The following is a 288358-nucleotide window of genomic DNA, read 5'->3' as shown; positions in this document are numbered from 1 at the left end:
TGCCCCCAGTTGAAGGGTTTCAACCGAGATTAAGCACTTTAAGTCTTTCTAACACTAGCGATAGTGTATGCCACACACTTCCAAGCTCGAGAAAACCACCTTCGTGCATACTGGAGAGTCCAACACTTCATGTGATGATCTTCCAATTCATCCTCGTGGATCGCAAATCGGTCTTGAAAACGCGACCGATAATGTCGTAATCGAGATCGTACAAGACTACGATTCACAAAATGTCATGGGTAACGAAAGTCAGATTTCATGGATTCTGCCGAAAGCTGGAAGCTCTAACGTTGATACAAAATATCTGCTGCTAGAAAAGAAGTACAAACAATTATCTGAGCAACACAAAAAATTGAAACAGAAGTACTCAAAACTTGAGCAGGACAAATTGTCATCGGATGACTATGCATTACGCATGGGAAAGGAGCTACAGCAACTTAAGGACAAGCAAAAGATGCCACAGGTATTTATTTTAAATTATTTGCAATTTTTAATTTAAAGCGTATTTTCAAAGTGTCATCTTTAAGTAATAAATGTTTTCTATTCTTCTTAGGCGAAATTTACTGAGGAGGAAGGTATTCTAATTACGGTTGCTAAATTGGCAGAACTAAACGAACGTGCTGAATCTGACAGCATGTTTGTTGGCCTGCTGAGCACACGTCTTATTGGAACAGAGAGGCTTGAGACGGTGAGTGTAATGGGCCAAGCAAGCCACCGGTTTGCCAAGTTGAAGAAGCCTGATGGTACTCCACAATACCCAGCGACAGAAAAGATCGGTTCTGGAATTCTAGAATTCATTTGCAGTTAGTATTTTATTTTTATTTTGATCCATTTCCAAATAAACTACCCTTTTTTTTGTAGATAAAGCTATAAAAGTTTGCCCTGAAAATGCAGCCACCATCCGAAAACGATCTGATATGCCAATTGTCAAGAAGTATATCGCCCAAAAAATTGGAAATTTATAGAAAGCTGCCGCATTTCGTAAGGCTCGCAACGGCATCGAACCGGAAGACGCAGGAAATATTCATGTGTAAGCAGCGATCTGCCTGTTGCTTGTACCAATTGCTACGCCAGTGCTTTGTTAATACTAAACTATGTTCAATTTATAACAGAGCATAGTCTATCTACGGTCTTCGATTTTCAATTGTTGTATTGTTTTAAAGTTCATACCAATAATTTGCTGGCAAAAGTTAATTTTTTAAAGTTTTATAAATATGATTAATCATAAAGAAATGTTCGATCTTTCAAAAGATGCATTTTCATGCACTAGTGCAATCTACAATGTCTCAACGATTGATGAAATTGATTTATTTTAACTCTCAGACCAAATCAAATATAAGTTCAATATAAAAAAACTGGATGTTTGAACGTTGTCGTTGCTTAAACGATTATTTTCTCTGAACTGAAATAAGAATAAATGTATGACTTATTGATTAGAAATGTTGTTTCATTATTTATATGAAAATATTCTTTTTGTAAGCTAGAAAGGCACAGCTGAGTATATGTGGTAAAAATTAACTTTAAACAAAAGCAGCATCAGTAATTGTATTCGAAAAAAAAAATAGCAGTTAGAGAATACATGATTTGAAAAATTTACTTCATGAACATATGCTGCTGTTGCAATTGAGTGAGTATTTACCACACGTACTCAGAGAAGATGTGTAAATGGCGTAGCATTTTGGTGACCAGCCATGTAGAAAAATACATTACAAGGGGGAGGAGGACCACAGTTGGTGCTTCATAGAACGTAAACAAATGTTAAACATTTGTTTACGTTTGATGAATCATCAACTTTGGATCCATTCACCCTAGTAGCGTATATTACTACATGACAGGTCACCCTTAAATGCTACGTCATTTAAGGCATCTTCCCTCACTAGCTCCACTGTATTATATTGATTTTCTCTAATATAATAGAACAATACCGGGTATAATAATGTAAATATAAGATAACAATACGGTATACTGTTTTTTAACATTATTAAACCATAAACTAACAATTACATGTATTATATTTATTTAGCATTAAATTTTATTGTAAAACTATTATATAATTATTCCGCATATCGTGAGTTGAGTATAAAAACGTATTATAACCTAACTGTTTGTGGTATAGTTAGAGGAAATTTTCGTTCTGAAAAATCGTCAATATGTTATGGTAACTTAACTTAACCACCATTCACCCAAATGGTTATTTGGTCCATCACCATCTACCAAATAGTTGAAACCATCAACGGTATAGTGAGCTTAAAGTTGTGGTGGACGATAAATGCAATTGTGCAGTCAAGGTGGCAAACGGTTGAGGATGATACCCGAGAACGTAATTGTAAAGTTTAGAATTATGCGGGTTGCATCCTCCATTTGTAAAAATGGGTATTTTTTCACCAATTTTACGGTAAACACAATTCAAGAAAATGGGTGAAAAAACACTCATTTATTGACAGACCACCCATTTACCCATTTATGAGTAAACCATAGTCCCTGGTGAATCCCTAATATTATCAGGGATTCACTCAACACGATTTGACCAAGTCTTATTCATTCTTGAAAGTCGTGAAAGTGCCATCCCGAGTGAGGAAGGTCTAAAATGAAACATTCCAAAGTTTTCGATTATAGTTTTCATAGTATTATTGTATTCCTATGAAACATGCTCCATTGTGTAGACTTGGCATTATAGATTTGAACAACAAAATGAACAGGAAATCAAATCGCAGCTTTTGTAAAGACAGCAATGATATTCAATTTTGAAATAATATTAATCTTCTTACAGGAGCGTCAGAATTGACGACATCCAGCTCTGTGTCCTGAGCACCATCTGTAGCTGCATATTTTGTTGTGAAAACAGAAGAAACACTGATGCTAGATTATTGTAATGTATCATTCCGCTGCCCTACTTCGACCCCCGACAAAAGTTTCGAAATCGAACAAATGGATTTAACGAACTCTGGTCCGTTGGATCTCTCAACATCCACGGCAAGCATACAATCGGAACATACATTACCGGAACCGTCCCACATGATTGAGCTGATCATTGAGCAACCTGTCGATTTAACAGTGTCTCGACGAGTGGAGAAAAACGTGCCGATTGATTTGGCAATGGTTCATGGAACTGCACGCACACACTTAGTTTATTTCACCGAGGCCGGTAAAATAAATTGCCGAGAATCCAACAGCCGAAATTTCGTTAAAAATTTCGGTAAAAGTATAGAATACCAAACGCTTGGTAATAATCATTTGTATTCAATTGTCAAATTTTACCGAAAACATCGGTACTTGTATGCCGAGCGTTCAGCTTTTATTTTACCGAAATACCTCAAAACAAGAATAAATCTTTTACCAATCCTTCGGCAAACCGTTCATGGACATATTTAACTTTTGCCGACTATCGTCGAAATTGCAACTCAAATTAATTGAATTATTCAGAATAGCAATAATAATAATACAAAATTAGTGAAAATTCTGTAAACAAGTCTATATTCAAGTTATTCGCACAATGACACATTCTTTCTCACTCTTCCACTCACCCATCAGTGTGCCCCGGGACTAGTTGTTTGCAGAAAAAGTAGCATAAGCCATCTCCTATCTCTATAAATTTGTAAATCCGAAAACAAATAAAGATTTATTACTTACAGAATAGTTGACGCAGTTGTTGGCTTACAGCTTCTCCTTCACCATCGATTTGCCTCCATTTTTATTTTCTCCATTTTACACTTCATTGAATCACACGCAACACTTAAAGCAACGCAACAGACGACTTACTCTCTGCCAAAATGGCTTACAATAAATGGGCACAACTGACAGATACTTCTTCTTATTTTCAATTGCCGAGATTCGTCACTTTTAATAAACCATTACCAAATTTCAGTAAATACTTTCATATAAAAAAAATCGTTAATTGTATATACTGATATTCAGTAAAAACATGTTTTCTAACGAGAAATAAGCAGAAATCGCGTTTTACCGATTAAGTTCAGCAATCTATTTTACCGACATAAAAATATAAGATTAAGTGTGCAGGTAGATCAGAAACTTGGTTTCATTGATGTTGGTGTTGCAATTTTCCATAGGGCATATAGCTATAGCAGACAGTAGTTCTTGACAGTAAAAACGATCAGCAACAGCAGCTCGCAGCACAGCTAGTGCGTTAGGTATATAAAGAGTAAATAAGCAGAATAGGTTTGAAGTACGAATCGCAAATGTACTTTGTTCCATGTAGGTAATAGAGTAGCTACAAACCCAACTGAGGTTACCTAAACTTATGTATTCTAGAAATACATTTTTGTATATCAGTAACAGGTATTTAATAAAGAGAAGGAGTTTATTCCTATCTGTTTACTTGTTTTGATATTTGAACAACCCAAAAGCCTGCATTTGAATTTTGATGGGGTTTTTCAGGAATCAAATGGTTTTGGCCCTCAGGAGGCAGAATTTCCCTCTGAGTATAAAGAAAAAGCCAGTTAATAAAATTAGTTTTCCTCAGGTGGTGATAATCTCACTGAGGTTCGCTTATCAATCCCTCAGGTGGAGAACATTTCCCACTGAGTTTAAAATCCACTAACTCAACAGGTTATGGGCCCAGATGTGCCTGAAATCTACAAATTGTCCAGATAGAGTTTTTTTTTTTCCATAGGACATTTGTAAGTTTCTTTTTGGTGGAACTTGATCCAGACGGAGCTTTCTGTTGGACAAATTCCAATTAGATAAAAATAATTTTGCTTGCCATTTACTGTAACAGGTGAAATGGAAAATAGGGTACGGCGAGTCGTTGTCCCTCTTTTCAAAGGAGACGAGAAATCGTTTCCGTTTTGGAAAAAGAGGATGGAACAACACCTCAAGCAAGAAGGTCTCTAGCATACCCTCGAGAGAACTCCGATCGAAGAAGATTATTCTCAACCAGGAGAAAATGAAACTGCTGAACAAGAAGCCACCCGCGAAGAGAAAATGGCCACTATGTTGAAAGAAGACGACACTGCAGTAAACGAATTTTGGCTAGCGCTGAATGACGATGCCAATTTGTAGGTGACGAGGCACTTGGTGACATTACAGCGAGCTTGACGATTGTTGCAGCATTTTTTTTAGCAAACTACCAGTTAAGGTGTTTACAAGATCATGTTTCTAGCACTAATGCTTTGCACTGTAACATGCAAGTACCCATTAATGGGTATAAAAGTACCCATTATTAGTAAGTATATGAAGCTGTCAAATAATGGGTAATTGATTATTTTTGAAAATGGGTTCTTTTGTACCCATCTTTTTGACCTCTTTGGGGAAGAAAAATGAGTATTATTTTACCCATTATTGGGTGAAAATTATCTTAATCAATAGTGAATATTTACTAACACAAAGCATATTACGAGGCCTTAAAAATTGATTTTTTATGCCATCTATGCCTAATAAAATGAGTAAATGTAAGTATTTATTTGAAATAAATCTAGGTGGTGTACATTATGAAATTCAGATAAAATTGAATGATTTTCATTTGCTTAATTTCAGATCCACAAGGAAGTGGCCGTGAAAAAAGTGTTCCAGGAAGGGATGACAAGAAGAAACGTCCGACAAAAGCAACACATTGCACAGCAGGGACAGTGGATGCCAAGTTATTATTATCGAAATAAATAAAAAACAAGCTATTAATGCTAATATTTCCGCCATTTCAATGAAATATGCGAAAAATCAAATTAAAATTAATTTCTAAATAGCTCAATTATCGAAAATGTATACTTTTTACCCATTTTCTAAATCTTTTCATTTTTGAAAATGGGTAAAAAGTACCCGATGATTTGACTTACAAGCTCTTTACCCATTATTGAGTAAAGACGTTTTACCCATTTTATGAGTTTACCTAGTTTACTTCGAAATGTGTACTTTTTCACCCATTAATGGGTACTTGCCAGTCACAGTGTGGGTATTTTTTCACCCATTTTATGATTTCAAAATTCCCCCTTTTTTTGACAGCTGCATACATGGTTTGAAAATGGGTATTTTTTTACTCATTAATGGGTTTTCACGAAACTTGTTGGTGGTACACTAAACATCATTTTCAAGAGCAAGAATGGAGCAAATTTGTAGCGAATATTTTAGATGGTAATCAACCATACGACGAGTGAAATAATTTTTTTTAGAACTGGCATTTCATTTGACAGATGGAATACAATTTACTGAGTATCCAGTAAACATTTCAGAATGCTGGATGGTCGGTGAAATGTGATTTTTCTGGAACGAGTTCAGCAATTCAGTTTGCTGGAACTTGAATCTTTTTTTTTTTTTTTTTTTTTAACTCTTTATTTGTTCCAAATTCAAAATAAATTACATTTCATTTTAACCTAGGTGCTCCAGTTACTGCAGTAACGTACCAGCCTTAATTGTTATGATATATATCTAAGTGTTTTTACATTGTTCATGTCTTGGCAATTCAGTATTTTAAACAGGTTTTTTAACCTGCATGTCAGTATAACAATTGATATCTTAAAACTAAAAACTAAAACTAAATCTTATCTAAGTATAAAGGGAATTAATCGTTGCAATTGAGGATTGCAACGATTTTTGCCTGAAATTATTAATTATTTTGTTGGACATTTGTGCTAAAGTCTCAACATTCGAAATTCTATGTACTTCGGTTGTACTGTACCAGGGAGGCAACTTCAAAATCATTTTCAGAATTTTGTTCTGAATCCTTTGAAGTGCTTTTTTCCTGGTAGTGCAGCAACTAGCCCATATTGGCACAGCGTAAAGCATGGCCGGTCTAAAAACTTGTTTAAATATTAGAAGTTTATTCGTCAGGCAAAGTTTGGATTTCCTGTTTATAAGAGGATACAAACATTTAATATATTTGTTACATTTGGCTTGAATGCCCTCAATGTGATCTTTAAAAGTTAATTTTTGGTCAAGTATTAATCCAAGATATTTCACTTGGTTTGACCAGGAAATTGGAACTCCGTTCATAGTGACTATGTGACTACTACTAGGTTTCAAAAAGGAAGCTCTAGGCTTATGTGGAAATATTATAAGTTGAGTTTTGGAAGCGTTGGGAGAAATCTTCCATTTTTGTAAATAAGAAGAGAAAATATCTAAACTTTTCTGCAGTCTGCTGCAAATAACACGGAGACTTCTTCCTTTAGCGGAAATGCCTGTGTCATCAGCGAACAAAGATTTGTGGCAACCCTGAGGCAAATCAGGGAGGTCCGAAGTGAAAATGTTATACAATATAGGCCCAAGAATGCTACCCTGAGGAACTCCTGCTCTAACAGGTAGTCGATTAGATTTGGAATTTTGATAATTTACCTGCAGAGTTCTGTCAGTTAAATAATTTTGAACTAATTTCATAATATAAAGTGGAAAATTAAACTTTTTCAATTTAGCAATCAAACCTTCATGCCAAACACTGTCGAATGCTTTTTCTATGTCTAGAAGAGCAACTCCAGTTGAGTGGCCTTCAGATTTGTTTGAACGAATTAAATTGTTAACTCTTAAGAGTTGATGAGTAGTTGAATGCCCATGGCGAAATCCAAACTGCTCATCTGCAAAAATTGAGTTCGTATTGATGTGAAGCATCATTCTATTCAAAATTATCTTTTCAAAAAGTTTACTTATTGAAGAAAGCAAACTTATTGGGCGGTAGCTAGAAGCTTCAGCTGGATTTTTATCTGGCTTCAAAATTGGAACAACTTTTGCATTTTTCCATTTATCAGGAAAGTATGCCAAATGGAAACATCTGTTAAATAATTTAACAAAGAAAGACAAGGTACTCTCTGGGAGTTTTTTGATGAGGATATAGAAAATTCCATCATCACCTGGAGCTTTCATATTTTGAAACTTTTTCGTTATAGACCTTACTTCGTCCAAATCAGTCCCCCAGGAATCATCAAAAATATTTTCCCGAGAGAAAATATTCAGAAAATCCCGAGCAACCTGATTCTCCATAGGACTAGTAAGACCCAAACTGAAATTATGGGAACTCTCGAATTGCTTAGCAAGTTTCTGAGCTTTTTCCAAATTTGTGATCAAAATTTTACCACCTTCTTTAAGCGCTGGAATAGGCTTTTGAGTTTTTTTTCAAAATTTTTGTGAGTTTCCAAAAGGGTTTGGAACTCGGGTCTAATTTAGAAATATTATTTTCAAAAGTTTTGTTCCTCAGGGCAGAGAATCGCTTTTTAATTTGTTTTTGCAAATCCCGCCAGATAACTTTCATGGCAGGATCGCGTGTTCTTTGATATTGTCTCCTACGGACATTTTTAAGACGGATCAAGAGCTGAAGATCATCGTCTATTATAATTGAATCGAATTTAACCTCGCATTTTGGTACTGAGGCAGCTCTTGCTTCAACTATAGAAGTAGTCAGAGATTCAAGAGCATAATTAATTTCATCTTTGGTTTGCAAAGGAATGTTTGGATCGAAGTTATATTCCATAAATGTTCGATACTGCTCCCAATCAGCTCTATGGTAATTGAAAGTAGAGCTGTTGGGATTACAAATTATTTCTTGGGATATTTCAAAAGTTACTGGAAGGTGATCAGAACCGAAGTCAGCATGGGTAACCAATTGGCTACAAAGTTGACATGAATCAGTTAAGACCAAATCAATAGTGGAGGGATTTCTTGCAGAAGAAAAGCATGTTGGGCTGTTTGGATATTGAATAGTGTAATAACCTGCAGAACAATCGTCAAACAGAATATTACCATTGGAATTGCTTTGAGCATTATTCCATGAGCGGTGTTTTGCATTAAAATCACCAATAATGAAGAATTTAGACCTATGACGGGTAAGTTTCTGGAGGTCACCCTTGAGAAAATTCTTTTGCTGGCCTACGCATTGGAATGGCAAATAGGCAGCTATAAACGTAAGTTGTCCAAATTTTGTTTCAACAGAAACTCCCAAAGTTTCAAAAACTTTGGTTTCAAATGAAGAAAGAATTTTATGTTTGATTCGTCTATGAATAATGATGGCAACGCCACCACAGGGTCCATCAAGACGATCATTTCTATAAATCAAGTAATTTGCGTCCTTCTTAACCTTATGGGCAGGTTTAAGGAACGTTTCAGTTATAACGGCAATATGCACGTTATGAACTCTCAAAAAGTTAAATAGCTCGTCTTCATTATCTTTAAGAGATCGAGCATTCCAATTTACAATATTTAATGCTTTAAAATCCATTACTGAATTTTAAAGTCATGACAATATTATTAGCAAATTTTACTCCAGTTTGAATAGCATCAAACATGGAGTTAGATTTAAGCATATCAGAAATCATGTCAATTAATGAATTCTGTAAAAATTCCATTTTGGGGGCAGTAATGCTTCCTAAGTCAAAATTGTTAAAATTTCCGTTAGAACGTTGGTTAGTATTTTGATTTCTACCCGCTGCAATAGCAGCATAGGTAGCTCCATTAACTCGCTGAACATTGTTAGCAGCGAGGGGAGTAGGTACAGATGAAACATTTGAAGCAGGGGAGATATTTGTACCTACGGGTACGAATGTAGAATTTGTTCCTCGCTGACCGTTGTTAACAGCAGAGAAATTTGTACCTGGTCGGAAACGTGGAGCGTTTCCTACCTGACGGTTAGAACGAGATTGTAGGATCGCTTTGCGAGTCTTACATTCCCAAAAATTGGATTTGTGGTTTTCACCACAATTTGAACATTTAAATTTCTTAGGATCTTCCTTCACAGGACAGTCGTCCTTTGCGTGAGAGGAATCACCACAATTCATGCATTTAGCTGGCATGTAGCAATTTTTAGTTCCGTGACCCCATCCCTGGCACTTACGGCACTGAGTGAGGTTTTGGAAATTTCCTCCAGTCTTCCTGAAGTGTTCCCACTTCACTCGGACATGGAGCATAAGGCTAGCTTTTTCTAAGGCCTTAAGGTTGTTTAGTTCACTAGACTTGAAGTGAACTAAATAAAAATCATTAGAAATCCCGTTGCGCGAATCGCCAGGACGGGATTTCATTTTCATTTTGATTACTTGGAGTGGCACAACTCCAAGTAATTTTGCCAGTTCATCTTTGATCTGATCCAGGGATTCACCACTGGGCAGTCCTTTCATGACAACCTTGAACACACGTTCAGTTTTGGTGTCGTAAGTAAAAAATTTGTGCTTCTTCTCAGTAAGATACTTGAGAAGACATTTAAATCCGTCCAAGGTTTCAGCCAATACACGGCATTCACCCCGACGTCCAATTTGTAGTGAAAACTTAACTTTCACGAAATTCAAAAGTTCCATGCGAAGAGCATGGAAATCGGTAGTGGTTATCACAATAGGGGGAATCTTTTCCTTCTTGGCATTAAGCCGGGAAAGTTTACTAGAATTTTTCTTGGATGATGGATCATTCTCATCATCCGTGAGCAAATCAAATTGATTACTCAAATTAATTTCTTCAGAAGGGGGGTCAACAGTTTGCCCCTTTCTTTTGCGTTTAGGCGCCATGGCGGCAGTAAATTTTTTATCCAAATCGACTTCCAAGCAGATTACTATAAGAATCTGAAGGATCGAAGAGGAATTTTCCAAATCGATATCCAAGAAGGATTACCTCGGGTAGGGTCCAAACAAGGATCGAAGAGGAATAAGAGTTGAACAAGGTAGAAAATTTTTACAGGTTGAGCACTGAAAAGTGCTGTTTAAATTTGTTGTAGCTTTAGGTAGTAGTAACACTTCCTTCAGCAAAAAGAAAATAGATCCGCACGGCAAGAGAGCACGATGCGGACTGGGAACTTGAATCTTAATTTTGGTGTGTAGAGAGTGTAACATTGGTCTCATGTAAAACAACTATGAATGAATTAATCATTCTCACATATCCTTGAATTAGCTAGAGTTATGGCTGGGAGAGCTAATAGGTATTCAGATTCAAGCTTTTATTGCTTATTTAGCTGCCCATATGATGTATTCTAGGATAGTTCAGAAGGCAAGGCAAGCGGCTGGTGATTAGAAGGCCATGGTTCGAATCCCATATTACGACATGTGTGTTATGTATATATGTAATAAATTTTCTAGTATCTGTGTGGAGGAGGGGCGCGTGCTTCGACAGAAATAATGACATAACCACCCCTATTCTGTATTTCGTTTCGAACGAAATTCTCATACAAAAAATATTTTTTTGTATAAGAATTTCGTTCGAAACGAAATACAGAATAGGAATGAACAATCACAACGAGAACAACCCCTGCTCTGTGTCGTTCTTATTTTCAGATGAATTATTCCGTAGTCGAATAATCGTTTAATAAATGTATAATAATGTCTAATTAAACATAAGTTCACATGAGAATCAAGCGTCTATAATACATCTTTGTACCATCGCTGTTTAAGAAAGTAATGATGTCTAATTAACGCTGAATAATCAAAAATTTGATCGAATAAGCTCTCTTACAACTCTTGTAAGTCGAATAAAAGCTTCTCGACATACCTTATTCAACACCAAATATTTCGATGTTGTGGTTGAATAAATTCTCCAGATTTGTGTGAACAAAGCCTGAACAGAAGTTTTTATTCAAAATAGTACAAGTACTTAAGCATGCAGTTGAATAAAATCATCAAGAAGTCGTTTTTTCAATTGAAAAATCCAAGTTTCAATCGGCCACCGTGGCGCTGCAATCGCAGCGGTGATAAGTCCGAAATAATGTGTCAAAATGAATACATTTTTGAAATTTCAACCAAAAAACTATTATTTTGTATTTATTCTAGCGAGTTTCTGTGGGAATCAAAACATGATCCGAGCAAAAAAGTAGTACTCGTAATAATGGTATATAATTCTGAATTTTATCGTGCTTTATTTCGAAAATATCTTCCAAATAAACAAACATAATCCAGATCACCCGATTCGTCCACCGACTAAATCTATTGCCACTTAAAAATTAATTTCAGTCGGTGTATTAATCAGCAGATTAAATCGTTTTTCGTCTGGTGCTACACCGAGCAATCGGCCTATTTAATAGTTTTTCGTCGATGGATTTAGTCGGCCAACTTTGTCTGCTGTTTTGTTTTCTATTTGTTACCAACAGAATTACAATGAAATTAAAAAAAAACTTTCTGAGGCATAAAATCTCTCCGGTTCATGAGTTGATGGGTCGATAGGTAGGGTCCAGGTGTGGGAGCGGCCTTCCTGGCGTTGGGAGCATTGGTACTCAGTATTGAAAATAAGATCGACGGAAAAAATCAAGGAAAAAAAGAAAAACTGTTTATATTTTGCAACAGCAGCATACTTACTTACCTCTAGAGCTGAATCAAACGAGAATTTTTTTTTGTTATTGTTTACACGGTAAACAATAGTAAAAAAATACACATTTTTTATATTTATATGCAGCTGTCAAAAAATGTGTAAATTTGGAGATCCTAAAATGTGTATACAAATACACATTTTAAGAATGTAGTACCAGTCAAAAAATGTGTATTTTTATACTCATTAATGGGTATAAAAAAACTTCAAACTTTGCTGCATCCTACTTTGTTGACGCACGCCATTTGCTAAATTTCAGTGAAGAACAGCAGGAAAATTGAGGAATTACGGTCCAAACTGGACAGTGCGCAACGATGGACATGCTAGAGGGTAGGTGATTTATACTTTTTTCATAGCTTTTAGTTTTAGTTTAGTTTATATACTTCATATACTGATTTTTGTTTTTCTTCCCTTGATTTGTTTCCCGTGCTGAGCATCAATGCTACCGACGCCAGGGAGGAATCTCCCATACCTGGACCCTACCTATCGACCCATCAACTCATGAACCGGAGACCAATTGGCGTCTTGCAGTGAAACTTTTCCAAGCTTTCGCCTCCTACATTTCGAAGTGAGAACTACTAGAAGGAGGATAGTTTCCAAATTTTCCAAGTAAAACAGACGATTTTTGGGGCAAATCGGTCCATAAAGAAAAACTAATAATTTCCCGTGGAAACTTTTGCTTGAATCGTGTAAGAAAACGTGTTTGAAAACTAATTGTTATTATTTCGGTATGGATCGGAGATGTTTTCATGGAAAATAATGCATAACAAGTTTGCACCCACAGCGAGAGGTTACCTCCTGCGCAGCTGCATTTTTCGGAAAATTGTGAATATGTGCGATTTCCACTAAGATGAGAGTGGAAATTAAGTGAATTTACTTAGGAAAGGTTGTATCATGCTGGTGGTAATGGAGAATTGGTTGTATAGGACGCCAATATTCAATAAATGTTCATTTTGGCCTTTTCTAAGCAAACATATTGATACTCACAATTTTCGACGGAAAACGCAACGGAACTTGCTTTACTCAACACGCACCATACTATAAAATGGTGCTAGATGGTTTTCAAAGTGATAACAAGATGACAAATCATCTTTATTTTGAGTAATTGAGCAATTTATTTCTGTTTATACATCATATTTACGATGCAGCATTGATGGAGCCGCGAAATGAAATGAATATATATTATGAAAGTTCAACTGGAAAAGTCAAAAATGCACATCAGTCTGATCGTAATAACGTTTTCTTCTTCAATTCGAATGTTATATTGGAAGGATTTTACACAGGCTTGATGAAAATTATGATTTAACGCTAATTTTCCCGAATTTTATATGCAGTCTGTCAACATTATCATCATCATGCAGTGGCGACATCTGCGTTGAGCTTTTACGGCAATCTTCCAATCCCGTAGCACGTAAAAACGTCATTACTTTTCAGCTGCGTACCAGGCTTAAAGCAAAAATAAACAACAAAACGAAAACAAACCCTACGCTTGCACGGTAACAGACAAATACCCTTTTATGAGTAAAAGTTAACCCATTTTTATAAAAGTGGCTTTACTCGTTTATGACTAAATTATTTTAACAACAATGAGTTTCTGCTAACAGTAGCTAACAGTTACTACTTAATAGGCATAATAAATTACTCATTAATTAGTAGTGCCACTTTTATTGACAATGGGTTGACTTTTACTCATAAATGGTTGTTTGATTATTACCGTGTACATGGCAGTATACGCTAGTGTGTGTAAAATTATATTATTAGATTAGTGTTCGTGAGATCCTGCTTGGAGAACTCAATAAATTCACCCAAAGTTCTGCACTAATACTTGTGCAATTTACAAACGTCAGAGAAGTCTATGCGTGCGAAAAAAATCGAAAAAATCTGACAAAAATTATCTTCTCTGTAACGTACTTTACTTGCTCCTGTCATTTCTAAATTAATAAATAACATCATTAAATATTTGTATTTATAACAATTCATGTGTCTTGTAATCTAGTCATCGAGATTACTATGAAACAACTGGAAGAATCAACGGGTTTGTGTCGCTCAGAAGGAAGTTTTTTTTTGTGGATTTTGTCCACAATTATGTTACCGTTTACCCTACCACATATGATCTTCAAAATTATTGGAATTGTTAAGGAACGGCGATACAGAGAATGCTTGCCTGGGAAGGTAAACTTGTTATTTACACCATATGAAACAAAAAACTATAATTATAGTGCGCTAAATTTTCGCAGGTGGTTCTAATTACTGGTGCCAGTTCAGGACTCGGGGAAGCTCTGGCACATACATTCTTCCTAGCAGGATGTAAAGTTGTACTAGCTGCTAGGCGTAAGCAAGAATTAGAGCGAGTTCGGAAAGATCTACTTGCCCTTCATACGGTAATTAATTCACTTTTGTAAAGTTTTAATTTGGATTTTATTGTTATTTTCCTAAAGTTTCATCCTTGACTTGATGTATAGTTTATACGAACAGGCTATCGAAACCAATAAAACAACAAATTACAATAGTCCATTTTACAAAATGAAAGGAGCTGATTTGCCTGACAAAATTTGATGATATTGATGTTGCTTCTTACAGCCGTTAGGTAACGGCCTCCTGTCAATGTTCATTCATGAGTTGAATCAGAACGTCTCGTAAAATGCTTATTACTTTTATGAAAGATCCGTTTATGATTAATGGTGATAAGCTCCAACTCGGATTAACTTTTGATACTGTCCCTGTTTGCAGCCTTCAATCGTGGTGGATAATCGACTTTAGAATGTATGGCGAAATTCACTTTTAGCTACAAATATCAATTATATACACGCAGAAAAAAATATTTTAAACGTAATAATATTTGACGTAAATGCAATAAGAATTTCATTTTGTTTTGGCTGCAAAAAGAAATCATTATTGTTTCAACAATCCAGCATTATTGTCCCTTAAAACCCATGGATTGTTAAATCAAAGAGAAAATCTTTTCGAATTTACAAGAGCTTTCATGGTTTTGACGTAAGCTGTCAAATTTGGCAGCTGGGTCAACAAGAAAAATATGTTTGTTTTTAAAAGAGATTTCTTGTTGATTCAATCAAATTTATTTTATGAAGGCTGACAATTCACGCAGTAGAAATAACAATATGTTTATTGATTCAAAAATAATGTCGATTTTTTTTTTTGTGACAACAAACAGAATTGCAATTGAATTTTTGAGGCATAAAATCACTGATCACGCCTTCCTTCGGAAGGGAAGTAAAGCCGTTGGTCACCGGTTCATGAGTTGATGGGTCGATATGTAGGGTCCAGGTGTGGGAGGTGCATTCCTGGCGTCGGGAGCATTGGTACTCAGTACGGAAAACAAGATCGACGGAAAAAATCAAGGAAAAAAAAACTTAAAAATTGATTATATTTAACAACTGCAGCTTGAACTGCAGCTTACTTGCTTACCTCAAGTCTTAAGATTTTCGGAAATCTCGTACTTATTTCCCGAAATTCACAATTAAAAACAATACTTAATCAAATGAGAAAATTTTTGTTATTGTTTACATTTTTGTCCGGGTGAAAACGAGGGAATGGTTGGTAGTTATTTTTGTATTCATGGCCCAGGGAATGGACACAGCAAATAAATGCTAAATTAAAATTAACTATTGTTGGCTTAATAATAGAATATTGTTATTTTTACAATAGTTGCAATTGAAAAGTGGCTTATTAAAACAAAAAGAATCTTATGTTGAGTTTATTTGAATACAACAATAAAATGCAATATAATTTCAACCGGAATTGTTTGTTTAAATACAACTAAAGTTTTGTTTGGTTCAATGCAAACAATTTTCTGTCCGTGAAGGGTGTACCGTTTAAAATCCGTACACACAAAATTCATTCTCAAAATTCTAGTTTTTATCCGATTATCATCAAATTTTCAGGGAGTAAAAAGAAACAATTAAAGTTAATTTTGGCATCATTCGTTTAATTTATTTTGCCTTTATATCCGAATGCGCAAACCTTGGCCTTAACCCCAGCCATAAGGTTCTGCACGACCTCAGACTCGACAGTTTTTTATGCATATTAACACATGCTTTCTTCATTTCTTCTACATTCTTCATCACTTTAGGTCGTTTTAGAAGGTACTCCTTCATAATGGCCTAGTATTTTTCTATTGGGCGCAGTTCCGGAGTGTTTGGAGGGTTCAGATATTTCAGCACGAAATCGATATAATTCGCCTTAGATTATTTTACCGAAATCTCAACAGCTGAACGTTCGGTGATTTTTCACAGATATTCGGTGAAAAATTACAGGAAATCTGTGAAAAATCACCGAACTGTTTACCGAACGTTCAGCTGTTGAGAATTCGGTAAAAATTCACAGATTTCGGTGAAATAATCTTAGTGTGCACTCTAGCACGTCCTTCGTGTAGTGGCAAATCCATTCATGGTGCTTGCGGTAACGAAAGGTGTACTCCGCATTCCGCAAGTACAAATCGCTTGCCAAATTAAGAACTTCTTGGCAAACTTCGATATCTTCTGTGTCCGGAGGTCAACATCACACTTATCCTTAACAGTCACATACAGGTTTCCTGGAATCTGGTTGAAGTCCTCCTTCACACATGTCTCGTTATCCATTACGCAACAGAGTGAATTCGTTAACTTCTGGTCGTACAAATTCCGGGCACGGCACGATGGATTTGAATTTTAAACCATGAAATTTAAACAAGTATACGCTGGACCCGTGTCTTTTAGATCCGGTGGAAAATGGAAATATCTCGTTCATTCTATCGGGAGGCCCAGCATCATAAAGCTGTGAAGCAAATCTCGATGAATATTTCAAATGATCCTATCTGCAGATCTCTGATCATGCTTTGATCGATTCTCTTCATCGACTTTCTCTTTTCATAACCACCGCTATGCAAACAGATTTCGCGCTTATTCTACCACATAGATTGATAAAGAAGGTTCTTATCTAGCGTCCAAAACGTCAAATACTACAGGGAAAGGTTTTGCAGCTGAGTTATTAACGAAAGAGAAAATCGATGAAGAGAATCTATCAATGCAGATAGGACGTTTTTGAAATGTTTATCTAGAAATGATAATCATACACACCCGACAAGCCGACCAGCTTGAATGTTCTTTATAATAATATTTCCAAATAAATAAACAAATCAAATTAATACACTGACTAAACGATTGACCTCCGTCGTGTTTTACACAAGGAGGGGGGGGGGGGGGGAGGTGGCTTTCAAATACGAAGAATCGTCGCCTACCTCGCATAACTGGTTCCAAACGTAAACAAGCCATAAGAAACCTACAGCGTTTGTTTACGTTTGGAACCAGTTTCATACAAGAATGATCAGTAGGCTGATTTGACAGCACGTCCCCCCCAGGTTTTACATGACATGTGCTTGAATCTTTCAAATTAGTATATTTACATTGGTATACACTGAATGAATTCCACGCCGTTCACGGATAGAAAATATTTTGGATTGAACCAAAAAAAACTTTAGTTGTATTTAAACAAACAATTCCGGTTGATATTTTATTGCATTTTGTTGTTTCAATAATACTTATTCATATAAATTCAAAATAGGATTCTTTTTGTTTTAATAAGCCACTTTTCAAATGCAACTATTGTAAAAATAACAATATTCTATTATTAAGCCAACAATAGTTAATTTTAATTAAGCATTTATTTTCTGTGTCCATTCCCCGGGCCATGATTGTAAAAATAACTACCAACTATTCCCTCGTTTTCACCCGGACAAAAATATAAACAATAACAAAACTTTTCTCGTTTGATTTAGCTCTTTTCCGCGTTCCACGTAAGAATTGTTTTTAATTGTGAATTTCGGGAAATAAGTGCAAGATTTCCGAAAATCTTGAGACTTGAGGTAAGTAAGTATGCTGTAGTTCGAGCTGCAGTTGCTAAATATAATCAATTTTTCTGTTTTTTTCCTTGATTTTTTTTCCGTCGATCTTGTTTTCTGTACTGAATCAACAAGAAATCTCTTTTAAAAACAAACATGTTTTTGTTGTTGACCCAGCTGCCAAATTTGACAGCTTACGTCAAAACCATGAAAGCTCTTGTAAATTCGAAAAGATTTTCTTTCTGATTTAACAATCCATGGGTTTTAACGAGGGAGGCGACTCTATCTAAGATGTAGGAATTTTTTTGCTTTGCTGTTGGGAGATGCACTCCCGCTTAATAGATAAAAACACGATTGATTATGATTTTGAAGATTTCCTGTTCCTGCAAAAAGGTGGAGAGCGATGCGAGTAGATGGGTTTAGATGCAAGAGATGAAAAAAGATTTTTCGTAAATTGATTCGCTATACCTAGTGTGAGATTCTTCGACCATTTAAAATCGAGATTTAGATGTGTCGCACCCCTCGGGTTTTAAGGAACAACAATACTGGATTGTTGAAATAATAATGATTTCTTTTTCTTCCATCACTAGTTTTGGCGTAAGCTGTCAAATTTGGCAACTGGGTCAACAACAAAATATGTTTGTCTTTAAAAGAGATTTCTTGTTGATTCAATTCAAAATTCACGCAGTAGAAATAAAAATATGTTTATTGAATAATATTTAATAATATGGGCAATTAATTTTATGTTTTGTTTTCTTTTTCACTGATCATCCTTCGGAAGGGAAGTAAAGCCGTTGGTCCCCGGTTCATTAGTTGATGGGTCGATATGTAGGGTCCAGGTGTGGGAGCTGCCTTCCTGGCGTCGGGAGCATTGGTACTCAGTACGGGAAACAAGATCGACGGAAAAAAAATCAAGGAAAAAAACAGAAAATTGATTATATTTAGCAACTGCAGCATACTTACTTACCTCAAGTATCAAGATTTTCGGAAATTTTGCACTTATTTCCCGAAATTCACAAGTTTTGTTATTGTTTACATTTTTGTCCGGGTGAAAACGAGGGAATGGTTGGTAGTTATTTTTGCATTCATGGCCCGGGGAATGGACACATCAAATAAATGCTAAAATTAAATGAACTATTGTTGGCTTAATAATAGAATATTGTTATTTTTACAATAGTTGCAGTTGAAAAGTGGCTTATTAAAACAAAAAGAATCCTATTTTGAATTTATATCAATAAGTATTATTGGAACAACAAAATGCAATATAATTTCAACCGGAATTGTTTGCTTAAATACAACTAAAGTTTTTTTTTTGGTTCAATGCAAACAATTTTCTGTCAGTGTATAATTAAAATACATATCAAAATATATTGCTGGTTGCATCTGAAACTGGACTGCCCCAAAAATGCAAAAAGTGTGATAAAAGTGCACCTTTGCGTCAAATCGTTTTGGTGTCTTCGGAGCACTTATTGCTTGCATCATAAGAAATAAGTGCACCGAAGACACTAAGATGATTAGACGGAAGCTCGCACTTTAATTACACTTTTTTTAATAAGTGAAAACGCGCTTATTAGTCCAGTTTGGTGTGAAATGCGCAATAATATATCACAGTACTTACAACTTATGGTGTTTTCTCGCATTGGGAACAGCCAACAGAGTGATTAGCTCTTCCCATGCTTTCACTGATCTATTGTGACTGTGATCATTGACAGCACGGGCGTGTCCGAGAAAACCCCGAAGAACGACAAACAAACACACAACAATATCACACATTTCTTCAACGGGTTCGTCGTGCGGTTGCAAACGCGCCACAAACTCTTTTTTGGGAGATTTTTAAAATCCTGTTTGTTTTTTTTTAACTAGTTTGTTTATTTGGAAAACTCAATCGCGTTAGCTTTACGGAGCCGATAGTTCATTGTTCTTTGTTTGTAACAAAATTCACTTAATTCTATGTCTAGTAGGAGTTGGGCCGAATACTCGCGGCTTACTCGAGGTTAGAGAGGTACATTGTAGAAGGATAGGATCAGGGGAGGAGCTTGGGGGTAAGGTTTCGTTGTCTCATCAGAGCGTTGTCGCCAGTATGAATGGTAGTGCGGTTCTAGTTTCGTCTGGAGTTCGACCGGCTATGGTGGGTGACCAGTGGGCGACGATGATACTCATCGAGACAGGGGGACAAGACAAACAAAAACTAATAAAGAGAGACAAAAGACAAAGGAATCAAATTCTTATACTAGACATTTGAAGAAACACATAAACAAATTGCATATAGCAGATATCTCGCGAGTTCCCAACACGTCTCTGATAGGAACATAGGGTTTTCTTCCTTGGGCCTCAAGGGTATTCAAAAGTCGCTCTCTGGCGGCGTCATTATCCGTACATTGCCAAACTGCGTGATCGATGTCATCGTAACCGTTTCCACACCGACAGATGTTGCTGTCCACGAGGTTTGTTCTATTGAGATGAGCATCTAGCGAGTAGTAGTTCGAAAGTCTACTCATCACGCGAATGAAATCACGACTTAAAGGGTGATACGGTCAAAATTTGGTCAAGGGAAAACGCGTGTAAATCGGTGAAATCGTTTATTTAAAAAATCAAATTAAATTTCTTTTTCAAGTTCAATTAGTATAAAATTCAGGAAAAATATTCAGTTAGGCTTCCGCTTTTCCAAATCCGAATTGCCGGGCCTTACGCTTGACCCCTGCCATCAGATTTTGTACAGCCACCTTGTCCACCTTCTTCGCCGCAGAAAGCCAGTTTGCCTTGAAGTGCTGCTCGCCCTTAGCAGTTTTTTTGGTCTTCTTTAGGTTCCGCTTGACAATAGCCCAGTATTTCTCAATTGGGCGGAGCTCTGGCGTGTTGGGAGGGTTCTTGTCCTTGGGAACCACCTGCACGTTGTTGGCGGCGTACCACTCCATGGCCTTTTTACCGTAATGGCAAGATGCCAAATCCGGCCAAAACAGTACGGAACAACCGTGTTTCTTCAGGAAAGGCAGCAGACGTTTATTCAAACACTCTTTCACGTAAATTTCTTGGTTGACAGTCCCGGAAGCTATGAAAATGCTGCTTTTCAAGCCACAGGTACAGATGGCTTGCCAAACCAGATATTTCTTTGCGAACTTTGACAGTTTCATGTGCTTGAAAACATCTGCTACCTTTCCCCTTCCTTTTGCCGTATAAAACTCCTGTCCCGGAAGCTGCTTGTAGTCGGCTTTGACGTAGGTTTCGTCGTCCATTACCACGCAGTCAAACTTCGTCAGCATCGTCGTGTACAGCCTCCGGGATCGCGCTTTGGCCGTCGTATTTTGTTTATCATCGCGATTTGGAGTCACTACCTTCTTGTAAGTCGATAGTCCGGCTCGTTTTTTGGCTCGATGCACGGTTGTAGACGATACACCCAGCTTATTTGCGGCATCTCGGAGAGAGAGTTTAGGGTTTCGCTTGAAACTACCGGCAACACTCTTTGTCGTCTCAGCGGCTTCCGGTTTTCGATTTCCCCCCGATCCAGACTTCCTGGCTGTCGACAAACGTTCCCCAAACACTTTAATTACATTTGTAACGGTTGATTTGGCAACTTTTAGCGATTTTGCCAACTTTGCGTGCGAGTAGCTCGGATTTTCGCGATGCGCGAGCAAAATTTTGATACGCTGCTCTTCTTGCTTGGACGGCATTTTGACAACTGAAGAGTGAATTCCAAAATCAAAATAGGAGCAACATTCTACACACACACACCTTCAAAATGAGGGGTGTTCAGATTTTTTAAATGCAAAATTGAAAGAAATACGTCAAGTTGATATTGACCAAATTTTGACCGTATCACCCTTTAAGTCCAAGCCTTTAACCCACGCTCTCGAAGAAACATTAGGAATAATTGAATGTAACCACCGTCCAAGATTTCCATTGTCCCAATCGGTTTGCCAACTCGAAAGGGTTCTCTCACGCACTAAATGGTAAAATTCATCATGTGAAATTTGCCTGTAATAAAATTCGCCTTCCTGCACGCCCACCTTTGCGAGAGAGTCCGCCTTCTCATTGCTTGGGATTGATCAATGTGAGGGGACCCATACAAAGGTAATCATATATGATCTTTCGACCAGCACACTCATCTGCTCCCTTACCTTTGAAAGGAAATAAGATGAGTGCCTACCTTGTTTCATCGACCGAATAGCCTCAATCGAACTGAGACTATCCGAAAAGATGAAGTAATGATCTGCGGGCATGTTGGAAATCATCCCCAATGCGAAGTTGATTGCTGCCAGCTCAGCAACAAAAACGGAACAAGGTTCCTGGAGTTTGCGGAAGGCGCTAAAGTTTTCATTGAAGACACCGAAGCCAGTGAATCCACTGAGACGAGACCCGTCTGTAAAATATCTGTTCACGCAATTGACGTGTTGGTACTTTTCAGTAAAAATACGCGGGATAATAATAGGTCGAAGTTAATCGGGAATCCCATGAGTTGCTTGTTTCATGGTCAGATCAAATTCAATTGAGGAACTGCGATTGGTGAAGTGAGCATGGTCTGGAGTGTAACAAGGAAGACACATATCTGACGATATGTAGTGGTGGTAGATTCTCATAAATCGAGATTGTGTGTTCAGCCCAAGAATTTCTTCAAAATTTTCAATTATAAGTGTGTTCGTCACTCCGCATTTGATTAGTATTCTGAGAGAGAGCTCCCAGAAACGGTTCTGGAGGGGTGTTACTCCTGCCAGAACCTCGAGACTCATGTTATGCGTTGAGTGCATACAGCCTAGAGCAATACGCAGACAACGATATTGAATTCGTTCCAATTTTATTAGGTGACTTTTTCTTGCCGAGAGAAAGCAGAAAGAGCCGTACTCTAGAACAGAGAGAATAGTTGTTTTATAAAGCGTTATGAGGTCTCCCGGATGAGCACCCCACCATGTGCCGCAAATTGAACGGAGAAAGTAGATCCTCTGCTGACATTTTTGCTTCAAATACGTAATATGGGTATTCCAAGTGCACTTTGAATCAAACCAGACCCCAAGGTACTTGAAAGACAATAATTGAGTAATGTTTCTGCCCAAAAGATTAAGATGCATTTGGGCTGGGTAACGCATTCGAGTAAACACTACCAGTTCAGGTATCTGCGGCGAGAATTCGATCCCTAGATTCCTAGCCCAAGAAGACAAGTTATCTAAGGAACATTGCAATGGTCCTTGCAAGTCCACGGCATGTGGACCTCTTACGGAAACCACACCGTCATCTGCAAGTTGTCTTAGCGTGCATTGTTCTGCCAAACAGCTGTCGATATCTTTGACATAAAAGTTATAAAGAAGAGGGCTGAGACATGAGCCTTGGGGCAGGCCCATGTAGCTAATTCTGGAAGTTGTCAGTTGTCCAAGGGAAAAGTTCATTTCCAAATTGTACAAGAAATTATTTAAAATTCCAGATTGTCTGACAGAATTTCAATGGAAACTGAATCAAAAGCCCCCTTAATGTCCAAGAATACTGAAGCCAATTGCTCCTTGTGTGCAAAGGCCAGTTGAATATCTGTGGAAAGCAGCGCTAGACAATCGTTTGTTCCTTTGCTCTTGCGGAACCCAAACTGTGTATTTGATAGCAAGTTATTTGTTTCGACCCACTGATCGAGTCTCCGAAGGATCATTTTCTTCAACAATTTCCTAATGCACGAAAGCATAGCAATCGGACGGTATGAGTTATAGTCAGACGCTGATTTGCCAGGTTTTCAAATGGCTATTGATGAATCTACGCGAAACTGCACCAGTGCATGTGACACCTAGGTTTGAAATCCAAAACCACAAAAGTGATGATGTACTAAAAAATATTCCATACGATTTGACAGCTAGCAAAACGTCATTATCATTTTCACATCATTTCCATCTGCTGGCCGACCGTAACGTAGATTCATCAACTACCACAAACGAAGTGACAGACGGAGCGGCTCGAAAACTTTGGTGACTAACCTGCTATTGCAATTTTTCAGTGCACCACATGGCAACACCACTACTACTGGATTGTACCACATAGCAACACTACTATTGGATGAACTAGCATTTTTACCAAATGTACTAGAATGTTTTGGTTCTATCTCTTTCACTCTACTCAAAACTGAAATGCATAAAAAAAATGACAAAATGATACACTCTTTGCACACTGTCAAAGAATCATTGTACACAAAATCAACTTTGTGCAAAACCAAAAAAAAAATACTATCCCATCTGGTGGATGATGGCACAAGCTTCTAAGAAAATTCTATTACAGCGAACCACATTATTTTAATTGATTTCTTCGCCAGTTAGTCGTCAGTCACTTCGTTTTTGCTATTACTTTGACCTGTCTCCATTCAGGCGGTATAATCAAAGATAAATACTAAGATGAAACTGTCGGAAGAAAAACTTTCTATTTCAGCACAAACGAAGTGACAGACGGAGCGGCTCGAAAACTTTGGTGACTAACCTGCTATTGCAATTTTTCAGTGTACCACATGGCAACACCACTACTACTGGATTGTACCACATGGCAACACTACTACTGGATTGAACTAGCATTTTCACCAAATGTACTAGAATGTTTTGGTTCTAAAGGGTGATACGGTCAAAATTTGGTCAATATCAACTTGACGTATTTCTTTCAATTTTGCATTTAAAAAACCTGAACACCCCTCATTTTGAAGGTGTGTGTGTGTAGAATGTTGCTCCTATTTTGATTTTGGAATTCACTCTTCAGTTGTCAAAATGCCGTCCAAGCAAGAAGAGCAGCGTATCAAAATTTTGCTCGCGCATCGCGAAAATCCGAGCTACTCGCACGCAAAGTTGGCAAAATCGCTAAAAGTTGCCAAATCAACCGTTACAAATGTAATTAAAGTGTTTGGGGAACGTTTGTCGACAGCCAGGAAGTCTGCATCGGGGGGAAATCGAAAACCGGAAGCCGCTGAGACGACAAAGAGAGTTGCCGGTAGTTTCAAGCGAAACCCTAACCTCTCTCTCCGAGATGCCGCAAATAAGCTGGGTGTATCGTCTACAACCGTGCATCGAGCCAAAAAACGAGCCGGACTATCGACTTACAAGAAGGTAGTGACTCCAAATCGCGATGATAAACAAAATACGACGGCCAAAGCGCGATCCCGGAGGCTGTACACGACGATGCTGACGAAGTTTGACTGCGTGGTAATGGACGACGAAACCTACGTCAAAGCCGACTACAAGCAGCTTCCGGGACAGGAGTTTTATACGGCAAAAGGAAGGGGAAAGGTAGCAGATGTTTTCAAGCACATGAAACTGTCAAAGTTCGCAAAGAAATATCTGGTTTGGCAAGCCATCTGTACCTGTGGCTTGAAAAGCAGCATTTTCATAGCTTCCGGGACTGTCAACCAAGAAATTTACGTGAAAGAGTGTTTGAATAAACGTCTGCTGCCTTTCCTGAAGAAACACGGTTGTTCCGTACTGTTTTGGCCGGATTTGGCATCTTGCCATTACGGTAAAAAGGCCATGGAGTGGTACGCCGCCAACAACGTTCAGGTGGTTCCCAAGGACAAGAACCCTCCCAACAAGCCAGAGCTCCGCCCAATTGAGAAATACTGGGCTATTGTCAAGCGGAACCTAAAGAAGACCAAAAAAACTGCTAAGAGCGAGCAGCACTTCAAGGCAAACTGGCTTTCTGCGGCGAAGAAGGTGGACAAGGTGGCTGTACAAAATCTGATGGCAGGGGTCAAGCGTAAGGCCCGGCAATTCGGATTTGGAAAAGCGGAAGCCTAACTGAATATTTTTCCTGAATTTTATACTAATTGAACTTGAAAAAGAAATTTAATTTGATTTTTTAAATAAACGATTTCACCGATTTACACGCGTTTTCCCTTGACCAAATTTTGACCGTATCACCCTTTATCTCTTTCACTCTACTCAAAACTGAAATGCATAAAAAAATGACAAAATGATACGCACTCTTTGCACACTGTCAAAGAATCATTCTACACAAAATCAACTTTGTTCAAATCAAAACAAAAAAACTAACCCATCTGGTGGATGATGGCACAAGCTTCCAAGAAAATTCTATTACAGTGAACCACATTATTTCAATGGATTTCTTCGCCAGTTAGTCGTCTGTCACTTCGTTTGTGGTTATAACATGTTATAGCGCTATCTTGATGGTGGTTTCTGTGTTGCAATTATTTGACAACCGTTTTAACATGTTGAGGTAACTCTAATAGCAACAACCAATACGAAACTAACGATTTTAAATTGGCTCACCACTTTAGTAGCCTATTGGTCCCAAGCAAACGATTAACGTACCCTATTCTAAATGAAATTCTATTACTACACTATGTTTGTTTTGATTCGCTATGAAAGTTTGACAGATAACATCAGGGGTGTGTGGATTCATGCAGAACATGCAGGGGTGAGTGAAATAGCTTGGGACTGCTTGGGACCGTTGTTCTGGTACTGAGTGAGCCAAAAATAATAATGATTTTCTTCGGGACCCAGTAGTCTTAGAGTTACCTCTATGATTATACTCTAAATTCAAATCTTCTCCATATATTTCATGTTGATCGGAACACCCAATAAATTAAAACATACACCGAATTGGAAACTTTATCGTTCTTCATGATTTGAGCTCTGGATGCTTTCGTGCCAATCGTTTTATTATGTGTCGAGTTCCAGTTGATACACACAAAAAATAATCGTTAATAAAATTAAAAAAACCATTAGTAGAATTAAAAGTTTGCATTGGTTCTTTTTGGTAGAAAGCGGCTAGCTTTCAAAACGAAAGTAATCAAACTGTCAATTCAAAAGTTGCCCACTCCCTACTTTTAAAAGTTGAAACTTTCAAATCGAGTTGTAGAACTGTCAAATTGAAAGCATGGCAGTATTTAAATTAACAGCGTGTCAAACAAACTTTTGACATGAAAGTTTAATATAGTGTAAATAAAATGTGCCACTTTGAATAGGAAAAATAAATGTTGTCAATTTAAAAACAATCATTTTCAAGATAATATTTTTTTTAATTATTTATATTATTTTTAATTTCTTGATAATATTTAATAGTATATACTATATTCTATAAATATGTTATTCATGTTATGTCTACCCGGTTTCCGAAGACGTCGCTTCTGTGGGCTCGAAGTTCTCCGATGATTTTTCCACTGCAGCTGATGGAATGCTTCATCCTGCAACTGGTACCTGTTCCGGGTATTTAGACTGCAAATGAGAAAGATACAAATCAATATTGGAAACCTTTAGTTATCTCTTGTAAATACTTACATAAATCTATAAGCTGCATACAGGTATAGCTCCAATCACCCATAATTGCTAATTGTACCATTCTCAAGACGAACAGGGCTAGTAGATGGTTGTTCAAAACCGTCGTTGTATGACTAATGCAGTTGAAATTCAAGTACGGGTTCAACATATATGTATATATATATATGTCAAGTACGGAACCCTTTACACGTCGTCGGGCAAAATGTGCAACTCATTCGTCCCTTCGGAATTAAAAATTGTTCCCACTTCCATGTGGATGAATTGTGTACAGGAGAAAGATGAAACATCCGCTGACCATTATTTCAGTGGTTTAGATATTTGGAATTGCAACCATGATTCTCCGTTCTACTTCCACCATGTCAGTTGATCCCGTAGGAATCGTCAGATTATTCCCACGGAAGATGAGAAAATTCAAGATCAGAATGGAGCTCTTCACTAAGCGCCTTGAATACCGAGTTAAATACGTTGATCTGTGGAGATGAAATTATTGGTTACGTTTCATAAATAGATTCATCATCATCAATTATGGTTTCGTAGTTTATTAAACTTACCGTTGAATCAATTACCACACTCAAAAAACTCCTATGGAAGCCAGCCAAAACCATTCCTCCATCAATCGACGTCAACCCTAATAAAAAATTACCATAAACGAACGATAACCCAAATGATGGAACTATTCCACAAATGGTTCGGATGATACCCAGAACACGTCGTTAAGCAAATTAACCATAACATTTTTATTAGGGAACTCAAATTTAGCGCCAAATGGAGGTCAAGTGTTGCCAAAAACATCGCTATGAAAAGGTATTTTTGAAAGTTGATCAACTTTTATTTTAAAAGAATGCGCTTTTAAAATAACGAGTCGAGAGTAAAAGAAACACTTTCAAAACAAAACAATAACTTTTCATTTGAATATTTTCGTAGTTGAAACTACGAAATTTGCGAAACTTTTAATTTGAAAATGCATTATTTTTATTGCAGCAATTTTTGTTCTTTGTGTGTAGCTTGTTCAGCATTTTCAGCCTCTGCACTTTTTTTACTGATCGCACAGTGCTTATGGTGTTCCCGAAAAAAAAATTACAGTGAAATTTTCAGTGGAAACAATGCTCTAACATTAATATTTATTGTCGACAATAAAAATGATTGTTATAATGTTGTACCCTTCCGAAAACGGCAAAAGTGCTACCTAGGTGTACAATGAAGGTACATAATCAAATGTTGTTACAACGATTTTTATCGTATTTTTCATTTATTTTATTGTTAACATGATTCAATCATGAACAATTATGAACAACTGTATTACAATAAAAATTGTTGTTACATTAAATATTGATGTGTTTTCATTGTGGGTTACGTCACGAACAATAAAAATAAATCTAATTAAAGCATGCAGACTATAAGAGGGTCAGCAACACTCCCAATGTAATCAAGATAGGCGCTGCCCGTATGGCTCTGGCTTTGACAGTTCGTTTGGCTGACCGATATCGGACTTGCTCTATTCGTTGCCAAGTCAACGACCAGATCGGTTTGAGTTGAATTCAACTCACCTGCCTCATCTAAATCCCGCTTAATGCAGACCTTTTCCGTGCAGTCAATAATCATACAATAATAATAAAAAAATCCACCACTTTAAGATATCAGGAAGGAATTCTCAGGTGGAAGCATACTTCATGGGCGATTCTCTCCAGTCGAATCTATTAACTTATCAATGACGCTCAACCACCAAGGAGGCCTAGGGAGATCGAGTGCAGGGGAGTTGGCCTGAATTTCTCACAAGTTCCGGATCGAATCTCAATCCAAAACCAGTAAAAAAAGGACTCATCCGTAATAGACATACTACCCCCTTCCCGGGGCGATGTTTTATTTTTTCACATACACATAAAGGGTGATACGGTCAAAATTTGGTCAATATCAACTTGACGTATTTCTTTCAATTTTGCATTTAAAAAACCTGAACACCCCTCATTTTGAAGGTGTGTGTGTGTAGAATGTTGCTCCTATTTTGATTTTGGAATTCACTCTTCAGTTGTCAAAATGCCGTCCAAGCAAGAAGAGCAGCGTATCAAAATTTTGCTCGCGCATCGCGAAAATCCGAGCTACTCGCACGCAAAGTTGGCAAAATCGCTAAAAGTTGCCAAATCAACCGTTACAAATGTAATTAAAGTGTTTGGGGAACGTTTGTCGACAGCCAGGAAGTCTGGATCGGGGGGAAATCGAAAACCGGAAGCCGCTGAGACGACAAAGAGAGTTGCCGGTAGTTTCAAGCGAAACCCTAACCTCTCTCTCCGAGATGCCGCAAATAAGCTGGGTGTATCGTCTACAACCGTGCATCGAGCCAAAAAACGAGCCGGACTATCGACTTACAAGAAGGTAGTGACTCCAAATCGCGATGATAAACAAAATACGACGGCCAAAGCGCGATCCCGGAGGCTGTACACGACGATGCTGACAAAGTTTGACTGCGTGGTAATGGACGACGAAACCTACTACAAGCAGCTTCCGGGACAGGAGTTTTATACGGCAAAAGGAAGGGGAAAGGTAGCAGATGTTTTCAAGCACATGAAACTGTCAAAGTTCGCAAAGAAATATCTGGTTTGGCAAGCCATCTGTACCTGTGGCTTAAAAAGCAGCATTTTCATAGCTTCCGGGACTGTCAACCAAGAAATTTACGTGAAAGAGTGTTTGAATAAACGTCTGCTGCCTTTCCTGAAGAAACACGGTTGTTCCGTACTGTTTTGGCCGGATTTGGCATCTTGCCATTACGGTAAAAAGGCCATGGAGTGGTACGCCGCCAACAACGTGCAGGTGGTTCCCAAGGACAAGAACCCTCCCAACACGCCAGAGCTCCGCCCAATTGAGAAATACTGGGCTATTGTCAAGCGGAACCTAAAGAAGACCAAAAAAACTGCTAAGGGCGAGCAGCAGTTCAAGGCAAACTGGCTTTCTGCGGCGAAGAAGGTGGACAAGGTGGCTGTACAAAATCTGATGGCAGGGGTCAAGCGTAAGGCCCGGCAATTCGGATTTGGAAAAGCGGAAGCCTAACTGAATATTTTTCCTGAATTTTATACTAATTGAACTTGAAAAAGAAATTTAATTTGATTTTTTAAATAAACGATTTCACCGATTTACACGCGTTTTCCCTTGACCAAATTTTGACCGTATCACCCTTTACACTCTAAAGTACACTGTTAGTTTTTTAATCAATAAATTTGCCAACCAACAATAAATTAACAATAATATTATATAATGTTATTGAAAAAAATATATATGGGGAAATCTCGAAAATTTCATTGTTAAGATACTTAACAACCCCCCTTTTTTATTGTAAATTTTCCATTTACCATGGAATTTACTGTTTAGTACAACATGAATCAAGGTAAATTTATTGTAGACGTAACAATATAAATCATTGTTAAGACAATAATTTTCGTCTTATTGTTACATTGTTTTTTAATGTATTTTTGTTGTTATTTTTTTTTCGGGTTGCGACCGAGGTTGCGACAAATCAAATATTCGGATTGTCGATTCCCATTCCAAGTGCACCACTCGTCACCGATCCAATTCTGGTGGGTTTTTCTGCAGTGCGTCGGATCCATGTTTTAACCGGGCAGCTCTTCCATCTCTCGCTGCAGCAGCCAGTTTAGATCGAGGAGCAGATTTCATCTGGTTCTTAAAATATTACAGTTAAATATACGTTTCAACATTTTTCCTCATATTTACCTTATAATTATGCAATTGTTTTTCTGGAATCTCAAAATACTAAACATTCACAAACTAGTTTTTGGTCTTCATTTTGAAATTCCACTCTTTATCGAGTGTATATTAGTTTTATGTGTGCTCACACATAATTTTTTGCTATGTACCATTAAACATGTTGTTCATTTGGGGCACACATAGTTGGCATAAGTGAGACACATGACGTTCATGTGTCGGTTTTAAAATTTATGTGTGGGTCGTTTTAGGCAATTTATGTGTGAAATCATATAAATAAAATCTTTGCTGTTTTATCAGTGTACTAATCTTATGGCGGTAAGCTTCAACTCGGATTAACTTTTAATACCGTCCCTGTTTGGATGATCTGCGAATTGTTTGCATAGCATCGTGTTGAATAACTCTGATGTCGACATCAAAGCAGCCGGACATTCTTGATCGGGATTTAATCCGAGGATAATACCGATTGGAGCTTACAGCCATTAGAGTTACCTCTACACGCTAAGAAAAAAGTATGCATTAATGTTTAAATTTTAAACAGTTTCGAGAAAACCCGCACATATTCATAAAATGAATAAACGCTGTTTACTCATCGGATGAATAAACGCGTTTTTCTCGAAAGTGATTAAATTTTAATCATTAATGAGTAAAGACGTTTTCTCAAAAGTGGTTAAATTGTATACACTGGAAGGAATTTAAATTGCTGATTTCGTTTATTTTAAACATACATTATTATAAATTACAATCGAATAAAATCCAATAAAAAGTAACGTTTATTTCTTGATTCTGGTTCGTGTTGCTGTTTGGTCCACCGCCTTAGTGACCTTGTACACGGAGTATTGTACTTCTGCTGCCGGCTGGTTTCAACGCAGAATCCATCATGTGACTTGCGAGGCTGTTCATGTCGGCAATGGTCAGGAGGATACTCTGGTGTGGTGGTGTTGTTTCTGCCCTTGGTGGTGATTCAATGTTGGGAACATGCTGCTCCTGGCGAATCTATCCTAATTGCGTACAAAGCAGTGTAGTCCGATCACGGAACACCTTCGCACAATCCGGAATCGGATGTTTCCTAGTTTTCGCGATCCTTTCGTCGACCTTCCCGTTCCGTTGCCCGGTGAACTCGATCCGGATCGTTGTGCTGCCGTTTGAAGCCCTGTGTAGTGGGGATCAAAAGTTTTGAAATAACAAAACAATGTACCTTGTTAGATATACTTACTATTATCACAAACGAAGTGACAGACGACTAACTGGCGAAGAAATCCATTAAAATAATGTGGTTCACTGTAATAGAATTTTCTTGGAAGCTTGTGCCATCATCCACCAGATGGGTTAGTTTTTTTGTTTTGATTTGAACGAAGTTGATTTTGTGTACAATGATTCTTTGACAGTGTGCAAAGAGTGTATCATTTTGTCATTTTTTTATGCATTTTAGTTTTGAGTAGAGTGAAAGAGATAGAACCAAAACATTCTAATACATTTGGTGAAAATGCTAGTACAATCCAGTAGTAGTGATGCCATGTGGTACAATCTAGTAGTAGTGGTGTTGCCATGTGGTACACTGAAAAATTGAAATAGCAGATTAGTCACCAAAGTTTTCGAGCCGCTCCGTCTGTCACTTCGTTTGTGCTATTATCATCGACCATCTCTTTGGCCTGATCCCGCACATTCTGTCCTGTTTCCAAAGTCGGAAACAGAATCGAAACTTTATTTTCGTTCCGACACTTGATTGCGAAGGAAGCCGCAATTCCTGATTCTCACTCGACGATGATGACTTCTTCTTGGAGTTCTCACCGCACTCTGGAAATGAAAAAAAAAATATAAGTAAATTTTAAATTGTATGTATATTATAATAATAATATAAACAATCTATATACCTGCGAAAAGTTGATGAATGATGGCCGCTGCGGTTTCGGAAAATAATTTCTGCCAAGTTTTTTTTCAGCCACTAGTGAATAAAATTTAGACACTTATATTGCAAAATGGTTTTCTCTGGAAATGTCTAAATTGTATACACTTTTTTGCTATAAATTTCAACCACTCTATGACAGCTCGAACAAGCTCCCAAAAGTGGTTAAAAAATAGCATAAATTCGTTTTTCCGTGTATGGTTTTACTGGCATCCGTGAAAAAAGTTCATGCCATCATAAAGCTCTTCGTTGTGCAGTTTTGTTTTGTTTCGTGCGTAAAAGTTCAAAATGAAGTGCAAAGCAAATCTTTGCAACAATTTTTCGAGGAATGGTTTGCTTTATCTTTCCTTCTTCCGTTGTCCTCGAAATCGGAATGTACTTCTCCCTCAAACAACACCATGATGACATCATGCTCGTTTGCCTACATTAACTGACAGTTCGTTTGGCTACATTATACTTTTCCTCCGCTTATCTATGGAATCTAGCTCGGAATCTATAGTATATATAGTTTGTATGATGTTCGGATTTTGACCACTCCCTTTCCCAGGAACAGAAGAAAATGGAACAACATACGCCCTCACTGAACCAAAACATCCGCAATACTCTGAATGATTATTACATTGCTAGAGCCCTTTAACAATATGCATTCGAATTTCGGATGATATTCTTATGGTTGAATTCGTCGTCAGATGATAAACATCCATATGACTGTCATCCAAATACAGGATGATTTTCGTTTGAAAATTAGCTATGCAACATATGGCACTCAGAGGACAAACATTTAAGAATAGTGTGACATGCAAGTGCTTTTAATTAGATTTATAATTTGATTATTTACATTTCCATACTGAAAAGCCATAATAAGCCATTCCATTATGGATACAAAATTTTTTCGTGATGGAGAAAACCTCCTCAACCACGAACTAGCCAAACATTGGTTTTCATCCTTTATCTATGTTCATAACAGCTCTGATAGCGATGCATATGCTTCCACCTCGTTTGTCAGCTCAGATCAACAAATGACGTTCGATAGAATTATTTACATCATCGTTTTGAATGATTTGCGTTATGGGGCTGAACCAATACCATATGCATTTCCATTTAGTATGACAGTCATTCTACAGAGAGCATTACGCATTTCAACTGAAGGTCCTATCCCTTCTCATAACAATTTTCATCCTGTATTCGAGAGGAAAATCATCTGATTCCAAAACAACCGTCATCCGGTTGCAGCCATCATTCGAAAAAGCGATTTCGGTGTTTTGTTTTGAATGGTCTGAGGCTTCATTCGATCAGAGGATGATGTTTGTGTACAGTGCTCCAGTTAATGTCATAAAGCACAGTGAAGGATACATTTATTCATACAAACAGGCCGCCATTACACGGTAACCGCAAAATACCCAATAAAGACTACAAAGTAAACATTTTAAAGGGAAACTGGGACTACCCATTAAATGAGTAAAATTTTGCCCATTTATGAGTAATTATAACTACAAAAATAAGTAGTAAGTACACGGTAACCAGCGTATTCACATTAATGTGTAAAAATTCACACATTTCGTGAAAAAAGAGGTCTACTCATAAAATGTGTAAACTGCGTTTACACATTTATGTGTTAACCCATCAAACGTCAATAGAAGTGTATTTTTTACACATTTTTCAATTACGGTTTTTACTGCAAAATGTGTAAAAAGTAATCATTTACAGAATTTTAATATGATGGCGATGAATGGAGTTTTCTTATTTGTGCCAATGATTAAATAAAGATTGCTCGGATTCAATACTATTTATTTTAAAAAAATCACAGCCAGACAGCGGGCAATGAAAAACTTAAAAATGATTTTTTTTAGGGCTATGCTACACGGTAACCAGCGTATTCACATTAATGTGTAAAAATTCACACATTTCGTGAAAAAAGGGGTCTACTCATAAAATGTGTAAACTGCGTTTACACATTTATGTGTAAACCCATCAAACGTCAATAGAAGTGTATTTTTTACACATTTTTCAATTACGGTTTTTACTGCAAAATGTGTAAAAAGTAATCATTTACAGAATTTTAATATGATGGCGATGAATGGAGTTTTCTTATTTGTGCCAATGATTAAATAAAGATTGCTCGGATTCAATACTATTTATTTAAAAAAAAATCACAGCCAGACAGCGGGCAATGAAAAACTTAAAAATGATTTTTTTTTAGGGCTATGCTATGAAAATAATATAAACCACTTACCCTCTAACTTGTCCATCGTTGCTCTTTAAAGTTTAGACCGTAGTTCCTCATCCTTTGCCTAAAATTGCTGAAATTTTTTCGCTTAGGCAAATGGCGTGCATCAACGAAGTTTTGAAGTTTTTTTTTACCCATTAATGAGTATTAAAATACACATTTTTTGACTAGTGCTACATTCTTGAAATGTGTATTTTTGCACACATTTTAAGATCTCCTAATTTACACATTTTTTGACAGCTGCATATAAACATAAAAAATGTGTATTTTTTACACATTAATGTGTTTACGCTGGTTACCGTGTATTAATTTTTGAGTAACAAATACTCATAAATGGATAATATTTTTACTCATTTAATGGGTAGTCCCAGTTTCCCTCGAAAATGCGTACTTCGTAGTCAATATCGAGTCTTTTATATTCATTGTTCACGGACAGAATATTGTTTGCATGGAACCAAAAAACTTTAGTTGTATTTAAACCGAGGGGGGCGACACATCTAAATCTCAAGGCCCAAGCGCAATGACAGCGGAAGCGGAACGGCAGCGCAGCGGAAAAGCCCGATCTGAGTAAGCGTATTTGTCGGATTGAAAGCTAGTTAGTATCAAATCGACTTCGGTTAGACATCTTGATGTCATTTGTGACAGCTGTCAAACTTTCCGTTTCCGTTCCGCTTCCGCTCACATTGCATTTGGGCCTTCAAGTTTAGATGCTCAACAAATCTCACACTAGCGAATCAATCTTCGAAAAATCTTCTTTCATTTGTCGCATCTACTTGCATCGCGCATCATCTTTTTGCAGGAAATCTTCAGAATCGTCATCAATCTTCTTTTTATCTACTCACCGTGCGCGCAGCTAACCACAGCAAAACACAATCTTTTCTGCATCGTAGATAGAGTCGTCCCCCTCGATTTAAAAAAAACAATAATTCCGGTTGAAATTATATTGTATTTTGTTGTTTCAATAATACTTATTCATCTAAATTCAAAATAGGATTCTTTTTTTTAATAAGCCATATTTCAACTGCAACTAGTGTAAAAATAACAATATTATATTATTAAGCCAACAATAGTACATTTTAATTTAGCATTTACTTGCTGTGTCCATTCCCCGGGCCATCAATGCAAAAATAACTACCAACCATTCCCTCGTTTTCACCCGGACAAAAATGTAATCAATCACAAAACTTGTGAATTTCGGGAAATAATTGCAAAATTTCCGAAAATCTTGAGACTTGAGGTAAGTAAGTATTTTGCAGTTCGAGCTGCAGTAGACGGATTTCACGCCAACTCGTCTTCGGAGTTGGCAGCACCCTCTCAGAACCTTATGAAACTTTGTGGGTGTGGAGACTTAGCAATTTTAAGCAACTTTGAGTACTTATTTTTTTCAAAATTTATCTCGCCTAACATTTGATAAGGGTCAAAGTTTTTTGTCGATTTTTTTTTCAAATCGATATAGCTTAAAAATGACAAGCCCTACAAAATAGTGATGTATGGCGAACTTTTAGCAAATAATCTGAAATTTTATAAAAAAATTTAAATAAATTTGTAAAAAAATTGGTTTCTACACTCTAAAAAAATATATTAAAAAATTAAAAGTCATTTTCCCAAAAATGGTACCCCTCAGATTTGCTTGATATTTTTTCTCAATAATAATTATAATTACCTAACTTTTCTTCATACATCGCAAAGTGGGCGCTTTTAAGGAAAAAAAGTTGTTCGAACAACAACTTTTTCATGTTAATTTTTTTTAGCGTGTTTCACTCAAAGTCGAATAGTAATACGCGCACAACCTTATTAAAATCCGTTGAAACTTAATGAGCATAAAGATTTTGACCTTTTGATAATCTGGGCGTGCTTAAAACAAAAATCTAGCCTAACATTTGAAAGGGCCTAATACAGAGGATTTTCCTGCATTTCGAATGGTGTTTTAATAAATGAAAACTCTAGTGTTTTTGTTTAGTGCATAATTTATTTTCCTATAATTCTCCATACATAATTTGAGTTTTTCATTGATTATTAGTCTATCGGAAACAGAGTGAAATTTTTCGGAGTTTCCTTTGAATGTGAAAATCGCTTAGTAGAAATTATGTTTTGAGAAATAGGTACAAAACAATGAAATTTTTGTGTACCAGGTATAGTTTTTACATGACTGAACAGCTCCTTGAGTTCATCGGACATCTTTGTGTATTGATCATTTGATATGAAGCAGAAGTTCAATTTTGTCATGCTTGTATCTGTTTGTTTAACTGCCCAGTCATACAGTTCTTGTGGAGTTGTGATTGTGTTTCCATAATCTCGAGCAAGACTTGCTCTCTTTGCCATTCGTTTGAGAGTTCCTCCAATTGCGTCACATGGGCCTTTCCCATGAGACGTTGCGAAGAAGTGCCATTCTGCTTCATTTGATTTGTTGACATCGTCTGAATCCATCCCAAATATATTTTTACGCACTGCCTTTGTGATCTCTGCAGATTTTTGAACACGATAATTCATACTTCTCATACTTCTCGATGAAATTGGTGATAACTGTAAGGTTGAAGCTATACAATTGAATTGTTCCACATTATATGGACCTTGGATCTGATCCGCTGATGGGATTGATTCTAGCGATGGATCTGTATCTGTAAAATTAAAGAAAAGAAAAAAAAATATTACCACACATTAATATATAACGCTGTTAAGGTGATAGTACCATGAACGGGGGTGGTTTTGATAATAGGGGTAACTTTGGTAATGCAGCTAAGCCAAAAATTTATGACTTAAGGCACATCGTACGCAATATTTTGGATAGGAAACCGATGTTCCCTTCCAAAATAATGAATACGAAGAGCATTAAGTCATAACTTTTTGGATTAGCTGCATTATCAAAGTTACCTCCATTATCAAAGACATCCCCGTTTACGGTACATCGAAGCCGCATCTGAATTTTCCCCATGTTTGTGGAGCACGAGCTGCATAAACCGCATATCGTACAGTCGTGAAAATTTGATAGATTGTTCACCGAGGTTGGCCTACCAATCGATCCAATTTGTACGATAAGCGGTTCATCCAGCTTGTGCTCTAAAAAAATGTTGAAAATGAAGTTGTATCTTCGATGTACAATCCTTAAACCACACAGTTGAAACAGTTAAAGTTATTATTATTTACCTAGTGTATCATCAAATTCCTGATGTTCTGATTGCTGATGACTTGTTGATGGTTGCGGCTCTTCAAACTTCCGAGCATGGATTGATTCTTTTCCATCCGATCGCCTCTTTTTCGGGAGAGGTGTCCTATTGTGCACTAAAATTCCACGACACGATTCACAAATACGCATTGTTACATCCAATTGATGATCAAAGCCCCATGAATGTATTTTCTCTATGAGACTTGATGATAAATTACGTAAATTATTGCGGCTGCAATTGGGATTGTTTATGTTGGCACTACATTGCACCCTTTTAATAATCAATTCAGCAGATTTTTCCATTGTTGTATATATAAACACTTTTTCGTTTCAACAACTATGCAGCACTACACTTTCAACAACTATGTACTACAGCAACTATGAGCATTGTTGTGATATCACCAAACTTAAATATTAGATTATGTCGGTAGAAACAGACTGCGGTGCTTTAAGTTTATACCTTATATCTCTCATGTGACTACCTGCGTTGTTATATAACTGCTATATAGCAGGTAACTTAACGATTATTTTAGGCATGCCTTAAATAATCGTTAAGTTACCTGCGCTATTATATGTATTCACTTGAGAGATGAGGTATAAACATATATGCATATTGCTTACTAATGGACACACCTAATACATAAAAATAAATGAATGATTATTTTTCTAATTAAATTAATCACAAATACATGAATTGAAATCTTTTCATGAATAAAACATACTAAGTGATTTTTACTTAGTTTACCTGTTGATTTGGAACAATTTGAGGGTGGTTTTATAGAAGTTGGATAGAGTGTATGCATATATTATAATACAATCCATCACAGGAAAGTGCAAACCATGCTGAGATGGCTGTTCCTCATTAGAACGTTTTGTTCTGAACTCTTATTGGACGATTTGCAGGTAACTTCTCTGTACCCTATTCAAATGTTAGGCTAGATTTCGCCCAGATTATCGAAAAGTATACCCATACAGTTTAATCGAATTTTAATAAGGTTGTGCGCGTATTACTATTCGACTTTGAGTGAAACACGCTAAAAAAAAATTAACATGAAAAAGTTGTTGTTCGAACAACTTTTTTTCCTTAAAAGCGCCCACTTTGCGATGTATGAAGAAAAGTTAGGTAATTATATTGCCTTTCATGAGAAAAAATATCAAGCAAATCTGAGGGGTACCATTTTTGGGAAAATGACTTTTAATTTTTAAATATATTTTTTTAGAGTGTAGAAACCGATTTTTTATTTTATTTAATTTTTTTTATAAAATTTCAGATTATTTGCTAAAAGTTCGCCATACATCACTTTTTTGTAGGGCTTGTCATTTTTAAGCTATATCGATTTGAAAAAAAAATCGACAAAAAACTTTGACCCTTATCAAATGTTAGGCGAGATAAATTTTGAAAAAAATAAGTACGCAAAGTTGCTTAAAATTGCTAAGTCTCCACACCCACAAAGTTCCATAAGGTTCTGAGAGGGTGCTGCCAACCACTGGATGAGTTGGCGTGAAATCCGTCAGTAGCCAAATTTAATCAATTTTCTGTTTTTTCCTTGATTTTTTTTCCGTCGATCTTGTTTTCCGTACTGAGTACCAATGCTCCCGACACCAGGAAGGCAGCTCCCACACGCTCGTCTGATTTTACTCTAAAGTGAGTAACTTTGACTCAGTTTCGTATTTGTATGCTAAATGTCAAAAACTGAGTAACATTAATTTAACAAAGTGAGTAACATTTACTATAATTAAATAAATATGGATCTTTACTGTTTTGAGTAAGATCAAATGTAATAAACGTCCGAAAATTTTGAAGTGCTGGGCTGAAAGCAATTTCCCCGAGAAATTCCCACAAAGCGTTCAAAGAGTGAAAGTTTTAGCACAGACAAACAGACGTAACTCTTTGAAAAACTTGTTCTTGAAAACATAGTATCTCAAAACATATAACCTCAGTAACGACATCTATCTGGCTTCTCGCAGAAAACAAGCTTGCTCGCTAACTCGTAAACAATATTGCATAAAATTTCTTTAGAATATATAGAAACGTCAAAGTGATCCGATGCCAGCGCTGCGGCGAGTAGTTCGCGGAACTGATAATATTCGAATCAACCGTTAAATGCATGAACGAAGATACACAATGAAGAATTAGTCTGTTTGTCTGTGGTTTTAGCGTTCTGTGAAACTTTTTTGGACTAGTAACTAGCGTGAGTAGCAGTTGGTGTTTTATTTCAGCCCAAATTTACAAGGGTTACGTGAACTTCTGCAACAACTTTTGGCTGTGAACTTCAGAATCCCAAGCTCGATCCAAAGGAAAGTTCACTATGAGAGAATTACAAGTAAGCTTCATGAGAAAATCGGGAAATAGCAATATATTCAAAAAGAAATTAATTTTCAGAAAAAAAAAATGCTGAGAAACTGATCCGTAAGTTGTGCCAGGAAGCCGCTCAGTCCATTTCGAGATGTTCAATATGTTACATCCCTGGTTACTTCTCGGAATGAAAATAGCACCTGGAGATGATAGTTGCAGTGGCCTCCGGAATCGCTTAATAAGCAGAATTATTATCAATTTGTTAATTCGAGTTTATAATTCTGTTGTAATAAAATAAATCGTTTTTATTATGCTTCAAAAAAAAATTCGATCAAATAATTTCCTGTCAAAATAACGGTGCTGGTGGTGTAGTGGTAAGCGTGATTACCTCTCACCCCAGCAGGCCTGGGTTCAATTCCAGTCGGCGCCGCCGGGATGTTCTGAGGCATAACATCTCCGATCACGCCTTCCTTCGGATGGGAAGTAAAGCCGTTGGTCCCTGGTTCATGAGTTGATGGGTCGATAGGTAGCATTGGTGCTCAGCGCGGAAAACAAGATCGACGGAAAAAAACAAACCAAAGGAAAAAAAAAAAAAATTTCCTGTCAAAATATAATATTTACAAAACTGAGTAACCTTTACTCAGTTGTGCTAATATTGCGAAAACCGAAACTGAGTAAGTGCTACTCAGATTTTGACAAATTCATACATTACTCAAAAGTGAGTAAACATGGGGTTACTCACTTTAGAGTAGTTCCACTGTTAACGAAAGTGAGTGGAATTTTACTCACTTTAGAGGAAATTTGAACGAGCGTGCACACCTGGACCCTACAATGAGGAAATTGTTCATATTTCGTTTATGTGCCACACACGTAGATTTTTGCAATTTGATTACACAAATGAAATTTATGTGTGGGACACATAAAAAGCTTCCATTCTGCCTGCAATAAATTTTATCTGTGGTCACACATGGCCATTGATGAATCTACGTTACGGTCGACCGGCAGATGGAAATGATGTGAAAATGATAATGACGTCAAATCGTATGGAATATTTTTTAGTACATCTTCACTTTTATGGTTTTGGAATCCAAACCTAGGGGTCGCATGCATTGGTGCAGTTTCGCGTAGATTCATCAATTGGCATCTTGCAGTGAAACTTTTCCAAGCTTTCGCCACCTACATTTCGAAGTGAGAACTACTAGAAGGAGGATAGTTTCCAAATTCTCCAAGTAAAACAGACGATTTTGGGGACAAATCGGTACATAAATAAAAAACTAATAATTTCCGGTGGAAACTTTTGCTTGAATCGTGTAAGAAAACGTGTTTGCAAACTAACTGTTATTATTTCGGTATGGATCGGAGATGTTTTCATGGAAAATTAGGCACAACAAGTTTACACCCACAGGTAGAGGCTACCTCCTGTGCAGCTGCATTTTTCGGAAAATGGGGAATTTGTGCGATTTCCACTAGGATGAAAGTGGAAATTAAGTGAATTTACTTAGGAAAGATTGTATCATGCTGGTGATAATGTAGAAATGGTTGTATAGGACGCCAATTTTCAATAAATGTTCATTTTGGCCTTTTTTAGGTAAACATATTGATACTCACAATTTTTGACGGAAAACGCAATGGAACTTGATTTACTCAACACGCATCATACTATAAAATGGTGCTCGATGGTTTATAAAGTGTTAACAAGATGACAAATCATCTTTATTTTGAGTAATTTAGCAATTTACTTCTGTTTACATCATACGTACGATGCAGCATTGATGGAGCCGTGAAATGAAATGAATATATCTTATGAAAGTTCATCTGGAAAAGTCAAAGATGCACATCAGTCTGATCGTAAAAACATTTTCTTCTTCAATTCGAATGTTATATTGGAAGGATTTCACGCAGGCTTGATGAAAATTATGATTTAATGCAAATTTTCACGAATTTTATATGCAGTCTGTCAACATTATCATCATCATGCAGTGGCGACATCTGCGTCGAGCTTTTACGGCAATCTTCCAATTGGCATCTTGCAGTGAAACTTTTCCAAGCTTTCGCCACCTACATTTCGAAGTGAGAACTACTAGAAGGAGGATAGTTTCCAAATTCTCCAAGTAAAACAGACGATTTTGGGGACAAATCGGTACATAAATAAAAAACTAATAATTTCCGGTGGAAACTTTTGCTTGAATCGTGTAAGAAAACGTGTTTGCAAACTAACTGTTATTATTTCGGTATGGATCGGAGATGTTTTCATGGAAAATTAGGCACAACAAGTTTACACCCACAGGTAGAGGCTACCTCCTGTGCAGCTGCATTTTTCGGAAAATGGGGAATTTGTGCGATTTCCACTAGGATGAAAGTGGAAATTAAGTGAATTTACTTAGGAAAGATTGTATCATGCTGGTGATAATGTAGAAATGGTTGTATAGGACGCCAATTTTCAATAAATGTTCATTTTGGCCTTTTTTAGGTAAACATATTGATACTCACAATTTTTGACGGAAAACGCAATGGAACTTGATTTACTCAACACGCATCATACTATAAAATGGTGCTCGATGGTTTATAAAGTGTTAACAAGATGACAAATCATCTTTATTTTGAGTAATTTAGCAATTTACTTCTGTTTACATCATACGTACGATGCAGCATTGATGGAGCCGTGAAATGAAATGAATATATCTTATGAAAGTTCATCTGGAAAAGTCAAAGATGCACATCAGTCTGATCGTAAAAACATTTTCTTCTTCAATTCGAATGTTATATTGGAAGGATTTCACGCAGGCTTGATGAAAATTATGATTTAATGCAAATTTTCACGAATTTTATATGCAGTCTGTCAACATTATCATCATCATGCAGTGGCGACATCTGCGTCGAGCTTTTACGGCAATCTTCCAATTATGGATTGATGAATCTACGCGAAACTGCACCAGTGCATGTGACACCTAGGTTTGAAATCCAAAACCACAAAAGTGATGATGTACTAAAAAACATTCCATACGATTTGACAGGTAGCAAAACGTCATTACCATTTTCTCATCATTCCCATTTGCTGCCACTGTAACATGCAAGTACCCATTAATGGGTATAAAAGTACCCATTATTAGTAAGTATATGAAGCTGTCAAATAATGGGTAATTGAATATTTTTGAAAATGGGTTCTTTTGTACCCATCTTTTTGACCTCTTTGGGGAAGAAAAATGAGTATTATTTTACCCATTATTGGGTGAAAATTATCTTAATCAATAGTGAATATTTACTAACACAAAGCATATTACGAGGCCTTAAAAATTGATTTTTTATGCCATCTATGCCTAATAAAATGAGTATTGAAATGTAAGTATTTATTTGAAATAAATCTAGGTGGTGTACATTATGAAATTCAGATAAAATTGAATGATTTTCATTTGCTTAATTTCAGATCCACAAGGAAGTGGCCGTGAAAAAAGTGTTCCAGGAAGGGATGACAAGAAGAAACGTCCGACAAAAGCAACACATTGCACAGCAGGGACAGTGGATGCCAAGTTATTATTATCGAAATAAATAAAAAACAAGCTATTAATGCTAATATTTCCGCCATTTCAATGAAATATGCGAAAAATCAAATTAAAATTAATTTCTAAATAGCTCAATTATCGAAAATGTATACTTTTTACCCATTTTCTAAATCTTTTCATTTTTGAAAATGGGTTAAAAGTACCCGATGATTTGACTTACAAGCTCTTTACCCATTATTGAGTAAAGACGTTTTACCCATTTTATGAGTTTACCTAGTTTACTTCGAAATGTGTACTTTTTCACCCATTAATGGGTACTTGCCAGTCACAGTGTGGTCGACCGTAACGTAAATTCATCAATTCAGTGTCAACATTTCAAAGGGGCGTAATTGCTTTTGTAAACAATGGCTTTAACCGTCGATTTCTCGCGAATTAAAGCTCACCCCTCCAAATTAACAATGCTAGCTGGTAGAGGAAACATTCCTCTACTTGTTGGTTTTATTAATTTTCATGTGTGAGCTTTTATTCGCGAGAAATCGACGGCTAAAGCCATTGTTTACAAAAGCAATTACGCCCCTTTGAAATGTTGACACTGAATTGGCAAATCAAAGTTAGCACTCGTGGAGAATAGAAGAACTATGAAAGTGATGATGGTTTCAAAATTTTCCACTGGGAGGTATACGAGTGCAATGTTAAAATGCTTTTATTTTGCAAATGGAGCATTTTATTTAAATCTGGTTGTTGCTACAGTTGTAGAAAAGCTGAAATCTATGTATACACCTAAAAATCTGAAAATAAATTATTATTAATATATATTATATGTCTATTGAGTAGTCCTCCAGTTTTCTACTAACGTAGCACTAACCAGATTTAAATAAAATGCTCCATTTTCAAAATAAAAGCATTTTAAGATTGCAATCGTATACCTCTCCGTGGAAAATTTTGAAACCATCATCACTTTCATAGTTTGTCTATTCTCCACGAGTGCCAACTTTGATTTGCCATATTTTCATTTGTAGGTTTATATGCATTATTGTTTATATTATTTTGAAATATTCAGACTGGTGTTCTATTTTATACAAATAAAACTACAAATCCAATGTACCATGATATATTTATTCTCGGTTACTACATACGTAACATAAACGTTTCAAAAGGGTTGTAAACACTAGTGAAATGGGCGTAAAAAGAGCGTTCGACGGCAACTGAAACTAGAATTGAATTGAAGATTAACAACTCTAATCATAAAAATCATCCCAAAACTTACAAGTTGTTCAAGCCACCGTGCTCAATTAACGAAACCGCTGGGATGCAGAACATATCCACATACCGGTAAACCAGGATATCCATTCACTTCCAGCCCCATCTAGCCTTTTGTTGGCTTGGTCTTGCTCGTATAGTGCGGTGAAAAAGAAATCGCATATTCAGCATGTAATCCCACAAGCTGTTGCTACCAACTGAACTGAAACAAAATATATAATTACTCTATATTTTTCCAAAGAATTTCGTCACATTTACCTACAAATTATGATAACAGCTTCAGATAAAACAATATTTTCTAGTAAAATATTCCCAAAAAGAGCGATCACCATTTTGAAGATTGCTTTCCGTGTCCCAGCAGCCGGTGTCCACACATATTTTTTGCTATCTGCCAGCACACATGATATTCATTTGAAATCCACATACTTGGTATATGTATTGCATATGAAGGTAACGGCGCCGGTGGTGTAGTGGTAAGCGTGATTACCTCTCACCCCAGCATGCCTGGCTTCAATCCCAGACGGCGCCGCCGGGATGTTCTGAGGCATAACATCTCTGATCACGCCTTCCTTCGGAAGGGAAGTAAAGCCGTTGGTCCCTGGTTCATGAGTTGATAGGTAGGGTCCAGGTGTGGGAGCTGCCTTCCTGGCGCGTCGGTAGCATTGGTGCTCAGCACGGAAAACAAGATCGACGGAAAACAAACCAAAGGAAAAAAAAAAATGGCATATGAAGTTTTATGTGTTGTTTATAAAAAGTATGTGTGAAAACACATCAATAAAATCTTTGCCATTTTATCAGTGTACATATCGACCCATCAACTAATGAACTGGGGCCCAACGGCTTTACTTCCCTTCCGAAGGATGATCTGTGAAATTGAAAACAAAACATTAAAAAAAATTGGCCATATTATTCCCGGAGTGATTTGAGATTTGGGCGTTATTGCATTTGTAAACAAACACGTCAATCACCGATTTATCGCGAATAAAAGCTCAATCTCGAAAAGTAATAACACTATGAGGTAGAGGAATGATTCCTCTATCATTTGGTATAGTTTGTTTGTGAGATTGAGCTTTTATTCAACAGAAATCAGTAATTGACGTGTTTGTTTACAAAAGCAATTACACCCAAATCTAAAATCACTCCGGATTTTTGAATCAATAAAAATATTTTTATTTCTACTGCGTGAATTGTCAGACTTCATAAAATAAATTTGATTGAATCAACAAGAAATCTCTTTTAAAAACAAACATATTTTTGTTGTTGACCCAGCTGCCAAATTTGACAACTTACGTCAAAACCATGAAAGCTCTTGTAAATTCAAAAAGATTTTCTTTTTGTTTTAACAATCCATGGGTTTTGAGGAACAAAAATACTGGATTGTTGAAACAATAATGATTTCTTTTTGCAGCCAAAACAAAATGAAATTCTTATTGATTTTTACGTCCAATATTATTACGTTTAAAATATTTTTTCTGTGTGTAAAATGGATGGCAGTGAGATTTGGCAAACGAAAGTTATCAAAGTACAAGCGTTACGAGTTGAATAATAATAGTAACTCATCGACTAGCATCAGTTTCGCTACGAAATCGAGCGTGAAGTACTCTAACTACGGTTCGGATGTTGAAGAGGTCCTCGAAGCAACATTGGATTATAGTCCAGAAGAAGAATCAGATTCTCAGGAGGATGTTACCAACAATACTCTGAGTTTAGCATCTTGCACTCAAAATTGGAGTCTGGGATACAAAATCCCTCACGCTGCTTTAAAACCATTGCTAAATCGGCTGCGTATCGTAGATCGAACGCTTCCCAAAGATCCACGTAGGTTGCTTGGAACCCCTCGTACAGAACCAGATCTAGTCAAAATCGAAGGTGGCCAGTATTGGCATCAGGGATTAGGTAAAATATGTCCTTTTTTGCTTTAAACTTCAATAATACTTTTCAAACACCTAGGGTATAGAACTACTTCGGCCTAATCGCCCATTTTTGCCTATCGAGCAGAAAACTTCAAATAAATCTATGATTTCATAGTTAACAGTCAATTATGCGTTTGGTACGCTACTTTAGGTAATAAGCTACCGAACGAAGTCAATGAGAACGCGTGGTATGAAGGTTTGCACCCATTATTCCCAAAAACAAAAGAAGCGCTCCGACCGAATCAATTTTTATCTTCATCCGATAGGCCGAAGTGAATTCATTGGCATTTCAATTGCGTTTCAATGCGTTAGGCCGAGTTTAAAATCCGTAGGCCGAGTTTGGCATCAAGAAGCAGTGTTGGACTTTTGACAATATCTCAACGATTGGTTTCTCGTTTTCAAATCTTACGGTACGTACGGAAAGGTAGATAAATTTGGAAGCCATCAGTGATAATAACATTCCGTTTGGTGCTAAACTGAACTAGATTAAGAAAGACTAAGTGCGGGTTATGCTTAATAGGCCGGAAATGGGGTAGTTCACCCTACATATATTACAGATGCATCTTTACGTCGAGTATTTTGGGATCTCAATCAGTCACTATGTATTTCTATTAACATAAACATAGACGGGCTACCGCTATCCAAAAACGGCACCGATCAAGTATGGCCAATTTTGATGAATATTTTCAAATTACCAGAATTGAAACCAATACGACAGGGAAGTGATTTTAGTGAAGAAAGTACCCGGAGATGGTCACTGCCTGTTCTCCGCGCTGGTGCTACAATTTTACAAGACGCAGCTAGGAACGCATGATAATTTTGTGAAGATCATGGACTTACGCCGAAATGTCGTGGATCATATAATATCTCAAACGTATCACAACTAACTACCGGGTCGGGCGTGGATTCGCAGCAGTCAGTGAGACCAATACAACAGGTGGATAAATTTGCCTTCGCTAGCTGGAATGCTAGGGGATGCTCGGATGAAGTCAAGCGAAATGCAATGGATGATCATTTCATACGGAGCAATTTGCTTTACAAGAAACTCGTCTAGCGCAACGCACAATCGAAACAAAAAATTATCTCTAGCGCCCATTACACATGTCAATATATTGACAAACATCGTATTGACAATTTTCCTTACAATATTATCAATATATAAATATTGACAACATTAATGACAATACGCTAAAACGCTCGTTACACAGTTCAATATATTGACAGTAAATTGACATACTGACAATATTATTGGAGAGGTAATATTGATGACGATGGATTGATGACGAGTATTGTTGAACAACTGATTTTCATTTCACTTTGTCAATATTCTTCCCCTACCCGAGAGGAGGGAGAACGTACGTCATTTAGATCGACTAACTCACAAAGCACCTTCGCGCATGCAGTGTTGCCATTTGTTTAAATTTTCGTGTGTGATATGCAATCGATTTCAAACTGAATAAAAAATGTATCTTTTTACAGTCACCAATCACCCAGGCTTCGTTTATATGGATGTACATTTTCTACAAAATCACAAGCATAATCATGTTATTTTTTTACTTTAAAATAAAATAAATAGTATCAGCGTTTCACATACCTACATGTAACGTAAATTAATTATTATATGCATGATTTTCATTTATTAATGTTTACCAAAACATCAGCATGGTAGTTTCTATTTGGGAAACTGCGTACGGTTAACGTGGGGTATTCCACACGTGTAGTAATTCCGCGCACTCGACAATCGATTTGATTGAATTCGATGAATTTGGAAGTACATGTCCTGTGTATTTTCTGTGTCCTGTCAAAATGTTACAACATTTGGTATACCAATTTGGTATTTGAAAAAAAAAATGAAATTAATTTGAAATGAGCAAGTATAAGTAAATGTTGGGTGAAAGTTGGTTTCTATGTATGTATATCCACTAAACCAGGACTCCACTGTTTGGTAATTTTTGAACTACGGAACTGTTCGGTAAAAGTTTAAAAATCAGTGAAAAATTAAAAAAAAAAATGTAAATTTATACCGAAAATGGTCGGACCTAGTTAACCCCTTTTGAACGATACAAAACCAATTTGTCGATTTTATTGATTTCCTTCGAGTGACGGTCATTTGAAATTTTTCCAATTTTTTCAGCTGTTCAAAAACCCGCAAAATTTACCGAATTCAGTGTGTAGCTCGAGTGTAGCTAGTATTTTCAATACATACAGGTTCAGCAAACGTTTCTGTTTGGACCCGCATGCAAACATGAACTATAAAACACACTTTCTTTCGCTGATTCATGTTTCTTGTGTGGGGAAATTGAGACAAGTAATATTGACTTCAATACATAAAGGTAAAAAAGACTTCATTAATGTTGTCAATATTTGTATATCGATGATATTGATGGCGAAATTGACGGATTTTTGTCAATACATTCTGAGTATTGACAAAGTGAAATTGAGATCAGCTTTTCGACAATACTTGTCATCAATCATATCACCTTTTCAATAATATTGTCAGTATGTCAATTTATTGTCAATATATTGATATGTGTAATGGGCGCTTCTGGTTTAACGTCAATACGGAAGAATGACCCCGCGACAGAATAGGTGGAGGCACGGCCATTCTGGTGGCGACATGCATAAGCAAAGAGCATAGCTTTTGAAAGATAATTAACAACTCTTGCTTGTACAGCTGCGAAATATTTGGAGAAAAAGTAATACTCAGGAATTCAGGCTGAAAACGAGTTTGGCAAGTTAAGGGCTTATTTGCTCAGTCTCCGTGATATGACTCGGGAGAGAATAATTGTAGTTGGAGACATGAACGCGAGAATTGGGAAAAGTGACCTGGCTGACAACGACAAATTGCTTATCAGGAATACCCTTCTACATGATTACAGCAACCAAAATAGCTCAGCGTTGAAAAATCTGATGCATGGGTTTGGACTGAAAAATTATCTCACTTTTAGTCATTCACCGTCAGTTACGATCACTTGGACGAATGAAATGATGGATCCAGATGGATCACATTCTGGTGACAAAAATGCCGTTCATGAAGATTCCTGATTCCGAGCATATTTTCACCCGGCGCTCATACCTTAAAGCGGGACAAAATACTCCCATCTCAGCCTGGGAGATCTTGTAGCCAGTCGGCGAACCCACCGAAAAAAATAAGGTTCGATATGAAAGGTTTAAGGAAATATGAGGAGATACAGGAGAAGTTCCAGGATAAAATCAACCGATGATTGGCTGGCAGAGAGCTCAGATGATGGATGTAGAGTAGACTGGCCCACAAAAATAAAAGTTCTAATTTTCCAGGGGCCAACCCCTAGATTTGTGCCATTAGGTGAGAAAACCACTCTGAAAATTTCAGCTCATTCGGATGTAACACGAGCTGGCGCTTTTAGTTTGAATTTTGTGTGACACTCCTACACTCTATCGATCATAAAAAAGTTTTCTTATTATCGATTTGATTCAGATTTTCGAAACTTATAGTACAATTAATGAGTAACATCTTTGCTGAAGATTGCATCACAGACAAACAGACGTAACTCTTTGAACATTTTTTTTTAACATAGTATGTCAAAACATAGGACCTCAGTAACGACATCTCTCGGGCTTCTCGCGGAAAACTAGCTTGCTCGTAACTCGAAAACAATATTGCATAAAACTTCTATGGAATGTATAGAAACGTCAAAGTGATCAGATTCCAGCGCTGCGGCGAGTAGTTCACGGAACTGATAATATTCAAATCAACCGTTAAATGCGTGAACGAAGATACACAATGAAGAGTTACGTCTGTTTGTCTGTGATTGCATCATGAATCCAGTTAGAATTGAGATATTCGCTTTTGAATGCATATGAGAATTTTGTATTTCAAAATTTCAACCAAATCTCCTATATGAACATTAAACCACAGACAAAATTAAACCAAAAGCGCCAGTCCGTGTCCGTAAAAAAGAGCTGAAACATTCAGAGAGTGGTTAACGCATGAAAAGACACGAGCCTAGATGTTGGGCTGTGGAAAATATGAACTTTTATTTTTAGTGGTAATCTAGTTGATACCATAACCATAAAAGAGAGCTTAACGACGTGTTCGGGGTATCATCCAAACCATTTATGGGATAGTTAACCCATCTGGGATACAGTTCGTTTACATGTTTATTAGGGTTGCATAAGCTGCCTGTATTTTGTTGCAATATACGAGCAAAGAATGCACAAGGTGTGAAGGTGAAAGTGGATCGGCTTAGAATTACTCATTTCATCGATTTTTTACAAAATAACACAGCGCTCAATCGAAAAAAAAACACTTCCGTGCAAAATTAAAGAACTAAAATTGCTATCTCTAGCAATATTTACAAGATTGATTTATTTTTTCAATTTTGAGTAAACCATTTTCTAAGTTCAATTTTAGGACCACAATCATAGTGGTCGCTAACTTTGCTCATCGATTACACAAGTATTTTGTATGAACGGTCATATTTCACTCCCGTAGATGTTGTTAGGAACTTAGCACAAGTGCTTTTTTATAATGCTTTTCAGTATTGAATGCGCCAGTTTCACCACAACTACATAAAATCAAAGATTTGATCAATATTGTAGCAAAAGTATGAAACATAGCACAAGACATTCGGTTAACCGATTGAGTGCTATGTTTCTGGAATCCTTTAAAGCTGACAATGCAGACTGAATTTTGTTTGTTGGTTACATTTTTATCATTCACTCAATAAACAATGTTTTATCTTATCCATGAAGAAATCGATTTGTATGATAATTTGAATTTGAGTTTTGTTTGAAGATTTTAAATTGAATCTCCAGAGACGAACCAGTGAATGGCCGAGCCAGTCTCTTTAATAAAGTAATCTAATCCATTTTAAATTGAATTTTAACGTATTTATGATTGATGGTAATTGGAAAATTGCCGTAAAAGCTCAACGCAGATGTCGCCACTGCATGATGATGATAATGTTGACAGACTGCATGTAAAATTCGTGAAAATTAGCGTTAAATCATAACCCAAGTAACCAAAAGTTCTGATAAAAGGCAATTTGTGGCTTAAGCAGCTTAGTTAGTGATGGTCTTTAGAATTCTAAGCAGCCTCATTTTTAAGTAGTTATAAGAACTTGAAAGTTCCGGTATCATAATTGAAGAGAATTCTAAGCAGCTTCTGGCGGAACTTGAACGGAACTTTTAGAAAATAAATTAAAAAAGGTTTTTGCCCTCTACACCAATTCTATGTTTAGTTCGCACTTTTATGAAAGTTATTTCTAAAGGCAAGTATTTATGTGTATTGATTTATCAGCATTAGTAGTTTTGGAGCTGTTTGAAGAATTAAACCCAGTCCTTCTGCGTGAGAGCCCCAGCACGAACCGCTGCGTCATCTGAAATATATTAAAGCGAGCTGTTGTCCCGCCTACTGTTGGAGTTTTCAGTGCCAGCTGACTGACTTGCATACGAAACACAATACCTTGATGAATTTGAAATTGGTATTTGCCCGCATGGTATTCCAACACATTTGTGGCGCAGTGGTTAGCGTTAGTAGATCGCATGCCGAATACACGGGTTCGAATCCAGGAAATTACTTTTTAATTTTTTTTATGTTTTAACAGAATGTTGATGCACTGCATAAATATAAGCATTATGATTTATTCGGGCCACTGATCATTTAATATTTACGTACATTAAATTTTGTTACTAATAAAGACTTGTGCGGATTGCTTCATGTGGCTTGAAAGTTCTGTCGGAACTTTATTTGAACTTCATGGAACTTGAAAGTTCTGTCGGAACTTTGTTTGAACTTTATGGAACTTGAAGGTTCGGTCGGAACTTTATTTGAACTTTATGGAACTTGAAAGTTCTGTCGGAACTTTATTTGAACTTTATGGAACTTGAAAGTTCTGTCGGAACTTTATTTGAACTTTATGTAACTGGAAGGTTTGGTTGGAACTTTATTTGAACTTTATGAAACTTGAAAGTTCTGTCGGAACTTTATTTGAACTTTATGGAACTTCTGTCGGAACTTTATTTGAACTTTATGGAACTTGAAAGTTCTGTTGGAACTATATGTGAACTTTATGGAACTTGAAAGTTCGATCGGAACTTTATTTGAACTTTATGGAACTTGATGGTTCGGTTGGAACTTTATTTGAACTTTATGGAACTTGAAAGTTCTGTCGGAACTTTATTTGAACTTTATGGAACTTGAAGGTTCGGTCGGAACTTTATTTGAACTTTACGGAACTTGAAAGTGATTTTAATCGTTGAATGCGGAACTTTTGGTTACTTGGGAATTTTCATCAAGCCTGTGTATTTTTTTCCAATATAACATTCGAATTGAATAAGAAAACGTTTTTACAATCAGACTGATGTGCATCTTTGACTTTTCCAGTTGAACTTTCATAAGATATATTCATTTCATTTCGCGGCTCCATCAATGCTGCATCGTAAATATGATGTAAACAGAAGTAAATTGCTCAATTACTCAAAATAAAGATGATTTGTCATCTTGTTATCACTTTGAAGACCATCTAGCACCATTTTATAGTATGGTGCGTGTTGAGTAAAGCAAGTTCCGTTGCGTTTTCCGTCGAAAATTGTGAGTATCAATATGTTTGCTTAGAAAAGGCAAAAATGAACATTTATTGAATATTGGCGTCCTATACAACCAATTCTCCATCACCACCAGCATGATACAACCTTTCCTAAGTAAATTCACTTAATTTCCACTTTCATCTTAGTGGAAATCGCACATATTCACAATTTTCCGAAAAATGCAGCTGCGCAGGAGGTAACCTCTCGCTGTGGGTGCAAACTTGTTATGCATTATTTTCCATGAAAATATCTCCGATCCATACCGAAACAATAACAATTAGTTTTCAAACACATTTTCTTACACGATTCAAGCAAAAGTTTCCACGGGAAATTATTAGTTTTTCTTTATGGACCGATTTGCCCCAAAACTCATCTGTTTTACTTGGAAAATTTGGAAACTATCCTCCTTCTAGTAGTTCTCACTTCTAAATGTAGGAGGCGAAAGCTTGGAAAAGTTTCACTGCAAGACGCCAATAAGCCCTATATTTTTTTCCAAAAAATGGGTCCTTCATACACATTACGGAGAAAGTACGATGTTTCAAAATTACCCATTTGATTTCAAATACTCATTAATGAGTAAAGTTGGTTTTACTCATTTCATGAGTTAAGCCACTTTTCTTCGAAATGGGTACTTGTTTACTCATTAATGGGTACTTGAGGGTTAGCGTGTATACGGTAAGAAAAAAATAACTCACCGTTTGGTTCTATCATTTGAGGTCTAACGTTGAGTGAATCAGGAAAGCGGTGATGGGTAAAATTTACTCATCTATTGAGTAATAATAGATGAACTCAAATTTTCTGTTAATCATCGTTTAGCATATGTACATGTACGTACATGTTAGTAAATTGTATTGCGTAAAGCAATTTACGAAGAATATCCTGAAATATTTATCGATACATTCCGTTTAACTAAAACACGCTGCGATTCAAAGTAAAAAAGAACTCAATTTTCAGTTAACAGTACTCAACCGTTATGTTTTCACCGTTGGGTACTTTAAACTTAATTTTGGATGAAAATCATAGCAACCTGCACTGCCATCGACGCTGTCATTTGTTTTTGATCCATCGTTTCCATTCCTGCTTAATTAGTTCTCGCATTAGTCTTCGTTAGAGTTTGGTACATATCTCGCATAAACATAAGAAACACCTAATCACCAATTCAGGATATCACCCCAACTCTATGCGGTATGGTAGTACCATCTATGATATCGTTTGTGTATGGTATCCGTAGGGGGTAGTGACAAAAAAAGTTGCAACGAAAACCGGTTGGATGCTGGTACACACAAAGAACAAACATTGTATCTATAAAAATAGTCCATTTTTAATTTAAAAGTTCCCTTAAATTCTATGAACTAACTACTTAAACATTCAACATAAAAGTTAAATTGTTGGCAGAAAAGTATTTTTTTCACGATCAACTTGTAATTTTAAAAGTTTATTTTTTCACAATTAAACGTGTTTAACTGTCAAAAATACCTCTTCGACTATGTGTTTACTGCGTTTTACTGGCAACCCGGGTAACCTACAATTACCACCTTTTCCGCTTGTGGAATTTTGACGTCAGCTGCGAAATCGAAATAAATTTTACCCTATATTGCTAATGTGATCAGGAGAAATGGAAAACAGCGGCCGTAGTGTAATTCTGTAATTTGCTTCGATTGTCTATTAAATATGTACTTGTTTAATATCATAATTGAACTGTCTTCAAAGTGGTAATTGGCTGATGAGGATAGTTTCGTGGTTGGTGTGAGTAGTAAACTGAATATTATTTTAGATTTCAGAATATGGTTGCTCGTTGGAATCATCGAGATTTCATTCAATCTGATCTTTGCCTTCGACAAAACCTTTGCCTTCGGATTAATAGAGATGTATATCACGACTTCACGGAGACAGGCTCGACCAGGTTGTGCGACAAACGAAGGAAGGGATCGATAATGTGTTCCGGGTATTCTTCGTGATGACCATCACCTGTCGCGATTCCTACCAAGTAATCTATCAGCCCGAGTACTTTCTAGACGACGTGTTATTAAAGCCCTACAGTAAAAGCACAAACGAAGTGACAGACGGAGCGGCTCGAAAACTTTGGTGACTAACCTGCTATTTCAATTTTTCAGTGTACCACATGGCAACACCACTACTACTGGATTGTACCACATGGCAACACTACTACTGGATTGTACCAGTATTTTCACCAAATGTATTAGAATGTTTTGGTTCTATCTCTTTCACTCTACTCAAAACTGAAATGCATAAAAAAAATGACAAAATGATACACTCTTTGCACACTGTCAAAGAATCATTGTACCAGTCTTGTAAGCGGTCACGGTAGTCGACACATTTTCTGTGATAATTGACTGCCTTTGCCTCCGACACTTGCAAAACAAGCTATCATAGTACAGTACCAAACTAAAATGTCGTATGACAGGCTCTGTCATACGACACTGTCGCCGAAGACCGTCACGAATGTATGTATGTATTTTAGTTTTTCTCATAATAAGAGCTGCTGATGGTGTGGTTGTGTGAATTCTGAAAATAGCAAGCAATGATGTCCTAGTAATAATATTTCTGATCAGAAATGGTTTGATTTACACCAAATTGAGGAATTACAAAGAAATCACACATGTCATATGATAGCTATTATGATAATTTTCTTTTAGCTCGAATGTTATTCTAACGCTCGTGTTGTGTGAGAGAGACGACGGTAGAGCATGAGTGTTCGAATACAAACAGACTGTCGCGCACGACAACGAAGCGAGTGTAGTAAAAAAAAGTCAACTGTTTCAACCCCTGCATTGTACACAAAATTGGCAAATCAAAGTTGGCACTCGTGGAGAATAGAAGAACTATGAAAGTGATGATGGTTTCAAAATTTTCCACGGGAAGGTATACGAATGCAATCTTAAAATGCTTTTATTTTTCAAATGGAGCATTTTATTTAAATCTGGTTTCTGCTATAGTGGTAGAAAAGCTGAAATCTATGTATACACTTAAAAATCAGAAAAGAAATTATATTTTTATATTATATGTTTATTGAGTAGTCCTTATGTTTTCTACTAACGTAGCATTAACCAGATTTAAATAAAATGCTCCATTTCCAAAATAGAAGCATTTTAAGATTGTACTCGTATACCTCACCGTGTAAAATTTTGAAACCATCATCACTTTCATAGTTCTTCTATTCTCCACGAGTGCCAACTTTGATTTGCCAATCAACTTTGTTCAAATCAAAACAAAAAAACTAACCCATCTGGTGGCTGATGGCACAAGCTTCCAAGAAAATTCTATTACAGTGAACCACATTATTTTAATGGATTTCTTCGCCAGTTAGTCGTCTGTCACTTCGTTTGTGGTAAAAGTATGGACGTCTGTCAAAAGTTGTTCCAATCGAACCGTCAAAATGCACCGCTTTGCTCGATTGGAACAGCTTTTTTCAGTTTTGTGGTGACAGTCGTCCATACTTTTACTGTAGGGCTTTACGTGTTATAACATAATTGCAAATAAATATTTTTTCCTGTATAATAATGCTTTTTTAAACGTTTTTTTTAAATTTAAATTAAGAAACGCTTGCTCTTAAAATTGAATATATTTATTTCCGACTAAAAATAGCCCATATTATTTTAACTACACCCCACTTTCCTGGTAAAAGTTTGTTTTGAAATTAGAATAATCCACTTTTAATTTTAACACTGCAATGTTTTTCATTTGACAGTACTACAATTCGTTTTGAAAGTTAAAACTTTTAAAACTAGAGATCGAGCAACTTTTGAATTGAGAGTTGACAGACTTTTTTTTTTTTGAACGCCAATGACTTTCTACCAAAAAGAACCCGAAAAAAAATTACAGTGAAATTTTCAGTGGAAACAATGCTCTAACATTAATATTTATTGTCGACAATAAAAATGATTGTTATAATGTTGTACTCTTCCGAAAACGGCAAAATTGCAACCTAGCTGTACAATGAATGTACATAATAAAATATTGTTACAATGATTTTTATCGTATTTTTCATTTATTTTATTGTTAACATGATTCGATCATGAACAATAATGAACAACTCTATTACAATAAAAATTGTTGTTACATTAAATATTGGTGTGTTTTCATTGTGGGCTACTTCACGAACAATAAAAATAAATCTGATTGAAGCATGCATATGAGAGGGTCAGCAAAACAGCCAATGTAATCAAGATAGGCGCTGCTCGTATGGCTCTGGCTTTGACAGTTCGTTTGGCTCAAAACCAGCCAGTCCGTTCCTCTCTTATACTAGACCCTCTCTAAAGCTGGGTTGAGATGGTTCAATTCAGCGTTCAACTCACTTGAACCATAGAGGTAACTCTAAGACCACTGGGTCCCGAAGAAAATCATTATTATTTTTGGCTCACTCAGTACCAGAACAACGGTCCCAAGCAGTCCCAAGCTATTTCACTCACCCCTGCATGTTCTGCATGAATCCACACACCCCTGATGTTATCTGTCAAACTTTCATAGCGAATCAAAACAAACATAGTGTAGTAATAGAATTTCAACTAGAATAGGGTACGTTAATCGTTTGCTTGGGACCAATAGGCTACTAAAGTGGTGAGCCAATTTAAAATCGTTAGTTTCGTATTGATTGTTGGTATTACATCATTATTTCATACATCAGCTTGCATTACATTGATCGATATTATATTTTTTTTGCTGTGTAGAGAAAGGCATTTGTACACCGAGGAGAATTTCCGTATACCATTTATGTGTGAAACCACATTTTTTTTTTTTGCAATTAGATTTCACAAATAAAACATATGTTTGGGAACATAAAAATTATTTGGTTTCCCACAAATAAAATCATTGTTCTACAATAAATGAATTTCATTTGCTTTGGCTAATAAAATTTATGTGTGAGGTTTATAACAATTATTTTCTCGGTTGAAAATAAATATTATGTGTCTTTTTCAAATGAAAGTCATGGTACACACAATAATGTTTACGTATCAAGTACATTAACTTTATATGTACAAAACATATTTACAAATATATAATAAAATAATAAAGATACATGCATTTAAAGTGATTTTTTGTTACTTCATATGTGATACATGGGTAATTTCATAGGGATTTTTCGCGTGGAGGCGTTTTCCGGTTAAGTCCTCCCGTGTCTGTCAAACGTGCCTCAGAGGGTCTAGCGTATAGAGATTTTCACGTCTGGTTGTATTGGTGCGATATGTGAGAGCGTGTTAGTGAATATCCGAGGAAAATACATAATAAATCGATGTCAAACTCATTTTTACAGATCTACTTTCATACATTTTTTAGGTTAGCCAGAGGAAAATAATAAACAACTTTACACGGCGTTGCCCCCGCTAGTGTGCGTGCGTTAAACGTCACTAATCTCTATCCAGCTTTCCATGCTCGGTAATGGCGGCCTGTTTGTATGAATAAATGTATCCTTCACTGTGCTTTTTTGACACTATCTGGATGTTCGAATTTTGACCCTCCCTTTCCCTCTCCCAGGAACAGAAGAAAATAGAATAACATACGCCCTCCAGTTAGTGTCGAAAAGCACAGTGAAGGATACATTCATTCATACAAACAGGCCGCCATTACCGAGCATGGAAAGCTGGATACTTCGCCGCTGTGAGCCTCTACGTCTTCTTCCTGCACGTTTTTCTCCTGCGTTTGCTTCTCCTGGACGTACACACTTAATCACGGCTTCCGTGTTCGGTAATTTTTTTTTACAGTTTTCGAACTGTAAATCACAAAAATTACCGAACATACAGCTATTCTCAATAAAACAACTGACAATCAGTAGCTCTTGCGACAAACTACTGAATACGGTAAGAGTTAGTACTGAACTTATCGTAAAATAACAGCTTTGCGGATAATGACTAAAACTCAGTAAAATAGAGTACCGAGTTTTTTGTATTCGTTATGTTTTACTGGAGCAGTCATCAAACGAAATTCCAACTTTGCTGATACTGACAGTAAAGCAAATTTCTTATGTCATCCTCCTCGATTCAACCTCACACTTGACGTCGGAAATCTTCTCGTGAAAACAAGAAACCATTGTGAAAATCAGTGAAACATCTGGAAGTCAACACAGGATTGCATAAACTACCCCGAAATTTATCAGTTTCTGCACTCCTGCATTGACTTTCAGATGTTCAAGTTAGTTTGAAGAAAGAAATTTCACTAAAATTTCCTATTATAGAGCTTCAGACTTAGGTACCCAATCCGGCACATCGAAAGAGCCACCACCCGGCTAAACCACCGGGAAACTCTGACCGCTCGACCTGGACTAGTTAAAACAGCATTACTGCTAATCCGCCACTAAACTCCGTCCCCAAATACAAATCGCTAATCGAATGAACCCAAACAAATAATGAAATAAAAACATTGTTGATGAATTTACTGACTTATTCATTAAAAAAATAAAATAAAAATACTGAAAAACTCAGCAAAAAAACTATGTAAACAAATAAATTACTGAATAAAGGCCTGTATAGAGATCGAAGCGAAGCGAAAATTTCATACAAAATACTACATTTTTCACCTGCGCGAAAAACGCAATTGGCAAATATTTCGCTTCGCTTTGAACTGTAAACAGATACGATCCAGCGAAATCTAATTTTGTGGATCGCATCTTTTTCGCTTACGTTTATTTTTTTTCGCGCATGCAGCGCTCGCGAAAAGAGCAGTAGCTAAGCGAAAAGTTGACGTTTCGGGAGAGCGTATCTGTCAGATTTTCACTTCACCGGAGGTGTAAACTGACCGATTTCGTTTCACACTGCGAAAAAAGGAAACTGGAAAATGTTCCACAAACATTTTTTCACAACCTTTTTCGCTAGCGAAATTTCATGATTTTTCGCGTGCTTCAATTTTCGTTTCGCTTCGATCTGTATACTAGGCTTAAGACGGCAATACTAGTACCATAGAGGTAACTCTAAGACCACTGGGTTCCGAAGAAAATCATTATTATTTTTGGCTCACTCAGTACCAGAACAACGGTCCCAAGCAGTCCCAAGCTATTTCACTCACCCCTGCATGTTCTGCATGAATCCACACACCCCTGATGTTATCTGTCAAACTTTCATAGCGAATCAAAACAAACATAGTGTAGTAATAGAATTTCAACTAGAATAGGGTACGTTAATCGTTTGCTTGGGACCAATAGGCTACTAAAGTGGTGAGCCAATTTAAAATCGTTAGTTTCGTATTGATTGTTGCTAGTACTGACTAACACGGTAATTTTTGACAGCTCAGAGATTCTGCAATTTACGGAGTTTTCAGCAAAAGCAAAAACTACTGGGTTGATTACTGAAAACTCAGCTGTTTAAAAACCCAGTAAAATTTTACCGACTTCGGTAATCTAAGCTCTGTGTGTATACCTCGCCGTATCCCTACGGAAAAATTCACAAAATAATGATATTTCAAACAAATAATTTCTATGGACCATCTCACGTTTGCATTGCACCAATTAGTTAGCAGTTAGCACCACTCAGCGCTCAAATATCAAAATTATGTGTGAAAACACATAAATAACATTCAACTATAAGATGCGAAACATAATTGTTATGGTAGCACACATATAAATAAAATATGTCATTCATATAACAGTTATGGGCTATCTTATAACTGATAAGGGGTTGATTATGAAATTTATGTTTACACATATAAAAATAATGTTTTGAATATTTTATAAAAAGTATGTATACTAACCAAATAAACTGTAAGTTTAGAATTTTATTAGTGTACGTATAAAAGGTCAGTAAATGTAGCTGTATTTGCTGTAGTCGCAGCAAACCAACCTAAAAAAGATTGTAGCATTCTTTCTCTACGTACCAAACTGCGTGCAACTGAATGCTCGGTTGAAATTGAAAGGAAACTGATCCACTATTATGTGTTATCTTATTATTTCAGACCGTTGTTACCCATTCACCACTGGTAATTCCATTGGATCTGTCGCATATTAACTCACTTCCTAATAAGGTCAAAGAAGTTCTGGAGATTCATGGACAGATAGACATCCTAATCAACAACGGTGGTGTAAGCGTTAGGTCGGACTGCATCTCAACTGCAATCGAGGTCGACATCAAGGTGATGTTGGTTAATTACTTCGGTACGGTGGCATTGTCCAAAGCTTGCCTCCCGTCAATGATAAAACGCAAGCAAGGTAGAATCGTATGTATTTCTAGTGTGCAAGGTAAATTCAGTATTCCTCAACGTTCCGCTTATGGTGCATCAAAACATGCCCTACAAGCGTTTTGTGATAGTCTACGCGCAGAGATGGCTGAACATAATGTAAAAGTAACCTTAGTTTCACCTGGTTACATCAACACCGCGTTATCTTTCAATGCACTCACAGGAACTGGAAATCAGTATGGAAGTAAGACAACTTTTGTTCTTGCAATTGTATGATCGGTATTTTAAGAATAAAACTAATTACAGAAATGGATTCTACAACTACATCAGGTGCATCACCGGAGACTGTGGCTAAGCGAATATTGAAGGCATTATTGCGTGATGAAGATGATATTACTATAGCGCCGATCGCTCCAAGAGTAGCGTACTGGATTCGTCATCTTTGCCCGCCACTATACTTTTGGATAATGGCAAGACGGGCAAGGAAGCTAGATTTATCGAATAAGGACGAATAATGAAAAGCATTAAAAAAAAGATGGGTGGGCAGTGTTGCAATGAATCAATAATTTCAATACAGGTATACCTCGATGTAGCAGAACTGTCACATTTTACTTATATCGCTGATTTCTCGAAAATGACTATTTAACTCAACAGTTAACCGCGCAAAGCGGCGCCGGTGGTGTAGTGGTAAGCGTAATTACCTCTCACCCTAGCAGGCCTGGGTTCAATTCCAGTCGGCGCCGCCAGGATGTTCTGAGGCATAACATGGTCCCCGGTTCATGAGTCGTTGGGTCGCTAGGTAGGGTCCAGGTGTGGGAGCTGCCTCCCTGGCGTCGGTAGCATTGGTGCTTAGCACGGAACCAAGAAAAAAAAACTAAAAAAAATATTAACCACGCAAAGTAAGAACATCATCGGACAGATAAGCTAACCCTCCATCGTGTTTTTTTTCAGTTACCGTGAGGACATCGTTTGTAATTAGTTCCGGTCCCTTTTAAATTGTCTCATTATTTAAGAACGGCCCCTATATTTGACATTGACGTTGGATGATCGGATTAAATCCCGATCAAGAATGTCCGGCTACTTAGAAGTCGACATCAGATCTAATCAACACGGCTCTTAGCAAACATTTTGCAGATCCACACAGAGACTGTTCATCTTATTCTCAATTCAACTACCTATTTGACTAAATTTTGACCGGAAAAATAATTACGTCTGCTATAATTTGTTCGCCGTGTAAGCTGAGTCTAATATTAGCATAGAGGTAACTCTAAGACCAGAAGGTCCCGAAGAAACGAGCTCAACTTTTTGGCTCAGCTCTTCAGTCCCAAGCTTATCGATGCACCCCTCGAAACATAGAAAAATCCACGAACCCCTCATTTTATGTGTCAAACTTCCATAGCGAATCAAAACAAACATAGTGTAGTACTAGAATTTCGACTAGAATGGGGTACGTTAATCGATTTGCTTGGGACAAATAGGCTAGTCAAGTAGTAAGCCAATTTAAAATCGTTAGTTTCGTATTGATTGTTGATATTAGGCAGCCATTTTTTCTCGTGTGTGCTTGTCAATATTCAACAAGAATATTTTTAAAATAAACGTCGTATTATTTTTATTTTAAACATTGATATCACATGACTTATAACATGAAATACGTTTGAAATGAACCTAATTTATTTTTGTGGCCAGAACAAACTGAGTTTACGTTTAAATTTACCTCAAATATGTTTGTTTCAACGATAAATTTGTCTGCGTGATGGTGATATAATATTTCATGTAATTAAATTTGAATTTGATTAGATTTGATGATTTATTTTCAATTAATTAGGAAGTTTTTTATATCAACAAGGATAAATAACCAAGCGCCTGCATCCTACATTTAAAAAAATATATGTTTTACCCATTTTACGGTAAACACAATTTAAGAAAATGCACGGGACCAAATTTTGTTCATTTAAATCAAAAATGTATATATGTTCATTATATAAAAATATAAATAGTTCAAGGTATATTGAAAACACGTTTTCAACAAAAATATGTATGTTTGAATTAAATTCAAAAGCATGTTTATTTCAACAATACATATTCTGGGTAAACAATTTTCAGTGTGTCATTTTTCCTTGTTGTTTACATTCGACCAACTCAACCGAAAACGGGCTGCAAGCGGTGAAACCGAAGTAGATGTTCCAGAAATTCACGCAAGTAAGTGTTCCAAGCTCGAACCCCACAATATCAACGTCACTTCGTCGTTTCTGATGCCGTTCCCTATATCATCCTCACCCCAACCCGACGTCGAAAGAAAAATAGATAATCCTCCAACACCAAACGTAGAAAGAGGCCGGTGAAAACAGCATCAGAAACGACAAAACGACGCTAATATCACATAGTTTCACCGGTTTTACTGAAATGGAACCCCCGGACACCCACTTCGACGGCCCCCGGAACTTGGACCTGGATCCCAACACCCATAGAGATTTTCACGTCCGGTTGTATTGGTGCGATATGTGAGAGCGTGTTAGTGAATATCCGAGGAAAATACATAACAAATCGATGTCAAACACATTTTGACAGATCTACTTTCAAACATTTTTTAGGTTAGCCAGAGGAAAATAATAAACAACTTTACACGGCGTTGCTCCCGCTAGTATGCGAGCGTTAAGCGTCACTAATCTCTATAGACCACCCTTAATCGCACCGAAAAAAAGCAGGAATATAAACACTCATAAATTATTACCGTACTCGGTAATTTTTTACCGAACTTTCAACAGCTGAACCATAGAGGTAACTCTAAAGGCCCACACACATTAGATCCGGATCGGACGCGTTGCGGCAAAGTGACAGCTAAATCTATTGTCTAACTGTCAAATTTACGTCAACGCAACGCAAACGGATCTAATGTGGGTGGCCCTTAAGACTAGAAGGTCCCGAAATAACTATAGTCGCTATATTCATAGTCTGGCGGATAGAATCTCGGGAACCAATTCAAGAGCAAATTTTCATTACGTCGAAAGTAACAAAGGTAAACAAAGACGAGCTATCAGTGTCAATCGATGCTCCTGTTATTACACTATATACTGTCCGAATATAGGATCTCATCCCATTTTTAAATTTATTTACCAGTCAAATTGCTTTTTGACGTAATCACCTTCCGATCAAAATAGTTTTCGATGTTACTTAAGTCACCCGATTTCTATGGAGATGCCGTTTGACTTAAGTAACAGCGCTGAGAAACCCTTGAAAAGTGTACGTTCGTCGTTTCGCTTTCTCACTATTAAAGTGAATAAATCGAACTGTTTGTTGCTAAGATGATTTCGGTGGTCCTAAAATGATGAATGGGCTGCACGTAAGGAGACGTAATTAATAATTCTCCCGAATATCCTGGTAAATACACTTTGACTTAAGTAACAATAGGGGCCACCAAACGACGTATAATAACTTTTGACTCAAAAACCAGTATTTTTTAACATGAAAGCTAGCGATTTGCATTTGTATGATTAGAACCCTGCTATATATGTTAAACATTGCTATCACTATGAGATTATACGAGTTTAATTGAAAATAGGAATAACTTTTCGGTCATCACCCGAATAGAAATTTACATTAGCCCAACGTTTGATTTTGATGTCTACATCAGCATCGAAATCAAATGTATGCCTGATGTCAAACATTAGGAAACATTATGATTTAGTTGTATTTAAGCAACGTAACATGGTGTATACATCAGAAATTTTGGAACAAAATTTTGCCATTCTAATGTCGGTCTGACGTCAAAAATTTCAATCTATTGACATTAGAATCAAACGTTTTAAGGATGTTTTCAGATGTAAAAAACGTTAGAACTAAACGTTGTTCGGATGTTTTTAAATGTAAACGTTTTCTGATGTTTTCTAATGTAGATGTTTCCTGATGTTAGAACCAAACGTTTTTGGATGTTTTCGGATGTACATAACGTTAGAACTAAACGTTGTTCGGATGTTTTTATATGTAAATGTATTCTGATGTTTTCTAATGTAGATGTTTCCTGATGTTAGAATCAAACGTTTTTCGGTTGTTTTCGGATGTACATAACGTTAGAACTAAACGTTGTTCGGATGTTTTTATATGTAAATGTATTCTGATGTTTTCTAACGTAGATGCCTCCCGATGCTGGAACCAAACTTTTTTGGATGTTTTCGGATGTACACAACGTTAGAACTAAACGTTGTTCGGATGTTTTCAATTGTACTTCGTGTTTGATGTTCTCTGATGTTTTCAGATGTACAAAACGTTTAAAGTAAACGTTGTTTGAATGTTTTCAAATGTAGATGTTTACTATTGTTTTTAGATATACAAAACACTAGAATCTTACTTTTCAAATGCTTTCAATTATATTTACAACACATTAGAACTAGAAACATGATCGTGTAAACACTACACACGATTGTTGTTAGATTACATCATAAAAATGCGTGCATAACAGTCAATGCTGAAGCTCCCGTTTCCCACCAGTCAGTTAACTGACCTTAGCTAACCTAATATCATTGCGGCAACTCTCTATGCGGCAGGGGAACTATGCCATTAGCGCGCTAAGAGTTGTTAGACCACTGACATAGGCGCCAATTTGTAGGTGACGAGGCACTTGGTGACATTACAGCGAGCTTGACGATTTTTGCAGCATTTTTTTTAGCAAACTACCAGTTAAGGTGTGTAGTGTTTACAAGATCTTGTTTCTAGCTCTAATGCTTTGTACAATTGAAAGTATTGAAAAAGTTAATTCTCATGTTTTGCACAACCGAAACCATCAGAAAACATAAAATTGTACAAAAAAAAGTCATCCATTCTGGTAGACTATCTCTTAAATGCATAAAGAATAGCCATTGCTTAAGCTCCCGTTTCCCACCAGTCAGTTAACTGACCTTAGCTAACCTAATATCATTGTGGCAACTCTCTATGCGGCAGGGGAACTATGCCATTAGCGCGCTAAGAGTTGTTAGACCACTGACATAGACGCCTATTCGTGGGTGACGAGGCACTTGGTGACATTACAGCGAGCTTGGCGATTGTTATAGCATTTTTGAGTGAACTACCAGACAATCATGACAATGTGATCGCTGCGCCTCCAGATCTCCCTTTAAATCGACCCACTGTGCCAATTTGTCAATAATGCATGACACTTTGGACGGGGTTGCTGGCTTGTTTGGTCCACTGTTCGGATATACAAGTGGCAAGCCTTCCCCTTCACGGATCGCTCCAAAAATTGCTGCAAACGAACTGCAAATATATAATAAACAAAATTATTGTGCATGAAAAATATGACAATGGACAATGCTCGAGGAGCACTGGGAGTTTTCGAACGACGCGTGCTTAGGACCATCTTTGGCAGAGGGTATATGAAAATGGTGAATGGAGTAGAAGAATCTAGATAGAGCTGGAATTAGGGCGTAACAGCCTTTGTAAACAATGACTGCTCTTGTTGATTTCTCGGAATTCAAGACACGCCTACACAAACCAACATATCCATCGGGTAGTAGAAGTCTTTCTCTAATCGATGGTGATGTCGATTCGCCTTGGAGAGCCATGACTTCCGCGAAATCATCGAGAGAAGTCATTGATTACAAAAGCTGTTACGCCCTAGTTCCAGCTCTATTTAGGAATGAACCACGAACTGGCGTAACTTTATGGCGAACCCAATATCCAGAAAGTCGCTAAAAGTGGAAGATTGTACCCTTCCACGGGCGGGACACGTTGTAAGAATGCCGGACAACAATCCCGCAAAAATGGTGTTTTCCTCAAATCCGGCCGGTACAAGACGCAGAAAAGCACAGCGTGCTATGTGGTTAGACCAAGTGGAGTAAGATGTAGGAAGTGTGGGACGCTCGAGAAATTGGAGACAAGCAACCAGGGACCGAGTTAGTTGGCGCAACTTGTTATACAGGTTAGGTTCCGAGGGACGTCGGATCAGCAAAAGTAAAGTAAGTATACAGACAAACAGACATAAAACTCGCAAGATGTTCATCGAACAAGCATTTATCGGTCAATTTAAAAGTATCTTAGTTGGTAGTACTGCCACCTGTGGCGCGCATAGTCAATTCCCTTGCGTTTGACGTTTCCACACTACCGCCATCTGTTCAGCGTACTACCCACCACAGTGTACTCAACAGAGGGCGGTAATGTTTTAATGACGATGTTTTACAGTGAGAAATATTCAATGTGTTATGTCTATTTGTCTGTGGTAAGTATCTTATACGTTGGCTAAATTGTTATCCAAACTGCCTAAAAGTTCGAAGAATAGTTATTAGATAGTACAGAATTCTAAATTGGCATTATTTATGAAAAATTTACATTAGAATTCTTAAATCTCAGTCTTTCCCTGATTGCGAACCACACTTTAAATTTTATATAAACTTGCGACCCATCTTGTGTACCATCATAAGGCTTGATGAACTTATTCTGCCCGGAAACATGTTTTTTCGGAATTATGAAGTCATTATAGGGTTAACTACCCCATTTTCGGCCTATTAAGCACAACCCGCACTTAGTCCTTCTTTATCTAGCGTAGTTTAGCACCAAACGGAATGTTATTATTACTGATGGCTTCCAAATTTATTTACCTTTCCGTATGTACCGTAAGATTTGATAAAGAGATACCAATCGTTGAGATATTGTCAAAAGTCTAACACTGCTTCTTGACACCAAACTCGGCCTACGGATTCTAAACTCGTCCTAGCGCATTGAAACGCCATTGAAACGCCAATGAATTCACTTCGGCCTATCGGATGAAGATTAAACATTGTATTAATCATTGTATGTAGTCTACACTGGCTTGACGAAATGGAAATAAAGAATAAAGAATGAAGATAAAAATTGATTCGGTCGGAGCGCTTCTTTTGTTTTTGGGAATAATGGGTGCAAACCTTCGTATCACGTGTTCTCATTGACTTCGTTCCGTAGCTTATTAACTAAAGTATCGTACCAAATGCATAATTGAATTGACGAACTCTGAAATAATGGATTTCTATTGAAGTTTTCTGCTCGATAGGCCCAAAACGGGCGATTAGGCCGAAGTAGTTCTCTACCCTACGTTATTATGACATTTTGTATTTTTAAGTTACAAGAGGACGTTGCAAAGGATGAGTTTGACGTATGAAACCTGTGCATTTAGTTTTCAGAGAGTCGCAATCAGCGAATTATTCATTAAATCACTTATGGCTGTAAGCTACAATCGGTATTATCCTCGGATTATATCCCGATCAAGAATGTCCGGCTGCTTTGATGTCGACATCAGAGTTATTCAACACGATGCTATGCAAACAATAAGCAGATCATCCAAACAGGGACGGTATTAAAAGTTAATCCGAGTTGGAGTTTACCGCCATTATTGCGGCTCTCTGAATCCAATATTAATAGGTTGAAAAAATGGTTTAAAAATGGAACCTAAATCCAAAATTTCATAAATTTTGGTTCACATGAACTATGATAAATCAGTGTTATTACATTTGCAAACATCACCATTTTAGCGGCCCTCGCCATAGAGCGAACTGTCATTCAAAAGGATATTAATGTCATCTAAAGCAATTTATCGACAATTTAAATCTTGGTTTACAAATCGACATGAATGTCTATGGGAACGATAAAAATATATTTGTGCTCAGAAAACGAAGCTCGTTCAGATGATGTATAAAAATTTGTTTGTTTTTCGAAATTATACAACCCAATTCCAGGTTTTTCACACGAAACGATAACTAATGGATACGTATTCGGTTTCCCCATAGGTATACGTATTCGGTTTTCCCATCAGGATACGTATTCGGTTTCCCCATCAGGATCCGTATTCGGTTTCCCTATCGAGATTCGTATTCGGTTTCCCCATCAGGATCCGTATTCGGTTTCCCCATCAGGATTCGTATTCGGTTTCCCCATCGGGATCCGTATTCGGTTTCCGCATCGGGATCCGTCTACGGAATCCCCATCGGGATCCGTATTCGGTTTCCCCATTGGGACCCGTTTTCGGTTTTTCCATCGGGATTCGTATTTGGTTTCCCCATCGGGATCCGTATTCGGTTTCCTCGTCGGGATCCGTCTACGGAATCCCCATCGGGATCCGTATTCGGTTTCCCCATTGGGACCCGTATTCAGTTTTCCCATCGGGATCCGTATTCGGTTTTCCCATCGGGATCCGTATTCGGTTTCCCCATCGGGATCCGTATTCGGTTTCCCCATCGGGATCCGTATTCGGTTTCCCCATCGGGATCCGTATTCGGTTTCCCCATTGGGACCCGTATTTGGTTTTCCCATTGGGTTCCGTATTCGGTTTTCCCATCGGGATCCGTATTCGGTTTCCCCATCGGGATCCGTCTACGGAATCCCCATCGGGATCCGTATTCGGTTTCCCCATTGGGACCCGTATTTGGTTTTCCCATTGGGATCCGTATTCGGTTTTCCCATCGGGATCCGTATTCGGTTTCGCCATCGGGATCCGTATTCGGTTTCCCCGTCGGGATCCGTATTCGGTTTCCCCATCGGGATCCGTATTCGGTTTCCCCATTGGGACCCGTATTTGGTTTTCCCATCGGGATTCGTATTTGGTTTCCCCATCGGGATCCGTATTCGGTTTCCCCGTCGGGATCCGTATTCGGTTTTCCCATCCGGATCCGTATTCTGTTTCCCCATCGGGATCCGTATTCGGTTTCCCCATTGGGACCCGTATTCGGTTATCCCATCGGGATCCGTATTCGGTTTCCCCATTGGGACCCGTATTCAGTTTTCCCATCGGGATCCGTATTCGGTTTTCCCATCGGGATCCGTATTCGGTTTTCCCATCGGGATCCGTATTCGGTTTCCCCGTCGGGATCCGTATTCGGTTTCCCCATCGGGATCCGTCTACGGAATCCCCATCGGGATCCGTATTCGGTTTCCCCATTGGGACCCGTATTTGGTTTTCCCATTGGGTTCCGTATTCGGTTTTCCCATCGGGATCCGTATTCGGTTTTCCCATCGGGATCCGTATTCGGTTTTCCCATCGGGATCCGTATTCGGTTTCCCCATCGGGATCTGTCTACGGAATCCCCATCGGGATCCGTATTCGGTTTCCCCATTGGGACCCGTATTCGGTTTTCCCATCGGGATTCGTATTTGGTTTCCCCATCGGGATCCGTATTCGGTTTCCCCGTCGGGATCCGTCTACGGAATCCCCATCGGGATCCGTATTCGGTTTCCCCATCGGGATCCGTATTCGGTTTCCCCATTGGGACCCGTATTCGGTTTTCCCATCGGGATCCGTATTCGGTTTCCCCATCGGGATCCGTATTCGGTTTCCCCGTCGGGATCCGTCTACGGAATCCCCATCGGGATCCGTATTCGGTTTCCCCGTCGGGATCCGTATTCGGTTTTCCCATCGGGATCCGTATTCGGTTTCCCCATTGGGACCCGTATTCGGTTTTCCCATCGGGATCCGTATTCGGTTTTCCCATCGGGATCCGTATTCGGTTTCCCCATCGGGATCCGTATTCGGTTTCCCCATTGGGATCCGTATTCGGTTTCCCCATCGGAATCCGTATTCGGTTTCCCCATTGGGACCCGTATTTGGTTTTCCCATTGGGTTCCGTATTCGGTTTTCCCATCGGGATCCGTATTCGGTTTCCCCATCGGGATCCGTATTCGGTTTCCCCGTCGGGATCCGTCTACGGAATCCCTATCGGGATCCGTATTCGGTTTCCCCATTGGGACCCGTATTTGGTTTTCCCATTGGGATCCGTATTCGGTTTTCCCATCGGGATCCGTATTCGGTTTCCCCATTGGGATCCGTATTCGGTTTCCCCGTCGGGATCCGTCTACGGAATCCCCATCGGGATCCGTATTCGGTTTCCCCATTGGGACCCGTATTCGGTTTTCCCATCGGGATCCGTATTCGGTTTCCCCATCGGGCTCCGTTTACGGAACCCGTCACCGGGCTTGTAGCTTTTAGTAAAAAAATACACTGACTAACCTGCAGAGATCTGGCTGCAAACTCCCCGCCCGGGATCCAGCTTCGGATTCCCTACCGGGATTCGGCTGGGACTGGTACCGGTACACTTTCCTAAAAAAAAAAAATAATTACATTACATTAAATTAATAAATTCACATTTACTTACCAGAAAAACATTGCATCGCCACCAAAACTCGCGACGGACACATTATTGGCACTTTCCCGGGCTAATTCGTAAACAAATCAAACTTTTCCCACTGCGAAAAAAACTGTACACGGCCAATGAGATCAACGCAAATTTGAGTACAGTGTACTCAATATCGAACAAAGTGCAGGATGAGTAAATTTGCCGCATGTTTTCCTGTGGAAAACCTCAAAAATCTGCCCTAAAATAAGGAAAATTTACGAGAATCCAGAGAATCCAATCTTTGCTTTTCTCATATTCGGAACATGAGGGAAATTAATTCAAAACTGAGTTCCTGCACTTTTTGCGATTTATGAGTGAACTAACCTCAAATTAGGGTCGTTCTCATTCGCCGTGTAGTGCTGACTCAGGACAAAACAAACTTTGCATGCGGCGAGAGACCGAGGGACAACAATTTACATCGTGATGAATTTTGATTCTAATGTAACGTTTGGTTCTGTTGTCATTGGATGTATTCTGATGTTTTATGCGTGCAACAAATTACATCGTGATGATGTTTGATTCTAATGTAACGTTAGGTTCTGTTGTCATTGGATGTATTCTGATGTTTTATGCGTGCAACAAATTACATCGTGATGAAGTTTGATTCTAATGTAACGTTAGGTTCTGTTGTCATTGGATGTATTCTGATGTTTTATGCGTGCAACAAATTACATCGTGATGAAGTTTGATTCTAATGTAACGTTAGGTTCTGTTGTCATTGGATGTATTCTGATGTTTTATGCGTGCAACAAATTACATCGTGATGATGTTTGATTCTAATGTAACGTTAGGTTCTGTTGTCATTGGATGTATTCTGATGTTTTATGCGTGCAACAAATTACATCGTGATGAAGTTTGATTCTAATGTAACGTTAGGTTCTGTTGTCATTGGATGTATTCTGATGTTTTATGCGTGCAACAAATTACATCGTGATGATGTTTGATTCTAATGTAACGTTAGGTTCTGTTGTCATTGGATGTATTCTGATGTCAAATTTTACATCGTCAAGACGTTTGATTCTGATGTAACGTTTGAGGCTAATGTATTTTTATGTACTTGGACGTCACACTGAAGTCTGAATACATTAAGGTTACAGCAATACACGTTAAAATTTAATGTATTGAAGATGTCTGCTGATGTTTCCTACATTACAATTTCTATTCGGGCAAAACAAAACTTTATTTTTCTTGGAGTGGTGCGAATGTTACTTACGACATAATGAAAATTTGCTCTTGAATTGAGCTGTCAAATAGCTTAACCAATCAGGCCAGTGACAAGGCCTATACCAACAGCAGCGTTTGACAGTAGGCAGCATGTCCCGGGTTCAAATCATTTATTTTACTGTGCTGGGCCCGCTGTCACCGTATAACATGTTGCCTACGCGCCTGCCACTGGGCTGGAATCAATCGAGCAAATCACGACCAATAACAGAAAAGAGAACATCAGCTATTGCGAACAAAACTTCGGAAACCCTTTTCTCGTGACTCAAGGCTCGCCTACGCAAACTAACACCATCTTTGGGTTGAGGAAAGTTTCCCCTATCCGACGACGCTGGTAATTTGCGTTCGATTAGCGAGGAAAGAATAATCAACGTTCCGCTTTTTGATAAATCGAAATTCTATCCGCCAGACTATGAATATAGCGACTATAGAAATAACGTGCTCAACTTTTTGGTTCAGCTCTGGTACTCTCTTCGGTCCCAAGCTAATCGATTCACCCCTCGAAACATAGGAAAATCCACGAACCCCTCATTTTATCTGTCAAACTTTCATAGCGACTAGAATGGGGTACGTTAATCGTTTGCTTGGGACTAATAGCAACAATCAATACGAAACTAACGATTTTAAATTGGCTCACCACTTTAGTAGCCTATTGGTCCCAAGCAAACGATTAACGTACCCTATTCTAGTTGAAATTCTATTACTACACTATGTTTGTTTTGATTCGCTATGAAAGTTTGACAGATAACATCAGGGGTGTGTGGATTCATGCGGAACATGCAGGGGTGAGTGAAATAGCTTGGGACAGCTTGGGACCGTTGTTCTGGTACTGAGTGAGCCAAAAATAATAATGATTTTCTTCGGGACCCAGTGGTCTTAGAGTTATCTCTATGCTAATAGGCTAGTCAAGTAGTGAGCCAATTTTAAATCGTTAGTTTCGTATTGATTGCAGGGGTTTGACATATATCTGAATACACGTACTCAACATCAAAACAACATTGTACATCATGGTACCAACAATCAATACGAAACTAACGATTTTAAATTGGCCCACTACTTGACTAGCCTATTGGTCCCAAGCAAATCGACTAACGTACCCCAAAAATTCCAGTACTACACTATTTTTGTTTTGATTCGGTATGAAAGTTTGACAGATAAAATGAGGGGTTAGTAGATTTTCGTATGTTTCGAGGGGTGAATCGATTAGCTTGGGACCGAAAAGAGTACCAGAGCTGAGCCAAAAAGTTGAGCTCGTTTCTTCGGGACCTTCTGGTCTTAGAGTTACCTCTATGATGGTACCACTGACAACGTTGCAGATGTTCGGTATGCAGCAAATTTAAGCGATATGACAGCCGTATCCATCCCCTGATTGATTGTTGGCTGAACGTTCGGTAATCGAAATGTCTACCGAACGTTAGGTAGACCAATTTTTTGATGAGCTGTCAAAATTACCGAACGATTCGGTACTTTTTTCGCGGAGCGATTCGGTATTTTTTTTTTACTAAACTGTTCTGCAAAACCGATTTTCCATGATTTTTTAAAGATTTTACTACCTTTTTCAGTTAATTTGAATTAAAAAGTCTTGAAATAATATTTATCAGCCTTTATTTAATTTTAAAATTGTCCCTGTACGGTTAACTACCCCATTTCCGGCCTATTCAGCACAATCGCACTTAGTATTTCTTAATCAAGCGCAGTTTAGCGCCAAACGGAATGTTATTATTACTGATGCCTTCCAATTTTATCTACCTTTCCGTACGTATCGTAAGATTTAATAAAGAGGAACTAATCGTTGAGATATTGTAAAAAGGCTCACACTACTTCTTGACGCCAAACTCGGCCTACGGATTCTAAACTCGGCCTAACGCATTGAAACGCCATTTTTAAACGGCAATAGAGATTAGTGACGTTTAACGCACGCACACTAGCCGGAGCAACGCCGTGTAAAGTTGTTTATTATTTTCCTCTGGCTAACCTAAACAATGTATGAAAGTAGATCTGTCAAAATGAGTTTGACATCAATTTGTTATGTATTTTCCTCGGATATTCACTAACACGCTCTCACATATCGCACCAATACAACCGGACGTGAAAATCTCTATGAATTCACTTCGGCCTATCGGATGAAGATAAACATTAATTCTGTCGGAGCGCTTCTTTTGTATTTGGAAATAATGGGTGCAAACCTTCATATCACGCGTTCTCATTGACTTCGGTTGGTAGCTTATTAACTAAAATATCGTACCAAACGCATAATTGGCATGTTAACCTGAAATCATGGATTTATTTGATGTTTTCTGCTCGATAGGTCCAAAATGGGCGATTAGGCCGAAGTAGTTCTCTACCCTACTTGTGATACGTGCAATAAAAAAATGTATTTGTCTCCGAAAAGTGTTAGAGCTCGAAGTTATGCGATGCAGTCCAGATAAATAACCTGCAATCAAATCACGGTAAAATACACGCTATCACTGACAATGCCTTGAAAATAATTGGATTTGCTAAGAAAACAATTACTCACAATATATGTCGGTGATTCATTGATCGTGGTCAAGAATTTTAATCCTTACCTGCACGATTGGCAAATCAAAGTTGGCACTCGTGGAGAATAGATGAACTATGAAAGTGATGATGGTTTCAAAATTTTACACGGTGAGGTATACGAGTTCAATCTTAAAATGCCTTTATTTTGCAAATGGAGCATTTTATTTAATTCTGGTTAATGCTACGCTAGTAGAAAACTTAAGGACTACTTAATAGACACATAATATAGAAAAATAATTTCTTTTTCAGATTTTTAGGTGTAGACATAGATTTCAGCTTTTCTACAACTGTAGCAGCAACCAGAATTAAATAAAATGCTCAATTTGCAAAATAAAAGCATTTTAAGATTGCATTTGTATACCTCCCCGTGGAAAATTTTGAAACCATCATCACTTTCATAGTTCTTCTATTGTCCACGAGTGCCAACTTTGATTTGCCAATCGTAATTTTTTTAAATTTAATTTGCACTTTATTGGCAAATCAAAGTTGGCACTCGTGGAGAATAGAAGAACTATGAAAGTGATGATGGTTTCAAAATTTTCCACGGGGAAGTATACGAGTGCAATCTTAAAATGCTTTTATTTTGAAAATGGAGCATTTTATTTAAATCTGGTTACTGCTACAGTGGTAGAAAAGCGGAAGTCTATGTTTACACCTAAAAATCTGAAAAGAAATTATGTTTTCTGCATTATATGTCTATTGAGTAGTCCTGAAGTTTTCTACTAACGTAGCACTAACCAGATTAAAAAAAAAATGCTCCATTCTCAAAATAAAAGCATTTTAAGATTGCACTCGTATACTTCCCCGTGGAAAATTTTGAAACCATCATCACTTTCATAGTTCTTCTATTCTCCACGAGAGCCAACTTTGATTTGCCAATTCCGGATGCACTATTTACCATTCACTACACTCAAAAAACTCCACACGTCTGATCGATGTGTTTGAAAACTTGATATTTCATATGCACAATCACATTTATTTCAAGTGTATTTCACCATGGTTCAATGTGTTCTACACGTTGATTTCATGTGTTTCAAACTATGAAATGTTGATAATCTTGCACATTGAATCGCACTACTGTTCAAAACAGATGGATTTGAAGTGTTTTGCATTTCAATGCGATGTGAAATGATTGTTCTGCAAGATAAACATTGAAAACATGAGTTGTGACTTCATACCCGCATAAACAATAACCATAAGAAGCGCCTAACCACCAATTCGGGATATCATCCCAACTTAATGTGGGATAGTCGTACCATCTATGATATCGTTAGAGTATGGTACCCGTTTATTAGGGTACTTATCAACCAGCCTCATATATGAGAACAACGATGGGCCAGTGAGATCGAACTGCAGCAGCACCACCCCAACAGTCCAGGATCAATTCCCAAATCAGACCCATTAATTAAAAGGCATGTGTATGCTCTGCCCTCAGGCAGCTTTGTTTATATATTTGTCGATTTAATTTTTGAGTCGGTAAAATAGAAATCGATAAAGTAGAATATTGTAAAAAATTGAACTATGATGTGCAAAGCTATTGATATCAGCATGTGAGGCACATAGAATCCAAGTGCGTTACAATTCGAACCAATAGTTTTGAGGCATGGTTCAAAGCATAAGATTCACACATGAAATGGATGTGTTTCACAATAAGTGCAAAATTAAGTGTGATTCACATGATGATGATGTGTGAAATTTTTTGATTGTAGTAAATAAAGCCTCTCCAGATTTAACAGTTTGATAGTACAAGCACAAACGAAGTTACAGACGACTTTCTCCGAAGAAATTAATTAAAATAATGTGGTTCTCTGTAATAGAATTCTAGTCCACCTTCCGCCCCTCACCGCCAGGTTCGCTAGTATTTTTGTTTTGAATTAATTCAAGTTGGTTTTGTGTGCAATGATCTGGCAACTCGCGTTCTCGCTCGCATTGACGGGGTGCTGTTTTCTCACTCATCGAAGGAAATTTTGATTAGAGTGAGTAAGTAAGAAACAGTCAGTGCGGGAGCCGTGTGCGTTACTATAGGTGCGGCAGAAGGAATGTAGTCGACTTTTTTGTTCTCACGGTGTTCTTACACATGATCCAACGTTACGTCACACTATATTATGCATAAGAACATCGTGATAATGAAAGACCTGACTTGTTTCCTTCTGCCTCACCAATCACTTTGATCACAGCAATTGCGATTCTCCGTCGGTTCGTTTTGCTGCGCGAGTGAAAGTTTTGAACGTCGGAGGTTCTTTTCTACTAACTACCGCTGCTACCTAAAGACAACTTTATTCAATCAATAATTCCAGAGAACCTAGCACTCGCGAAAAGTGTCCACTATGCAAGTCCGGAGTCCAATCGATCGCCCGATTGCGGAATGCTGATGAAGCTCGCTGCTGTTGCCGTTATGTGCATCCGTCCTAGATGCTGGCGAAAGCACCGACGATGGAATTTGCCAAGTGCGGTTGGCACCGGCGTTAACTCGCCCCTCCTTAGTGATGAACCTCCAGGGGCATCGTATATCCAAATGAAGATGTACTTAGGTTTCCAACGTTTTTTCCAGGTTCCGATTTTCCACGATGATCGTTGGTGTTTGGCATCGTCTCTAGTTTGATATTTGTTGTTCTGCGGGAGAAAATGCTGAGGAAAATAATGATACCGTTCATGGGGAGGATGGTTATCCCTCCAAAAAGGGACCAGTGTGGGAAATGCAGACTGGAATTTTTTAACGGAGTAAGTCAAGGAGTAAGTCCAAATCTTTCCGTGTTTCTGTTTGCAGTTTGTGGAGATGTTCTATACTAAGGTTCAATATATGACTGTCCTTGGAAATAGCTATTCCGTCCAGATGAAAGTGGACCGGATTTCCAGCAGTGGTTCGAGTTCTGCCGGCATACGAAATGTTGAGTCGTATGGTGCAATTCTCGTATCGAATCAGATATGATCCAGTGAGAATTCTTTCATTGGTGCTGCAATCTGATGATAGGGTGAAATTGCTCATTGAATTCACCAGTAAATAATACTTATCGATGGGAACAATCTCCTGCTGTATGGAATTTGATGAATAGTTGCAAATGGCTGGTTTCGTATCTATTAGGTTTGGTATACATGTTGACTCGGTTACTTCAATGTCCTTAATTCGATAAATGATGGGTTCTAGGTTCTTGACGATAAATTTCTGTGTCGGATGGATCAGGAAAGATCTCTCTGTGGTGTGGATTTGTTGTTGGTTGTGGAATGTTGGGAAAACATAGATTCTACGAAAAATTCTGGGGTCTAACTTCGGCATCTTGATGAATAATACGATCTCCTTGCGGTTGGTGGCGATTGCTGTCTTGGCATAGGTTACGACTTCGGAATTTGAGTGAACTGTAATATTTTCTTTCTCTAAATCTCTCCTAAACATTTCAATTTCATTTTTTGATAGAATTTTTTCATTTAATAATTCTACTTTTGCTAAGGCTATAGTATCAATAATGTTTATTTTATCATTTTATTCCTTAAGGTTGAAAAGAATATTTCCGAAGTTTTTGAATTGAACAGTTGAATAGCATCTTTTGTTTTAAATACTGTCTCTTTTAACTGTAATGCCATTTCTCGGTTAATCTTTACTTGTATATTGTTATTTGCTACGAGATTGTTAATGGTTCAATAGATTAACTTTAAATCATCTGCGTCGGGGGATCCGGCTATAAATTTCCAAACTTTTCCTACTGCGTCCCAACGTTTCTGTCTCTTGGTTTGTAAAATAGTTCCTAGTGAGAGGTTTATGTCGTCAAATTTTTGGACTATCATATCTGTAAACTGCGTTTTTCCTACTTTATCAAATTTATCTCTCAAATCGGTTACATGGTGGTTCAAGATTTCTGTGTTAAAATTATGTAGGTAATAATAGGAATGAATCTGAATTCTGCTAACACCTTTCTTTTGTATTTGTAGCGTCCATGTTTGTCTCAATAGTATTGGAAGTATAAAGATTGTCAACATCTTCCGTTGAACTTTTGAGGAAGATTTTGGGATGGTCTTCGCTGGAAACTTCTGCCTGTGGAGAGAAACCAGGCAGTCACTTCGGGGTTGTCCTGTTTGCTGCGATGCTACTAGGGGCCCTGATGACGATCGAGCCGGATGGCTACGGTGTCCTGATTTCTGCTTTGGTTGCTACGGTGGGGCTGGTGGTACCCGTTTGTGATATGTGCTTGGCTCCTTGGACCAATCGCTGGAATCTGTGATATTCCACTTTTGAGGATGTTTCGCACTAGCACTGAATTTACGATTTTTAACGCGGAACTTATACGATTTCCACTTCGACAGGTCCCTATTCGGGCGCCAGTTAAAGTTTTGAACGTCGGAGGTTCTTTTTAAAAAAGATCTACTCACTACTGATGCTACCTAAAGACTACTTTATTCAATCAATAATTCCTACAGAGAACCTAGCACTCGCGAAAAGTGTCCACTATGCAAGTCCGGAGTCCAATCGATCGCCCGATTGCGGAATGCTGATGAAGCTCGCTGCTGTTGCCGTTCTGTGCATCCATCCTAGATGCTGACGAAAGCACCGACGATGGAATTTGCCAAGTGCGGTTGGCACCGGCGTTAACTCGCGCACGTTTTCTGCGTTCCTTCAGATGTCGTGCACCATTGTACCTTACAATGTTACATCCGTTCATGTAATGTTGTTCGCAAAATCGGTGTATATCACAAAGCGTAATATTACACAGCCTGCGGAATGTCCCAGTCCCAATCGGTGCAGCCGGATTATCTGAGCCATAAAATCCTCATCACGCCTTCTTTCGGAAGGGAAGTGAAGCCGTTTCCGGTTCATGAGTTGATGAGTCGATAGGTAGGGTCCAGGTATGAGAGCTAGCTCGCTGGCGTCGGTAGCATTGGTACTCAGCATGGAAAACCAGATCGACGGAAAACAAATCAAAGGAAGAAAGAAAAAAAGAAATGAGATTAACAGAACTATATCTGTACAAGTTCGGAATAAGTTTAATATTTTTGAATTTTCTGCAGAGTTTTAAACTTTTATCGAACAGTCCGCAATTAAAAAACCCAGTAAAAATATTACTGACTGGATTAGTGTGTATATGTTATATGCAACTTATCTGTTGTAATATTCAACGAATTGGTTCGGTATTGGTGCTTAGTTGAAAGTTCACAACCGCATAAATTGTTTCGTCCACGTCTTTGGAGTCGTCAGCACACCAGTGACAAGGCCTATACCAACAGCAGCGTTTGACAGTAGGCAGCATGTCCCGGGCTCAAATAGTTTATTTTGCTTTGCTGGGCCCGCTGTCACAGTATAACATGTTGCCTACGCGCCTGCCACTGGGCTGGTCGTCAGCAACATCTCGAAGCGCTGCCAATAGTTTTACGAATTTAATATCAATTGCAGCCGAGCAGACTCCGGCATCCTTAAGGCAGAAGAAGAAGTGGGATATTCCCGCCGTACAACGTACCATTGTTACATGGTTTAGATCGCCACGGGCTCTAACCCATCCGGAAGCAACTTCTAAACTAATGATAACTTTCGTAAGGATGCAAATAAATAAGAGTTTATAAGGGAATTTCTGCAATCGGTTGTGTTGGTGCTTATTTATTGGTTGAAATGTTATGAAAGAACATATATTTAGATGTATAGTTTTTATGCAAATATTTATTGTGAAGTATGCGGTTTATGTATTCGATGCCATAACGTATTAACAATAAAAAAAACTTTAAGAAATCATTTAGCACACCCTAAAATGCCGGACCAATCGCATGATGCAGATACCACAGACAAACAGACATAATACATTGAATATTTCTCACTGTAAAACATGGTCGCTAAAACATTACCGCCATCTGTTGAGTACACTGTGGTGGGCACTACGCTGAACAGATGGTGGTAGTGTGTAAACGTCAAACGCAAGGGAATTGACTATGCGCGCCACAGGTGGTGGTACTACCAACTACGATACTTTTAAATTTTCCGTTAAATCCTTGTTCGATGAACAACTTTCGAGTGTTATGTCTGTTTGTCTGTGCAGATACCATCTAAAAAATGTCTCGATTTAGTTTTAATAGTAAAATGTCCTCCCGCATAAACGCGAACCATAAATTGACCTTACCGATAATGGTTATAAATTGTTTATAATCCCTCCTTAACTTTAACTGAAATGGTTTTGGAACCTTACATGAACGTTTGTGTGATAAAGATTTAACCTTATGTATTATGGTTTTTAGGAAGCGGACCTTACAAATAATGGGTTGTTAAGACCCATTACCATTTCAAATTCTTGTTTTCTCCATACATTTTCGGAAAGAGAACTATATTAGAACGTTTTTACTTATGGTTTGAGAACATTAATGGTTATGGTTATGGTAGTCAGTAAGGCCCATGAATGGTTTTGTAACATCGATCAACTTTATGTGGAATATATCGCGAATTGGTTGCCTGTAAATTAATAATTATCAGTTCGCGATATATTCCACGTAAAGTTGAGCGATAATACAAAACGATTAATGGACCTTACTGATTACCATAACCATAATCATTAATGTTCTCAAACCATAAGTAAAATAGTTCTTATATAGTTCTCTTTCCGAAAATGTATGGAGAAAACAAGAATTTGGAATGGTAATGGTTCTTAACGACCCATTATTTGTAAGGTCCGCTTCCTAAAAACCATAATACCACAGACAAACAGACGTAACTCTTTGAAAAACTTGTTCTTGAAAACATAGTATCTCAAAACATATAACCTCAGTAACGACATCTCTCTGGCTTCTCGCGGAAAACAAGCTTGCTCGTTAACTCGTAAACAATATTGCATAAAAGTTCTATGGAATATATAGAAACGTCAAAGTGATCCGATGCCAGCGCTGCGGCGAGTAGTTCGCGGAACTGATAATATTCAAATCAACCGTTAAATGCATGAACGAAGATACACAATGAAGAGTTACGTCTGTTTGTCTGTGATAATACATAAGTTTAAAACTTTATCACACAAACGTTCATGTAAGGTTCCAAAACCATTTCAGTTAAAGTTTAGGAGGGATTATAAACAATTTATAACCATTATCGGTAAGGCCAAGTGATGGTTTGCGTTTATGCGGGCTCCAATGCACTTCCAATTATTCAAAATTGAGTTTTTATGTTTACTCAATTTTACCTAGCCCCTATTCTGTATTTCGTTCGAAACGAAATTCCTGAAAAAAAATTTTTGTACGGGAATTTCGTTTTGAACGAAATACACAATAGAGGTGATAGTTTCGGAAATAGTGCGCATCATTGCGCGAATACATCGCACTACTTTCGAAACTATGTATAACGTATAGTACGAGAGTAAATTCAACTGTACCTATGGTAAAATCTATTGTAAATGATTGTTATTTCAATAAACAAAATAATCATTTGTTTTCATATGACAATTATTTAAAAATAGCATCTCTACACAGAGATAATTTGGATTGGGCAGAGATATAAAATGTATAAGCAATACATTTCATGTTACAAGTCTGAATCGATGTATATAGATTATATACATTTTCTATAATTTTTAAAGCATAACCACAAAACTATTTTGGGCCGATCAAGCAGAAAACATCAAATAAATCCATGATTTCAGAGTTAACAAGTCAATTATGGGTTTGGTACGATACTTTAGTCAATTAGCTATCGAACAACGTCAATGAGAATGCGTGATTTGAAGCTTTGCACCCATAATTCACAAAAACAAAAGAAGCGCTCCGACCGAATCAATTTTTATCTTCATCCGATAGGCCGGTGAATTCAATGGCGTTTCATGGCGAGTTTCGCATCAAGAAGCAGTGATAGACTTTTGACAATATCTCAACGATTTCTCTTTATTAAATCTTACGGTACGTACAGAAAGGTAAATAAATTTGGAAGCCATCAGTAAGAATAACATTTCGTCGATGTCTTCTCGGTCGCGGTTGACTCTAACTTTGGTTAGAAGCACGGACTGAAGAAATCTGTAGCAACAATGGCAACAAACGCGAGTCATTGGCAGCTCAACATCGTTTACTTCTAAGCAAATGTTAACCCGATGTGTTCACCCCTAATCATTTTGGCATATAATCTTTTGTTATACAAAAGAAAAACAGATAACAACTAAACGTCATAATGACATGCTGTTTGACAACAGGCTCTCCCTTTAAATTTTCGTTAGAGAAAAAGAGATAACATACGGTACTTCCTACTTTAAGCTAGTACATATGAGTAGATAGTGTTGCCGTGAGGTACACTCGAAAACTTCAAATGTAAGTGCGTCAAATCAAATTTCGAGCCGCTCCGTCTGTCACTTCGTTTGTGGTACAAGATTTCGGTTAAATTACTTGTGATTTAAAGTTTGTTTGGTAATTTTTCCGAATTCGGCGTTTTGGCTTATTTTTCAGATCGTTTATCCCGCAAAATATGTTTTTTTTTATTTTAAACACGAAAAGCATGTTTAAAATAAACATATTTATTTTTGATCACATATAGTTGTCAAATCAACCAAAATTCCCGTTTATCTTCATTTTTTTTTATTTTTAAAATAAACGTAACATTATTTTTGTTTAAACATTATTAACAATGGCTTCAAACATGGAATACGTTTAAATTAACCTAGTTTATGTTTATGGCCAGAACAAACTGAGTTTATGTTTAAATTTACCTCAAATATGTTTGTTTCGACGGTAAATTTTTCTGCGTGTGGGTAAAAAACACCCATTTATTGACAGACCTCCCATTTATCCATTGATGAGTAAACAATAGTTTACCCATTAAATGAGGAGGGGCGCTTTTAGCGGAAATGGGTATTTTTTACCCATTAATGGGTTTTCGCGAAACACCGTGTATTGCTACACTGAAAACAGTCCCATCCCGACCAACCATTTCGTTAATTTTCTTTAATTTTCTATACATCGTTGAAGATCGTAAGAAAAATCGATAGCGATCGTCACCATTTCATGAATAATTGTAAAGATGCTAAAAGTTTAATCGTGAATCGTTTATAAAGATCTTTCTCAAAATATTGCTACCAATCGTTATCAATGTTAAAATATCGATTGTTTTGCCAGATCAAAATATCGATTTCTGTTGTAAAATCAAAATATCGATACACAACTGCTGATTTTATTTGTGATTTTTTATCTGCATAATTTCTAGTTTCGATCCCATGCCATCTGGGGTGTACTGATTTCATTGTTGGTTGCTAATCCTCGGTTCCACAGCTGCTGTTGATGAGCTTATCAACGACAGGCAAACACACTTTAGTATGTGGTGTATTGAAATTTCTGTAAATCTTTTCATACATGAATTCAATATTTATTTGTCATAACCATCAACCAGTCAGCCATGTAGGTGTAATAGAGGTCAAAAAGGTATCAGTTTTCCTCATTGGGTTCCAAATGCCGAGAATCCCACCACGCATGCTATCACAGGTTATTAAATATATAGACGTAAATTTGAAGAACTACTAGCACAAACGAAGTTACAGACGACTAACTGGCGAAGAAATCCATTAAAATAATGTGGTTCACTGTAATAGAATTTTCTTGGAAGCTTGTGCCATCATCCACCAGGTGGGTTAGTTTTTTTGTTTTGATTTGAACAAAGTTGATTTTGTGTACAATGATTCTTTGACAGTGTGCAAAGAGTGCGTATCATTTTGTCATTTTTTTATGCATTTCAGTTTTGAGTAGAGTGAATGAGATAGAACCAAAACATTCTAGTACATTTGGTAAAAATGCTAGTTCAATCTAATAGTAGTGTTGCCATGTGGTACAATCCAGTAGTAGTGGTGTTGCCATGTGGTACACTGAAAAATTGCAATTGGCAAATCAAAGTTGGTACTCGTGGAGAATAGAAGAACTATAAAAGTGATGATGGTTTCAAAATTTTCCACGGGGAAGTATACGAGTGCAATCTTAAAATGCTTTTATTTTGCAAATGGAACATTTTATTTAAATCTGGTTGGTGCTATGTTAGTAGAAAACTTAAGGACTACTCAATAGACAAATAATATAGAAAAATTCATTTCTTTTCAGATTTTTAGGTGTACACATAGATTTGAGCTTTTCTACCACTGTAGCAGCAACCAGATTTAAATAAAATGTTCCATTTGCAAAATAAAAGCATTTTAAGATTGCACTCGTATACTTCCCCGTGGAAAATTTTGAAACCATCATCACTTTTATAGTTCTTCTATTCTCCACGAGCGCCAACTTTGATTTGCCAATAGTAGGTTAGTCACCAAAGTTTTCGAGCCGCTCCGCCTGTCACTTCGTTTGTGCTACTAGGCCTTTGTACTGGGAACTAAACGATCGATTCAACCTCTGGTGGTGAATAGGAGAACGTCAAAAAGAGTGTTGAGAGCAGAAATGTTTGCCTTGAGGCATAAACGCAGAAAAAAATATTTTAAACGTAATAATATTTGACGTAAAATCAATAAGAATTTCATTTTGTTTTGGCTGCAAAAAGAAATCATTATTGTTTCAACAATCCAGTATTTTTGTTTCTAAAAACCCATGGATTGTTAAATCAAAAAGGAAATCTGTTAGAATTTACAAGAGCTTTCATGGTTTTGACGTAAGCTGTCAAATTTGGCAGCTGGGTCAACAACAAAAATATGTTTGTTTTTAAAAGAGATTTCTGGTTGATTCAATCATATTTATTTTATAAAGTCTGACAATTCACGCAGTAGAAATAAAAATATGTTTATTGATGCAAAAATAATCTGGCAATTTTTTTTATGTTTCGTTTTCTTTTTGAAACAAAATTGCAGAAATTGCAATTGAATTTTTGAGGCATAAAATAAAAGCCCCCGGTTCATGAGTTCATGGGTCGATATGTAGGGTCCAGATGTGGGAGCTGCCTTCCTGGCGTCGGGAGCATTGGTACTCGTCAGTACGGAAAACATGATCGACGGAAAAACATCAAGGGAAAAAAAACAGAAACATTGATTATATTTATCAACTGCAGCTCGAATTGCAGCATACTTACTTACCTCAAGTCTCAAGATTTTCGAAAATCTTGCACTTATTTCCCGAAATTCACAATTAAAAACAATACTTACGAGGAACGCGGAAGTATTGTTTTTGTTTACATTTTTGTCCGGGTGAAAACGAGGGAATCGTTGGTAGCTATTTTTGCTTTCATGACCCAGAAAATGAACACAGCAAATAAATGCTAAATTAAAATTAACTATTGTTGGCTTAATAATAGAATATTGTTATTTTTACAATAGTTGCAATTGAAAAGTGGCTGATTAAAACAAAAAGAATCCTATTTTAAATTTATATGAATAAGTATTATTGAAACAACAAAATGCAATATAATTTCAACCGGAATTGTTTGCTTAAATACAATTAAAGTTTTTTTTTGGTTCAATGCAAACAATTTTCTGTCCGTGTAGGAAGCGGAACACTTTTTTTACTTTTCATGATAAATTGATACATCTGAGATGCTCCAAAACTTAATCTACAGTTGAAAAATTTAATTCTGTAACGTTTTTGCAAAGATCCTGCTGGTGTACAGGAATATTTTTGTTGCGAAAAATGGAAAATTAGAAAAGTGCCTTAGTGGTTATGATCTACCGGATTTCTTGTGTGTGGATAGTTAAGAAACAAATCAGTTCAGATCTGTGGAAAATCGCACAATAAAACAATTACCGATAGAAATTGGCAAGATGTTGAATTAAAAATGCTTTAATTTTCGTTGTGAAAAAAATAGTTATTCTGATGTAAACAAACGGTTTGGTTGACGTTTCTTCTCGAACACGCGTGGCGCACTCTACGTTGATGGTGCATTAAAAAGGCGTATAGTAAAATCCAACCAATTACCGGCCACCCGTGGCGCTGTTGTCGTAGCGGTGATAAAAATGTAAACATCTGTCAAACGTGACTCACATCAGGAATTTTCACTTTTTAAATTGAAAATTTGTCTTGTTTTGGTGGTCAAAAAGCTTGTAGGATTGTAGGAAAAGTGTCCTTCTTCAAAGTGACAAATGACTACAATGATATCACTGCCTGCAATCAGGAAAATAGTTGAATTTTTAAACTACGTAAACACAAGCTCTACCGCTTAACATTCTCATTGTTGTTGCAGGATCGTTGCATTATCCCGGGATGCAACGAGATCAAATTTCAACTTTTTCGAGTTCTGAATTCGGGGAACAACAAATTCGTGCAGTGGAGAAAGGTGGCCACTGTTTACGGATCAGAAGAATATAAGTTCCACAGTTTGTTGTCGGGGGGATAATTTGAGATTAATTTCATGTGGCCGCTCCCCGGGATGGGAACTTTGCAGCACAAATTCATTCCCCTCAATTCTTGCTTTGCTGCTGATCAACTGGTGTAACCCAGGCACACAATATGCTAGGTCACTAAATCCGCTAGCACGGAGTCCCCAACATCATCCAGTATCTAGGCGAGTAAGAGAGGTGCCACAGTCGGAAGAAGTGTTAGTTTGTTTACTAAAATGAACCGCCCATTTTGTTATGGCAAGTTTTGCTAAAAGAAATGCTCCTCGTGTTTATTAGCGAAATTCACATCAAAGATTGATTAATTGCGTAGAAAATCAGTTTGGCACGGCATTTGTGAACAGCATACACCTTCCGGTCGTATGAAACAGGTCAAAAACTGTCCAAATCAGCAGATAAAAATTTTTGTTTTGAAATTCTGTATAGCAAAATAGTGAACTTTTCGTGAACATTAACGGCAAAGAACTCACCAACACTGGGAGACCGTGAGTTCCTGCCCACCTGTCTTAAAAACATCTCGATCCAGTATATCCAGCAGACTGACTTGAACGTCGATTTCAATCATACAAAACATAACCTAAATAATATAGGTGCATCAAAAAACGCATTTTCATTATCTTTCAATGACATTGCAATGAAAATTAATATAACATTACATTATTCGACAAATTTTCTACATGTATCATTCATAGTAATGCTCGTATCTCACTATTTTGAACTCTTTTTTCAATAATTTATCACTCAAACTCTGGAATTTAAACCGGCTGCCATAAATTTATCACCATCGACTAGTACTATTTCCCGCCACTAGTGACGCATAAATTTCACTTGGATTCTACTATAGCCTATAGGCACAAACGAAGTGACAGACGACTTACTGGCGAAGAAATCCATTAAAATAATGTGGTTCACTGTAATAGAATTTTCTTGGAAGCTTGTGCCATCATCCACCAGATGGATTAGTTTTTTTGTTTTGATTTGAACAAAGTTGATTTTGTGTACAATGATTCTTTGACAGTGTGCAAAGAGTGCGTATCATTTTGTCATTTTTTTATGCATTTCAGTTTTGAGTAGAGTGAAAGAGATAGAACCAAAATATTCTAGTACATTTGGTGAAAATGCTAGTTCAATCCAATAGTAGTGTTGCCATGTGGTACAATCCAGTAGTAGTGGTGTTGCCATGTGGTACACTGAAAAATTGCAATAGAAGGTTAGTCACCAAAGTTTTCGAGCCGCTCCGTCTGTCACTTCGTTTGTGCTATAGGTGAATCCAGTAAAAACTAAGCGATCGTTTCACCCTCTGGCGGTGAATAGGAGAACCATCAAAAGAGTGATGAGGGCTGAAATTTTCGCTGTTCGCTATTGGCAAATCAAAGTTGGCACTCGTGGAGAATAGAAGAACTATGAAAGTGATGATGGTTTCAAAATTTTGCACGGGGAAGTATACGAGTGCAATCTTAAAATGCTTTTATTTTGAAAATGGAGCATTTTATTTAAATCTGGTTACTGCTACAGTGGTAGAAAAGCGGAAGTCTATGTTAACACCTCAAAATCTGAAAAGAAATTAAGTTTTCTGTATTATATGTCTATTGAGTAGTCCTGAAGTTTTCTACTAACGTAGCACTTACCAGATTTAAATAAAATGCTCCATTCACAAAATAAAAGCATTTTACACGCAGAAAAAAATATTTTAAACGTAATAATATTTGACGTAAATGCAATAAGAATTTCATTTTGTTTTGGCTGCAAAAAGAAATCATTATTGTTTCAACAATCCAGCATTATTGTCCCTTAAAACCCATGGATTGTTAAATCAAAGAGAAAATCTTTTCGAATTTACAAGAGCTTTCATGGTTTTGACGTAAGCTGTCAAATTTGGCAGCTGGGTCAACAAGAAAAATATGTTTGTTTTTAAAAGAGATTTCTTGTTGATTCAATCAAATTTATTTTATGAAGGCTGACAATTCACGCAGTAGAAATAACAATATGTTTATTGATTCAAAAATAATGTCGATTTTTTTTTGTGACAACAAACAGAATTGCAATTGAATTTTTGAGGCATAAAATCACTGATCACGCCTTCCTTCGGAAGGGAAGTAAAGCCGTTGGTCCCCGGTTCATGAGTTGATGGGTCGATAGGTAGGGTCCAGGTGTGGGAGCTGCCTTCCTGGCACGTCGGTAGCATTGGTGCTCAGCACGGAAAACAAGATCGACGGAAAAAACAAACCAAAGGAAAAAAAACATGACAACGCCACTACTACCACAAACAAAGTGACAGACGACTAACTGGCGAAGAAATCAATTAAAATAATGTGGTTCGCTGTAATAGAATTTTCTTAGAAGCTTGTGTCATCATCCACCACATGGGATAGTATTTTTGTTTTGGTTTTGCACAAAGTTGATTTTGTGTACAATGATTCTTTGACAGTGTGCAAAGAGTGCGTATCATTTTGTCATTTTTTTATGCATTTCAGTTTTGAGTAGAGTGAAACAGATAGAACTAAAACATTCTAGTACATTTGGTGAAAATGCTAGTTCAATCCAGTAGTAGCACAAACGAAGTGACAGACGACTTTCTCCGAAGAAAATAATTAAAATAATGTGGTTCTTTGTAATAGAATTTTAGTCCACCTTCCGCCCCTCACCACCAGGTTCGCTAGTATTATTGTTTTGAATTAATTCAAGTTGGTTATGTGTGCAATGATCTGGCAACCCGCGTTCTCGCTCGCGTTGACGAGGTGCTGTTTTCTCACTCATCGAAGGACATTTTTGATTAGAGTGAGAAAGTAAGGAACAGTCAGCGCGGGAGCCGTGTGCGTTACTATAGGTGCGGCTGAAGGAATGTAGTCGACTCTTTCGTTCTCACGGTGTTCTAACGCATGATCCAACGTTTCGTCACACTAGATTATGCATAAGAACGTCGTGATAATGCAAGTGCTGGCTTGTTTCCTTCTGCCTCACCAAGCACTTTGATCACAGCACCTGCGATTCTCCGTCGGTTCCTGGTGCAAACACTAGAAGATTTGGAAGGTTCTCCCTCAGTACCTGTAAGCAGCGTGATACTAGCTGACATTCGCTCAATATGGGTAGAGAAATCCGGAACATTTTCTCACCTTTGAGTATCAACGTCAACCCGGTCTCGAATCGCATTTCCGCTTGAGGTAGCACCGTTGGCAGCAATCTACTGCACCGTGAGAAAGACCTGCTTAGTGCACTAGTGCTTCAGTCATTAAAATGAAATCAACTTTTCTTCGCTGTAACGTACTCCGGATCAGACTCGCTGGTGGAACGTTTTCGTGGGACGGTTTTCGACCCGAAAAGCTTCTGTTTGAACTGCTTTGCAAAAGATTTCTGGGCAGGCGTCTTGAGACGCACGATCTCCTGCCCCACCGAGGCATCCGTTAGCGTGTTCGTGTCAGAACGGACGACTGCAATTCTACCATGCTTTTTGTTTAATTTCACACGATAGTTGAAATCGAACACGGTCGACGATCCGACGGAGGATGCTTCGTCTTCATTCTCCGAAAAAGTCAACGATTTGATCTTTCCGAGCTGAGCTTCTCGAGCCTTACGACCGGTTTGGCTCGAAGCAATTTTTCGACGAAAGTTCCTCGTGGCAGTGGAAACTTCTTGACCAGTTCCTTCAGACTGATTTCTTCGCTTCGAAGAAACGAACGAGGAAGAACTAGACGAAGACGTGGACAGCCGTCACTTCGACGTTGGTTTCTTTCCTTGTAGAAACCAGATCGGAATCGCTGTCGTCACTGTCTATTGCGGTTCGTCTTTTCTGAGATTTGCGTTTGGTCGACTGTTCAGAATCTGAATCATCCGATTCAATCTGACGTCTGCCACGAGATCGGCCCCTGGAACTCCCCTCTCTGCTATCGTTACGGGCTTCCGCCCGTCTTGCTGCTTCCGCTCTTCGGGAAGCCTCGGCTAGCTTCAAAATCGCTTCCGGCGTCTTTCGGACAATCGGACGACAAAAGGTGCAAACATAGGTCTTCGATGGAACCTCCATGCACTGCTCGTGGCGACAAGTCGAGCCGCTCGTTGCACACAGTATCAGATCCCAACGCTTGCAAATCGTCGTAATCTCGCCCATACCGATAGCAACACTCTTCAGCGTCACACTCCGAAGAACGTTCCAACTGATCGTTGAATGCATTCGGTTCCAGCTCCCACGAGACATCCTTGAAACAAATAAAATAAAATATGCAGTATTCAAATACCGATTCACCCACCTCCGCCGCTTCACTTAATTTTCCGGAATATAAATGCCACGCTGATGCATCTGCTGACTAAAATCGTCCTTGCTGTTGCACAAAGGGCACTTGAGAAAGCACCTCGCCGATTGAGCAAACTGTGCCACGTAGCTCCGATGGAACCAGCTATTCTGACAGCACGGGACATGACTCGATTCCAGCTTCCTGTACGGTCCCATATCATCGTAGAAAATCCCACAGGCTACGGTCTCGGAGTGTTTCACCATATCCACCAGTGCTACGTGCTTATCGCACCACGACTGGAACGTATCCACGTAATGCGACAGGCACTCATTCTGCATCCCACAAAGCGTATGGAATGAACGGAAGCACTTCTTCGCGCAACACGAAACGTTTGCATACCGTTCCTTGCAGATGTAACACTTTTGTCCTCGGATACGAGCTTCTTCATTTCTGATGTCCTCCTCCATGAATCCGAAGATTCCCTACCCGTCTTCAGGTAACAAGGTAACCGTAGCAGGTATAATTACTAGTTTTGCCACGTCTAGTAGACCGGTCCAGAATAGAGCATCGTACCGCAATCATGCTCAAACGCGTGACATACAGCATCTTTAGCCGAAATAAATAATAAATTGAACACAATCGGTTTCATCCGATCCTCCTTCATTCTCACCTTCAGCACGTCGATCGCCTCTTTGATTCGATGGATCTCGGCATGATTTTGGAGTAAATTTTCCTCCTTCAGATCGCCCTCGTCGAGAGCTTTCGGTTCCGCTACGGAGGAGCGAATGCATACCGAGTATGGCCGCCCGAAAAAAAAATAATTATAATGAAATAACTAAATTACAATGATGTTTTCGGGCACATTATAAATTTATTGTTAAATTATTGGACGGGAGAAAAAATAAATTTCGTTTTTAACGATACAATTTTCAACGAAAATTAATTTGATGAGGTAAAATTTGTTCGAGAAAAATCAGTTAGTTTATTGTTAAGATGCTTAACAACCCCCCTTTTTTACTGTACATTTCTCATATACCATGATTTTCGTTGTGATTTTATGGTAATCAACAAAAATCTCCATTCAAAATCATTGTATTTTTATAGGATTTTTTTACGGGTGGGTCCTGTTTGGCGTCCAACGTCCAACAACGATATCTTCTCGGTCGCGAATGACCGTGGCTTTGGTTAGGAGCACCGAATGATGAAATCTTTAGCAACAATTGCCACCAACAAGCGCGAGTCATTGACAGCTCAACATCGTTTACTTGTAAGCAAATGTTAACCCGATGTGTTTACCCCTAATCATTTTGGCCTATGGTCTTTCATTATACAAAAGAAGTGCAGATAACAACAAACACAACATAGTGATATGCACTTTGACAACAGGCTGTCCCTTTCAATTTTCGTTAGATAAAAAGAGATAACAGACGGTGCCCCAATAGCATCAACTTCTTTAAGCTACACGGTAACTCACAACAACTCAAAATTGAGTCGAATATACTCATTTCAGCGGAAAGTATGGCTACTCAAAAGTGAGTAGATGCACTTTTACTCACTTTTGAGTAAACAACGTTCTCGCGCAGAGTGAGTCAAAACCACTCTGTGATATTTACAACCGGGAAGTTTCTTTTTTATTTGTTTTGATAAAAAATGGAAATTACCTGCTCCAGGTTCATTTAACTGGAGCTGAAGACGACTGAAAACCGTCTCCGCATGCAATTCCTACTTACCTTAATTAATTTCGGTCGGTGTTATAAAATAATTTCGCCGTTTCTTAGATCGTTTGCTTCGACACAGCTGGCATTTTTTCCTAAGTCCCGGATTCGGCTTACTGAGTGACTTTTACTCAGTTTGACATTTCTCGTTTACTCAGATTTTGACAACCTAATGCATCAGACGAAATTGAGTACGATCGACTCACCCAGTGAGTAAGCTGAAGTAAGCGTGTAGTACATATGAGTAGATAGTGTTGCCATGTGGTACACTGAAAAATTGAAATAGCAGGTTAGTCACCAAAGTTTTCGAGCCGCTCCGTCTGTCACTTCGTTTGTGGTAGTAGCATAGAGGTAACTCTAAGACCACTGGGTCCCGAAGAAAATCATTATTATTTTTGGCTCACTCAGTACCAGAACAACGGTCCCAAGCAGTCCCAAGCTATTTCACTCACCCCTGCATGTTCTGCATGAATCCACACACCCCTGATGTTATCTGTCAAACTTTCATAGCGAATCAAAACAAACATAGTGTAGTAATAGAATTTCAACTAGAATAGGGTACGTTAATCGTTTGCTTGGGACCAATAGGCTACTAAAGTGGTGAGCCAATTTAAAATCGTTAGTTTCGTATTGATTGTTGGTAGTAGTGTTGCCATGTGGTTCAATCCAGTAGTAGTTGTGTTGCCATGTGGTACACTGAAAAATTGCAATAGCAGGTTAGTCACCAAAGTTTTCGAGCCGCTCCGTCTGTCACTTCGTTTGTGCTACTACTGGATTGAACCACATGGCAACACTACTACCGCAAACGAAGTGACAGACGACTTACTGGCGAAGAAATCCATTTAAATAATGTGGTTCACTGTAATAGAATTTTCTTGGAAGCTTGTGCCATCATCCACCAGATGGGTTAGTTTTTTTGTTTTGATTTGAACAAAGTTGATTTTGTGTACAATGATTCTTTGACAAAGAGTGCGTATCATTTTGTCATTTTTTTATGCATTTCAGTTTTGAGTAGAGTGAAAGAGATAGAACCAAAATATTCTAGTACATTTGGTGAAAATGCTAGTTCAATCCAATAGTAGTGTTGCCATGTGGTACAATCCAGTAGTAATGGTGTTGCCATGTGGTACACTGAAAAATTGCAATAAAAGGTTAGTCACCAAAGTTTTCGAGCCGCTCCGTCTGTCACTTCGTTTGTGCTACTACCATAGAGGTAACTCTAAGACCACTGGGTCCCGAAGAAAATCATTATTATTTTTTGCTCACTCAGTAACAGAACAACGGTCCCAAGCAGTCCCAAGCTATTTCACTCACCCCTGCATGTTCTGCATGAATCCACACACAGTTGAAATTCTATTACAACACTATGTTTGTTTTGATTCGCTATGAAAGTTTGACAGATAACATCAGGGGTGTGTGGATTCATGCAGAACATGCAGGGGTGAGTGAAATAGCTTGGGACTGCTTGGGACCGTTGTTCTGGTACTGAGTGAGCCAAAAATAATAATGATTTTCTTCGGGACCCAGTGGTCTTAGAGTTACCTCTATGGGGGTACCCCATAGAAGTACTTGGGACCAATAGGCTACTCAAGCAGTGAATCAATTTAAAATCGTTAGTTTCCACACCGCTACTACTGGATTGAACTAGCATTTTCACCAAATGTACTAGAATGTTTTAGTTCTATCTGTTTCACTTTACTCAAAACTGAAATGCATAAAAAAATGACAAAATGATACGCACTCTTTGCACACTGTCAAAGAATCATTGTACACAAAATCAACTTTGTGCAAAACCAAAACAAAAATACTATCCCATCTGGTGGATGATGGCACAAGCTTCTAAGAAAATTCTATTACAGCGAACCACATTATTTTAATTGATTTCTTCGCCAGTTAGTCGTCTGTCACTTCGTTTTTGGTTTTATGCATATCTTGCATATTTCCATCGGAAGGGGTCTTATTTTATTATTTTTTACATATTTGAACAGATGTAAACCTCAAATAAAACCACATTAAAAATCCGGAAGATCATAACCATTGGGGCAGTTTTATAAATCTTCACTTTTCTTAACAAAAATATGTGGAAGCACCAGTCGGATCAGTGCAAAATTAATACAGAAAACAAAATATTCCATGTGGATGATGGTATCAAGCACCTGCGATGGATAAATTAATCAGAAAAGGTAAAAATATAATCCTCTTTCTATGCTTCATGGCGAAAATTTCAGCCCTCATCACTCTTTTGATGGTTCTCCTATTCACCACCAGAGGCTGAAACGATCGCTTAGTTTCTACTGGATTCGCCTATCAACAACAATCTCTTTTTTTTTTCCTTTGGTTGTTTTTTTCCGTCGATCTTGTTTTCCGTGCTGAGCACCAATGCTACCGACGTGCCAGGAAGGCAGCTCCCACACCTGGACCCTACCTATCGACCCATCAACTCATGAACCGGGGACCAACGGCTTTACTTCCCATCCGAAGGAAGGCGTGATCAGAGATGTTATGCCTCAGAACATCCCGGCGGCGCCGACTGGGATTGAACCCAGGCCTGCTGGGGTGAGAGGTAATCTATCAACAAAAATGTGTTATCAGTGAAAATTAGAGCTTTTATCTGTGATTCCCCCTCAAGGGCATTTATCAAAGATAATTATTTAAATTTATTATCTACATGTGGGGGTCATCATTTCATAATTTCAGGGTCAGTGAACTTTAATTCGTTTCATGGATGCTTGAAATGCAGCACTGTTGTAGAACGTTCAATTGATCTGCGTGAAAATGTTTTTCCTGTCACAAAGGCCCCAAAACGAAACACCTCTTCTCCGTTTGCCCATCCCCATAAAGCGACGGAGTTTGGTAAGCGCCGTGGGACGTTCGTGTTCTACAATGGGCGCTATCTTCTCAGGGTTATAGCCCAAAAATGGGATTTCATCGCGGCAAAAATGGAATTTCTCCAGCTTAATCGATAGATTCGCCGTTCGGAGGCGTCTCGCAACCTCTTTCAGAAGCCGTACGTGATCCTCGAATGTCTCCGATACTATGACGATGTCGTCTAAGTATATACGAAGACAAACGGTTCCAGTGCACCATGTCCTAACACTCGGTTCATCAATCGGGACAGAGTCGCCGGACTGTTGACTAAACCGAATAGAAGGCGGGTGAACTGGAACATCCCCTTCCCATGGACAATGAACGAGCAATATTTTCGGGATCTGCAGGAAGGCCTCTGTAAGGTCTATGGTCGACAAAAAGTATGCTCGAGGTAAGTGACCTAAAATGCGTCCAGGGTGGGGAAGGGGATACAGGACAGCGAACAAAAAATAATCGATTAGTTGTTAATCGAGTAATTAAAAAATGGGACATCTCTGATTTTGGTGTGATTGTTTTGATAAAAATGAGCGCAAAATTTCATCTCTTCCGAGGGGGCAGCAAAACCACAAAATTACCTTGAATACGGGAGGTTCTCATTGGATGAAAGGGACCGTGAAAAAAGACACTAAAATAGAAAGTTTTTCTTCCGACAGTTTCATCTTAGTATTCATCTTTGGATATAGTCTAATAGGTTTGCTTGACTTAAACTCCTTTTTAAGTACGATATTATGCTCATAAAGCGAAGTGGTCTCAAGCGTGTCAGAGCTGGCTACCTTAAAACCACAAACGAAGTGACAGACGGAGCGGCTCGAAAACTTTGATGACTAACCTGCTATTGCAATTTTTCAGTGTATCACATGGCAACACCACTTCTACTGGATTGTACCACATGGCAACACTACTACCACAAACGAAGTGACAGACGACTTACTGGCGAAGAAATCCATTAAAATAATGTGGTTCACTGTAATAGAATTTTCTTGGAAGCTTGTGCCATCATCCACCAGATGGGTTAGTTTTTTTGTTTTGATTTGAACAAAGTTGATTTTGTGTACAATGATTCTTTGACAGTGTGCAAAGCACAAACGAAGTGACAGACGACTTACTGGCGAAGAAATCCATTAAAATAATGTGGTTCACTGTAATAGAATTTTCTTGGAAGCTTGTGCCATCATCCACCAGATGGGTTAGTTTTTTTGTTTTGATTTGAACAAAGTTGATTTTGTGTACAATGATTCTTTGACAGTGTGCAAAGAGTGCGTATCATTTTGTCATTTTTTTATACATTTCAGTTTTGAGTAGAGTGAAAGAGATAGAACCAAAATATTCTAGTACATTTGGTGAAAATGCTAGTTCAATCCAATAGTAGTGTTGCCATGTGGTACAATCCAGTAGTAGTGGTGTTGCCATGTGGTACACTGAAAAATTGCAATAGCAGGTTAGTCACCAAAGTTTTCGAGCCGCTCCGTCTGTCACTTCGTTTGTGGTGCAAAGAGTGCGTATCATTTTTTCATTTTTTTATGCATTTCAGTTTTGAGTAGAGTGAAAGAGATAGAACCAAAACATTCTAGTACATTCGGTTACAATGCTTAGTAGTGTTGCCATGTGGTACAATCCAGTAGTAGTGGTGTTGCCATGTGGTACACTGAAAAATTGCAATAGCAGGTTAGTCACCAAAGTTTTCGAGCCGCTCCGTCTGTCACTTCGTTTGTGCTACTACTGGATTGAACTAGCATTTTCACCAAATGTACTAGAATGTTTTGGTTCTATCTCTTTCACTCTACTCAAAACTTAAATGCATAAAAAAATGACAAAATGATACACTCTTTGCACACTGTCAAAGAATCATTGTACACAAAATTAACTTTGTGCAAAACCAAAACAAAAATACTATCCCATCTGGTGGATGATGTCACAAGCTTCTAAGAAAACTCTATTACAGCGAACCACATTATTTTAATTGATTTCTTCGCCAATTAGTTGTCTGTCACTTCGTTTGTGCTTAAAACTCCGTTTAACCATAGAGGTAACTCTAAGACTAGTAGGTCTCGAAGAAACGTGCTCAACTTTTTGGCTCAGCTCTGGTACTATCAACAATCAATACGAAACTATCGATTTTAAATTGGCTCACTACTTGACTAGCCTATTGGTCCCAAGCAAACGATTAACGTGCCCCATTCTAGTCGAAATTCTAGTACTACACTATGTTTGTTTTGATTCGCTATGAAAGTTTGACAGATAAAATGAGGGGTTCGTGGATTTTCTTATGTTTCGAGGGGTGCATCGATTAGCTTGGGACCTAAGAGAGTATCAGAGCTGAGTCAAAAAGTTGAGCACTATGAACTTTAAATCTCCCTCCTGGATATCTTTCACGTCCTCAAACCATTTCGACCACCGTGAAATCACCAGAAGGTATTTATTTAACCATCGCTTCTAGAACTAATCAAAAGTGGTGTGACGTTAACAATTCCCAATCTGCTGACTCCAAGGGAACGTACGCTATTGGTCTAGTAGTGCTAATCATTGCTTCAGCCTCAGCGATCACCGTTTCCAGCGTCTCATCATTTGGTTTCGTGGTGCTTCTATTATCGTCCCGATCGTCACTTTAACCGAGCGCACCATTCACTCCCATACCCCTCGCATATGGGGGCCCCGGGTTGATTGAACGCTCGGTAAAGCATTTCTCGAATTTTCTCATGAAAATACGAGAGCTTCTAGGTGCTTTATCTTCAAGATCTTTTGTCATCACCTTTGCATGGACGAAATTCAAATTTGCGCTGAAATACTCGACTGATATCGAGTATTAGTACAAGACACTGAAGAAGTCGGCACATTGTAGTCGAAATACGCGTATCTGTCAAGGATCAGCAAATAAGGTAGTGGAAATAAATGGAAATTATCAATCCTTCTTTCTCTCTTTATACAGTATATGGGAATTACCAAAATATTTGCTTTGCATTAAACTTTTACTACCATTGGCAGAATTTATTCTGATACATAGATCCCCAGTGAAACGCAAGCACCAATCCAAAGTAATCCAAATCCAATAACGAGGACAATTGCTCTGCGGTGGTGATGCCATCAGTCGTATACATATCGCTTCACTTTCATTACCATTTATATGGCTAAGCTTGCGGCAATCAGCCCATCAGCAGGGAAAGGAGACGCGGATTTGGGTGTGCGAAGGAGATGCTCCCGGCCCGCCTCCGATCCGATGGAGAGCCCATCCAAGATCAATCTCCGTCTGCACGAGAATGTTCTGCTAGTGCGCGAGACTATAAATTGATCTCTTTTGTGCCACTCAGCGGTTTTATTCTTTTACCTTCGTTTCTCCTCGAGACTGCCGTTGTCGGTTCGTAGGAGGAAGCTTTGGGTCAACATTGATTCCCCATTAGAAGCTGCTATAACTGGAAGTGCGGCGGCGACGACGACGGCCATTTCGCCTTCATTTCTGGCAAGACTACAATAAACCAATGGATTTATTGCACTTTTTACAGGGAACATTCCAGCCAGGGTTAGAACGGATCTTAAGGGAGACAGGAAAATGCTTGATCCAATCGGGAGCATGAACGAAAAAAAAACGGAGCCCGAGAAGAGTACATCACTATTCTCCAGACGATGACTTTGCGCGATACGCAGGCTGAAATGTGGATGGCATGGTTCATATGTTTTATGACAATCGTGTCTTGGCCGCCTAAATGGCGAAGGAGTGTCACGTAATGAAATAAAAGATTATCAATTGACTTTGTATGTGAAAAAAAATCAATTTTTAATAGTGCTTGCTTGTTCGTGAACACCCTTGAATCATAACATTAATTTGAGAAACTTTAATTTTTCAGCACGGCTACCATGGTCCACCCTATTTATCGTCTTGTAAGGAAAGCTTCCCGAGCAAAGTCTGAGATCAAACTGAAATCTAAATTTGATGTTGTGATTTCGCTGATAACACTAGTTTACAAAACAACATAAAAAGTGTGAACTTTAGTGGTTGACCAACGTTTCTAATGCAAAATCCTACGCTGAATTCAATGCCGTGGTCAGAAAAAATTAAAGTAGAGCCATTTTTGAGATATACAAAAATTTTGATTTTTTGAATTTTGGACAAAAGTACGATTACTAAAATGTCAATATCTTTGGAACTAGTGCACCAATTTTAAATCTTTTTTTATGAAAGTGAAGCTGAATAAATTTGCTATCGTTCACTACAATATTATGCCTTTAATTTTGAAGTCATTTAAAAATTTACAGCTTTTTTTTTTTATTTTTCCTGCGAATTTTTCATAAAAATCTTGTTTTAATCAACATTTTTAATGGGATAAAAAGATTCAAAAAATCATTCCATAATTTATTCTTAAAGTCCATTAAAAACTGGAGAAAATGAGCCTTTAATGGATGAAATCGGTTGGAAATTGTCGAAGTTGCTGTCATTTTGATGCTGGACTTTGCTCGGGTTCCCATTCCATCTGACTCACCATCGGGAGCAAGCATCCCACTGCAAGTGAGAGGGCAAAATATGTTGCAAATTTTATACGAGCTTTAATCGATTCCCAAAACGAGTAGGACAAAAAAAAACGAATCATTAACAACGCCAGTCAGTCAGCCCTCTTGGAAGGGGCAAGCCGGAGACCTTCGAGAATTGGCTATCAATATTGAAGCAGAATCATCATCATTTTCTATCTTCGTCCTTTCTTGGATGGCTTGGCAAGTTGATAGGCCTTATTCTTTGTGTTCATTTTTTTTCACGTTCTTCCAACCAGCTGACAGATATCTATCTGAGGGGCAGACATTCTTTTATTAACATTGTTAATTTTATGGAAGGCAATCTTCATGATCGTACTTGTGCAAAGGCCTCAAAATCCAATATCAATCTGAGTAAGAAATTAACCAGTAATAGACCCCCATACGGTAGTAGAAAATACACAACTTAACAGCAGCAGTGACAATGTTGCACATTTCCAGGGTCAGTTGTTTATAAACAGTTGCTACCGCGTCGTCAGCGATGCGCGCTGGCTTAACTAGGTGCTTCGAGAAAGGTCAAAGTAAACATTGGTGAGTAAGCATCATACATAGCCGTTCCTACCGCGAGGAGCATTAATTCTTGTTAAAAAAAAAACAGACACCGACTTTCCAAGAGAAAAAATATCTGTCTCGCTTTATATGTACATACTGGAGAAAAACTATTGTGTAGAGTTTAAGTAACAAATTCATGTATAAAAGGTTTCGAATAATAAAGAATCGGGGCAGTTGTTCTGATGAGTTTATTATCCGAGGTTTGCTAGGTGCGGGCGAGCACAGTTCCAACCTCAGGATGACTGATTCATCAAAGAGCTTTTTCCATACAGTAGAAATGGAATTGCACTGTCTTTCATTTCACGGAGAAAGAAAGACCACGCGAGTTGTTGCTCTACGTTGGGCGCTTCACCACGGGAGTGAAACATGGATGCGCAACGGAGTATGGGCGCTTCATCTGGTGACAGCGGAAACTAAACCGCTATTTTCAAGTGTTGGAACGTCAAAATTTCGACTGGCTAAAATCAGTAAGTGTTGAAAAACCAAAAAGTGACTTTGATTAAATTACAAAAAAAAGGAAAAAGTGAACTAGTGATTAATAAAGAGTACAGCACATTGGTGCACATCTGGTCAACTATAAAGATATGGGGACTTCATCTGGGAACTTAATCGCAGACTCAACAAGGAATAACCCTGATCCTGCTCCTGATAGGGTGAGTACACAGTTAAAAAAAAAAATAAAAAATTGTGTAAAGTTCTGATACATTACCTCATTATAAATATTTTACGCGTACAATATTATAAATAGTATACATTTCATCTTTGTAAGCAACATTTATTGCTAGATGCTTAATGCTTAATCAACCACTTTAAGGGAACGTTAAATTAACTTAAACAAATTTAAAAGGCCAACAGGCAAATTTGATTCACAAAACACAAAACATGAAAAAAAAAATTGTCTTGAATTTACGCTGAAAGCGTTTTTGATCCAATTAAATTCGCGAAAAGGCAAGATAATAGCAATATCGATAATTTAATAAGGGACTGAGAAACAGTCGCATTTTTTCTCGTTTGCTTCGAAAAACAAACAAAAAAATGGCAGAGTTCCCAACTGAAAGAGCTATTCAATGCATTCCAGAGTTCAGAGGCGCGGCCTCAGAATTACGATCGTTTTTATACCAGTGCGATTTCTTCGCTAAGAAATTGCCAGTAGAAGAATCGCATGAACCTTTAATTCAGGTAATTTTGATGAAATTGAAAGATCCGGCATCAGGGTATTTCAAACGCATTTATGCGGAAACATGGTCCGAAGTGAGAATTAATCTCGAAAGAGAATTTGGGACAAATGTTAAACTGGAAGAAATTTTCCAGAAAATCGAAACTTTGGAGCAAGGACCAAACGAATCCTTTCAAGATTACAAAGATAGGGCATTAACATTAAAAGAACACGTGGATGAATATGAAGAAAATAATGCCAAAGGCAGAGAGTCATATGCACTACGGAATTTGAGGATACATTTTTTGGGAGGTTTGAAAAATAGGAACTTGAAAAATATGGCAAAATCACAGAAAAATAACACCTTCAATGAACTAGTCAAATATTTACAGGAAGAGTGTATCTACGAAAAAAAAATTGAGGATATAGAAAAAAGACTTCAGTGTATTCACATCGCTGAAAAATCAAAATCACAAAGGAACCGAAATAATTGGGATAATCATGTCAATCAACCCAAATATTTTAACCAGTATCAACGAAACCATCAACAAAACAATTCGTTTGATAGAAAATTCGGATCTCATAGAGATTTTCCGAATAATTTCGTTAGGTCTAATCAAAGGCCGTTCAATGAAAATCAAAATGTTTACAGGGGCACGAGTTGCGAATACCAAAAAAATAACAATTTTAGCAGAAATATGAACAACAATAGTTCACCGAATAGGTCAGACAATTACAACAGGAATGATAACGGAAACTACAACAGAAATTACCAAGGTGAATACAGCAATAGATACAATGACGAAAACCGCAGAGAGAATTTCAGTATCAGAGATAATTTCAACACAAGACATAAAAAACTAAAATTCGGGAATCCTGGAAAGACACATAATACAGATTCCCAATGTTTTCACGCTGGGATAAAATTTGACCCAGTCATTACAACAAAGCATAAATATCCAATGTTCGGCGGAAATAACGGGGATTTCTACTGGTATATGTCAACAGCAGAAAACCCGGAGTTCTTTTGCAGATACTATTTTAACACAAGTAAAACCAAAAATTTTATGCATAAAAGTATAGCATTGAAAGTGGGAGCAAAACTGATAAACCCACTTAGTGTGGCATATACAGAAATAGACGGAGAAGAAGAAGAATCATTTGGAGACATTTGGGTCAATTTAAAAATAGGCAGAAGTAACATACCAATAACATTTAACTTAGTTAATAATTTAGCTGTACCAGCCACAATAGGCACAGCATTCGGAAGAGATCATATCGAAAGTATAGGTGGGAGCTTCACATTTGCAATCTTCAAAAGCTTCTCTCATCCTATAAATAAAGAATATATTGATTATATACATAGAGAAAGTAGTGTAAAAGATATTAAACGATGTGTGGAAATTGAACCATACGTTTTTAAAAAGGACATAATAGGAATTACAGCGGATGAGAATATAATCTAGAGAAATAAGGAGCTTTCAAGTAAAAACAGTCATGAAATAGAATTTAATTTTCATGCAATAATGGGGAAACAAAATAAAAATAAGCAATATAATAACAGCAAATCAACCCTTTATAATATAATATCAAATAAAATAGCACTTAAAAAAATCTATTCTAGAGATAACTTATTTTTTGTCGAGATACCTACATCTAATAACCCCGCATATAGGCTGAGATGTTTACTCGATACAGGTTCATCAGTAAATCTGCTCAGATATGAAGCAGTCAAATTGCTAAGAATAGACCAAGTAAATACAAATGATACGATAACAATAGCAGGAATTGGTGGAAATATAAAAACAATAGGATCAGTTAATATAGGTTTAATCATAGGAAACATAGTTTTTCCAGCAAAATTTCATTTAATGATACATTTATTAGTACCATGTATACTCGGAGGAGAGTTCCTTCAAAAACATGTAGCACAAATTGGAAGAAATTTTGAATATGCTATTTTTGAGCTTGACACTTGCAAGAAAAACTATAAAGAAGACGAGTGTAAAGATTTTACACAAGTCCATACATTCAATGGAATGGAAATAGATGACCCGTTGGAAAATGATTTTTATCATGAAGAATATAATGAAGAAGGAAGTGAATATGACGACAGAGAAATGTTGGACTTAAATGCTGACATAGACTACGATATTGTCAAATACAAAAATATTGAAATGCTTCAAGGACACGAACGATATAATAAAATCTTCGAACAGAACAAACTTGATCATTTATCACGAAGCGCTTTAGAACCAATTGAATCAATTTTAAGTAATTTTAGTGGTGTGTTTTTTCTTGAGGGTGATAAACTGACCCACACAGATGCGGCAGTGCACGAAATAGAAACTTCAACGAACGTACCCATTAACAAACGGCAATACAGATTCCCAGAAGCAACAAAAAAGCAAATTAATGAAGAAATCGAAGAAATGTATAGGCAAGGTATCATCAGACCAAGTAAAAGCCAGTCTTGTGTATACCAAAAAGGGACTTGGATGCAGCTGGAAATAAGAAATATCGAATTGTAGTGGACTTTAGGGCTTTAAATTTGATAACTAAGTCTTTTGTATATCCAATTCCACTCATCAATGAAATCATGGATAATCTTGGAGATAGTGTATATTTTTCAACATTGGATTTAAAATCAGGATTTTATCAAATCCCAATCGATCCAAAAGATGCCGCTAAAACAGCCTTCTCAACCCCAAAAGGACACTTTGAATTTACAAGAATGCCTATGGGATTAAGGAATAGCCCATCAACTTTTCAAAAATTAATGAATACGGTACTATACGAAATCGGAGATGTTCGAGCCGTTGTTTATCTGGATGATGTCATCATTTCAGGAAGAACAATCGAAGAACATAATGAAAACTTATATAAAGTGTTGCAAGGACTACGCAGACATAATTTAAAATTGGAACCTGTAAAATGCAAAGTTTTGAAAACAGAAATCAAATATCTTGGTCATATAATAAATCAATATGGTATTAAACCAACCAAAGAAAATGTAGAAAGTATACAATTGATGAAAAGTCCATCTACAGTGAAAGATGTTCGGTCATTTTTAGGTACAATTAATTTTTATGGAAAATTCATTCCAAACATTGCAAAGTACAGGAAACCTTTGAACGATTTATTGAAGAAGAATGTAAAATTTGTATGGACACGTGAATGTGAGGAAGCTTTCGAAATGCTTAAAACATGCCTCATATCTGAACCTTTGTTAGTAAGGCCTAATTATGAGGATACATTTGTCATCACCACAGATGCTAGCAATTACGCGATAGGAGCGGTGTTATCTAATGAGAAAACTGTCGATAGACCGATCGCCTTTGCGAGCAGGGCATTAATAGGTGCAGAAAGTAGATACCACACAATCGAGAAAGAATTATTAGCGATCGTTTGGGCGGTTGACTATTTTAGACATTTTATATTTGATCAAAAATTCATTGTTTACACAGATCACAGGCCTCTAATTTCAATTTGGCGGTTAAAAGAAACGTCGCCCACATTAACAAGACTGCGACAAGGTCTTAAATGTGATATATGCTACAAACAAGGGAAAGAGAACATTGTTGCAGACTTTTTGTCAAGGCTACCATGCACGAAGGAAAACAAAAATGTCAACCAGATTCAACCAACAAGTTATTGTCAGGGGCAATCAAGGTTACAACGTTGTAAGGTTAAAAAAGGTAGCGTAGACATTAAGAATCAAAAACACACGTCGGTAGAACAAGAGCAGGTAGTTGCAGTCATTACGCGACAGCAGCAAATAATGCAGAGGCAGACAACCCAAACAAAAATAAACAACAAGCCATCTAGCGATTCCACTGACCAGAATTTGAGAACTTACCAGTCTCAAAGGGACTCAGTTTTTAATGAATTAGTAAACATGGATATAAGGGACAATGAAAACACCACAAAGAAAGATGATAACCACAACTTATACAATGATTTTAAAGCAAGCGTAGAGCAATCATTAGTAAACACAGATGAACTTATGATTTCAGGGCAATTAACTAATGACTCAGCAGATGCTACATTAGTTATAATAAATAGTAGATCAGCCTACAAGGAAATTTCAACTCTGTGTAATTTACCACATGGGTCGAAGGATTATGATAAAAATGGAATTATAAATGTACCAAACGAAAAGATTGCAGGATTGATTATCGAGGGGAAAAATAACTCTTTGCTCAATGGTAAAAGTTTCCTAAAGAAACTCAATAGGAGCTTTATGGAAGGTCCTGACTATCTAAAGCAAGCAAAACATGTCCATATATTATCATTTCGCAAAATAAAACAGTTTGAAGTATTACAAATGATACAATTCATATCATGGAAATTTGATAAGAAAATTTCTTTGTACGATGCAGACTCTGAACGTATCCAAATAGAGGGTGAAGAAATCGAAACAATTTTACGAGAATTTCATGACGCACCTCTAGGTGGACATGTAGGAGCAAAACGTATGCGAAAGAAAGTTGGATCTCTTTTTACATGGAAAAATATGAGACGAGACATTGAAGATTATATAAGAAAATGCGATTCGTGTCAGAAAAACAAAATTTGCAAGTCCAACAAAATTCCAATGAAAATTACTACAACAGCTACAGAGCCGTTTGAAAAATTATTTAAGGATATCGTTGTTTTACCCGAATCGGAATGGGGTAATAAATACGGATTAGTCGTTCAAGATGACTTAACCAGATATTTAATTGTTGCATGTATGGAAAATCAGGAAGCACAAACAGTAGCAAGAACTTTTGTCGAAAATGTGATCTGTAAATTCGGGTGTCCAAAAGAAATAGTGTCAAATCAAGGTGCGAACTTCATAAGTAACCTCATGAAAAACATATGTAAAATTTTGAAAATTAAAAAAATCAACACAAGTGCATACCATCCACAGGCGAATTTAGTGGAACGTTCAAACAGAGAGTTAAAAACCTATTTAAGACAATTTGTTGGAGGGAATCAAAGAACATGGGACCAATTAATACCATACTTCAACTTTGAATACAATGCAACAATTAACTCTTCAACAAACTACACCCCATTTGAATTATTGTATGGACGAAAGGCGAAATTTCCTACATCCATATACAAAAAATGTAATTCCACAATGGACTATCATGATTACGTTGGTGAAATGAAGAGTATTTTGAGCAACATTCATTATAACGCAAGAGAAAACTTGAAAATATCAAAAGAAAAGCGGAAGGTTCAATATGACAAAAATTCAAATCAATGGCAACCAATGTGGGGAGATTTAGTTTTAGTGCAATCAAACCCTATGGGGGTAGGACAGAAATTACAGGGTATGTGGCGTGGCCCATACACAGTAATGGAAATTCCTAGTGAACAAACCGTGGTAATACAGAATGGGAAGAAATTAAAAAAAAAACCACGTCAATCGTATAAAGCGATACAATGATTAATCATCAAGTACGCAGTCCGCATCGTGCTCTCTTGCCGTGCGGATCTATTTGCTTTTTGCTGAAGGAAGTGTTACTACTACCTAGAGCTGCAACAAATTTAAACAGTACTTTTCAGTGCTCAACCTGTAAAATTTCTACCTTGTTCAACTCTTATTCCTCTTCGATCCTTGTTTGGACCCTACCCGAGGTAATCCTCCTTGGATATCGATTTGGAAAATTCCTCTTCGATCCTTCAGATTCTTATAGTAATCTGCTTGGAAGTCGATTTGGATAAAAATTTACTGCCGCCATGGCACCTAAACGCAAAAGAAAGGGGCAAACTCTTGACCCCCCTTCTGAAGAAATTAATTTAAGTAATCAATTTGATTTGCTCACGGATGATGAGAATGATCCATCATCCAAGAAAAATTCTAGTAAACTTTCCCGGCTTAATGCCAAGAAGGAAATGATTCCCCCTATTGTGATAACCACTTCCGATTTCCATGCTCTTCGCATGGAACTTTTGAACTTCGTGAAAGTAAAGTTTTCTCTACAAATTGGACGTCGGGGTGAATGCCGTGTATTGGCTGAAACCTTGGACGGATTTAAATGTCTTCTCAAGTATCTTACTGAGAAGAAGCACAAATTTTTTACTTACGACACCAAAACTGAACGTGTGTTCAAGGTTGTCATGAAAGGACTGCCCAGTGGTGAATCCCTGGATCAGATCAAAGATGAACTGGCAAAATTACTTGGAGTTGTGCCACTCCAAGTAATCAAAATGAAAATGAAATCCCGTCCAGGCGATTCGCGCAACGGGATTTCTAATGATTTTTATTTAATTCACTTCAAGTCTAGTGAACTAAACAACCTTAAGGCCTTAGAAAAAGCTAGCCTTATGCTCCATGTCCGAGTGAAGTGGGAACACCTCAGGAAGACTGGAGGAAATTTCCAAAACCTCACTCAGTGCCGTAAGTGCCAGGGATGGGGTCACGGAACTAAAAATTGCTACATGCCAGCTAAATGCATGAATTGTGGTGATTCCTCTCACGCAAAGGACGACTGTCCAGTGAAGGAAGATCCTAAGAAATTTAAATGTTCAAATTGTGGTGAAAACCACAAATCCAATTTTTGGGAATGTAAGACTCGCAAAGCGATCCTACAATCTCGTTCTAACCGACAGGTAAGAAACGCTCCACGTTTCCGACCAGGTACAAATTCCTCTGCTGTTAACAACGGTCAGCGAGGAACAAATTCTACATTCGTACCCGTAGGTACAAATATCACCCCTGCTTCAAATTTTTCATCCGTACCTACTCCCCTCGCTGCTAACAATGTTCAGCGAGTTAATGGAGCTACCTATGCTGCTATTGCAGCGGGTAGAAATCAAAATACTAACCAAAGTAATTCTAACGGAAATTTTGACAATTTTGACTTAGGAACGAGGGGGGCGAAAGTCCCAGATTTATTCGAATTTAGCAAGAAAATCTCTTCAGTTAAATGATTTCATTAATATTCAGCCAAATCCATTTTATCCGATATTATCGAGCTTAAATCTCTAAAAAATAAAAATATCGTTTTTATCGACCACATCTCTGACATATCGGGTCACATCTCTAATTTTCATGTGACAGATTACGGTGACAGCTGTTTTGACAGAAGAGATTTCTCGCGTCACTTTTCATTAAGTTCTATCTACATTGATCGAATCTCTTCATTGACTTTCTCTTCCGTTAATAGCTCAGTAGCAACAACATTATCTGTTATGTTTGACATTCTGGGTACTAGCTAGTACCTTATTTTATCCAACTATGTGACAAAAATAGCGCAAAATTTGTTTGCGCAGCCATGGTGATTCAAAGAGAGAGTCGATGATAAAATCGATCAATGTAGATAGGACCTAATGAAAGGTGACGTGACATTTTTGCCTCAAATTAGCAAAACATTGTATTGCAACATTCGTTTGTTGTCAGAATTGTTCCGCAGATTTATCGGTAAAACCGAACCAGTGGTCATAATCCGTGTGGACTAGTTCAAGGGATACATCGATCTGTTCAAGGGACGAGTTTCGCCGGAAGATGTGGAAACATGTACGGAGCGATTTGCCAAGGAAAAAGGCAGTGAATTCGATCCTCCGGCATTTGGTTGATATGAAGTTCTTTAACGAGCAGTTGGAGGAACTGTATGAAAAGACCGCCTGGCGCTTCGAGGAGAAGCTCAAGAGCAAGGCCGTTGCGTATGATGTGTTCAAACAGTGTGTCATGTAAGTAGATTTTGCTTGTGGATTATGGATTTAGATTGTAATTATCTAATAGATATTGCAGTGAGCCATCTCGGACGAATGCAGCTGGAACGGGAAGTGAAAGAAATTCTGTTGAGTAACATCAAGCGGAAGCTTACCTAGCAAGTGGTTAAGATCCGAGCAAATATTGGATTTGCTTGCTACGGTTACGAGGGTATCGATGCAGTCAAGACTGCGCTGCGGGCTGGCCTAGATCTCTCGACGGAGGAACCTTTGGATCAAGATTGATTTGATTGCTCCACCTTTGTATGGTAAATTTATCACTCAACAGTATTAAATAATGCAGTAGTTATCAGAAATATCGTTTTAGCCATGACAACCTCAACGCCGGAGAAAGCCAACGAGCTGAAAGGCCTGACACTGGTAATTGAAAAGGTCATGGAAACGATCGAGAATCTCGGCAATGTGTTTAAGGTACTGATGGCACCGAAAGTGATCACCGCTAAGGACGACCATTATTGCCGTCACACTGATTACACCCCCACTGCCGGAGCAACTGTACACGCTCGATGCACAGGTGTCGAAAAACCTCAACTTTTACTCGATGATCAACTTCAACGTGGAATTGGCTGGCCAGCGGCGGGAGATGGAAAACCTGTTCCTGTGTAAGTTCGACGGGGTGTACTTCAACATGAATGTCGATCTCCTGCGATACGACAGGTCCGTGTTGGCGACGAAGTTGGAACCGCTGCAGCCCTATCGGATCTATGCCAAGTTTACCGATCGAGTCCTGATGGGGGATACTGCCGGTATGGGCCATGGTCATGTGAAGGAGGAATCTTCGTAGAAGGAGGCGGACGATTACGGGATGTACAGATGTACGATAATGGGAACAAAAGATAAAATAAAGAATCGGTGTAGATATCTGGCCTTTATAACTTTGAATTTGTAAGAAACCATAATTTATTTAAAAAAGAGCATTTTAATGCAAAACACTGTAAGGGAAGGTCCATTAGTTACGTAACGCAAATTTGGCCCATTTTCAACCCCCCTCCCCCTTTGTCACGTTTTTTTGTATGGGCCTTAAATTTTATCTGCATACTCGTCACGGTTTCCAAACCCACTCCCTCCCCACTCAAAAGCCTTATGATGCATAAATTTTGTGTGAATAGTGTTTGATTTTATTACTGAAAAATAACGTTTGTAATTATGTAATTCTGTGCGCTGGTCCTTGAAATCTGTAAATTCTGTCCGAGGAACACCTTTCCGTTTCCGACATCAGCATCCAAAAAAAATTTAGATTTTTTCACACGCACAATGGTTCCGTTGCGATTTCGAATTTGAAACGTATTTCGTGAGTTGAAAGCTGATGAATCTTTTATGTTAAGTTCAGCGCCAACGTTTCCAAATAAGTCGATTGCATTATGGATCTCTTCGTCACTTTCAAAAGATTCCTCCGGTACAGAAATATACGCAAATTCTCCGCAAGCGGGGTCAAGTTTTGCTTTAGGTTTTCTGATGAATACGCATTCTTCGAACGACATGTCTTTCGGTTCCAATCCTAACTTTTCCAGCTGGTAGCGTACTTCGAGCTTAGCTTTTGAAATTGTGGATACAATATCCGAATCTGACGGCAGCTGTGATTGTGGCGTATAGGTATCGGATAACTTTTGGCGAGGAAAGCAAAACTCATGTTTTCTGCTATGTATAAAGTGAGATTTCGCTTCGATCCTATTCAATCGCGCTTCAAAGGATTGAATGGTAAAATTTACAACCGTAGATTCTGTTGTAGTGAAGGATCGTGCTAATCTAAAGAAGCTTTCACATGTCTGGCTTTGCAAAAGAGTTATATTAAATTCGTACCCCTTTTCGCGACAAAGTCTGAGAAAGTTGACCAAAGCGTGAGCGTTTATTTCCAGGCTCCAGTAGCAGTTAGTTGTAATGCAGTTTTTGATTGTTTTATATTTTAAAACGCACCAACTACGCCAAGCTCTTACGAAGAAAAGGGCATACCTGTAAAAAAATATTAAACAGTGCATCATAATCAAGCCTTTATGCGTTTATTTCAATGTTTATGAAGCTATAATGAATCATACTAACCAAATTCTATAAACTCTTTCTGAAGCGTTCAGGTTCGGATCCATAAATGAAGTCATGATTTTGGACATCAATTGGAGATATATTGCAGTGCCTTCAGCTTCCGGAAAATTACTGTTTAACGCATCAATAACTCGACGTTCCGTCATTTTTTCAACCGGGCGGAAACACATTTTATCCTGCATGCTAAGATCAGACGGAAAAAGTCCATGTTGATCTCTAGGCAAAAGTATCAGCTGCTGAAGGTGAACACTCGATATAGTATGGTCATGTATGGTTTCCTGTAAAGTGTTTAGCGTAAAATTGATGTGATATTATCAGTAAGTTTTATTTTTTTTAAATACCTATTATTATATGACGGTCTTGTTTCATCAGCCGTACCCGAAACTTATTAACAAGATGGGTTGTGTCCTGGATACAAATGTTGTCCGTAGAACAGTCAGCAAAAAACCATTCACCGATTCGATTTTCGTCTTTGATTGGAATTCTCATGCGATTCATCATGGCCTGAACCAATCGTGGATCACCATCAGATGCTCTGCATATCATTAGTATTCCAAGCTTTTTACACTCCTCTTCAGTGTGTTTCCATCTTCTGAGAACATCTTTTGTGGTGAATCTATTGTCCGAACAAGTGAACAAGTGAACAAGTGGTAACATAAAGGTTCCGACCAACTGGATACCGCTGAAGGAATTCTTTAACCTGTGCTGGGGAGGAAGCAACAAAAAAATTCCTTATGGGCATTCCGTTGGTATCGACAGGTGGAACTAGACCATATATTTCATCTTTGATAGAGTTATCACGGAGAACAAATTATAGCAGAACCAATTATTTTTCCGGTCAAAATAACTATATTGTTCAATTGTTTTAGAGATAACCCGAAACTATAGTTGATTTGACTATATATAGAGGGCAACAACTATAGTCCATAGTTGGCTCCTCGGTTGGCTCAACTATATTTTTCAGTAGATGAACAAACGTCAAACTTCAAAATACAACTATGCTTTAGTTGATTCAAGAAAACTATTGTTAGGAAAGCAAAATTTTACAATGTTTATTAAACGAACTGCTCTTCATTATCGACATACTAAGGAAGTTTGTTTTGCTTCTTTATCGATCGCACACAACTGCAAAATCATAAAAAAGTTAACAAGAACATTCAGCTTTGATTTGAACCGTGTTCATCTGCGTGAGAGCCAGCTATCTTATCGCCTGCTCTACGCATCACAAGTTAAAAGTATGTGGATTTATGATGATCACTTGAAACCAAATTATATAAATAATTTACATTTAACGGTTGTTATAATTGATCAAAGTTATAGTTGAATTGAGTATAAGACGAACAGTTGAATCTATTAGGTAGATATGATTGAGTTGACGGTCAAATTAATGTTGGAATAACTATAGGTTTCTTTCAAACAACAATATTTTTCCATGTGAAAGTAACTATTAGGATTGCTATCTTAACTTAACGAATTTGTTCTCCGTGATAGCTAACCCCACCAGAGATACGGGTTGCATCTTCACTCAATACGAATACCCTTGGCAAATCGTTGAGCTCAAGATATCGAGAGAATTCCGGCAGTCTCAGACAATCTGGTTTTACATTTCTGCTCATTTTTTTCAAATGTTGCTGACATGTTCTAATATCCGGCGACACGGAATTTGCGTGTTCAAATTCGTAAGCCGATTTACCACACTGTACATATTTGTATGTGAAATAATCAAGCTCCTTATCAGTATAACGTCTAACTCTTGGATGTATACCAGCCAATCGCGCTCCGCAAGCGGTTAGCAGGTTCAGTATGCTTCCCGTATGAGCCTGTTTATCCTCGATACTGCGACTGGCCAAATCGCAGTATCTATCTAGTTTAAAGGGTCATCTTCATCGGATTTTCGATCCTGTTGGTCCTCTTCAAACGATAGTTCTCCACCGGAACTGCGTTCCGCATCTTCATCGGACTCTACTTCCTCACCAGCATCATCGTTGGCTTTCTGATTCTGCTCTACCATTTGGTCCTCAGCGCTTTTTACTTCATTGTCGGCCTCTAGATTCTCATTGCTCACTAGCTCCTCATCGGATTCCAGTTCTTCACCAGCACTGCTTACCGGATCGGATTCTATCTGCTTATCAGCGTCTAGCTCTGCATTGGCATCTACTTCCTCATTGGATACATCTATCTCATCGTTTTCCAGCTCCTCACCGTCGTTTAGCTTCACATCGGTATTTAGATCATCCGGCTCTGGTTTCTCACCGCATTTGCTGACCTCCAGTCCGGCTACAGCTTGGTGTGACTACATCCTGGTCAAATTGGTGAGGCGTAACATTTGCGCTGGTGTCTAGACGAAGTCGTTTATTTGGTTTGCGCTCCGAGTTGTTCCCAGGTTTTGTACTCGTAATGTGATCTGCAGTTGAATGTTTGGCCTTAACGTGAGCTGAAAAGTTGGATATTTTCCAAGTTCCTGATTTTTCAGGCCGTATCGTGACGATGTTACCACAAAATGGACATTGGATACATGCTTTGGTACCACAGTTATCCTGCTGAATGTTTAGCGATAACTTAGCCAGTTTTGTAAATAAATCAATACTTGTGTCGTCTCTGTAATAGAATGGGGTCGTAAAATAACAGGAAAGCTAAGATTTCAATAATGATAAAACCTTTTTTTGTAGTAGTCCAAAATCTTATTGTGGACAGATCGTGAGGCATCTTGTGCTGCAGTCACGTTCAAAGTTTGTTGTCCGGACAACCTTTTACAAAACCGCTTTATTCCATGTTGTTTGATACAATCTGCCACAAGTTTCATTGCACTTCTTTCACCGGTCACGAAACGAAATTCACGAATATCTCCGGGTATATTACCGAACATTTCCTTCACCTCCTGAACAGATTTTCCCAGTATCTCCGGCATCCGGCGAACATCAGCTTCAATGGCATCTATGGTTCGGTCATCAATGGATGCCAACCCTCCATGGAGATATTTTGTTCCTTCCAGCGCCGCCCTAACACTTATTGGAATTGGCCCCGTAATTTTGGAAACCCCTTTCCAAAAATTGCTAATATTGATTTCCATTTTTGAATTTGAACCACAAGCGAGATGACAAGCAGTTTCCGGTTTTCCCCGTTGACAGGTAACACTGCGATACACACTAAACATAACATTAGCAGTAACGAGCAGAATTATCCGATATATCCAATATTATCGATTAATAGTGGATGAAATCGGATGACATCTGAAGACACGTGTTATTAATCATTATGGATCGAATTTATCCGGTGTTTATCGTAATTATTCAGCAAATTTATTTTTTTGAAATCTGTTAAATTAAATGCAGAATGGATTACTTTCGTCCCCCTCGCTTAGGAAGCATTACTGCCCCTAAAATGGAATTTTTACAGAAATCATTAATTGACATGATTTCTGATATGCTTAAATCTAACTCCATGTTTGATGCTATTCAAACTGGAGTAAAATTTGCAAATAATATTGTCATGACTTTAAAATTCAGTAATGGATTTTAAAGCATTAAATATTGTAAACTGGAATGCTCGATCTCTTAAAAATAATGAAGACGAGCTATTTAACTTTTTGAGAGTTTATAACGTGCATATTGCCGTTATAACTGAAACGTTCCTTAAACCTGACCATAAGGTTAAGAAGGACGCAAATTACTTGATTTATAGAAATGATCGTCTTACCCGTCATAGGTCTAAATTCTTCATTATTGGTGATTTTAATGCAAAACACCGCTCATGGAATAATGCTCAAAGCAATTCCAATGGTAATATTCTGTTTGATGATTGTTCTGCAGGTTATTACACTATTCAATATCCAAACAGCCCAACATGCTTTTCTTCTGCAAGAAATCCCTCCACTATTGACTTGGTCTTAACTGATTCATGTCAACTTTGTAGCCAATTGGTTACCCATGCTGACTTCGGTTCTAATCACCTTCCAGTAACTTTTGAAATATACCAAGAAATAATTTGTAATCCCAACAGCTCTACTTTCAATTACCATAGAGCTGATTGGGAGCAGTATCGAACATTTATGGAATATAACTTCGATCCAAACATTCCTTTGCAAACCAAAGATGAAATTAATTATGCTCTTGAATCTCTGACTACTTCTATAGTTGCAGCAAGAGCTGCCTCAGTACCAAAATGCGAGGTTAAATTCGATTCAATTATAATAGACGACGATCTTCAGCTCTTGATCCGTCTTAAAAATGTCCGTAGGAGACAATATCAAAGAACACGCGATCCTGCCATGAAGGTTATCTGGCGGGATTTGCAAAAACAAATTAAAAAGCGATTCTCTGCCCTGAGGAACAAAACTTTTGAAAATAATATTTCTAAATTAGACCCGAGTTCCAAACCCTTTTGGAAACTCACAAAAATTTTGAAAAAAAACTCAAAAGCCTATTCCAGCGCTTAAAGAAGGTGGTAAAATTTTGATCACAAATTTGGAAAAAGCTCAGAAACTTGCTAAGCAATTCGAGAGTTCCCATAATTTCAGTTTGGGTCTTACTAGTCCTATGGAGAATCAGGTTGCTCGGGATTTTCTGAATATTTTCTCTCGGGAAAATATTTTTGATGATTCCTGGGGGACTGATTTGGACGAAGTAAGGTCTATAACGAAAAAGTTTCAAAATATGAAAGCTCCAGGTGATGATGGAATTTTCTATATCCTCATCAAAAAACTCCCAGAGAGTACCTTGTCTTTCTTTGTTAAATTATTTAACAGATGTTTCCATTTGGCATACTTTCCTGATAAATGGAAAAATGCAAAAGTTGTTCCAATTTTGAAGCCGGATAAAAATCCAGCTGAAGCTTCTAGCTACCGCCCAATAAGTTTGCTTTCTTCATTAAGTAAACTTTTTAAAAAGATTATTTTGAATAGAATGATGCTTCACATCAATACGAACTCAATTTTTGCAGATGAGCAGTTTGGATTTCGCCATGGGCATTCAACTGCTCATCAAGTATTAAGAGTTACCAATTTAATTCGTTCAAACAAATCGGAAGGCCACTCAACTGGAGTTGCTCTTCTAGACATAGAACAAGCATTCGACAGTGTTTGGCATGAAGGTTTGATTGCTAAATTGAAAAAGTTTAATTTTCCACTTTATATTATAAAATTAGTTCAAAATTATTGAACTGACAGAACTCTGCAGGTAAATTATCAAAATTCCAAATCTAATCGACTACCTGTTAGAGCAGGAGTTCTTCAGGGTAGCATTCTTGGGCCTATATTGTATAACATTTTCACTTCGGACCTCCCTGATTTGCCTCAGGGTTGCCACAAATCTTTGTTCGCTGATGACACAGGCATTTCCGCGAAAGGAAGAAGTCTTCGTGTTATTTGCAGCAGACTGCAGAAAAGTTTAGATATTTTCTCTTCTTATTTACAAAAATGGAAGATTTCTCCCAACGCTTCCAAAACTCAACTTATAATATTTCCACACAAGCCTAGAGCTTCGTTTTTGAAACCTAGTAGTAGTCACATAGTCACTATGAACGGAGTTCCAATTTCCTGGTCAAATCAAGTGAAATATCTTGGATTAATACTTGACCAAAAATTAACTTTTAAAGATCACATTGAGGGCATTCAAGCTAAATGTAACAAATATATTAAATGTTTGTATCCTCTTATAAACAGGAAATCCAAACTTTGCCTGACGAATAAACTTCTAATATTTAAACAAGTTTTTAGACCGGCCATGCTTTACGCTGTTGCACTACCAGGAAAAAAGCACTTCAAAGGATTCAGAACAAAGTTCTGAAAATGATTTTGAAGTTGCCTCCCTGGTACAGTACTACCGAGGTACATAGAATTTCGAATGTTGAGACTTTAGAACAAATGTCCAACAAAATAATGAATAATTTCAGGCAAAAATCGTTGCAATCCTCAATTGCAAATAAGAGCAGCAAGCAACTAACGCAGAATATTATTAATCATATCATGTCAATGATATCAAAGTATGTAAGCCAAGTTAAAAAAAAAATAATAATTATAGTTGATTCAAAAGATGAGTAGAAAATAATTTGAATATACCAAAGTTATAGTTAAATGAATGTTTTAGAGTGAAATTGATAAAAAAAAATTATCGAAAAGAAAATTATTGGTGATACAGTGAAAAAGGGAAAATCGATTTTGGATATCCTTGGATGTACCAGGTGGCGAATCTAAGAGACCGTCAACAGCGAAGGAAGAGTCACATTCACAATGGCTAGATGACAATCGAAAGACAAATCATGCGGAAGATTGAAGATTGACGGTGTTGGGTAGGATCATCGGAAAAGTATACGGAACAGGAAGATGGAATCGAGTGGTTTATCGAGGATAACAGAATTGATCAACACATTATACTGTATAGATGAGCAATCTTCGGCATAAGCTCATCACACAGCATCTAAAAAGACAAGCTACTTCAGCAACGGTTTCGCAAACATCATCATAAAACTACAGAACATACAACGTAACGTTTGATATGACATCATTAAACATCAAACTCAAAAATGGCAATGAAGCACAAGCAAGTACACAACTAACGCATGGTATGGCACAAACAATAAATTGACTAGCTGCATATATAAACACAGATAGAAAACAGTCGTGGATAAAATCCAAAACAAGTTTACATCTTATAACGAAAATCATCGAAGATGTGGAATCATACTACACCATAGAGAAAGTTGAAGTTCTAATAAGCACTAAAAAAGTTTCCAACAGAAACATACATAATGACGAGATGCGATCAGTACAAGACATAGATATGAAAGACGATGAAGAGTAACCTGAATGCGGCAAACAACGAATCATAGATGGCGGGGAATGGCAGATACACCCACACCTGATATTTGATATCAACCAAATGACGAGTCAGGAACAGCTTTCAATCGCATGGATGAACGAGCAGAAACGAAGGAGCTTTTACGAAAGGTACAATTGAGGATCACCCTAAGGTTAGGAGAAATATGGCAACAAGAAAGCACAAAATTTTCAAATCGAAGATAACCAACTCAAGCTCATTGATAATAATTTGTGCAAAATGATTCTCAAGCTCAGTAAGTAAGGGGGGATGCAACAACCCCAAAATTCTAATATCAATCCTTATAGTGAATTATTCGTAATGGTTCTATACAATGTTAACATTAAATATCAATTGCAACAATAATGGTATAACTCAACTAAACGCATAATTAACTAAAGTCAGTTAGGCAAATTTTCATATCAACAAAACGCGTTTTTTTCGAATCAAACAAACGTTGCATAAGGTGTCCTTAGAAGCTAACATGATAAAACTTGTAGACACAGATGATTTGTCAAATGACAAAATTTAGTTAAAGTATGAACGACTGAATAAGTTTATTAATAGTACAAAGTAGTGTCTTAATAAAGGCACAGTAGGAGCAAAGACAAACAGACATAACACATTGTATATTTCTCACTGTAAAACATCGTCGCTAAAACATTATCGCCATCTGTTGAGTACACTGTGGTGGGTAGTACGCTGAACAGATGGCGGTAGTGTGTAAACGTCAAACGCAAGGGAATTGACTATGCGCGCCACAGGTGGCGGTACTACCAACTACGATACTTTTAAATTGACCGTTAAATGCTTGTTCGATGAACAACTTGCGAGTGATATGTCTGTTTGTCTGTGGTAGGAGTAAGAACCATAATAAGAAGATCCAGTTAAAAATTTAGCAAATATAGAGTAGTTACCAGCGCATATCCTTGAGAAGAATCTTTTCGATATTATTCTCAAGCTGGTTAAGTAAGAGGGGATGCAAAGGCCTCAAAATCCAATATCAATCTGAGTAAGAAATTAACCAGTAATAGACCCCCATACGGTAGTAGAAAATACACAACTTAACAGCAGCAGTGACAATGTTGCACATTTCCAGGGTCAGTTGTTTATAAACAGTTGCTACCGCGTCGTCAGCGATGCGCGTTGGCTTAACTAGGTGCTTCGAGAAAGGTCAATGTAAACATTGGTGAGTAAGCATCATACATAGCCGTTCCTACCGCGAGGAGCATTAATTCTTGTTAAAAAAAACAGACACCGACTTTCCAAGAGAAAAACTATCTGTCTCGCTTTATACGTACATACTGGAGAAAAACTATTGTGTAGAGTTTAAGTAACAAATTCATGCATAAAAGGTTTCGAATAATAAAGAATCGGGGCAGTTGTTCTGATGAGTTTATTATCCGAGGTTTGCTAGGTGCGGACGAGCACAGTTCCAACCTCAGGATGACTGATTCATCAAAGAGCTTTTTCCATACAGTAGAAATGGAATTGCACTGTCTTTCATTTCACGGAGAAAGAAAGACCACGCGAGTTGTTGCTCTACGTTGGGCGCTTCACCACGGGAGTGAAACATGGATGCGCAACGGAGTATGGGCGCTTCACTTGCACTTAAATGCTGTATGACAGTGCTTGACAGTGCTTGTACCTCTATGGTACTATCTTCGGTCCCAAACAGAATGGACAGTTGTGAACCCTTTTCAAGTCACACCGATTGCAAAAAAACCCTACGGGGAATCGGGCAATCTGCCAGCTCATGATGGTCCCCGCAGTTGAAACATTCGCCTTCAGTTGGAGGACGATAATTTGAAACCAACTTGAGTAGTGAACTCGGTTTACTGGTTCCTGGCTTCTGTTCTTTGGAACCATCAAGCTTTCCCTCCTTATCTGAAGGATTCGCTTTGAGACTCAAAGCTTGCTCGGCGTTAGGCTTGGAATTATTGAGCACTGACTTATTTCCTTTAGGAGGATGTTCGTTACCAGCGGAACCAGTTTGGCAATTCCGATTCGAAAATGTCCGAGTAGCCGAATACGTTCCACTGCCGAAGTTGATCGCACAGTTCTCCCGTTTGTTCGAGTTCGAGTCAAACATCTTCGAAAAGGCTGAAAAATCAGTGGCGTCTAAATCTCTACCAATACCCAATAAGTCTTTGAGTGTGGTAACTCTTTTCCCCACCAAAGCCTTACGAACATCGTAACGTAAATTGGTTTTGAGGACCTCGACCTTTTCGGCATCCGCCATGGGATAGCTCATAGCTTGGAAAAGCTTGTTAACTTGGAGATAATATTGTTGAAAAGTCTCTCCTCTTTGTTGACGGGTTTGGTAGATTTTGGTTCGAAGTACAGAGTCAAGATCTGGGTGTCTAAATTCTTTTGTGAGTTCCCGAACCAAATGTGACCAATCTCTCAGCGAGTATTGGCTTCTTCTCGCGGTGTACCAGCCTAAGACTGGGACGTCAAAGAGGTGGATTGCCGAATCGAACAAATCAGCGTCGGTAGCACGTTCCGAATTAGCCAGTTGCTGAACATGGGACAGAAAATCATTGAGACCCAACCCCTGATCAGTGCCAGAATACCAGAGCTTTTGTATATCAAATCGGTGAGGAATCGATATTCTTTCAATGGTGGAAGCGTATCTATTGATTCGGCACCGATTGTCACCGCCGTTGGATATTTATGCCAATCTATGTTCCTTGTAAGATCAAATGGAACTCGAGATGGTTCTACAGAGTGAGGGGCACACTTAATTGAAATGATGATTGACAAATGATCGCTACCATGGGGATCATTGATAACCTTCCACAGACAATCCAATGATAGCGATCTTGAACACAAAGATAGGTCGAGTCGGCTTTCTCGAGCCGGAGGTTTTGCTATACGTGTCGCTTCACCAGTGTTTAAAATAGTCAAGTTGAAATCGTCGCATAAATCGTTAAAAATAACCGCTCTATTGTCGTCATATAGATCGCCCCACCCAGTACCATGGGAGTTCATATCACCCAGAATTAATACTGGAGATTCCAGAGTTCTTCTTCTTCTTCTTCTTCGCATTTCAAGCTTATTGCATATCGCATATTAGCTTATTGCGTGCTCTCAACTTAGTGTTCTAGATGCTTTTCCACAGTTATTAATTGAGAGCTTTCGATGCCTGTACCATTTTTGCATTGGTATAATTGTGTGGCAAGTCCAATCATACTTCTATGCCCAGGAAAGTCGAAAAATTTTCCAACCCGAAAAATTCCTGGACCGGCCGGGAATCGAACCCAGCCACCTCCAGCATGGTCTTGCTTTGTAGCTGCGCCTTTACCGACTGAGCTAAGAGATTCCAGAGTTGACTACGGCTAATGGAGGTTCTTGGTGGAACATAAACTGAAGCTATGCAAAGGTCTTTGTTCTTCACATTTATTTGGCAAGCGACGATTTCGACGCCTGATAGAGCAGGAAGGGAAAGCTTGTAGAAAGGGTAGCACTTTTTGATCCCTAAAAGTACTCCTCCATAAGAATCGTCTCTATCCAGGCGTATAATGTTAAAATCGAGGAAGTTGAGTTCTTTATCGGAAGAAAGCCATGTTTCACAGAGAGCAAATATATCACAATCAGAATTGTGAAGTAAAAATTTGAACCAGTCTAGTTTAGGCACTAGACTACGGCAGTTCCACTGTAGCACAGTGATCATATCTTCAACCTGGTTCGAAGAATTATCCATCGAAAGATATGATTGATGCAAGGAGGGGCCACGAAACAGTCAATTGCTTAAGATATAATTCTAATGTTGGAAGCAAGGCAGAAACTAAGCTTCTAAGAGGTTCTTGTATGTTGAACATATTTAATATGAATTCCACAATGTCCGAAAAAGCTAGCAAACCTCGTTCGGACTTGGATTTCTTTTGAGAAGTTTGAGGAGCAGCTTGTTTGTTTTTCTTATCTTTGTTGGGTAATGGCGGAAAATCCTTACTGCAGCCAGGAAGTGGAGCAGTAGCAGCCTTCGATTTAATTTTTTTCATCCCCATTACCCTGGGAATTTTGCAATCCTGTGGGAGTGACTTTAGTTTTCTTACGGTGCACTTTCGGGGAGGAGCATTTTCGTTTTGAGGATCCGTTCGTTTTCAAAGGTGCGTGTACCACCGTAGAGTCACCCTCATCAGATGAGTCAGAGTCCGATTCTTCAGCTGACAAAATCGAAAATTGATTTTCATCTTGGACGGCTGATGCAGCCTTCACCATTTGTGCATATGACTGCTTGGAGCGTCCAGAGATTGAACACTGCACTTTATCGGAGTGCTGCTTGTACATCGGGCACTCCTGCAAGGGGTGAGGATTCTCGACACAATAAGCGCATTTTACTGATTCTTTGTGGCAAGAATCCTGATTGTGGTTTTCACCACATTTGCCACAACGAGTTTTGTTGCCGCAATGGCTGGCTGAGTGTCCCAGCCTTTTGCAGTTGGTACAATTATATACCCTCTGTACAAACAACCGCACCGGAAAAAAGCACCATCAACTTTGACAAAGTTTGGGAGAACTTAACCAGCGAAAGTCACCCGAAACGAGTCTGAATGCTGATAAACTTTCTTGCCATTTTGCAAAGATACTGAATGCAGTTACCTAACATCCAGTATCTGTACCTGCTCAGCGATTTTCGAGTTTTTGAAGCAACCCGATGCTCGTTTTAAGTCCTCGACACTCAGACTCGCGTCGGAGACCACACCTTCTATCTCCACATCTCGAGAAGGGATGTAGATGTTACACTCAACACTAAACAGCTCATGTTTAGCAATTTTAGTCGGTGCTTCTACACGCAGTTTATTGAATCTCTCCTTATGTACCAAAATTCCCAGATACTTCCGCAGCAAGTCTCTCGAAATGTCGAGAGTTTTCAAAGGTTTATTTTTAGGCCGAAAAAAGACAACCCATGGTCCTTTCGAAGACGGTTGGTAGTATCTAGTTCGCGCAACGTAGGTATCCGAAGACGCCATGAGTGTTGCACAAAAGCGGTGCTCAACCGCTTAAAAAGGAAAGAGAAAAAAACTTAAAAATAAAAAAAAAAACCCTTCACCAATTAATCTACTTAACTACTTGTTAATATTTTGTTGCCCAGTGTATGAACAACCAAGCAAAACAAAAACACCACTATAGCCCTCACAACCCTATCAGGGGAGAGGGCAAAGCCACGCGCAAAATTTTATAACAAAAGCGCGGCAATGGGCTAGAGAAGACTATTCTAGGGGAGAACAGTACATAACGCACCCCCGGGGTAAGACGCACTTTTTCATTTTATTTTGAGATTTTCTTGGAATTTTTAATCCAATTCTAGGCTTTATCATGCAGGATTTTGAGTTCAGATGCTATGCTAGAAGTGCTGCTTGATAAGACAACAAAAAAGTTACGTAAAAGCCATGAAAAACACAAAAGAAAGTCAGCTGGTGCGTTCTGCCCAGGGGGTGCGTTGTATACCATTCTCCCCTATAGTATACTTAACACCAGCCGTTGCCGGTTGTGTGAGCTGGTGCAGCCACTCCGTTTGCTGCTTTGTTGTTGTTGTTTGCTGCTTTGGAGTGGTGATGAGACGATGACGGTGAGATGATAGTCCACCTATAGCGTCACTAAATGTGGCTACTTCCTCTGCTGACTGCGGTTGCCTTGGGCACTGAACTTCGTCCACGGTAGGTAAAACGCGCGATATAAAAAAAACCACTATGGTGGGAAAAAAATTCCACCGGCTACGAAACCAATACCCGCAACGGAGACACGAACAAACTACGTCCGGCTACTTCAAGCTATCGGCGAGGAATGACAGTAATAATTTGATTTTAAATACTTTTAGCTGTATTGAAAGTAATCAACATATAATTAACGATAATTTTTTTCATTTGGTTTATTTGGAAGGCTCAAATGTTATAAAAATAACTTAGCGGAGCCGAGTAACATGAAATACCAATTTTGGTACTCAAAATACAAAAAAAAATATATATATATAAAAATGCATTTTATCATAAAATTTTTCGGCGTGGCGATCGAAGCGGCGACAAAGCGATCTTCTTCCGTGCACGCAACTTCTTTCTTTCCCGAATTTGTTCCTCATTTTCATTGAACCCGAATCGTGATCGCTGCTGCTGCTTCTGAACGTCGTTTCCCGTTGCATACTCTCCGCTACTCTCGTCGGTCGTCGGGGTCGTCACGTCCATTTCGTTATTTTATTTCAGCATCTCCAACCTCGTGTCCGTTTCCTGGTCGTTAATGACTAGCGACGCACCTTCCACCACTACACCAGCATACGTACTGCTGCTGTTTTGTTTTCTTTCACTTTGCTGCTTTCCTTTTTCCTTAGGTTGCTTCTCCGGTTCCTTCCGAGCCTTCCACTTGGGACAGGAAAGCTTCCGTTGTCCGTCCGCCTTGCACAGAAAACATTTATCTTTGTTGCCATCATAAAATATATTTCCTTTGCGATTGAAGAAATATAATGACGTGGGGATTTCCTTCTTCACATCCATATATATACCGCGTATCCCTGTATATACCTCAAAACACAGATCAGATGGAAATTTCTCCCGGATGATGTGTTTAATTTTTCCATATTTCCCCAGCACTTTATCCAGCTCGTTGTCGGGTACCTCTAGTGGCAAGTCTTACACACGCATATATTGAATGAATTCACCAGCATGCGACATGCGTACCTTTGCCGTCGTTCCATTCGCACAATGGAAGATTAAATCCTCCGAATTGAACGTCAGAGCATGGAGCATCGCTTCCTCTGATTTTAACTTCATGAATACTCCCCTTTCCTCACCAGTGCGATAAACAGCTTCCATTTCACCCGGATCCGCGTCGAGTGCTTTGGCGAAATTTACAATCTCTCCGATGTTTGGTTTAGCATCATGGTGGCTGAAGCTAAACTTGATGGTGTTTTTTACTTCACACATCTTGCACCGTAACAATAAAAGGCACCGAACTGCTAGCAACGAACAAAGAGCAACTATATAATAGCGAGTCTCGAAAACAGGCTATCGCGTGATTCACACCGAAATAAAAAGTCGACTGCTGCTGTAGACAGCTGTGGGACAAAACTGACCGATAGTTAATGTAATGGCAAATAATTTATATGTTTTGAAAATAATTTAAGTAGGGTTTTTGATCTAATTTTCGTCCTTATAAGCACAACCCGCGCTTTACATATCTTTTATGAACGAGTTTAAACAAAAAATGGAATATTTCTGTCAAAGATGACTTCTAAATTCATTCACCTTTCCATGCGTACCGTCGGATTTAATAAAGAGTCACAAATTGTTGAGATATTGTTTAAAATCTAACACTGCTTCTTGATTCTAAATTCGTTCAACGAGTTTCAATTCCGTCCTAACGCATTGAAACGCCATTAGATTTTCTTCGTCCTACGGATAAACGTAGAAAAAGAGGATTCGCTAAGAGCGCTTTTATTTGTTTTGAGAACAATGAGCGTAAATATTCATATAATGCGCTCTAACTGGATTTATGTTGTAGCAAATGGACCTACGCATCAGAACAACCCTATTATTGATTTGTACATGGTGCAATCATTGATATTATTGATCTTTTCTGATCGATAGAACGGAAATGGGCGATTAAGACGAAGTAGTGCTCTCCCCTATCAAATATTGTCAGTATTTAAAGTATTTAACGAAATTTAGAGAGTATTTAAAGTAATGAAAGCAGTAATGACAAGATTTTAAATATTTGGTCAGTAGGCTGCGTAGTATTGAAAGACTAGTGCGTGCCCCTCGATTGACAGATTCTCTTCGTCGACTTTCTCTTTTGATCCCCACGACCATGTAAATACATTGCCAGGTATTTTCAGCACAGTGATCGGTAAACGAAGCATTTATCTAGCATCTAATATGACAAATACAACAAGAAACGGTAATGTCTTCTTCTTCTTCTTCTTCGCATTTCTTATTGCATACCGCATATATTCGCAAGCTTATTGCATATCGAATATTAGCTTATTGCGTGCTCTCAACTTAGTGTTCTAGATGCACTTCCCCAGTTATTAATTGAGAGCTTTCGATGTCTGTACCATTTTTGCATTGGTATAATTGTGTGGCAAGTTCAATCATACTTCTATGCCCAGGGAAGTCGAGAAACTTTCCAGCCTGAAAAATTCCTAGACCAGACCGGGAATTGAACCCACCGATAAACCGACATGACACTTGATTCTGACCTATGTCCGAAAATCGTAAACGGTCGATTTAAATGTGCAGTGATCCGAACTGTCAAAACCATAGGATTTTTTGATCTAGATAAAAATAATTTGTCCATAATAGATCAGACACGAACCAATTCATAACTTTTGCATGCGAGTTCATGGCTTAGCTAAATATTTCCCGCGAACATGGAGCCAGATGTCAGAAGTGTGCTTTGGTCAGAAATTTTATTGTTTTTACTATGGTAATTCATGTCGGTTTGTCGGTGTTGAACCCAGCCACCTCCAGCATGGTCTTGCTTTGTAGCTGCGCCTTTACCGACTGAGCTCAGAGTTGCGACCTATCACAATCACGATCATCAAACAGTTGATGGTAGTAACGCTTTGTACATTCCTACCAATGTGCTCGTCAAAGCTCTCTCCATGACCATCCATCAAGTTGACGAAAGAAGTAAAAATCAACAGGTGAATGTCATCTTCGGTTGTGATCCATCACCGATCTGGTCATTCTCGACAATCACGACACTCATCTGTGCTCGTTTTGAAGCAGTTGCTGCTTTGCTTGCTTATGTGAGTGTGTTGGTGAGGGAGCCCAACAGCTGCGTTTAATTTTGCCTGCTTTGTTTGTAACTCACACAGTCGCGCCTGCCGAGACGAACTTGGAATGCGTAGTGTTTTAATTTTATTCTGTCGTTTCGCTTTTTTTCATTATCGTACTGCAGAAGTCTTCACTGTTTTCGTTGTGCTTTCCATCATCAGCAGCGAGTGTAACGTTTTGCTTGTGAGCAGCGACCATTAAGGGAGAGCAGCCCATAATGCACCCCTGGGTTTTTTTTTCTTTATTATAGAGATTTTTAGCCATAGGCTAGTTCATCTCTTAAGATGCACCCCTGGGGTAAAATGCCCACTTATAGAAAAACAGCGATAACTTTTCCTCAGATGCATTTTCCGGGTAACGGTTTGTGATTGTTTTCAACTGGAGGTTTAACAAATAATTCTTGATCATAAAATCATGTATTGACCTACTGATTCCTTAAAAAAATTGCATTTTGTGCAAAACAGGACACAGTTGTTAAAATCATCGACTGTAAATTAAGCTTTTATCATCATGTATCACAAAAAAAAATAAAAAAATTACGTTTCGTATATTTTTTAGATATTTTACTTGATGAATCACAGTTTAACATTCTATTGAGATTTTGAGACCTTATTTCTGATGTAACATAAAGAAATAATCATTTGAAATACCGCATCCCTTTGCATTATCTACTTGCAGGGGTTATGGTTTGTTTACCATGGGGTGCATTTTACCCCAATGTTGTGGTGCGTTTTGGCCATTGTTGTCGTGCGTCTTGTCCCAATGTTAAGGTGCATATTGCATCATGAATCAGGCGTTTTGCCCCGCTATCATTTTGGAAGCAATTTAAAAAATACCTTGAAAGTCATGGAAAATCATCCTTTTGTAGTTCTAAATCACTTGATCTTTGTAGAAAACATGGTAATGAACCAAACGCCATTACTTTCTTCTTGATTTTAGCTTCCATTCGCCAGCCATTGACAATTTGGCTTAAACGGTGCGTTTTGCACCATCCTACCCTACTGGTGATTGTTGTTTGCCATAGAGTCGGTGTATAATGAGTCACGCCAAGAGAAAAACAGTTGAACTCGCATCACGGTTTTCGAAAGATTCCCTTTCTTTTAACTTGGCAACAGAGGACTTCTGCATCAACTTCAAATGACTTCTAGCGAGGAAAAAAATAACGGCTGTAGTATATCATTATATCAGTGATTCTGTGGAATTATCTTAAGGAAAAATAGTAGAAATTGTCATTACTGATCATTACAAAACGTATCGCATGACAAATGTAAAGGCGAGCGCACAATAGATACGTTTTCGGGTTTTTTGACAGTTAGCCCATGCATTATCTGTCAAAAAACCCGAAAACGTATCTATTGTGCGCCAGCCTTAATGCTCACTGCGTGTATATGATCATTTCTTCGGTTATATTTAATATTTAATTGCAATACCTTTCGTGGACCTTTCATAGCATCGTAATGCTTGTTTACTTTGCACGATAGGTAGCCGGTTTGACAGTTCAATAGGTAGACTTGGCTTCACTCTTGGCGTGACTCATTATACACCGACTCTAGTTTGCCATGGCTCTACCTCTCACTGCGTGACAAAACGTTCTGTCAGCGATAGTCGGTTGATGCGTAGACGGGTGTCACGTGAGTGTCATGATATTTTGCGTCACTGACTGAGCTAAGGGAGGCCCAGAAACGGTTATGTGCTCAAGTTATTAACGAAATAGAAAGTCGACGAAGAGAATCGATCAATGTTACTTAGGACCTAATGCAATGTTCAGCTTGATATAGGTTCCTGTTTCGGATGTCGAACATAAAATCAACTGCAGGAGTCCTTTTTGATTCGGTCGTATGTAACATTTTTGTCAATTAGAGAAACGAGGTGTTTTGTTTTGGTTAACAAAAAATTGTTTCTATTTTCGATGCGATAGATTTTCGATTTTGATGCGAAAATGAAACAGAAATGAGGTAGCGGGCCTAAATTTTGCCTTTGGGAAGAGTAAGCAGAGTATTGTCTGGTAGCATTAAAATGTCCATTTGTTTACATTTGTTACATACGACCTATTCACAAAATGCACTCAAGAACTATCAGTTGATTGACAGCTCTCTCGCGAATGGACTTACACATAGATACTCTTTACAATACGAGAGAGAATGGATGTGTGCTTTTCAGGCTCTTTAGTTTAATCCTCTCTTCGAGCTTACCGAATCGAGGATTCCCAAAATCCGGATTAAATCGCGTATTATCCTCGATGGAGGTTACCGCTATTAACGATGTAATTCCTCGATAGTTATCCACAGCTTGTTTCCTTCCTTTTTTGTGGACGGGAAACATGTGCGCAAATTTCCAGCAAGATGGAAATATGCAGCCCAGTGGTAGGCGCGTAGGCTACATGTTATGCAGTGACAGCGGGCCCAGCACAGCAAAATAAATTATTTGAGCCCGGGACATGCTGCCTACTGTCAAACGCTGCTATTGGTATATGCCTTGTCACTGGCCTGGAAATATGCCACTGGAGAGAGACATTCGGAACAGGCGAAGAAGCGGTTTCTCAAGGCTATCCGTTTCTTCCTGTCGGATGGCTTCTAGTAATGCTGCAGCTGTGTTCCTATTTGGTTTTGCTTTTCTACCTGACATAACTGAGGATATAAACTTCTTTTTTTTTTCTTCCTTGATTTGTTTCTCGTCAATCTTGTTTTCCGTGCTGAGCACCAATGCTATCGACGCCAAGGAGGCAGCTCCCACACCTGGACCCTACCTATCGACCCATCAACTCCTGAACCAGGTATCAACGGCTTTACTTCCCTTCCGAAGGAAGGTGTGACCAGAGATGTTATGCCTCAGAACATTCCGGCGGCGCCGACTGGGATTGAACCCAGGCCTGCTGGAGTGAGAGGTAATCACGCTTACCACTACACCACCGGCGCCGCTAGAAACAAACTTGAATACTGTGAAAATCAAAATAAATTAAATTCAACAAAACTTACCTATCGATTTAAAAGCAACACAGAGTAATCCGAACACCAATCGACGCGATGGATCGAACGGTACACGCACCGGGAAAACCCAACCAACAATCAAATAGCGAATTCGTTTATTATTTAGTTCCAACCTGGATCGGGTATCAAGATTTGGTCTGCTTGTTTTCTGACAAAAGTCAGTTTGATCGTTTGTTTTTAAAACCCAGCTCAGGTTGAGGTTCACACTGACAAAAAGTTCGGTTTCGCATTAATGACAGTTCGAGCCTGGACAAGTTGAGCGGCAAAAATAATCCATTGATGGGGGAGGACTGCAGCACTGCAGTGAAATTGGACGAGAATAAGATAGAGATGCACAACACTGCGGTGTGAGCAGATGAAATTAGGAAGAAAGATAAAAAGTTATAAACAAACTTTTTCCATGGTGGTTATAGAAAGAAAAAGACCAAGCAAAAACAAAATTCGTTTTTGTTCTTGTTTTTTTTTCGCCGCTTAAATGTTTTGACATCACTTTATAGGCGCCGTAGTAAAAGGGTAAAAATGGGGGTAGGCGATATATCTGCCAAATAATACGCCAAAAGTGTCTTTTCGGTAGCACTCAAATACAATATAGTTCCTCTAGGCACTGTGAAGTATGTTCTTTATGCGACTATATAAATGAATTAGTGCCGTTTTTCATGGCTTAGTGGTTACTTGGGATCTGTCTATATGTAGTTATTCACAAGAAGATCGTCGTACAGTAATTACACCAGCAGGGCATCGTGTTAGATTCATGGTATAACTGGAGGGGCGAATATGTTGGTACGATTTAGATCCAACCTATAACCGAACTGACAGCGCCACCCTATGCGTGAAGAGATAACCTTCAGAAAGGAAAGTGACGAACAAGTGTAAACACGTATCGGAAATAGAACTTTGTAATAAACGCCGTATTTTTTATTCGCGAACCGAATTGTCCCCACATGTTTACCCGAAAAAAAATAACAACAAAAATACAATAAAAAACAATGTAACAATAAGACGAAAATTATTGTCTTAACAATGATTTACATTGTTACGTCTACAATAAATTTACCTTGATTTATGTTGTACAAAACAGTAAATTTCATGGTAAATGGAAAATTTACAATAAATAAGGGGGGGGGGTTGTTAAGTATCTTAAGGCCATCGTTCGGACATTTTGAGCCGTTTGTCTGTGATTTGGGTGGTTTTCCAGGAAACGTCCCGAAAATCCTGTGAAGGAAAGCGAATATCGGGAAACAAATTCCGTCCGATTGTAGCCAAGGATTTTGTTTTCCTAGTGGGGTAAAATTTGGGTGGAAAAGTGCATTCAACTTCAAGTGGTGTGCTTTTTCCGGGAAAGTGGCATTTCCACCCAAAGAGAATATGCACGTGAGTGTATATGTGCGCGCAAGGAAATGCAATCTTGCGCCTATGTTTTCCGAGAATTTCCCAAGAAAGTATACCATATTTTTATACCAGGACCTTTTGCAGACTATGCACAACATGATGGTATACATAAACATATGATTTTCGAAAATTTGTAGCATGGTTTTTCAATTTCCAAACCATGCGCCAAACATTCTCGCTGTAAATTCGTCACGGACATAGTAAAGAAGCAATCAGCAATTACGCATTTGTTTTACCACGTTGCCACATTTTCTTGTTCGTAGGTCCACGAGTCCTTTTTCGCTAGTTCGCTCATCATATCAAATTGATCAGGAATTCTTCCGAATGTCAAAAATTATATCGAAGACCTACGACGGATCCGAAATTGAAATTGAGATCTCCATATATTCTTTCATCATATCAAACTGAACAGGAGTTCTTCAAAATCTTATCTTATCTATCGAAGACCTACGACTTATCGGGAATTGAAATCGAATCCTGCATATTCCCTCGTCACATCAAATTGATCATTAATTCTTCCGAATAATCTGAAATTATATATAAAACGTGACTAATCGGAAATTGAAAATGAGTTCTCCATATATTCCACCAACACATCAAATTGATCATAAATCCTTCTGTAGACATTCGGGCAGTTAGAATATATTTCAAAATACAAGGATGGTCAAAAATTCTTCCAAACTATCAGAAGTTATATGGAAACCCTTCGATTGATTGCAAATTGAAATCAAATTCTCCATTAATTCCTTGATCATATCATATTGGAATTATCAGGAATTATTCCGAATAATAAGAAATTATATCGGAAAATGAAATCGAGTTCTCCATATGTTCCCTCATCACATCAAATTGATCAGGATTTCTTCCAAATTATCAGAATTAATATCGAACACGTATGACTAATTGGAAATTGAAATTGAGTTCTCCATATATTCCATCAACATATCAAATTAATCAGAAATCCTTCTGAAGACCTTCGGGCAGTTCGAATGTATTTCAAAATACAAGGATGATCAGGAATTATTTCGAAATTTCACCGAATTATCAGAAGTTATATGGAAACCCTATGACTGATTGGAAATTGAAATCGATTTCACCATAATGTGTACCCTATGTACAATATCAAAGTGTTCAGAAATTCTTCCGGATTATCAGAAATTATATTGAAGGTCTTCGACTAATAGAACAATTGCAACCAAGTTTCCATATATATCTCAATCAAATCAGGTTGATCAGGAATTCTTTCGAATTATCAGAAATTATAAAAAAAAAACTTCCTGATCAGAAATTGAAATCGAGTTGTCCTTATGCCCTTACCATATCAAATTGATCAGGAATTCTTTCGTGTGACCAAAAATTGTATCGAATACCTACGAATGGTGGGAAATTGAAATCGAGTTTTATCAGGACATCTTCCGAATTATCAGAAATTATATCGAAGACCTACGACTGATCGGCAATTGAAATCGAATGATCCATATACACCCTAGCAAAGTGATAATGAATTCTTCCGAATTATCAGAAATCATATTCAGGGCCTTCGACTTATAGAAGAATTGTCATCGATTTTTCCATGTAGGTATATCTTTATCATATCAGGTTGATCGGCTATACTTCCGAATTATCAGAAATTATATCGAACACATACGGCTAATTGTAAATTAAAATTGAGTTCCCCAAATATTCCCTCATCATATCAGATTTATAAGGAATTCTTCCGAATCAGCAGAAATTATAAAAAAGACCAATTACTGATCGGAAATTAAATTCGAGGTCTTTGAATATTTCCTCATCATATCAAAGTGATCAGGAATTTTTTATTATTATTGTATGATTATTGACTGCACGGGAAAGGTCTGCATTAAGCGGGATTTAACAACAATTTTTATTGTAATAGAGTTGTTCATTATTGTTCGTGATCGAATCATGTTAACAATAAAATAAATGAAAAATACAATAAAAATCATTGTAACAACATTTTATTATGTACATTCATTGTACATCTAGGTAGCAGTTTTGCCGTTTTCGGAAGGGTACAACATTATAACAATCATTTTTATTGTCGACAATAAATATTAATGTTATAGCATTGTTTCCACTGAAAATTTCACTGTAATTTTTTTTTTCGGGTAACCATTACAATTTTTATTATTTTATAGGTTGTATAATTATAGCAAATATTGTTTTTTTTTTATGGTATCTCTATTCTTGTTTTCGTTCGAACTTTTTTTTGTATGGAAAATACGATTCGAACGAAAATAAGAATATGGGTGATTGTTTGGTGTGAGAAATCCATTTCGAACGGAATAGAGAATACGGGTGATTAAATCAACAACTTTTTGAAATGGATTCGGAGTTATGATATTCGGTGTACTATCTATATCTATACACATAAAAATGATTTTTTGTCTGTCTGTCTTAAGTCCCCGGCAAGGTGAAAGATAACCTTAGTTTCACGTACCCACTTGCAAATAGTAGATGTCGCCACACAATATAAACAAAGGGATTGTCCTTCACCGCCGCAATGGCATTTCTCTACACGCTAAGATCAGTTTACCCAGACGGTACAAAGAGATTACCGAGATTGACCGTAAATTGCACAAACTCACATATGGGTAAATTTTTTTAACCCAAATATGGGTTCTTATGATCCATAAATGATTTATTTTTATGCAAATTTGACTTAAATTTACCCATATTTGGGTTAAAAAATTTACCCATATCTGAGTTTTGCAGTTTACGCCTGATTTGGGTAAAGTAAACCTACATTTGGGTTATCTGATCTTAGCGTGTAAGGGAATCCAACTAAAGCCCTACACGGTGTTTCGCGAAAACCCATTAATGGGTATAAAAACACCCATTTCAGCTAAAAGTGCCCCTCCTCATTTAATGGGTAAACTATGGTTTACTCATTAATGGGTAAATGGGGGATGTTCCGCCTACCGCCGAAAGAGAGAAGAAAAACGTCGACCAATCAGCAACGAGCAAACAGTCAGTGCCGCTCTATAAAAATCCCCGCAGTAGCGTGCTTTAGTTTAAGTTTGAATCCAACCGAGCATCCGTTCGCAGCAGCAGCAGCTGTAAAACGTTGTATTAAGAAGCAAAGAGAAATAAAACAGTAGTGTCTAGTGTAGTCGGCAGCATTCGTCATTTCTACTGCATGTCCACCGTGTCCCGGAGAGCAGCGTCAAACCCCCCAGCTCTTTTCAGAGCTTCTGAGTTTAGAAATTCGATTGACGCTAGCCAACTCCGTTCGCTCCCGCCCAGTACAGTCCACTTCGCCTTGACAAAACCAGTTCAGAAGGAACATCAATTTGGTCCGTCACGAACCGGATCACGAGCCATTCCGAAGCAACCGTTCCCGTTGAGTGGAAACTGACGTGCTACGACACACAAACTGTACCCAAACCAAAACGAAACAACTGCTTCTGCTGCTACGCTTGCGACTCGACGCGGAGCATTTAGAACGAACGTGTTTGAACGTGCACGAGTGAGAAGTGCGTTTTCGGAAAAAAAATACGTTTTGTTGTGGTTTCGAGATTTGAAATACGCCGCGTAGTGAGTGAGGTGTCATAAATGGCACCAGAAGACGCTGAAGAAAACCAGCAAGCGAACCCTATCCCTAGGTTGCCAGTTAGCAGATCCTGAATCTGCAAAACAGTGGCAGGGAATATCCAGGCAACGTGAACAAGTGAAGCAAAAGATTGTGCGCATTCGGCGTTCTCTCATTAGTGGAAAGCCACCAACTTTGGCGCAAGTGACAAATATGTCCAAGCACCTGTCCGTTGTGAACACCGAGTACAGCGGATTCCACAGCAAAGGACTGGCGCTTCTTCCAGATGATGCGCTGGACGAGCAAAAACATGAATACGCCAACTTTGAAGATCTCTACAACAACGTTACCGATGCCGTGCATGAGTTGTTGCTGGAAGCACAAGCAAACGCGGCCACTCCATCGCCGACAACCGTCCATAACCCGCAGGTGGTCGTCCAGCAGCAGCCGCTCAGCGCACCAATTCCAACATTCGATGGCAATTACTCTGGGTGGCCTAAATTCAAAGCCGTCTTCCGTCTTCCACTCGGGGGATACAGACGCCATAAAACTGTATCACCTCGATAAGGCGCTCATCGGAGATGCAGCTGGTGTATTGAATACCAAGATCCTTAGTGAAGGGAATTATCAACAAGCTTGGGACATTTTGGAGGATCGCTACGAAAACAAGCGGGTTCTCATAGAAACCCACATCCGTGGTCTGTTTTCACTACGAGACATGTCATCGGAGACCCATAAGGAGCTGAGAGGTCTGCTAACCGAAGTTACTCACCACGTCGAGAGTCTGAAGTTTCTCCAGCAGCAGATCACTGGCGTTTCGGAGCACATGATTGTGTATCAGATCGTTTCCGCGCTCGACAAATCGACCCGCAAAGCCTGGGAAGGGATCCAGAAAAAAGGACATCTTCCCAAATACGAACCAACCATCGCCTTCCTGAAGTCCAGGTGCCAAATCCTCGAGAATTGTGAGGCGGCATTCCAGACTAGCAAATCCATCTCAAAACAGAAGCAAGCTCTTCCACCATCGAAGATCCATCCGCAAAAGAGCCATGCAGCATCGACCAGCCCATCCCAACTGACGAACTTGTGTGAAATTTGTGGTGGTTCTCACCGCAACCACCAGTGCTCGGCCTTGTCCAACCTTACTCCTGCCCAAAAGAATGAGAAGATACGAACTGCTGGAGTCTGCTTCAACTGCTTGCGCAAAGGGCATCGATCCAAGGACTGCCCTTCCGACAAATCGTGCCACAAGTGTCAACGCCGACACCACACGTTGCTCCATGATGATGGGGCACCCCGCTATGAGAAGAAGTCCAACGTTTCCGCGGAAGCAATGGCAACCCTAATAAAAAATAACCATAAACGAACGATAACCCAAATCATTGAACTATTCCACAAATGGTTTGTATGATACCCAGAACACGTCGTTAAGCAAATTAACCATACAATTTTTATTAGGGAAGCCCGCCTCTGGTTCCGGCTGCTCCGAATCAACCGATGTCGGTGCAGACGATTCCTGCCCCAGTGGATCCACCAGTGTCAACAACCTGTTCGTCGAATGTTGTCTCATTTCCCAAGACGGTACTGTTGCTGACCGCAGTGGTACATGTCTTGGATAAAGATAACCAGCCATATCCGTGCCGGGTACTTTTGGACAGCGGCTCCCAAGTCAACTTTGTAACCGAAGATATGGTTAACCGCCTAGGCCTCTCAAAGAAACCAGCCAACGTTCCGATCGTGGGAATCAACGCCCTACGGTCCCTCGCCCGAGACAAGGTGGTGGTCAGGTTCCAGTCCCGTTTATCCAATTTCCACGCAAGCCTCGAGTGTCTGGTTACCCCGAGAGTGACCGGCACGATCCCTGCATTGAGAATAGACATCACCAAATGGACGATCCCTGAAGGGGTAATCCTAGCTGATCCCAAGTTCCACAGTCCGGATAAGGTGGACTTGCTGATCGGTGGGGAGTTGTTCTTCGATATCCTGAAACCTGGTCAGCTGAGCCTAGCCGAAGGTCTTCCACAATTGCGAGACACTTATCTGGGGTGGATCGTAGCAGGTGCCATCAATGATCAGCTCGTGTCAAACGTGTCGCTCCAATCCAACACAGCCGTTGAAGACATTGAGCAAAGGATGCACCGGTTCTGGCAAGTCGAGGAGGTGCCGGACGTTCCCAAGCTGTCGACCGAGGAAGCAGCATGCGAAGCCCACTTCCTTTCCACCTACCAACGTGACGAAACTGGAAGATTCATCGTGAAACTGCCGTTCAAGGACAATCTTCCCCAATTGGATAACTGTCGCAGTCTAGCTTTGAAAAGATTCCTGATGTTGGAGAAGCGATTAATCCGCAATCCCGAGCTGCAGGCTCAGTATGTGAACTTCATCCGGGAGTACGAAGCTCTCGGCCACTGCACCGAGATCAACGAGTCTGAAGATCCACCCCACAAGCAAACCTACTATTTGCCGCATCATGCAGTGTTACGTCCGTCCAGCTCGAGTACGAAATGTCGAGTCGTGTTCGACGCAAGTGCAAAGTTGTCGCCATCGGAACTCTCCCTGAACGATGTACTGCAAGTTGGTCCAGTAGTACAGAACGATCTGCACCATATCGCGCTACGGTTCCGAAAATTCAAGGTTGCCATCACCGGAGAAATCTCTAAAATGTACCGTCAAATACTCAAAGCCCTGTTGGATCGTAGTTTCCTTCGAATCTTTTGGAGAGAGCACCCATCGTTACCCCTACGAGTCCTGGAACTCTGTACCGTTACGTACGGTACGGCATCGGCACCATATCAAGCAACCAGGTGTTTGCTGAAGCTCGTCGAAGAGGATGGTGAGGACTTTCCTGTCGCCGCTCGTATTGTGAAAGAAGAAACGTACATGGACGATGTACTCTCCGGTGCAGACTCGGTGGAGGACGCTATCGAGGCTCAACAACAGCTGAAGCAGCTCCTTGGCCAAGGAGGTTTTCCCATACACAAGTGGTGTTCAAATTCACCGGAATTCCTAGAGCATATTCCCGTGGAGGATCAAGAAAAAAGGATCACGTTGGAAGAGCATGAAGTGAATGAAGCCATCAAGGTGCTTGGTTTACTCTGGGATCCCTCTGCAGACTCGATACTCATAGCCTATCGTCCAAATCCAACATTGCATCCGCAACGGCGTACGAAAAGAACGATGTACTCCGAGATCGCCAAGTTTTTTGACCCCCTGGGACTGGTTTCACCGGTCATTGTTTTGGCGAAGCTTCTAGCGCAGAAATTGTGGCAGCTTAAGTCCGGGTGGGACGACCCGGTTGACGAAGAAATCGCACAGCAGTGGCGACAACTCCAAGATTCCTTGTCGCATCTTCACGAGATCGAGATCCCAAGGCGCGTGACGATGGACAACGTGGTCGCCTACGAGCTCACGGCTTCTCTGATGCCTCCAACAAGGCTTATGGAGCCTGCATCTTTTTGCGAAGTATTTTAGGCAATGGCTCGGCGAAGCTTCGTCTCCTCACCAGCAAATCGAAACTGGCTCCCTTAAAAGAGCTGTCCATCCCACGAAAGGAATTGTGCGCCGCTCTCCTACTAACCCGGTTGGTACAGAAGGTGTTACCAGCCCTGGATATGACTTTCCGTGAAATAGTCCTGTGGTGCGACAGTACGGTAGTCCTCGCTTGGATTAAGAAACCTCTCAACCAGCTACAGTTGTTTGTACGGAATCGAATCGCAATTATACAAGAGCATACCAGTAAGTACCGGTGGGAGTATGTCCGGTCCCAACAGAACCCAGCAGACATCGTATCCCGAGGTCAACTAGTTGAATCCCTGAAGCACAACAGCCTTTGGTGGAATGGGCCCGAATTCCTGCAAAGAGTTGAGTACTACGTAGATGCCCCTGAAGACGTTCCAGACGAGAAGCTACCGGAACTTAAGGCCTTGGTAGCAGGGCCAGATGTGAGTATGGACTTCCTATCTTTTCTTCCAAAGCTCAGTAACTTCCGCAAAATCCAACGAGTTGTGGGCTATGTCCTGCGATTCACTGCCAATTGTCGGAAAAAGGACCCGACCAATCGAGAGATAAAGCCCCATCTGACCGTCCGTGAGTTACGCCGCTCATCTGAAGTCATCATGCAAGTTTTGCAGAAGGCACATTTCCCCAACGAGATTAAGCTAATTCTGGCAAACAAACCCTGCAAGAGACTCGGAGGTCTTCGTCCAATTTACCACGACGGACTGCTTCGAGTAGGTGGTCGGTTGGACCGCTCCCAATTACCATTCGAAAGTCGCCATCCAATCATTCTGCCAGATAAGGATCCGGTAGTACTACTACTAATTCAACAAATGCACGTCGAGCTCCTTCACGTCGGGCCTGATGAACGCCATGAGACAACGTTATTGGTTGCTGAACGCAAGATCCACCATCCGATTTATCACACGCCGGTGCGTGAGATGCTTCCGGACAAATCCTACCACTCCCAACCAATTGATGGGAAACCTGCCAGTATCGAGAGTAGTGCCGTCGCCCCCCTTCGCTGTGACCGGCGTGGATTACGCCGGGCCTTTCTGGACCAAGCAAGGCACACGTCGTCCAACTTTGGTGAAGTCATACGTGGCCGTTTATGTTTGCATGGCAACCAAAGCCGTCCATTTGGAGGGCGTCTCCGATTTGAGTACCGATGCCTTCATGGCGTCCCTTCGACGATTTATTGCTCGCCGTGGAATTGAACAACCTTTACCAGCAGTTTTGTGACCAACACGCCGTGGACACCAACGAATCTTTCTGCCGCAATCATGAGATTGAGTGGAATTTCATTCCACCCGACGCACCCGAGTTCGGTGGTTTGTGGGAGGCAGCCGTGAAGTCGGCCAAAACCCATTTGAAGCGGGTAGTCGGCAATACGAATCTAACGTTCGAGGAATTGTGTACGATCCTGTCAGAAATCGAGGCCGTCTTGAACTCCCGACCATTGTTCGCAATTTCCAACGACCCGGCGGACCCGCTGGTGATAACTCCAGCGCATTATTTGATTGGACGACCACTGATCGCCCCAGCTGAACCTTCCCTGGAGAACGTCAAAGCATCCCGCTTGACACGGTGGCAACATCTCCAACTTATGCGCGAGCAATTCTGGCGTGCCTGGAGCCGGGATTATTTGAATACCTTGCAACTTCGGAAGAAAAATCGACAAGAGAAGCCGAACATTCGGGAAGACATGATCGTGTTGCTTCACGATCGTAACCAACCACCACTCAACTGGAAGTTAGGTCGCATCGTAGCCGTCTATCCTGGAACCGACGGCCTGGTCCGAGCAGTTGATGTCTTCGTGAATGGAACCACGTATCGACGTCCCATCAATAAGGTGTCCATTCTGCCCATCGAGGATAATGATCCCCATCAAAGCCCTCCGACTTCCAAAAGGTGTTGAGATCTCTCAACCGGGGGGAGGATGTTCCGCCTACCGCCGAAAGAGAGGAGAAAAACGTCGACCAATCAGCAACGAGCAAACAGTCAGTGCCGCTCTATAAAAATCCCCGCAGTAGCGTGCTTTAGTTTAAGTTTGAATCCAACCGAGCATCCGTTTGCAGCAGCAGCAGCTGTAAAACGTTGTATTAAGAAGCAAAGAGAAATAAAACAGTAGTGTCTAGTGTAGTCGGCAGCATTCGTCATTTCTACTGCATGTCCACCGTATCCCGGAGAGCAGCGTCATATTATTTCACCCATTTTATGATTTCCAAATTTCCCCATTTTTTGACAGCTGCATACATGGTTTAAAAATGGGTATTTTTTTACCCATAAATGGGTTTTCACGAAACACCGTGTACAATAAAAGTATGGACGACTGTCACCACAAAACTTAACAAAATGCTGTTGCAATCGAGCAAAGCGGTGCATTTTGACGGTTCGATTGGAACAACTTTTGACAGACGTCCATACTTTTACTGTAAGGCTTTAAATCCAACATTTTGTTTCTCCATGTGTGGATGTCAAACAACAAGCAAGAATGCTATATGATAAGAGCGAATTTATTATGTTCATGGTGAAATTAAACAATCCAAACAAATTGAAACCGATTGATGGAGGTTAATTTTCTTATATAATCAAATGGCAATAAAAATACTTCTTTTTTATTTTGCCCTTGAATATAATAAGCCTACAGATTTTTTTTGATCATAGTGGTGCGATAAAGGCTTGCTATATAAATAACCAAAATTTTACTTTCCTGTGTTTCTCTATTCTTTTGTTCTTGCGTATTCTTCATGCAAGGCTTCTGAAATTAAACTGAAAATACTCATTAATCATCACAAATATTTCAACGTTGGAAGATATTACGAAAATAGAATCCTAATGAGTATCTGCAACATTCATCAACATGTTTTTTTGAAACTTTCATGACTTATTTTTAAGCAGGATGCAGTAAACAATCATCGCAATATCTTGATAAAATTGTGCATCGATTTTTATTTAAAACTCCGGCTTGAAGAATAGGCCAAAAACTTTGGAAGCATAAAGAATTCTATCCGCAAAAAACTTACAAAATTGATTATATTTCGCGGTGAGTAGCAATTTTGCTGAGTGATGAGGAACATTTTGTAGATCCATTTAAAATTGAAGAAATACATAAAATTAAATGAACTAAATCAAATAAGGGTCTCACAAAAAATTATTCACAGTTTATATTTTGTTACACCCGTCCGTATCATTAACGTTATTCCTCGCCAAACTTGAAGCCTTAAGAAGCAGATAAGACCATAAATTTGTATTTTATATTATGTTGTTACACAGTTATGGGCATAGTGACAATGACAACACAAATACCATGAAGAACTCTGAAAAATGTAGTGATCATATAAATGAAGTGATTGTTAATCAGATTTATTTAGAATAGGGTTTTTGATCTAATTTCCGTCCTACTCCACATCTCGCACTTTACCTCTCTTTTTTTAAAGGGTTTGAACAAAACATGGAATGTTTTCATCAAAAATAACTTCTAAATTTATTCACCTTTCCATACGTGCCGTTGGATTTGATAAAGAGTCAAACAATGTTGAGATATTATTAAAAATCTAACACTGCTTCTTGATTCTAAATTCGTCTTACGAGTTTCAATTCCGTCCGAGTTTTCTTCGTCCTACTGATAAACGTAGAAAAATAGGATTCGCTAGGAACGCTTCTTTTGTTTTAAGAACAATGAGTGTAAATATTCATACAATGCGCTGTAATAGGCTTCATGTTGTGGTTTATGAACTAACGGATCGGAACAAACGCATTATTGTTTTGTACATGGTGGAATCATTAACATTATTGATGATTTCTGGTCGATAGAACGAAAATGGGCGATTACGACGAAGTAGCGCTCTACCCTATAAGCTGAAATTGAACTCTGATGATTTTTGCACATAAGTATTGGTCACAGATCCGTTGTAGCAAGATATTGAAAATTTATGCAAATTGAATAATATATCACATATTTAGCTTAAATGTATTTAAGGCCTTCGACATACGTACTAAGTACACCGTTTTACCATAGAGGATTAGGAGACCAGAAGGTCCCGAAGAAACGTGCTCAACTTTTTGGCTCAGCTTGATACTCTCTTCGGTCCCAAGCTTATCGATGCACCCCTCAAAACATAGGAAAATCCACGAACCCCTCATTTTATCTATCAAACTTTCATAGCGAATCAAAACAAACATAGTGCAGTACTAGAATGTCGACTAGAATGGGCTACGTTAATTGATGTACTTGGGACCGATAGGCTAGTCAATTGTGAGCCAAATTAAAATCGTTAGTTTTCACCGGTTGGTTGTACTAACGTTGTACTCTTTTATGCTAGTACCCCAAATTGAACATTTTGCAGTACTTGCTGCGTATAATTAGTACATTCTTACTAGCTGCAAAACCATTCTTTATTTTTTCCATCATCGACGATAATAGCAATAGCTTTGAAAATACCGAAAGTATCCTTGTTCTTTTCCCAGTTGTTCTAATTAATTCGATGGCAATCATATATTTTCGTTTTACAAATCATATGTTTAAGATTTTGGTTCTGTACTGCTCAAATGCATACAATACACACAAAAAAAGTTTCATAAAGTGATAATGTATTGTGCATACTACTGAGAATCAAAGCGAAATTTTTAGCTGGCATCACTGGAGTTCCTATGTCGCTAACGTCACGTGTGCGGTTTGGTGAGCGCGTGACAATACGATGAATTTTAAACATTAATTTGGTTTACTGTACTTCAATTCCACATTCGCCTTTTTCAGATAGCGCTTCTGAAATTTGCGAGTTTGACAGAACCACCAGCACCAAATTGTTGGGGTACACTGGCAATATACTGGAGCTGTCAAGTTGCCCCCGAGTTGGTCTGTCTGGACCCTTATAGACTCGGAAACTACTGGACCGATCGGCGTGAAAATTTGTATGCAGGGGTTTTTGGGACCGGGAAAGGTTCGAAACCCCTTTCCCTCTGTAAGGGGGGAGGGGGGCTCCCATACAAATGAAACAGAAAAATATAGCATGCTTTTTTGAATCGGCGCATAAACTCAAGCTAATATTGAATCCCGAGCATGGCCGGGCACACTCAGCTAGTACCAAATAAAAAATGTTTTAAACACATAAAAATATAAAAAAAATAAACAAACAAAAAAAATTAAATACATGCCAAAAAAATAAAAAAATACATCCGCGTGTCGAAGCATTTTCATTCTGAACAATTATTTATTTTCACCTCTCTTTACTTACACAGAAACACATATAGGTTTATAACTAAATACAGTAAATGTATGCGCGAAGACATTTTTTTCAATTCAAAGATGTGAACACACTTTTGAAACTTTAAAAGTTGAAAAGTGATGTTCGATGTGCAGTACATATTTTTGAACTGCGTTTTATATGTTTCGCAATTCCAAAATCACCAAAATCACCTAATGAGCTTCAGCATTACTCTAACTTTCCTTACCATTATTATTTTTCTATAATTATAACTGTAGATGTTCTTACACTAGTTGATGAGTATGTGCACGTAAGAATAGAAAATAGTTTCATTCGATGCGATACAATGTTTAATACGATTCAAAAATCAATTTTTGAACAAATCTTCGATGCGTTTTCGTTTACTTTTCGCACCTGATGCAACTCCAACGGTTTTCGTTCCTATCGTTCTCATAGTTTCAAATTTTTGCTTTTTTGCTTCCTTTTTCCTTTGTTTTACGTCCATCTTCCTCTTTGCAGCCTGAATAGGATTGTTTATTTTTTCGGATGCAATAGCACGCAACCGAGCTGTTCGTTTCTCATGCACCTTTGACTGCATGTGCAGACAAATCTCGTCATACTTTTCGATTCCAATTTTAGATTTTATAAAATTTCCCAAGCGAATTACTATCTGTTTAAGAATATCATCCAAGTGATCCCTATCACTCAATTCACGCGTTACTGGAGAGAGAATTGACGGTGCTATAGCGATAACCGAGCTTTCATCTAATAATTCCACCAGGGCTTCCATCCATTGGAACATGTGTTTTCGCTAAAAAATATATAGAAATATAATTAATAAGATGACTACATTGAATGCTTGAATGTAATACCAAAATTATGGATTTAGGAGCCTTTGCTACTTCACTCTGTATAACGTAACGCACTCTACGGATTAACCAAATAAGATTAACCCTCTTGGAATCATCACCTTCATAACCCTCATCTTTTGGCAGCGGAACAGTTTTCAGAATATTCGCTATGAGTAGAAGATTTTTCGATACTAAAGATGCAATGTCATCATCAGTTTCAGCAGGTACCAACTGGGAGCACATATCAAGCACAAGTGATCTTGCATATGATGTTGGATTCTCGTAGATATAGTGTTGTATGGTTTCACATTGCTCACCATTCAGTATCTTGTAAACCGTGTCGACATTAATGGACCTTAGTATAAAACTTAACAGTTTTAAGGTTGCACACCGAACCCACTGGTGACCATGCGTCAATAGAGGTTGAAGATTGTAGGAAAGTTCATCAATCATTTCCAAGTTTTGGTGGCTGGTCAGAACCTGAGAGCATACTTCGAAGATTCGGTTGAATGCATTCAAAGTTTGAATTAAAGAATGATCTTTTACTTTCTGTATATGTGCACTATCCTGTTTTTGAACTGATTTCAGTCTAACAAATTTTCCCGTGTTTTCGGAACATACATCCGTAATCGTAAAAAGCAAAGCAGGAACAACCTTCCCTAATCTGGAATGGAACGATTCTTCTTCAACGTTCACCATACGTATTATCAATTGGGCAGCCATTTCACGGTGGCTTATTTTGACATCTCGGAGCATGGTCAAGGTCAGATCCAACAATTCATCGTAGCACGTTTTATCTATTCTGGAGAGTAAACATTCTATACATTCTGCAACCAAGATACGACATTCTGACGATTCTTCGTTAACCAATCGTACACCGACCGTCAGGAAAAATAAGACTGCTTTGTTGTTGAGGATAGTCTGTAAATAAAAATGAAAAGTATAAACCAATTAAATAAATTAAATAGATATCGTTTTTTACTACATTTGCTTCGTTGTTGTGCGCTACAAACTTAGAAATTATTACCGACCTTGGTAATTTTTTACCAAACTTTCAACAGTTTTTTTTTTTTCCTTTGATTTGTTTTCTGTCGATCTTGTTTTCCGTGCTGAGCACCAATGCTACCGACGCCAGGGAGGCAGCTCCCACACCTGGACCCTACCTATCGACTCATCAACTCATGAACCGGGGACTAACAGCTTTACTTCCCTTCCGAAGGAAGACGTGATCAGAGATGTTATGCCTAAAAACGGGACTAAACGCAGATGATTGAGCGATTTTACAACATTTTACATCAATGCAGACAAGTTTCAAATGTTGCATTCAAATAGCCCTACAATATGTGAAGCCATACGGCTGGTATAAAATGCCATCCAGCGTACACCGTGTTCTGATTCACGGTGCAGACATTATAAGAGCTTCTATTCTTCCTGTTGGTGCTCTATCAGAAGAACCTCAAGAATGCCGAAATAAGGACATCAAAAACTTTCGAGAACATCGGGCAAGGAAATGTTCATGGTACAGCTAATACATGCTAACCTGCAAGGTACACCCCATTAAAGAGTGTAAAAAATTGTAAAAACTGGCGTAAATCCTTTCAACAAAGAGATAGCAAAAGTGTGCATTTTCTAAGCACTTATAACTTTGTAGAATATTTAAAAAAAAGATAAAATTCAAAGAAAAAAGTTATGGTGAAAAAACAGGGGGTAAAAGGGGGTACTACCGTTTGTACTCCATTTTCACCCTATAACTTCGTACACTTGAGAGATAGAAAGTTTAAACCTTTGACAAAGTTTCTTAAAAAGACTTCATCTACAATGTTTCCATAGGTGTTCATCAATTTTAACAATACATAAAAAAGTTATTTTTTATCTCCTTAACCAAAAATTTTCACTACTCAAATAAAGTACTTAAAAAATAAAGAAACATTCTAGAAGACATCAAAACACACCACTGCGTCCAAGCAAGAAGTACAGTCGACTTGTTTCGCGCTCCGTTTTCTCGCTATTCTCTGACGTTGTTCGGACTGGGAGGGAACTTTCTCCTTTTCAACTCGTAAGGGCTCTGAAAAGGGCTGGGGGTTCGACGCTGCTCCAAACCAGGGATGTGTGCAGTGGGACGGCTACGCTACCAACTGTTTATTCTCTCCTCTTTCTCTCTACAAATTCTACTTCTACTGCTGCTGATGTTCACTGCTGCTTGGTCGGAAAAGAATTCTGTTTTGCACGGTGATGCATGTCTCTTTTAAAGCGGCCAGCGATGATGTGGTCTTCGCTGATTGGTGGATGTTGTAGCCTATTGATTGGTGGTGTTCGTAACAGTTGACTTTCGGCGGAGACGGAACATACTCCCCCGGTTGAGGTAACTTAACGATTAACAACGATTGTCTAGAATTGCTCATTGGGCGTCGGTATCTGGAACTTCTTGCAACGGTTGTGATGCGACCCAACTTCCAGTGGGGGCTGATTTTTCGATGGTAGTGGAACAACCAGGGTTTCACGGATGATCGGCATGATTCATAGGTTCTTCTTCCAAGGTCGTAGGGTGTTCATGGGCAGGTATCCCATTCAACAAGTGGTGGCAGGCTCATACGAAGTTTTCGTGATCGCCAAAATCAATGGAATCTATGTATGTGGTTGCTACGCACCCCCGAGATGGACAATTGAGCAGTTCGACCAGATGCTAGATGGGCTCACCGGAGAGCTCATTGGGCGGAGACCAGTCGTCATTGCAGGAGATTAAGAGATGAACTAGCCTATGGCTAAAAATCTCTATAATAAAGAAAAAAAAAAAAAAACATTGCAGGAGATTTCAATGCTTGGGAAGTGGATTGGGGGAGCAGGTGTACCAACGCAAGAGGGTATAGCCTGCTGGAAGCTCTGGCAAAGTTGAACGTCAGTCTGGCCAACTTAGGAACCATCAGCACCTTCCGCAAAGATGGTAGGAAATCCATTATCGACGTCACTTTCTGCAGTACGTCGCTAATGGCAAATATGAACTCGAGAGTGTGCGAAGAGTACACCCATAGTGACCATCAGGCGATCCGGTACAGTATCGGCGAACGGACACCGGTGGAAATGCGGAGGACGAAAAAAAGCGAGCAGAAGTGGAAGACGAAGGCATTCAATAAGGATCTCTTCATCGAAGCTCTAAGGGTAGACAGCAGCGTCCCGGGCCTAAGCGCGAACGAGTTGACCGAATCATTAGCAAGGGAATGTAACACAACTATGCCGAGAAAACTGGAGCCAACGAACAGGCGGCGTCCAGCTTACTGGTGGAACGAGGAAATTAGCACCTTCCGTGCTACTTTTCTTCTAGCCAGAAGGCGTGCTCAGAGAGCAAGAACAGGAGCAGACAGAGAGGAGCGCAGGGTGGTGTTTCGAGATTTTTTTTTTTTTTTTTAATTCTTTACTAAAGAGATTTTTAGCCTTAGGCTAGTTCATCTCTACGGTGTTCCGAGAGGCCAGGGCTGCACTTAAACGAAAGATAAAACTGAGCAAGTTAAATAGTTTCTGGAGCTGTGCCGCGACGCCGATGCCAACCCCTGGGGCAACGCATACCGAGTCGCGATGGCGAAGATCAGAGGTCCAACGATGCCAGTTGAAATGTGCCCCAACAAGCTGAAAGTCATCGTGGAGGGACTTTTCCCACAGCATGACCCAACGAACTGGCCACCTACACCATATGGCGAGGTAGATGAAGACAATGTTGAATAAGTCTCCAACGAGGAACTCATAGCAGAAGCGAAAGGGTTGAAAGCGAATAAAGCTCCCGGCCCGGATGGAATTCCCAACGTGGCGTTGAAGGCGGCGATCCAGACGTTCCCAGACATGTTCAGGATGGTACTGCAGAAATGTCTGGACGAGGGTCAGTTCCCTGATAGGTGGAAGATACAAAAGCTTGTGCTGTTACCGAATCCCGGAAAACCACCGGGGGATCCTGCATCGTATAGCCCAATATGCTTGCTGGATACTGTCGGAAAGCTCTTGGAGAGGATCATCCTGAACAGGCTGACGAAATGCACGGAGAGTGAACACGGATTGTCGGAGAGGCAGTTTGGATTCCGGAAAGGGAGATCGACGGTGGATGCAATTCGGACAGTGATTGACAGAGCCGAGAAAGCTTCCAAACAGAAGCGGAGAGTAAATCGATACTGCGCCGTGATTACGATTGATGTGAAGAATGCATTCAATAGAACCAGCTGGAAGGCCATCGCCAAGGCGCTCCATAGAATGAGGGTTCCAGACTACCTCTGCAGGATTTTAAGTAGTTACTTCCAGAACCGGGTCCTGGTCTACGAGACAGACACGGGACAGAAATCGCTTAGAATCACGGCGGGTCCATTCTAGGTCCCACGCTGTGGAACGGAATGTACAATGGGGTGCTGACGCTCAAGCTGCCCAAAGGAGTTGAGATCATTGGCTTTGTGGACGATGTCGTCTTGACGGTAACCGGTGAGACGCTGGAAGAAGTGGAAATGCTGGCGGCCGAAGCGATAGATACGATTGGTAACTGGATACAAGATAGCCCACCACAAAACAGAAGTGATGTTAGTCAGTAACTGCAAAGCAGTGCAGCGGGCATAAATCACCGTTGGAGAGCACACCATTGTTTCGAAGCGCGTGCTGAAGTATCTGGGAGTGATGATCGACGACCGACTAACCTTTAACAGCCACATCGAATATGCTTGTGAGAAGGCGGCGAAGGTCATCGACGCAATAGCCAGAATCATGCCGAACAATTCTGACCCAAGCAGCAGCAAGAGGCGTCTTCTGGCTAGTGTGTCCTCATCGATACTAAGGTACGGAGGTCCAGCCTGGATTGAAGCGCTGAAAACGAAGCAGAACCAAAGGAAATTGAGCAGTACGTTCTGGCTCATGGCCATGCGAGTCGTGAGTGCGTACAGAACCATTTCGATGGAGGCAGTATGCGTTATCGCCGGTATGATCCCAATCGGCATTACCTTGGCGGAGGACTACGAGTACTATATGACGAGAGAAACCAGAGGAGTACGAAAAAGGGAGAGAACGGTGTCGATGGCTAAGTGGCAGCAGGAGTGGGATGCAGCAGAGAACGGTAGATGGACACACAGGATAATACCGATTCTTTCGACCCTGGTGAACAGGAAGCATGGAGAAGTCAACTTCCACTTGACGCAGTTCCTGTCTGGTCATGGCTGCTTCAGGAAGTACCTGCATCGGTTCGGACACACAACGTCACCCTTCTGTCCGGAGTGTGGGAATGTGGAAGAATCACCAGAGCACGTGGTCTTCGAATGTCCTAGATTTTATGCCGGGTGAGAGGATATGCTCGCACTTAGCACGGAGAATGTCGTCGAAGAAATGTGTCGAGAGGAGGGCACCTTTAACGCCGTCAGCAGAGCAGTAACGACAAAATGGCGAAAGGACCAGCTAGAAAGTAGTAATATGCTCACACAAGTGCGAAGTGAAAGCCGAAGCCGAAAGATCTCTCCGTCAGAGTAGGCTGAATCCACCACCGGGGATAACCGAGTATAACGTGACACTGGGAGCTAAATGGCTCACAAATTGGAGAGACGATCAGCGAACTGGAAGCGCCAATTAGGTTAAGCGAGGTGCGTAATGCACGACCCCCTCCTAAGTAATACGACAAGTGGTTCCGGGGGAAAAGGGCAAGGCGTCCAAGGAGGTTTTAGTGCGGTAATAATCCCACATACCATGTCACCGCGACTGTGCGCCCAGTCGTCAAGCGGTGGCACGATGGCCTTTTTGAAGGTTTCCTCCTTGCCAAAAAAAAAACACACACACACTCACACATACACACCGGGTTGTGCAGGGCTAAAAATGGTGAGTTGACAACCTGGGAAGAGCGTTTTACCTAGCTCTGGTCCTCACAAGTTCTTACCTCACACCTCCCCGTGGTGTAGCCTGGGCAATGTTGTCCTTCCAAAAGTGCGGGGGTGCGACGCGAACGTCAACCCGCAGGAATGCCAAACGGCACATTAGGATCGACGCCAGTAAGATCCTAATTACGGCATACTGGACACGACACTATGAATCGGATACCACGCTACAGGGCTGACAGTCGTGCTATTCTGCTCCCTGAGTAAAGAAGGGTGACACCTTCTTGAAATGGCGAGTGGAGTAATAGTGCGGCTGCCCCGTCCTGGTAAAACCTTGGCAGGCCTCCGGATACGTTCAACACTCGTCACCAATTGATGGTTGGTGAGTAGTAGGCTCAGATGTAACATTCCTGACTTACGCTGATCTGGCTCTGAACTCTGGTTTCTTCTACAACTATATTTTGCATGTTTAAACACATGCTTTTGCTGAACATTGTAACTAATTATCTCTTGAAACAAAAAAGTTATTCTTAAATAATCGATATTTCTAGGGGTATTTGCTTCTCAAATTACTATTTCCGGCGCAAAATGTCGCAAAATTCTAGGAAGGATTCTAAATCTGTACTTATTTTACTACAGAAAAATTATAAAAACATGTGGCAGCACGCGATCTTTTAAGTGTTTTTTAATAACTAGAAAAACTTCTGCAAACGCCTAATTTTTTTTTTTTTTTTTTTTTATTGGATATTAAGTTGGAGCTGCGTGACAGCTTAGTTTTCAAGACTTGACCCATTTGAGTAAATTTTGCTTCTATCTTTGACAATACAGCAGAAGGACTAGTCTATGTTGGCCGCTTGAACACTGGATTCCGTATGTATTGTTTCAAGATAGTTATAGAAAAAATGCTGTGACGCGTGCGCGTAGATACATCCGCGTAGTAAACCGATTGAATAAGTAAATCCGTTTCGAACGAAATATCTAAATTATGTAAGTTACGAAAACCGCGCGAATTCCGAAAGCCGTGCGAGACAACCGAAGCGAGAAAAAAGGTTTATTATCATTTAAAGAGTGCCACCAAAATAAATGTGATAGCCTATGTTAGCAAGTTGATTAATTTTGGTTTCCTCCCTAGATATTCTACTTATTTTACTATTGAGCTTTTTTTTCAATTTCGTCATTTTACCGCACGTATCAATCATTTCAAAATTTCGCGACCGCACCGAACAAATTCTATGCTACATAAGCTCAAAAGTAACGGCGCCGGTGGTGTAGCGGTAAGCGTGATTACCTCTCACCCCAGCAGGCCTGGGTTCAATCCCAGTCGGCGCCGCCGGGATGTTCTGAGGCATAACATCTCTGATCACGCCTTCCTTCGGATGGGAAGTAAAGCCGTTGGTCCCAGGTTCATGAGTTGATGGGTCGATAGGTAGGGTCCAGGTGTGGTAGCTGCCTTCCTGGCACGTCGGTAGCATTGGTGCTCAGCACGGAAAACAAGATCGACGGAAAAAATAAACCAAAGGAAAAAAAAATAAGCTCAAAAGCGTTTGACAAGCCCTACCGAATTGCGTATCACTTCTGCGTAAGCTCCGTAGACGTAGGCGCGTTGAATCCGACAGTCGGCAAAGGTTTTTAACCTGTACCAACACCGCTTAAGGAACGACCTCGAGTCAGTAAAACCGTTTAGTGCTAAATATCTAAATTACGTAAGATACGAAAATCGCGCAAATTGTGAACGCCACGCGAAACAACCGTAGAGAAAAAAAAAGCTTATTATCACTTAAAGAGTGCCACCAAAATAAATGTGATAACCTATGTTGGCAAGTTGATTAATTTTGGTTTCCTCCCTAAATATTCTACTTATTTTCCTGTTGAGCTTTGTTTCAATTTAGTTATTTTACCGCACGTATCAATCATTTCAAGATTTCGCGACCATACCGAACAAATTCTATACTACAGAAGCTCAAAAAAAAAACTTTTGGTGAGCTCTACCGCATTGCGAATCACTTCTGCGTAAGCTCCGTAGACGTAGGCGCGTTGATTCCGACAGCTGCGAAAAGTTAAACATGCATCAATACCACATAAGGAAAGATCGATTTTACGTACGGTTTAGTTCATAGATTAACATTGACTGCTGTTTAAAAATGTAAGTACTTGAACACTAAAAAATAAGTTAACTCAAATGCTTTAACCGCCTATATAAGAGATTTTGCGTATTGAGAGAATAATATAGTAATCGAGTACAACAAACTAAGGGGAATACAATACCTCCAAAAGTTTAAAAGCTATTAGTTGTCGCATACCTCTATTTTTACTTATTTCCTAAACTATTCCTCTCCTTGTTAATCTGCTTAATGCTATTGGTCTCCCTGCGTTTTCTTTTTAAAGTTCAAGACTAAATAAGAAGATTTATTCTACAACTTTAAAGGTTAGTTGCCTCCCTAAGCGGGGGGGTCCGCATCCTAATTCTTTTGTTAATCTACTTAATGTCATTAGACTTTCTGAAGTTTCTTATTTAAGTTCATTTGATGATTATGATATCTCATTAGTCTAATTTAATAAATTATTAAAAGCTCTAATTCACCTAATCAATCATAACCCATGCTCTATTAAGTACTTGCACTTGTGCTTGTAATCTAAAATTAAACGTGTTTCAAGTACTTTTGATTTAAGCCTATACCTATTTATTATATCTTAGTTCGACCCAGGCAACACCTTCATGTGACTAAAATGCTTCATTTTGAAGTTAGTTTAATAGCTGATTTTTAAACTATACAGGGTATATGCTCCAACTATGCTCACACGCTTCCACTATGTCGCACCACAAAAATACGTATGGGTATATCACAATAGAAGCACGCCACAGTGGAAATCCCAAGCCATAGTTCAAACACTTATCCCAAATCAAAATGAAGCACATATAAGATTAGTTACAATACCATGTACAAAAATGATGTTTAACATTGTTTCCTGAGTAATACTTCAATGAAAACAACAATGAAAGCTTGTCACGCAAGTAGAAGGAGCACCGTTGGGCACTTTCTGAAATATTTCAATAGTATAATTCCCTTGTAAACCCAAATAAATCTATCTGCGTAAAAATAAATAAAATAAGAATGATTTGCGGCAAAACCCGCCAGTATCACACCCAACGTCAGTGCCTATACGTAAGCGTACTACGACGCGGCTCTCAATTAAAGGAGTAACAAGTGTGATACTATCACTGCTAGACTAGATTTTTAGTTCTCTCATGCAGTGGTTTATAAGAGAGGGGAAGCTTAGTAATCTCCATTGCCTGCCCATGGCGCCATTCTATCGCGGCATGAGCCAGCAACTCCGACCATAAACCTACCGTCTCCAACACTCCACTATAAAGCATGAAATTAAGCCCACCCACCAACAGCAAGGTGCAAAAACTAGCCAAGGGGAGGGTACAATAACTAAAAAAACTTCTGCAAATGTCTAATTTTTGAACACATATTTTAATTTAAAGAGATAGGATGTTACAATGTTTAGTAAAAATATGTATTTTTTATGTAAAATTTGTTAAAATATTGAAAATCTAAGAAAAAAGTTACACTTAAAACAATTGCTCGCGAAGGTGTTGCAAGCACATGCAAAATATAGTTGTAGAAAAAACCAAAATTATAGAATGCCTAGAAAATCAGTTATACTAAAAAACGTGATTTAAAGGGGCCATTCACGAAAAATGATACATATCTCGCAATTTATAAGAGCTAGAAATTTTGGGTGTTCAGCAAAGTTGCTTATAATAACATTTGCTACAACTTTATTGAAAACGTTAAGTCTCTATCTGAATCAGATAAAAAATATTTTTTGATCTCACTTTTAGGTAGATTAATCACCAAACCGTCTATATCAAAAGAAGCGGATTAACATATGCAAAAAAAAATGTTTAAACAAACTATGTATACCCCTAAAATCAATGTTTGAGAAGCTATTAAAAAAGCAGGTGCATGCTCCGCAAAAAAGAGAACGGAAACTATCATTCGACGGGAGGCTTCAAATGCCTAGCATACAAAAAGGCGATGGCAGGCGAACAGTAATGGAGGTAACCCAAATAAACCTCATTCATTGCGACATTGCTCAGCAACTGTTGTGGCAGTCGAAAACAGAAACAAAGTGCGACGTTGTAATCATTGCAGAACCGTATCGAGTCCCTCCCGATAACGGTAACTGCGTGGCGGATAGAGCTGGAATGGCTGCTATACAAGTTATGGGCAGATATCCCATTCAAGAAGTGGTTGCGAGCTCATACGAAGGTTTCGTGATCGCCAAAATCAACGGAATCTTCATATGTAGTTGTTACGCACCCCCCAGATGGACGATGGAGAAGTTCCATGAGCTTCTGGATGGACTTACCGAAGAGCTGATCGGACGACGACCGGTAGTCATCGGAGGAGACTTCAATGCTTGGGCAGTGGAGTGGGGAAGCAGATGTTCCAATGCAAGAGGGAACAGTCTGCTGGAAGCTCTGGCAAAACTGGAAGTTATGCTGGCCAATAAAGACACCAACAGCACTTTTCGCAGAGATGACCGGGAATCCATTATCGACGTTACTTTCTGCAGTCCGTCACCGCCCGTAAAAAAATCCAATATTAATACAATGATTTTCATTGTCATTGTAACCATGATATTTATTGTCAAAACATTGGAAATTTTTGTCCATTACCATAAAATCACAACGAAATTCATGGTTTACAACAGTGAAAATCATGGTATTTGAGAACCAATGTTAAGCATCTTAACAATAAAAAAAGTGATTTTTCTCGAACAAATTTGATCTCATCACACTAATTTTCATTGTTTGTTTGTTTGATGTATCGTTAAAAATCGAAATTTATGTTTTCTCCCGTACAATAATTTAACAATAAATTTTAATGTACTCAAAATTCAACAGTAACAATCATTGTAATTTCGTTGTTTTATTATAATTATTTTTTTTCGGGTGGTAGCAAACAGAGGATTGGAGAGTGTGCGAAGCATATACCCATAGCGACCATCAGGTGATCCGATATGGCATCGGCCATCGGAATACTGTAGCAGTACGGAGGACGAGAGCATGTGACCGGAAGTGGAAGACGAAGGCTTTCGACAAGGATCTTTTCGTTGAGGCACTTCGTGTGGACAGGAGTTCCGCAGATCTAAACGCAGACGAGCTGACAGAAACGTTAGTGAGAGCATGTGACGCGACCATGCCGAGGAAACTGGAGCCAAATAACAGACGGCTTCCGTTTACTGGAGGAACAAGGCACTTAGCACTCTCCGCGCTAGTTGTCTCAGAGCCAGAAGACGTGTTCAGAGAGCAGGAACGGAAGCAGACAGAGAGGAACGAATAGAAGTGTTTCGAGCGGCCAAAGCCGCACTTAAACGAGAGATAAAGCAGAGCAAGACAAACTGTTTTAATGAGCTGCGTCAGCAAAGGTAGGAAGGTTAAAAAAATATAGAATAGGTAGTAGATATGGGTGTAGTAAGAGAGGGTAAATATATTATCAGAATTTAAGTTTTTGGTTCTGGATCTTTACAAATCTGTCAAGTCATTTAGATATTTTTGTGCGTGAGATCTCACAATCCCAGAATTTTAAAATTTTCCGATGGCCTTTAGGCTAATCACTGTCAGCTGAATTGGAAATTAGGTCGAATTGTTAAAAGTAAGAGATTGAACTAAGAAATTGTTTTAGAAATCTTTTTCGTGTAACAGAAAAAAAACTGAGATCTTGGACTAAGCTTTTTAAAATTTCTTTCTCATACAAATCAAACTAAACATTGCATTTGATCGATTCTCTTTGTCAACTTTTTCTTTCATTAATAACTTGAGCACTTAGCCGTTTCTAGTTGTGTTTGTCGCATTAGATGCTGGATAGAAGCTTATTTTATCGATCTGTGTGCTGAAAATACCTGAGAATGTCTTTACATGGCCGTGGGGGATACAAAGAGAAAGTCGACGAAGAGAATCTGTCAATGTTACTTAGGACCTAATGCAATGTTCAGCTTGAAATATTTAAGTTTTTGGAGCTTAAAACGCCGGCCAGACTGGCGAGTTATAACATGTTATAACGGTTGTCAAATAATTGCAACACAGAAACCACCATCAAGATAGCGCTATAACATGTTATAACTATGTAGTCTGAACGTACTATAAGGAAGTTTTCAAGAGATATGTACACCTAGTTTTGTTCGAACCGTTTTTTCATACATAAAAAAAACATGTTTGTTTGAAAAATACGGTTCCAACGTAAACATGAATATAGGTGATAGTTCATTCATACGCTTTAAGCTCGACTAAAATATATCCACAATAAACAAAGTTTTAACTGTTAGACTTTTTTCATCATCTGAAATTTTTACAAGGTTATATACTTTTGTCTGATCTGGGTTTTTACTCTGCGGTCAAAAGTATGTAACCTCTTTGCACACAACAGCAGAGATTGTCATGAAATTCTGCTCTGAATTATTTGTAGACCTATAAGATAATTCTAAGCTAAATTTCATGACAATTCTGATGTGGATTGCAAGGAAACTTTAAGAGAATTAAAGCGAATATTAAATACGTAAAATTTAAAATCTTCCATAGTTTCACCTGTAATTCTTCTCAAGATACCTTTGGAATTATTTCTTGGAATTTCTATAAAACACTTCTCATAATTCGCTCACAATTCATCCCTTGGACTTTTTCACGGATTTATCTTGGGAATTTCTTTAAAATTCACTTGAAATTATTTTTCTAATTTCCTGAAAATTCAAAACCATAGGAATATGTTTAGACATCCCATCAAAACTTTCTTATAACACTCATCTCAGAAATTATTTAGAACAATCATTATAAATGGACCTCTAACCCACTTTACAATTATCATGGGATTTGCCACATAATCTCCTATAAAATCTACTATAATCTAGGCTTTGATTTCTAGTCAAAATTGTCTAAGAATTCTTCCAAAAACTCCATCGGAATTTGTTCCTGACATATCTTGAAGTCTTTCTAAAAGATCATTAAAATTCCTTTGGAATTTTTAACACAACTATCTAATAAATTCTTCAAAGGGATCTTATCCGGAAGTCCAAGTCCAAGCTCCAGGATCTCATTTTTTTTTTCAAAGAAAAAAAGAGATATATTCATTCGTTTTATATATACATTCATTCGTTTTCGTTCGAACCGGCATTCAGCTCATTCTCTGCTTGTACGTCAAGCAGTACAGTTCGGTCTTTGCTCGCTCTGTCGAGTTGTTCTAAAGTTTCTAGTTTGTTCCAAACATTCGCAGTTTAATCGCGTCGTCAGTAGTGTCGGTCGCTTCGTGTGATGGGAAGACAGCGCTCCCGGAGCAGGCTCCGAGAGAAAACGGAGAAGAAGAACAGCGGTGAGGGTAGCTTGAGTGTACCTATTTCGAATAGGTACGCTACTCTTCCCACCGATGTAGGGAATCCCACCTCAGCCACGGTGAAGCGGTCTAAGAAGAGGAAGAAAAATCAAGGCCAGTCCGATGGTGCGAGTGGACGGGACGATGCCACCGCGACGAACGTCAGCGTCATTGGTGATTTCGGCGACGCCGTCGACAACGAAACTGCTGCCAGCCCGAGTGCAGCAAAAATGAAGCTTCCTCCACTGGTGGTGAAGCAAGTTCCACTCAACACGCTGATTGGCGATCTTTCATCGCTGGGCATTGCAGCTGAGTTTAAGCTCGGCAGGATCGGCACCAAGGTGATGCTCCGAACAAAAGCGGAGTACGAAGTGGCCGTGAAATATCTGAAGGATACCAAGGCGGAATTCTTCACGCACGACATCCCCGGTGAGAAGCCCTTCAAGGTAGTCATCAGGGGTCTACCAAACTTCGACCCCAAGATGGTCGAAGCTGAAATCAACCGGTACAAGCTTGCCCCAATCGCTGTCTTCCGAATGACAAGGAGAGACGAAAACGTGAAGACGTACCCGGATTGTCTTTTCCTGGTGCACTTCCAGAAAGGGACGGTGACGCTCAATGCGCTACAAGCCATCCGATCAATCTGCTCCATCATCGTACGGTGGGAGCCATACCGTGGCGGCCATCGTGACATAACGCAGTGTATGAGGTGCCTCAATTTTGGACACGGTACCCGCAACTGCAACATCAAGCCACGCTGCAGCAACTGCGCTCAAGAACACGCCACTTCCAACTGCCCTGCGGATGGAGCCGTGGCGATAAAATGCGCTAACTGTGGTGGTGCACATCAAGGTTCCGACAGACTGTGCTCCAAACGCGAGGACTTCAAACGCATCCGAAAGCAGGCGTCAAGCAACAATCAACCAGGACGCAAGAAGGACAAAACCCCAGCATTCAGGACGGAGGATTTTCCGCCTCTTCGTGCTCCCCAGCAAAGGCAAGCGAATTCGCGGGTGCAACCCGCCCCCCCTCAAGAAGCTTCCGGTGATTTTGCTGGCCAAAGCTCTCCATCCCCCCCTGGATTCTGGAGACAACCAACAGCGCAAAACAACAACCCCGATCTGTTCTCAGCGGATGAACTGATGGAAATTTTCGTCAACATGTCCGGTGCTCTTCGTAAGTGCCGCAATAAGCCCGAACAGATCCAGGTGCTCGGTAAGTTCATCATCCAGTATGGCGTCTAAACCGCTAACTATCGTCACCTGGAATGCTTGCTCTGTAAGAGCAAAAGAGATTGAGCTTGCCGACTTCCTCCGCAAGCACAGCATCGACGTGGGCCTTCTAACCGAGACCCATCTAAAGTCCGGCGACAGCTTCTGGTTGCCTGACCACAACATTATCCGGCTTGATCGCACCAGCTCCAGGGGGGGTGGTGTTGCGGTCGTCGTCAAGAAAGGAATAAAATACCACACTCTGTCCCATATCCGCACCTCTATCATCGAGGCCCTTGGTGTGGAGGTGGAGTCGTCGACTGGATACGTCCAGTTCATCGCCGTCTACTGCCCTCGACAGTGTGCCGCCAGCAGTGGACTAGCGGCAAAATTTAAGAAGGACCTGTCCACCATCACCCGTACCGGTTCCCGCTTCGTTGTTGGAGGAGATCTGAATGCTCGTCATGAGGCATGGCGGAACTACCAGCAGAACCAGAACGGTCGTCTGCTGTTCGACCATTCGCAGCATGGGCTGTACTCCATTTGGTTCTCGGACGAGCCAACATTCATCTCACCGGCAGGCAACCCATCGACGCTAGACCTGTTTCTTTCAAATACCGGCTTGTCCAAGCCGGTAGCCTTAAACGAACTCAGCTCCGACCATCAACCAGTGGTGGCTGAACTGGGATACAACGTAGCTGCTGCTCCAAGCCTGCGCAAGGACTACCATCGCGTAAACTGGGCCCAGTTTGGACGCGTGGTAGACAGGCACATCATCGACAACCCGCCGCTTGACTCCGTGGAGGACATCGACCGAGCGTTGGAAGTACTCCACCAAGCCATAACCGTGGCTGATGAGGCGTGCGTCCGACGAGTTCCAGTGAGGGGTAAGTTTATTGCCATTGATTCCCACACCCAACTCTTAATTCGCCTGAGAAATGTTCGTAGACGCCAGTTTCAGAGGACTGGAGATCTAGCGAGGAAACGTGAAATGGCCAATCTGAACAAGGAGATTGCTTCCAGAATGGTCTCACTCCGGAACGAAAGTTTCGGGCGGCTTGTCCAGAATCTGGACGACCGCTCCAGACCATTCTGGAAAGTTGCCAAGGTCTTAAAGACGCACCCTAAACCCATTCCGCCACTAAAAGATGAAAATGATGACGATCGGCTCATAATCACCCCTCAGGAGAAATCAAATGCGATTGGTGAGCATATTGCCAAATCGCACTTGCTTGGCTCCAACATCCAAAGTCCGCTCGAAGTTCAGGTTGAGCAATGCGTACTCAACCTTGATTCCTCCCCTTGTGCCATCCCTCCGGAGGATAGAATCACAGTGGAACAGATTTGCTCAGCGCTGAAATGCACCAAAAACATGAAGGCCCCCGGGTTTGACGGAATATTCAACCTAGTGTTGAAAAATCTCAGCATGAAGGTTCACTCTCTGCTGGCTGCTGTCTTCAACAGATGCTTGGAACTGCACTACTTTCCAAGTATCTGGAAGACAGCGAAAATCATACCTATCCGCAAACCCGGGAGAGACCCAACGCTAGCTTCAAGCTACAGACCAATCAGCCTCCTTTCAGCGCTGAGCAAATTGTTCGAGAAACTCATTCTCAATTGTTTGCTCAAGTTTGTCGAGGAAAATAACATTCTCCTTCCGGAACAGTTTGGGTTCAGAAAGGGGCACTCCACCAATCACCAGCTAGTGCGGGTGATGAATAACATCCGAAGTAACAAAGCTGTATCCAAGTCCACAGCCATGGCATTGTTAGACGTTGAGAAAGCGTTTGATAATGTCTGGCACAATGGGCTTGTATACAAGCTTTGTAACTTCAACTTTCCATTACATCTGGTTAAAATCACCCGTAGCTACCTCCAGCAAAGGTCGTTTAAGGTATCGTTGAATGGTTGTCTTTCCGACACGTTTTCCATCCCAGCAGGAGTCCCGCAAGGCAGTCTGCTGGGACCCTTGCTTTACAGCATTTACACTTCCGACATTCCTCCCCTTGGAGACGGTTGCGTGTTTTTCCTGTTCGCAGATGATACCGCAATAGCCGTCAAAGGAAGGATGCCTCGCGAAATAACGAACAAACTTCAACGATGCCTTAACGCCTTTGCTGATTATGCCACCACGTGGAAAATCAAAATCAATGCTTCCAAAACACAAACAATCATGTTCCTCCATCGGCAATCACCCAAACTAAAACCGGCTCCCTCTTGTACTGTAATCATGGATGGCACAAGGGTTGAGTGGTCCGCCAAAGTAACCTATCTCGGGATGTTGTTTGACGAAAAGCTCCTATTCCGCTCGCATGTGGAGAAAACCGTAGTCAAGTGTTCCGCCTTGGTTAGGAGTCTGTATCCGCTGATTTGCCGCAGATCCCGCCTCTCAAGGGTGAACAAACTGGCCGTCTCCAAACAAATCGTAGCACCTGCGATCCTCTACGCAGCTCCGGTGTGGGAATCATGTGCACAGACTCACAGGAACAAAATTCAGGTCGCTCAGAATAGAGTGCTGAGGATGGTTCTTGATCGTCCTTTCGACACTAGAATAACAAATTTACATGAAGAGGCAGGCATTGCCAAAATAGATTCCAAAATTAACGAAATTAAGACTAAATTTGCACAAAAATGTAATTTATCAGAACATGCTTTGATAAGCAATTTGTATATAGTAGGTTAGGTGTATATAGTAGTTGTAGGTTAGTTGTAGTTGTAAATAGTAGTTATAAGTAGTCTCCTTTTTCCAATTCAAATCAAACCAATCCCACCAAGGTGGTCATACTTTAAAATAGGCCTGATAGGACTAGGAACTGTAAATAATAATTAAAATCTCAAATGTACCAAAGTTGAAAAGACGAATCTGTGTCACTTAACAAATTCATACATGTAAACCACACAATCACAAGAAATAAAGATCATTTAAATGCAATCGTTCGAACCGTATTTCCATACAAAAAAATTGTATGAAAAATATGGTTTGAACAAAAACAAGAATAGGTATGAGTGATTTTTCTTCCGGTTTTCTTGATTTCCTGGTTCACCCTGGTTACCTTGTCGGTGGCACCAGAACAGAACTTTTGGGATTTTTCAACATGTTCACAGAAATCACAGAAAGTGATTATACTTTAATTGATTGTCAGATGACTCCAGACCTGGTTTTAGTAGTTTGATGAAAGTAGTCAGAGTTCACATTTTCGAAAGAACTTGACGGACCATATGCAACATAAAAAGGTAGTGTTATTAAGCCTACTGAAGCGCCCCTAAGTAAATCCAATCGCTCCCCCGCGAAAATAAAAACAAAAAAAAACAACAAACGTCATCAACAGAACATTAGCCCATAGGTTAATGTTCTGATCGAAAATTAAACGCGCGGTTCCCCGCGACGGCAGCGAATGAATTACGAGAGAGAGAGAGGATTATTGACAAGTGCGAGAATGAGTGTCGTAGGGTATTATTTAAACAAAATGATGAATAAAATTGGCGACTGTTCTGTTCTAGACTATAAGCAAAGGAGTGTGTTATTTTCATTCCCTTTCATTGTGGTGACAGCGGTAAAAGCTTTTAACAAAATAAAAGCGAGGAACGCTAATTTCTGACAAGTGCTAGAAACCAGTGGCAAAAAGTAAAATAATAGCCAAGACTTTTGAACCAAGCCAAGAAGTAGTGAACAATGTAAAAAACGAAAAAATACTGAAGTGAAAAAAAAATCATCAGTAAACCCGTGAAGAAGCTAAAGTGAAAATCTTTCTCTACTTTTTGTTGAGAAACCAGCAAACTAATCAGTGAATTTTGTCCGGAAACTAGTTCTTGAAGGTGCGCCAAGTGAAAAACGTGAAGAACAGTTGACCACTTTGTCAAGCAGTTTTGGTGTGACTTTCTACCAGCGATTTCACAAAATTGGACCAACAAGTTATTATTTTTTTTATGAAACGTACAATATTTGGCTAGTTTTCTCGTGGTACTAGAAGAAAAAAATCTAAAAATATTGTTTTATTTCGAAGTTAGAGTGGTAGTATACATCATTTTGAACTGTTCAAATGAAGTGGTCCGTTGTAAGAATGAGGCAGCTGATACTCCTGTTAGGGTGAGTAAACAACTCTTATACACTCAGGTCTTTTTTTACACGGGGAATACGGTCCGTGTAAAAAAAAACGTGTAAAAAAAAACCTACGAGATTTTGATTTTTCGCATGCTTAAATGTTTTTAAAAAATCGGATTTTGATGCCATTTGTAATTAAAGCATGATATGGTCCATATTTTAAAAATTTCTGTATTTACACCAAAAATTGTGATTTTTTTTTTAAGTATGCCATTCGATTACAAATAGCTTGAAACGGATAATGTGATTGGAATCAAGTCGATAGGTTGTATCGTTGTCGAGAAATCGTTAAAAACGTACCGTGTAAATCGTGGAAAACCGTGTAAAAGAAACCGTGTAAAAAAAAAACCGCGTAAAAAAAAAACCGTGTGAAAAAAGACTTCAGTGTATTTATTAATAACGCAGAAAGATATTTTTCTTGTGAACCAATTGGGTTCATTATTTTGATTTTTTTTTTTTTGATTTTTATACATCATGTGATAGAGGTTTATTTTCTGAGCACAGCGATATTATTTTCAAACCCATACACATTCATCTCGATTTTAAATTCAAGATTTAAATGAAACTAATAATTTTACTGTTTGACACTAAACTAACAAACTGACAGCTCGCTCCCATACAAAGTGTCTCCGAGGGGCGCTAAGATAGTGATTTTTGCCAATGTAATCGTTCTTATTTAAAATAGTTACAGTGTACCAAAATTGATGAAATTTTGGATTTGGCTTCCATTTTTAATGCAGGTTACGAATATGCGTTTACCTCAATACCCTTAAGAATTCAATTACTAGAATTTGGATTAGTTGCACCATTATGAAATCCAATTAAAACTTAAATGCCGCGACTTGAAGACATTAAAGATTACATAAAAAAAAGAATACTTGAATTTAACTAAGAGTAAAATTCGAGCCAGAACGCTTGGAGGTATTCTAAATAAACGGCAGCTTTTAACTGATGCTCTAAAAGATTTTACTCAAATTTTGGAGAACTATGAAGATAGATTAAATGCCACTCAATGGAATAAATTAACGGACGACTTTGAATTTGTCAAAACCAAATTTGATTTATCGTTAAAAATATTAGACGCTACAACAGTGATACAAGAAAAGAAATCGGGTGATAATATTCCATACTTCGGAAACGTTTTGAAAGTTGTCATACCAGCAGCTAATGAAGAAAATTTATCAAATTCTGAAAATTCACATACTGAAGACGATTTCCCATTCTCTTCAACATTATTAGACTCTGAGAAATCAGAAGAGGAATTTGAAACTGATAATCCTGAAGAAGGTAATACTTCAAAGTTTATAGAATACATCAACAAATTAGAAGGAGAATACTTGAAGAATAGTTTGATTATCGAAAACTACAAACAAGAACAAAAACAATTTTTGAATTCTACATTTGTCTAGGTATAACCGTTTAAGAAAGAAACGAAATAAAATGGCAGTGGCACAAGCAGAACCATTCCCAATTGAGAAAGCGTTGCAATGTATTCCAGAATTTAGGGGAGCTGCAGCTGAATTGGATTCATTCCTTTACACAGTAGACTTGTTTGCAAAAAAATTCCTGATGCAGCGGAAAATCAAGCACAGGCAGACAGGCTGATTCAAGTGGTCCTTTTAAAATTGAAAGGCCTGGCGGCAGTTTACTTTAAACGAATCAAGGCAGATACATGGCCTAAAGTAAGGGAAAATTTAGAGAAAGAATTTGGCACAAATGTCAAGTTAGAAGAGTTGAAACTCTGGAACAGGGTTCAAAGGAATCATTTCAGAGCTGCGACTCAGAATCTATTACATCAGAATCTACAAAATCTGATGCAGATATTCCATATTCAGAGTGTGAAGAAACAATATTTGATAATGAAGGAAGGTTTGAGCATTTCTGCAAGCCTCAAAATTTAAATTGGAACCCGTGTATGGATGGCCTCGAGAATATTGAAATAAGTGCAGACGTGGAATATGAGCTTTGGAAGGACTACCCATATGAAAACTTCGCGAAAGCAATCCGTGAGGATCGAATTGATCCCAGATACGTAAAATTCACTAATAAAATAATTCAGGAAAACGAAGTCGACGCAACATTTTTATTAGTTAACAGCAAATCCGCATGCAAAGAATTATCGAATTTTGTACATCTTCCATACGGAATAAAGGATTATCTACAAAGACCGGGTTTTAATTCTAAAAGCCCATATTGATGACTTCGAAAAAGGCAAAGAAAAGAATAGCATGAAATCCTATGCTCAGAGGAATCTACGCATTCACTTTCTAGCTGGCCTGAAAAATAAAAATTTGAAAACTCTAGCGAAATCGTATAAAGACGAGACACTAGAAGATTTAATAGAATATCTCGAGGAGGAATGCATCGATGTGGAACAATTGGAACACATCGAAAGAAGGTTGCATGCTGCACATATTGCCGAAGATAATAGGCAAAGTGGCAAGAAACGCAGATTTCCTAGCCACTCTAGAAATTTCGAGACTTATAGAGACAACAAACAACTATCACCAAAACAGAGAATATCAAAGAAATTGGAATTATGATAGAAATCCAGCTCCTCGGGGAGGGTATTCGAATAGCTTCGGAGGACGCAATGACTACAGAAATCCAAACGCAATTTGGAACAATAATTATCAGAGAAATGCACAAGATCATTTTTCTGGTAATGATAATTCATACAGAAATGGTAGAGACCAATTCGTTGATAATTTTAACAGAAATGACAGAACACAATTTGACAATAACCGTAACTATCGTAGTTTCGATAGCAATCAAAATCACAGCAGGGGCTTGAACAGAAATGAACTTCATCGACAGGAAAATATAAACAGACACGATTACAACCCAAATCAAAATCACAATTACAGAAGATACGAACATATGCGTGAAAATAGATGGAATAATAGAAACATCGATCAGGGAAACAGAGACGATTACAACCCAGATCCAAATAACAATTACAGAAGATACGAACATACGCGTGAAAATACCGGAAACAGTAGAAACAGGAACGAATATGATCCAAATCAAAATCGTGGAAATGATTGGAATAGCAGACGCTTCGAAAACCACCAGGACCAAAAAACTAACCGATGGGACTTTGGATAGGAAAAAGATAGACAAATCCCATTGTTTTTGTACACTAGCAGTCCAGAAAGACGCACGTAACCCTTTACAGGAATTTGCTAAAAGCCCTATGTATGGGGGCATCTTAACAGGATTTTACTGGAAATTGACAACACAGGAAAATCCAAGCGTTACGGAAAAATACTATTTTGATTCAGGAATATGTTTTAATTTTATTCAAAAAAATACCGCAATCAAAGTCGGAGCAACTCGAATAAACACTCAACAACATTCATGGATAAACGTGAACGGCGAACAAGTACAATCCATAGGAACAATATGGTTACACTTAGCAATAGAGGAAATGATCATACCGACTAAATTTTATGTTGTAGATAAATTAGGAGTTCCCGCTAAAGTAGGGTACAAATTTGTTAAGGAACATGTGAAGACACTAGGAGAAAACTTCTCAGAAACAATATTCAAATTAAAGAGAACGGAAGATGTCCGATTTAACAGAAATGGACTAGTCAGTAATGATCTAATAGATTACTGGACTATCAATAATAATGAATCTAACATAGAAAAATTAGTAAGACAAGATACTGAATATAACGAGTTTGAAAGTAAGAGCGACTCAGAATCTATTACATCAGAATCTACAAAATCTGATGCAGATATTCCATATTCAGAGTGTGAAGAAACAATATTTGATAATGAAGGAAGGTTTGAGCATTTCTGCAAGCCTCAAAATTTAAATTGGAACCCGTGTATGGATGGCCTCGAGAATATTGAAATAAGTGCAGACGTGGAATATGAGCTTTGGAAGGACTACCCATATGAAAACTTCGCGAAAGCAATCCGTGAGGATCGAATTGATCCCAGATACGTAAAATTCACTAATAAAATAATTCAGGAAAACGAAGTCGACGCAACATTTTTATTAGTTAACAGCAAATCCGCATGCAAAGAATTATCGAATTTTGTACATCTTCCATACGGAATAAAGGATTATCTAAACGGCAGAATATTCTCTTTTCCAAACAAGAAATTATTGGGCCTTGTAATAAATGGCACAAAACGATCAGGTGTTGCCTCGAAGGTATTATTTGAAGGATTAATTGACGGGTTTTACAACTCTCCACAGTTTGCAAACGAAGCGAAAACTATTCAAGTAATTTCGTTCAGGAATTTATTAGATATATTACTATTGAACGTATTGAGATACATAGCACAAACGTTCAATAAAACTTTCATTTTGTATAATTTGGACAAAGATAATAATGGAGGCTATATCTACAACGATGAATTAGCCAGAATTAACGATAAGATGGGTTTGGTATTTATGACAAAGTTAGATTCAAGTTCAAATGAAGGTCTTGCTAGTACGTCATATATTGTAAAAGAAACAGTTTGCACAAGTGACAAGTTTTTCGTGGAACTATCAACTGCAAACAGCCCTGAGAACACGGTAAAATATCTAATAGACACAGGCTCTTCAGTCAATTTATTACGATTTGATTTAAGGAAATACGTTGGAAGGAGATAACTTAACCTACAGAAATGCCGCGGTACATGAAATTGAAACGTCAACGAATGTGTCGATTTATAAACGTCAATATAGATTTCCGGAAGCAACCAAACGACATATTAATGAGCAAATTGATGAAATGCTCAATCAAGGAATTATCAAACAAAGTAAAAGTCCTTGGAATGCTCCAGTACTATGTGTGCCGAAAAAGCCAGGTGCTGATGGAAAAATGAAATACCGAATAGTGGTCGATTTTAGATCACTTAACATGATCACAAAGCCTTTTGTTTACCCGATTCCATTGATCACTGAATTACTGGATAGCCTGGGTGATAGCAAATATTTTTCAACCCTAGATTTAAAATCAGGGTTTTATCAAGTACCGATACACCCGAGAGATGCGGCCAAAACAGCATTCTCAACTCCCAAAGGGCACTTCGAATTTACAAGAATGCCAATGGGATTAAAGAATAGTCCGTCGACGTTTCAGAAACTTATGAACACAGTTCTATATGAACTGGGAGAGGTAAAAATTGTAGTTTATCTTAATGACATAATTATTTCTGGGGTGACCATTGAAGAACATAACGACAATTTAATAAAAGTTTTCACAGTGTTGCGCATGTACAATTTGAAACTAGAACCCGGAAAATGTCACATTCTAAAAGAAAAGTTAAAATACCTAGGACATATCGTTGACAAGGATGGAATGACACCGACAGAAGATAATGTTGAAGCAATCAAAAATATGAAACCTCCACAAACAGTAAAGGATGTACGATCATTTTTAGGTTCCGTGAACTTCTATGGCAAGTTTCATTTTCATTTTTCATTTTCATTTTCAAGCACAGAAGGGGGTCATAGGGCCAAGTCACCAGCGAAAAATCGCTGTCCATACTGCACCAGGGTAGAGGTATAGATTTGGCATCACAGAATAATAACCACAGGGGTCAAATGAATCCTGTTTACGATACCGGATAGTAAGGAAAGCTGTTGAACATAGGGGATAGTCAGAGTAACAGCAATAATAGTGAAAGTTAGGAAAATAAGCAGGTAGAGATGGTTGATTTGCAATGGCTATCGACTCTGTTATATGGCCTACCGTATCAGATTCAAATTTAATGTCGTTTAATATTGCGCTTATTACTATTATCTTTATTCTAAGCAATCTCCTTTCATACTTGTTTGTTTTAAAGTGAACTGGATGAAATGATTGTTTTATCAAAATTATGTTAAAGTTAACTATGCTTTCAATTGTCAACAGTTTAGTTTCAACTGAATTAGTTGGCGACTCAATTTGATGTTATTTTCCATTTTTAATTAGTTGGAAGTATATTTACTTACGTAATCGATTCGTTGAGTGATTGATGATTTACTTACATTTTATACGAATTATGTAGTTTTACGTAAGTACCTGCACTTGTGAATGTAATCTGAAATTTAACGTGTTTCAAGTTGTTTTTTAATTTGACCTATACACTGGAGTCGCCCCCCACGCGGTTTTTTTTTTACACGTTTTTTTTACGCGGATTTCGGAATTTACGCGGTTTTTTTTACGCGGATTCCGGAATTTACGCGGTTTTTTACGCGGATTTTGGTTTTTTTTTACGCGGATATCAGAATTTACGCGGTTTATCATTATACACCAGAGTCGCCTTTCACGCGGCTTCCTCACACGGTCTTTTTTTACGCGGTTTTTTATGCGGATTTCGGAATTTACGCGGTTTTTTTACGCGGATTCCGGAATTTACGCGGTTTTTTTTACGCGGGACGCATTACCCGCGTAAAAAGCGACTCCAGTGTATTTAATATATATTAGTTCGTCCCAGGTGACACCTTCAAGTGACTAAAATGCTTCATTTTGAAGTTAGTTTCCTAGCTGATTTTAAATTATATAGGGTATATGCTCCAACTACGCTCACACGCTTCCACTATGTCGCCCCACAAAATTACGTATGGTCATGTCACAATAGAAGCGCACCACAGTGGAAATCCCGAGCCATAGTTCAAACATTTCTCCCAAATCAAATGGAAGCACATATAAGATTAGTTGCAATACCATGTACAAAAATGGTGTTTAACATTGTTCCCTGAGTAACAACAACGAAAGCTTGTCACGCAAGTAGAAGGAGCACTGATGGGTACTTTCTGAAATATTTCAATAGTAATTTCAGACATTATATTTACAACCAACGTTTCATAGTATACACAGATCATAGGCCATTAGTCTCGATCTGGAGCTTAAAAGAGACGTCACCAACATTGACAAGGTTACGCCTCAAATTACAAGGTCTCGAATGCGAGATTATGTATAAGCAAGGCAAGGAAAACATCGTAGCAAGGTACATCAAGGTACACTGTGGTAAATTGCATACAACGCAAAACAGAACAAACATCCAGAACCTTAGCAGCTTGGGCAATGACCCAAGTAATAAACATATGGATAATGTAACTGACCTAGTCGACATCGAAGAGGATTCAAATGACATACTTCGAATAAATATAGGTAGTGGTGAAATGAGTGACGATACTGATTAATCCATTATGGCCGCCGCGTATAATGACTATGTAGAGATGGTCAATGAAAATTTAATCAATGTTGATCAGTTGAAAATTTCGAAATTTTTGAAAGATGATTCCGCTGAAAGTAGTATCGTTATTTTAAACAGTAGATCGGCATTTAACGAAATCTCCCAAATTATTGGTTTACCACACGGAATCAAAGATTTTTCTGAAGATGGGATAGTATCTATTCCTGAAAGTAAAATTATTGGAATAATTGTGGAAGGCAAAAGCAATTCACTTATAAACAGTAAACATTTTTTCTGCAAGCTATACAAATGCCTTAACAGAATATCGACTTAATTAAATCTTCGATGAAAATTCATATCATTTCATTTCGGAAAATCAAACAGGTTGAAATTTTTGAAATGATCCAATTTTTGCCAATAAAACATCAAAAACATTTTACCATATACAATGCAGATTCAGAACGTGTTCTAGTTAACAATGATGAAATTGAAATTATCCTTCGAGAATTTCATGATGCCCCGTTAGGTGGACACGTGGGCGCCCGGAGAATGCGTAAAAGAATTGGACTTATTTTTTCGTGGAGGAACATGAAACGAGACATCGAAAATTATGTGAGACAGTGCGATTCCTGTAGGAAGAACAAGATTTGTAAATTTAACAAAATACCAATGAAGATCACAACGACGGCTTCTGAACCTTTTGAAAAATTATTTATGGACATTGTCGTACTGCCAGAAACAGATTGGGGTAACAAATATTGTTTAGTTATGCAAGATGATTTGACTCGATATTTAGTGGTAGCTCCAATGACCAACCAGGAGGCGGAAACAGTATCCAAAACATTTGTAGAAAATTGGATTTGCAAATTTGGTACCCGCTAGTTACTGATCAAGGAACCAATTTTATGAGCAAGGTTTTCAAACACATTTGTAAAATTTTGAAGATTAAGAAAATTAACACTAGTGCATACCACCCTCAAGCAAACTTGGTCGAAAGATCCAATAGGGAATTGAAAATGTATTTTCGACAATTTGCAGTAGGTACCCCAAAGTTTTGGGACCAACACATCAGTTATTTTTCGTTTCAGTATAACACGACGAATAATGGTTCAACAAATTATACCCCTTTCGAACAGATATTTGGGAGGAAAGCACGAATTCCGACCTCAATTTACAACCCAACAAACTTAGAGTTGGATCATAAAGACTATTGTTCGGAAATGAAAAGAATCTTCAAGAAACTCCATGACAATACTAGACGAAATTTGATCATCTCAAAAGAGAAACGAAAAATTATTTATGATAAGGGCACCGAAGAGTGGCAACCAATGTGGGGAGACTTGATTTTAGTTCAAGCAAATCCTACTGGAGTGGGACAAAAATTACAAAGCACCTGGAGAGGTGCTTACGTGGTTGTGGACTTACCCAGCGAACAAACAGCTGTTATCAAAAACGGAAATAAATTGGAAAAAAAATCATGTCAATAGACTTAAAAGATACGTTGAATAAAAGTTTTAATTAAATAAAGTCATTTTTAAGAAATCGGAAATCAATGCATTTTTGTTATAATTTTACAGAAAATCAAATATTGCACTGAACATATTTCATCTCATTTTTCACAGACTTCTAACTGCCAGTTCATTTTTGGGTGCAGATGAAAACCCAAAGTTATTCATGGAAAAACTGGGTGATACCCACGTTTTGCAAGGAACGTTTAGAGTGAAAGTCAAGTTGGATTTCAATATGCTGGACAACAAAGTGGATTACCTGGTAAGATCGTTAAAATTATATAACGAATCATGTGCAATGTTGGCGATTCGGGTAACTAATATGAAATGTGATCATCTCACAACGAACCTCGAGATTGAGTCGGCAAAAATCCACTCAGACCAGGATTTTATTAAAACATTTTTTACGCGTCGAGCTTATAGGGGATTTTGGACCTCACTCGGAGCGATGGATTCAGACGATAGGTCTAGAATTGACACAAATTTAGACAAATTAAGAGGCAATGAAGAAAATAAAAAAAAAAAAGGAACACCAAAATTTTGTTGTTGATTCGATGTATGATTTAATGAATAACGCTTCTTATAAAGTCGATCAAAAAATGTAATGGGTCTCTAAAAATTTTAATATGATGAAAAATGAGATAGAGAAAGGATTATAGTTTACGAACGATATTAGGAAAATTATTTATTTAGAATCAGAACTAATAGAGCTGGGATTATGGATAGTTCGCTTGTCGGATACTATTAAGCAAAGTCAAAAGAATTTCATTAATATTCTACTGAGAAACAAATTAAATATGTATGTGTTGCTAGAAATTATCGTACCAAAACAGCTATTGCTTCAACTGGAAAAATATGAAGTAAAACTGCCAAGTGACATCGGGTTTCCCAGACAGAATAACGGGGAAATATTGCCGGAAATATTCGGTGTAATAGAATACGACTTTAAAATAACCAATAAATTTGAAGTAATAATAAACCTTATTATTCCTTTGGTTATGAAATTAAGATACGAATCTTATAGAGGCACTGTTTCGCCAGGGGTGAAAGGAAAAATTTTAACGCTTGTGAACATGGCTCACAACATTTTAGTTATGAATAGCGAATTAGAAATGGGATACGTGTTGACTTCAGATGAATTCTCAAAATGTAAAATTTTGGGAGAAAACAAATTATGTAATATCAGAAAAGCTCAAGAAAAATTGAGACAAAGCGAATATTGTCTCACTGAGTTATTTTATAAGAAAAATTCTTCAATTTGCGAAACAAAAGTCTTAAGGGCAGTTCATACCGTTTGGATAGCAACATTAAAACCAAACGTGTGGATGTATGTTGCACCCTTACAGACAAAATTAAATATAACTCATGGTCTAAACATAACCAGCATAAATATCTTGGGAACAGGCAAGATCCAAATTGAACCAGGGATGAAAATATCCACAGAACAGGTGACGATTTCATACTTTGACGCAGAATATGGAAATACTGAACTGCTTGTATATCAACCAGAATTAAATTTTACTAATTACGAATTAGAACAATTCGAATATGACAAGATTCCAAAGTTAAACGAAACAAATCGATTGTACTCTTTCTTAGATAAAAAACGCTTATTTGAGATAGGCATCAATGTTGAAGAATTGAAGAACCAACGTACGATCTTAGAAAATTTAATATATACTCCATTAGAAAACCCATGGTTCACCACAACAACCATTGCGGTTATAGGTGGGGTAGTTGGAATATTTTTCTGTTGGTTTAAGGTGATTCCTTGTAGAGTCCACAAATGGCCGCTACGTAGGCTATACATGCACTTCCACTTCGAATTTTCAATTACACAAATCTTGGAAATCAGTGCACAATTTCACCTGAAATTGCTACTTCATATATGCTGCAGTGCAGCAAACGTGGAGTAACAATTTGAATATTGCACGTGCCGTAGAATCTGATATTTGTGCATTCAATGTTTCGAAGTGGTTTCGAGAATAAGGATGTCACAGCGAATCACCTTAAAGGAGAAATCTCCTGTTGCGCAAGAAAATTTGAGCTTAACTCACAAAAATTGACAGAAAAGAAGGAAAAACATCTGATCAACAATAGAAAAAAAGAAGAGAACGAAGACAAGACACTTATTCAAATGGAGGAAATAACAACCAATATCGCGTTACATAACCCTGCACACAGTATTGACCAGAAAGAATCAGATATATCACATACTACGGACAAAGAGAGTAAAAGTTTGGCAGCTCCAAACGCACAGTTTGTAGATATTATTCACGAAAAGAAAAAATCAAGAAAAAAGATGCATAGAACAAGGAAAATTCTACATGGTGGGGTATATTAAAAATCATTCTACTTGAAGAGCAACTGAATGAAGATCATTTTCGATGAATAAAGGACGTTGAAATGCATAACCACTTTGAATGGACATCCCATCAAATCTCAGCATAAGGCGGGCCTTAACATTGATAACGGTCTAGTTAAAAAAAAAAACGATAAAATATTCAATGACAAGGTGCTAAAATAAAAAGCATGGGTAATGAAAACAAAATAAATCTAAAGGTAAAAATGAATGAATATTAATGGACTCTTTTTTTTTCGTTTTAGTCGTTTTTGTTTGTCTGTTTTTTTTCGATTACTTTTAATTTTAGGATTCACTTGCAAACAGACGAACACAACCAGAACCTTCTGAGGGGGAGAGAACAATTTTCCTGGACGCAAAATGTCCGGCCCATGTGTCCTATAGTATATCACAACAGCAAGAGGAACATCCGCAGTAGCAGAAACGGAGAGCAAAATAATCACAACTTGCAATAAAGATCCGTGAATATGTGCTGGATTCTTGTCAGAGGAATCCATTATCGTTATCGTGTCGTAGGGTATTATTTAAACAAAATGATGAATAAAATTGACGACTGTTCTGTTCTAGACTATAAGCAAAGGAGTGTGTTATTGAGTGAGTTACGTCCACGTTCGGGAAGCGCAGCAAGTATGGTCCAAGCTGGAGACGGCCTTTGAGGACTCGGGCTTCTCCACAAGCTGATCAAGACGGAGCTGTGATCGTGTGATTCCATGGCCGACTACGTCAACCAAATCGTGTCAACAGCGCACCAGCTGGATGGCATTAGTTTTGCGATTTCTGCGGAGTGGGTTGGCTCATTGTTGCTGGCCGGGCTTCCTGCTGAGTATCGTCCCATGATTATGGCCCTCGAGAACTCGGGAACGCCCATCACCGGAGATGCCATCAAAACGAAGCTTCTTCAAGAGATCCAGGTTTTATCTCTAGACTCAGCGTTGGCCACAAGCAAAAGAGCAAATCGCAGTGGAAGGCACGAGGGTAAGCATACGAAAAAAAAACTCGACCCCCCGAAGGACCAAAGTGTCGGAAATGCCACAAGTTTGAGAACATCGCGTTTTGCACAGTTCTTTCAACGTTCAGTTCAACTGACAAGGATGACGGGTGCAAGCGTGCATATGACCCGGAATCAAAACCTGCTGGAGAACATGAAGCGTTCTGCCGGCACAGTGGTAGCTGCAAACGGCGGCAGCATGAAGGTACACAATTAGATTTTTTCGCCGAGATGAGCACCACCGAGCAGCTCGGCATTTTATTTTGCTGGTTCTCAGTGAAAAACTTGCCGAGATTCCCCAACAAACAATTCACAGTCACAAATAAGCATACACATTGAGTAAATGCTGTATAACAGTGTACAATGCTGAATAAAACAGGATGTCGAATTATGTGCTGAAAAAAGCTCATTGAGATCGATAGATGCGCCTTTATTCCACCGTTTGCTCTGATATGATTAATTTACTTATTAAAAGCTTTATAAACGTTGACTGTCTTCCTGATTCAGAACCAGAAGTTTGATCTAATAACAAGCTGAATGAGTGTAATTTGCACATACATTGTCGCTTTAATTCGACTGTTTTCAATTGATTTAATAACATGCTTTATTATACGTCTAATAATTGTTTTCAAGCTCCATTACTAGATTCCATTGCATTGCTTAACAATATTGCTGAATATAGGTGAATACAGTCAGCAAAATAGCTCTTATACCACTATGCGTCCATGTTTTAGTTGAATGCTTTGTAAATGCTTTATAAACGACGTATTAGATTCATTATTCCACAACACTGCTTCAGGCTAACAACAAAACGAAATTGGTAGCATAGTGGTTACCGTTTTCGTTTTCCAAGAAGAAGGTCGTGAGTTCAATCCCAGCCTCAACCCTTTTTTTTATTTATTTTCTACGCCAAATTGATTTAAATCGTAATCATAAATCGTATCACTCAGGACAACCAATTCATAGATCTATCGAAAAGAATAGCATCCTTTCCATCAAAATTAGAGAGATGGAGAGGTAACGTTGGTCTAATGTTAAACAACTTTGAATGAATTAATCATTCTCACATCTCCTTGAATTAGCTAGAGTTACGGCTGGAAGTGTTGATAGGTTTTCAGATGCAAGCTTTTATTGCTTATTTAGCTGCCCATATGATGTAATCTAGGATAGCTCAGATGGCAAGACAAGCGGCTGGTGATCGGAAGGTCATGGTTCGAATCCCATATAACGACATATGTGTGTATGTATGTATGTAACAGATTTTCTAGATCTTGTGTTGGGTTGGGTGAGTGCGTGCTTCGACAGAAATAAATGACACAATAATCACTAACGAGAACACACACAACCCCTGCTCTTCTGTGCCGTTCTTATTTTCGGATTAATTATCCCGTAGTTGAATAATCGTTTAATATAAATGTATAATAGTGTCTTATTAAACATTATTTCACATGAGAATCAAGCGTCTATATACACCTTTATACCATCGCTGTTTAAGGAAGTAATGATGTCTAATAAACGCTGAATAATCAAAAATTTGATCGAATAAGCTCTGTTACAACTCTTGTAAGTCGAATAAAAGCTTCTCGACATACCTTATTCAACACCAAATTTTTCGATATTGTGGTTGAATAAATTCTCCAGATTTGTGTGAACAAAGCCTGATCAGAAGTTATTATTAAAAATAGTACAAGTATTATTAAGCATGAAGTGGAATAAAATCGTCAAGAAGTCGTTTCTTCAATAGGCAATTGTTTGTTGGGTCAGCTACCAAACGGGAATTTGCCGAGATCTCAGCTAACAAACATATTTTTTGCTGAATTTCCAGCAAAATAAAATGCAGAGCTGCTCGGTGGTACCCATCTCGGCAAAAAATCTAAGTGTATAGTAGCAACGGGCTTAACGGTACTGAAGCCACAGTGCCAGCAAGAGGCCATCCCGGTGAAGGAAGTTCAGCTGCTACCGGAGCTCAGTGCAAACCTGCTGTCCGTGAGCCAAATTGTGAACAAGGGACACACCGTTATTTTCACAAAGACGGATGCAAAGTGGTCGATATGGACGGCGACGTAATTGCAACAGGTATCCATGACAACAAACTTTTCAAATTGCAACAGCATCGGAAAGACACGAAAAGCGTGCTAGCTTGTTCGTCTTCCGTGAGCTTAGAGGTTTGGCATCGAAGATTGGGCCACTTGAACGTCAAGAGCATTCGGCGGCTCGCCGATGGCGTGAAAATCAACAGCGGTAACCATGGAAACTGCAAAGTTTGTGCCATGGGTAAGCAGTGTCGTCATCCGTTCAGCAAACAAGGCTCTCGTGCTCCCGAGAAGCTCGACGTCGTTCACTCCGACATATGCTGGCCAATGGAGGTGAGTTCCCTAGGAGGTAGTCGTTATTATATTGTCTTCGTAGACGACAAATCCCGGCGCATGTGGGTGTACTTTCTCAAGTCGAAGTCTGAAGCGAACGTCTTGAAGGCATTCAAGGAATTCCACGTGATGGCTGAGCGGCAATCTGGAATGAAGTTAAAGATGTTACGAACCGACAACGGGAATGGGTATGTGAGCCGTGGTTTCGAAGGCTATTTGAAGCAGCACGGCATACGGTATCAGAAGACTCTCCTGTCGTTCGTCACAATTCACTGTGGTTCCTGTTTGCATTGGCCGCAAAGTAAGATCTGCAGGTGGACGAGATGGATGCCATCACCGCGTTCCTGCAGGGAGATCTGGATGAGGAGATTTTCATGGAACAACCGCCTTGTTTCATGAACACCGGAAGACGACAACTGGTATGTCGTTTGAACAAAGCGCTCTATGGTCTCAAGCAATCCAGTAGGGTCTGGAACATCAAACTGGACGCCACGCTGAAGAAGCTGGGACTCATCCAATCGGAGTACGATCCGTGCCTGTACTATTGGATCGAAGATGGGAAGATTTTGTTCGTTGCAGTGTACGTTGACGAAGTGCTAATATTTTCCAACGATGTCGCACTGAAGAATAGCCTGAAGGCCAAGCTAAGCAGTACATTCCGGATGAAGGATTTGGGACCTGCGACGAGCTGTTTGGGCATCCGTATCACCCGTACGGAAGGTTCAGCTTCGTTGGACCAGGAGGCATACATCGATTCCATCTTGCGTCGGTTCAGCATGCAGGATGCGAAGGCCATAGCCACTTCAATGAACAGCGCTGAAAAGTTGTCAAAGGAGATGTCACCGAAGACTGTGGAAGAAGCCGAGCGGATGAAGAATGTTCCGTACCAGGAAGCCGTCAGATGCTTGATGTACCTTTCACAGTGTACGCATCCAGACATACTATTCGCCGTGAACTTCTTGAGTCGTTTCAACAACTACCCCGGACCGAAGCACTGGGAGGCAGTGAAACACCTTCTCCGTTTCCTGAAAGGAAGATCAAAAATGAAGTTAATGTATTCTGCGATCGACGACTCGAAGCTCGTTGGTTATTCTGATGCGGACTGGGCGTCCAATCTTGACGACAGAAGGTGCAAGGAGGAGCAGTATCCTGGTGCTGTAAGCGACAGACCACCGTATCACTCTCAACGTGTGAGGCGTTGTCTGCTGCGGTACAAGAGGCGTCATGGTGGCGAGGACTGTCGTCGCAGTTTGGCGAACAAGATCCAATCGAGTTGCGCTGTGACAACCAGAGTACAATTTGTATCGCGCGGAACGGCGGATACACACCCCGGATAAAACACATAGATGTCCGGCACCATTACATCCGTGCTGCGTTGGACCGGAAAACTATCAAACTCAACTACGTCAAAACCGAAGACCAAGTTGCAGATGGTTTGACGAAGCCACTTCAGCGAGTCAAGCTTGAACGCAACCAAAGAGCAATGGGATTGCATATTTGAAGACGCCAGCTTAAGGAAGAGTGTTGAAGATCAGTAAGCTGCGTCTACATCAGTAGGCTAGTTATTATATGCGACAATAAATTTTTATTCTACCTCTAACCGTCAACCGAACCAGACGTTCTCATTGCCGAACTGTCAAAACCATAGGATTTTTTGATCTAGATAAAAATAATTTGTCCAGAAAAGATCAGGCAAAAACCAATCCATAACTTTTGCATGCGGGTTCATGGCTTAGCTAAATATTTCCCGCGAACACGGAGCCAGATGTCAGTAGTGTGCTTTGGTCAAAATGTTTATTGTTTTTGCTATAATCATTCATGTCGGTTCGTCGGTGGTTATATATTCATACTTCAATCCTTTACATGAATAAAACATTCAAAACAACATTAATTATAGACAAAAATTCTGTTGCTGAGGCTCTGAAAGTTCTGGTGTTAGATGTTCGACTTTCAACCATGCCTTTCAGGGGTCCGAACGGTTGGGTCTTTATTCTCAAGTAGCCCTGCATCAGACTTGCGCACTTAGTTGTTACAACACAATTTCGGTTTAATTATCCAAACTGTTTGCGGTTTATTTTTGCCGAGAACAATCATGATGAAGATTCTGTGCCAGAAGAATAAACTTTAGATGCATTCTGTAATGGGCTCCAGTTGAATAAACTTAAACGCTGTCCAGACTGGAGAGTTATAACATGTTATAACGGTTGTCAAATAGATGCAAAACAGAAACCACCATCACGATAGCGCTATAACATGTTATAACTCTGTAGTCTGAACGTCTGCTTATTTGAAACCTCCAAAACACTAAAGAGTAAAATTAACAGCATATTTCAACTGCTTCGTTTTGTATCCGGGGAGATAATTTATGGATCACTTGTACTTCCACAGGAAGGAAAGGACCTACACTGCCTGTAACCGCATATCAGTCCCATATGTAAAAACAGCAAACCGAGAAAACAGCAAGCAAAGTTGGAATAATCATATGTTTTAACGTACATATATGTGTCGCATGATATAAATAAAATCTTTTGTTCATTTACGTGCATTATTATGTCTTTATTACTATTGCATCAATAAATTAAAAAACCAAAAGTGTTATTCGAAGAAAACCGCGCTGGGACTGATGGGGACTGATATGCGATTATTTTGCCCGTCATTCACAAAAATAATCGCATACCAGTCCCACTCTGTTTCAACGCTCCATGGCAGGCATCTGTCAAATACTACCAGCTTGAATCAAAACAAAATTAAATTTGTCAAGGACCGCTCGGTTTTACCGTTCCTTTTTTACGAAATCATGACGTCCGCTTTGAATCTAATCCAGATTTACGGTGGAAGTAGTGATGAAAGTTCCGACGAAGAGTGCAATGGATTTGATGTTGTGACCAAAGACGGTGAATTGTTTTCGTGTAATGATGTGGAGAAACTACAACGTTTTCGGTCGTATTTCGCTACTTTGCCGTCCGTGGAGCAAGAGCAGGACCCAAGTGACGAGTCAGCGGGAGTCGGTTCAGCAAAACTGGTTGATGATTTAGATTGCAGATCTTCTGATATCGAGTCAGATTTAAATGAAAGGAAGACAACTGGAAGACAGAATAAGAGCACGAAAAAAGAAATCCGGAAGCGTGACGTTGCGGAAAGACGACGCTCCGCTCATGTCGTAATTTGGGAAGATTGCGGGTGCAGTAAAGAGTGCGGCAATTTGGTCTGCAAAGATGACAGGATTGATATGAATAAAACCTTCTGGAGTTTGGACGCTGCTGGTCAGAAGCATTTCATCCGAGAACGGGTTCTGCGTACAACCGTACAAAGGCGGAGTCGTAATGTATTCATCGATGACACTTTGCGAAAGCACCACTCGTACAATTTTCATATTCGAACGCTGGCTAGTGATGAAGCACCCCTTGTTTGTAGAAAGTTCTTTCTAAATACTTTGGGATACGGGGAACACTGCGGGTAAGAATTTACTGAAAATAATATGGAATAGGATTAAACTTAATGCATTAATTACTTCCTTTATGTTACAGAAACATTATCTACCGGATGGTAGATGATGCTGACGATGATGAAGAAATCGGACGAAGGGCTCTCAAACGAGGCCAATATGAGCGCAGCACTGAAAAGAGTAGCAGCGTCAAAGCACACATCGCTAAGTACAATCCGACCATTTCGCATTACCACGCCGCCCACCACGCTCCGAATCGGTTGTATTTGCCGTCGGACTTATCTATCAAGAAAATGCACCGGAACTATAACCAATCACACGATACTGATGTAAGCTACCAGTTTTACTGCCGAATACTGAAAAAGATGAATATTTCAATGGTCAAACTGGGACATGAAGAGTGTGAGACATGTATTTCAGCAATGCAGCATATAAAAACGTCTAGACATTCAGCAGAGGTTTCAGCCCCGAATAGCTCTTGTGCTATATGCGAAAAATACTGTATATGGAAAATAAATATTTTCCTGAAAATCTATTACCAAAATGTATCGAAAGTTGTATTGTTGTAGTTGATTTTAAACAACTTACCAACAATTTCATCCACCTCTGGCGATTTTTTCTTGGATGTTTACACCCAGTCGACTGCTGGAAAGGTGACGACTCTTGTCACTTTAAATCATCACTTCAGTACGACTTTTGTCACCGAAAAACAACTGTGAGAATAAGGTGAGAGTTCATCGGGTTCATCCCAAGTGACTTTTCTCACCTCATTCGCCAGTTGGAATCGGGTGACATAAGTGACTCGAGTAATCTCATCTCATTCGCCACGTAGAATAACCCTGGCTGTAAAGCGGTACAGTGGGCTTCTGCCGGTTCTACCACCGTCGGGGAGCACGCCATAGCCTCGAAGCGTACGTTGAAATACCTGGGAGTGATGATCGATGACCGGCTAAACTCTAATATGCCTGTGAGAAGGCTTCGGAGGCCATCAACGCGTGTGTGTTGTCATCAATACTGAGGTATGGAGGTCCAGCCTGGTTTGCAGCACTGGAAACGAAGCAGAACCAAAGGAAACTGAGCAGTACGTTCCGGCTCATGGTAATGCGAGTCGTGAGTGCGTACATAACCATCTCGTCGGAAGCAGTATGCGTTATAGCGGGTATGATCCCTATCGGCATCACCCTGGCGGAGGACACCGAGTGCTACAGGCAGAGAGAAGCCGGAAGAGTACGGAAAGTTGTGAGAGTGGAGTCATTGGCTAAGTGGCAACAGGAGTGGAACACGACGGAAAACGGTACGACTAATACCGATTCTTTCGACCTGGGTGAACAGAAAACACGGAGAAGTCCAACCTAACGCAGATTCTGTCTGACCACTGGCTGCTTCAGCAAATACCTGCATCGGTTCGGACACGCAGCGTCACCCCTCTGTCCGGAGTGTGGCAACGTCGATGAAACGCCGAAGCATGTGGTATTCGACTGTCCAAGGTTCGAGACAGTGCGAAGGGAGATGCCCGTCCTTAACGTGGAGAATGTCGTCGATGAAATGTGTCGAGAGGAGGATACTGAGAATGTCGTCAACAGAGCAGTCACGCAGATTATGTCGGAACTGCAACGTAAATGGAGAGAAGATCAGCGATCCAGCAACGCCAGCTAGCGCTGAGAGTATCAGAAGTGCATGAGCAGAGCTATGCCCCGAAGTAGCTGCTTCACAATGGTCCCGAAGGGATCCAGGCAGAGGAGAAAGTAAGGAATGGGTTTTAGTGGAGCTGCACTTGGCAACTAGAGGACACACACACACACACACACACACACACACACACACACACACACACACACACACACACACACACACACACACACACACACACACACACACACACACACACACACACACACACACACACACACACACACACACACACACACACACACACACACACACACACACACACACACACACACACACACACACACACACACACACACACAGACACACACACACACACACACACACACACACACACACACACACACACACACACACACACACACACACACACACACACACACACACACACACACACACACACACACACACACACACACACACACACACACACACACACACACACACACACACACACACACACACACACACACAAAATATATTTCATTCTGACTATGTCAACCATGTCAACACACTTTTTATCACATTGGATCTAATTAAATGATCATTTGTCAGGATGAGATTGTTTCCCGAACGGCTTCTGCGTAACTTTATACAGTACTCAGTACCGACAGCGGGCACGTCCTCACGGTCTTTGGGGAGGGGAACGATGATTATTAGTTCGACAATCGTTGTGAGAGTGGGTTGGGTTATTTTTCGAGGGACACTGAGCAAAGAAGCAGATCCTACGAGAAAACACATACCACAGGATTTGGGTACACATACCACAGGAGTTGGGTAGGTAGGTACTGACTTATAAAATTGCGCTATGAGACAATCCTATGACATGTATCTGTTTTTCTGGTTACACTTTATATATGATGGTCATATTTCAAAGCGATTTGTTCATTGGATATCCAATTAAATTTAAAGAATTTTATCAATGGATATTACATGTGATTTATGTTCAGTGTAGTTGAATATGCAATAATAAGAGAGTTTAAAAGTTTACACTCACCGCTGGAAACGATTTGAACATCATCCGTAGCATTTGGACTGCAGATTCACGACCTGCTATCACTTCGTACTCCAACTGCCTAATGTAGAAATGAACGATATGCTCGATGTTCTTTCCGAGTGAATAGTTCAGCAGATACTCCAACACAATCTGTCGACACTCCTCTCTATAAAACAAAAATAAAAAGGTTCATCCTTTTCAAGCAAGTCTAATAATGGAATTTGATATAACCTTATTTTTTGACTATCGTGAGTGATACTCAACTCAGCAACTCTTTTGATTATGGATACCATCTCACTGGCAATCAACTTTCTTCCAACAATCGAACGCAGCAAGATCAATGTCATATTTTGCTTTTCATTATGGTATAGATCTTGTTCAACATACAGCAATAGCATCTTAAGTTGAGCGTTACTGATTTCGAAGTACTTTACATGTTTTAACAGGGTAACAATTGCTTTAAAAGTAGTCTTTACCATTTGGAAATTAGCATCATTCCGGCCGACAATGGTGGTAGCATATTTGTGCAACAACTTCAACAGATTATCCACAATTGTTTCAATGTTTTGTTCAACGTTAGACAGGTTTAACTTGCTCGACCATAATGAAGAAAGGCATTTAATTCCAAGAGTTGTTACTTTCATATGATTGCTGCTCATTGAGTTAACCAATATTGGAACAAGAGGTTCTAAAATTGCTTTATAATCCAACGATAGCACTTGACTTTTCTTCATTAGCGAATGTAATATTTCCAGTCCCATTTCTACGAACACATGGGCATTAGTTTTTGATCTATTGAGAAACGGAATTTGGTTGAATGCTCCTCTTCGTTTTGGTTCTGCTGGTATAAGGTAAATATCCGCCATATGCTCTCTCATTTTGTTCTCTTGCTTTTCTGAATGTGTTTTCTTACCCCTGCAAACCAAATCTGGAATGCTTTCCGAAGTTATGCCATACACGAAAACGAGCATGGATTCAATACTGATGTTCGTATTGGAGCAAAATCCGTCCGCAATTTTTCTTAATGCTTCTTCTACTTTGAGGACAGCTTTCCTTGAGTTCGTTTTAGTAATTATTTCCTTGAATGGCATAATCATATCAAGAGCGGAGCTTTCGCTCATTTTCTTCGCTAAAATTTGAAGTGTGAGGAAACTTTTTTTGTTAGGTTTTGCTTCCGGGGTTTTGCTTGCTACTGAACCGACCTCTTTTTCCTTAGCCAGCGGTCCAAAGATATCATTGATGCATATACTTAAAACGGATTGCAAAATATCATCCACAATTTCGGCAGTCAATTTATCATTAACGGCGTCGAGCAATGTGTGCACAGTAGCCACCATTACGTGCACTTGAAAACCACGAGACAGAATTGCTGTTAGATATTCCAAAACAGTATTTAGAACCGATGGACCTACAGAAAGTAACATATTTTTCAATGTGTGTCGTGCTATGCTGCGAACCTGCTTTAGGTTAGATTTCAGGAAGCTGACCACCTTTATCAGCAGCTTAGGGAAATTCAAATCCATAAACTTTGATGGTAACTTTTGGAGTAGTTTAACGATCGCAATTGCAACGGGAATTTTTAACATCTCTCCTTTTTCGCGTTGATACCGTTCTTTCCGTTCGTTCGGCTTAATGCTGTCTGGAATTTCCTTGTAGTTTATAACCGAAAACAGACTAGGAATCAAAACTCTGGATATATCATACATTACAATATCCGCATTTTCCTTCGTGAGAACAGTTTTACAGGTAAAAGAGATTTTTACTGATGTAATTGCCGAAGATTTTCTATTAATGTGGTCTTCCTCTTCATTATTGTCATCATCATCTAGCTCATAAGCACAGGGTGGAGCAATATTATCATCGTCAATGGTGTCTCTGTAAATAAACTCATGTTAGTGGCTGTTGATAAATTACGTAGACCATTTTTGAGGGGTTGCGTAGACAATCATCCATACGTTTTTTTTTTTTAATTTGCCAAATATGATTTTGCTACCATTGTCCACCACTATCTTGACAAAATCAAAGCGGAATTAATACCGAGAAATTCAGAATAAACGCACTAGAGACTGCCCATCTGTTTGAAAAAAAAAATCCCTGGTAGGGTAGAGCGCTACTTCGTCGTAATCGCCAATTTCCGTTCTATCGATCAGAAAAGATCAATTATATCAATGATTTCACTGTGCACAAATCAATAATAGGTTTGTTCAGATGCGTTAGTTCATTAGCTATAAGATAAATCCTATTAGAGCGCATTGTATGAATATTTACGCTCATTGTTCTCAAAACAAAAGAAGCGCTCCCAGCGAATCCCTTTTTTATACGTTTATCCGTAGGACGAAGAAAATCTAACGGCGTTCCAATGCGTTAGGACGGAATTGAAACTCGTAGAACGAATTTAGAATCAAGAAGCAGCATTAGATTTTAAACAATATCTCAACAATTTGTGACTCTTTATCAAATCTAACGGTACGTTATTGTTATTGTCTAAATGAATAAAACTTAAACTAAATAGTTACGGTCAACGGTACGGAAAAGGCCAAGTAGCCGATGACGAAACACGTCAGCTGATAAATTGAAGCCGAACATATAAAAAAGTTGTTGAATTGCCGGCTGATTGCTCGAATTGGCTCGTATTGGGTATAATTCCGGCTCCGTGGTTCCAAAAACAGAAAGTCGCGTTGACGAAGAGATCTCTCAGGGGCATACATATTTAGCTGTGACAGCAGTGTTGGACAGTCAATGTCACCCGTAAGCAGCTTTCCAGCGAACATAGCTTGAGCGACCGTCCGTCTCACCTCTAATGGCTCGATTCCCAGGAGACGGCAACGCTCCTTGTACGGTGGCAAGTTCGTTGGGTCACGCCAGTTGAGGAAACGAAGAGCATATCTCACAAACTTGCGTTGAACGGATACAATTCTAGTGATCCAGCTAGCATGGAAATGGCACCAAACAACTAAACTTAACTCCAATAAGGATCGCACAAGCGAGCAGTAAAGTGACCTGAGGCATAGCGGGTCACGACACTTGTCGGCTATTTTGAAAATAAAGCCCAATTGTCGATTAGCTCTGGAGATGATGTCATTGTAGTGGATTCTGAAAATGAGTCTGCAGTCCAAGGTAACGCCGATATCCTTTATGTGCTCTGCACGAGCAAGACAGTGTCCGTAGAGAACATAGTCAAACATGATTAATTCGATTTTTCGGTGATAGGAAATAATGTTACATTTTTCTATGCTTAGACTCATCAAATTTCTTGAGCACCAGTCAGCAAAAATACCAAACATATTCTGGAGAGCTTAGCAGTCCGAGAGGCTTTTAATAATTGTGTAGATTTTCGTATCGTCTGCATAGAAAACGCGGCATCCTGATGGTATCAGCAAGGCGACGTCGTTTAAAAAGATCGAAAATAGTAGCGGTCCTAGGTTACTGCCTTGCGGAACTCCCGCGTTGTTTGAGATAACATCCGATTCCGACGAGCCAATATTGACATGTACATAGTGATTCACCAAGTAAGATCTGAACCAATCCACAGTAGTTGACGAGATGCCAAGTATCTCCAGCTTGGCCAGCAAGATATTATGGTCCACCGTGTCAAATGCAGCTTTTAGATCCATATACGCAGCATCGACTTGTCATCCTGAATCCATGCATCGCAGACAGTTAGAAGTGAACTGCACCAGGTTCGTGGACACGGAGCGTTTCGGGTAGAAACCGTGTTGTTCAATATCGATATAATTTTTGCAGCGTGCGAACAGAGCACCATTTATGATAATCTCGAAAAGTTTTGAGCAGGCACACAGGGAGGTGATTCCACGATAGTTTATGACATTCCGTTTATCTCCTTTTTTGTACAAAAACAGATAAGAAAGTTTAAAGCGGCAGCGGAACTCACATTTTGTGCCAAGAGATTGAATATCCTCGCAAGTGGAATGCAGAGATTGGCTACACAACCTTTTAGAACTGATGACGGAATGCCGTCAGGTCCGGCGGCCAACGAGAGCTTCAGTTTGCGTGTTGCGGCTATCACCATGTCTTCTGAAATGCGCGGAATAACGAAACTAAACACATCACGTGGCACCCCAATAGTAGCGTCCAGCACTTGTGTTGGCGAAGCGGAGAAATCGTGGAACACTTGCTTGAAATGACGAGCAAACAAGTCGCATTTTTCTCTTTCGCTATTAGCCGAGTCATTCCCGAGAAACATGGAACAAGGCAACCCGGATTCCTTCTGTTTGGAGTTGACAAACGACCAAAAACTTTTCGGATTCGTGCGAAGGTTCGCTTCCGTGCGTCTCACGTGTCGATTATAGAGAAAGCGATTGTAATTTCGATAACTACATATCGCAAAATTGAACAGTCGTTTGTAGTACGGCGAGCAAGAGTTACAATACTTTCGGAGGGCGGCAGAGCGTTGACGTTTTAGCACGCGTAGGCGTGGGTTAGACCATGCAGGCTTTAGCGGAGCTGGGACAATGCGGAAAATAGCATCTTCCAGTGCAGCACTGAAAAAATCCACAGCATCATTCACGCTAGCGGCTGTTTCGATAAATTACCAATCAATTTCCGTAAGCGCATTGTTCAATGCAACATAATCGGCCCGGCGAAAGTCCAAAGAGTAGCACTCAGATGACGGCGTAAAAAGAATCGACGTAGGTAAACTTAATGACACGACGAGAGCGGGATGATCGGCATCTAGATCAATCAGTGGCTCGACCGGCAAGGAAACAGAAGTGCCCAGTAGTGCGGAATCATTTGCCAGGACAAGATCTAGCAAACGTCCATTTCGGTTCGGAAAAGTATTCACTTGTGTGAACCCGTTAAAGTTAAAACCGTCCAAAAGAGCACAGCAAGCAACCGGCATATACGAAAGCAGTGGATCAATTAATGATGTGCCACTATCTGTAAAGCGCCACTGCACAACAGCTTGATTGTAGTCACCAAATAGCTGGCTAGTATCGTAGATACTGCTATCAGGACTCCGCCACCGCGCGATTTTTGACTGTTTAGGGTAGACCGGTCAGTTCTGAAGACGGAATAGAGTGACCCGAAAAGTTGCGATGACTAAATTCGGTCGTCCAACCACGTTTCCGTCAGCACAATCAAATCATATTCGGCCTCCACAACAGCCAGGAAAAACGAGTCGATTTTATTCCTCAGCCTACGCACGTTTTGGTAGTAGATCCGGAGACCATTCGAGGAGCAATCACGGGAACTAGAAATCAAAAGGACATCAGGTACCGAAAGCTCGGAATCGCTAACATACTCGCCTGAGGTTGCAGGCCGGAAGCCCCCGATACCATCACCGACCACAGGACCGGGACGATGACGATGGCGGATGTCTGCAGCAAGCGCGACTGGGTCGGGAGGTTCGGAAGCTTCCTCAGTGCCTGTTTTAAGGTATCCCGGATACGAGGAAGAGCAGGTGGCGGCATACACCTGCTGGCAGTTGGCAGGACGGATGCATGGACATGGTGGCTAATGTGGAGGTCGCAGAACCGGAAGCACAGCTAGAAGTTGAAGCGGTATCAGGCAAATGATAGGCTGAATCATCAATATACTTGCCAGTAATAGCTGGTTGGAAGACCCCCGACCTACATCTACACTCAGGGCCGAGACGACTATGCAGAGCGCTGGCTGGAATCAGCGCGACGAAGGCAGATAAATCAGGGGCTTCCACAGTGCTATCCACGATGCGTCTCGGTGGTGATGGTGGTGGTCCAGAAGCAGTAGATCGTAGAAACATCTATGGTGTGTTCCAGTTGAGCAGATGGACCATTCGAGGATAACGAAGACGCATCGTTTAGCCTCGAAGGATTCTGGAGTACCTGCTCAACATTGTTCCATGAATCGTTCTCGATGGCCATTGCCTCCAATCTCACATGCACGTTTTGAAGTTCAGCGTAATGTTCTCTGGATATTTTGGTACTTTTTCTGGTTGATTAGTAATTATTCTGGAGATCGCTAATTGTTGTGTGGATCTCTAATTGTTGCCTCTAAGATATTCTTCAAGCAAGTAGGTAGATCAGGAATTATTCCAAATACCTGCTGTTGATCAATAAAGTGCATAATGCGCTCATGATATTTCGGCCATTCTTCTGATTGATTAGTTATTATTCTGCAGATTTCCTATCGACCCATCAACACATGAACCGGGGACCAACAGCTTTACTTCCCGAATGAAGGCCGGATCAGAGATGTTATGCCTCAGAACATCCCGGCGGCGCCGACTAGGATTGAACCCAGGCCTGCTGGGGTGTGAGGTAATCACGCTTACCAATTCAGCCGATTTCCATGCTCTTCGCACGGAACTTTTGAACTTCGTGAAATTCAAGTTTTCACTGAAAATTGGCCGTCGGGGTGAATGCCGTGTATTGGCTGAAACCTAGGACGGATTCAAACGTCTTCTCAAGTATCTTACTGAGAAGCAGCACTAATTTTTTACTTATGACACCAAAATTGAACGTGTGTTCAAGGTTGTCAGGACTGCCCAGTGGTGAATCCATGGATCAGATCAAAGATGAGCTGGCAAAATTATTGGAGTTGTGCCACTCCAAGTAATCAAAATGAAAATTAAATCCCATCCTGGCGATCCGCGCAACGGGATTTCTAATGATTTTTATTTAGTTCACTTCAAGTCTAGTGAACTAAAAACCTTAAGCCTTAGAAAAAAAACTAACCTCATGCTCCATGTCCGAGTGAAGCGGGAACATTTCAGGAAGACTAGAGGAAATTTCCAAAACCTCACCCATTGCCGTAAGTGACAGAGGTGGGGTCACGTAACCAAAAATTGCTACATGCCAGCTAAATGCATGAATTGTGGTGATTCCTCTTGCGCAAAGGACAACTATCCTGTGAAGGAAGATTCTAGGAAATTTAAATGTTCAAATTTTGGTGAAAACCAGAAATCCAATTTGTGGGAAACTCAAACTTACTTACCAATCAGGCTAAGGCCTTGTTATTCTCTGCTGTCCGTAGAAGTCGTCTCCACTCTACTCGATCCAGGGCCACACTTTGCCAGCCTCATAGTCTGCGAAAGGTCCGCGGGTCGCCTTCTACTTGGTCAATCCACCTTGCCCGCTGCGCGCCTCTTCTTGTTCCTGTTGCACCGCTTTCGAGAACCATTTTCACTGGGTCGTCGTACGGCATTCTTGCGACGTGCTCAGCCTACCGTAGTCGCCCAATTTTTGCAATGTGAACGATGGATGGTTCTCCCAGCAGCTGGTGCAATTCGTGGTTCATTCGCCTCCTCCACGTTCCATCATCCATCTGCACTCCACCGTAGATGGTAAGCAACACTTTCCGTTCGAAAATACCAAGTGCGCGTTGGTCCTCCACGAGCATAGTCCAGGTCTCGTGGCCTTAGCGTCTTGTAGACAGTCAACTTCGTGCGGTGGCGAATTTTATTCGACCGGAGCGTCATCCGGAGTCCAAAGTAGGCACGATTCCCTGCCATAGTGCGTCTTTGAATTCCTCTGCTGGTATCATTTTCGGCGGTCACGACTGAGCCCAAATACACGAACTCATCGACCACTTCGATTTCGTCCCTGCCAATCTGAACTCGGGTGGGAGGTTAACATTGTCTTCCCTAGAACCTCTTCCTTTAATGTATTTTGTCTTTGATGCGTTGATGGCAAGTCCAATCCGCCTAGCTTCAGCCTTCAGTCTGATGTACGTTTCCGTCATCGTCTCAAAGTTATGATGTCGATGTCATCGGTGAAGCCAAGAAGCTGGATGAACTTCCTGAAGATCGTGCCACTCGTGTTTATCCCTGCTCTTCTGATCACACCTTCTAACGCGATGTTGAATAGCAGACACGAAAGTCCAACAACTTGCCGTAACCCCCTTCGAGATTCAAAGGGACTCGAGAGTGTCCCCGATACTCGAACAACGCACATCACTCGATCCATCGTCACCTTGACCAATCGCGTCAGTTTATCCGGAAATCCGTACTGAAGACTCGCAAAGCGATCCTTAGATCTCGTTCTAAGCGACAGGTAGGAAACGCTATTTATCAATTTTATCTAGATGAACGTGTCATTGGGACGGTAATAATGGATGTTTTTGGTCGCTATTGAAAATTTAGTCGATTGCTTAACTTTTTGAGAGTTCATAACATGCATATTGCCGTTATAACTGAAACGTTCCTTAAACCTGACCATAAGGTTAAAGGGACGCAAATTATTCCATTTATCGAAATGATCGGAGCCTGTGGTGCCGTTGCCATCATTGTTCATAGACGAATCAAACATAAAATTCTATCTTCATTTGAAACCAAAGTTTTTTGAACTTTTGGAGTTTCTGTTGAAACACAATTTGGACAACTTACGTTTATAGCTGCCTGTTTACCATTCCAATGCGCAGACCAGGATGACCTACAGAAACTTACCCGTCATAGGTCTAAATTCTTCATTATTGGTGGTGATGATTTTAATGCAAAACACCGCTTATGGAATAATGCTCAAAGCAATTCCAATGGTAATATTCTGTTTGATGATTGTTCTGCAGGTTATTACACTATGCCGTGGATAATTGCCACCCCCCCCCCCCTCCTTTAAACTGTCTACGTAGTTAATGAACAGCCCCTCAGTTAAACAGGACACCGAAGTCTCCTTCCACCCCATCGCTGGTGATCCAGCCGTCCGAAGCGGTGCCAGATTATGACGACTGGGTTTGGGAAAAACGTTTATTTCATGATATTTCTTTTTCAAAAGTTTGTAATGGAAAATTGAAAAGAATATTTATTTCACCAAATTTGTAATGTCCTATCGATTGGCGTATTTGGATTTTCATTTCGTTTTTAAATGACAAAGTTACAAGCGTTCAAAACCTAACCCTTTTTCATAACACATATGTTTTGATTTGCACCCCAGTATAGTCGACAAACACGTAGTTCTCCGTAAAAAAATCGGTGCAGAAAATAAAGAATAAATTCATAGAACAAACGAGCGATCACGTTAGGGTTTTTGATCCTACTAAGCACATCCCGCACTTTCTCTCTCTTTTTTAAAAGGGTTTGAACAAAACATGAAATGTTTTCATTAAAGATAACTTCTAAATTTATTCACCTTTCCATACGTACCGTTGGATTTAATAAAGAGTCAAACAATGTTGAGATATTATTAAAAATCTAACACTGTGTCTTGATTCCAAATTCGTCCTACGAGTTTCAATTCCGTCCTAACGCATTGAAACGCCATTAGATTTTCTTCGTCCTACGGATGATGGTAGAAAAAGTGGAGTAGCTAGGAGCGCTTCTTTTGTTTTGAGAACAATGAGTGTAAATATTCATACAATGCGCTGTAATAGGCTTCATGTTGTGGCTTACGAACTAACGGATCGGAACAAACGTATTATTGATTTGTGCACGGTGAAATCATTGATATTATTGATGATTTCTGCTCGATAGAACGGAAATGGGCGATTACGACGAAGTAGCGCTGTTTCTTATATAAAAAAAAGTTATTTTCAGTGCAGAAGATGACGAAGATGAATCGGATGTAAATTTTCAAATTGCCCCAAGTTGTACCACGCAGACTTGAACGCAATTAATGGACTTCCATACATTACCATGACATTTTTTGGGAAGGATGCGAAAATACTAATAGACAGCGGCTCAAACAAAAACTTCATTTCAGCTCGCCTAATTCCAACGAGCAAACAAGTGAAATGCAAAGCCACTAATATTAAAAACAGCTCAGGAAAACACGTCGCTAATAGAAAATTTATTACTACTCTCTTTGGCCTGAGCAGAAAAGTTAATTTCTATCTCCTAGACTTTCACACCTTTTTTGACGGTATCCTACACTGAGGAAACTAGAATTACGATTTTCATAATATGTTTCGTATGAACAAGCATTTTGAGCTCTGGAAATAGTTTCATGCGACACGTATGTTATTCATAGCATGCGTATGAAAATTACATGACTCAAAAATGATTCCCATACGAAATTAGTCTAAATTTCATACGAGGCTGCAATGAACTTTATGAGTTGATCTTGTGTGGCAAAAATCATACGTCGTTCGTATGAAACGCTGTTCAAAACAAAACAATATGGCGTACGAACCGAAATTACTAGCGTATGTTAAAGTTACGGCGGAAACTTGAACTGTATTTAGAGGTAAAAACGCTGAATTCTAAATAATTTTCCGGATCCTACCTACATATTTAAAATTATAGAGTGTATGGCATTTATAACAACCATTATCGCGTACTGGTAGATCCAGAAGAGCGATTCGATTTGGACGTGAATTGCATAATGACTAGAACAAAACGTAAGAAGGTAATGTAAAGATTATTTCAAATATTTACTATCAATGTGTCCACAGAATCTGCCTAACATCAAAATACTGCGGTTACTGCAATGCTGTTGCGATAACGGACATAAGTGAGTTAAAGTTGGAACCAGTGGCATCAATAGTCAGGCAGATTGTAGTCCCGGCACTTAAAATTTTAAAGGTAATTTTTGAGTGATGTTGTTTATAATACAAAAACTCAAATGCAACGCAAACTCAAATTTTTCTTTGTTTAAAAAATAAATATGAATTTATGATTACATGTATATAATTAATTTGCAAGAAAAAAAGACTACAAATAGCTACAATGAATTTCATAGTTGATTCGATTGCTTTTCGTATTCCTCTCGTTTCTAATTCATACGAATGAAACGTAAATTTCATACTCATAACGTATCATTTTCATACGACACATTTATGAAATCCATATGTGTCTGCTGCAAAAAACATAAATGATAACAAAGGTGCGCGTTCATATTTCTATCGTATGAAATTCAAAATAAATTCTTTTGGTTAAATTCCATAAACATTTCGTATGAAATTCCAACGATTTATTTCCTCAGTGTAGGTTACGAATCATTATCAGATTATGAAGCGTTAATAGATGTCCATATGCACAAGCTAATTTTACCACACAAAACAATACCCATGCAAATAAGGCAATTAGGTCCACCACAAATTACACTCACCGAGAATTCAATAGAAACCATTAAACTTCCAGCTTCTCAACGCAATGGTGACGTATTTCTTGCCAAAGACATTCGCATAAATAATGCTGTCATTCCATCAGGATTGTACCGCGCAAAAAATGGATTCGTAAATGCTTTAGCAAAAAAATTAGGAAAATCTGTCTCTTTTACGTGGACAAAACCCGCGAATACCATACCAATAGAGGATATGTTTGAAATTAACTATACGAACGCTGAGAAATCTGACCAATCACCTTTCATTTCTGACACAAAATTAGAAAGTCTAATTAGGTTTCAACATTTGAATTGTGAAGAAAAATATGCATTATTTAAAATTCTTTCGAAAAGTACCAAGATAATTCATAGAGAATCGGACAAATTGTCCTGCACTACCGCAATTCGACATAAAATAAAAACTGTGGATGAGGTACCAGTACATACAAAAACGTACAGATACCCCCATATTCACAAAACTGAAGTCGAAAAACAAATTAATGAAATGTTGGCCGATGGTATCATCCAACATTCCATCTCACCGTGGACATCCCCGATTTGGATCGTCGAAGTGTTTACTTTACTACACTCGACTTAAAATCTGGGTTCCACCAGATTGAGGTAGACCCCAAAGATAGGTCTGAAACGGCTTTTAGTACTGAAAAAGGGCACTTTGAGTTCATCCGAATGCCCTTTGGATTGAAAAATGCGCCAGCAACGTTTCAGTGCGCAATGAATCACATTCTTGGTGATTTGATTGGAAAATGTTGCCTAGACGACATAATTATATTCGGTAGTTCTTTGCAACAACACTTAGATAATTTGAATAAAGTTCTCCAAAGACTAATTCAAGCGAATTTAAGAATACAGTTGGATAAGTGCGAATTTTTACAGAAACAATCACATTGTCTCTGAGGAAGGCATTAAACCAAATCCGAATAAAATCGACAAAATTTTGGCCTGGCCTTTACCTAAAACGGTAAAACAGATCAAGGGATTCCTTAGAATCCTTGGTTATTACCGCAAATTCATTAAAGACTTTGCGAAGCTGACAAAGCCTTTCACTAAATGTTTGAAAAAAGGAGCGCATGATGAATTTAAAACTTGTTTTAACGATTGTAAGCAACTGCTCACATCTGACCCAATTCTAAGTTATCCTGATTTTGAAAAACCGTTTATTCTTGAAACTGACGCAAGCGTTTTTGTACTGGGTGCAGTCCTTTCGTAAAAATATGAAGATTCGAAAGAGCATCCAATAGCTTATGCTTCACGAACTCTGAATGATACGGAGTGTAATTGGTCCGCTACCGAAAAAGAACTTGCTGCCATTGTGTGGGCGGTAAAACATTTTAGACCATACATTTATGGTACAAAATTTCAATTAAGAACTGGCCATAAAGCATTGTTATGGCTCAGACAGAAGAAAGATTTAAACCGAAAGTTACTAAACATGAAGTTAGAGTTAGAAGAATATGAATTCGACATAACATACAAAAAAGGCACACTAAATAGTAATGCAGATGTGCTATCGAGAATAGAACCAGAAATCATAGCCACAGCTGAGTCACATGCAACCAGCGGTAGTAGTATGATGGTAGTACAGATGATGGAGACTTTATACCTTCCACAGCGAAACCACTCAATGAATTTCGAAACCAAATAATTTTAGAGCAATCTATTGAAGAAAGTACAGAAACATCTGTAATTTTTCCACATCATATGAGGGTGACAATCAAAAAACCAAAATTTAGGCCCCCAATTTTGATAAACATTTTAAAAAATTACGCGAGTCCTAGTTGCGTAAACGGGTTATATTGTAGCACTAATATTCTAAACAACGTTCAAATTATTTATAAGAACTATTTGGCAAGAGCAAAAACTTTTCGAATATTCTGGACAGAAAAATTCCTAACTGATGTCATAGACGAAACCGAACAAGATCAGATAATAATGACACAACATAACAATAACCACAGAGGAATTGTAGAAACAACTAAACATATTTCGACCCAATACTACTTTCCAAAAATGAAGGCAAAGGTTACTCTTTTTATCAATGTTTGTAAACTTTGCCAGAAAAGCAAATATGACAGACATCCATATAAATTAAAATTTAAATTAACTCAAACACCTGCTAAGCCATTGGAAATCGTTCATATGGACATTTTTATAATCAGGAATAAGAATTACCTTACGTTCTGTGACAAATTTTCAAGACTCGCACTACCCGAGCAAAGCTAAAGATCAAATTGAAATCAAAATTTGCTGTTATGATGTAACTTATTTTGAATACTCCAGTTGATCTCATTTTGGTTGACTTAACGGTTAACACAGCAAAAATGAGAGCAAAATTTTACACTGTTGAAGCAAACGGAAAACTAATCCTGCTTTCAATGAAATCAATTTGATTACTGATTTTGCATTCATAATGTTTAACTGAATACGGGCCTGGAGTAAATGGTTACCATTCATGTTTCTCAAGCTGGGCTCCAATCTCACCCCGGGAAAGTCACGAATGACCTAAAATGTGTCAAACAAATCAAATAAACAATCATCATTAGTTCAACAACAGATGAATTTCAATTAAATTTTAAACAAGACGTAAACAGCAGAACTTCAAGTTAAGTTGCTTTCATTTAAAAAGTCTTGACTGCATAATGAAAGCACAATATGATATCAGACTTATGTCGTAACATTTGAAATCAAAATGAGTTTTCATTATGATAGGAACTGCACACTTTAATATCGATTTGCTTTCATTTTGTTAACCGACTTTGCTCGGGTAGCTCTTCCAATTCGTACTCGAATACTATACACATTCTTGGAGCAATGGCAAAATTTATCGCTCTTCTTGGAAAACCAAACCTAATAGTCATGGACTCAGAAGCCTCTTTTACTTCAGCGTCAATGCGTGAGTTCCTTGAAGAAAATCAAATAGAGTACCATTTTACAAGTATTGGCCAATCATCTTCAAATGCCACTGTCGAAATTATTCATCGCACTCTTCGAGAGCTGCACAACATTTTGTTCAACAAAGAATCAACAAGAGACTTATCGGAATCTGCAAAAATAAACTTAGCAACAGCCATTCCTTACATTCACATACCAAGATATATAACACCAAAAGAGCTATTCTATGGTTATCGAAACGGTGATATTCTTCCAAAAGACCTTGACGAACGTATTCGTTTAAAAGAAAAACTATTTAATAGATTCAAGGAACGTGAATTGGCACGAAAACAATCTGAAATCAAAAAATTGAATAAAAATAGAGAAACTCATGTAATTCTTGCTCCAGGTGAAACAATGTACGAAAGAAAACGTAATAATTTAAAACATCAGGAACGCTATAAGGAAATTACAATTAGAGAAAACATGGATGTAAATATACTTGATGAAAATCAAAGAAAAATCCATAAGTCAAAATTAAAAAGGAAACGAAACACCTCATACAATTATCTTCAAAATGCATGCAATACAGTAAACACTTTATGGAGCTTTTATCAAAATTATGAGTATTTGGCTAACACATTCAAATATGTTTGCACCAATATTAATATTTCTTCTTATTTTTCCACAGGTTTCGTTGATCGTGAACGAGCTCGGGAGAAACAGTGGACTGTAAATGAAAATTTTCTTCCGCGTGGAACGAAAGAAAACGCGTCTGGTCTGTTCTGCTATAGAAAATTGACTGTCCTTTATTGCGTACTTTACAGAGTTTAGGTGTGTTGGTAAAAAATGAAATGGGTTTCTCTCTTCAAGGTTGGCAGCGTTGCGGGTGCGTTGCTACACTCAACATCCTCCGGGCCGTTGAAATTGGGAATTTCAAAACCTTACTCGTCTCGTTGATCTCTCTCGTTGTCCAAGGGCAGAAGACAGATCTTCTTTACGGCCCTTTTCGTCGTTCCATCCTTCGTTCGAAGACTAACCACGCGTGTGTGGCCGTCTTTGCCGGGATGTAACTCTATGATTCGAGCCAGCTGCCACTGCAGTGGCGGAGTATTCTCATCTACGATGAGGACCAAGGCTCCCACCTGGTAATCGGTGACCTTGAAATCCTTCGGGCGCTTCTGCAATTCGTGCAAGTAGTCTCGCATCCACAGCTTCCAAAATTTCTGCTTCATGTCTTGAACCAGTTGCCACTGGGACAGTCTGCCTTGCGGAATATGTTCATACGACGGTTCCTGGATTCCTTGGAACTCACGCCCGATCAGAAAGTGGGCAGGAGTAATGGCATTGATGTCATTCGGGTCATCTGATACTGGCACGAGGGGGCGTGAATTTAGCACGGCTTCGATTTGTGTCAGCACAGTTGCAAATTGTTCAAATGACAGCTTGTGTTCTGCCATGATCAGCTTTAGATGCGATTTCACCGACTTTACGCCGGCTTCCCAAATCCCACCAAAATGAGGACTGCGTGGCGGAATGAATGACCACTCGATCGCTCTCTGGGCACAAAATTCGTTGAGCTTCAGCTGATGTTGTTCTTCCTGGAACAGGGTTGCCAGTCGATTCATTTCGTTATTAGCACCTTCAAAATTGGAAGCGTCGTCAGAATACAGCTTCACAACGAGTCCTCGACGGCTTACAAAGCGTTGAAGGGCTCCCATGAAACCTTCGGACGTCAAATCGGAGACAGCTTCAAGATGTAGAGCACGTGTAGCCATGCATACAAACACACACACGTAGCCTTTCAGTACTGCAGCATTCCTTATTTTCGTGTTCGATCGAATCTTGAATGGGCCAGCAAAATCGATTCCAGTGTACGCGAAAACTGGTGAAGGTTGCACTCGGTAGTCTGGCAAATTCCCCATTAGTTGTGAGGATCGTGTTGGTTTCGTCCGAAAACAAGGAACACATTGATGAACCAACTTTCGAATCAGGTTCTTCGCATTCAGCGGCCAGTATTGCTGTCGAACAATTCCTAGGAGACCTCGCTGTCCGATGTGCATATTCGTACGATGCAGGTATCGTATTAATGTTACCGTCACTGGGTGTTTCTCGGGCAACAGCGCTTGATGTTTATGTTGATATGGAATGGCCGCATTTTTCAATCGACCTCCCACACGTAGGACTCCATCACTTTCGTCGACGAATGGATTCAAATTACGTACTGGAAATTTGAACTCCTTCCCTGCTTTCAGCGTGCTGATTTCCGATTCAAAAACTTCATTCTGCACCATACGGACAATCAACGTGCTTGCTCGTGTCATTTCAGATACAGTAGGCAGCCCGTTGGTCAAAGTTTTCTTGCCATTCTTGACGTAGTCACAGAATCGAACAACATACGCCATGGTACGTTGTATGATGCTATATCGGCTTATTCGATCGAAAAGTTCCAATCTCGGATGACTACGTGTCGTTACGAGCACAACGCTACGAAGGTCCGGTAATTCCTCTTCCGGAATAGGTGGCGGTTCATCGAATCGCCCGTTAGGATATCGAAGGTTTGGTGGACCATTCCACCACAATTCATGCGCCTTCAAATTCTTGGGTTGTATGCCTCTGGATATCGTGTCAGCTGGATTCGACTTGGAAGGGATGTATTTCCAAGCGAAATTATCCGTCGATCGTTGGATTTCTCGGACTCTGTTCCCGACGTACACTGCAAGATAATCGGGTGATTTGCGCAACCAGCACAATACTATCTGTGAATCGCTCCAAAGTACCACGGATTCGAATTGGACATCGAGGGCATCCAACTGTTTCACTGTAAGCCTTGCTAGAAGTTGAGCCGCCAACAGCTCCGCTCGCGGGGTGGTAATCTCTTTCTGCTTTCCTTTCTTTCTCGGAAGAATCCTTGATTTACTGCAGATCAGCTTCAAATCAGCCGATCCATCGCCTTTCACCAACCTGCTGTACAGGCAAGCGCCATATGCCAAGTCCGATGCATCTGCAAACCCGTGGAGCTCCACAGCACATGCTTCATCCGAAAGGATTCATCTCGGTATCTTCAACTCATTTAGACAGTGCAGCTCGTTTCGAAAGTCCGTCCAAAGATTCGCCATTTCAGTGGGCACAGGTTCGTCCCAATCCAAGTTGAGAGACCACAATTCCCGCATGATCAACTTCGCTGCTGTCACCACAGGGCCCACGAAACCCAATGGATCGAAAATCTTCACAATCTGGCTGAGAATCAACCTCTTTGTGAGTCGATTCGGTTCAACTGTAGTGTCAACTGGAACGACAAATGTGAAGCAATCTTCCTGTGGCTGCCAAGCTACACCTAGAGTCTTGATGACTGCATTAATGGTTGGGTCTTCGATGTTGATAACACTTTCTCGCATGTTTTCCTGTACATCCTCCAGTAATGCCTCCGAATTCGAGCAAAACTTGTGCATACTGAAGCAACCCTTCTTCAGTAATCCGATAATCTGATTCTTCAGCTCTAGAGCTTCTTCCAGTGTGTTCGCTCCAGTCAGTACATCGTCGATATAGAAGGACTTCCTGACTGCGGCTGCAGCTAGTGGAAACTGCTGCTCTTCATCATTGGCTAGTTGAAGAAGCGCCATCGTGGCCAAGAACGGAGACGAAGCTAATCCGTATGTTACCGTTTGTAAATCATACGTTTGGAGCGGGTGGTTGCTGTCGTATCTATTTACAACCTTTTGGTACCGCCTATCGTTTCGATGTACTCCAACTTGACGGTACATCTTGGGGACGTCCGCAGTGAAGCCGTATTTGAAAACCCTGAAGTTCGATACGATGCAAACCAAGTGATTCTGCACTGTAGGTCCGATCATCTGCGTCTGATTGATAGAGATACCAGTGCTCGATTCAGCAGAACCATCGAACACCACGCGAAGCCTTGTTGTCGTTCTGCTGGGCTTCAAGACATAGTGATGAGGGAGATAGAATACCGAGTGTGGATCTTCATCGGTTACATCGTTGTTCAGCTTCATGTGGCCAAGCTGCTCGTATTCTCGTAGGAACGCCATGTACTGCTCCTTTAGTTCTGGTGCTCTATCCAACCTCTTCTCTAACGTCAGGAAGCGCCTTTCTGCCATCGTTCGCGAGTCACCAAGCTGCAACTTCATGTCGTTAAACGGAACACGAACAACGTATCGTCCTTCTGCAGTCCGCTCATGAGTTTCACGAAAATGATTCATGCAAGCCTCTTCGATTGATTCATCCCGAATCTCGGAATCGCAATACGCTTCGATTTCCCAGAATCGCTTCACAAGCGCTCCAATATCTTCTTCAGCTCGCACACAGAACGAATGAACCACATTAGGTCCTTTATCAGGTATTGAACCACTAAGAACCCAGCCAAAGTTGGTTTCTTGGAGCACCACTGCACAGTTTGGTACTGGTAGACGTCCTGACTTCAGCAGCTCAAAGAATATTTCGGCACCCAACAGCATGTCAACCTTATCGGGAACTCCGAAATTCGGGTCACCCGGAATCGTGAGCGATCTGGAATCAATCTTTGTAACCGGAAGCTCTCCAGTTATCTTCGGTACCACGAGCAACTCAAGACAAGCAGTATAATCAGTTACTCTAGATTTCAGCTGCGTGTGTATCTTGAATCGAACCTTCGTTTGCGTTTCATTCAACCCACCGATCGAAAAGTTAGCAGGTTGCTTCTTCAATCCCAACAACGTAGCGAAATGTTCCGAAACGAAGTTTGTGTGTGACCCCGAGTCAAGAAGAACTCTACAAGGGTACGGGTTGTTCGCTTTTCCATAGACCAGTACTACCGCTGTTGAGAGTAGTATCTGTCTACCCGACTTTGGTCGAGTACAGAAGTTTGACTGCTGTTCCTCCTTACTGATTGCAGGTGTTGAATTACTAGGCCCAGCAGGTACCTCTCGCTTCTGATTCTGCTGATCGTCTTTTGAGTTTACCGCTGACGGAGCTTCACTCTTTTTTGTAGAGGTCTCGTTTGGATGAAGGAAGGTGTGGTGCCGTTTGTTGCACTGCTTGCAAGAATGTTCCGATGAATACTCGACTGTCCGATGTCCCTTTTGGAGGTAGTTGAAGCACGCTCCGATGCGTCGAAGGGTATTGTATCGATCTGTCAGGTTTGCCTTCTTGAAGACGTCACATTTCCATAACGCATGGTTGTTTGAACACTGTGGACATTTGTCAGCGGTTGCCACTAGACTGCTACCCTTGGTTCTCACTTCTACGGTCGGCTTCAGTAGTTTCACGGGTTTAACGATGCACTTCTCCGGAACACGGATCTTCTCCAACACTCGGCATCGCTCTTTCAGAAATTCCATCTTTGAATCGTAATCCGGCATTTCGTTTGCGGATTGGTCCAATTCCCATGCCTTGCGAGTTTCGTCATCTAACTTCTTTGTGATTCGATTGATCAGCATACTTTCTCCCAATCCTTCAACTGGAAGCTCAAGGTTTTTGAGGGCATCAACATTTCTCGAACAGACGTCTATCAGCTTACGCAATTCTGTTGCGTTCTCGCTCGTCATCCTTGGAAGATCGAAAAGGGCATCGATATGCTTATCGATGATCAACCGTTTGTCTTCGAATCGCTCGGTTAATGTCGACCAAGCAGCTGCATAATCGTTATTGTTTATTATCTCCTGGTCAATTATTCCTGCAGCCTTGCCTACCAGCGAGTTGCGAAGGTGGTATAATTTTATCGCTGGGGACTCCGACTGATAGCGATTCATAATCGTTTCGAACATCGACTTGAATGCATACCAGTTCTCGTATGTACCGTCAAATGTAGGCAACGGCGGTAGGTGCATCGCTGCAGCGGAAGCTACCGGAACATTCTCTTTCTTGACAATATCGTCCAGCAATTTAATAATGAAAACGTACAACTCACCGTATCGCTGCTCGAATCGGACATACATTACGTCTGCTTCCTCGCGGGCCTCATCACCCACGTCCAAGCTGTAGATGCGCTGCTGGTTGGCATTGTATTCCACCAACGCATCTTCGATGGTCTTCAGCTGCAGTTGCAGAAAGTGCCTATTTTCCAAATTAGGATTTGGCACCTCCGCATTCACTTTGAGTGCCGTCTGCACCCTGTTCAGCTTTCTTCTCACTGCATCCAATTGGATTTTGATCACTTTCAGTTCTTCGTTTATTTTCTTCATTTCTTCTTTTTTCTTTTGTTTTTTCTTTTGTTCACGGACTGGTTCGTCTTTTTGATCTTCACCGTTTTTGGATTGTGCTCCAGCTTGCGCGTTGCTTTTTGTATTTTTCGGAGTGTGCATCATCTTCACAACATCAGGGAAAGACTTCTTCTTTTCACTAAAGCAAAAGCTTCAAACGGTTCGCCAAAATGGCGTCGTAATTCTTCACTGAAGAAGTACGATCAACACAACACCGCACTCACGGCAGTGGCGTTCTTTTCTTCACGAAAGCACAAACTTTTTTTTTTCACAACAATTTTACCGCTATGGGTGATATTTTCACAACGCGATTCGCCAAACGGCGTCACAATTCAGCTGCGATACTACCGGCAAAAGTCCGGACAAGCGGTATGCAAAAATTTGCCAGCAATTATCACTCTCTTCGATGCACGAATCAAATTGGCGTCACACTTTCAGCTACGGCTGCAACACCATGCACACGCGAAGTTTTCCAACAAACGAAAGCACTAGCTTCAAATTTCACCGCTATGGGTGATATATTTATTACGCGATTCGCCAAAAGGCGTCACAAATCGGGTGCAATCCCGCCGACGGAACACCGTGCTGATGGTTATCTTCACAAAACTGCAACGCAGACAAAGCTTTGCCTGACGATAGCACTTTTCATTCGAATCACCCAAGATGGCGTCACACTTTCGGCAGCGGTTCCACCGATTTAACACCATACACAAGGTGATCTTTCCGATTCACTTGCGAACTCCAACTTTCTTCGCACGAAAGTTGGCCAACTTCCCGATAACTAGTGAAAATCCGGTTCGAAGGACCAGAAATGAACGAGCTCGGGAGAAACAGTGGACTGTAAATGAAAATTTTCTTCCGCGTGGAACGAAAGAAAACGCGTCTGGTCTGTTCTGCTATAGAAAATTGACTGTCCTTTATTGCGTACTTTACAGAGTTTAGGTGTGTTGGTAAAAAATGAAATGGGTTTCTCTCTTCAAGGTTGGCAGCGTTGCGGGTGCGTTGCTACACTCAACAGATCGGATGATTCAAAAATCAACATTTAAATATTGCAAACAAAATTTAAAGTTGCATAATTTTGGAATCCTGTCAAAATTTTACATGTTGCACTCTTTGTTGTCATTCTCTTATCATTTTATTTTATTTTTTTATTTTTATACTTTTAGATAACAATGAAATCATGGATCCTGATTTTGGCAATTATCACTCCTGGTTTTGCTGTTGGTTAGATGCCGATACTATTAAAAACAATCAAATACCCGGTACTCATCTTAAAATCATAAACCTGAATGACTATCCCGGCATGATAGCTCTTAAAGCAGGTAAAACATTTATAGAAATAGGATATGATCGGCTCGTTCATACATTCAGATTAGATACATTCCAAGAAATTTTGTATCAATATGAAATAATGATAAACCAATTAAGTTCAAATAGGTACAAACACAAAAGACTTTGGTAAATTTTAAGATTAAAATTCACACAAACAAACTTAACATTTCAAAAGCAAAAAGAGCAATCAATATTTTAGGTACTTTAGTTGAAACGATCACAGGGAATTTGGACCATAATGATCTAGTTAACCTAAACCAAAAAATTAGTACCTTACACTATACAAACAAGCAACTTATAACAAACAATAATGAACAAATTAAAATCAATAACGAATTTCAACAGAGAATTAATTATTTAACAGGAGTTATTTACAGAGAGAAAGAAGGTATAGATAAACTGACAAATCAGATTAGGGAAAATAAGAACATTAAAATGTCCTGGGTTACAGCATTTCCAGAGGATTATTTTCAACTTGGACGTGATTCAGCGACAGTTGGATGACATCTTGGATGCAATCATTTTGGCTAGGATAGGCATTTTATCAAAAAATATTCTGCAACTTAACTTCATATCTGAAAAACTGGAAAAATCAGGCGTTTGTATCAACAATGGCGAACAGGTTTACGAATTTCTGGAACCAGCCGCTTACTATAATGGTTCATGTATTGTGTTTCTAATTAAAATTCCAAAATTCTTACGAGGATCTTATCAGCAGATTATGGTCGAAAGCTTTCCTATCAAAGAAGAAATCATTCCCATTGATTTCACATACGCAGTGTTAGGCACAAATGAAACATTTATTACGAAAGAGACATGCGTGAACATTGAACAAAACATTATATGCAAATATCAAACATTGAAGAACATTTCAAATGACAAGGGGAAAACCCAGTAACTGTCCGTTTCGAAAATACAAAGGATTTCAAGAAATAAAGGCACTTGGAAAAGGTAAAATTCTCATTCGAAACGCACCCAAACCTGTGCAACTAAAGAACATTATTGCGGTTACGGTCCCAAAAATATTACAGGACCTTTCCGTATCACCTTTAGAAATTGTTCTATTGAAATAGAAAATGAGACATTTGACAACATGCAGTTTGACACTAGTTTCAATTTGGAAATCAGTGCCAACATTTCAAAGGGGCGTAATTGCATTTGTAAACAATGGCTTTAGCCGTCGATTTCTCGCGAATAAGAGCTCACTCATGAAAAATAATGACACCAGCAGGTAGATGAATGTTTCCTCTACCAGCTAGCATTGTAAATTTGGAGAGGTAAGATTTCATTCGCGAGAAATTGACGGTTAAAGTCATTGTTTACAAAAGCAATTACGCCCATTTGAAATGTTGGCACTGAAATGTTACCACTGCAGTCAACATCAATCAACAAAACACAAACTATAGCAACAGAAACACAAATCTTACAAAAATTAAACATCAGCAACAGAAAGTGTATTGAGACATTGGAGACTGCAAACCATCATTTTACTTTGGAGGAGTTTTTACAATCATCATTCTTCTTATTATTTCTATTTACCTGTTCAAAGAAGTAAAAACAATTTGGACGAAGATTATAATCAAAACAACTAGGAATTCTAACATCGAGTTGAATCGGGACGCTTCAAACTAAAATCGGGGGAGTTATGTCCCAGCCTGTCTAAGATCCAGCCCATCCACCTTACATTGTAGTTTCCACGGCAGGCAAGCCATGCAACCAGCCAATTCATCATTCCCAGAAACAACATCGTCGTTCCCACATAGCGTCTGGAATAGATCTGATTCAGTTCCGACTAACCTCATCGAGTGCAACCTGAATTCCGGTACGTGACGATTCGATGGAGGACATCGTGGCGACGTAGACTGTTCCCAGCTGACCTCAGCAGTTTAACAGAATAGTTAGGTTGTTAGATGGTCGTAAGTAGAACAGGCATTTAGTTCTTAGTTGACTCTAAAAGTGATCGGTTGGTAGTTCTAGTTTGATCTGTAGTTCTAATTTGATGAAGTGAATACAAGTGTTCAAGTGAACAAAACGTTTTTTTTTTAAATTCCCTGATGACAGTCAGTACATAAGTATATAAATACATATAAATAAATATATATATATATATATATATATATATATATATGGAAATAAAAAACCACTGAATAGATAATGTCAAGTGATCGTGTGGTTAACGTCCATGGGTGGTGTTTTACGCGGTGTCTTCAGTATCAAAAAAGACCTGAGGTGATACTCTAAGGTAGCCTTAGCGTAAAATTGCAAAATCACAGAAGTCAGCTTCCACAAAACATACAATAATTAAATTGCTACTTTCTATTTTTAGTAGCGCAGCTACCAAGAAGTAGAAATTTCATAATTGTATTTGTTTTTTTTTGTGTGGTAGCTGACATTTGTGCTTTTGAAAATTCACGCTAAGGCTTCCTTAGAATATCACCTTATGTTTGTGATTGTTTCTTTAATTTAATACATACCTCACTGCATCAAGCGTTGTTTTCAACTGTGTCAATCCGCCGATATCCTGTAGTTGGTTTAGGTTTGCTCTCGAAAGATCAAAATGAAAATGATCCAATAATGATACGACGAGGCGGATAAGTTGTTTTTGATATTCAATATTGTGTTTCATTTTAAATAGATATTGCTTCAACAGAGCCTTATAGTTTGGCCAAGGAAGCATCCTTGCAATCAGAGCAACACAGTTGCCAGCGGCGTCAGTAAGTCTGACTTTCTTTCGGAACGCTTCATTACATAGGTATGATGACACAATTGGTAACACAAAATTGACCAACGTACGCGTTGAAGGTAATCCCGTTAGGTTTTGAGCTGTTTTGCAGAATCGGTTCAATGCGCGGCGGTGTCGATGAATTTGGAGATGGGTAATATTATCGAAGAAATCGATTTCACGATTTTGACTATCAGTGAAAGGATATAGATCAGATAATATTGTGGAATATTCTGCACATTCTCTGCTCAATTCACCCAAAAGTTGTATGCTTTCGTTCCTGCTTACATTATTCTTATCCTTGATTCCCTTCATCAATGCAATCAATATCACACGCTCAAGCAAGTATTGAGTTTCTGCTTTCTTATTTGTTCCGAATTTTTTTATGGAACTGATTGTAACCTTTCGCAAAAAATGATTAGTATTGTCACGTATAGCCAAGTCGGTATCTGTTTTCAGATAATAAAAACACTGATGAACGAATAATACAGTTAGATCCATTCCACACAGTTCGTCACTCTGCATTATTCGATCGATTGAACGGAATGCACCAAGCCGACGTTCATAGTCAGGTTGGTCAAGCCATCGTTTATCCATAGCATTCATATCCTCAAGGATTGTGGCGCAATGAGTGTGCTCCGTTGAACCTGATTTCTCTGCTATTAGTTTAACCATTTGAACAATGATCGCTCGGGTAGCTATAAACAAACAAGATTTAAAATTATAACATGTATGTACCTACACTGTAATTTGACATATTAAAGAGTACTATAGTATTGGTATAGTCATTTGTGAGCAAGAGTTACTCATTAATGGGTACAAGTTTTACTAATTTAATGAGTAATCACACATTTCTTCAAATTGAATGGATAAGTACTGTTTAATAGATACTGTCAAGTTATCGTGTAATATGGTAAGAACAACTTACCGGAATCTTGAACCAATTCCAAAAGAAGGCCTATTTTGTGTAAGTGTTTCTCCGGATTTGGTACCATTTTCATCAATGAGTAAAGTGCTGTGTGCATTTGCTGGATAATATCCATATCAACATTAGGTAAGGTAACTTTTCTTACAATTATCGGTAGTAGCATGTTCGTCATGGCATCACATGATTCTTCCTTTTTTACATGTTTGGCGATATGCGACAACACCAATAAGTGATCCTTATTGATAGACCGTTTACACTTCATAACCTTTTGGATGTAATATAGAATGTCCATAATGAAAGGCATAAGCATATAAGTGCCAAGATTCATGTCGTTCCATGCCATCTGATCATCGTATATTATTTGGCTGTTTGGAACCATAATCGTTTCTGATTCAGTTGATATGCTGTCTAGGGTTAGCATACTGATAATCATTTTTATAATTTCTTGGCAAACTGTATCGCTGGTTTTCTCTCCATTTAGTAAGCTAATGATACGCGACAAAGGTGTAGTTTTGGCACCAAATTGCTGATCGGATAATGATTTCACTAGAAGCTGATAGTAGCGTGGATTTTTGCTCCATGTTATAAACAATTTCAGCAGGGGCGTCGGTGAATGAATGCACTCTGTTTCCAGCTTTTCTAATTGAGGCTGTATGTAGATGATGAATATTGTTTCGATTTCCTCCGGTGTCCATTTGTATCCGTCGAAGTGCTCGAAAATGTCAACCAAATTGATTAGGGCTTGGGACTTTAATTGCTTCACTGTTGAATGCTGCATCCGTAGCAAGATAGAGTCCATACACAATTTAATGTGTAACACATATCGTATAAATGATTCGTTTTTCAAGCCTCCGAACTGTTCTCGTATGCTGTCAATCAATTTCATGAGAACTTGTATCCGATGCACGGGAAGATCTTCCTCGAAACGTTTATCGCTTTCATTTATTTTATGGTGCGTTTGCAGAGGATTGTATTGGAGTAGTTTTTCAAAATAAGAAAATGACATGCTTATGAAGATGTTGATTTCGTTCTCGTAAAAATTCCCAACGAACCGCAGTATTAGAGCCTTTTGCTCTGTCGGTGTAACTTTTTGGATCATTCGTGTATGTATAATTTTCATTACCAGAGGTACAACCTAAATAGATAACAATAGATTAGTAGATGCACATCAAGCAGATTTTAAAAAGTAAACCAGGGGTCACATTGCGAATCTCGAAACGAAAGACTTTTTGTACGAACGCTTGTTAGAAAAAAAAAAATCGTTTGAGGTGTGGCAATCGTGTAACTCGAAAGAGGCCTCGAGTGACTAGGAATTGCAATTGGATCGACGCGTCTTTTGAGTTACATTATTGGTGCACATGTAAGAGGAGTCGAGTTTCGAACGCCTTTGGATACGGTTGTGTGTTAAGTTCGTTCTCTGTTTTGTGCGTGCATTCGCTTTCATAGTTTTCGGCTGCATTTGCCGGATTAGCGCTGGCACTCTGCCTACCGGACGGTTATACGTGTGTGAGTGGTGGTTTTCTCGCTTTCCGAGAAGTTTTAGAATCGAGAAAGAAAACATGATTCATCATGTTTGCAAAATTGCAAGCATCAGAAGATTTGGCGCTGCGAAGTTTGATTGTCCAGAAATTTGTGGCATCGCGAGTGAAAATTTTAATTTCTGTTTATTTACGCGGTGATGAGAACGGCGCTGATCTATTGTCAGGGTTTTGCGATGTGCATTGCTTTTGTGCACGGACTGACTTGAAAAAGAAAAGTAAAGAAAAGTGATATTTGGTTGTTGTGTGGTTGGAGTGGAGGGAAAAAAATATACATGGAAGCATAGGGAATGCGCTCCCGGGTGAAGTGATTTGGTGAGTACGTTCCAGTTGAAGATTGTTGACAAGTGTATTTGTGGTGATGCAAATTATGGTTTAGATAACGCATGGCTTCAAACATTTTGTGTATCCAAATAAAACATATTACATACTAAATACACACAGGGCATCGTCTGCTGACCATTGCCGCGGGTATATCGTGGGAGTCCCAGGTACCCGGTTCAAGCTTTAGTTGGTGGCGGTGGCTCTTCTTGACCTTCTACCCCCTGAGTAGTTAGTGTGAATAAGGGCGTCTATGTGATGTTTTGCTGTACCTGTTGTGGACATTTAGTGCATCCTGTTCCCTTAACTTGTTGAGGACACCCTGTCTTGCCTCAAAAGTTATCCTTTTTGAAGTACTAGTCTTCACAACATTACGGAGCATGAGATTTGATCAAATTATTCGCAGTTCTACTTGTCCAACGCCCCCGGCTGGGTGAGGGATAGAGGATGACACACGCACACATTATTGGTGCACATGTAAAAGGTGGATTTGTGTTTCTGATCAAGTATTATGAGAACCATGTCGAGAATCACAGTAAAGTGCACGTAGAGATGGTGCGTTCGCAAACATTCGGGATTGCTGCTTGCTGGGCGATAATGAAAACGATATGGATAATTAAAATTATCGTGCACAACACGGATGTTACTATCATTGAATCTATCAATTTAAATTGTTCAAGATTACTTTCAGCTCTTCAATGAAAGAACATTTATAAACACACTTTTTTCACCCTAAAGGATCTATTGATTTAAATTATGTATGTTTAGTTTCAGCTTTTCGATGAAGGAACATCAAAGGATTTATTTTATATTGATGTACTTTTTTTAAGTCATCGTTCAGTCTGGATTCATAATTTTAAATTATATAAGTTTATTCTAAGAGCTGAATTAGATGAAAGAACATGATTAAGAACAGATTCACTTTTTTTTCCTTGATTTGTTATCCGTCGATCTTGTTTTCCGTGCTGAGCACCAATGCTACCGACGCCAGGCAGGCAGCTCCCACACCTGGACCCTACCCATCGACCCATCAACCCATGAACCGGGGACCAACGGCTTTACTTCCCTGATCAGAGTGATCAGAGATGTTTTGCCTCAGAACATCCTGGCGGCGCCGACCGGGAATGAACCCAGGCCTGCTGGGGTGAGAGATAATTACGCTTACCACTACACCACCGGTGCCGCTTAGATTCACTTTTGTCAGCCTTCCTTCCGGCTGGATCTATTCATTCAAATTAGTTAAGTTTATTTTCAGTTCTTCGGTCAAGGAACATCTTCAAATATATTTTACATTGATTCATATTTTTCAGCCTTCGTTCAGGTTGAATCTATTATTTCAAATTGTAACACGATCACTCGAGTGTTGTACAAACACTTCTCGAAATCCGATATTCTCCAAAACATTCTTCAAGTATTGGTCTACTTGATATGGGAATTAAGTTCCATGAAACATGTTTAGTTTCGCGTTGAGCGGGTTCCAAATTCAGTAGGTTTTTAATATATTTTCGCATTGTATTGTACTTTGTACAACGGTGCGAGTACTGAAAGGTTAATGCATGATTAGGGTCAGGTGAGGCAAGAGTGCCGTATGGGGCAAGAATGCCACCCCTAAAATTTTTTAAAATAAATACATTTTCAATGCTATCTCACCGATGAAACTATGAATAGTGTTCCTATGCAGCATTACAGAAAATTTTCTTAAGTCTTCAAAAAACTGCAAAAAATTATTTTGTGCTGATGTGTCGAAAATTGAAATTTATCGATTTTGTTTTCGATGTCACTGATTTTATGTGTTCCTCGTATTGTTTAATTGTACCAAATAAAAAAAAAAAGATTTCGCGTGTTGATAAGTGTAAATTAGGATCTATCACGTTTTAATGCGTTTTTAGTGATATTGTAATTAACGTGAAAACTCTGGGACAAGAATTTGTTTCGAGTAGCTGTGTTGCTGTGGCTTTCCAATGTTCGGTTTTTCATTTCCCTTATTTTTTTCACTTCTTGGTGCTGGCGTTCTGCCATCCGGAGGATGCACGCGAATGAGGTGTTAGGTAAAAATTCTCTGCGAATGACAAACTTTGCATCTAGCCGGCGCCGGTGGTGTAGTGGTAAGCGTGACTGCTTTCTAACACCCCGATGGGTCTGGGTTCAATCCCAGCCGAGGTCGGTGGGATTTTTCTGAGGCATAAAAATCTCTGGTCACGTCTTCCTTCGGAAGGGAAGTAAAGCCGTTGGTCCCGGCCCAAGTGTGTTGAATGGGTGCGATATCCTACGCAGGTGTGGAAGCTGCCTTCCTGCACATTTGATTGCCATCAATGGATGGCAATCGATGTTCGTCGGTGATTGGCACTAGATTGCGGAACAGAGACCGACGTTAAATAAAGGAAAAAGACAAAGTTTGCATGTGGTTCAAAATGTTGTGTTCGGTTGTAAAAACAACGCGGAAGACTTTTTTGATTACCGCGAGTGAACAAACCGATGCTTTTTCGGATGTAGAATTTGGTGAGATCCATCTTATTATTTATTTTTTCAGTATTAAATTTTATTCTTTTAAAAAATTATTCAAATTCAATCAAAAAGATTTAAATTCAACCAAAAATTTATAAAATAGAACAAAAATGCTTAAAATCTATTCAAACAAGATAACTTTCAATTTGGGGCCTCATAGCCTAGTCAGTAAAGGCACGGTATTGCCGGTTCTGTCGAGGGAATCTTTTAGGTTGGAAATTTTCTTAACTTCTTAACTTAACAGAGTATCATTGTGCTTGCCACACAATATACGAATTCATGCATTGGTAATGACATCGAAAGCTCTCAGTTAATAACTAAGAAAGTGCATTTTGAACACTAAGTTGAGTGCACGCAATAAGCTAATATGCATTATGCAATAAGATTGAAATGCGAATAAGAATAAGAAGAAACTTTCAATTTAATGTACCATTATTAAATGTGGTTTGATATCGAATGATTATCTTTTACTAAGAGATAATTAATGTTTAATCATTCGATATGATTAAACTGAGTTTAATGTCAAATTGATTAAATATTAAGCAAATTGAGAATAGTTTAATTTATCAGTGTAGGGAAAATGGCTCTCATGTTGGCCTATGGATCTAAGATTGTGCCCATCGTTAAAAATCTGCTATTTATCAATGTTATACCCCGTACAGACTATGGCTTATATCATGTAATATAGGCTGTCTTGCAATGGGTACTCATACATAGGATTTCCAGTGAAGACTCATTGCACGATAGCCTATATTACATGATATAAGCCAAGGTCTGTACGGGGTATAATCTAGATGAACGCGTCATTGGGACGGTACTAATGTATATTTTTGGCACCTATTGAAAATTTAGTCGATTGCTGAATTTATGTATGGGCCCAAATTAGGGGCATTTAGTCCGACATTACATCCATTTCCCCTACTATATCTCTCCCTAACTCGATGATCAGCAGTTCCATTTCATTTTTTTTTTAATTTGTTGATCGACCTTCTACGATTATGTTGAAACATTACACAGTTGTTTGTTATTGTCCAGCATGCCATTTTACATATTTGGTTCCCTAGTTTTGTACACGATTAACACTTGAAAAGGGCTTAAGCAAAATGATAGACATCAATAGAAAAAACATATATCTCGCGAACGATTTTTTTGGTGTCTTCGGCAACGTTGCTGACATTGTGCCTTTCAAGAAAAAAATATACTGTTTTTTTTTTATTATTATTTACAACAATAACAAATTATAAAAAAAAATACTCAAATTGCACATTTTTTTAATTTTTCGCATAATTCGAGTATTTTGTGCCCTTTTGAGATGTTATTCGTGAGGGTCCAATCTCGGATACTCGATTTGACGCAACTGGGAACTCACTCATGCACACTAACACCACTATTTAGTAAGCGAAGGTTTCCCCTATCTGATAGTGGTGTTAAAGGGTTATACGGTCAAAATTTGGTCAATATCAACTTGACGTATTTCTTTCAATTTTGCATTTAAAAAACCTGAACACCCCTCATTTTGAAGGTGTGTGTGTGTAGAATGTTGCTCCTATTTTGATTTTGGAATTCACTCTTCAGTTGTCAAAATGCCGTCCAAGCAAGAAGAGCAGCGTATCAAAATTTTGCTCATCGCGAAAATCCGAGCTACTCGCACGCAAAGTTGGCAAAATCGCTAAAAGTTGCCAAATCAACCGTTACAAATGTAATTAAAGTGTTTGGGGAACGTTTGTCGACAGCCAGGAAGTCTGGATCGGGGGGAAATCGAAAACCGGAAGCCGCTGAGACGACAAAGAGAGTTGCCGGTAGTTTCAAGCGAAACCCTAACCTCTCTCTCCGAGATGCCGCAAATAAGCTGGGTGTATCGTCTACAACCGTGCATCGAGCCAAAAAACGAGCCGGACTATCGACTTACAAGAAGGTAGTGACTCCAAATCGCGATGATAAACAAAATACGACGGCCAAAGCGCGATCCCGGAGGCTATACACGACGATGCTGACGAAGTTTGAATGCGTGGTAATGGACGACGAAACCTACGTCAAAGCCGACTACAAGCAGCTTCCGGGACAGGAGTTTTATACGGCAAAAGGAAGGGGAAAGGTAGCAGATGTTTTCAAGCACATGAAACTGTCAAAGTTCGCAAAGAAATATCTGGTTTGGCAAGCCATCTGTACCTGTGGCTTGAAAAGCAGCATTTTCATAGCTTCCGGGACTGTCAACCAAGAAATTTACGTGAAAGAGTGTTTGAATAAACGTCTGCTGCCTTTCCTGAAGAAACACGGTTGTTCCGTACTGTTTTGGCCGGATTTGGCATCTTGCCATTACGGTAAAAAGGCCATGGAGTGGTACGCCGCCAACAACGTGCAGGTGGTTCCCAAGGACAAGAACCCTCCCAACACGCCAGAGCTCCGCCCAATTGAGAAATACTGGGCTATTGTCAAGCGGAACCTAAAGAAGACCAAAAAAACTGCTAAGGGCGAGCAGCAGTTCAAGGCAAACTGGCTTTCTGCGGCGAAGAAGGTGGACAAGGTGGCTGTACAAAATCTGATGGCAGGGGTCAAGCGTAAGGCCCGGCAATTCGGATTTGGAAAAGCGGAAGCCTAACTGAATATTTTTCCTGAATTTTATACTAATTGAACTTGAAAAACAAATTTAATTTGATTTTTTAAATAAACGATTTCACCGATTTACACGCGTTTTCCCTTGACCAAATTTTGACCGTATCACCCTTTAGCTGGCGAACCAAATATTTAGCGATGAAAGCACCTCTGTGGCCAAAAAGGCTACCCATGTATTTGTTTATCGTCACGAGGGGTAAACCAAATAAAAAATTGTTTAATATTTCAAATAAATGTATTTCAGCATATTATTTTATTTGATGACAACAGTGACATGTCAGACAAATGTTAAAGTAATACAGTAATGCCCCGTTTTTGTCAGCCCCCTGATGAATTTAGGGCTGACAAAAACGGGACACTGACAAAATCGGGACATTTTTTTCGCTTAATTTTTTTAACATAATATCTTTAAATGCTGTTTGATAATCCAAGATTTATGTTTTAGGAATCATTAAATATATACGAGCCCATTTAGGGGGGCGGAGGGAGCTGGAATTTCAAACTTTTCGTAAGTGTCATATATGGAAAGACATTCTTACAATGATGGTGTGGAGGGGGGGGGGGGGTGGTTCTAAATGAACTTAGGTAAGAATTGAATGGCCACTCAATGCATATGTTGTTAAGCATTTTCAGTAAGGACAACAATAATAATACATAGTGCATAATAAAGACTTGCATATGTCCCATGGACCCCATATTAAAATTCTCTGAATGAAATTTGTAGAGATTTTGACACACACACACACACACACACACACACACACACACACACACACACACACACACACACACACACAATTTTTTTTTCATAAAGTTATTGAATATGGTTAAATAATCAATTGACCATTTCATCTCATGGGCGAAAATCGTCCCTAACTACGCTACCAACATTTCGAGCCACGAAATTCGAGGAATTGTTCACAGAATGAATGGTTCTGCTCTCTACTGTCGCACTCTTCTCTTTTGCTCTGCATTTTCTGCCATAGGCTCTACTAGAACTTGTGACCGAAAGTGGAAGACGAAGGCTTTCGACAAGGATCTGTTCGTTGAGGCACTTCGTGTGGACAGGAGTCCCGCAGATCTAAATGCGGACGAGCTGACAGAAACGTTAGTGAGAGCATGTGACACGACCATGCCGAGGAAACTGGAGCCAAATTACAGACGGCGTCCAGTCTACTGGTGGAACGAGGCACTTAGCACTCTCCGCGCTAGTTGTCTCAGAGCCAGAAGACGTGTTCAGAGAGCAAGAACGGAAGCAGACAGAGAGGAACGAAGAGAAGTGTTTCGAGCGGCCAGGGCCGCACTTAAACGAGAGATTAAGCAGAGCAAGTCGAACTGTGTCGAGACGCTGATGCCAACCCCTGGGGCGACGCATACCGAGTCGTGATGGCGAAGATCAGAGGTCCAACGATGCCCGCTGAAATGTGTCCAGAGAAGCTGAAAGTCATCGTGGAAGGACTTTTCCCAAAGCACGACCCAACAACCTGGCCACCTACACCGTACGAAGAAGGAGAGGGAGATTACGTCGAAGTCACCAACGAGGAACTTGTAGCAGTGGCGAAAGGATTGAAGGTGAAGAAAGCTCCCGGTCCAGATGGAATCCCCAAAGTAGCGCTGAAAGCGGCGATCCAGTCATCCCCGGACATGTTCAGGATGGTGCTGCAGAAATGCCTGAACGAGGGTCACTTCCCTGACAGGTGGAAGATACAGAAGCTAGTGTTGATGCCGAAACCAGGAAAACCGCCGGGGGATCCAGCATCGTACAGGCCTATATGCCTGCTGGATACACTCGGAAAACTCTTGGAGAGGATCATCCTAAACAGGCTGACGAAATACACGGAGAGTGAGCACGGATTGTCGGAGAGGCAGTTCGGATTCCGGAAAGGGAGATCGACGGTGGATGCAATTCGGATAGTGGTCGAGAGAGCTGAGAAGGCGTCTAAACATAAGCGGAGAGGAGATCGATATTGCGCCATGATAACGATCGACGTCAAGAATGCGTTCAACAGCGCCAGCTGGGAGACCATCGCCGAAGCACTGCATAGAATGAGGGTCCCTGACTACCTGTGCAGGATCCTGAGGAGTTATTTCCAGAACCGGGATCTAGTCTACGAGACAGACATGGGACTGAGATCGATTAGGATCACAGCGGGAGTTCCACAAGGCTCCATCCTTGGTCTAACGCTCTGGAATGGGATGTACAACGGCGTGCTAACGCTGAAACTGCCCAAACGAGTTGAGATCGTTGGCTTTGCGGACGACGTCGTCTTGACGGTAACAGGCGAGACGCTGGAAGAGGTGGAAGTGTTGTCAACCGAGGCAATCGACATGATTGGTAACTGGATGCAAGGAGCGAAGCTGCAGATAGCCCACCACAAAACGGAAGTGTTATTGGTCAGTAACTGTAAAGCGGTACAGGGGGCAGAAATCACCGTCGGGGAGCACACCATAGCCTCGAAGCGTGTGTTAAAATACCTGGGAGTGATGATCGATGACCGGCTAAACTTCAACAGCCACGTCGGATATGCCTGTGAGAAGGCTTCAAAGGCCATCAACGCGATAGCTAGAATCATGCCAAACAACGCTGGTCCCAGCAGCAGCAAGAGGCGTCTTCTGGCCAGCGTGTCATCATCGATACTGAGATATGGAGGTCCAGCCTGGGTTCCAGCGCTGGAAACAAAGCAGAACCAAAGGAAATTGAGCAGTACGTTCCGGCTCATGGCCATGCGAGTCGTGAGTGCGTACAGAACCATCTCGTCGGAAGCAGTATGCGTTATCGCTGGTATGATCCCAATCGGCATCACCCTGGCGGAGGACAGCGAGTGCTACAGGCGGAGAGAAGCCGGAAGAGTACGGAAAGTTGTGAGAGTGGAGTCATTGGCTAAGTGGCAACAGGAGTGGAACACGACGGAGAACGGTCAGCAGGGCAGTCACGCAGATTATGTCGGAGCTGCAGCCTAAATGGAGAGAAGAGCAGCGATCTAGCAACGTCAGCTAGCGCTGAGAGTACGACAAGTGCATGAGCACAGCCACCCCTCGAAGTAGTCGCTTTACAGTGGTCCCGTGGGGATCCAGGCAGAGGAGAGAGTAAGGAATGGATTTTAGTGAAGCTGTACTAGGCAACTAGTGGATACCACACCGTGCCAGCTTCACTACAGGCTAGGCTTCTTGAAGCCTTAGAAGCTTCTAAACCTTACTATAAAAAAAAAGAAAAAAAAACACATGCATAACGTACATCATTTTCAACTAGCCCCTCAACCCCTGCTTCCCCTGCTTTGATTTTGCCACCACTGCACATTAAATTCTCGAAAAATGTCATTATTGAGCTAGACAATCAATAAAATACGAATACGACTGTAAAAAACAGTTCACCTCAACCAAAACTAACTGAATCATATAGGCTGACAAAATCGGGTCAAAAAGCTAACAAAATCGGGGGCTGACAAAATCGGGTCACCACTGTATACACAATGTAATTAATGAAAATAATGTGACTCTTACTTTTGTAATAAGTGCTATATTCGCACCCCTCGACTGTAATTGAATGATTGTTGCTGACCTTTTTCAACGCTAGATGGTGCGTGAAGCGATATTTTGCGGGTCGCCATTGAGCAATTCTCTACAGATTGACGATTTTTTTATTTTTTTTTTAATTTGTCGGCTCCGATTTTGATGAAAATTTGCACAGTTGTTCTTTTTTAGTAAAGATGCCAATTTGTGTTATCAGTTCTTCAAATTGAATCACGACTACTTTTCTAACAGGGCCTGTGTAAAAATAGTACTAATGAGTTAAAAATATATATTGCTGAAACGGTTTGTTGGATTGATTTGGTGTCTTCAGCAAAGTTGTAGATATTATTTTGGCAATAATGCTAAAAATATACACTGTAAAAAAATTCGTTTGTTTCAATGAAAAAATTATATTTGTTATTAAAAAAGTTAATTTCTCAAAAAGTGCATTTTTGAAAATGTTCGTTTTAAGCCTCATTGAAGCTCATAATGTTTGCTACAAACTGGCAAAGTTTGGTGAAAAAGTTATGATTTTTTGAAAATTTCACGATTTTTACATTTTCATTAAAAACACATGATTTTCAAGCGTGTATATTTTTTCAAGAATCGCATTTTAATTTTGCACAACTTTCCCGAAGACACCATAGCAATCAAGCAAGCTGTTTTTTGCAATATAGGCATGTTTATTTCATTAGTGTTTTCTACACAGGCCATATTGAAAAGTTAGGATTCATTACATCTGATCAGGGCTCTACATTTTCGAAGCTCTAAAATAAACTCGTGTTTTTTTTTCTCATACATACGTGTTCGACGCTTCATTTCTATAACGCCTAGCTAGACTATCAGCAAGAAATGATAGTGAAAAAGAAGCACGCTTAGAAGGAAACGCTGGCTGTGGAACTTCTCGTCGTTGCTTTGCTCATCGCTTTCAATGTAACTAACGTCGATTTTTTAGTTAAACGAACCTCATTATGGCTTTCAATCCCCTTTCACGAATACTCTATCACCGATCTTTCAATTTGTTTAAAATGCGTTATGTCCCGTTTTTGATAATTTTTTTTAGATAAATATATGGATGGAAGATAAATTAAAAATATTACGTGTACTCTTCACGTGTTTTCACGTGAGAAATGCTTTAAACGTGTTATTTCATTTTCCGTCATATACGTCATGAAACCTCTGTTGATGTGTTTCATGAAAGAGAAAACTATCAAAGTCGAGCGCTCTTTCGCTCATCCGTTTCACCGAAGCTTGAAAGGAAGACCAATGGAGCGACGGGAGAAAGAGAGACAAGCGATTGAACATTTGTTTGTGCACGCCGACTGAGGTTCTAGAATGCTGCGAAGCTGTTCGACTTTATCAGAAAAAGAAAGCCAGCAGTCTCTTCGTCGCATCGATTTGGTCGATTGAAGCTGATATTGTGACGCCCTGCATCTGATACCATGAAAAGGTATCGTTACTAACAAAACTAAAAAATTCATTTGATGAATATTGAGCTAGAACTAAATAAAAGTGATATGATGTTCAAACTAGCGACCCTTACTGAAGGAGCAATTCCATTCAAATTAACGATTTTTTAATTTTCTTTTTTATTCATTGTCTTCAATTTTGCATAGTTGTATCAGTGATCTTAACGGTAATAAGTCAAATACTCAACACTGTAGTAGTGAACACCAAAAACATCTGTCTGTACCTAATGTAGAAATTGTACCCATCGATCTGATACTTAAATGAGTTTGAATGGTGAAAACAAGCAGTAAGTTAAAAAGTTATCATAGGAAATAAGTGTAACACCATTTAGTTACCAGGTAAGCATAACCTTCAGCTGTATTTCAATGAAATCATTTTTAAAGATTATTATTTTTAATTTTTTTTTAATACAGGAAGCAACATGAGTGAACGAGCATGTTTTATCAGGCTACCATTCATCCATGTGTTATATATTTTAGAGAAAATATGCAAGTTAAACATTTAAGTTTTATTATAATTTCTGAAGAGTTAAGGCATGACTCAGTGGCTGTTAACTTATTTATTTCTAAAATGATAAGTTTTTTACGCATTAACCAAAGTAAAAATATCAACAAGATTTATTTTATGTCCGATAGAGCCGCGTCACAGTACAAGAACCGGAAAAATTTTGCTAGCCTTTGTAAATTTAAATCAAAGTATGGAATTGAAGCCGCATGGCATTTCTTTGCAACATCACATGGGAAAGGTCCTTGTGACGCTATTGGAGGTACAATAAAACGCATGGATACTAGAGCAAGTTTGGCCAAAGAACGTGAACATCCAATAAAAAATGCAAGAGAGCTTTATAATTGGGCAAATAATCGAAAAGAAGAAGAATTAACAAAATTATCATTTAGTTTTGCCACAACAGAGGAATACGAAAGTATGGCTTCACACCTCAACGAGCAATATAATAATGTAAAAATAATTCAAGGAACTCAAAAGTTTCATTCTTTCATTCCTGTTTCAGAAAATAAAATTAAAGCCAAACGTTACTCAAACTGTAATGATAATGATGCCAAAATATTGGATGTATTTAAGAAGTGATGTAAATAAAAATAAAAAGTAAGTGTATTACAACGAAAATAAATTATGTATCATCTGTCCATAAGGTTTCCGAATAAAAAAAAGTAAAAAAGAGTAGAAAAATGTATTTTGTGGATTTAAGTTGAAATTTGAAAATAAAAAAGTAGTAGGGATTCGCTATTACAAATTGTAATAGCGAACCCCGACTACTTTTCCAATAGGGCCTGTGTAGAAAAGCGCTTATAAAATAAACATTTTAATACATTGCAAAAACGGCTTGCTTGATTGCTATAGTGTATTGGGGAAAGTTGTGCAAAATTAAAATGCGATTCTTAAAAAAATATACACGGTTAAAAAACATGTGTTTTTAATGAAAATGTACAAATCGTGAAAAAAAAAACCATAACTTTTTTGTTTTTGAGTTTACTATCACCAAACTTTGCCAGTTAGTAGCAAACATTATGAGCTTCAATGAGGCTTAAAACGAAAATTTTCAAAAATGTACTTTTTGAGAAATTAACTTTTTTAATAATAAATATAATTTTTTTCAGTGTATATTTTTTACACAATTGCCAAAATAATATCTACAACTTTGCTTAAGACACCAAATCAATAGAACAAAGCGTTTCGACAATATATATTTTTAAACTCATTAGTACTATTATTACACAGGCCCTTTTCAAATAGTAGTCGTGATTCAATATGAAAAACTGAGAGCACAAAATGGCGCCTTTACTAAAAAGGAATAACTGTGCAAAGTTTCAGCGTAATTGGAAATGATCGGTCAGGATCGATTTGCGAACCTTCGTTGAATGCCTCCATTGCGATATTTGGAAAAGGCACGAATGGATCATATTGTTAATATGATATATTTGATAATATTTGCTGCTTCAACATATAAGTTCCATTATTTTCATTAAAAATTCACGTAAAAATTACGTGAAAAACATTTCAAACGAAACGGAATATCACGTAAAAGTTACCAGTTTTCCAGTAGTATTCGACCCGATTTTACGTATCAATTACGTATTACTTATTTGCATAAAATAACCTATAAATTTTAGTGATAAATCCACCTTATATTGGGAGCTGAGGAGACAGAACTGCATCTTATTATATGTAAAATATTTATTATTTGCACTGCAGAACATCAATTTACCCATATATATTTATTTACATTATTTCAAATTAAAGGTTCTGATAAATTTCATTTCTCCATTACATAAATGTTCAATATATAAATAAATACTGGGTTGGGAGGTAGCATCAGGGTATCATTCAAACTGGAACTGGACTATGGTATGATTGACAGCCGGAGTCTAGGAGGCAATAAACACTATCATTTTCTTTATCCTACCGACTCGATTGTGGTGGTATGAATTCTACTCGAACAGTTTCAGTAAGATTGACGCGCCCTTCTTAACAAACCATCTGCGTTATTCGATTTGTTGGATCGTATAGTTGGAAAGAGATTCTTAAATTCCCGTGGATTTCACGTAAGTGTCTCTGCTTACGGGTCCACCCCTCCGTCTTTGATCCTTCATACAGCGATATTGTGAATTCAGATCGGTAGCTCAAATTGATCTTTCTATTAAGCGGAGTTGCATACAAGACAAGATCTTCGAAGGGAAGGTGGCTACCTTACATACATACATACATGTGTCGAAAGTCGAATTTATTAATAATAATTATACCTACATCATAAAATAAGGATTTTCGATTTTTCAATTATTTGTTCCTACAATGCCTGCTTGTAGGCATAACTATTAAAGATTAATTGAAACAATTTTAATAAAACATAGCTAAATGTTTTCTTTAATTGGTCAAAAATCACCATACATTTAAATACAATTATTCAAAAAATTCAAAGAAATAGCTGCATTGTGCATTTAAGCCTTCGGTAAGCTTTTTTAAACTAAATTTGTTTTCATTTCATTTAATTGGTAAACATGGTTTATTCGTTTTGAATTGAATAATATTGTAAAATTAAATACTTAAGTTGAGTAAACAATAACAGCTGTTGCTAGCATGATTAATAATCAAAAGGCTAGGTTAATAAACAAGCAGTAATCGATTTCATTCCATTTAAGATGCATGTCACTTTTGCCGTATTAGGGGTTGGCACACTTGCCCCATTGCAGTTTCAAAAAAAGATTTGAGATTACATTTTGAAAAAAACCACAAACAATTTGACGAATTTGTCTTATATTGCTGATTTATGATGTCAATGTTATGAACTTGCAATACTTCACACTTCTATAAATATCCACTGTTTGGCATATACAGGGTGTTTAGTTCCGAGTTTTACATATTTCCAGGGTAGATAGGACTCCTGAAGCTATGAAAAAATCCAATGAAACATAGGGTCGGAAATGACTGCTAAGTTATATGTTTTTTTTTTTTCATTTCGTTTATTTGGCAGGCTCAAATGTTAAAAAAATAACTTAGCGGAGCCGAGTAACATGGAATACCAATTTTGGTACAAAAAAAAAATATAAAAATGCATATTATTATAGGATTTTCCTGGGTGGCGATCGAAGCGGTGACAAAGCGATCTTCTCCCGTGCACGCAACTTCTTTCTTTCCCGAGTTCCTCATTTTCATTGAACCCGAATCGTGATCGCTGCTGCTGCTTCTGAACGTCGTTTCCCGTTGCATGCTCTCCGCTACTCTCGTCGGTCGTCGGGGTCGTCACGTCCATTTCGTTATTTTCATCCAACATCTCCAACCCCGTATCCGTTTCCTGGTCGCTAATGACAAACGACGCACCTTCCACCACTATACCAGCATACGTACTGCTGCTGTTTTGTTTTCTTTCACTTTGCTTTCCTTTTTCCTTTAGTTGCTTCTCTGGTTCCTTCCGAGCCTTCCGCTTGGGGCAGGAAAGCTTCCGGTGTCCGTCCGCCTTGCACAGAAAACATTTATCTTTGTTGCCATCATAAAATATATTTCCTTTGCGATTGAAGAAATATAATGACGTGGGGATTTCCTTCTTCACATCATCAGATCAGATGGAAATTTCTCCCGGATGATGCGTTTAATTTTTCCATATTTCCCCAGCACTTTATCCAGCTCGTTGTCGGGTACCTCTGGTGGCAAGTCATACAAACGCACATACTGGATGAATTCATCAGCATGCGACATGCGTACCTTTGCCGTCGTTCCATTCGCATAATGGAAGATTAAATCCTCCGAATTGTATGTCAGAGCATGGAGCATCGCTTCCTCTGATTTGAACTTCATGAAGACTCCCCTTTCCTCACCAATGCGATAAACAGCTTCCATTTCAGCCGGATCCGCGTCGAGTGCTTTGGCGAAATTTACAATCTCTCCGATGTTTGGTTTAGCATCATATGGGCTGAAGCTAAACTTGATGGTGTTTTTTACTTCGCACATCTTGCACCGTAGCAACAAAAGGCACCGAACTGCTAGCAACGAACAAAGAGCAACTATATAATAGTGAGTTTCGAAAATAGGCTATCGCGTGGTTCACACCGAAATAAAAATTCGACTGCTGCTGTAGACAGCTGTGGGACAACGATTATATGTTTTTTGATGTGTTGATTAATGTTTTAACTATCAATGCTCTTTAGGAAGGAACTCGATTAAAGTTAATTATCATACATTAAAATTGAAAAATATGTTGAAAACACAAAAAAAAAAAAAAAACTGGGGCAATTTTGTACATTTTAGTGTTTTTAAGTTGAAAATGTTCATTACTGTTAATTTAGTTGTTCTACAAAACATTTTCCATACAGTTCTCTAGAGTTGTGTCTTTGGTAGTAGCCTTGTGGCTTTATGGTTTCTTAATTTTTTTTTGTTCCAAATTTAAAATAAATTTCATTTTCGTTCCTTGGAGTGGGACAACTCCAAGTAATTTTGCCAGTTCATCTTTGATCTGATCCAGGGATTCACCACTGGGCAGTCCTTTCATGACAACCTTGAACACACGTTCAGTTTTGGTGTAGTAAGTAAAAAAATTGTGCTGCTTTCTCAGTAAGATACTTGAGAAGACATTTAAATCCGTCCAAGCTTTTAGCCAATACACGGCATTCACCCCGACGTCCAATTTGTAGTGAAAACTTAACTTTCACGAAGTTCAAAAGTTCCATGCGAAGACCATGGAAATCGAAAGTGGTTATCACAATAGGGGGAATATTTTCCTTCTTGGCATTAAGCCGGGAGAGTTTACTAGAATTTTTCCTGGATGATGGATCATTCTCATCATCCGTGAGCAAATCAAATTGATTGCTCAAATTAATTTCCTCGGAAGGGGATCAAGAATTTCTTTTGCGCTTAGGCGCCATGGTGCCAGTAAATTTTTACCCAAATGAATCTGAAGGATCGAAGAGGAATTTTCCAAATCGATATCCAAGAAGGATTACCTCGGGTAGGGTTCAAACAAGGATCGAAAAGGAATAAGAGTTGAACAAGGTAGACATTTTACAGGTTGAGCACTGAAAAGTGCTGTTTAAATTTGTTGTAGCTTTAGGTAGTAGTTACACTTCATTCAACAAAAAGCAAATAGATCCACACGGCAAGAGATCACGATGCGGATGGTTTCTTTATAATTATTGATTTAAAACATCCATAAAAACTTGCGAATGTTATTGTAAATGTTGAGCTACATTCTTAACTTTTGATTACCGCACATCTCCTGCGACGAAAGAAAACATCACTGCGGAGATGTTTCGCGGTATCGAGTATTGCTCAGTCTCAGCAGAACACACAACGAGAGACACCGAATCGGCGAATTCTGTGAGCGGAAGGGAGAGAAGTGGGTAGTGGTGGTAATAAGTCGATGTCTCTTTTATTTCATAGCACTCGCAACTCAGCTGCGGTGCTGTTTCGATGGAGGAGTGTGCAACTGCGCTGCTTCTGTATACACGCCTAATTTTTTTACAGTGGTCAGTATTTTTATACTGAATTTTTCGATTGCTGAAAAACTCGGTTAAAATTCAAATGACTGTTATTCGTAAAGATTGGATAAAATCGACAACTTTTATTTTTCATCATTACACGGGGTTATCAGAAGTTAGTCTGTAAATTTTCGTAACACATTTTCTCAACTTTGAATTGTTCACAGATTTTTTTTTTAATTTACCACAATTCAAAAACTCGGTAAAAATTACTGACTCGATAGTGTGTACTGATGTATGGTTGGTGAAGAGGCTAGCTTCTGGAGGGTATTCTCGGGCTGATGAATGCCACCCATCCCCACTTATAATTCAGTAATACACTATTTATTCATTTCTGTTTGATATGTTTACAAAGTTTGACAAACAGAAATGAGCATTGCAGTGTAGTTACCAATTTTCCAAGTCATACACTTCAGATAACTGTTAAAAGTCCCAGATTTTTTTAACGGAATCATGAACAAAAAACAAAAGACCACTATGACAAACGCGATCAGTTAAATTTATCCATTTACTGAGTATTTGTTTCAGTCCAAGGTTTATCACTTAGCTAACGTCTACTGTAATCAAGCGGCTTAAGGCCAATTTCTTGACCTCCGCTCAAGCCTTAATCCTGGGTTAAGGTTCAATTTACTTTGATGCATTTTCGAAAAATTCAAATGCCTTTTTTTTTCGACGCGGCATTTCAGATTACAAAAAGCTCGCATAATTTTGTGTAAAATAGCAAAAATAATAGAATGACGCGAGCTTTTTGCAATCTGAAATGATGCGTCGAAAAAAAGTGCATTTGAATTTTTCGAAAATGCATCAAAGTAAATTGAACCTTAACTAAATGGGTACATTGGTTCTTAGCGATATTGGCATTTATATGTCACTAGCTGAATGTGCCCGGCCTTGCTCGGGAGTCAATATTAGTTTGAGTTTATGCGCCGATTAAACAAAAAACGCATGCTATATTTTACGTAGCCCGCTCCCCTCTCTTATCTAAGGGACTACCCCCTATGACCATCTCCTTATAAGCAAGGAATACGTATGCCAAGTTTGGTGGAAAACGGTCCAGGCGTTCCACAGTTATGCTGGAACATACATACTCACAAACATTTACTTTTATATACGTACCAGATATGGGTGCGGTCTGGAACCACCATATAAACATTTCTTGCCTTCATAAACTTCCACATGCCAAATTTGGTTCCGATTAGTTATCGAGTTATCCAGAAATTTCTGTTTCATTTGTATGGGAGCCCCCTCTCCCCTTACAGAGGGGGGGGGGGGGGGCGAGCCATCATAAGAACGTTCCTGGCCCCAAAAACCCTGCATTCAAATTTTCACGCCGATCGGTTCAGTAGGGTCAGACAGATAGACAGAAATTATAGATTAATACTCCGAACAAGAAGCCTTCGGTAAAATGTGTAACGGCAAACTTGCAATGTTTGAAAAATCATAGTTCAGCAATTTATTGCCACCATCTAAAACAACATACTTTAAATTATTATTATTTTCAATAGACTTAAAATCTATCGATAAATTGCAGAGCAATGATTTTTCAAATATTGCCAATTTGCAGGTATCGATTTTACCGGAGGCATTGTTAAAAATCAAAACTAGTCCGCAAGCTTTATTTAGATATTTACACCAATTTTCCCTGTAGAGATGAACCAGCCAAAGGCTGAAAGTCGCTATAATAATAATAAAGATAGTAATAATAATAATAATAACCAATTTCCCTAAGCCTCCCTTAGCTCAGTCGGTAAAGGCGCAGTCATAAAGCAAGACCATGCTGGAGGCGACTGGGTTTGAATCCCGGTCCGGTCTAGGAATTTTTCGGGTTGAAAAATTTCTCGACTTCCCTGGGCAATAGAGTAGTATGATTGTACTTGCATTGCAACACAATAATACTAATGCAAAAATGGTACATCCAGAAAGTTCTCAATTAACAACTGTGGAAGTGTATCTAGAACACTAAGTTGAGAACCGGCGTAAAGTCCCAGTAGAGACGTAATACAGCCAAATAAGAAGAGAAGACACCAATTTCGAAATGTGAAATAGTATATATCTGGACTTTCAAAAATTTAAAAAAAGAGTGGAGGTTATATCGTGTTTGTACTTAGAACTTAAAGCAACATAAAGCGACGAAAGCTCTGATGCTTTTCAGCTCGATTAAGAAAGTGTATTGAATATACAGGTATATTATTTTGCACTCATCACACATAAATAGTAACGTCATCATTTCAAACCAACATGCATCTGTTTTTTACTTTTTTTTACTCCCAGTCGTAGGTGAAGACGAAACAGCAATTGAATACTCAATCTTCGTACAAAATTCTTCTTCCTCGAGCGACTGGGAATACGAAGAAGTGCCAGAATACCATAAAGCAAATTACGAAGAAGCCAAACGTAGACTATGTACAATAAATTGGCAGAATTTAATAAGTATTGAAGGAAATTTCACTCAATTATTCAAAGCCAATTTTAAACTGTTCCACCAAAAAAAAAAAAAAAGAAAACTACCCGCATGGTTCAATCCACAACTCAAAAATTTGAAGAATCAAAAATAGAAAGCTGAAACCAACTAAATACAGCCATCAACTCTGCATATGAGGATTATAACCGCAAAGTCGAAAATGAAGTCAAGTCATGTCCTAAGAATTGTTTTAGTTAAGTAAACACGAAATTAAAAAGTAGCAATTTTCCTTCGCGATTTGGATGCAAATGTAGTTGAGAATTCTTCTGAAATTTGCAATCTCTTTATAAACTTCTTCCAAGAAGTATACACCACATTTTCCGAAGAAGATCGTGACCGCGATTTCTTTGCATTCATTCCTTATCATATCATATCATTCCGACAATAGCAGAGTGAGGAGGTGCGACGCGAACACTGGCGCGGTAACCATAGCACGGTGATAGAGGAAATGCTTCGCCAACCCGAGCGTCTGTTCACCATGGAGGTGCGGCTCAAACAGCGTCTGACTGGCATCCAGCGGCTGAATAAGAAATGCTCTTCCCCGGAAGCTACACCTAAGATGGCAGCCCCATCACGGTGGATAGGAGACCTTAGGCCAACCACCTACTGTCTCTGAAACCTTTACAGTTACAGAAACCAACAGAGAAAGACATCGAACTGATTTAACGGCAACGACTTTTAGCGCAAAACAACGGACACGAATTGGATCATGGAATGTATTGACGTTAGCCCAGCAGGGTAAACTGGCACAACTCGCCAACAAGGCGTCATGCGTCTGAAATCATGGGACTGAGTGAAGTTCGTTGACCAAACTTTGGTGAACACAAACTACCGTCGGGACAGGTACTATTATACTCTGGTATAGTACGTGAAAACGCTCCCCGCCATCGTGGAGTTGGTCTCCTACTTAGCGTCCAGGCAAGTGCTGCGCTCATCAAGTGGGAGCCTGTTAATGAGAGGATAATCGTTGCCAGTGTGACCGGAAGTGTTATCGGCCAATGGTGAAAAATTATTTTAGTCGAGATTTTAACATGATCAGCCATTTTGAGACCTAGACATAGGCATAACAAAAGGGCAATAGAAAGAGGTTTCAATAGGCGTGGAACGAGCTTTCAGTCAAAGAGAAGATTTGCATGTGTGCTCTTGTGAGTGAACAAAAGAGTCCGGAAAGTTTGGATGAGCGGTAAAACGGCGAGGCGTTGTTTGTTTTGGTTGGGTTTGAATTCGGACATAGAAAGCTATGTGAAAAGATGTCAAGCTTGCATAAAAACAGCGGTAATTCCTAAACCAGTCGGTAATAGGGTAGAGAACTACTTCGGCCTAATCGCCCATTTTGGGCCTATCGAGCAGAAAACTTCAAATAAATCCATGATTTCAGAGTTAACAAGTCAATTATACATTTGGTACGATACTTTAGTTAATAAGCTACGGAACGAAATCAATGATATCGCGTGATATGAAGGTTTGCATCAATTATTCCCAAAAACAAAAGAAGCGCTCCGACCGAATCAATTTTTATCTTCATCCGATAGGCCGAAGTGAATTCATTGGCGTTTGAATGCGTTAGGCCAAGTTTAGAATCCGTAGGCCGAGTTTGGCGTCAAGAAGCAGTTTTAGACTTTTGACAATATCTCAACGATTGGTTTCTCTTTATCAAATATGACTGTACATACGGAATGGTAAATAAATTTGGAAGCCATCAGTAATAATAAAATTCCGTTTGATGCTAAGTTGCGCTAGATTAAGAAAGATAAAGTGTGGGTTGTTCTTAATAGGCCGGAAATGGGGTATTTAACCCTACTGCTTGGATTCCGACTATACGACCTTTCAGCCGTATACATGCGAATTTCTTTTATTTTGAATCCAAAACTTACCTTTTAATTGTCGATAGCCATACTGAATGGTTGGAGGTGGAACTCAGGAAGTACGGAACGGATGCTAGCAGGGTAATAAAAAAATTCACTCCAGTTTTTGCGAGGTTTGGGCTTCCAGATGTTCTGGTAACGGATGGTGGGCCACCATTCAGTTCGGCACAATTTATTGAATTTATGAAAAGACAGGGTATAAACGTGATGAAAAGTCCACCATATAACCCCAGCAGTAATGGACAGGCGGAAAGAATGGTGCGTACAGTAAAAGAAAAGTTCAAAAAGTTTTTACTGGATTGTGACATGAAGTCTCTTGATGTAGAAGAAAGGATACTGTATTTCTTTGCTAATTACAGAAATACATGTATTGCTACTGAGGATACATTTCCATCGGAGAAATTGTATAATTTTAAACCAAAGGTTTTATTGGACCTTTTGCATCAAAAAAAAAACGATACAAGGACTTCCTAGAGAATTCTCCTAAAAAAAAAAGGATAATAGAAGATAACACTACACCCACTCAAGATCCATTTCAAAATCTTTCTCCTGGTGATAAGATATTTTACAAAAATAATGACACTCATTCAATAGAGAAATGGATCGAAGTACAATTTGTCAAAAGAGTTGATCTCTTTTGGTAGACATACGGCCAATGCACACCGGAACCAGCTCAAAGTGGTGAGCCCGAAGATGACGTATACAAGGATACAAGTACCAATACAAAGAAGAAAGAGGACAAGGAAAAGAAGTGATTCGGAGGAGGATTTCCGGATATCACGGAAAAGCCCAATCAAACCGAAGACGATGGTAGACATCTCAAGGTAATGAGATGTAGTCCTATTGTTACACGGAGTTTTTTTTTGGGTTCGAGAAACAAATGCGGAAGCGATGGTCCAAGTACAAGTGCAAGTAATGTTTAGAAGAAAGGTGTGAAAGGCAATGTCGGAAAGAATATCATATAGAATGAATTCGAAATGAAGATGAAGTGAATCATGAATAAGTATAGGTTAAGATAACTAATCAATAGATAAAGCAAGGATGATGTACATTTTTGACAATCGAAAATTTATTTTGTGAATTATTGCCTTGATTTCGGAAAAGTTATATTTGATGAGAAGAATTATCTATGTAGAATTGCATTTCTTAACTGAAGAGGGAAGAACTGATGTGTACGGTATAAAGGATCGGAATCCCTTATAAGAGGTACATTTGTATGGGTTGACGAGTGGTAGCGGAACAGTATAAATAGAATGCCTTTATAGAAACAAGCGAGAACAACTTGGGTGAGCTGCGCATCCAGAGGAAATAGTGGATCACAGATGAAACCTGGCGGAAGATTGAGGAGCGTAGAGAAGCAAAAGCCGCGATAGAGCGGGCGAGAACCAGAGGAGCCAAGAACGAAGCCCGTCAACGGAACTCGGCTCTAAAGAAGGAAGTGAAGCGCTTTTGCAGACGGGACAAGCGAGCATGGGTGTCTCAGTTCTGTCGAGGCTATTCGCTCCATGAGGCCGGTAAAGCACTCCTCGTATTTTCTCATGAAAATACGAGAGCTTTTAAGTGCTTTATCTTTAAGATCTTTTGTCATTTTGTCATCGATTCCGGGCCATGAGATAGCGGACTCACTTGCTAAGGTGGGCGCTATAGAAGGCGATATTTACGATCGACAAATCGCCTACGATGAATTTTTCTTCATTTACCGTCAACAGTCACTCGTCAGCTGGCAGAATAAGTGGAGTGAAGGGTTTTGGGACGATGGTTATATTCGATCATTCCTAAGGTGTAGAAGAGTCCTTGGTTCTAGGGGTTGGATGTGGGTCGAGACTTCATTCGTATGATGTCTCGCCTCATGTCCAATCACTATTCGTTAAACGCTCACTTGAGTCACTTGTTCCGTGTTAGGTTTTTAATATATAAAAGCGAACATAATTAATTCGTTAAATATATGATAAAGAAGGGAATATTTTCTTTCTTTGATATAACAAAAGGAAATAATTAATTCTTTGGATATACGATAAAGAAGGGAATATTCCCTTCTTTTAATATATAAAAGAGAACATAATTAATTCGTTAAATATATGATAATGAAGGGAATATTTTCTTCCTTTAAAAATATAACAAAAGGAAATAATTAATTCTTTTGATATACGATAACGAAAGGAATATTCTCTTCTTTTAATATATAAAAAAAAACATAATTAATTCGTTAAATATACGATAAAGAAGGGAATATTCCTTTCTTTTAATATATAATCAATAGTTTTTCGCAAGGGATTCGGGGTAACGCCCATTCGGGATAATAACGTGTGGAATAATGTTATAAATTTGTAATCGGTAGTTCAACGTTCCATGCACCGATTTGTTAATCCATCACGAGAAATTCTTCAACTCAGGTCGAACAATTCTTCGATAAGGTTTAACAGTTTCCGACTGGTTGAATTGGATTGCATAATAGACCCTTTGACTTTTTAAATAATGAACGAAATGCTCGAAAACTTGAAGGTTGTCATTTTATAATGAGCTAAAAAATGGTTTGGAATTGATAAATACATAGTTCCATAAAAGTAAACAGTGTATTATCAATACTAAAAAAAAAAAAAAGTGAAAATTACTAATTTCATCATCTTTTCTGGGGAATGGTACATTTTGGGGAATGTTATAGAATCATTTTCAATACTGCTTTAAATATTTTGTTTGTTATTTCAATACCGATTGAAATATTTTAATTATTAATCAATATTTGAACGGTATTTTCATTAACACGCAGTCAAATCGATGAAAGCGCCCCCCTCGTTTCTTGCTGTTTTATAACATATTATCAGTTAAAGTAAACTTTTAAATTCATAATAATTAAAAGTACAACTTATATTTTAAGTGACCACTAATATTGATTTCTCCTGGTTCTACTATAGAATTCTCGGGTTTTCCAAGATAATTTTCAAATTCCAGGTTATTTCCCCGTTTTCTCGGTTTGCAATAATGCATAATTGTTTTGAGCACTTACCAAAATTTTATAATTATTAATAAAAAGCTGTTCATAAACTACGTAGACCAATTATGAGATGTTTAACCCCCCCCCCCCCTACCGCGTAGACTAATCGTCCATTTTTTTTAAGGTTCAATTTACTTTGATGCATTTTCGAAAAATTCAAAAGCAGTTTTTTTCGACGCATTATTTCAGATTGCTAAAAGCTCGCGTCATTTTGTGTAGAATAGCATAAGGAATCGAATAGTGCGAGCATTTTGCAATCTGAACTAATGCGTCGAAAAAAACTGCTCTTCAATTTTTCGAAAAAGCATCAAAGTAAATTGAACCTTAAATGTGTATGGACCATAGACACATCAACCCCCCTTAAGTGTACGTAGTTAATGAACAGGTCCTAATTGCTTTGACAAATAGAAAAGGTGCTAGCTTAACATGTTAAATTATTCACATACCTGTTGGCGGTGTTCGTCCAGTACGATACAGCGTAATTTGTTCTCACTTTCCGTGTCCTCCGTGAAAAAGCTGAGCATTTCTTCTTTTATTGTTTTGTCGCTGCTTAAACGGTACAGATTGTTCTTGTACGGTGTAGTTGCACTATTACTGTAGGTAAATATGCAGTCTAATGCTAGTTTCTGCACATCAAAACTACGGTGAGTCAAAAGCTCTTCGAAAAGCTCATACAATTTCCCTGACTTGAATATAGTCAATGGATTTTTAACTTTTGCAAATATATTCATGTAGGCAATCAGAATCTTCTGCGTGGCTTTTGGAGTGTATTCGTTTGCTTCTGGTTCGACGTTTTGCTTTATTCTATACTCCGATTGAATGAAGTTCAAAAATGCTTCCACAATATCATGATTCTTCGATTCGCATACTCTATTCAGTTTCGATAGGGTGACGAGCAGTTGAACACGATAATTAACGTAATCGATCTTCTCATCCTGCTCCCCATTGTCACTAAAAAAATCACATTCATTTTCTGTATTCTGAGCTGTATTATGACGATTAGCAGCCTCCAATGCAAAGTCCAATTGTTTCTTGTATATGCTCCAAAAATCGGACACCGCGAACCCCACAGCGTAGGATTGAAGTACTGTAGATACAGGATCCCAGAGTAACTTGAAATTGATCGACAACATCGACAAAACAAACTTCATTGCATCTAATCTAAATGTGTTGTCACCAATGTTCTGCAACAGATTGGAATCGAATTCCAGCTTGTTTAGTAGCATTATTATTTCGCGATAGGTGTGGACAGTTGGTTCAACGGTTTCGATGTTGTAAAACAAGTCAAACAATGTTTGATCCTCATATTTTGTCAGACTTTCTAAATGACCAAATAGGGTAAATATGTGAGTAACGAGTAGTCGCGTTTTATGATGAACTGATGCTAAGAATTCGTTGAGTTGAGAATGAACAGTTTCAAACAGTGTTTTGGTTAGAAGCTGAGGTTTATCCTGATGGATCTTAACCAAGCATAAACTGATGATGTTAATTAGACTTTCTTGTACAGTGCCTACGACAACTGGTAATAACTTCTCGATGATCTTGATAAAAATTTGCATATTGTCGTATTCGATGTGTACAAAAGCTTCTACCATAACACTCAAAACCTTATATTGCTCACTGGTTGGCTGACTGTTAAGCTCGGAGAGAATGGAAATGATTTCCCGCTCTAGTAGATGTTTTATTTCAGTATCGTTTTGAAATTCCACCAAATGAGGGAGTAAAATCAATGCTAATAAGAAATCCGTTCGATTTCTAACGGTTAGTCCACCTGAAAATAAATGGAAGGAAAGATAATCTATTTATAAACAACCAATCGTAGATTACTGATATGTTTAAAAAAAATATAAAAATTGTAACAACATATGCTATATTTCAGGGTGCCCTACGTTAGCCGGATACACGAAAGTCGAAAAATACATAATACAGATTTTGTTTTATACTTTATTTAGGAGATTTTTAACCGTATGCTAGTTCATCTCCAAATAAGATAGAATTTTTGAAAGGCAGCAATACACAAAATGCAGAATCACAAAAGGCATAAACTAATAATACAGAATCACATAAAACTAATTTAAATTAGACGAACTTTTTAAGAAAGTTCGCTCAATTTAAATTAGCCTTACCATTGTGGTGGGCTTCTTTTGACACTTTTATAATGTAAGAGAGCTTTGTCGTATGAAATCAATAAATAATAAATAAAAAATCTCAAAAAGATATTCTCACAAATGTATTTCACGCAACCAGGAATCTGAAAACCATTTGACGCTATAATAATACCTTGCACATGCTAGACACAAGAAGAGGCCAAAAGGCAAGCGTCCGACACACAAAACCCGTCAAATCAACCCACAATCAACGATTCTACGAATCGCGAGCGCTCACGAATCATAAAACCGTTGACTGCGACACTCTGAAAGCGAAATTGACGGCTCTATGCGTCAAACACCGGCCCTCCAATCTCCTCCCGCATCCAACAAACACAAATCCCCATTACAACATCTAACGAATTCAAAACTCCGAAAATCACTCATCTATAGCAAGTGAGTGGAAGAAACCCTGCATGCAACAATTCTTCATGATACACTTTTTCTGCCTATCTTTCTATTAAGCCTGTGGACATGCGTTAGCTTCGAAACTTCTTACCAAACTGGGAAATCTATCAGATCACAAAAACTTGAAAAATCTTTCAAAGGTATTATTGATTATTTTACACAAAAACCAGCAAGTAATATTAAATCTTTTGTATCGTATGCTAATGCCAATTGACTGTAACAAAACTAATATGCTAAAATAAAATAAAATTTTAATAAAATTATATGCAAAATTTACTAGAAGATCATTACTTTATTGGTGAGAAGTTTCTAATAAGCCCTCCCAGTTCCGCTGTATACAGAACAAATCCAGGGCTGTTACAAGATTTTCTAAATTTGATCCGCGAAATCCGCGATTTCTCAAAAGAAATCCGCGACTTCAAATACTAATCCGCGACAAAAAAAAACCTGTTTTCATTGCCTAAAAATAGAATTTGTACACTACTAAATGGCATTTCAAGCTTATTGCTTATATCATATTAGATTTGTGCCTTAGTGTTTTTTGAAGTACTTTCACATTTTAATTGAGAGCTTTTTATGCCTGTACCATCCTATGCCCAAGGAAGTAGAGAATTTTTCCAACCCGAAAAATTAATAGACCGGACGGGAATAGAACTCAGTCGCCTCCAGCATGGACTTAGTTTGTAGCTGCGCCTTTGCCGACTGAGATAAAGGAGTATCGTTTGTAACCTTCGAATTAAAAAAAAAATTAAAATGTATGTATAGTATAAATTCTGAGTAATTAGTGAACATAACAAAACACCCTTAAATTATGAGATTCTATTTAATAATACCGGCCTAGATTTGATGAAATATTATTTAAAAAAAATTAATGCATTTTCATTTGAAATGCAAGTTTTTTTTTTAAATTAACCAGAGACGTATTTTGCTGTCCTAAATGTTGTAGTAATTTGGCTCTAGTTTTCTCAATTTTTGACCGATTCAAACCAAACACCCTGCACATAATCGAGAAATTACCAGAGTTTCAACACAATTGTTGGTCCCGTCGAGGTTCTGTATTTACACGGATATTCCTTGGGGTCTGTCCAATGGTGAGACATTTTCATGATATTTCTTTTCTAATATGAACCTACCTCTTTTCTTTTTATAGGAAAGTTTGAACATACTGAGAGGTAAGCACATATCGTCGGTAAGAGACATGTGTGTGAGAAAATTTGCGAAAAAAATCTAAGGGCACCGGTGGGATTCGAACCCACAATTCCCATTCAGTACACGGGTGCATTGCCAATTATACAACGGTGGACCTATGGTCTACGGATGTATTTGGCTAATGACATTTGAGTTTCGAATCCGTTCCCCACCCTAGCCTTTTTGCGCAAGCGTTCTCTGATACACAACAATCGTCTATTATCGACGATATGTGCTTGTACCGCAACCACTCAGTATCAGTCGATGTGAACAAACACAGCTCATTTTTGTTATTCATCTTACATGCTGAAATATGTCCAGTACAGTATGACTCTAACATTTTGAGCTGCCGGCCTCACCTCCGACCACCGGGCCGTAGTTGATGAATATCAATTACTTTTACTTTTTGATTTTACGGTTTAGCGACTTTGCAGTCAATTTAATTGTTTTTATAGGAAAGTTTGAACATACTGAGAGGTAAGCACATATCGTCGGTAAGAGACATGTGTGTGAGAAAATTTGCGAAAAAAATCTAAGGGCACCGGTGGGATTCGAACCCACAATTCCCATTCAGTACACGGGTGCATTGCCAATTATACAACGGTGGACCTATGGTCTACGGATGTATTTGGCTAATGACATTTGAGTTTCGAATCCGTTCCCCACCCTAGCCTTTTTGCGCAAGCGTTCTCTGATACACAACAATCGTCTATTATCGACGATATGTGCTTGTACCGCAACCACTCAGTATCAGTCGATGTGAACAAACACAGCTCATTTTTGTTATTCATCTTACATGCTGAAATATGTCCAGTACAGTATGACTCTAACATTTTGAGCTGCCGGCCTCACCTCCGACCACCGGGCCGTAGTTGATGAATATCAATTACTTTTACTTTTTGATTTTACGGTTTAGCGACTTTGCAGTCAATTTAATTGTTTTTATAGGAAAGTTTGAACATACTGAGAGGTAAGCACATATCGTCGGTAAGAGACGTGTGTGTGAGAAAATTTGCGAAAAAAATCTAAGGGCACCGGTGGGATTCGAACCCACAATTCCCATTCAGTACACGGGTGCATTGCCAATTATACAACGGTGGACCTATGGTCTACGGATGTATTTGGCTAATGACATTTGAGTTTCGAATCCGTTCCCCACCCTAGCCCTTTTGCGCAAGCGTTCTCTGATACACAACAATCGTCTATTATCGACGATATGTGCTTGTACCGCAACCACTCAGTATCAGTCGATGTGAACAAACACAGCTCATTTTTGTTATTCATCTTACATGCTGAAATATGTCCAGTACAGTATGACTCTAACATTTTGAGCTGCCGGCCTCACCTCCGACCACCGGGCCGTAGTTGATGAATATCAATTACTTTTACTTTTTGATTTTACGGTTTAGCGACTTTGCAGTCAATTTAATTGTTTTTATAGGAAAGTTTGAACATACTGAGAGGTAAGCACATATCGTCGGTAAGAGACATGTGTGTGAGAAAATTTGCGAAAAAAATCTAAGGGCACCGGTGGGATTCGAACCCACAATTCCCATTCAGTACACGGGTGCATTGCCAATTATACAACGGTGGACCTATGGTCTACGGATGTATTTGGCTAATGACATTTGAGTTTCGAATCCGTTCCCCACCCTAGCCCTTTTGCGCAAGCGTTCTCTGATACACAACAATCGTCTATTATCGACGATATGTGCTTGTACCGCAACCACTCAGTATCAGTCGATGTGAACAAACACAGCTCATTTTTGTTATTCATCTTACATGCTGAAATATGTCCAGTACAGTATGACTCTAACATTTTGAGCTGCCGGCCTCACCTCCGACCACCGGGCCGTAGTTGATGAATATCAATTACTTTTACTTTTTGATTTTACGGTTTAGCGACTTTGCAGTCAATTTAATTGTTTTTATAGGAAAGTTTGAACATACTGAGAGGTAAGCACATATCGTCGGTAAGAGACATGTGTGTGAGAAAATTTGCGAAAAAAAATCTAAGGGCACCGGTGGGATTCGAACCCACAATTCCCATTCAGTACACGGGTGCATTGCCAACAGGCTGTCAAATCATAACCGAATAGTGTATATGTGTATTGTATTTTCCAAGACTGCAATAATGTCTTTAGTATTGAAATATTTCCAGACAACGCACAGTGTCTATGTGGATCATGCATGATCCACTTTTCGGGTAATCCAGATGTTCAAAATTCTTCAAATCGCCCTGGAGTTCAGTTAGTTTGATCTACTAGATCAACCGAGATTGGGCAATGTCTTTAGTATCGAAATATTTCCAGACAGATGCACAGTGTCTATGTGGATCATGCATGAACTATTGTCTTGTATACCAGATGTTTTAAGTACTCCAAATCTTTCTGAGCCTCATAGCCTAGTCAGTAAAGGAACGGTATTACTAAGCCGGAGGCGGCGGGTTCGATTCCCAGTCCGGTCGAGGGAATCTTTTGGATGGAAATTTTCTCGACTTCCCTGGGCATAGAGTATCATTGTGCTTGCCTTGCCACACAATATACAAATTCATGCATTGGTATTGGCATCGAAAGCTCTCAATTAATAACTTTGGGAGTGTATTTAGAACACTAAGTTGAGAGCACGTAATAAGTTAATATGCACTAATCAATAAGCTTGAAATGCTAATAAGAAGAAATTTTTATGACTCTTGAAAGTCTCGATGGACCTGGTCCTGATGAAATACCTCCATTTTTATTGAAAATAATAGCAACTAGTTTTGTTAAACCATTGTTTTGGCTTAACAATTTATCTCTCAAAACAGGTGATTTTCCAAAAATTTGAAAGAAATCATTTTTAGTCCCAATATTTAAATCTGGCAAACGGTCATACATTAAAAACTATAGAAGTATTGCAATTATGTCATGCATTCCTAAAATGTTTGAAGCAATTGTTAACCAGAAAATATTTAACCAGGTTAAGCATCGCATTTCAAATAATCAACATGGTTTTTTTAAAGGTCGGTCAACGTCTAGCAACGTCAGCAGTCTACATTTACTGACAATTTCAAATAAAACGTATGTTTTAAAATAGCATGTAAGGAAACAGCACTATTGAAAAACGGTCTACACTGATTGACGACAAATAAATAATTATGTCCACGTATACCAGATGATCTAGGTTCTCCAAATCGTCTTGCAGTTCAGATGATTTGTTTTACTAGATCAACAAAGACTAGGATAATATATGTAGTATCGAAATATCGATTTGGAAATCCTAGAACAATTGGCATACGCGGAAATAGGTTGGCATGATCCACATAGACACTGCAAATTTGTTTGGGCATATTTCGATACTACAGATATTGAATTAGTCTTGGGTGATCTAGTAGAAAAATAATCTGATCTCCAGAATGATTTCAGAACCTATAACATCTTGTATACGTAGCAATAGGTCAGGTACAATTCACATAGACACTTTGAATCTGTTTGGACATATTTCGATACTACAGACATTATTGGAGTCTTGATAGAACAAATCAACTGAATTCAAGGACGATTTCGAGAACCTAGAATATCCGGTATACATGGCAATTACTCGCATATATACGATTCGTTTGTGATTTGACAACGAAAAATGCTATGTTTATATTGGAAAAAAGGAAAATGTCTCACATTGGACAGACCTCAGGGAATTTCCGTGTAAATCCGGTGTGACTTATGGAATTGAGATCATTTTTCGATTATTGACAGGGTGTTTGGTTTGAACAGGTAAAAAATTGAGAGCCAAATGAACAACAAAATTGATGACAGCAAAATAATCCGGGACGGAAAGGTTACAATGAATTCCACAATTTTTGTGACAGCACATCAGTCCCTTCGCGATTTTCGCAACATCATTTAATGTTTCCGCGATTTTCGCGACTGAAAGTTCAAATCCGGGACAAATCCGCGAAAATCGCGAAATCCGCGCCTGTTGTAACAGCCCTGCAAATCTGATACTATTATCAGCATTGCTCAGTCTGCATGAAGCAGCCGATTTCATCAAGGAAGTTCTATTAACAACCAAGAATTAATTGTTTGAGGCATACTGAAGCATTAAGAAGGTGATATGTGTCACTATAGGAAATCATCATCGTTGCAAATATAAAGAAATCAAACATAACCCATTGCTTCAGTACCGTCAAGCTCCATGTCCATGGGGAGGGAATATTTCTATCAAAGATGACTTCTAAATTTATTCACCTTTCCATACGTACCGTTGGATTTGATAAAGAGTCACAAATTGTTGAGATATTGTTGTACACATCGGAACAAACCTATTATTGATTTGAGCACGGGGAAATCATTGATATTATCTAGGGGCGTTGTTCCGATGCAATGAACCATAACACATGCGGGAGGGAATCGCCGTGGAAAACGATCTTGGGATGACACTGGAAGTACCCTTGACGATTCCCTTGGATGGACGGACGGATCTTCGGTGGTGGACTGTATTTTTGGATGATCGGTTCGATGGAAAGAACACTTTTGCTACACTAACTTAACTACATTTATTACTCTTAGGCTGTGAACCATTTACCGAGTTAAATTTAACTCGTGGTTAAAAGTGACATTTCGAAAGTTATTTTCTATGTTCGAAAATCCCCGTGCTGTCGATCGACCGGTTTTCGAGCCACGGTTGTCAAAATTTAACTTCTTGTCTGTCAGAAATAACCATGCTCGGATAGCAGGGTTAATCGATAACTTTTCATCTGTCAAATTTTAACCAAAAGTTAAAATAATCCACCAAATGGTTCAGAGCCTTAGTCTAGTGTACACACTTTGAAGGTTGAATTAATACTGATCGTTTTGTGCTGTTCTCCCTCGTACGAATCCCTACCATAGTATTGAGCGTCGCTGTTCGTAGTGTTGCCGTAGAAATAGGATTGGACGCTACCTCACTTCAGTCCTTCTGGGAACGGACGGAACAGGTGTCTCGATGTATTTAAATTAAACGATGTATTTAATTAAAAAAAAAATGCATTTAATTTCTATCGTTTACATCAACCATTCAGTGGGATGTGAACGTCAAAACAAAGCAAGATATACAAACAAAACATGAAAAGAAAAATCGTCTATCCACACGATTTCGGTGGACATGAGAATTTATATGCTGCGCTGCCAACGGAGCTCCCAGGGAGTTTCGACGGTGTTTCCACGCATTGTCGTCGGAGGAGCTTCGGCCAGTGAGGAGTTTGGATGCTGCCATCGAGATTTTCTCTCGTTCTCGGTGGAGGAGGTTCTGCATGAATTCTTTTGGAGACTGTTCTAGATGCTGCAAACGTAGATTCTAGGAAAGTTTTTCTTGTTCGTCGTTTGGACTAAATTACGTAATTTACGAATTACGTTTGACTAAATAAATAACAATTACAATTACATACAGTATGACCAATTAAAAAAAAATACGGAAATACAAAATTTCGATGGCATTCTCTTGCGCTCATGGCGGAGATTCCACATAATTTTCTCAGCGGAGGAAGATCTGCACGATTTCGGTGGAGGTTTTCTGGTGTGCACAGTCGAGAAGTACGATATTGTCGGTGCTAACAACGGATGTTCCAGGAAATTTCTAAGTCATTTCCTCGTGTTTTCGGTGAAGAAGCTTCCACAAGATTCTGGTTGAGATTTGCTATGCTGCCAACAAATGTTCAACGGAATTTTGGCGGGGTTTTCTCGCGTTCTCGGTGCACGAGGAGGTTTTCGATGTTGACACTGGAAGTTCCGAAGGCAGCTTCTGCACGATTTGGTTTGAGATTTCCGTTGCTACCGGAGTAGGTTGCAAGGAGTTTCTAATAAGTTTATGCGTTTTCACGGCGGAGAGAATACCATAGCATGATTTCGGTGGATATTTTGTATGTTATGGATGTTCCGGGGAGATTCGACAGTGTTTTCAAATGTTCACGTCAGATAGAGTTCCGGGTGATTTCGATGGAGATTTTCGGTGCTGCCAACGGAGGTTCCAGTGGGTTTCATCAGAGTTTATTGAGTTCGATGCTCCCATCGGGTACAGGGAATTTCGACAGATTTTTTCCGCATACTTGGTCCAGGAGCTTCTTCTTCTTTCTTCTTTCCTTTATTTAACGTCGGTCTCTGTTCCGCAATCTAGTGCCAATCACCGACGGACATCGATTACCATCCATTGACGGCAATCGAATGTGCAGGAAGGCAGCTTCCACACCTGCGTACGTTATCGCACCCATTCAACACACATGGGCCGGGACCAACAGCTTTACTTCCCTTCCGAAGGAAGACGTCACCAGAGATTTTTATGCCTCAGAAAAATCCCACCGACCTCGGCTGGGATTGAACCCAGACCCATCGGGGTGTTAGAAAGCAGTCACGCTTACCACTACACCACCGGTGCCGGCGTCCAGGAGCTTCAGGAAAAAATTTCTCGGGTCAGGAGTGTGGTTTTGAACAACAACATGTTTTGGTAGGAACGGTCACTTAGAGCATCACGCTACAAAAGATGCACTGAGAAAATGCATTTAATTTTTTTTTGTTTCTGGTAAAAATGCATTTATTTAATTTTTGTTATAATAAATGCACCACAAGTGATCTGCTCCTAGGATATTATTGATCTTTTCTGATCGATAGAACGGAAATGGGCGATTACGACGAACTAGCGCTCTACCCTACACATTCTGTGCGCCATCAATAGTCCTCTCCAGGCGGGTTCGTATTGGTGCGATTTGCGTGTGTTAGTGAGATGAAATTTTTTGTTAGCTGTGAGAACTGTAAAGTAAAAATAAACAACAAAACGAAAACAAACCCTACACTTGCACGGTAACAGTCAAATACCCTTTTATGAGTAAAAGTTAACCCATTTTTTCGATTTTCTTCACGCTGCTTTTCCACTTTTGCCGACCTTGCAAGTGATGCAAATATTCTCTGGACCATCGTGACCATAAATGTTGTTGCATGAATTGAATGTGTTGCCACCTAACCGAGACCCACCTAAAGTCCGGTGACAGCTTCTGGTTGCCTGACCACAACATTATCCGGCTTGATCGCACCAGCTCCAGGGGGGGGTGGTGTAGCGGTCATCGTCAGAAAGGGAATCAAGTTTTGCACTCTGCCCCACATCCGCACTTCTATCATCGAGGCCATTAGTGTGGAGGTGGAATCACCAACTGGAAACGTCTGGTTCATCGCTGTTTACTGCCCACGCCAGTGTACCAGAAGCAACGGATTAGGAATCCAATTCAAGAAAGACCTGACCGCCATCACCCATACTAGCTCCCGATTCATCGTTGGGGGTGACCTGAACGCCCGCCATGAAGCTTGGCGGAATTACCAGAGGAACCGGAACGGATGTCTATTGTTCGACCACGCACAACACGGACTGTACACTGTGCAATTTCCGGACGAACCAACCTTCATCTCTCCGGCGGGAAATCCCTCTACGCTGGACTTTTTCCTGTCAAACATCGGACTATCCAAGCCGGAGGCGCACAACGATCTCAGCTCCGACCACCAACCGGTGGTGACTGAAGTTGGTGTCAACGTGGTTCCTGCTAGAAGCTGCCTGCGTAAAGACTACCACCATGTCAGCTGGGTGCAGTACGGACGAATGGTGGACAGCAACATCGATGAAAATCCACTGCTCGACACCGTAGATGACATCGACCGGGCGTTGGAAGGACTCCAACAGGCCATATCCGAGGCTGACGAGACATGCGTTCGACAAGTTCCTGTGAGGGGTAAGTTTGTTGCTATTGATTCTCACACCCAATTATTGATTCGATTGAGAAATGTGCGTAGACGCCAGTTTCAGAGGACTGGAGATCTGGGCAAAAAACGTGATATGGCCGATCTGAACAGGCAGATTGCTTCCAGAATGGACTCACTCCGAAATGAAAGTTGCGGGCGTGTTGTCCAGAATCTGGACGACCGCTCCAGACCATTCTGGAAGGTAGCCAAGGTCCTGAAAACTCATCCCAAACCCATTCCACCTCTCAGAGTCGAAAATGATGACGATCGGCTTTTAATCACCCCACAGGAGAAAGCAAATGCGATCGGCAAGCATGTCGCTTCATCGCCTTTGCTTGAATCGAATATCCAAAGTCCGCTCGAAGATCACGTTGGGCAATGCGTTCAAAACCTTGATGCCTCCTCTTGTGTCGTGCCTCCGGCGGATATGATTACAGTACAACAGATTTGCTCAGTGCTGAAATGCACCAAGAACATGAAGGCTCCCGGGTTTGACGGTATATTCAACTTGATCTTGAAGAGACTCAGCATGAAAGTGCAGTCTCTTCTAACCGCTATCTTCAACAGATGTTTGGAACTGCACTACTTTCCAAGCATCTGGAAAGTAGCAAAAATCATACCAATCCGCAAACCCGGTAAGGATCCAACATTGTCTTCAAGCTACAGACCAATCAGCCTCCTTTCAGCGCTGAGCAAATTGTTCGAGAAACTCATTCTCAATCGTTTGCTCAAGTTTGTGGAGGAAAGCAACATTCTCCTTCCGGAACAGTTTGGATTCAGAAAGGGGCACTCTACCAATCATCAGCTAGTACGGGTGATGAATAACATCCGAAGTAACAAAGCTGTATCCAAGTCCACAGCCATGGCCTTGTTAGACGTTGAAAAGGCGTTTGACAATGTTTGGCATGACGGACTTGTGTACAAGCTTTGTAACTTCAACTTCCCATTACATCTGGTTAAAATCACCCGTAACTACCTCCAGCAAAGGTCGTTTAAGGTATCGTTGAATGGTTGTCTTTCAGACACGTTTTCCATCCCAGCAGGAGTCCCGCAAGGCAGTCTGCTGGGCCCCTTGCTTTACAGCATTTATACTTCCGACATTCCTCCCCTCGGTGACGGTTGCGTGTTTTTCCTGTTCGCAGATGATACCGCAATAGCCGTCAAAGGAAGGATGCCTCGCGAAATAACGAACAAACTTCAACGCCTTTGCTGATTATGCCACCACGTGGAAAATCAAAATCAATGCCTCCAAAACACAAGCAATCATGTTCCTCCATCGACAATCGCCCAAACTAAAACCGGCTCCATCTTGTACTGTAATCATGGATGGCACAAGGGTTGCGTGGTCTGCCGAAGTTACCTATCTCGGGATGTTGTTCGATGAAAAGCTCCTCTTCCGTTCGCATGTAGAGAAAACTGTAGTCAAGTGTTCTGCCTTGGTTAGGTGTCTGTATCCGCTGATTTGCCGCAGATCACGCCTCTCAAGGGTGAACAAACTGGTCGTCTACAAACAAATCATAGCACCTGCGATCCTCTACGCAGCTCCGGTGTGGGAATCATTTGCACAGACTCACAGGAATAAAATCCAGGTCTCTCAGAATAGAGTGCTGAGGATGGCACTTGATCGTCCTTTCGACACTAGAATAACAAATTTACACGAAGAGGCAGGCATTGCCAAAATAGATTCCAGAATTAACGAAATTAAGACTAAATTTGCACAAAAATGTAATTCATCAGAACATGCTTTGATAAGCAATTTGTATATAGTAGATTAGGTGTATATAGTAGTTGTAGGTTAGTTATAGTTGTAAATAGTAGTTATGAGTAGTCTCCTTTTCCAATTCAAATCAAACCAATCCCACCAAGGTGGTCATACTTTAAAACAGGCCTGATAGGACTAGGAACTGTAATTAATAATAATTGAAATTTCAAAGGAACTAAAGTTGAAAAGACGCGTCTGTGTCACTTGATAAGTAATACATGTAATCCACACAAATTCAAGAAATATAGAACATTTAAAGTCAAAACAAAAAAAAAGCAAACTCACTTCAGTTACCTTTTGACCGGCCACGAGCAAGCATCAGCAGCAGAAGAAAGCAAACCTTTGTAAAGAAAAGAAGTAGAGAATAAAAGTAGTTACTAGCGTAGCCGTCGCCGTTTGAATAATTACCCAGTACACATCCCTGGTTCGGAGCAAGCGTTGAACCCCACCCCCCAGCTCTTTGCAGAGCTCAAAGAGTTTGATTTAGATCGACGCTTGCCTCCTCCACCAAGTTTGCCGATCGAACTGCCTGCCGCCTTCCGAGTGGGGAAAAAGGAAGAGCTACGCTAGCAAACAGTGCCAAAACAAAACTGGTTCCGCTGTTGCCGATGCCCGTCGTGCGCGAAGCATAGCAAGTGAATCGAGTTCGTGTGCGCGTTCGCGACAAGTTAAAGACAAAGTGATTTCGTAAAAATACGAAATGCCTATTACGCGTTCGTCGACACGCGATGATGTGCAAGATGCTGGTGCGACTCGCGATGGTGGGCAAGATGCTGGTGTCGAACAGCAACAAGGAAATCCGTCACCATCGGATGGATCTGGATCGTTCTATGGATTCGACGAATGGGAAGCCGACTGGGATGAAGCTACAGCAAATAAATATCGTGGATTGGTTCGCCAGCGCTCCCAAGCGAAAATGAAGTTGGTGCGGATTAATCGAACGTTGATCAATGAGACCTGGCTGTTACCTACGCTGAGTACAGCCAATTCCACAGCAAGGTAACAGCCCTGGTACCCGATGAAGCGCTCAATGGACAGGATGACGAATACGCAAGCTTCGAGAAACTGTACTACGACGTATCCAATGCTGTGGAAGAGTTACTGCTAGAGGCAAAACCTCGAGCCACTCCAAAGGTTTCTCCAGCCATTCCAGCAGCACCTCACGTGATTATCCAGCAGCAACCGTTAAAAGCACCAATCGAACGTTGGCGATGGGAGTTACGACGCATGGCCCAAGTTCAAGGCAATCTTCCAGGACCTGATGGCCAACTGGGGGATACAAATGCCATAAAATTGTATCACCTCGATAAAGCTCTTATAGAATCGCAGTAGGCCGCGCTTGAAAGCTGACGTGTTTTTCTTTTGCTGCGTATTTTTCGTCAGCGAATTAAACTTTTTTTTTGACTTGAATTTGTTAATTTGTGTGCTGAAATTTAGTTTCAAGTGTTCATAAAGTTATCATTTAGTGATATATCGTGTTTTTTCTTGTGTTGAGGCGTCCAGTTTTGAAGCCAAATTTGTTTAAAAAAATAAGAGAAGAATATAGCAAGTGAAAAATAGAAACATGCAGTGACAAAAGAAAGAAGCAAGAAAAAAAAAGGTTCGTCTTGAGTGCTTCGGTTGACCTTGAATTTAACCTCCAAAATATACGTCGCAGCTTTAGTTCAACTGTTTGGTGTCGGTTTAATTGCCTACCGGGAGCCCGGTTCTCCGAGTTCGGATGCCACACTTTCGGCGCGTAGTTCTATTGAGAGATTCGTCACCGTGGACGAGTTTTAATCCGGTCCGATTAGTGAATTAGCCCGGGCAAGTGCTGATAATGTGTCCGTCGCGAGTTTTGATGGTGATTCGGTGGCAAACGTTGCCGCTTGCAAAAGTGTTCGGCTGCTGGTCTCTTGACGGTGTCGGAGATGGCGACTAATCTAAAAAATGCCTCGCTCAAGACTTGACGGGGTGTAACTGATGGTCGCGAACGGTTCCTAGGAAAAGCACTAGATGCGAACATCTTCCCAGGCATGGCAGTGCAAGAAAATTTGTGTTCGGAACTAAGTAACCCATGGATTGGGGGATCAAATTAACATGGTGAGACCAGTCCAAATACTTTTTAAAATAAAAAAAACATAAACGTGCCAGGATTCAAAAGAACATTTTGAAGCTGGAAGTGTGTGTGTAATACTAATATCCAATTGATAGAGGTAATACATACATGCGGGGCTTATTGTAAGTGAAAGTAACCTCGGAATGGGCGTGACTCTCCAGACATTCTGAAATCAGTTGCTGGATCTGCAATAGAGCTATCACCGTCTAACTCCCGGACTAAAGCTGTCTACAATGACCATAAATGCGACATTGTAGAGAGAGTTCTTCCATAATAACACTGCCGGCCAGTGGGTGTTAGCGGGAATACACACACATACACACACACACACCTCGATAAAGCTCTTATCGGAGATGCTACTGGAGTTCTGGATGCTAAGCTCCTAAGCGAGGGTAACTACGAGCAAGCTTGCACCATTTTAACGGACCGGTACGAGAACAAGCGAGTCATCGTGGAAACTCACATCCGTGGGTTGTTGTTCCTCAAGAAGATGTCGGAGTCTCATAAGGAATTGCGAACCCTGCTGAACGAAGCCACTCACCACGTCAAAAGTTTGCGCTACCTTCAGCAACAAATCACCGGAGTTTCAGAACACATAATTGTGTATCTGATAATTTCGGCACTTGATAAATCGACCCGTAATTCCTGGAAAGGGACCCAGAAGAAAGGAGATCTTCTGAAGTATTCCCAAGTCATCGAGTTCCTGAAATCCAGATGCCAGATTCTGGAAAACTGCGAAGCAGCGTTCCAGTCAGTGCCACCAACAATCAAGCCAAAACAAGCTCAGCTACCTTCAAGAGTTCAGTCGCAGAAGAGCCACGCAGTTTCCACCAATGCGTCCCAAGCGTGTGAGATTTGTGGTGGTGATCATCAGAACTTACAGTGCACTGCCCTGAACAACCTAACCGCTTCCCAGAAGAACGAAAAGATCCGAGCCGCAGGAGTCTGCTTTAATTGCCTACGCAAAGGACACTGTTCCAAGAACTGCCCTTCAATCAAGACGTGCCACAAGTGTCAGCGCCGACACCACACGTTGCTCCATGAAGATGGGACACCCACCCAGGAGAAAATGCCAAACATGTCTCTTCCCGCGGAATCTATGGCAATCCCGCCATAGGTTCCGGCTGCTCCGAGTTAACCGTCGACGTCGGTGCAGAAGATTCTTGCCCCCGTGGAACATCCTGTGTCCACCACCTGTTCGTCCAATTTCGCCCAGTCGACCAAGACGGTACTGTTGCTTACCACTGTGGTGCAGGTGTTTGATAAGAAGAGTCATCCCCATCCATGCCGCGTCCTATTGGACAGCGGCTCCCAGGTGAATTTCGTGACCGAAGACATGGCCAATCGCCTGGGCCTGCCGAAGAAGCCAGCCAACGTTTCGATCACCGGAATCAACGCGTTGCGCACCCTCGCTCGTGACAAAGTGACGCTGAAATTCAAGTCCCGAGTATCCAACTTCCAAGCCAGCCTCGAGTGCCTAGTGACGCCGAAAGTAACGGGCACAATTCCATCGTCGAACATCAACATCAATAATTGGGACATCCCTGCTAGAGTGGTTCTTGCCGATCCCGAGTTCCACACGCCCGATAAGGTGGACCTGTTGATCGGCGCAGAGCTGTTTTTTTGATATACTGAAGCCAAGCCAACTCAACCTGGCGGACAACCTGCCACAGTTGCGAGACACTCATCTTGGGTGGATCGTATCTGGTGTCGTCGTCGAGCCACAGATTTCCAACGTATCAGTTCAGCATGCCAGCCACGTTTCTCTTGAAGACATCGAGCGAATGATGTACAAGTTCTGGCAAATCGAGGAAGTGCCGGACGTATCCAAGTTATCAACCGAGGAGATGGCATGCGAAGCGCACTTTCTGTCCAAATACGAGCGTGACGAGTTTGGAAGATTTATCGTGAGCTTGCCGTTCAACGAAAATTCTTCGCAGCTGGACGATTGCCGTGCTTTAGCTCTGGAGAGGTTCCTGATGCTGGAGAAACGACTGATGAACAATCCCGAACTAAAAGCGCAGTACGTGGAGTTCGTTCGAAATACGAGGTTCTCGGACATTGCCGTGAAATCAATGAAGCTGATGATCCTCCCAAACAGCAGAGGTATTATCTTCCACATCACGCTGTACTGCGTCCGTCCAGCTCGAGCAAAAAATGTCGTGTCGTGTTCGATGCAAGTGCCAAGTCATCATCTGAAAACCAGTCTTTAAACGAAGTCCTGCAAGTCGATCCTGTGGTACAGAATGATCTGCATTTCATCGTCCTACGCTTCCGAAAGTTCAAGATCGCCTTTTTTGGAGACGTTGCAAAGATGTACCGGCAGGTACTGCAAGCACTTCAAGATCGACGTTTCCTCAGAATTTTCTGGAGACCACACTCGTCGCAGAAGCTACGGGTTCTGGAACTGTGTACCATTACCTACGGTACAGCATCCGCTCCATACCTCGCAACAAGGTGCCTGATACAGCTCGTCGAGGAAGAAGGTGAGTTTTTTCCTATCGCCTCTCGCATTGTAAAGGAGACATACATGTACTGTCCGGCGCAGACTCGGTGGAAGAAGCAATCGAAGCTCAACAACAATTGAAGCAGCTCCTAGGACGTGGAGGTTTTCCGATACATAAATGGTGCTCGAACTCCCAAGAATTTCTCGAGCGCATTCCCGTGGAAGACCAGGAGAAAAGGGTACCGTAGAAGAACGTGGTGTAAACGAAACTATCAAGGTCCTTGGCTTGCTCTGGGATCCGAATGCCGATACGCTGTACATTGCAAACCATCCGAAGCAACCGCCGCCATTACAACAACGTGTTACTAAGAGGGTAATGTATTAGGAAATAGCCAAATTCTTCGACCCTCTTGGGCTGGTCTCTCCAGTCATCGTATTGGCAAAACTAATGGCTCAACGGTTGTGGCAGCTCAAGGTCGGATGGGACGATCCGATTGATGAAGACACGGCGCAAGAGTGGCAAGAACTTCAAGCTTCGTTGTCGCATTTGCACAACATCGCCATCCCAAGATGCGTGACATTCCAAGGAGTGGTCGCGTTCGAATTGCACGGGTTCTCCGATGCCTCAACAGTGGCGTACGGGGTCTGCATCTACCTACGAAGCCTGTTCAACGATGGTTCAGCGAAGCTCCGCCTACTGACAAGCAAATCCAAGTTGGCCCCTCTTCACGATCTTTCCATCCCACGAAAATAACTTTGCGCCGCTCTCCTGCTGACACGATTAGTTCTGAAGGTATAACCTGCCCTGGATATGGAGTTTCGGGAAATTTTACTATGGTGTGACATGCGATTTTCCTAGCCTGGATCAAGAAACCGCTCAACCAACTCCTATTATTCGTCCAAAACCGTATCGCTGTAATTCAAGAACACACTGGTGGATGCCGGTGGGAGTACGTTAGATCGCTGCAGAACCCGGCCGACATCGTCTCGCGCGGTCAACTACCTAGAGCCTTGGAGAACAACAGCCTTTGATGGAATGGCCCTGAGTTCCTCCAGAGAGTGAAATACGACATCGATCCACCCGAAGAAGTACCAGATCCGTTGCTGCCAGAGCTGAAACCAGTCATCGTCACCGCAGCTGTGAGTATGGAACCTTTCCCATTTTTCTCCAGATACAGCAGCTTCCGCAAAATCCAACGTGTAATGGGCTACGTCTTGCGATTCGTTGGTAGCTGCCGTATGAAGAACCCTGCCGAGCGGAAGACAAACCATCACCTGACGATACCGGAACTCCGACAGGCAGCCGAAGCTATAATCCACGTGGTTCAGTTCGTTCATTTGGCGGACGAGATTCAACGATTTGTTGCCCACGAACCCTGCAAGAAGTTGGCAAATCTGCTTCCTATCTATACCGATGGTCTACTTCGATCGCTCACAACTACTGTTCGAGAGCCGTCGTCCCATCATCTTACCAGACAAGGAGCCGGTGGAACGCCTTTTGATTCGGTAGATGCACGTTGAACAGCTTCACGTCGGGCAGTCTGGCCTGATGAACGCCATGAGACAACGATATTGGCTTCTGAACGCTCGCCCCACCATCCGGCAAATTACACGTAAGTATGTGAGATGCTTCCGGATTAATCCAACCAATACCAGCCAACTGATGGGAAACCTGCCAGCATCGAGAGTGGTACCATCGCCCCCATTTGCCGTGACCGGAGTGGACTACGCCGGGCCTTTCCTGATTAAGCAAGGTGTGCGCCGTCCTGCTCTAGTGAAATCATATGTGGCCGTCTTTGTTTGTATGACCACCAAGCAGGGTGCCTTGCATTCATTTTGGATAAAAAAAATGTTTTATTAAATTATGGAATAATAAGATATTATAGCAGTATTTTGTTTGTGTAAGCAACAAGAAAAGACTGTGAAGTTTGTGTTTGACACATAATACCTGCCAATTTTGCTACACGAGTGTCGCAATAAGCGATTTTGTCATTTATCTCACCCACTCTTCGCTCTTTACTCTTCGCGAAGCGGCGATTAGAAAATCGCTCATTGTGGCTCTGCCAAAGCTAAATTTGCAGGTTTTATGCGTCAAACACAAACATTACAATCTTTTCTTGTTACGTACACATATATATAATATCATTATAATATCTTATTATTCTATAATTTAATAAAACATTTTTTAGGCAAAATGAATGGAAGGCACCCAAGGCCGTCCATCTAGAAGCGGTATGCGACTTAAGCACCGATGCCTTTCTGGCAGAGTTGGTAACGGTCAGTTTGGTCAGTGACGTTTGACGAAAACCAAAAATAAAATTGTCGCGGTACAAAAACCATCATTTCCATACATCCTTCGTCATTGACGAAGAGAAGCCGACAGTAATCCCTTTGAACAAATCCTATCGCTTCTTTTACCTTCACTTCTCTTTTCTGTATCATGCATGGACAAAAAAAAAGCAAATACCGTCGAACGTGCATGTGAGCAGACTAGTAACCACACTATGAGCGCTTCTTGTTTTTCTTTTGCCTATCCTAATTGTTGATAGACCAGTGGTGAAGACACAAGCCTATTAATCTCAACTTTGGTGGTTCAAATCCGTTTTGCACCCATTTTAAGTTTTTTGTGTTGCTTCCAACGATCATCATTTTTTGTCAAACAATACGGAACGGCTGACTAAAACGTGTAGTTTTTAATCCTCTCTGCGTAACCGACTGATCTAAGAGAGAGAGAACGTACTGAGCTAGTTTTTTCACGACGTAAATGAAAGAGGACTGTTGTAGTAATACTAACCTCAACAAATTACCCTTTTGAATAATTCCTTATCCCTTACTACGGACCATGAATCACATGGGAAGTGTAATTCCATTACACATCATAAATTAAATACTCACTCAGCTCGACATAGAAACAACAACTCCAAATTCAATACATGCTTATTCACCATTTGAAATACTTTTCGGTAAACCTGTAAATAAATTTGACAATATTGATCTAAACAATGTAGAACCACTTTACAATCATAGCTCATATTTACATGAATTAAAATACAAATTACAATTAATACACACATCTGTTTTTAATAAAATAGAAGAAACAAAAGCATTTAGGACACAGAAAATAAACAAAAATATAAATCCAACAAATCTGAATCTCAACGATACAGTATATCTGAAGGTCGAAGGAAGAAGAAAATTAGACAATGTTCAAACCGGACTGTATAGAGTTATAAAATTAGATGAAAGTAACGCTGAAATAAGACACGAAATTACAAATCAAACAACAATTGTCCATAAATCTAGACTAGTAACACATAAAAACTGTTAAAACACACACAAATCAAAATGTAAATCAATAGTCCCCAAAAACCACATAGAGGCGAGGCGACCACATTCAATTAAAATTTTCCTATCATCTGAATGGCTGCGCCATTCTTCCTAAGGAGGGAGGTGTAGTAATACTAACCTCAACAAATTACCCTTTTGAATAATTCCTTATCCCTTACTACGGACCATGCATCACATGGGAAGTATAATTCCATTACACATCATAAATTAAATACTCACTCAACTCGACATAGAAACAATTACCCAAATTCTTAACCTACTGAGAAAACACTGAGTCAGCACCAAAACCTTTTCCTTATTTTGAGACCATTTAAGTGCTACCATATGTACACAATAAATTCCGTGCGTATGTACGCCAAATAGTTTACAAAACAGCCTAACGCGTCGCTTCCCTCCATGCTAGTTTTCATTTGAAGAACTCAGTAAAATAAACTCACATTCTACTTTCAACTGTCTAAGACTATAGTGGATAAATCCGAAAGTCCGATCTTGCCACACTGTCTTCATACGGAATTTGTCATACGCTGCTTGGAGTGCGACGAAGATAGTAATACAATATTTTTCATCACTGACTTTGCTCTCTCTACGTTGATGCAAGACAGCCCTGCTTTCTGGCGTCCCTGAAGCGATTCCTTGGACGACGAGGAATGATCCAACAGTTGCACTCGGATAATGCAACCAACTTCCGAGGTGCCAACAATGAACTGAACGCCTTGTTCCAACAGTTCCGGGATCAGCAAGCCTTTAACACCATCGAGAAATTCTGCCGCAACCGTGAGATCGAGTGGCACTTCATCCCACCGGACGCACCCGAATTCGGTGGCCTTTGGGAGGCCGCAGTCAAGTCCGCCAAGAGCCATCTAAAGCGTATTGTCGGCAACGTAAAGCTCACGTTCGAGGAGCTATCCGCCGTTCTGGTTGAAATCGAAGCTGTGCTAAATTCTCGACCACTATTCACCATCTCCAACGACCCGACAGACTCACTGGTGATCACGCCAGCCCACTATCTGATTGGACGCCCTCTCACACTTGGAAGCTCCTGGTTACTCCAGCCCAGTCGTGCCGATTCCCGCCAGCGTTCAGCATAGTCGTCCTGGACCTGTGACTGGATATGAATCAGGAGTCTTCCACCTTGCCTCTACAAGCAAATACAATCAATATATTGACTATTCACTGCCTGATGCCGATCAAATTTTCAGCAATTCTGACTATGTTAGTCATTGTGATGATGCCTCTCTCTGTAACTCCCAATCCTGGAAACCCAGAACGCGCCGTAGAAAGTCCCATGGAAACCCCCAATCCCTCGGTCTCAGTCCTGCCATCAGCAGCCTTCGTTCATCATAGTCGTTCCGGACCTGCTGTCGGATGTGGAGAGGGGGTCTTCCAACCCACTAACTATGGCGAGTATCAAATGAGACTTGATGATGGAGTTATTGCCTGATGTATCTGTGATTTCCAGGGAGAGCAGTCGTTCGATTCCTTGCCGCAAGCAGGACGTCGTGATCTTCTACCAAAACGCCGGTGGAATGAATTCTGATGTTGAAGAGTACCGCCTAGCTGTATCGGATCGTTACTACGATATTATTGTCCTGTGCGAAACGTGGCTCAATTATCGAACGCTTTCCAGTCAAGTCTTCGGTCCTGACTACGAGGTCTTTCGTTGCGATCGGAATCCTAACAACAGCCGTAAATCTACTGGTGGAGGTGTCCTTGTAGCTGTCCGTAGCGGGTTGGAGGCAAAGGCCATCGAGAACGATTCATGGAACTATGCGGAGCAGGTTTGGACATCGCACACTATTTCTATGCGCTCTGTACATTCCACCTGATCGAGTCCGCGACAATGAACTCATCGATACTCACTGTCGTTCAGTTTTCACAGTTGTCGAAAGTGCCACTCCAGTTCATTTTTGGTGACTTCAATCTGCCAGGCGTTTCGTGGAGTCCAACTCATAGCGGATTCCTGTACTCACATCCTGATAGCTCTACATTTCACGCAGGAGCTATTAGCCTTCTCGACAACTACAGCGCAGCGACGCTTTCTCAAATTAACCATGTAGTTAACGAAAATGATCGTAATTTGGACCTCTGCTTCGTGAGCACACAGGACAGGGCTCCATCAATTTCCTCGGCTCCTTGTGCACTAACTAAGCTAGTTCCACATCACCCTCCTCTAATTGTCACTGTTGAGGATAAACTCGCGTGATTTCGACGAGGATAAACTCGCGTGATACTGCTACGGTTTCTTATGACTTCCGTAAAGCTGACCACCGTAGCATCATAGATGTATTGTCTAGCATGGTATGGGAGAACATCCTTGATCCAGATGACGTTGAGGCTGCAGCGCAAACCTTTTCACATGTCTTGGCATATGTCATTGACAGACACGTCCCGAAAAGAACTCACCACAAAATGTCTCACCTGACAGACGAGAGAGCTACGTAGGTTGAAGTAAATCAAGAGAGCAGCATTGAGAAGATTTACGAAGTATCGCACGCTTTCTCTGAAACTACATTATGTGAGGCTGAATCACATGTACCAGTGAGTCAGTCGTGAATGCTTTTCAAGTTTCCAACGAGGCATCCAGCGCAAACTTAAGCTACAGCCGAAATCCTATTGGAACTACGTAAACGAGCAACGCAGGGAATCCGGCCTCCCATCGTCTATGGAATTCAACGGAGAAGTTGCTGCCACTGTTCAGGATATATGCCCCCTTTTTTCCGAAAAGTTTGCCAGTGTATTCACTAATGAGATACTAACTGACGACCATATTAACCTGGCTGCCAGGAACGTTCCAGGAAACGATCAAACGCTGGGTGCAATTGATGTTAATGCAGAAATGATTTTTAAGGCCGCGACTCTGCTCAAGTCATCCTTCAATCCTGGACCTGATGGAGTTCCATCTGTATTTTTGAAGAGACATATTGCTAGCTTGTTAATTCCGCTTCTTCGCCTGTTCCGAATGTCTCTCTCAGGTGGCATATTTCCATCTTGCTGGAAATTTGCGCATATGTTTCCCGTCCACAAAAAAAGGAAGGAATCGAGCTGTGGATAACTATCGAGGAATCACATCGTTAAGTGCCGTTTCGAAGCTATTCGAGCTAGTGATTATGGAACCGTTGCTGTCCCATTGAAAGCAGTATTTGAGTGCTGATCAACATGGGTTTACTGTCGGCCGCTCTACAACCACCAATCTGCTGTGTCTCACATCGTATATAACCGAAACCATGTCGGATTGGGTTCAAACGGACGTTATTTATTCAGACCTATAAGCAGCATTCGACAAGTTGAACCATGCTATTGCGATTGCTAAGCTCGGCAGGCTCGGTGTATGCGGTAATCTTCTGAGCTGGTTTCGATCATATCTTACCGGTCGGCAACTAAAGGTTGCCATAGGAGATTGCAGATCAGCTAGCTTTTTCGCCATATCAGGTATACCTCAGGGAAGCCACATGGGACCGTTAATTTTTATACTGTACTTCAACGACGTGCATCTGGTCATCGAAGCTCCTCGGTTATCATATGCAGATGACCTCAATATGTTCCTACGAATCTGCTCCACTGCTGACTGTCACTTTCTTCAACGTCAACTGAATGTATTCGCTAGTTGGTGCAGGTTAAACAGAATGGTAGTGAACCCAGCCAAATGCTCCGCTATTACGTTCTCACGAAAACAACAACCGATAATATTTAGCTATGACCTGCTTGGCTCGACAATCGAACGCGTGAATCAGGTGAAAGACTTGGGTGTGATCTTGGATTCGCAGCTTTCATTCAAGCAACACATCGCATATGAACTTTAGGGTTCATTTTTACGATAGCTAAAAACTTTACTGATATCTACTGTCTAAAATCTCTCGCTTGTTCGATCGACGCTTGAGTATTGTTCAGCTGTTTGGAACCCAAACTACAACAACAGTGCCGAGAGAATTGAATCTGTTCAACGTCGCTTTCTTCGTTTTGCGTTGCGTAGATTGCCTTGGAATGATCCGCTTCGATTACCCAGTTACGAAAGCCGTTGTCAACTTATCGACCTAGAACTTCTCCGGACTAGAAGAGACACAAGCAGAGCCCTAACCGTGGCCGATATCCTGCAAGGAAGGACAGATTGTGAGGCTATCCTGAGGCAAATTGACCTGAATGTTCAACCCCGACCGCTTCGTAATAACCTTATGCTAAGACTGCCTCTACGTCGCACAAATTATGGAGCGTACGGTGCGATTTGCGGACTGCAGAGAACATTCAACAGAGTTTTCGAAAGTTTTCTTCTGTTTATCGCCGGCAGGAGTAACTGACTATAAGATATATGTTAATGTTTTTATGTTATGACCATGCTTGAATGTATTTTTTTTACCATAGTTGATAAGGTTAAAATCATTGGGGCTTCATCCAGCCTGTTGATGTAAAACAACAATAAACAATAAACATACCCGAGCCATCCGTGGAAGACGTCAAGGCAGCACGTCTAACTAGCTGTCAACACCTGCAACTTATGCGCGAACATTTCTGGCGCGACTATCTGAACACCCTACAACCCAGAAAGAAGAATCTTCGAACTACGCCGAACATCCGTGAAAACATGGTTGTTCTGCTCCACGATCGAAACCAATCCCCACTCAACTGGAAGTTGGGTCGCATCATAGCCGTATATCCGGGCGATGACGGTTTGATCCGAATTGTCGATATCGTTGCGGGGGGTTCCAGCTACAGACGCCCTATCAACAAGATATCGGTGCTGCCTATCGAAGATAACGTACAACCTCCTTGTAATTGTTGAGTTACCTCAACCGGGGGGAGTATGTTCCGTCTCCGCCGAAAGTGAACCAACCATCTTGACAATCGCCGCTGACGAACAGCGACAAACAACACTAACCAATCAGCGACGTCCATATCACCATGCGCAGACAGTGCGCTTCTATAAAAGTGGCATCCATTAGGCAAACTCACTTCAGCTACCTTTTGACCGGCCACGAGCAAGCATCAGTAGCAGAAGAAAGCAAACTTTTGTAAAGAAAAGAAGTAGAGAATAAAAGTAGTTACTAGCGTAGCCGTCGCCGTTTGAATAATTACCCAGCACACATCCCTGGTTCGGAGCAAGCGTTGAACCTCACCCCCCAGCTCTTTTCAGAGCTCAAAGAGTTTGTTTTAGATCGACGCTTGCCTCCTCCACCAATCATTACCGATACAGTCCACTGCCGAAAGGGAAAGTGCTTTCCCAGACCGAACAGCCATTGAACAAGTCCCTGAGTGCAGCAAGCTCATGATTGACACCCACAAATGCAGTTCTGTTGTCTGAATGAATATCACTTGGCAAACCACGCTTGCTCACAAAGCGGTGCAGTGCAGCAATGAAGTTTTCTGTCGGGAGATTGGAGACCACTTCAAAGTGAATTGCCTTTACTACCATGCATGTTCGCCGCAACAGCCCCTTGTAGCTAACGCGCCACATTATACCAAACGGTTGATCTGTGAACCCAAGCCGTCAAACGTGATGATGGACAGATTAGAGAGAGGGAGAACAATAAGGACTGATAAGAGATATGAGATAAAAGAATGTAAACAAATCTTATCGTACATATATGATACAGTGATAGGAAAGTTAATATTTGTGAAGCAAAGCGGAAGAATTAGTTAAAATAATAAGGTGATTTATTTGAATTTATACCTACATTAAATTACTAAACATAAAACTAATTACAGGATAATAATTAGAATTTCACGAACTGTTGTGACATATATTAAACACATAAAACGGAGACTGAATTGTGAGTAAGATTACACAAATTGTTTCTAAAGCTTTCTTAATATAATAAATGCATTCTAGCTTTAAGCTAATATACACACAACTCTGAGTTGTTTTTTGCTGGAAGAACTCCGAGAAAATCTGTCGCAACAGATTCTTAAAGAATTCATCCGAAGTGAGATGGATTTCCCGTCGAATGTTCGGCAAACACGGTTGCGAACGAGGAGGGCCATTGAGCAGGTAAATGCTAACCTCCAGACCGAAGAAGACGATAAGGTGTCGAATCGTTCTTCGGAAGATTCGTTCTTGGCATCGATTGTGGACAACGGTGGAGGTGAGAACCGTGAATGCGGTGGATGTGAGCGGTCAAATGACGCTGAGCGGTTTATGGTTGAGTGCCAGAACTGTAACAGGTGGTACCATTTTTCGTGTGCCAACGTCAACACTGCTACGGTACGTACGGCTAGTTTCTCTTGCACGACCTGCGTTCCTCGTATTCCTGACCCAGCACTGAGTATTGCCAGTGGAATTTTGAGCACTTATAGCACTCGCAGGGCTAGAACAAGTCGTGAGTTGAATCGTCTGGAAGAAGAGCGCAGGTTAATGGATGAGCTGAGCCAGGAGAAGATCAACATGGAGAGAGCGTTGAACATGAAGGAACTTCGAGAAAAGCTCGAGCGTGGCAAGCAGTTTATTGCTCAGAAACACGAATTGCTAAACCGGCAAGACGAAGAAGATGCAAAAAGTGTACGCAGTTTGCGAAGTAGCCAGAGGAGTGCGCGAAGGACGGAAGATTGGGTGAAGCAGAACAAGGCAGCCGAGAGTTCCGGTAAGGTCGTCGTTAGTCAGACGCCTGTGCCAACATCTGTAGATGACAATCAACGTCAAAAGGCATCCGGCGTAGCGCAGGGAGTGCACTGTTCATTGACACCGAATAAGGTTTCGGAATCTGCTGTTCCTAAAACGTTTGGCGAGGGATTAGAGGTGGAATCAATCCCAAGAACTGAAGGAAGTGTCACGATTGGCGAGGATTCGGAGGATTCTATCGAAGGCGCTCTTGGATTGGCCGTGGTGAAGCTTGATAGAAAAGATCGAACCGATATGCCATTCGTCGATCTGAAGCCCTTCATCGATCTTCTCGAATAAAAGGACAGTATAGCGACTACTTCGAAGACCGGCGCTGTCCCGAAAGTGAAACGTATTGACATACCATCATACGAAAAATGGAGCTCCGAAACCGGGAAACTTCGAAACCAGCATGCTGTCGAGTTGCTACGAAGTGTGGAGTATATCCAAGAACTGAAGACGAAGTACGAGTTGGAGATGGAAACAAGACGTAAGCGAGAGTTGGAGCTGGTTAACCGGTTGAAGGTTTTGCAAGCACAGTACGACGAGGAAACGAAGCGGATGCAGGGATCGGAAGAAGGTCTGCGTACTCAGCTCGAAAGTCGCGGTCGTCAGCTATCAGCGCTTCAGGACACCATCAAATACCTGGAAAACCAACACGTCGAAGAACTGCAACGGATTCGTCAATCGGAAGAGGATTTGCGGATTCAACTCGAACATCGGAATCGGGAACAAGCAACAATTCAGAGGCAGAATGCAGAGCTAGAGAGTGAGATCCAGCGTCTGCGGGCTACGGAACAACAGTTGCAGTCCCAACTAGTAGTCACTTGTCAACGGGAGCAAGAAGCGATTCGTCTGCGAAGTAAAGCGGAAAAGGACTACTGGGCGTTACGTGACGAAGTTCAGCAGTTGGAAGATGTCGTTCAAACACGTAACGAAGGTCAATCGTCGGTAAGTGGCAACAATAGTCCAGAATTAGCTAACCCAAACATAAGTTCTGGAAGGCCTAGGGTAGATAATTCAGGGAACAGTCGGCATCATACTCCTCCTTTTCCACCACCTCCTTCGCCCTTTGTTAACGAAGGTTTTCCAAGTAGTCGACAGGAAAACTTTGGGGACCCTGGGTTTCCGCAAGTTCATCCACAGTGGATTCCGAATCAACGTTTTGTACCGAATCAGACATTTGGACCATCGTCTCAACAATTGGCAGCCAGGCAAGTGGTCACTAAGGAGTTGCCAATCTTCTCTGGTGATCCTGTAGATTGGCCGCTTTTTATAAGCAGCTACCAGCATTCGTCGGAGATTTGCGGCTACTCCAACGCAGAAAACCTTCTGCGGCTGCAGCGTAGCCTTAGAAGTTCCGCCAAAGATGCAGTCAGCAGCTTTTTGCTGCACCCGTCAACGGTGCCTCAAATTTTGTCGACACTTCAGCAACTGTATGGTCGTCCGGAACAGATCGTCAACAATATGATCGCTAAGGTGAGGGCAACTCCAGCTCCACGGACGGATCGATTGGAGACACTGGTGAGTTTCGGACTAGTGGTGCAAAATCTATGCGGCCACTTGAAAGCAGTCGGATTGGAAAGGCATTTGTCAAACCCCATCCTACTACAAGAACTGGTCGACAAACTACCAGCAACAGCGAAATTCAGTTGGGCGCTCTATCAGGAGCAGGTTCCGGTAGTTGACTTGAATGTGTTCAGCGGTTACATGGCGAAAGTGTCATCGGCAGCTAGTGGCGTAACCCAGCTTGTCAGCATTCCGCCGAAAGCTGGAAGGGAAGAGCGAAGCAAACCCAAGGAGAAGTCGTTCATAAACGCGCACATGGCAACGGAAACGGAGCAATCGAAGCATCGCGAAGAGCCAACCAGAACGAGAAATTGGGAGAAAGCGGCAGAAGAAACGCAACAGCCGAAGTATTCAAGTACACGCAGCAAATTCTGTCCGGTGTGCAAGGTTGACGGCCATCAGATTGGAAATTGTGCAGCTTTCAAAAGACTCGATTTGGACGGTCGTTGGAAGTCGGTAAAGGCAAACAAACTTTGCGCACGTTGTCTCACATCGCATGCACGTTGGCCGTGTAAGGGTGAAGTTTGCGGGATCAACGAATGCCCGAAGCGGCACCACCGTTTACTGCACTTCGAGCCACCGGTTGAATCGAAATCGGACGAAGCATCTACGAGTGCGGTGGTTACAGTACATCGTCAGATTACCTCATCAACCCTTTTTCGGATCCTTCCTGTTACCTTATTCGGTCAAAGAGGTCAGGTCAACACATATGCTTTTCTAGATGACGGATCCTCAGTGACGCTCGTGGAACGGTCGATCGCAGAGGAATTGGGTGCCGAAGGCAGAGTGGAATCGTTGTATCTTCAATGGACAGGAGGCGTTAACAAGAAGATTTCTGGATCGGAGGTTGTGAACATGGAGATATCAGAAGCTGGCGGAAACAAACGGTTCAAGGTATCGGATGTGTATACGGTGGACAACTTAGGACTTCCTCAACAAACGTTGGACTTCGAGGAACTCTCATCAAGGTTCGCTCACCTAAGGAAACTTCCGGTGAAGAACTTCGAATCCGCTGTACCAGGAATACTGATAGGGCTTAGTAATTCCCATCTGCTAGCCACTCTGAAACTCCGAGAGGGAAAGCTGAATGAGCTGATCGGGACCAAAACTAGAATTGGCTGGGCAGTATGTGGAAGCTTGGGGAAGCCAAAAACAGGTATACTACATAGACAACTACACATATGTGCAGGACCATCGGATGTAGATCTCCACGATTACGTCCGGCATTTTTTTTTTATGTCGAGAGCCTAGGGGTAGCAGTTGTTCCTGCTGTGAAAGGGGTAGAAGAGCAGAGGGCATATAAGATCCTGGAAGAAACCACGCGCCGTACCAGTACTGGGAAGTACGAGACTGGTTTGCTTTGGAAGTACGACTACATTGAGTTTCCGGACAGCAGACCAATGGCGGAGCGTCGTTTTAAGTGCCTTGAAAAGCGCTTAGCTCGGAATCCGAATCTATACGACAGCGTCTGTCGTCAAATAGCAGATTTCAAATCCAAAAGTTACATACATGAAGCGACCATGCAGGAACTGGAAGGGTTTGATCTACGTCGAACCTGGTTCCTTCCTATCGGAGTAGTTTTGAATGAGAAGAAGCCTGGGAAAGTCAGAGTTATCTGGGATGCTGCATCGAAGGTTGAAGGCATATCGCTAAACTCAATGCTTTTGATAGGTCCGGATCTCCTAACCCCGTTATTTTCCGTAATGTTCCCGTACCGGGAACGCCAAGTTGCAGTGTCAACCGACGTCAAAGAGATGTTCCTGCAAATGCTGATCCGTGAACAGGACCGCAGCGCTTTGTTGTTTCCTTACAGAGATTCACCCGAGCTACCAATGAGCATCATGGTTTCGGACGTGGCAATATTCGGAGCGGCCTGCTCTCCTGCGCACTCCCAGTACATAAAGAACCTGAACGCATCGGACCAAGAATGGGAACTACCGAGAGGAGCAGCAGCCGTTACAAAGCGGCACTATGTGGACGACTACGTAGACAGTTTCAATACAGCGGAAGAAGCGTACGAGGTAGCCAAGGAAGTAATCGAGGTGCACAGGCGCGCGGGATTTCATATCCGCAATTGGATGTCGAGTGACAAAAGCGTGTTGGAGAAGTTAGGAGAACCTAACAGGGAACCATCAAAAATCATGCTACCGGATAAGGAGGTTGGATACGAGCGAGTGCTAGGGATGGTCTGGTTGCAAGAGGAAGATGTTTTCGCATTCTCACTACAGTTTTGCGAAAGAATTCGAACCTTGGTGGAAGCTCCTGCAATTCCCACGAAGAGAGAAATGCTACGAGTCGTCGTGAGTATGTATGATCCGTTGGGTTTAGTGGCTTCGTTCGTAGTACACGGAAAGATCCTGATTCAGGACGTTTGGCGGACAGACACTGAATGGGATGGCAAGGTTCCGGAAGTGATCGTGAAGCGCTGGATGGAATGGCTTGTGGTACTCAAGGAGATGGATGGATTACGCATTCCACGTTGCTATTTTCTTGAATACGATGCTGATAGCTTCAAATCCCTGGAGCTACACATATTCGTTGATGCCAGCGCTCAAGCTTTCGCGGCTGTAGGATACTTCCGCATAGTTGACAAAGGGCATATCAGGGTCGCACTAGTTTCATCGAAAACCAAAGTTGCACCCCTTAGAGGACTTTCGATACCGCGATTAGAATTGATGACAGCTTTGCTGGGAGCTCGCTTGCGGAGAACAATAGACCGTAATCACACGCTGAAAATCCATAAAACTTTCTTTTGGAGCGACTCTTCGACAGTTTGTTCATGGATAAAATCCGATGTGCGTAGGTATCGCCAATTCGTGGCCTTCAGAGTCGACGAAATACTCAGTTTATCGAGCGTCGATGAGTGGAGATGGATTTCAACCAAGGTCAACGTAGCAGACGAAGCAACCAAGTGGGGGAAAGGCCCTTCTTGCAACGTAGACAGCCGATGGTTCCAGGGACCAGAATTTCTGTATGCACAGGAGGCAGGATGGTCGATGGATCCCAACGAAGAAGGGAATATGGATGAAAGCGACAAAGAACTTCGAGCGGCGGTCGTTTGCAGTCATCTCGTCGTACAACCGGTGGTGGACGCAGAGAGGTTTTCGAAGTTTGAACGATTGCTGCATTGTATGGCGTACATGTACCATTTCATCAACAACCTGCGTACCCCGAGTACTGAGTTAGCTGACACGGTTGGAATGACTAGTGAAGAACTGCAGATGGCGGAAGGAATCTTGTGGCAGACAGCACAATCCGAAGCGTTTGCTGAGGAAATTACTATTTTGAAGCAAAGACGAGGTGACCAACGTGCGTTGGGAAAGCAATTGGATCCATCAAGCGCTATTATGAAACTGACACCATTCGCCGATGAATACGGGGTTCTGCGAGTGGGAAGTCGTGCTGCAGCAGCGCAGATATTGTCTTACGATGCGAAGTTTCCTATAATTCTACCCAGAAACCATCGCATAACGGATTTGTTGTTGGACTATTACCATCGCAAATATGGACACGCAAATGGTGAAACGGTAGTCAACGAGGTGCGCCAAAAGTTCCATGTTCCGAAATTGAGGGTTCAGCTGCGACTAATCAAGAAACGTTGCATGTTGTGCCACGTGTACAAAGCGACGCCTGTCATGCCAAAAATGGGACCGCTACCTTCGGTACGATTAGAACCATTCGTACGCCCTTTCACCTACGTGGGAGTGGACATTTTCGGCCCATATTTAATCAGGATTGGACGAAGTGCAGTGAAGCGATGGGTTTGCCTGTTTACATGTCTCACCGTTCGGGCTATTCATCTCGAGGTTGTCGCCAGTCTATCCACAGATTCCTGTAAAAAGGTGATAAGAAGGTTCATTGCGCGGCGTGGCTCTCCCCAAGAAATCTACTCCGACAACGGAACTAACTTCGTCGGAGCGAATCGGGATCTGGTGGACGAAGTCAAGAAGATCAACATCGAACTGAGCAGCACGTTCACAAATACGGAAACTCAGTGGCGTTTTAACCCACCTTCTGCCCCTCACATGGGTGGTTGCTGGGAAAGGATGGTTCGGGCCGTAAAATCTGCTCTAGGATCGATTCCGGCAGTCCGGAAGTTGGATGAGGAATCACTAGCAACCGTGTTAGCAGAAGCGGAGAGTATGGTTAACTCGCGACCGCTCACCTACATTCCCTTGGAAACGGCTGATCACGAATCCTTGACCCCAAATCATTTTTTGATGTTAAGCTCCAACGGAGTTCGTGAGCCTGAGAAAACCCCGACGGACGATGGAATGGCCTTGCGAAATAGCTGGAATATGGTGCAACATACGCTAGATAACTTTTGGCGTCGCTGGATAGTGGAGTACCTGCCAACCATCACTCGGCGAACAAAGTGGTTTCGGGATGTAAGACCAATCAAAGAAGGCGAACTAGTATTCGTGGCAGACGAGAACGTAAGAAACCGTTGGATGAGAGGACGAGTAGTTCAGGTGATCCCAGGCAAGGATGGAGTGGTTCGCCGGGCAGAAGTACTGACGTCAAGAGGGATTCTGAAGAGACCTGCAGCGAAACTGGCTGTGCTGGACGTGGAGAATTCTGGTGACGCCAAACCCGAAGCTATGGCGACACGCGGGGGAGGATGTTCGCCGCAACAACCCCTTGTATCGGTTACCAGTAGTGGTAGCTAACGCGCCACATTATACCAAACGGTTGATCTGTGAACCCAAGCCGTCAAACGTGATGATGGACAGATTAGAGAGAGGGAGAACAATAAGGACTGATAAGAGATATGAGATAAAAGAATGTAAACAAATCTTATCGTACATATATGATACAGTGATAGGAAAGTTAATATTTGTGAAGCAAAGCGGAAGAATTAGTTAAAATAATAAGGTGATTTATTTGAATTTATACCTACATTAAATTACTAAACATAAAACTAATTACAGGATAATAATTAGAATTTCACGAACTGTTGTGACATATATTAAACACATAAAACGGAGACTGAATTGTGAGTAAGATTACACAAATTGTTTCTAAAGCTTTCTTAATATAATAAATGCATTCTAGCTTTAAGCTAATATACACTCAACTCTGAGTTGTTTTTTGCTGGAAGAACTCCGAGAAAATCTGTCGCAACAATGCATACAAAAACAACCACATATGCTTTGTAAACTTTGGACTTCTTCCTAAAAATAAAGAATATATTTCCATTTTAGATGTTGTCAGAACATGAAACCACCGGATAGTGATTCTCTGTATGCTTTAACAATTCTTGGAATCGACCGACCCCTTCCAGAGAATGATAACAACAATGTCATATTAGCCAGTGACATTCAAATGGTAGGAAATTAATGATCAAGAAAGGTCCCACCGAATGGCATCATTGTCATAGTTTTAATTTAAAAAAAACAAATTTACTTACGCTTCTGTTCAATTTCAGCTGCAATTTTAATCGTTGTCAGCATAAAGCAAAGAAAAAAACGTTTTACTATTTACGACAATCAACAAAACCCAATTATTGACAGCTATTTATTTCTACCTATGTGTATGAATGCACTCTATCATACACAGGTTCCACTTTTGCTCAGAAGAGGCGTTGCCGTTACTGTCTCCTGATTTGCCAGTCTTCTTGATTTGTAGTCTTCGCAATAACCTTTTCGGCCTTCACCATTTCTTCTGCCGTAACACTCTTGGTAACACTAAACACATATTTTTTCCTTCTTCAGGTCAATAAACCTCATCACGTAGGCCCAGCCCTTAAAAGCTTCCTGTAATCACTCACTTTGTTGAATTGCATTGGCGGTTCACTTCTCACAGCCACCAACACCCTTTCTGGCCTGATGTCAGGTAGGACTGATTCCTCCAATTCTTCTGGCTCATCTGCTTTAAACGCCTGCTTTCACTGCATAGATTGGCCATTCCTCCACGATTTTTTGTTCACAATGTCTATTGGCAATTCACCTCTCGAGATGGCATCTGCAGGATTTTCTTCCGATCTGATATAATTCCAAGTGTAATCTGGAGTTAGTTCCAGCACCGCAACCGCCTTCTGCTATTATGCTTCGGATGTAAACCACAGCTCCATATGCCCGCCTAGAAAATCCATGTAATTTAATCCATGTCGCATTACTGAGAACTACACAACGTTGCTTTTGTTTTTGATTGATTACCGTTAGCTCTTCTCGAAAATGCTGCTATTGATGCAACAATTCGTCAGGAAGCTGCTCATCCCAGTCTAGTCCAAGACGCCATTAATCTTGCGTGATAATTTTCGCACAGGTGATGACTGGTTCCAGGAATCCCAATGGATTGAAAAGCCGACCGATATCCGACAACACCTCACGCTTCGTAGAAGAAATCTTCCCATCAATCAACGGCTCGACGTGGAAAATGAAATAATCTTCCGAAGGATTCCAGATCAATCCAAGAATTGTATGACATTCCCCTGAAAGCCATTCCCCAGAATGCACCATTTCTCAGAGAACAAATCCACAGAATGAACCATTACCCAGAAAAAATAAATCCCCAGAATGTACCATTCCCCAGAAAAGATGATGAAATTAGTAATTTTCACTTTTCTTTTTTTTACTATTGATAATACACTATGTTTACTTTTATGGAACTATGTATTTATCAATTCCAAACCATTTTTTAGCTCTTTATAAAATGGCAACCTTCAAGTTTTCAAGCTCTTCGTTCATCATTTAATAAGTAAAAGGGTCTATTATGCAATCCAATTCAACCAGTCGGAAACTGTTAAACCTTATCGAAGAATTGTTCGACCTGAGTTGAAGAATTTCTCGTGATGGATTAAAAAATCGGTGCATGGAACATTGAACTACCGATTACAAATTTATAACATAATTCTACTCGTTATTATCCCAAATGGCACTACCCCCAATCCCTTGAGAAAAGCTATTGATTATATATTTTCCTTATATAATAAAAGAAGGGAATATTCCCTTCTTTATCATACATCCAAAGAATTAATTATTTTCTCTTTTATATATACAAAGAAGGGAATATCACCGACAAACCGACATAAATGATAATACAAATTACAAAGAAATTTCTGCTCAAAGCACAAAGGTTCTAGCCACGAACACGCGTACAAAATTTATGAGTTGGTTCGAATCTAATTAATCATGTTTTGTTGTTTTTGACATCATCCACATCCAGAGGGCCAGTCACTTTCGAATGTATGGGAATGGTAGGAAACCATTTGAAAATGCATGAAAATTTTCAGTTTTTATTCATAATCGTCTTTATGGGCAGTTTTAGATGCACAAAAATTGCACGAGTACATTACTATGGTGATAAGGTAAACACTCGTTTATTTGTTTTCTTCTGTGAAAGCATTTTTAGTCACAAATCGTGGATTTTCTGGTATTCTCCATACTGCAAAAATGATTTTCCTACCACTGAAGGGGCGACATCTATCGGATCTTCTACTCAAATCATATAATTAATTGAGAAATCCAACTTAAACTCATGCGCGCCTGGTGGCAGGAATAAGCACTAACCGACGGTGATAAGTCTGTGACAGCCCTTGAAAATTTCATTGATTGTTTGCAAAATTATTTAATTTCAATGTAATTTCATGAAAATTTCTTGTCAGCATGGATGAATCTTGTACAAAATGCATAAAACTATTTTATAATGCATTGTTCTTAAATAAAAAGCTACTTCAAGACTTATAAATTACTGAAAACATGTTAAGGTTTGAAATCATCTGCCGATTAAACAACAGACAAAGTTGACCGACTAAATCAATCGACGAAAAACTATTAAATAGGCCGATTGCTCGGTGTAGCACCAGACGAAAAACGATTTAATCTGCTGATTAATACGCCGACTGAAATTAATTTTTAAGTGGCAATAGATTTAGTCGGTGGACGAATCGGGTGATCTGGATGATGTTTGTTTATTTGGAAGATATTTACGAAACAAAGCACGATAAAATTCAGAATTATATACCATTATTACGAGTACTACTTTTTTGCTCGGATCATGTTTTGACTCCCACAGAAACTCACTAGAATAAATACAAAATAATAGTTTTTTGGTTGAAATTTCAAAAATGTATTCAGTTTGACACATTATTTCGGACTTATCACCGCTGCGATTGCAGCGCCATGGCGGCCGATTGAAACTTGGATTTGTCAATCTATTTCGGACAAATTATTTTTATCTAGATAAAACATTTCTATGGTTTTGACAGATGGGATCGCTTCACATTTGAATCGGCCGTTATGGATTCTCGATCAAGAATTAAGTTTAACTTTCATGTCGGTTTGTCGGTGAGAATATTCCCTTCTTTATCGTTTATCCATAGAATTAATTATCTCCTTTTCTTATATTTTCAAAAAAGGGAATATTCCCTCCTTTATCATATGTTTAGCGAATTAATGATGTTTTCTTTTATATATTCAAAGAAGGGAATATCACCGACAAACCGACATTAATGATCATACAAATTAGAAAAAAATTTCTGATCAAAGCACAAAACTGACATCTGCCGCCGTGTTTGCGAAAAGTATGTATCCTAGCCACGAACACGCGTACAAAATTTATGAGTTAGTTCATTTCCATGTTTATGACAGATGGGATCGCTGCACATTTGAATCGACCGTTATGGATTCTTGATCAAGTGTTAAGTTTATGTGTCATGTCGGTTTGTCGGTGGGAATATTCCCTTCTTTATCGTATATCCAAAGAATTAATTATTTCCTTTTGTTATATTTTCAAAGAAGGGAATATTCCCTTCTTTATCATACATCCAAAGAATTAATTATTTTCTCTTTTATATATTCAAAGAAAGGAATATTCTCTTCTTTATCGTTTTTCTAAAGAATTAATTATTTCCTTTTCTTATATTTTCTAAGAAGGGAATATTTCCTTCTTTATCATATATTTAACGAATTACTGATGTTCTCTTCTATATATTCAAAGAAGGGAATATTCCCTTCTTTATTGTATATCCAAAGAATTAATTATTTCCTTTTGTTATATTTTCAAAGAAGGGAATATTCCCTTCTTTATCATATATTTAACGAATTAATCATGTTTTCTTTTTTTAGATATTAAAAAAAGGGAATATTCCCATCTTTATCGTTTATCCAAAGAATTAATTATTTCCTTTTCTTATATTTTCAAAAAAAAAAAGGAAAACGCCTTTATCCATTAAGAAGTTTTTCTATTCTTTTTAAATACGCGAAAGAAGATTCCAGGAGTGACTATAATAAACAAAAATAGTCAATCTAATACATGGCATACTTTTCTGGAGAATGGTACATTCTGTGGAATGGTGTATTCTGGGGAATGGTTTTATTGGGAATAGTCCGTTCTGGTGAATGGCTTTCGGGGGAATGTCATACAATCCAATCCAAGTGTCTTGATTGTATTATTAATCCCAGATTCTTCGAAACTGACTTGCTTTTCTTGCAGATCCTCTGGAATTGCACCTGGACCTCTGCACTAATCGAACAGAATTTGTGAACGCCGAACCCTCCTCGAGCCAATAATGCTGATAGTTTTTTGTATGTATCGATCACCGTTTCGACCAATTGTTCACCGGTTAGAAAATCGTCCACATAACTGTCCTTTTCGATAACTTGTGCGGCCAGTGGAAACTGTGTACCTTCGTCTGCAACCAGTTGAATCAATGCCTTTGTCGCGTGGTACGGTGAACTTGTCACACCGTACGTTACTGTTTGGAGCTCGAACACCTTCCATTCACCGTTTTCATCACACCACACAATCTTATGGTACTTGCAGTCATCTGGATGCATACCGACTTGACGGTACATTTTTGGAACATCGGCTGTCAGTACCACTTGATGGCCACAAAAGCGCATAATTATCTTCACCAGATCACTTTGTACAGTAGGCCCAACCATTACAGCATCATTTAACGAGATTCCAAAACTTGTTTTTGTCGATGCGTCGAAAACTACCCTAGTTTTCGTTGTGGAACTAGAGGTCTTGTACATAGCGTGATGCGGAATTAAGTATCCGCCTTCACTTACGACCTTTATTTGTTTCATATGACCGAGAGCTATGTACTCTATCATGAACTCAAAATACTGTATACGTTTCTCAGGATTCCTTAACAAGGAAATCATCAGTCGATCATAACGCTTCTTTGCCATAACAAAAGAATCACCAAGTTGACCTTTTAGCTCGTTGAACGGAAGTCGCACTACATAGCGGCCTTGATCATCCCTAGCATGAGTGTCCTTGAAATGCTCCTCAACTGCAGCTTCTGCCACCGACAAAGTTGAACCCAGACGAACGTCCTCGATTTCCCAAAACTTCACCATAGTTTCATTCAGGATCTCTTCTTGTTTACTGAACAGACACAAACGTGCACGTGGTGCACCTCTCCTAGTTTACACTGAACCTCCGACGACCCAGCCGAATTCAGTTTCAGCTAAGGTTACAGCACTGTTTTCGATCTTCAAGCGTCCCTTCTTCACCAAGTCGAAAAATATTTCATTGTCAATAATGATATCAATTTCTCCTGGAGCGTAGAACAACGGATCCGCTAACTGCACGCCATACAGTAGTTTCCAGCATTTAGTATCGATCTCCACGACGGGCACGTTCGATGTTACCCTTGGTACGACCAAGAAATCTTATTCACTCGTCGTGAAAGAACTGATTTGTGACAGAATTTTCGTCGAAACTAAGTACTTTACTCGAGTCTGAATGTCGTTGAGACCAGTGATAGGAAGATCGATGCGATCCATCTTCAACATCAACTTACTTGCCAACCTCTCTGTGAGTATGTGAATGTGGGATCCTGAATCTAACAGCGCACGACACTTAACGGTGGAACCTCCTGTTCCTACCACGAAAACTTCTGCCGTTGACAACAGTACCTGTCGCTTTGTTGTGCCAATATGTGCACACTAGAGTGATGCAAAATTTGAAATTTTCACTCCACAATTCTTAAACGATTCCAAATCGAATCCTGACTAACCTCTCAAAATTTGAACCCATTTGGTGAGAAACTGAGATGGCACAAACCATTTGAAGTTTGTATGGGAATTACTATGGTAAAACCAAGATTTTTGTTCATGTCTATCTAATAATTCACCATATCTTTCTGCTTCTAAAGCTTTCAACTGTACTTGTAGGAAATTTTTCTAGCTACAACTTTGCTGAAGATGCAATTAAATGCAAGGATCGAAAGTTATCAATGGTTCAATGCGCTGATGTCTTATGATCATGCTCAATCAACTGCTCAGCAGGCAACATTGGTGTTTCTGGGGCGTTGAATAGGACATACAAATCATGGCTACTATGTCACACTGCAAAATACAGTGTTGCCTACAGAGCAGCGGCTTGATCATGTCGTAAGTTTACCAATCTCTTAAATAATTAATAATTTTTTCTTGTCTCGTTTTACATAGAAACGATTTTAAGCAAAGTTGTAGCTGAAAAAAATTTCTATAAGAATGGCTATCGAACTGTTTCGCAGCTAAATATGGAAAAAGACTAGAAGGCAATGAACAAAAAGTTGAGATTTCCCATAGTGATTTACATGTAAACTTCAAATGGCTTGTGCGAAGTCTGTTTCCAACCAAACGAGTTGTAACTTTGGGAGGCTTATCAGGACCCGATTTGAAACCATTTAAGCACTGTGGAGCGAAAAAGTCAAATTTTGCATCAGTCTAGTGCACACAATGTCGTTGCACTTGAGCATTCTACGACTTGCTGTTCCTGCGTCTTCATGCCTGGTGACGGGGACGGCCCATTCGTATTCGAGTTGCTAGAACAATTTTAGAATCACGTCTCCTTTATGGAATCGAAGTTACCTGTCTCGCTCGCGAACAACTTATTACGAAACTAGCCTCTACATACCACCAAGCAATCCGTATCTCATCCGGCCTACTACCATCCACGCCTGCAATTGCAGCTTGCGTGGAAAGTGGAGTACTACCATTCAACCTTCTAGTTACTCAGACCATCTGTAACCAATCAATTAGCTTCGAGGAGGGGACAGCTGGCTCAGATGAAGGAGTTTTCCTCCTTACCAAGGCCAAACAACTCCTTTCAGCCACCGCCAATCTGGAGCTCCCCCCGGTGTCTAGCATACATTGGTGTGGAACCAGAGATTGGAACCTGCCCGGGCCCATTATCGACTTGGAGATAAAGAAGAAGTTCAAGGCAGGATCCAACTCTACGGCACTTGTGAGATCCGTCGCGGAACTCCAGAGAACCAGATACTGCAACCACACTATCCGTTACTCCGATGGATCGGTTTCCCGTGAAGGGGTTGGCATCGGCATCACGGGCCCCCAAATGTCCGTACTTCATCGACTTCCAGACCAGTACACTATATTCTCGGCAGAATCGGTCTCTGCTTTTATTGCTGCTACCACTCCCTCAAACAAGCCGATTGCCGTATTTACGGACTCCGCAAGTGTAGTTTTAGCCCTCAACTCAGACTCTATTAAGCACTCATGGATCCAAGCCATTCAGCGATATGCCCCCAGAAACACTACATTTGTATGGATTCCGGGCCACTGCGGCATTCGTGGTATAACGGAGGCGGATCATCTAGCGGCTTCTGGAAGATGAGCCCAACTGTTCACCAAGGAGGTTCCATCAGGGGACCTGAAAAAATGGGTTGCCAACAAAATCTGGGACTGGTCAAATACATGGTCCCAATCAACTAGCATTTTCCTTAGAAAAGTGAAGGCTGACACACGAAGATGGCAAGACCCTGACCACCGAACTCAGGTTGTCCTGGCAAGACTAAGAACAGACCATACCAGAGTCTCGCATAACTTTTCTGGGAGCGGCCCGTTCCTGAAATTTTGTGAGCTCTGCCGCACCAACTGTTCAGTGGAACACATAATCTGCCACTGTACTCAATCCCCAAAAAACCCCACACTATCTTTTCAGAGACGAACCAGCCAACGGCTGAAAGTCTCTATAATAAAGAAATCAATCAATCAATCAATCAATCAATCTGTACCATTGCCTGTTGCTGCTGTGAGCGATTCGAACGCTGTAGAACGCGTCCTCGTTCACGAAAAAATTCAACAAATCTATCGTATTTAGGAATTTCAACCTAAGGCAGCTTTAGCTCCCACTGCTCCTGCGTATCGTTGTCGAGCTTCTTATAGAGAACGTTAGACATGTATTTTGTCGAATTCGTTCGCACACCGCCGCAACGATTCCTTCATCCTCGTGATCAGGTCACGCTGATCCATCAGCACCTTTAAGTTGGATTCCATTGCTTTCTTCTTCTCGAGCACTTGATTGACGGAATTGTATTCTCTTGTTCACTACGTGAACCTGTTAGCGCTTCCAAAATGTTTCTTCTTGTTAATTGTTGCAACACTCCTAGTGGTGTTTCACAGTCACTCATGTCCACACTTCTTCGGAATCGTTCAACTAGTGATGTACCACGGGCACGTCTACTAGTTCACTTTGACCTTGAGTTACAATATATGCACACGGTGCATCACAAATTGTAACGTTCGTTTTATCGACTTCCAGCCTCACTACGCAAACGGTGCGTTTAAATGTCCAGCATCCACATCTACAAGCATAATCACTACGTCATTCACGGACTACACTACGCACACGGTATGCTTGATTTTAGAATGATTTTGCCACGGACATAATCATTTTCGATATTCTGGCCACGGACCACACTACGCACACGAGGTGTTCTAGTTTGCAATGTTTGATTACGCCACGAACGCAATCAATTTCACTTTTCGGTCACGGGCCACACTACGCACACGGTGCGTTCTGTTTCAAAGCTCAATCTTGGGCCTCACTAATTGCACTTTTGCACACGGTGCAAACACTACCAGAACCCGTACTATGCCACGGACATAACGTTTTCTGACCTTCGACCCCGGACCGAACTTTGGCACACGGCACACGACAGCAACTAAATTTCCGTAAGCACTACGTTTGGCGGACTAAAATGTTCGCTCATCCGGTTCGATTGGACCAAATGTTTAGTTTGATAGCTTGATGCAGGGAAATTAATCACTAAATCACAACACACGATTTTGCTTTGAACAATTCTTAGTTTTTATCGAGGGGGGCGACTCTATCTATGATGCAGGAAAAAAAACGCTTCGCTGTTGTGAGCACGCTTAGTAGGTAGAAATAAGATTGATGTAGATTTTTAAGATTTCCTGCATAAAGGTGGAGAGCGATGCGAGTAGATGAATTTAGATGCAAGCGATGAAAAAAGATTTTTCGTAGATTGATTTGTTAGCGTGAGATTTTTCGACCATCTAAACTTTAGATTCAGATGTGTCGCACCCCTAGGTTTTTATTAAGCGAACTGAACTCATTCACTCCTTAGAATGGACTGTACTCTCGCCTCGCTATTTTCCCTGCAGTACCAGTAACAAGTTGTGGATAAACATTAAATCGATCCTTTAAAATGTTTCATTTTATTTAACAGTATTAAAAGTAGCCCGTCCAGTCCAAAGAAGCGCGCCTAGACATTATGTTCAAAACACAATATTTTGGAAAAAAATAACATTTTTTCTGATGTTTTGGAACCATTGTATAAGATTTTAATATACACTGACCCCACAATTATGGATCAGTCAGTCTACACGGTTAGAAAAAAAAGTACCCAAAATTAAGTTCTTTTCACTCATCTCGGCACTATAGTGCAGGAACCCAAAAGTAGGTAAAGCGGGTCAAAGTAATTTTCATTTACTTGTGTGCAGTTCGTATGGAATTTTCCACTGGATTTTTAACCAAAAGTAAGTTAGTTGTTCCCAACGGTAGGTAAATATGAATATACTCAACGTTGGGTTCCCACACTTTACTACCCCTGTTGGGTGGTTTTGCTCGTCCGTTTTTGACAGCATTAGTAGGAGAAAAGGAGACGAACTAGTCAAAAGTAGGTAAAAGTGAACTGGCCGTTGGGTACTTTTTTCTTACCGTGTAGTGTGTTAATCAGTGCCGTTTCCTTAACCTCAATCTACCTGTGCACCAACTCTCAAAACATAAACAATTCGACAGTGAGCATTCATAAGGGCGTACAAGCGATGATCGATTCTCTTCATCGATTTTCTCTTTTGTTATTAACTCGCTAGATTTAACGTTTATCGGTACGTTTGTTGTTGCTTTTGATAGCCAGTATAACCTCTTACAACTCTGCATTGAACAAATTCTAAAAAATTGTTTCGCTTAGCTGGAGCAATGCAAAGAGAAAAACGATGAAGAGAATCGATCATCGCGTATACGCCCTTATGCATGCTCATTGTCGAATTATCAAAATATCGACAGTGAGCATTCATAAGGGCGAATACGCGATGATCGATTCTCTTCATCGATTTTCTCTTTGCATTGCTACTGCTAAGCGAAACAATTTTCTAGAATTTGTTCAATGCAGAGTAGTAACAGGTTGTATTGGCTATCAAAAGCAACAGCAAACGCACCGAGAAACGTTAAATCTAGCGAGTTATTAACAAAAGAGAAAATCGACGAAGAGAATCGATCATCGCGTATAGGCCCTTATGCATGCTCACTGTCGATATATATTATACTAAAACTTCTCGACAATAAACTGCCGTTCAATCTTACTCAGTCACTGGGTAAGAAGATTGAAGGTCGTTTATGATTAATTTAGGTGTAGCAACTTAAAACAATACATAAAAATTAAAACTTACCTCTTAACAAATCTGAATACATTCGCTTTGCATGATCCGTTTTTATTTTAATAGGAAACTGCTTCCAACAGTTCAGTTTGATGCCGTGTCTGCAGCGTGGAGACTTTTTTGTCACAATTCGCGTTAGCAGATTCAGACTTTCTGTGTCAATTTTTTTTTCAAAATATTTCAAATAATCCGGCAGTATGATATTTTCAAACATGGCATATTCTACCATACCGAGCACGAAGTCTTCAAAAACTATCCTTGAGCGAGGTCCAATTGTCATTACATTTTTGCAAAGGCGACTTGCGTCCAGTTGAGTTATATTCAAATTCCTCGACAGCATAATTATAGTAGCAATTTTCGTTACATTGGCAAGAACCCTTTCAGATTTGGTACGAGTGACAATTTTCACCAAAAGACTAATCATCTGAGCACAGTTGTTGACGCATTTTCCATGTTGGTGCTCCACAGCGATGCCAATCAAATGAAGGATGTAGTCTAATGTTTGCTCGTTTTTTACCATGTTTTCATTTGCTACACATGACTCCGCAGCCTGATACACAGAGCTCCAAAATGGTACTAAGTTCGTACTGGCAATGCATTGTAGCATATCGGAAACAGTCTGCACAAGAATGTCGAACAACACTTCCGGATCGAAACCAGTTATATCGCTTGCAGGCTCATTCAGCATTTCTAGCAGAAGCAAATTCCAGAAGTCACTAGCACAGCTATGGAACTGTTGGTTTACGCCACGCATTATTTCAAATAACAACCGACCACATCCTGTAGACAAAGTGGGATCGTGTTTCACAGCGCTTGTTATCATATGTACCAATTCTCGTTTCTTTTTTGTATCTCGGGCTAGAAAACCAAAACATTCGGTCGCAAAATTCGTAATATGAAGCTGGTTTTCATCACAAAGTAGTGTAACGATGCGGCCGAAAATGAAATCAAGCCTTTCCCTTAGATAACCGCGCATAATTTTAAACAGGGATGCTAGACATAACAGAGTCCATTCTAATTGTTGTGGATTTTGAGTGCTCAATAAACAAATCAATTTATCGAATATTCGCTCAAAAAATCGATAGAAATCCTCCCGTAAATCTCTAGCGAGTATAACTACAAACCTGAGAAAAAAAAAAGTTAGTTGCGCTGAAAAAAATATATACATCTCCACTTACTCCAAAAGAGCTTGTAGAGACAGCTCGGTGGCACTGTCTAAACTTGTCAGCAGACGTTCTATTACAAAGTCTTTCTTATGCAGCAACTGAGAAAGTGTAACAATTCCCCGTACCGGAGCGTGGAATCTCTGATATTCATCAGACAAGTTAAGTACACTCCATTTCTGAATGGTCTGGTGGAAATACGACTGATGCTCCTCTAATTCCTCATTTTCGTGTTTAACGTAGTATAGCACCGACTGGCGGACGTCCACTTCAGATATGCGCTCGTGGAATGATTTGAACTGGGGAAAATAAGACAAACTAAATTAACCTAAAAGTTACACGATGTCAGTGGTCTAATGGAAACATGTTGCGCCTTACCATTAAATCAGAAAGACCATTGTCTAGCTAATAATGAATATGTAAATGATGTAAAAACATAACGTACCTGAAAAGCGTTCTTTGCTTTATGTTTCAACGGTCGATTCTTCATGTTTAAGTAAAGATTTAACCGATAATTCTTACTATCACGGTTCACAATATTCAGATCAACTTGATGCGCAAATGCACCGCCAATGAGAGCTACCCAGAGCTACACGCTTACTTCAGCTTACTCACCGGGTGAATCGATCATAAACAGAGAAAAAAAAATTCCCTTAATTTAAGTTCTTTTTACTTAATTTTGGGTAATTTTGAGTTTTGCCTCCCACTCTCACTTTTTGTTGTTGTCAGAAACGGAACGAGAGATTCGACTTTCTCATGACTATCATTCAATTCTAGTTGAAATTCTATTACTACACTATGTTTGTTTTGATTCGCTATGAAAGTTTGACAGATAACATCAGGGGTGTGTGGATTCATGCAGAACATGCAGGGGTGAGTGAAATAGCTTGGGACTGCTTGGGACCCGTTGGGACCGTTGTTCTGGTACTGAGTGAGCCAAAAATAATTGATCAGTTCACGAAGATTTGCCGCACTCTTCTCTCACCCGTAAGTTTTGACAGTTTTGGGTGGTTTGTTTTGGCTCCCATTCGTTGCTATCTCTTTTACTCAGAAGCAAAATGATAGGGAGCAAAAAGTGAGGTTAGGGACCGTGCACTGATCTATAATGATTTTCTTTGGGACCCAGTGGTCTTAGAGTTACCTCTATGGTAGTACCAACAATCAATACGAAACTAACGATTTTAAATTGGCTCACCACTTTAGTAGCCTATTGGTCCCAAGCAAACGATTAACGTACCCTATTCTAGTTGAAATTCTATTACTACACTATGTTTGTTTTAATTCGCTATGAAAGTTTGACAGATAACATCAGGGGTGTGTGGATTCATGCAGAACATGCAGGGGTGAGTGAAATAGCTTGGGACTGCTTGGGACCGTTGTTCTGGTGCTGAGTGAACCAAAAATAATAATGATTTTCTTCGGGACCCAGTAGTCTTAGAGTTAGTACCATAGAGGTAACTCTAAGACTACTGGGTCCCGAAGAAAATCATTATTATTTTTGGTTCACTCAGCACCAGAACAACGGTCCCAAGCAGTCCCAAGCTATTTCACTCACCCCTGCATGTTCTGCATGAATCCACACACCCCTGATGTTATCTGTCAAACTTTCAAAGCGAATTAAAACAAACATAGTGTAGTAATAGAATTTCAACTAGAATAGGGTACGTTAATCGTTTGCTTGGGACCAATAGGCTACTAAAGTGGTGAGCCAATTTAAAATCGTTAGTTTCGTATTTTTTTTTTTTTTATAATGCGTTTATTTTTCCAGGCTCATTTGCCGTAGCTTTGCGGAGCCGATATTCATTGTTTATATTACAAAGTTTCTTAAAACTAACGTTAGTAAAGCGGAGGCCGATTACTCGCGGCTATCTCGAGGTTAGGGGTAACACATTTTAACAAAAGGATGGCAGGGTAGGGATTGAGAACACAAGGTTTGGAGAGCAATGTGCTCTTGATCTCGAACTAAGCGACCAACTGATGAAAAAGACAAACATGGGGGTACACCGATGGGCAGCTAACAACTTGGGGGAACACAAGATGACACTAACTACTAAATCCTCAGATCGATCCGTTTTAAAAACACATAAATTAAATTAAAATATTCGAGATCTCGGCTCGCCAAGATGTCTCTAACGGGCCGCAAAGGTTGTTTTCCTCGGGCCCTGAGGGATGCGGATAACTCGGATCTAGCAACACAATGTAAAGTGCATGACCAAAGCACGTGGTCGATATCGTGATAGCCACTACCACAAGCGCACAAATTGCTGCCTGCGAGCCCGATTCGGAAGAAATGCGAGTCTAACGAGTAGTGATTAGACATGAGCCTTGACATGACTCGTATAAAGTCACGGCTCATGTCCAATCCTTTGAACCATGGCTTGTTCGACACCTGTGGGAGAATAGAATGTAACCATCTTCCCAGATCACTCTCATTCCATTTTTGTTGCCAGTTGGTGAGGACGTGCTGACGGGTAATTGAGAAAAATTCCGCAAAGGCGATTTGTCGATCAAAAATATCGCCTTCCATAGCGCCCACCTTAGCTAGCGAGTCCGCTTTCTCATTACCCGGAATTGAGCAATGAGATGGGACCCAAACTAAGGTGATAGTATAGGAGCAGTTAGATAAAGTACTCAATTTTGCTCGGATTTCCGTAAGGAAATACGAGGAGTGCTTCATCGGCCTCATTGATCGAATAGCCTCCAACGAGCTAAGGCTATCTGTAAAAATAAAATAGTGATCAGATGGTAGTGAGGCAATTTGCTCTACTGCGTAGAATATGGCTGCTAGTTCCGCAACGTATACGGAACAGGGTTTTTGCAGTTGATATGAGGCGCTATGAAATTCGTTGAATACTCCAAATCCAGTGGAAGCGTTTATAGTTGACCCATCTGTGAAAAAACTCTTATTGTTACTGACATGGTGGTACTTGTTTGCAAAAATTAAGGGACCAACCATCGACCGATGGTGATCTGGTATTCCACGGATTTCTTGCAACATGGTCAGATCAAAATTTACAGAGGAACTATAAAAGTCTTGGAGGCAAACACGAGAGGAATTGGTGGAAGAAGGGCCAATCTCCAGCGTCATGTACTCGTAATAGAGACTCATGAATCTTGTTTGATGATTTCTGTCGAGCAGCTTCTCAAAGTTTTCTATTACCAATGGGTTCATTACTTCACAACGGATAAGAAACCGGAAGGACAGTTCCGCGAAACGATCTGTCAGTGGGAGAACACCCGCAAGTACTTCGAGGCTCATCGTATGCGTCGAGTGCATACAGCCAAGCGCGATTCGGAGGCAACGGTATTGAACCCGTTGCAGCTTCAAGATATGTGTTTTCGCCGCGGATTGAAAGCAGAAGCTACCGTACTCTAGAACCGACAAGATGGTTGTTCGATATAACCTGATCAGATCTTCCGGGTGTGCTCCCCACCAAGTTCCGGTAATTGTACGAAGAAAATTGATTCTTTGTTGGCATTTTTGTTTCACATACGCAATATGTTTTCCCCACGTGCTTTTGGAATCGAACCAGACACCTAAATACTTGAAAGATATACTTTGAGTGATTTTTCTACCCTTTAGTTGAAGCTGTAACTGTGCAGGATGATGCTTCCTAGAAAAAACAACCAACTCAGTTTTCTCCGGAGAGAATTCGATACCCAGCTTCATAGCCCAAGTAGACAAATTGTCTAAGGTATCTTGCAATGGTCCTTGCAGGTCCGGTGCACTTGGCCCTATGACGGACACAACCCCGTCATCTGCAAGCTGCCTTAGCGAGCAATTTTCATCAAGACAACCATCAATGTCTTTTACATAGAAATTATAAAGAAGGGGGCTTAAACATGAACCCTGGGGGAGACCCATGTAACTAATTCGTGAAGTTGTCGAGTTTCCATGAGAAAAGCTCATATATTTCTCAGACAACAAGTTGCTCAAATAGTTGTTCATAATTGGTGAAAGCCCACTATCGTGGAGTTTATCCGAAAGGACATCGATACAAACAGAATCAAAAGCCCCCTTAATGTCCAAGAAAACTGAACCCATTTGCTGTTTTTGCGCATAGGCCAGTTGAATTTCAGTTGAAAGCAACGCAAGACAGTCGCTCGTTCCTTTGCCTCTCCGAAATCCAAATTGCGTATCTGAGAGTAAACCATTCGACTCGACCCATTTGTCTAGACGAAAAAGAATCATTTTCTCCAACAATTTCCGTATACAGGACAACATCGCGATGGGACGGTACGAGTTATAATCCGACGCGGGTTTACCGGGTTTTCGAATGGCGATAACTCTCACTTGCCTCCAGTCATCCGGAACAATGTTGTGCTCCAGAAATTGATTGAATAAGTTCAACAAGCGTCTCTTCGCGACGTCTGGGAGATTTTTAAGCAAGTTGAACTTGATTCTATCCATTCCTGGAGCTGAATTGTTACATGAAAGGAGAGCAAGTGAGAATTCCACCATCGAAAACGGGGAATCTATTTCGTTATTACCCGACGGACGATCACGAACGTTGGTTTGAACCGACACCGAATCCGGGCAAACTTTCCGCGCGAAGCTGAATATCCAACTGTCCGAGTACTCCTTGTCTTCGTTAATCGGTGATGACGCGTTTCGCATTCTCCTGCCGACATTCCAGAGTGTTCTCATGGAAGTCTCTCGCGACAAACCATCGACGAACCGACGCCAGTAACCGCGTTTTTTGGCTTTAGTCAAGCCCTTAAAGGTTTTCTCGAGGTCGGTGTATCGCTCGAAATCCTCGACCTTACCGTGTTTGCGGAAGCGTTTAAACGCGGCGGACTTCTCGCTGTTCGCGTCGGTGCATTCCTTATCCCACCACAGGGTGGGAGGTCGCTTCCGAACGGAAACACCCGGAATACGTTTCGTCTGTGCTCGCAGCGCGCAATCGATGATGACACGCGCGAGAAAGGAGTACTCGTCCAGCGGAGGAAGTACGTCAACCGATTGACTGGCATCAAGAACCGAGGTCGCGAATTTTCGCCAGTCAATGTTTTTCGTAAGATCGTACGCGATGTCGACCGAGCGTGTAGAAGATGAACCATTGGTAATAGAAATTTTGATTGGCAAATGGTCACTACCGTAGGGATCTTGAATTACTTTCCACGAGCAATCCAACGATAGTGAACTCGAACAAAGTGAGAGGTCTAATCTGCTTATTTTTGCTGGAGGTTTGGCTACTCGTGTTGCTTCCCCGGTGTTCAGAATTGTCATTTTGAAGAAGTCGCACATGTCGTATATCAAGGTTGAGCGGTTGTCGTCGTACAGTTCCCCCCAGCCTGTACCGTGAGAATTAAAATCTCCCAAGATCAACCGTGGCTCCGGCATAGCCGTGCAGATATCCGAGAAACTTTGACGAGAAATCGCAGTTCGCGGTGGAAGATATACTGAGGCAATACTGAGGCATTTACCTCGAATATTAACCTGACATGCAACTACTTCAATGCCTGTCACCGAAGGCAGATCGATTCTGTAGAAGGAATGGAGCTTGTTGATCCCCAGAAGCACCCCTCCATACGAATCTGCCCGATCAAGGCGAATAATGTTGAAATCGTGGAAAGCAAGATCGTTGTCTGAAGAGAGCCATGTTTCACAAAGGGCAAATGCATCAGAAAGTAAATTGTTAACTAAAAATTTAAATGTGTCAAGTTTTGGCATAAGACTTCTACAGTTCCATTGAAGAACAGAGATCATATCCCCGACCTCATTCGGAGAATTATCCATCAAAGGATATGATCGATGCAAGGAAGGACCACCTAGAAGCTAGTTGCTTCAAAAGAGTTTTCACCATTGGCAGCACTAAATTAATAATGCTCCTCGTTGAGTCAGAGATATTGAATATACTGAAGAAGCTATCCACAATACCAGAAAACGTGAACATGGGGGCATGTTCTTGCTGATTATTCAGCTGATTTTCTGGCCGAAAAACTGGAACATCTGGGGTTTTAGATGATCCTGGAAGTGACGGAAAGTTCTTGTCATAATTACAAGGTTTATAACCCGGTGGAATGGGTTTCGGTGAATTTCCGTTACCTCTTGATTTTTCCAAGGTGGAAGGGTGGTCCGTACGAGTGGCCTTACGAGGCTTTTCGGTGTTGTGTTTTTTTGCTCGTTTTCTCGTATTGCCTTTAAAGACAAACGGACTACCCTCACCGACCTCTGAGTCAGAGTCTAGATCATAAACTGGCAAAATGGAGAACGTGTTACTGCTTTTTGGTGTGGTCTGAGAAGATGAAGCGGTATTCTTCAAGAGTTCTGCTAGTGTTCTCTTGGAGCGAGCTTGCAGAGACCGCTTAAGTTTTTCTCCCTGCTGTTTGTACCTCGGACAGTCAGTCAGGGTATGCAGGCTTTCCTTGCAGTACACGCATTTTGGAGGAGCACCGCAAGGGCCCTCTTGATGTTGCTCGCCACACTGATCACAGCGTGGTTTGTTCGAGCAGTAGTCCGATGTATGACCAAGTTGTTTACATTTCGAGCAGTTCATTACCCGAGGTACAAACAGGCGTACAGGTAGCCGAACCTTGCCAATAGCGACGTAGTGAGGTAACGCTGAACCCGAAAAGGTCACACGAAACGAGTTTGACAAGGAATAAGTTTTTTTGGAGCCAACTACGGATACTGACTGCATTTGAAGGCAGTCCAATATCTTCACCTTCGGCAGAGCACGGTTTTTAAAGATTCCGAAGGAATCGGGACCCAAGAAATCATCACTAGTCAAACTCGCTTCGGTGACCACTCCTTCAATTTCTACCTCACTACTGGGTATGTAGACTCGGTATTCCAATGAAAAGAGCTCGCACGCAACAATTTGGTTAGCCTGCTTCCGGTCATCAACGGTAACGCGCAATTTTATTGGTGTTACCTTGAAAATATCGGTAACGGCCGAAAAATGTGTTGTTAGATCCTTAGAGATCCTCGGAATGTTCAAAGGTTTTTGTTTGGGCCGGAAAAAAACAACCCATGGGCCTTTCGAAGCTTCTGGGTAAGCCTTTAGGCGGGGGAGCGGAGAGG

General features: G+C 39.7%; 7 protein-coding genes and 2 pseudogenes across 9 annotated transcripts in view; 7 read left to right on the top strand and 2 right to left on the bottom strand.

Annotated features, from left to right (window-relative positions):
* The window catches only part of LOC135714627 (uncharacterized), an 8592-nt gene extending 7695 nt beyond the window's left edge, over positions 1–897 (top strand). The window contains exons 4-5 of the mRNA XM_065238010.1: positions 315–463; positions 554–897. Coding sequence (XP_065094082.1) covers positions 315–463; positions 554–808 — 404 coding nt within the window. The 3' untranslated portion in view covers positions 809–897. The remainder of the gene's footprint in view (positions 1–314; positions 464–553) is intronic.
* Positions 898–14071: 13174 nt separating this feature from the next.
* Positions 14072–62470, top strand: LOC135714634 (dehydrogenase/reductase SDR family protein 7-like). The gene is made up of 4 exons (XM_065238015.1): positions 14072–14379; positions 14445–14588; positions 61728–62193; positions 62256–62470. The coding sequence occupies exons 1-4, from the start codon at positions 14218–14220 to the stop codon at positions 62462–62464; spliced, it is 981 nt and encodes a 326-aa protein (XP_065094087.1). The 5' UTR covers positions 14072–14217; the 3' UTR covers positions 62465–62470.
* Positions 62471–92326: 29856 nt separating this feature from the next.
* LOC135714626 (PHD finger protein 7-like) lies at positions 92327–92764 on the bottom strand. The gene has a single exon (XM_065238009.1). It carries the CDS (start codon positions 92762–92764, stop codon positions 92327–92329), a length of 438 nt encoding a protein of 145 aa, XP_065094081.1.
* Positions 92765–110305: 17541 nt separating this feature from the next.
* Positions 110306–111603, top strand: LOC135714623 (eukaryotic translation initiation factor 2 subunit 1-like; annotated as a pseudogene).
* A 24996-nt stretch (positions 111604–136599) lies between these two features.
* LOC135714625 (uncharacterized) lies at positions 136600–139857 on the top strand. Its single transcript, XM_065238008.1, has 3 exons — positions 136600–136864; positions 136926–137791; positions 137845–139857. Exons 1-3 carry the CDS (start codon positions 136600–136602, stop codon positions 139855–139857), a joined length of 3144 nt encoding a protein of 1047 aa, XP_065094080.1.
* A 140-nt stretch (positions 139858–139997) lies between these two features.
* Positions 139998–141799, top strand: LOC135714624 (uncharacterized). Its single transcript, XM_065238007.1, has 2 exons — positions 139998–140945; positions 141170–141799. Exons 1-2 carry the CDS (start codon positions 139998–140000, stop codon positions 141797–141799), a joined length of 1578 nt encoding a protein of 525 aa, XP_065094079.1.
* A 3246-nt stretch (positions 141800–145045) lies between these two features.
* On the bottom strand, positions 145046–281959 carry LOC135714629 (small subunit processome component 20 homolog). Of its 3 annotated transcripts, XM_065238011.1 has the most exons (10): positions 281777–281949; positions 281347–281630; positions 280181–281292; positions 235683–237007; positions 209978–211112; positions 208802–209747; positions 185165–186808; positions 184934–185099; positions 145961–146860; positions 145046–145899 (listed from the first exon to the last, which is right to left on the bottom strand). In XM_065238011.1, exons 1-10 carry the CDS (start codon positions 281819–281821, stop codon positions 145456–145458), a joined length of 8001 nt encoding a protein of 2666 aa, XP_065094083.1. In that variant the 5' UTR covers positions 281822–281949; the 3' UTR covers positions 145046–145455. The 3 variants fall into 3 exon arrangements, with proteins under 3 accessions (XP_065094083.1, XP_065094084.1, XP_065094085.1); XM_065238012.1 differs by lacking the exons at positions 145046–145899; positions 145961–146860 and adding an exon at positions 147951–148711 and having other exon boundaries at positions 281777–281952; XM_065238013.1 differs by lacking the exons at positions 145046–145899; positions 145961–146860; positions 184934–185099; ... (1 more) ...; positions 208802–209747; positions 235683–237007 and having other exon boundaries at positions 210877–211112; positions 281777–281959.
* On the top strand, positions 206058–207676 carry LOC135714631 (uncharacterized; annotated as a pseudogene).
* On the top strand, positions 263433–273427 carry LOC135714635 (uncharacterized). Its single transcript, XM_065238016.1, has 4 exons — positions 263433–263906; positions 264135–265492; positions 265771–269524; positions 269580–273427. The coding sequence occupies exons 1-3, from the start codon at positions 263433–263435 to the stop codon at positions 269192–269194; spliced, it is 5256 nt and encodes a 1751-aa protein (XP_065094088.1). The 3' UTR covers positions 269195–269524; positions 269580–273427.
* Positions 281960–288358: the final 6399 nt, after the last annotated feature.

This window comes from Ochlerotatus camptorhynchus, unplaced genomic scaffold, assembly GCF_037179485.1.
Source record: "Ochlerotatus camptorhynchus isolate MF236.1 unplaced genomic scaffold, CSIRO-AGI_Acam_v1.1 ptg000682l, whole genome shotgun sequence".
Taxonomy (NCBI): Eukaryota; Metazoa; Arthropoda; class Insecta; order Diptera; family Culicidae; genus Ochlerotatus; species Ochlerotatus camptorhynchus.
This window is presented reverse-complemented; position numbering and strand designations above follow the sequence as displayed.

Excerpts from the sequence above, each read along its gene's own strand:
- LOC135714634 (XM_065238015.1), top strand. The coding sequence starts at position 14,218 with ATGAAACAACTGGAAGAATCAACGGGTTTGTGTCGCTCAGAAGGAAGT. Across the intron at positions 14,380-14,444 it reads GAGAATGCTTGCCTGGGAAG|GTGGTTCTAATTACTGGTGC; the intron begins GTAAACTTGTTA and ends AAATTTTCGCAG. Across the intron at positions 14,589-61,727 it reads ATCTACTTGCCCTTCATACG|ACCGTTGTTACCCATTCACC; the intron begins GTAATTAATTCA and ends TTATTATTTCAG.
- LOC135714626 (XM_065238009.1), bottom strand. The coding sequence starts at position 92,764 with ATGGAGGAGGACATCAGAAATGAAGAAGCTCGTATCCGAGGACAAAAG.
- LOC135714625 (XM_065238008.1), top strand. The coding sequence starts at position 136,600 with ATGTCCAAGCACCTGTCCGTTGTGAACACCGAGTACAGCGGATTCCAC. Across the intron at positions 136,865-136,925 it reads ACCAATTCCAACATTCGATG|ACGCCATAAAACTGTATCAC; the intron begins GCAATTACTCTG and ends CGGGGGATACAG. Across the intron at positions 137,792-137,844 it reads AACTATTCCACAAATGGTTT|GGAAGCCCGCCTCTGGTTCC; the intron begins GTATGATACCCA and ends AATTTTTATTAG.
- LOC135714624 (XM_065238007.1), top strand. The coding sequence starts at position 139,998 with ATGACTTTCCGTGAAATAGTCCTGTGGTGCGACAGTACGGTAGTCCTC. Across the intron at positions 140,946-141,169 it reads GCCGGGCCTTTCTGGACCAA|ATTGAGTGGAATTTCATTCC; the intron begins GCAAGGCACACG and ends CGCAATCATGAG.
- LOC135714635 (XM_065238016.1), top strand. The coding sequence starts at position 263,433 with ATGGAAACAAGACGTAAGCGAGAGTTGGAGCTGGTTAACCGGTTGAAG. Across the intron at positions 263,907-264,134 it reads GTAACGAAGGTCAATCGTCG|ACATTTGGACCATCGTCTCA; the intron begins GTAAGTGGCAAC and ends GTACCGAATCAG. Across the intron at positions 265,493-265,770 it reads TTCGAGGAACTCTCATCAAG|CCTAGGGGTAGCAGTTGTTC; the intron begins GTTCGCTCACCT and ends TTATGTCGAGAG.
- LOC135714629 (XM_065238011.1), bottom strand. The coding sequence starts at position 281,821 with ATGAAGAATCGACCGTTGAAACATAAAGCAAAGAACGCTTTTCAG. Across the intron at positions 211,113-235,682 it reads TGGACGAACACCGCCAACAG|GTTGTACCTCTGGTAATGAA; the intron begins GTATGTGAATAA and ends TTATCTATTTAG. Across the intron at positions 145,900-145,960 it reads CTCCTAAATCCATAATTTTG|CGAAAACACATGTTCCAATG; the intron begins GTATTACATTCA and ends TATATTTTTTAG.